The sequence below is a fragment of the Epinephelus moara genome, chromosome 20, assembly GCF_006386435.1.
Source record: "Epinephelus moara isolate mb chromosome 20, YSFRI_EMoa_1.0, whole genome shotgun sequence".
Classification (NCBI taxonomy): domain Eukaryota; kingdom Metazoa; phylum Chordata; class Actinopteri; order Perciformes; family Serranidae; genus Epinephelus; species Epinephelus moara.
Genome location: NC_065525.1, coordinates 8,923,781 through 9,155,276, shown reverse-complemented (window position 1 = coordinate 9,155,276; position 231,496 = coordinate 8,923,781). Strand labels below are relative to the sequence as shown.

Here is a 231,496-nt window from a genome sequence, read left to right as displayed (position 1 = left end):
TTTAAATGAGAATTAAAAGACAAATCTTGATCAAATATTACTCCGAGGTTTCTTACGGTAGTGCTAGAGGCCAGAGCAATGCCATCTAGAGAAACTATGTCATCAGATAAAGAGTCCTCTGAGTTGTTGGGGCCAAGAACAATAACTTCAGTTTTGTCTGAATTTAACATCAGGAAATTGGTGCTCATCCAAGTTTTTATGTCTTTTATGTATTTGTACAGACCTTTCTAGTAGGGATGCACCGAATATTCGGTAACCGAATATATTCGGCGGAATATTGCAAATAAACACACATTCGGTATTCGGTGGAATAAGTGAAAAGCAAGGCCGAATAATAGCGGCGTGTTTTGATAACGCAATCAAACAGCGCGGTGGCGGACGGAGTAAAATGTCGGCAGTGTGGCAATATTTTACTCCGTCCGTCACCGCACTCGCATTTGCGACTAAAAATAGTTTTGTGCAGGCAAAATAAATCATTCAGCATGCTGTGCGAGTACAGATTTCAACCAGCAGCAGAAACGAAACGGCGAATCCTGCCGGTTGTGGGTTGAACGGGGGTCAAAGACACACACAGGAATACGTATTCCTGTCAAATACGGCGGCGCATGATAACGGCTTACCGGCGAAGGAGAAGTCCGGCTCCAGGTGAATAACTTGTTGTCATGACTGCCCAAAAGTACCTGAACAGCCGAGCCATGGCGGCACACAGTATGTTGGGTATCAGAGGAGAAACGAGCCGTTCACATTACTCTTTGTAGCAGGTAACGGCCCACAAACCTCACCGCACTTTAGGGACTGTTCTTTACTTATGAAGGGACTTGTCAGGGGAGGATGGTGGCTGGTTGATTTTTATTTCATTTATTTATTTTATTTTGTTCCCCCCTATGTTAATCACTTATTGCAGTGCATCCCTACTTTCTAGTGCTCCATCCACTCAAACCACTTTTATACTACATGCCACATTCACCCATTTACACAGCCATTCATACACCGATGGCTGAGGCTACCATACATAAACCTGCTTATCAGCCATACATTCACAAGCAGTATCTTGCCCAAGGATACCTTAACATGTAGAGTAGAAGAGCCGGGTATCTGTATCGGTACCACCAATCTTTCAATTAGCGGACGACCCGCTACCTCCTGAGCCACAGTCGCCCCTCACATTCCAGTGATATCCACTGATCGCCAGTTGGCCAACAAATGTAGAAATGTGCCCATTAAAGCAGCCAAGAAGAAGACTGCTAGCAAACAAACATGAATGCATGGTATTACAGATCTCAAACTAGCCCATGAGTGCATGTGGTTCCTGACATATCCTGTGGGATAAATTGCTGGACAACAGGGTTAACAGCAGATTAAAAGCTGTTTGCATTCTTTCCATTAAATCTGGCTGGTTACGAGTGGACTTCAACAAGAATGCTCTTTGTGTCCTCTGCTGTTTGTGGCTTTTATGGAGAATATATCAAGGAGAAGAAGAGAGTGAACCCTTTGGAAACATAAGTGTGTCATTAATACAAGTAGACAAAGTGATTAAAAATTACAGTAAAATAAAGTGAACTATGGCCTTGACGCTTTGGTAATACTAGAGAAAAAACACATTGAATGGATCTGAATTTGAAAGAGAAGGAGTAATTAAAGTAATACTTGAGCACATAAATTAATTAAACTCTCACCTAATAGAATTTATTCTATTGCAAGATGAGCCTGAGGAAAATAAAAACCTGAAGCACAGCATTCAGTGCGATCGCAATGTATTCTGGCACTTCACCGAAACCTTGGTCTTTGTGACTGTTGCTTACCTCCATTACTCCACATATTAGTAACTATATTCTGGAGAGTTTGTTTGTGTAGGTTCCAGTTTAACCTTCAGTAAAGTGTGTTTACATGTATGTGTGCATGTTTTGTTTGAGCAACATTTCTGACACAAGGAACAGGGTGAGTGCATCCTCACAGTATGGAGACTGCGAGGCTTTACATGATGTTAATTTCTGTGTAGATTGCTTCTGTTTTTCAATGTTGCAAAGCAACTCAATGAGTGTTTATTTTAGTTTATTTTTTTACTTATTTATTCATTTATTTGTTCGTTTTTGGGGTTTTTTATTAACATTATCAGCAGCAGCAGCCTTGGAACTGCCTGATTATTCAAGATGGCAAAGCACTCTGGAACTTCAGCGAATGAAAACTGCTTTCATAAGTTAAAAGCAGTTTTATCTTGTAAGCCATGGTTTCCTGTCTCTTTTTGCATTGCTCCCTAACTCGTCTTTATTTCATGAAATGCAGGTATTTTATATTCTATATTTGAACTAATTGCCCACCAGTAATATTACATTTATTCATTTTTTTTTATGTCTGGGTGGTAAATGTAGATGAAATAATGGTGTCAATATCAGGGAGTAAGGAAAAAACTGCCTCCCTAACTCACGAGTGTTGAGATGTAAACATGTTTAACCACAGTTATACAACAGCTTAATTCAACAAGGAAAATCAGCCTAATCAGGCCAGCAGTATTGCTATAATGAAGACTTTGAAATGATAAGCTGGTCCTGCTGATTGCCTTCTTGAGCCCTCTTCAGTTTCCATACAAGGTACACATCAGATGCACATAGATGACGCAGTCCTATAAGCCTGCTGCCCAGAGCTTATTCTCACTGCAGCTGACAGGAATCATTGGCTACGTTAACATGCACGCTAATATTCCACTATTATTCTGAATATGACAGTATTTTGAATGTGATGCGGCTCATGTAAACAGCATATCCTGTTTAGATATTTCGAATTTGGCCTTTTTCCGAATTTAGCGTTTGCGATTAAGATACGTGGTATATGCTGATATTATTCAGGTTTTAATGACATTATTTGGGCACATATACAGTCCATTTGGAATATGCATCTCAATTGGGGTTTTAACCACAGTTTGCGACACACAGCCTCTTGTCTGTTTATGGCCAACTTTTTGTGTTGTCATAGAGACACTGTACACAAACCAATTCACCAGCAGTTCGCAAGGCTGGTGTACAGAATGCATGCCAAAAAGAAAAGCCCACATTTGCTCAGTAGAAAAAAAACGTTTTAACATTATTAAAGACTTAGATAGCAACTTATTTTTTTCATTCATTTTCTATAACTGCTTATCCTGTTAGGGGTCTCATTCATTTTCTATAACTGCTTATCCTGTTAGGGGTCGTGGGGGGGCTGGAGCCTATCCCAGCTGACACTGGGTGAGAGGTGGGGTACACCCTGGACAGGTCACCAGATCATCACAGGGCTGACACATAGACACAGACAACCATTCATGCTAACATTCACAGCTACGGCCAATTTGGAGTCACCAATTAACCTGCATGTCTTTGGACTGTGGGAGGAAGCTGGAGTACCTGGAGATAACCCACACTGATATGAGGAGAACATGCAAACTCTGCACAGAAGGGCTCGAACCCCCAACCCTGGGCTCAAACCAGGAACCCTCTTGCTGTGAGGCGACAAATGCTAATTACTGCACCACCGTGCCGCCCTACTTATTTTTTTACTTTATTTTTATTTTATTTATCAATTGATTTTTCATGTACGCAAATATTGCAGCGCCAACCTTTTCAAGAAGGTGGTTGAAGGAATGAAAGAGGGAGGCTGTGCTGACATGGTCCAACAAGTCCTCTACTGGTAGGAAACTTTGAAAAAAAAAAAATCCACGTATGCACGGCTGCATGTAAACAGGATTATTAGTGGAATATTTACTTTCATTAACCATGTAAACAGCTTAGTAGGAATATCGTCTTTTTCAGAATAAGAGCACAAACCAGACTTTTTCTGTGCATGTTAATGTACTCAATGTGAAAATTCACTAAACCCTGGCATTCCTCTGCGATCTATTGAGTATTTTAATGTCTTTCAGCTCATTGTTTTGGTATTGTTGCAACTGAAGTGTTTTGGTCAATGCTCTCATCAACTTAGTTTCCAACCACTATTTATTTCAATGAAATAGCGAGACAAACTCACCACACCTTACCTGCCTGGCAGCAAATGGCATACGTACAAGCAAAGTTAGCATCCACCTGGTGAACATAGTGGAGAATTTAGCTGCTACAGACTAAAATATTTCCCTCAGGACTCACTAAAGATCATAACTAAAAGGAGAGTGGGTATTGGACCTACGTACGGGGTGGCCAAAAACACTGCAATAATGTTGCTGTATGTGTGCAGGATGTGTTAGTAGGAATCAGCCACACTGGTTACCTCTGAGTTGTAGAATTATAAATGTCTGTTTCTTCAAGTCCCTGCAAGAATATGTGAAGCAGGTGAAGCTTCAGCAACGGCTAGAGAACAACTTCTGTGTGCTCATGTCTCTAAGGTCTCCCTCCTGGGCTGAGTGGTGGCTGCTGGTAGCTTTCAGAAGGACCCCTCCAAGGTGAAAGTAGACCTCGCCCGGCCATTTCTATCATCCCTGAAGGAGTTGCAGTGGTTCCTGGGTTTTGCCAGCTTTTACCAGAGGGTCATCCAGAGTTCTGGCTCAGTAGTCAAGCCTGCTCACAGCCCTCAACTCTCTGAACTCATCCTGCCTATGGTCCCTGGGTACGGATATGGGATTTGGTGAGCTCAAAAGACTGTTCACCTTTGCACCTATCCTAACCTTTCCTGAATTTTCAGTGGATGCCCCAGACTCTGAAGTTGGGGCCGTCCATTTGCGCCATGGACCAGAGACTCCACCCCAGCACCCTCTTCTCTTGCAAGCTCACTCCAATTAAATGCAACTACAACACTGGGAAGTGTTACCTGTTGGCGGTCAAGATGCCACTGGAGTAGTGGAGGAACCAGCATTCCTTCCTGCGAGTGGAGTCCAGGAAACTGCACCAAGGTTCATTGGACCATTCCCCATGTCGAGGTCATCAACCCTACAGCAGTCCACCTATAACTCCCTTGCACAATGCACATTTACCCTACCTTCCATTCTTAAACCCGTGGAGATGAGCCAGATATATACTGACCCACCTCCATTTGTAATTTGCCAGATTGTCTTCAGATATTATCTGAAGCTTTTCAGGATTTTTATCTACCTGATCCTGCCTACCTGACCAGTTATGAGGGGACTTATTTTGTATATGCAAATTTAGAGTTGCACACATTATAAACAGTACATTTTCAGAACATACAGGCTGTGGACAACATTATACAGAACACTGTATTCAGGGAGCCTGCCTGGCACACTGCTCCACTTTTACTCTAACACAATACGTTCACAATGCAACTTCAACAGCGTATGCTGCAGTAAAAAAAGCAGCAGATGGAGTGTGCCAGTGTAACACAAGGCTTCAGGTACACCAAGCCTCCTCCTTTTGTGTTTTAAAACGCTCCCTTTCATAGAACGGGGGAGCAGACCAGCCTCCTTTTGAATTTTTGACATTTGTTTGACGCATGGATAGAGAAAGCCATGCAGACATGAAAGATAGCAGTTTCAGGTCTGAGGTTTAGGGTCTCAGTTTCCATGATCAGCATTGATCATGCTGCTCAGAGACGGGGAGAGAATGAATGAACTAGTCAAAAGAGGTCACGAGCGCCTTCACTCTTCTGCTGCCTCTCAGAATAGGGAGTGCTGATCTAATCAGTTTTACCTTTTGTGGTCATTATGTGCATGATAAGTGATCTACAGACTACAGACTCCACTGCCCTGCCTGAAAGGACTACAACTACAGGACATATGTTCCAGAAATGAACTACAGATCATACACTAGATGTTATTCATGGCACATATTCTTTAGTTTTTCTAGATGGACTGTTAATATAATAATATAAGAGGTGTTGTTAGCTTACTGTCTTGAGTGTAGTGTAGTGTAGCAGTAGATTAAACATATTCAACGCAGTATTGAACCTTGTGTGATCTTTACTGACAAATGAACCAGTTCTAGGATCCTATCAATATGATCTCATTGACAAGATGTAATTCAGGAACAGACTCATGTCAGCCAATGTTTGAGTTGTTCCAGCGGACAAGAATTTAAATGAATAGTTCAACATTTTGGGAAATATACTTACTCACTTTTTTCCATTAGGTTATATAAAAGATTGAAGTGGATTTCAGTATACACAGCAGCCAGGGATCAAACGGTAACTGAGTGAACTCCCTGAGTGTTTACAAGCGCACTCGTATCCCAGTGATTATCGGTTGTTTGGTATCCCGTTCATACAGTATGTTTGCATATGTAAGATTGTATCATATCATAGTTTCTGGAACCATAGCCCATGTGCCATCATAGAAATACCTAATTACACTAGCTGGAGTGGATAGAAACCTGGGCACTGTGGTATGTAAACAGCCAATTAAGGTTTTCATTCATGCGAGCAACATTATTACAGGGATGCCAATGCTGGTCTCACTGTCAGTCCAGTACTTTGGTCCAGACTGAAATACTACTTGGTGGAGTGTCATGTAAATTCTTACAGATATTCATGGTCCCTAGAGGATGAATCATAATGACTTGGTTATCCCTTGACTTTTTTCCTAGTGATACCAAGCCCTCTGAGGCAAATTGTGATTTGTGATATTGGGCTTTATAAATAAAATTGATTGTTTGATTGATTGACCATGAAGTTAACATATGTTGGTTTGATTAAAAAATCTCAATTTATTGGATGAATTCATTTTCTTACAAACATTCACGTCCCCCTCAGGATAGACTGTACCTACTTTGGTGATCCCTTAACTTTCCATATAGTGCACTCATTAGATCTAAATTTTAATTTGTTCAATATGTTGTTTTATGACCAAATTTCTGCAAAACTAATGACATTCCTATCACTCTCAGCTGTACTTTGAGTTTGGTGCTAATTCACAAATGTTAGCATGCTAGCACACTAAACTAAAATGCTGGGCAAAGTAAACAATAACATTAAATACATGCTGAACATCAGCATGTCAGCATTGTCATTAAACATGTTAGCATCATAGACTGTAAAAATAATGGACATAGCTACCGTGATGTCACCCGTTAGTTTTTGTGGACTGCCGTAAAGAAGCCTCAAGTTTGGCATTTTAGCCATTGCCACCTTGATGATTTGGAGCCAGAAGTAACCATATTTGGGCAAGAGGCTGGCACTGTGGAGTAGCAGGGGTGGATCTGACAGAGAAGCTGAAGACACTATCGGCAGGCAGCCTGTCACTCAAAGCAGCCCACCCTTAATTATACAAAACTTTAAGCCTTAACAAAATGTAAACAGGTAAGTTACATACAGTTTCACCCCCTGTACAGTTGTCATGAAGGGGGAAATTAGCTCTAGAGACCACAACCACTTTTTGTACCAGGCTGTAAACTTGTTTGTTCCTGCTGTAAAGTTGGACATTTTAACATGGGGGTCTATGGGGATTGACTTGCTCTTGGTGCCAGCCTCAAGTGGCCGTTCAAAGAACTGCAGTTTTTGGCACTTTCATGTTGGCTGCATTTTTCAGGCCCAGAGGTTGCCGCTTGGTTATCATGCTGACATTAGCATTTAGTTCAAAGCATTGCTGTGTACAGCCGCTAGCATGGCTATAGATTCTTAGTTTGCTCATGCTCACAGGTGCATCGTCAACTCAAGTCATGTAGTAGTCGGTCAGACAAAAAATATGATTGGACAATGTGAAAAACAAAGATGAAGGTAACAGTCTAACACAATTTGGATACATTTCAGGCTACTCTCATTTTTCTCTACAGGTGATCAGATGAATAAGCAAAATTAAGAATAACGAGGTAATGTCAGACTAATTTACACACAGAGATGAATAACCAGGTTTCTTTAACTGTGTAAATGTCATATCCTGAATACTATCAAATCCAAGACTCAAAACCTGGGTACTAATATAGATTATTAACACTTGCATCAGATAATCGTCTATACATCGTCATGTAACTACAGTAAAAAGCTTTTGTATCTCCTGGCCTAATTACAGTGAGCTCTTACTGCCAGTTCCTCACACTGGTAGTAGATTATTACATCACATAATGGGAAATAGTGCACGAGTCTTATATGATAATACCTCCTCCCTATGTTTCTGTTGCTCCCGCCCTCTCTTCTCAGAAGGGCAAATTGATATTGTCACATTCATCATGAAGACTGGAGGCGAGCTTCTGAGAAACAAACGGGAAAAGGAGACATGTCAGAGCATAAACATATAACATCGATACGCTTATGGCCAGTGAAGCAATCCCGCTCTACTTTGTAACATTACCTAAGTGGAGTGCCAGCCATTATTGGGCTGCATGGCCGAACCTTTTATCTAATGCCACATAATATAATAATGTGATACTTTATTGATCTTCACAAGGGAAACAGTCTTTTGTCTTGCCCTGGTTCATAAAGAGGTCAGAGGTCGATGCCAGCAGCAGAGGAGCATCTGAGGACCTCCTGGAGCTTCTGTGTTGTGATCAAGTAGCGTTGCTGCCTCATGGGAGGATCAACCATCAGAATGGAGGACTTTCTTCTTTCTTTCTTTAACATTTAGTTAAACCTGTGATCCTAGCCAAATATAGGTAAAACTACTAAATGGGTTTATGTTTTACTTAATATCTAAGTGGAACACAAAGTGGCGATCTGTAAACACACTGCTGTTGAAAATTATAATCAAACAAGTAAGGAATAATTTAAAGTGAAACAGTCATTATTGCAAAACCTGGCTTTGAAATAGTATTAATGGATTGCCTTTGTCCACTTTGGGGCAGCGGAACAAGCTGTAAACACTGACATTTGATGATCATAAATTTCAACATTTGCAGTCAGTTACCCACCCAGCAAACACAGAGCAATTAAAAATTGTGTTTGTCCACCTGTTGAATGTTATTCCAATATTCACTCTCCTTTTAGCTCTGTTTTTGGTCTCCACCAATTCCTGAGAGAAATATCTGACTCCTTAGCTGCAAAATGCTTCACTGTGTTATTCAGCTAATTGCTAACTTTGACTGCTGTTTGGTGCTGTAGAATATATTTTTTTTCTTAAACAAACTGACTGCTACTGTTAGAAATATGGTTAGCTAAGAGAAATTATGGGTGATGACTGTGAATTTCTCACGAGTGACCTCTTTCACATTACACACAGACATTTGAACAATTGTTCATATAAAATAGTGCAGCTTAAAATGATTTTGAGGAATATCTTTTGGTGAGATTTAGATTGAATGAAATGACTAAAAAATAGCATTGAAATAGAATTTTATTTATATTTTTTCCCTCCTGTGGTCTTATTTTTTTATCTTTAGTGGGCCTTATTGTTTAGAATTGTTTTTGGTTTTTTTTGAAAAAAATATTTGGCTATCACCAATTTCAATGTTAATTCCCCAATGTGTTTTTTTTTTAATTCTACCCAGTAATATCTCTTAAATTACTGTATTTATTTTTGTATTTATTTTTTTTATCATATCCAAATAAATAAAAGGAATTTAATAGCTATGCATAAAACCGCCTGTAAAATGGCAAATGGTTGGTTTTCACACTTTGATTTTTGCACTGATTCAACAAGAGTGATACAATATTGTTTAATTAGTGAGTGTCAGAGGTGTTGTGGACAGATTTTATGTTACCTTAGGACAGAGCTAGGTTAGCTGTTTCCAGTTCATACATTGAGCCAAGTTAAACGGCCGTTGTCTCCAGCTATTTTTACTGTAGACAATGTGGTAACAATCTTCTTATCTAACTCTAGTAATAAAGTGCATGAATGCATTTACCAAAACTATTTGCTACAAAGTCTTAAGGATTACACATTTAAGAGGGCAGAGTGATTAAATAAAAAATAAATAACATGTAAAAATGTCACAAAGCAAAGCTTTTCACTACAAGTTGCACAAAAAAAATCATAAGGATTGATTACAGCCTTTGGTTGACACAATAACTTATTAGCAAACAAAATGACATAGCTTGTTAGCAAATAATGAATTTATTAAAAACTTTAATGAAACTTTTTAAACCAACTTTCCCATCTGTGAAGCAGCTCTTCATCTCCACATTACTGTGGTGCCTTCAATCAGAGGAATGCGGCTCTGTGCCCCCATGTGACCCATGCACGGAGCGACAATGTAACAATAATGCAATAACAATGATGTAACAAGGTAATAACTAGAGCAGCTGAATTGTTCCCTGGGCGAGGGAGCGCAGAGGAAATGATCATAACATGGTTTCAGATCCCTCAGGATCTGTTGCAGCTGACATGAGAGCATCTGAGAGGGCAATCATTGCCGGATGCTGTTACTTGTACCAAATGTTACACTGCGCTCCAGGCGTTTTGTCGACACACACATACTGTGTATGTGCCTATAGCTCTTTTCTGTCCTCGCGTACAAAATGTGGAGGTTTTAAGAGCTCCTTGAAGGTGAAACTTAATGTTTCATAAAGGAACACTGCAGCTCAGGCTTTACATCGCACACACAGGAGCACTCTTTCACAAACTCTCAATTGAAGATTAAATTTTGGCCTAAACAATGCTCTCACCTTGAAATATGTTACAGTCCAAAAGGATTACTCACTTTACAATTTAGGGACTCACACTTCGTATGTTAGGGACTACACACACACACACACACACACACACACACACACACACACACAGAGTTTTCTGAGTTCATAAAATACAAAAACAGACTGACAAAACTGGAAAGTAATTAAAAAGCAACTTGGAATCAAAAACATCGGAATCTGAGTCTTGGCAACGTGTGTCAGTATCAGCAGAGATCACCGCAATACCACAGTATAATTAATAATACATCAACACACAAGTGAACACCTACAGTATACACACCCATTCCCCCCCTTTTTTCTTTTCAAAAGCTATTGTGGAATGTGCGAGGAAAAAAACCTTTTCATCCATTCGGTAACTGTGCTATCTATTTCGGTCTACGTTGGGGTCAGCTCCAATTCAGAAAGCTTTTACACAGCTTTTCTGACAGTCTATCTCAATTTAGTGAAAAAGAAAATTGTTGTGCAGGTCCACTTGGCTTTCTGTGCGGGCTAAATTGGAACCAATCTGACCCCAATATTTGTTTTGTTGGAAAAGCATTTCTGCTTCCTCTGAGGGGCAAAAAAATGCAGCTGCATTCAGGGACTGAACAATTTATTGAATAAAATGCATTAAAACATACATACATGATAGAGAATGTGTCGGTAGCTTGAACCACAGACGGTTGCTGCATTTGTTGTTTGAAAAAGTGAAAATGCCTTGAAAGTAGAACACAACAAAATATATTAAGTCAGTTTTCATTTGCCTTGCAGAAAGGAGAGGAATCTAATGTGTATTAAAATATGATATATATGATGTATTTAACCACAAAAAGCAGAGTGATTATATAATGGTGATTTACCTAAATAAAATACTAGAAAGCGAGTGGTTGCTGAGTAAAGCCTTTACAGTGTGAATGCAGCAGAGCTTTGGTCAAATATTTCATATGTCGCTCCACACATGCAAAGGAAATGTGGGACGTTAAGACTATAACTGTGGAGCACATGCATCCCAATATTAAATACTGGGAGCTGACAGTGTTCACATGTTTAAATAAAGGCACTTATGAATGACATAAACAAGAGCAGAGAGGAGAAAATGAAAGCTGGAAAGGTGAGAAAGGACAAGTGTATCAAAATTTATAATAAATACAGTTAAACAGTTTCTTTTCTGAATTAAAAGATAAATGTGTTCATCTAAAATCTTCCCTTTATATCAATACAGGGTGATGGAAATCATTACAGAATTAATCATGGCTATCTTATTGTTTTTATACATGTCTGTAGTATTGTCTAGCAATGCCCAATTTACCATAAAAAGTCAAACATTTTGTGGCACACAAGCTGAATGTCAAAGAAAAAGAAAGAAAATAATACAGATTTGTGTGTGGTACATTATCCAACAGGGACAAAATGTGATGCATGCATGCAGATAAAAACAGACTTGTAAGACCAATAGAAGGAAAAGATATTTTTTAAGCTTTAACATGTGGTCCACGGTATAAAGTGTTCTCTCCTCCGCCACACATGGTGCTCAGTCTACATTCCTGTACCTGGTGAAGAGGTTGTAGAGCACGCGGAGTGTCGATTTAAGGTCACAGTTCACTATATCTGGATAAAAAAGGAAAGAAAGAAAAAGAGAGAAAGAATCAAAGAGTTGTATATAGACATACATCTAGCGAGAGTATATATCTTGTCTATACACCAGCTGCTGCAGGCTGTACTACAGGTGCCCATTCCTGCCCGTCTACAGCTTAGTGGCCTTTTTGCGCCAGACATATCTCTCCTCTAGCAAACAAAGTTCAGCAGACAGCTGCAAGATGCTTTGGCTGTACTATGGTACGATTAAAGGAAATTTGTTTCGGACTCAACACAATAACAATATTGTCGATCATTTTGGTTTATCTAACATGAACAATATTAGACGTACGTACATTTAGAGTTGTGTTAGACTCTGCTAGGAATATTTTTGCTGCAGTGTTTTTATAATAAGGTGTGTCAAATATAGAAGGCTACAGCTGTTAATTCTATGTCAGAAACATAATTAAAGGCGACACAGTGGTAGAGTGTTAAGCATTGTCGCCTCACAGCAAGGGGGTTTCTGGTTCAAACCCAGGATGAGGGGTTCGAACCTTGGGGTGGGGGAGCCCTTCTGTGTGGGGTTTGCATGTTCTCTCCATGTTAGTGTGGGTTTTCTCTGAATACTCTGGCTTCCTCCCACAGTCCAAAGACATGCAGGTTGGGGACTAGGTTAATTGGTGACTCTAAATTGGCCGTAGGTGTGAATGTGAGCGTGAATGGTTGTCTGTCTCTATGTGTCAGCCTGTGATAGTCTGGTGACCTGTACAGGGTGTACCCCGCCTCTCGCCCAATGTCAGCTGGGATAGGCTCCAGCCCCCCCGTGACCCCCAACAGGATGAGTGGATATGGAAAATGAGTGAATGAATGAACACATAATTAAATGTACGATATGTAATTTTCTGCTGCTAACAAAAGACGGAGCAATGCCGTTATTGCAGTCAATTTCTCCTGGTTAGGATTCGTTCAGTGTTCAATGAAGGTTTTTACTGGGAGCCGATTCATGTTACAAATCAGTGTTTCTCTGATGCTGTTCTGCTTGTCACAGACTGTTTTTCCAGATGTTCAGGAGGTTTTTATCGTGAGTGGAATTATCTGCAGAAGTCACCTCCCGCTGGTTTAAACCTGTAGAAACACTGAATAACGCAGTTTCATGTTGAAAATCGGGGATTCTCCGGCGCTGTTCAGCATGGCAGCAACTGGAGCTGAGCTGCCGCTGACGTCTGCTCAGCTTGTTTCTCTGATAACTTAAAATCCAGACGTCTGATGACTAAAATCCTTCATCCGGGTTAAAATCCATCACTAAAAATGACCAAGATCTAAAAAGTGTATTGTAAACCCATGGCAGACAGCCACAACCCTAACGCATGTGCAAAGGGGATATGACGCCACTCACAGGCTACAGTGATCAAATGACACAGACTGAGCCCTAGATTCAAATATCTGATTTCTGTGGGTTTAAACACTGATGGAAACATTTGGGATGATGTAAGTAACCAACTCAACAAAATATAAAACATTGGTTTTGTCATTTTTCGACATTTGAATTATATCTTTGATCAACAGGTAAATCTAAGTATCACATCAGTATCAGGGATACGCAAGACTTGGATCGGGACTGGGCATAAAAAACTTCACAGGGACATCCCTAGGTAAATGTGAGTCTTACCCTCTGGTCGGGGCTTTGGTCTCTCCAGACCTCCGTCCTGCATCAGTTCAAAGGAAAAGGACACATTGTGGACCTGCAGAGAATGTGATGAGACTGTTAGAACACAAGAAAGCGCTACAGGAAGCATGTTCACTACCGTGTGTACATGCAGACACCACACACAGACACACACAACCTTAACTTTTCACAAACACACATAAGTGGGCAAGTACAAATCATTCAACTCCACACAGCTTCTCGCTGATAAGGAAACATAGACACTAGTTGCTAAATCCCACAACACACTCTGGGTCGATTCAATCGTGCTACCGCAGCTTCCTGTGTTGGCAAACACAACACTGCTCTGTCCTGTAAGACCATAAGCCTTCAGCAGCTGCACAAACACTCTGCTCCCTCATTTATCAATGGATACATATCAGCAGTGTCACTCAGAAAGCTCCAGAAATTGATGCTGTCATTGAAAGTCAGGCTTTTCATGCCATTACAAGTGTATGAGTAACACTTGTACAATTTGACTGCATGTAGAAATAAAATGAACAGAATGCAGCGTAGAGCATTTTTAACTTTATTAGATTTTCTGCAGCTGGGATAGGAGGAAACACACATGCTGGAGACATTGCTTATACAGTTTTTCCTGGAAACTGCTCATTATGGTGGACATGAATGATAACAAAGAGCAGAGCTGATGGTTATCAGGTGGATCATTTACAGATGGAATTATGTAGATGTACAATACTACTGCATTTAGACGAGCAGAGACACAGTTCTCTGGAGGAAACCAGCAAAGTCGTCTAAGCCAATCTGACTTGTGAGCAATAAACAAAGCGCAAGAGAGGAGGAAACCCAATCAGAGGGAAGAGACAGAAAGAGTTGAAAGATGTTTTCTATTCTCTGCCCATTGTATCTGCGTGTGCTCGCCCTGCTGTGATGTACTAAAAGCTTTGCCCAACAAGGGCTTATTGTGTGAAAAGCGTGACCTTCGCCATCTGATACAGTCAAAGAGAAAGGAAGAGAATGAGCCTTAAGTAGAGATCTACTGAGCAGAAGCAGGAGTGCTTTCTTGATGCCTCGTGCTACTTTTCACAGCCCACCCCTGGTGTATCATCGATAGGCCCTCTAGGCCCTTACACATACACACATACGGACACACACACACAGAGTAATAGAGCTGAGCCCCTAAGCCACTCCAGTGTTTCCCTGTGCAAAAGGAGATTACAGATGCTGTGGGGCTGGTGCCTGTTCTTCCGGGCCAGGAGTATCTGTGTGTGTGTGTGTGTGTGTGTGTGTGTGTGTGTATGTGTGTGTGTGCGCGCACAGTTGTGTACATTGTAGCACTGATGCCCATTCTGCTTCGCAGCTTGGCAGGGGCCGCTGGCCAAGACCCAAACAAAAGGCTACTGTGGTGTCTCCGCAGATTGCCTGTTCAGAATACCGTAGTACTACAGAGGCCAATGGAGAGGAGAGATGGCTCGGCACTGAATGGGCTCTGGGGAAAACGGATGGCATTTATCAGGCTATTGAGAGGAGAGTCCTGGCTCCGAGTGCACAGGCTCCTCAGAAATGAAGTATTGATTTAGGAGTGTTTCTTAAACTATAGGTCAAGACCAAAGATGGGTCTAGGTCTTCTTTTCACAGATCTCGAGGAGAAAAGATTGGATGCGTCAATATGGTGCAGCTCACAACAACTAGTCTGTATGCCTGCTTGTCCAAAATACAGCAGAAAAAAATGTTGCATTATTTGTACATTCTGTGTAATCCTTGCTTTCCAGTTGTGAGTGAACCAGGACTCTCCACTGAAGTCATAGTTGCAACAACAGATGTAACACATCATCAGCACAGGAGAGAGATATATATGCGGTGCAGACCATCTGCATTCACATACTTGTTCTAGCTCTGTTCTCAAGAACAGTGAAACAGAAATGAAGCAATGACAATCAGTTTTAAGTGCTAACTTTTAGCTTTAATTTGAAGGCACAAATATCAACCAGTTGTAGCCTTTATATACAGTACATACTTTCCAAGGATAAAAAGGCACTGTTCACCCAATGGACATGAACACCTTCAAAGACTATTGATCTGAAAATCACCACTTTAATTAGATTGTCATAGTTTCATTGTAAATCTAGTGAGTTGAATTAGACACATATTTTCACCAAAATACCAGCAATACGATTTGATATCACATTAAAGCTGACCTTTGAACTTTTGGATATAAAATGTCATCACTTCATCATTTAATCCTATTAGACATTTGTATGAAAGTTGGCCATATCTTGTGTACAAATTCATGAGTTAAAACAAACAAACAAACAAAAAAAAAAAAACGTGTTTTGTGAGGTCACAGTGACGTTCGACTCCCAAATTCTAATCGATTCATACTTGAGTCCAGGTGTACGTTTGCCAAATTTAAGGAAATTCCCATAAGGCCTTTTTGAGATATTGTGTTCACAAAAATGAGACGGATGGAAGGTCACAGTGACCTTGACGTTTGAGCACCAAAATCTAAACAATTCATCCTTGACTCCAAGTGGACATTTGTGCCAAATCTGAAGAAATTCCCTCAATTCCCTTGAGATACCGCATTCATGAGAATGGGACAGAAACAAAATGCCTCTGGCCACAGCTGTTACCGATGACAAGGTATAAAAACACAGCTTCAGTTTGTCGCTAGCATGAGGAACTGTTTACGTGTGTCATTCCTGACCAAAGTAATCAAAAGTTGTTGCACACAAAAACAGTTAACAGCTAGCCAACAAACTGAAACTGTGCTTTCAGTCATATTCTGAAATACTGTGGTGTAAGAGTATTTAGAAAATACTGACCATGTGACTGGACAGTGCAGAGGCAGATTATGTCCAAGTAGTGAAGTGAGAAGTTTCTGTGGAGATTTTTTTAAGCCCCTTTTTTTACAGGGTCAAACAAAGTCCCATTTGAAATCCATTATAATGGATGTAAATTGAAGACTACAGCTGCTGTTCTCCATCATGGAGCAAACTACAAACTTGTCAGAAGTTTTAAGCCAACGGACAGTTTTTGTTTGATACCTAAATTATAGGTTTTTGGTGGAGTATTCCTGAAATAGTCTAGCTCACTGATGGATGTGGACAAATAATCACACTTTACCTTTTGGTCAAAATTCTCTGGGGTGAGGAAAAAGTTGTAGAGCGGCACAAAATATCCCTCCAACAGCCCCATCAGCAACACCAGATAAACACCATCTGCAAACTGAGACACAAACACAGTCATGTAAAAAGACAGACTTACTGATTAAACAAGGCGATTTAGAAAAAAGTGACATCTCAGTTTTTTTTCCCAGAAAACTAAAATCTTAATGACAGATCAAATATATGTTTAGATGAGCATGTTTTTCAAAAATATATTTCCACTTCAGCATCACTTAAGTATATACTGTGAATGACCTTTGAACATTTGAAAATGTTGACCTGTATGTGTATGTAGGTGTGTGATGTACCTGTGTGTCCAATTCAGACACCTCAAGGTTGAGCTTGTTGAGGTGTTTGTTCACAAACGTGATCAATGTCTGAGAAAACACAAAGGATAACATCTGTCACAAAAGCTGGAAACTTCTCAAATGAGACAGGGAATGTACACTCAAAGATCTGCTTACGCAAATCTACACCCTCACTGTAGACATTAAAAACAAAGCTGTAAACAAAACACAAAGTAGCTGTGTGGCACAAAGCATCTCAGGTTGTGGTGCCCATAGTAAAGATTCTCACCACTATGGCAAAAATGGTCTAAGACAATACGTGCATTGAAACTCCACACTCACAGTATCCAAACAAAAATGCAGACATGGTTTAATCTGATTTTAATGATTGTCACAACTGAGGACAAAAAAATGTAACCACTGAAATGTTAATTCTACTGAATTTGGCTTGTTAGCAACTGAACCACAGCATCTGGTATTTTACATCATTTGTGCAATATCTTGTGCAAATATAATAATGTTGTAGCTTGACCAACAAAAAATAAAAATCTTAACTCAAGGTCCACTTACTAGCTGTATTCCTGGGGCTTTCAATCGCATATCAGCTTCTTTATCAACAAATGATATCGCAAAGTTTGCTCATTTGTCCCAGCTAACTCCATGACAACTAAGCATAGTCCATCCACTGACTAAGGCCATTTGATGGGATTGAAGGTCCCCCAAAAGACGACAGTAATGTAGCATTTCCACTGCACAGTACGGCAAATCTCTACCCAACTAGATGCACTCTTTTTTAGTTTTCCTTTAGCAAAAGCTGTGGATGGTACCCGCTAGTTTTATTGGTAACCTTGATCCAGGTTCCAAGAGAGCCGAGCTGATACTCAAAGGTGGTGTTAAAACAATTTAGAACATGGCACTCTTAAATACTTGATTCTGATTGGTCAATCAACAAAATTCTGCGGTGTTTATTTCTTGAGGTATCACCACTGCTCTGCTGCTCCATTGCTAGGGACGCCATAGCAATGGCCTTAGACTGAGAAGCATCAAAATGAGTTAACGTTAGTCCACACAGGCCAAATAGGATCGGAGTGGCAAAATGCAGCATTTTCAGGACATCAATAAAATGTACTTTAATCATTATTTTGTGTCACATCACTGAATGTTTTAGTAGTAAGCCATGTTCTAAGCGGGATAATGTATAGTGAGCCGGTGACACCGGCTCACTATACATTATCTCTTACGTAGACCACTGACTGTCAGAGAGAACCATCACTAGAATCATTATTTGTATGTCACACGACATCCTGTAAATATCTGCCATTTTTAAACAGCCAAGCTACCGTAAAAATGGCAGCCAACAAAACTACGCTGTACATTACGAACACAACACCATACAAGTGAGAAAGAGCAATCGTTCCTCTGTTTGGTTGTCGATGAAATGATTCAGTGAGACATGCGTTGAAGATCATGTCTCAGCAGTTTCACATGGTGTTGCTGTGATAAGCTGAGAAGCCCACCTTCACTGAGCGGGTGCGAAACAAAGAAAAGGACCAGGTACCGAAAGTGAGTTAAGTCAAAACCACTTCAAGGTGAACAATAACTTTAACACTCAAGAATTTAATGTTAGCATCTAATAACTGCATATTGCTTTCCTAGATTAGAAGGAAGTCTATTTGGCTGCTAACAAGGCCAATAACCACTCTTCTTTTGCTTAAACGCAGAGAGTTGTTTTTCCTGATGATTATGTCAAGCCCTAGGCTGGTTTTGGAGTAGTGTTGCACGGTATACCGGTACTAAAATAGTACCGCGGTACTATAGTATTCCAAACGGTACTATACTGCATTTGGAAAATACCGGTACTTTGAAATTGATTCAGTTCATTAATTTTGTTACTTTATTTTACTCAATTATGCACACAAACGCCTTTCTTGTTCCTATTGGAGCACAGATTGCACAAGTGGTGTGTATGACAACACCTGTATCAACATTCGCAGCTGGCGCATGTGAAAAAAGACAAGAGAAAGTCTGCCTCACAAAGGGAGACAACACGAGACAACACAAACTTGGTGGGACATTTGAGTTACCAAACCGTGACGTCCGTACTGAGGTACTTACCGAACCATGATTTTTTTGGTACCGTTACACCCTTACTATTTATTGTTCTAAAGGTTTGTATCCAAAAGGACTTTTCGAAAAGTATCGAAATTCATATAGGTATTGGTACCGAAACAAAGATTTTGGTATCGTGACAACACTATTTTGGAGTAGAGATTAAAGAGCAAATATATCTGAACGCAACCAGATTATTTGCATTTAAACAATGGTGAACCGATCCTTATACTCGCACCACAACAATGTATATTCTGTATATTATAAGGTCTGTAGATTCTTGTCAAGGACGTGCCTCATTAATCGGGATCAATAAGGTTAGCTAGATAATCCCGCGGAATAAAACCTGGACCACAGACTGGAGTACAAAGCACTGTTTGATGATTTAAATACCCACAGACCAGATATTTTTATACATCTCTTATTTGCCGTTTCTTCCTCAGACCTCCAAGATGCTGCCGTACATGGCTGACACATTTGAGAGTGCAACAACAAAGCCTCAATACCTTTTTGACGACATTCAGTTTATCTGGAGCGTGGTCAAACAGGGTGTCGAAAGCGTCGCGCTCTGTGAAGAATAAACAAAATAAATTATTCATCAAAAGATGATATGAGAATATTCCTGAAAAAAAAATATTGTTCAATACACTCTTCTTTATGAGGACGTACCATGTCTGCCAGAGAAAGCCCTGAGAGACAGATGAGAGAAAAGAAAACGAGAGCAAAAAGAGAAGGCAAACATGTTAAACACATGAATAGGAGGCAGTATCTGCTTATTAACAATTTCACACTTGAATATTCACAGAAAATAAGGGGCAATGAAAGACAAGTGCTTCCAGTACAATCACAGAGGAATGTAGAGAATGGAGGGATTATGTCACAGAAATGACAATACAATAATGTAGCTGGGGTATCATAATTTGATTAACAATAAACACAGGTACACCTTGGGTATTTAAATAACCTGGGCATCATCACGGGACGTTCACAATGGCAAATACTATAACACAATGTAATAATCTCAGCAGCAGAACAATAGTGCTTGGTAGTGATACAATGGATGAAGACGTGCCTTTGTGTACATGCAGCTTTTCTATGGGAATGGAGGGCCTCTCCTGTCTATTATTACAATGTTAGCACTTTGGAGGATGTTGTTGTTGGAAAGGGTCAGGTGGTTTTGGAGGGAAGGGAACGCTGCAGTGTGAGTGTCCCCGAGGAAGAGATATCGCAATGGGCAGGCCAGCAAGAAATGGCAGGCACACACACACACACACACACACACACACACACACACACACACACACACAGGCAGGCGCTCTCACACATGTTCATGGTGTAATCTGTGATGGCAAAGGCAGGCAGGTCTGGGCAATGGTCCTGGTGGTGTGGTAATAACCGTATTTCCACTGTGACCATATGAGTGTGTGTGTGTGTGTGTGTGTGTGTGTGTTATTAACAGTGTATCCATCTACCATGACAAAATGTGTGTGCCTGTGTGTTGGCCTGCTGTTATCTCCCTCGTTGCTGCCGTCAGGCTGCAGGACAGCCTCACAGGGAGACAATAAGTGTGTGTGAGAGAGAGAGAGTGTGTGTGTGTGTGTTTTAAATTGTCTAATTCTTCAGCTAAAGGTGCCATCACATATCTTGTTGAAATACAATGGTTGTCTTGTCACCATTGCACAATATTTCTCCCAAAAGTCCATCTAAAGCACAGTGTGTTGCACAGTCCTGACTGCAGAAAGATATTCAAGGTCCTCCATAGCTGTGAATTCTGTTGACAGGCTCTGTATCAAATACATGCATGTATATATGAGCACTTTTGTTGTGCTGATTGTAACGTTTCCATTGCATCGAAAACATCAACATCAAAAACTGTCAAGATCCTTGTTCTCCTTAGTAGTCTTGTTAAAATATTCTTTGCTCAGATAGTTTCTTAATTTCAGCTTTAATTTTTTAATTTTGTTGTTTTTTTAGACTGTATTAAAAAATTACATTTTTCAAAGTAATGTATCCCAAAAAAAAGTACAATTTTGTTATTATGACAGTATTATGACTAGTATTACAAAAATGATACACCGCCTTTGATGTGTCACTAGTCATAACAGTTTGTCCCGATCCAAAGGCTTCTCTGAACGCAGCCAAGAAATACAGTTTTATTTTACAAAAGTAGTATCAGCAGCTTCATCAATGGGGACTTGGTTTGGAAACTGGAGGGCCGCCAGTTCAAGTCTGCATGCGGACAAAAAGAAATCCTATCTTTTGAAATGGTTTGCATCTCATCTCTACAGTCTCCTCCCAGGAAAACAGCCCAGCCAATCAACAGTGACTGATAGCAAGTCAAAGTCTGTACACATACAGTTTATTTTTGATCGATTATACTGATGCTAAATTGACAAGAATACCGTTGACATATGACGCTAACTATCTTGTGTTTCTGGAGTTTTGCGTTTCTGTGGACACATAAGGAATTGTTAATATGTTTTATTTTATTTCAAAGAGAGTCTGGTGTAATATTTTCACCAGGAGCAGGATAGGAAATAATCTCAAAAGGAATCTAGTTGTAGTCTTGCAAATAGTGACCCTGCAAGATCCCCAGTCTTCACAAAACCTCACAGTGTGTGACTAAAAACTCACATTGTTCTTTAGCTGTGAGAGGATGTCAGACTTTTTAAAAGTTTTTTTTTTTTTTTAAAGTTTTTTTTAAAGTCTCGTAGCGTATGGTAGGCATAAGTGGCATTTTTTCACCTTGTTGGTTCCAACTGAAAGAAAAATAAAATACACTCTTGAAGAAACTACTATTAAAAATGTGAACTTTGATCCCCAGGTGTTTGCATATTTATGATGAGTGTGTGAGTGCTTCAGTCACGATTGTCATTGCGTGTCCATACTTCATGAGCCATTTTGTCTGTTCAAGGCAGGAATGTCAAGCTGTTATTCCGCCTCGCTGTTCTTTACAAAAGCTACAGTCCCTGAATGGGGAGACAGAGTTGTCTTGCCTTTAAGCCAGTAGCGGAGGTAACAGTGCCGAATCGTCATAAGTGTAAAAGGGACAGCCAGCAGAACAGGACCATAGATAGGACAGGTGTGATGTTTTGACAAAGTGTGATATGTGTGACCCACAACCGCGAGATTTAAAAAGCAGCTGTTACCAGTTAGCAGCTAACTCAAAGATGAAGAACAGTAGCCGAAAATGTTCCCATATTGGGAAAACAATGCGGTCCGGGAGCTCCTAACCCTCCGAGCGGAAGAGGTAAGCCACCATAAAACAGGGACGGTAAATGACTGTTATTGCCATGTTATGCTGTTGTTATTGTTTATATGGCTCTGCTAAGGCATCTGTTAAATGTCACACTAGAAGGCTGATGCAGTGGTGTTGAGACTCAGACATACTTTCGGCATTGAACATCCACAGAGAAGTACAGTTGCTTCACCTGGGTGAAAGTCAAACAAAGATGATGCTGCTGGGTCCGGAGTGAATGTCTGCTGGATATCCAAATTAAAACTAACTTCACAGTGGTGAGGCAGCCACAGCTGGCTTTACAGCAGTGTTTTGGACTGGACTGGAGTGTGGAGCAAGAGATTGGCGCATGCGCAGTCGGCATGCTTGCTATGCCTACTGTCCACAAGATCACAAAAAAATGAGCTGCACGCGGACATCCACACAGTGGTCCATGTGGAACCTTGCCGACATGGGAGGATGACGGTATTTATGACGACAACTATGAATGGCCCTTCCATGTCACACCTCTTTTGTTTTTGGGATGCCGGCATGCTGTCTTAAATCACACACTAGAGTGGCATGATGCCTCCATTGTTTGGTTCTGTGTAAAAATGATAAGGCAGCAACAAGAAGGGACTTTGTAGCAGTCCTACTGCGCAAGCTCTGTGTAAAAGGGACTATTCATAGCTCGGCAAATGAAGCAGATCTCCACTATCACAGCTGGGGGGGAAGCACAGTATGTTCTTGGAAAAATACTCAAAAGATCTTTAAAAGTAGCAATCCAATGAGACCTTTTGAGACTATTTGTCAGTATGATAGAGAGCTATTAGCAGCAGTGCTCTAGTTTGCACCAGCACTAATGTCTGTCAACACAGCCCCTAAATGCTACACATGCATTTGTGAGGTGTAAAACTGAGTCAGGTAGCAGAGCGTACTTACTCTGTGTTGCCAGTGATTTCCTCTTGAACTTGTCTGGACTGGAGGATGCCTTCTCTTTTCTGAAAGACACAAATGGAGGACAGTTTGGAAATGTGAGATCTTTTTCATTCTACTGAATATGAAAAATATACTAGCTTGTGAAAAAAAGTGGGAAAAGCCAAACATGAATTCACAGCAGTGGAGAGTGGTGTTATAAATCCGACATTCCCCACAGAGGCGATGTCTTGTTATGCAAGAGAGCAGACATAAACTGTACATTCATACTTTTATCTGTGTTTTTGTTGTTTTGTTTTATTGCTGTTCAGTGTCCTTGAGTGTTCTGAAAGGCGCTTATAAATAAAATGTATTATTATTATTATTATTATTATTATTATTACTATTAATATTATTATTATTATTAGACAGCCTTCAAAAACAAGGTCACACCTACCTGGACAACCACTACTTGAATGGAGACATGGTCTGGCAATCTGATCGGTGCTCTGAAGTGTTGCGACAGTGCCACCAGCAAGTGCAGGATGGCAACTATACTCTTAGCATGAACCGCTAACGTGAGGAAAAGAAGAAGAGAATCACACAAACATATTAGCTATGGAACAAATAATATAAATGATACATGTTGTTGACATACTGTACATGTAAATCAGCAATAATACAATTAATATCAACCATTTCACTTATATATGCTGTTGTCAAGAGATTTAAAGCCAGTAGCCATCTATATACCAGGTTACTTATTTATTTACTACCTTTCTACATTTGCTCATTGCTGGTTGTTGCCTGTTTGCATATGAAGCATTGTATGGACATTTGCATTGATGCATTCACTATTACTGATTTACCCAAGAATTTATTCTTAAATATAATAAATGAGTGAATGAATCCCATCATGCCTGCAGTTCATAGGTACATGTTATCCACTTCATAATGTTTTAAAACATTTTTTAAATCTTTCTCTTTGATATATATTTTAATGAAGAGTCTGTGTGAATGCTTCACTGTAGGCAAGTGGCCAACAAATAACAAGCCACATATTTTCTATTATTTTTCATTCCCCCAGGAATTTAGAATTAAAAGTTTTATGTGACAAGGTCACATACCTTGAAGTGATATGAAAAAACACCAAACAAATACAAGCTTTTATACAGGAAAAAGGCAGAACAACTCAACTTGTAGTTAATGACTGCAGCCTAAGGTCAGTCATAAAGAGCCTGTTCAGTCAGACATACTGAGTGACATGTCTTTAGTCAACCGAACAAATAGGATTTACCTTTGGATACACAACCAGGATCAATTAAGTGTCTAAAGCAAGCCTTTGATTGTACCCCATGGCAATGTCAAATCACAGACAGCAAGCTAAAAGCCTTCATAAAACCTCTGACATCCTCACTACATAAGAGGATCCAAACAAAATATGTCAGAAATCAAGTGGGGCATCGAGAACCAGTTACAAATAAGAACCCGTTTCTAAAGTTCAGATTCCAAATGAATCACTAAAAAATATCATTTTGATTCTGCTTATTGGTCCGATAACAACTACACCCTTGGCACAACTTGGCACTCTTTCTGGACTCAATGTCCCTAGAAATGTTTTTTTTTCCCTCTTTTGATGGTATTTTTTCCTAGACACTATGGGAAGATCAACAAGATTTGCGAGCACATGAGTCTTTGTGGTGCCCGGCTCAGAGTACAGGTATTTTAAAATCCTATTGTTTTTTTTTGGACACCTCCATTTTATGTGATCCTTTTTTTCAAGAAAGCAGAACATAAAGACCATTGCCAGGCATTATGACATTCATAATCATGATCATATCCAGATAATAGGCACACTATGTTATGGGTTATAGGCAGGGGGCCCCACCACAGCACTCTACAATCCTCAAACAATCCACCTCGATCCAGCTTGCAATGTATAAATTATTTCTCAGTCTTGGTAAAAAGGTCAGTTTTTCCATCTCCTGAATCTCTTGGATAATTTCAAGTAATTTATCTACTGTAGGTGGATCAACTTGTAGCTATTTTCAAGTGATTGCCTTTTCCCCCCGCTACTGTAAATATTTTCAATAGGTATCTGTCATTTCGCAGATATTTCCCTATATACTTTTATACTTTTTTTTGTTTAGAGTCCGGTGTCCACCCTCTTAAGACTTTAATTTGTGCATTCTTGACTTAATTCTCTCAACTTCTTCAGTTGCTGTGTGCACACAGCCCTCAGTCTCTTGTCTCTATATGGGATTTGCGAGGCATAGTAACATTGCTCGTGAATCAATTATCTATATCTAGAAAATTAGATAAATGATTTATTTTTTAAAATCAACTTTTTCAGGCACTGGCCCAATCAGGCTGACTGTCTTTACTTTCAGTGTTATAGTAAGAGTACAGTGAATAAAAATAGAATGAGCAGATCATTACTGAATCATAATTTTAAACAACAGCAACTGAATTAGACTGTATGCAGTTAATTTACAGGTTTTATGAACTGTATGACGTGAACTCTGATAATGAATATGAATAAATATGAATTGTGTTGAAGAGTTTTTCCTTTGAAATAAGCAAGTGACCTGTTTTGACCCCGCCCGTCAAAGAATCAGAATCAAGAATCGTCAAGAATCAGAACCGATGAGCCGAATCCGAACCATTAAAACCCAAACGATGGCCGACTGATTCAGGAAAAAAGTGTTTTTCTAAAGCCTCTGAATAGGGAATGAAAGAAGGGACAAACAAAAGTGAATTGATTAAAAGAGAGCTCCTCAAATAAAAGGACTGCAAAATCAATTACACTGCATGTTATTCACTGTGCTCTTTAACAATTTTGAAGACATCTCACACAAATAGCTTTCAAGGACAAACTTCTACCAGAGGTGCATTTAAGAATGTCAGATTATTTGGTTTGAAGTAAATTAATTTCATATGGCCTTTCTCTAGTGCACTACTCTCACAAAATCAATTCTGTTCCTTATCCTAAAGCTTTTCTTCGTGTTTCGTGTCATTCATTTTTCTACCCCACTTATACAGTATTCCGCTCCTTAGCCACTTGCCTCACATCCATTTTCATCTCCCTCTCTCTTATATCTCATATACATATTACAGCTAATGACATAAGTAAAAGGTAGTGTGCTGGGAGCCTGATAGTAATTATTACTCCCTGTGTCAGATAAAAGACTGCCATCAAAGGAGAGGTGGAGAGCTCTATTGACATGCATGACTACATCCGCTGTTGTTCTAAATCCAAAGCTTACAGCTCAATAAGAGGGATATTAATCCAACAGCAAGACAAGTCCATTCAGACATAAATCCTTTAAGTGGAGGTCTTAGAACAACCTGGCATGTAGGGACTACTCTCCATGCATGAGGGGAACAATGACTGTCATACTAAGAGCTTGATTCTTTATTCTTCAATGAGATGTTACGGATAGATGTCATTAAAACCTTTCGTTATGGATGTTATTCTGTTTGAAAATTATTATTATCTCAACTAATAACAAAGCCAACTCTGCTGCGGGGAAATCCAGGTGGAGATTCAAAATAATAATAAGGCAGGGTTTCACTATATCGTCTGGCTCATGATCCCATTTAATATCCCAAAATTCTCATGACCACAGCTATTGAGGAATCTCCCAGCTGACATTTCAACTTATAAATGATATAGCAGGTAATACAATAAGCAATGCAGCAATTGTTAATATTATAATTTCCATCTTTGTTGGACAAGTCAAAATACAAGTGAAAAAGCTGAGGAAAGTACGTAAAACTGTGAGCATGGCACTCTTTTGTATTCTGTTTTCAGGAATATGCAGGGAGCTTCGAACGACCAGGACTCCCATGAAAGAGAGACATGATAAATAAAAACACAGTAAGCGATTTGAGGTGGGATGCCATCCCCCTGATAAGCAAAATGACCAAAATGTGTTCCCCTTGTTAACCTGCCATCTCTCTCCATCTCCCAGGCCCAGACCAAGACACCATCCGATACAGGCCCAGACCTATACCCATAAATTAATAAGAGTTATTACATTTTGATAGAGTGTTTATAATCTAACCAGCACAGCATTTGTAGCACTGGTTTAGAGAGCAGGAAATTTACAGACCAAATGCATGCATTAGATCATCTCAAATGATGCTACTTGACTAATCTAATCTGTGCATTCCAACTTGAGTGAGCTTGGGAAAGAGACGTGAGACAACAGTCAGTGAAACAAGTGAATCAGAGCAAAGTAATTTCACATGGTGTGTTCTAAAAAGAAAAATGTAGACAGTACATGTCATGATTTTTGTCAGGATTTTTGTGGGATTCCCGTGAGATGGAAGTCTTTAGCCCTTTTTAGATAGGAATTGTGCAAATTTGCAGGAAAGCACAATCAGTCTTTTTTCAGCATTGGCAGTATAAAAACAAAATCGGGGAGTGCGGCAAAATGCCGCCTACCTACTTTTGTTTATACAGAATGCGCCTTTTTTGGGGCAATGGGGGGCGTGAGCAAGTAACAAAACATGTAGCTCAGCGTGTGACATAAACAGTGACGTGGGAGGGAAGCCGCGGCTAGTCAGGCGGCGATTCTCTTGTAAATCTGCCCGTTCTTCACAGTCCCTGTCATCTGACGGTTAATGGCCTCTTCGTTTGCGAGGGCAAGGAGGGCGCGCAATTCCTTGTCTCCCCAGTTGCACATCTTTACAGTGTCTGTCAGGTTTGCGTTTCCCTCTTGCTAATTCCTGCTATCAGCTGTTTCCTGTTTATCCACCGCCAGTGGCTCGCACGTGCAGCGTCATCAACAGCCCCTCCCGTTGCGGAAGGCCGCCTCGGTCTGTTTAAACTAAAAGGGTTCCGCCAATATGACTACCCTACGAGGCAGAAAATTGGCCACCTTGGATCAACTCCCCATTCCGCCTCTGTGTGTCTAAACACTCGCAGCTGGCCAGCAAAACAGCCCAACATCTGCGGAAAATCTGGCAGTGTAAAAGGGGCTAATATAACTATTCATCACATGACTGGGACGAGACAGCAAAAAAAGTCAATGTGAATGGGCTGGACTGGAATCATAATACCTATATCAAACTGAGCAATGTGAGATCAGCAGCTATTTGTTTGTTTCCACAGAGAAGAGGAAATACATGCCTGTAGGTATCAGCATATATGTTGTTTTATGTTGAGTATGCAAAGTAAATGGATTGTTAAGATAAACAACTGCGATACTAATTTCCATTAGCAGGCAATTAGTAATTCCTATTATGTGTTAGCAGCTTTTCAGCTTACATAGCCATTCAGACCAAAACTGAGGGCACAGAAAATATTTCATATCAATCTATAAATGTATTTGTCACATGAAATCATATATCAGTTACAACTCCAGGGAAATGGCTCTGAGTCACTGAATCATAAGTCAAGTAAGACACTGAACAGGGGGTAGCTGGGCATCCCTAATCCTGTCAAACATTAACAGGTCACCTACTGTATGTACACGATATTTGACCACCCACTTAATAATTTCTTCATTACAATTATATTAGAACAAATATCAGCACATCGGTCCAAGGGTCTTATCTTAATTGCGCAAGCAGTACAACAAGCACAAAGCTGTAGGTTGTGGGTGCACGGACTGTGTGGGTGTCTCCTGGTGCAGCTGCCATTTTGGTTCATGTACAGTGCGAAAGGACTAGATGATGTGGAATATAGATGAGAGGGTATGGTGATCGATAAATCACCATCAGCCAGTCACATAACTGGTCTCATCGCTCTAAAACAGCTGAGTCAATCAAATGGACCCACATTTGTACACCACCTTTCTAGTCTTCACGACCACTCAAAGCTCTTTAACACTACATGTCACATTCACCCACTGGTGGTGGCCAAGGCTACCATACATGGCGTACTCATCTTATACATACTCAGACACCAAATGTAGTATAATGCCCAAAGGATAATTCAACATGCGGACCAGAGGAGCTGGGGATTGAATGACCTGCTCTAGCTCCTGAGCCACAGCTGCCACAGATCAACAAATGGAAAGACTCTTCTTCAGGTAATCATACTGTTGTCTTTTTTTTCCTTTTTTTTTTTAATGAAGCTGTTTATGTGACCACATCCATCCAATGCTTTTTCAATCATAATTCTACTGTATCTAACATCATAGATGGTCATGACACAGCAGCGCCCTAGAATAAAACATGTATCACCAACTTTCCAAAAAAAGAAAGCTGAAAAGGAGGCAATAACACACAGGGCTGATGAGCCCCTGTAATCCAACGTTTTCTTGCATAAACAACAGAATACAGAGTTATGAGTTAGTCTGCTGTGTGTAGAGGTGTGTGTGGTTATTCAGTCGCAGCCTGGTGTCATTTGCACATGATTTAATGAAGGTAAACAGAGTGGACAGCCGTATGTAATGGCACTGTGCTCAGCCTCTCGAATCAGAGGCTGCAGATTTATCAACATACTGTTTATGTCCCGCTGCCTTCAGATGGCTGCAGGAATTTAATGAACTGAAGCAGAAGCTTATGATTCAGCATGACACAGCAACAGACAACAGATTCTGCAAGAAATCACTCATTTGGTTATAGTTAAATGCAGTCTGATTTACCCACAATTTGATGCATCTACTAGTTGGAGAGTGTTTTATTAAAATGGTTCATTTGTATATAAGGTTAACGCTGTCATTACTCTGTCACTGCTGCACATTGGCTCCAAGGATTTAGTTTGTTCTACTTGATAATATCACCAGACTAGCAGCAAAGTGACTGTGCACCAGAAACAAACATCTACTCTAAGTGCAGTCTAAAACACAATTTCAACAAAAATGCCAAACTGTTAAAGCGCTGCACGAAGTGGTAGCACCATGAAAATGGGGCTGTAAGGCTTAATGTGCTTGCCAGGGTCCGCCTACTCCTCTGAGTTGATTGATTCATCCGGCATTGTGACTTAAAACAGTGGTTTTTCGGTTTAAATAAAAAACAGCCAGTGAGCGCTGCAGTGGGACTCAATTAGCCAGTCAGCACCACAGGCGGGACGACTTCGTCATCAAGCTGTTGTCAAGCGGTGTGCCACAACCTATAAGGAGTACTAACAACAATAGTGAGCACTATAGACAAGACAGACGCTGCTATCAAGGCTGTTCTAAATCATCATGTCTTCTCAATATCGCCCAACATCTTACTTTGTTTTTACTTCCCTCCGCTCCTCTCTTAAAAGGCCAGCAAAACAGGTATGTTGTCATGGCTACACGCCAGTGTGGACTTAAAACTGATGTTAGATTCAGGTGGCTACGTTGGTCTCTAGTGATTAGTTAGGGGACATGGGGATGCGTAACCATGGTAACCCATGCCAACCCAAGCTCTACTGGTGAGTTAAAACTCATTTTAAAACTATGTTACACTTAGCAGAGTGAAACCTTAAGCTTTTTACATATTTATGCTAAAATTGAAGCATTATTGACGTTAACAGAGCTGTCTTGGTCGCTATCCGTTACAACTGTTGACCTCTACCGCACTGAACTGTGAGATACTGTATATATCCTGGTGTAATGTCCAGTGTTTGCATTCTGTAATATTTCATCTGAAATAATATGCAATTCACATACTGTTTGTTTCATACTAAGGTTTTTAACCAACTAAATAACATGTTAGTATGAAATTTCAGACACAGCCATACACTGCAAACCACTTCAACAGGAAATACAAAGGGACCCATTTAAATGATTTAAGTTGTCAAGTTTGAAACTGTCCATACAAAGTAAAAAATGAAATATTTGAAACTGTCCTTACAGTCAACATTCCAGCGAATGTTCCTGGTGGAGAGTTTGAGCGAGTCATTGATGCGCTCTAGAACAGTCTGCAGCTTCTGTTTCTGGGCGATCTCCGACTGGGTCACCTCTGCCACGTTCAGTTTCTCACCCTCCAGCTTTTCTGAAGCACAAGACACAGGCAGAGACACAGACAAATGAATATTCAACTTAATATTTACAAACATGTACAATTTTCAATGATGAAACCTGTTGTTCAGCATGGATTTAATGTCTACCTCTTTGTAAAGCCAAGTTTAGTTTGGTGTTTTAGTGGCATTTACTCATAAACATGGTTCAGCTCCTTACCAAACAGTTTCTGCAGCACCTGTCCATCATACAAATCTTCAGCCAGATCCTTCACAATGATCCTCTCCCCCACCAGAACGTCATTTATCCAGTCGATCAACACCTACACGGACAGAATTTTTTTTAAAAATCACTCATAATTACAACTTGACTGAAAGTTACTTTTGAATGCACTGAAGTAACAAGCATGTATTATTAAAGGGCCGGTCCATCTATGTTCTTTTGCCCTCATGCCCCAAGCACACCGTTCATTAACAGTGTAAGCAGCATGGATAGTGAAGAAAGTGCTAGTTTGGAAGATGTGAACTTTGCAGTGGAACATTGTGCTATTAAACATTTAATTAATGTATATTGGCCTCCTAAAAAGAGGACCACCTAAAGAAATCACTTAGTATAGCATACACTTAGTTTAAGTGTACTGACTTACTTAAATGGTCTGCCCTTTCCACCTGGTGGATTTAGGGCTATCTTTTGCTGTCTCTTGCAAATGTACCAATAATCCAGCTGCATGTCTATGAACTGCTATTTTCAAGTCATTTCAAAGATTTTCAATGGAATTTGTGTCTGAGCTGTTGCTGGATCACTCAAGAACACGGTGACCTTTTTCAAGCCTGACCAGTGTTGATTAGGCGATATTCTGAGGATGAATGTCCTGCTGAGACGTAAATCGTTTCCCCAATCTGAGGCCTTTGGGAGCCTAACAAAAGTTCTCCTTAAGAATTTGCCTGTTTGACTCCAGTGATTGCTCCAGTCCTCACGATGCGCTTGTTCCTGGAGCTGATGCCTGCTCCAGGGCACCATGCTGCCACCTCAAGTTTTAAAGTAGGGTAGGTGTTGCATGTGTGATGAGATGTGCTATGAGATTTGCTTGATGACTCAAAAACCTCAGCAGAAACGCTGACCCAACCAGTACACTTTTCACACTATATATCAGCTCTTTATTTTAAATTATTTGTGTCCTTTGTTGCAAATTATAAAGTGATGCAGGACTACAGAAATTTACATTAAAGTGTGTCAAAGATACCTGCTGGTTAAGTCATTTGAGCTTTACCTTCATGAGCTCCTGCAGTTTGCGGTCATTCTTGGAGTTGGGGTCCACCATGGTGCGCACTTCATTCTCCTCTAATGGATGAGCACAAACAGGATAAATGTTAGAGGTAAGACGGAACATTTAATTCTGAAGTGAGGGAGAATAGCAACAGAACCCACACAAAAATAGCATTTATTAGCTTAATTTAATAAAATATGCGTTGCAGAAAAGCTTTTATTTTAAAGTTACCAAGTTACGGAGTTGGTACTGAGACTACGCCATACCAAAAAGAGTAAAAAAACTCCAAACATAATTTGTGCATTGTAGTCATTGCTCACTTGCGCTTCTGCACATAAACTTTGGCTTCACCAGCTGCCATTTTCAGTACTGCACACGTGCAACTCGCAATAGGGATGAGGTGGAAGCAAGATGGCTCACTCCTTAGCTACTTCTATTATCAGCTCCAGAAATAACGATGTGTTCAATTCTTTACGGACCACTTCACCGATTTTGCAAGTAAGCTGCTAGATTTACTAGCCCAATGTGGAATTTTACTTGCCCTGGGCATTCAGTCAACCCTTATTGTTGAGCACTGTACGGTCTTAGCATGTCTGCTGCTCCTGTCCACACACCATGTCCTCAGATCACTCAAGTGATGTGTCCACTGCTGAGTACAAAATGCTCCTGTCATTGCACTCCAACACTATAGCTGGCGCTATGGCCAAATCTGACATACTGAATATGGACGTGTATGTTTGCATGTAAAAAGATCCTTTAGCCAGCAATCAATGACCAGCGTCTTTTGCTGAATAAGCACTGACTTTTAAATATTTTTTTTAGTACAAGCCAAGAATGTTGCCTGGAAACCAGACAAATCTCAGAGCTCATGTTTTATTAGCTGTAGCAGATGCATCTGGTCCTCCTCCAATTTGGACAGATTTCCAGCACCTTGAGATCTGACAGGCCAGTCCCAACTGTCCAATATGATGTGTGTTTGAGACGATGACTGTAAAGACGACCGCCATTGAGGCATTTCTAAGATCAACAAGTCAATCAAAAAAATGGATTTGGGCTTTCCTGTTGTTTCAAATATATGTTAGCAGAATGAGTAAAATCACCTTTTATCTTCAAATCACGTTTTGTTGCTCTAATTGGTTGTGGGTCTATCAAGTTGCATTCAGAGGTATTTTGGTCAAAGGCCGTTGACAACACCACTTGGAAATCAAAAATGAAGCAAGAGGTCCCAAGCTAATTTGCATTGGGATTTGGTCTGACAAAGTCAGGCAATGCGTGGTAGTCACACACATCCAAATACCGTTTCAGGTAACATAAAGAAATGTCAAGCGATAAAAACTAAAATTGAAAATGTTTCAAATAAATAAATACATTCAAAAATCCAGCCAATGGCCTTAAAGCAAACACCTTTAAGCAAATGTATCTGAATGTGTATATGAAGGACTGTGAGTGCAGCTGTTTACCTAGCATGGTGTCCTCAGGGTCCAGCTCATAGTGAGAAGGGCTGAGAGGCAGGTTGATGGCGTTTATCCCCTCTTCCTGAAGCTCAGACACTACGAGAAAGAAACACAAACATTATCATCAGATTCATTTAGATCAGGTAAACAATGAAGACGTCAGGCACGTTATAGGACACTACTTGAATTTTTGTTGACCTTTCTGTGATTTTCAACTCCTCCTCTATTTTATATCAATATTATTATAGCCAAAAATTCCATGAAAAGATCAAAACTGCGGTTTAGTACACACTTGGTGCTCTCGTGAATATTTATTGAAGCAGGATGTGGGATCAACTCAAAATGAAACAAAAAAGTGCCTGTTAATGAGGGTTGGAAGTTTAATTTTTTCTATTATTACTGTGTCAATTATATTTTTTAATTAAAGAAGTAATCATAGTCTATAAAATCCCATCATGATTTCCAAGAGACCTAAATTATGCCTGTTCGAATCATTTGCTATATTCAGCTTATAGTCAAAATTCCAAGGATATTCATGTATGAACAATCATATAAAAACAGAAAAGCACCTAATCTTGATCCTATCCTATTTCAGAAGCTGAAACCAGTGATTGTTCGGCTGTTTTTCTTGATAAATGACCTAAATTATCTATCGATTATATATATAGCCTGAAATACACACAAAAACACAGTAAAGAAATCAAAGTTAACAAAGCTAACCACAAGCTAAATGCGTGGCCAAATGCAGCCAGAACAAGGCCATGTGACACGTCTTCCATTGAAGCCCCTTAAAATGCCAGTCAACTGAATAATTGCTGTGACAAGCAGATCAGCTGAGACAAAGACAGAACACCTCCTTGTATAATAATCACTTGCAGTGATCACTTCAGCAGTAGTTTGGACGGCTCCCTAAATGTTCCCTTGATTCCACAAACAACCATTAGCAGACCCTCCATCGAGAGCCTCTTGACGTCAGACAAACACAGAGCGGTGCTGCTTCCTGCTTCTCAGCGGGCTTTACAGAAGCCCAGCATGCCATTCTTCTCAGTGTGTCAGATACCTGAAGAGGCTTGATCACTGCTGATCTCTGTGTCAGACTGTGTGTGTGTGTGTGTGTGTGTGTGTGTGTGTGTGTGTGTGTGTGTGTGTGTGCTGAAAGCATGGAGTGAACATCCTGTGCATTTCTCTGTGTTCACTGGAACAACATCCTCTTAATCAACACCATCCACAAGTGCTTGCATGTGCTGTATGTCTGCACAAGCACACTCATATCACCTCACACAGAGGTGTACCAGAATATTCCTACATCTGTGAGTGACGCATACCTCACTCTTTTCATTCTGTGTTGAAAGGATCTTGCATGAAAAGTAAAAATATGAGCAATACTACTTAGAGGTTATGAATTCAAGACAGCTGTGTTTAAGTATGCATGAATGTTGCACTTATTTCAGTCTATCCCAGTAAGAATACCAGAGTCAGTAATTCTGTGGCAGATATACAAATTATGTTTCACGTTAGTTAAAGGGATAGTGCACCCAAAAATGAAAATTCAGCCATTGTCTACTCACCCATATGCCGAGGAAGGCTCTGGTGAAGTTTTAGAGTCCTCACAACACTTGCAGAGATCCGAGGGGGAAGTGGGTAGCAGCACAACTGCACACCTAATGGCTGACGGCGACCCAGATTAAAATGTCCAAGAACACATTGAAACCACAAAATATCTCCATACTGCTCGTCTGTAGTGATCCAAGTGTCCTGAAGCCCCGACATAAAAAGTTGTTTGGATCTCCGTAAGTGTTGTGAGGACTCTAAAACTTCACCAGAGCCTCCCTCGGCATATGGCATTTTTGGGTGCACTATCCCTTTAAAGGGGACCTATTATGCTTTCCCTATTTTCTGTCATGTGATGTTAAAATGTCCGATGTTTATATTAAACATGGCCAAAGTTTCAAATAATGAGGTAATTCCTGTGAGCAGAAACCTAAGGCTTCAGACCACTCTGAATACTCTGTTTCCAATGGTTTCTTCTGTGGTCATATGTTCCTGGCACACTACGACAAGTGTTTTTATTATGTTGCTTACACGTTGCTACATGCTAAAGTCAGGGAAACATGTAATCTTAGTTGCCAATGTTGATAATTTCCCCAATTTAAGATCATATTCCTGCTGGAACATGCCCAGTTGATTTTAAAGATTTTATTGGTGATTTTTACAGTGAAGGAAGTGCCGCGATTCTCCGTTATAGTCATTTCCCAGCTGCACTGACAGAGCAGAGATGCTGAGACGTAGAAGACCCGGAAACACTGACCATTCATAGCAGAGTGGGCTTTTTTGGGAGGTGAGGTTTTTTTTCCCCCTAGGATGGCAAAGGCATTAACTACTCTGCCTCAGGGGCCATACACATACTGTGATTTTTGTGACCTCAAATTCATGGTTTTCGATGTAGACGCATGGCAGGCATGCACAAACATCAGAGTGACGCCAGAGTGACGCCAGAGCGGTGCGCACGCATTCCCGAGCAGCTATTTTCCAGGGCGCGACAGCTGCGCCTTGAGATAAACAGAGTTCAACTTTTGGAACGCAGCAGCGTGCACCACAAGTCATGTGACAGCCAACAGATATCTTTTCCTTCTCTCGTAAATATCAGTCTGTGTAAATATGGAGAAGTTGATCATTTTGGCGCAGGGCTGCCAGAGCTTTTTATCTGTCTCACGGATGATAGGCCTAGGTGTCCCCAAACGTTGGCATGTTAGCTAGCGTTAACCGACTAGCTTACTCAGCTGGCGCCTGATACTCGGAAACAGAAACCCGGGAGCTGGACGCTCAGTATCGGACACTTACCCGGTACAACTCCACCAGCCGGGAGACGACTGAGCTCTAACTACAGCGGTTTATACAGGATATTGCTAAGGTTTTTTAGCTTAGCAACCTAGCTCCGACCGGCAGGAAGCCGCTGTCATCGAACCAGCTTACCGGACGCCGAACCACCGCAACAGGCACCAGCACCGGACAGATAACCTATTATGGCTCTACTTACCTCCCCTGTCCCAGCCTGGCTGTCTCAGCTGTGCTCGCCTGAGCAACAAAGTCTCCGATCTGGAGAAAAGAATATCCACGCTGTACCAAATCCAGGAGGCAGAAAAACTCATGGACACCATCATCTTCGGCGCTGCACAGCCAGATATCCAGTCGCCGGCGGTCATCACTCCCCGACTTTCCACCGATGAGACTGGAGCTGCGCCTCCTCGAATCCCCGATGACATCGCTCGCTGTCCCCCCGCTGCCGGCTGCCGCTCCCGATGACTCCTGGACACGTCTTGGAGCGAAACCGAAGGCTGCTGTTGCACAGCTCCACAGCTCCACACCATCTCATCCTGAGCACTGGATCAGGGTGGGTGCCAGCAAAGGGAAAAGCAAACCCTTCTCCCCTGCAGCTTCACACTTCAACATCCACCTTAACAATAAATACGAGATACTCAGTAGTAGTGTTGAGGAATTCCCTCCTCCGGGTGCTGGGTCTCGCGCATCTCCACCTTTCGTTTCCGAGCGCTCGCCCGGCAGTAAGACTCGCTGCTCTCTGCCAATGTTTACTCCTGCTCCACTGAAACCTAGGGCTCGTCGATCGGGCCGTCTCTCACCATCCACTCGACCATCACAGCAGGCTAAGCAGGAGCCGCGACCTCTCCCGATGCCCATGCGGAGGTCGGACATGCCCACACAGCACCCCCCCTCTCTGCTGGTGATCGGCACGTCGCTGGTCAGACATGTGGCAGTACGTGGGAGCAGGACATTCTGCCACCCAGGTGCTTCCATTAAGGATATCTCCTCGGCGGCAAGACTCCTGTCTGACCGGCACAGGTCTGCCTCCACCCTGGTCATCGAAGCACGTGCAAATGACATTAAGAAACAACGATCAGAGGAGCTCAAGGAGGACTTCACACGCCTCATCGACAGTCTACTGGACACCGGCAAAAAACTGATTATTTCCGGGCCACTGCCCTCACTGTACTCTGGCGACGTCAAATTCAGCCGGCTCCATCAATTTTACACCTGGTTGAAGCGCCTCTGTTTGGATAAGGGCATCCCTTTTGTGGACAATTTTGTAGCCTTCTTGCACAGACCGCAATTATTTAAAAGGAACGGTCTTCATCCCAACGCACAGGGCTCCCGCCTCTTAGCATCAAATATTGAACTGACCCTCCACTCCTGTACTGTCTGACGTGCTGCATCACTGGCCGGGCCCCACAGCACCCCCTACCTGTGTGGCGGTCTCCCTACACCGAAGAGCATCCCTGTAAGAATCACAAATAGACTACATGGACCATTTTCACCTTTTCCCACCAGATACAGAAACCCAAACAACGTAATCCTAATCAGACCTTCCTCTAGTTTTACACTCTCCCCTTCTACCATCACCCCCCTAGTCCCTAGCTCAGCTGAGCCACTAAACCTACAGCAACCTGGTGAAATCAGGTCACTAAAAGACCTTCGATCTGGAGGCGGACTGAAATTCTTGCACTTAAACATTAGGAGCTTACTGCTGAAATTAGATTTCATAACCGTGCTGATCAAGGAATCGGCCCCCGACATAATTGTCATTACAGAGTCCTGGCTGACTGATAAAGTACCAGACTCAGACGTGGCCATTAGTGGCTTCAACTTGTTTAGAGCAGACAGGAACTCTAAAGGGGGCGGGGTTATAATTTATGTCAAAGAACACCTGGCTGCACATATAATTTTATCCACTTCTGTGCCCAAACACTTTGAATGTATTGTTCTGGATGTCTGCGTTGGCAGCGACATCCATATCTTAATCAGTGTGATTTATCGCCCACCCACTGCCCCAAACTCAGCTCTTGATGAGTTATGCAAAATACTGTCAAACTATACCTCCTCTGAGTTAACTGTCCTAGGCGATCTAAACTTAGATTGGTTATCTCCATGCTCATCCAAGTTAAAAGAGTTATGTCTGGAATTAAACCTGTCCCAGTTGATCACCTTTCCCACGAGACCAAATAACAAAGATATCTCCAAATCTACTCTAATTGATATGATCCTGACGAACTGACCTCTGAAATACCCGCGCAGTGGCGTCCTTGCGCAAGATATTAGTGATCACTGCCCTATTGCTTGTGTCAGGATGGTCAAAGGTCAGGTAGCTAGTGGACATATTATTAGGAAACGAAATTTTAAAATTTTTAATGAGCAGCCATTCCTATTTGATCTCTCCCAGGCAGACCTGGAAAAGGTTGGTCTAATTCCAGATTCAGTATTTCTTAAATCTTTTTAACTCAAAAAAACACGCCCCCTATAAGAATCTTCGGATAAAAAATCGATCCAACCCTTGGTTCTCTGCCAATCTTTCTGAAGCTCTCCATTTTAGAGACCTGGCCTGGTCAAAGGCCAGACTTACTAATAATCCTTCTGATTGGTTGCATTTTAGGAAACTGCGTAATAATTGTATTAGTTTGATTCGAACAGCCAAATCTAATTATTACTTATCCTCTCTCACCACCAGCCACGACAATGCTGCCAGATTTTGGAAGACTATAAAATCCTTAAAATCCTCACCTTGCTCCTCTCTTCCTGCACAAATTAGTAATGGTAATACCTCTATTACAAACAAATTAGACATTTGTGACACTTTCAATCACCATTTCATAGCCTCTGGGAACCTATTTGAAAATAACACGGTTCCACCCGTAGTCCTGCAGCCATAACTGTACCTAACTCCCCCTCTCACTCTCCTACAGCTGTCCTTTCGCCCAGCAGTTTCTCCCTAAGACCTGTTACCCATACTGAGGTCCTGAATGCACTCAACCGTCTTGACCTCAAAAAATCTAAAGGTGAAGACGACCTGGACCCATATCTCCTACATTTGAGTGCCCACTTAATTGCCTCACCATTAGCTCACATTTTTAATCTGTCTTTTTCCTCTGGTAAAATCCCTACTGTATGGAAAGCAGCGCAGGTCGTTCCCCTTTTCAAAGGTGGTAACCCTAACATCTTAGATAACTATCGGCCAATTTCAAAACTCTGCTGTTTGGCTAAAGTGCTAGAATCCCTAGTAAACTCTCAGTTACGGGCTTTCTTAGAGTCAAATAATATCCTCCAACCGCAACAATCCGGGTTCAGACCTGGTCATAGCACAACGTCAGCCACAACGCTTGTTGTTAACAACATTATAAATGGCCTTGACACCCACCAGCACTGCGCAGCTCTTTTCATTGACTTGTCAAAAGCTTTCGATACTGTAGATCACAATATTTTACTCAGTAAACTCTCATCCACCAGCCTGGATAGCCTCTCTGTCAGTTGGTTCTCCAATTATCTATCTGGGAGATCTCAAGTCGTCACTGCAGATGGAGTTAGATCCAAATCGTTACTATTACATAAGGGTGTCCCACAAGGGTCCATTCTCGGCCCTCTTTTATTTTCTCTGTATATTAATAATATTACGCCCCCCTCTCCAGTTTGCGACGTCCATTACTACGCAGACGACATGATCTTGTACAGTATTGCACCCACTCTTAATTCAGCTGTCGAGAACCTACAATCTGCCTTTAATAATTTTCAATCATCTCTCATTACTCACAAACTGGTATTGAATTCAAGTAAAACTAAATGTATGCTATTCACAAGATCCCACAAAAGTGACTCCTCGACAGGTATCCTCTCACTGCATGGCGAAGTAATTGAAACTGTCGACTCCTACAAATACCTGGGCATCTGGCTGGATTCCAAGCTCTCCTTTCGCATCCATGTGGAGCACCTCATTAAGAAACTTAGAGCCAGAATTGGTTTTTTATACAGAAATAAGAATTGCTTTTCCTCACATTGTAAAAAAGTCATTGTACAATCCTCTGTAATGTCTGTCCTCGATTTTGGTGATGTCATATATATGAATACCACATCCTCAACTCTGAAACCTTTAGACGCTATTTATCATAGTGTCTTACGCTTCATCACAGGGGACTCATTTTATACTCACCACTGCACTTTATATAGTAAAGTTGGCTGGTTCTCTCTTGCTACCCGCAGAGAACAGCACTGTTTTTTATTTATCTCTAAGGCCCTACTTGGGAAGCTACCAACATATTTAACCTCACTTTAAAAACTCCGCGCCACTGGACTACATATTTAACCTCACTTTAAAAACTCCGCGCCACTGGACTCCATACACGCTCACAATCCCATATCAGTCTAAACATTCCCCATGTAAACACCAATCTTGGAAAGACAGCCTTCACCTTCTATGCTCCATACCGCTGGAATAATCTACAGGAGTCACTGAACCTTAACAAACTCATTTCAATAGAGGCTTTCAAAGCTCTACTTAATGAAACTCATTTCAATAGAGGCTTTCAAAGCTCTACTTAATGTCGCGATCCTGAGCACTCAGTCATGTTCTTGTTATTCCTAGTCTGGCTGTCTATTTTATTGGGCATTTTATATTACTGTACTCGTTTACTGCATTATGTGTTGTGATATGTATTCTGAACTTTTTAACTTCTTAATCGTAGACTAATTCTTAGTCTGGTTTACTATTATATTTGACACTTTACACTTATGTACTCTTGTATTGCATTGATGTGTTGTGACCTGTATTTTGAATTGTGCTCAATGCAGGGCGTCCTTGAAAAAGAGAGCTTGCTCTCAACGGACCTCCCTGTTAAAATAAAGGCTTAAAAAACAAACAGTGAATGGAAGAAGATCGGCTCTGCACTCAGGATTTTAGGTGAATAGGCTATACGATGCTTGTTCCGGTTGCTTAGCAACCTCAGATGCAACCTACCAATGTGCTCTTGAAAGCTGGCTCAAAGAAGGCACAAACGTAGTACCATGCACCTAACCTTGCGTTTTCCAGGCTGCTAAAGACGCGACATGTGTACAGCCCTTTATCCTGCCTGTGATTGGCTTACCCTGATATTCTTACCCTAACCCTAACAAATCTCACTCCTCATGCCTAAACCTGACCAATCCATCCAACAAAGGCACTGAATATTAGCCAATCAGGGGGAGCAAAGGTGGGTCATGCCTTTGCCATCCTAGAAAAAAAAATAGTTAAAAAAAATGAGTATGAGGAAAATAAAATGTTTTTTGATCATTAAAGCATGTAAACATGTAGGCTACTTGTAGAAACTTAAAGTACAAATATGAACCTGAAATTTGCAATACACATCTGCAGTGAACTTTATGCACACAGCCCTCACCTCGTAGCCTGAGTGTCAGACTGAAGCTCTCAGAACCTTCAGTCTGACATCGCCTCCATTGAAGGCGATTTACAAGGGGGAGGAAATTTGATTTTTCCCTAACCAATCAGTAGAGATCAATGACTCACCCAGAATCTGACGTCATTAGTATCCATGCCTCGGGGGTGCCGAAAACAAGCGAGCATTGCCCGTTTAAAATGTCTCCGTCGTCGTGCACGCCCAGCTGCATAGCCGTTAAATCCAGTTTAGCAGCTTCCTTAATTTGGTCCTCCATTAGCGCGAGTAGTGGCGAAATACCTCGATTGCATTGTTAATGTGGTCTGTAGGATCTGTAGCAGAGTCCTGCACTGGGTCGGGTACCCGCAAAAACAGCTGATTTACTGGTGGTTTTTAAAAAAACATTTTTTTCCGGGTTCGGATCTGGGTGGAAAAAATAACATGCGGGTCGGATCGCGGGTTTTAGATAAACACATCAGTCATTAGTTCGGTAAACTACAGATAACTATCTTGGTCATTATTTACTCTCTGAGGATCGCCTCCGCTATTTTGCAACGGTCACTGGTTCAGCTGTTTACACGCGTTTCACCATCTAGTAACACAATTTGTGATTGGACGACAGAATCAACATGGCTGCCACCGTCTAACAAGCGCCGCTTCCAAAACAGTAAATAATTATTTAGGTATTTGAGAAATAAGTGGATAAAACGCACAACTATCACTTTATAATGTTTCTTAAGTGTTTACCTGATGGATTACTTCTCTCCTTGATGGATTCTAAAAACATGTGACGGCTCGTAACTGCTGAACGTCACTCTGGACAGAAAGTAAGTCTATTATTACACATGTAAAGTTCCTTTACATAGATTAAAAGTTTAAAAGCATTAAACGTAACAAATGAGTGCCTTTACACTCGTATGGGAGAAGAACACAGAGGGTTGATGATGGAGCTGAAGTCAGGTTTTTATTGTGAGAGCTGCTTCATTCAGGTCGTTGTTTACTTACTGGCACCTTAACTGTGGCGATATGCTGTTCAATATTCAGCCAATATGACCCAAAATGATTACTTTAAATCCGGGTTACGGGTCGGGCTGCGGGTCGTGTTTCAACGGGTCGGACCGGGTTGCGGTACTAATTGGCCTGATGCGCGGGTTTGCGGTTCGGGTGCGGGTTTGTACATCGCCGGGTCGGGTCAGGGCGGATCTTGAAAACTGGACCCGTGCAGGACTGATTGTTGCTATCCTCACCAGTTACCCACCGGCGGACAGCTTGACATCAGCGTGGCGCTGATTGGCTAATCACTAGACCCGCCCCCACCCCCAGCGTTCATTGGTCCTTCCATCTTTTGGACGAGATAAATCGCAAATTCATTGCAGTATGCCAGACCAGAGATGCAAGCCTACTCAGTTGAGTGGGCGGGGACCATAGTCTGGAACCAGGCTACTCACCTCGGGCATCCTAAATAGGCTTGAGCAGTCTCACAGTGTTTCGGTAAACCAGGATACTCAGAAATCCTGACGGTATTATTTTCAATAAAGTCAAAAATACAGATGCTCCTCTTTCTGCACTGAGATGCTGCACTGGGGATGTACTGTATGTAGTCCACTACGCTGCGACCACAATCAGCTCCGCCAGCTGGAAAGCAGCGTGCATCAGTGTCCAAACATAAACTTCCGTTCCATCTGTGGTGCTATGATTGGCTAGTAGGCTATCTTATTGCTCGCTGTCTAATAATCGGTGTCATGCAGGTGAGCTCAGCGGAATATAAAAATTATTTATAGCTAAATGTATCAGTAAAAGTAGACAGAAGTGTGTAGCCCAATTTAACAAAGTAGATGTAGGGCCTACATATAGGCTGTTGATGTACTCCAGTAAGAGTAATGATTAGCCTATTCTGCAAAACAACTACTCTAAAAAGTACAATTTATTGAAAATTTTACTGAAGTACATGTAACAGAGTAAACGTAACTCATTACCACCCACCACTGTCAACAACAGCCAAGTATTACTCACAAATTTCTATGAATTACTGACAGCTGATATGGTCAGCCACCAGCGACGTTCAATTTTATCCGGTGAAAGCAACTTTCAGTACCGGCTTAAAGTTCAGTAAAGGAATGGACAGATTCTGATCGACTTTATTTTGGGCGATATGATCCATTACAGTATTGACCCAGATGTAAGTACTTGGGATTGGCTCGGGACACCTGTATTTGTAAAAGAAAGATTATTCCCAAAAGTTACACTGTCCCACTCTAAAACACTTCAGCCAAGTAAGCTAAAGGAGGATTGATATAACCTAGTTTGAGAGACTATTTCTATGCAGCCCAGCTGAGATTTGTTGCATGCTGGAGCCGCCCAAGTAAGCACACAAGATAGAGAGACATAGTAGTAAATACGGAATCATTTCACATTCAAACACCCTGAAATAAATTCAGCTGAGAAACAAAAGGTATAACAGCCTCATGCACTATAATCAAAGCTAAAGAATTTTACCTCCAGCAAAGTTTCAGTTTAATGAAGACGGAATTTGATCTTGAAAACAACTATTTATGTAGGGTTATTGATGTGCTGGGTGGAGCAAACAGAAAAATAAAAGAACCAGGGATTGGAATTCTATGTATGTACACAACACACGTCTACAAATTCCAGGATATGGATGGAATTTGGTTTAAAGAATTTAATTAGTTTTTTCCCCCAATACCTCACATTAAAGATAAATGGCATACTCAAACAGCAGTGTTGCACATCCTGTGGGTACATAATTACTCTTTACTCACCATGTGAAGTATTGTTATGTTATAAGACATGTGGGCAGCTAGATTTTGTTTTGTGAATTGATAACAAAAGAAAGAAAAAACAATGGAACAATGTTGGGCAGATAAGTGCATTAAGGGGGTTCAAAACCTTTTATAGTTACTGTCAGTGGCTGGCAATTTACAGACTCATGAGGTATAGCTGTGATACAATAACACCATACCAATTAGCATGATCTCATATTACTGTAATTATCACTTGTGCTATTTAAGGATGAGCAATTATATAGGAACCAAGGTCGGGCGTTAGGATGATGCCTGGTGGGTATATTTACATCCAATATGAAGGTGTAATGACCAGTCAACTTACTCACCAGCTGCATTTTCACACTGATATGTCAATCAAGTCTGCTATGATATTTTTCTATCAGTTTGAGTGTTAAAAAAATGTGCTCACCTCTATTTACACATTGTATGTGCTCGGAGCAGATTTGATTTGTTGTTAGTCTTATAAGCAGACAGAAAACGTATCGCAGGCATCCTCAGTGTCCTCACTGTATACATCACTCCTCCCCCTCTGGGCCAGTGTCATAAAATGAGAGTATGTATCTATGCGCTTGTTTGAATAAGGTTAACAATAAAAAGCAACATCAATCAGGAACACGTCTCCAGCGTGATGCCTAAATGTGAGGAAAGAATGCATGCTGATGTCCTACCTGGAGGGCAGAGCGCTCCACAGCCCATGTCTGTCTGCCTCCGTCCCCCTGTTTCAAGCATTCTCGCCTGGCTAGCAGGACCAGCTTCCTCCCCTGCAACTCATCCTCCACAGGCTGAGCTCACAAGTCTCAGATAAAACACCTGATCCCAATATACTGTATATATACTGTCTTTGCTCTATTTTCCACAGAGGAATAAAATGACCTATTACCTCCCTTCATTTATGTGCCTTACTTTCTGTGTGCACTACAACCACACTGCACACAGTCTGTGTCCGTCTGTAAGCATCGCACAGCCCTCACTAATGCTCTCAAACCCTCTGACCTTCTCCTCTCTTTTCATCCCATCTCGTCCCCATCCTACAGCTCATTTTCTCTTCCCTTACCCCCTTTTCCTTCTCCATCCTGCCTTTACTCCTGCCCTCTCTCTCGCCAGCACACACAGCGACTGCCATAAACGTCACAAGGACTTAAATCTAATCAATGATCTCCACAACAGCGGCCAGCCCACGTTTTCCATCAAATCATGGGGCACTCGGTGTATACGTGTATGTGCGGCAAATACGAGCCAGCGTGAATGTAATGTGATTGCATGCATGTCCTGTAGACAAAGGCAACAAAAAATGGGGCTCAGCTGTGCAACAGTATCCTGAATGACACAAAGTAATCATCCAATTGAAAGAGACCTTTCTCATTTGATGATAAAACCTGGCCTTTAACAATGAATGCCATGCTCTCTGAAGCCTGCTGTATTCCCCAATCGGCCCTGCCAGGGATATAAACTGAACTGAGACTTTTGGAGGATTCCTATTTACAGCACCACCTTGGTTGTGAAAGTCCAACACAGCAGGGTTTATAACTACTGTTAGGCAAAGTGAGGTGTGCTGAAGTGTGTGCTGAGTGTGCACAAGCAGGAATGAATCCCTTTGAGCACCAGAGCTGCTGTTCTGTATCTGACCGTGACCTTTGACCGTGCTCTGGGAATCAACCATGCAATGTTACTGCTTGTGTTCCCACAGTGTCTGTGAAAGCAGAGAGGGTGTTGGAGGAGCCTGCTGTCTCAGTCTGTGACGGGCCTGTGTTTACTCGTGCCTCATTCCTCACTTATTACAGTAGTAGCGGATTCAATACCTTACATGGCGACAGACGCAGCCCGCGGCCATGAAAACACACAGAAGTAGCCACACGTTGTAGTTTATGGTGTTCCTTTGTTATAAATAAATGTTCAAAGCTGAATTTTAAGTGTAAATGAATGCTAGACGTGTTTGCTCTTAGAAATTTAGGTGCGTAGTACGTTAATGTTAAACTTGTGGGGACTGTTGCTACACTGAAAGACTGCTGTGATGCAACAAAGTGTTATAACTCAACATTTTCATTGTTACTTCTGAAAACAATACCATACATAGAGCCGACATCGTTTCCGCCCGTTTCTGACTCGTTATTTCGCGAGCTGTTTACCTTCTTTTGCCTTTTTCCTTCTTGCCAAAGTTCCACCAAGTTTTCCCAGGAAAGAGTCATCTTTCTTTCTGGAGGACGGAGATTTGGGCGTCGGAGATTTCGGAGAGGACGGGGACTTCTGAGGCGAAGAAGCCATGGTGGTGACGGTGATTTAATCCGGGACAGTTCACACTAAACTGTCCGAGTGGTCGTGGAAATGAAAGTTGGTTGGAAAGTCAAGTGAAAAAAAAAAATCACCGTCCACTCCCTAAAGCGGAAACGGAATTCCAGACATTTTCTCCTGAAGTTGGCTGAAGGGTGGCCCCTCCTCTGTGAAGGAGGAAGAGGAGGAGGAGGAGGAAGAGGAGGAGGGCTGCTGGCCGTGGGAAGTGGAGGCTCCACTGTGACCGAGGGGTACCAGGAGGAGCGGAGGGTCCCAAAAAGTGGAAGTAAATATATAGTTACACCACAAGAGGCCGTGCTTTGCAAAGTGTTTGAATAGCTACATGTTACATGGGTGACATGGCAGTGTGAATAGCTTCTTACATTGTACCCAATATTATTTGTGTGAACAGAGTGATAATCCAGTGTAATCTGCAAATATTAACATCTTCCATAAATGCAAAAAGAAAAAAAAAGTGAACTCAAAAAACTATTTTGCCAAAACAAAATGTTTTTATGAATCTCAATTTTATGCTTCCAGATCTGCAATTTACGCACACAATCTATTTTTTTTTTTTTTCATCATTAATTTATTTTGTATATTAGCAAAACTGTTTTAAAGTTGCACAACATTTTGGTGTGTTTACACAAATCGTTTTTGTATTTGTGGAAGTTGTTTTATTTATTTACAGATGACACATTTACACACAGATTGTCTGTCTCCTCATACAAATAATACTGAGACAAATCAATCTCCTTACATACTGTACATACATGTGTGTCTGTACATATACAGAAACAAAGTGACACACACACACACACACACACACTTTTTTCTGTCTTCAGTGACTGAAAATACATTAACTGGGCTTATCTAACTCAATTTGCGTAAAAATGGGCAACTCTGAAGGTGATACATTCTTTAATGCACGGCGCTAAGGGGACAAATGCAATCAAATCTTTAGCTGTTTCACATTTAATTCATGATTCAAAATTACCTCTGTCACACAAGCACACACACACACACACTTTCCCCAACCTGTAATCTTAAAAGTAACCCAATCAGGCTAAAGTCAAAATAACAGATTTTACAGCTCAGAGGGCAGTCAGCCACTGTGTTTTGAACTAAATTTAACTGACTTGAGTTGCGTGTATACGACACGGTCATAATGGAGGTGACCTGGAAGTAATTGAGGGTTAGGGAAAACTTGAAACGCAGCTACTTCCTTGTACAAAGCTTAAAGGTTAAATTTTGCCTTAAGAACATACTATGGGGAACTTGGGCCCACTAAAAGAAGAAATGTAGGGGCTTTGGGGCAGCAAAAATGAGAGATTTGATGAATGAAAACCATCTCAGTCAACGTTTGCTGATTAAAAAATGAGTGTGTTTTGGGACAGTGTTTTTAAAGTGAATTTGGTGAAAAGTTGTTTTATTTAAATGGACAAGAAAGTACCCCATTAAGCTAATGGTGTGCTCACCTGTAGGTTGGCCCCATTTCAACTCAAACAAAAAATACCTTAATTGATAAATACATTAAATTAAAATACAGACTTTGATTTGATTTTGATTCAATAGGTTATTTTATGAACGACTTCAGAGCTTGTGTAGCAATGTATTTCAGCTCTGTAGCTTCTCTGGGTAATGCAGTTCAGCTTCCAGGTTTTTCAGCAGTGCAGTCAAAACATTTGAGCTTTTTTTTTTTTTTTTAATTTTCAGTCAGTTTGTTTTGTGTTTCTGTATTTTCAGCAATGCTTTGAGATTCAGTTTAGCTTTCAGCATTCACATGCATTTTCAGGAAACGCACTTTATTTATTTTTTCTGTTATTTAAGTGCTCTTTAGCTTTTGCTAGATTCTTTAGTTTTAGCTAAATGTTGTGAGCATTCATTCATCTTCTAACCGCTTCATCCTCTTGAGGGTCGCGGGGGGGGGCTGGAGCCTATCCCAGCTGACACTGGGCGAGAGGCAGGGTACACCCTGGACAGGTCACCAGACTATCGCAGGACTGACACATAGACACAGACAACCATTCACACCTATGGACAATTTAGAGTTATCATTTAACCTAGATCCCCAATCTGCATGTCTTTGGACTGTGGGAGGAAGCCGGAGTGCCCGGAGAGAACCCACGCTGACACGGGGAGAACATGCAAACTCTGCACAGAAGGGCTCCCACACCCGGGATCGAACCGGCAACCCTCTTGCTGTGAGGCGACAGTGCTAACCACCACACCACCGTGCCGCCCATGTTGTGAGCATGTATATCATAAATACCTCAATTAAATTTTATCTATATATTTACCACTAGTCCAACCTTTCAAATTAAAACAATCGTCCATCCTGACTTACCGATAGTTAGACATACAACTGACAAGAAACATGCTGATGGGGTGCTTATGTTACAGTATAAAAGACGAGTTACAACCCTAACAACTCTGAATAAAAAATATGTAGCAAATTTAAAATTACTCAAAACTTTAAAGTCATTTTTATTTAAGATTTTTCCATTTAAAAGTCTCAAAGCAGCATAAAACAAACAACAAAAATATACAGTTTTTATCATGAAAACATAACTTACTCTGAATTTAGTGTTAATTCACAATATAAACAAACTTTGAAGAAATGTGGATCCTTGTCCTGGGATTAAAACTCATGTAAACAAATAATTCATCTTCTCATGAGAGAGGTAAGCCTGCATTTGACTCACAGCCCATACACTAGGTTAAAACCAGTAAAATGAAACAATCACAGTTTAACTGACAATAGTAGTCATGGAATAAATCCACCAAGAATCACAAAGCGCTGTGCAGATGCTGCCCTGTGAATCAGTTTTTAATTTTGCGGCAACTTGTGTCAAAATAAGGGCTGCACTAAATGCAAAAAAATATATTGCGATTATTTTAACAGATACTGCAATTGCGATATGAAGTGCAATTGTCATTTTTGCATTTCATTTTCACTGAAAAAAAATGAAGATGATGATGTGATTTTTGCCAAAACAAGCATGTTCTCTTAAATGTAGAATATGATTTGTAAGCTGAGGCATCTCTACAGAACCACAATGCTTCATTTATAACAGTGTGTTGTGACACATTTCAGCTTTATCATTAAAAAAAAATGCAGCTCCTTCTATTTGGATATTGCACTTGGTCATTTTGAAATTTTAATATTTCGATTAATTATGCAGCTCCAGTCACAATGGGGCAAAAGGTGACATTGAGCCACCTGGCAGAGGCACATCTTACCAGCTGGCTACAAATATGTGGCAGTTAAATTTCCATTTCTCCTGTGTTCACCAGTGTCTGGGTGTAAAAATAATTTTATTTGACAGTGTTCCAGCACAAAGTGAAAAAAATAACAATATTAAACTACACACAAGAGAGCTTACACTCACAAACAGCTACAAAGTGACAAATAGTGAAGTAGATAAAGCACATCACATTATGACACAGATAAAAAACACACACAGTGCAAAACACTAAAACTTCAGGGAAAAGTGTTGAGTCGTTCTATGTGCTATCCAGTGAGGCTATACAGTGTTAAAATAACAACAAATCTGTCACAACAGTTCCACTCATAAGGCGAGCAACTACATAAAGCGTCAGTCTGGGTGAGTCCGTTTGGTTTATGAGGTGTGCCAAAATCTTAGCGGTCAGTCACATTATTAGAAGTGGTTAATCATAGTGTTCATCCAGTTTCAGGTCAGTGTCAGCCTGCGCCATCACGGATTACACTTCTGAGCACAGAGGTCGAATAACCTTAATGGCAGAGATGTTATTAGCCCTCATGGCTGTTAAGGAAGTCATTAGCTCAGGCTCCATTCCCATTCGTCCTCAATCTGTCAGCTCAGCATTCCAGCACACAGATGAAGCCTTGTCTTGAAGCTGACCTCTTTAGTGGGAATTAACACCTCGACCTTTGTGACAGTTCTTTCCTCCCCACATTATCTTGATGTGTAGCTTTTATGAGAATAAGCCAGACACATACTAGTAGGGTAAAGTTTCACCCTGTTTGTTTAAAACAGTGTCACATCATTCTGCATTTTAGCACTGAGGTGCTCAACATTCAACCTTCACTCCAGCTTCTCCTGCCCCCAGCTGTCATCCGCCTGGGCCCAGTGAAGCTCGTAGCCCTTGGACAGCACAAGGCTCTCCAGGTCCCTGTCCTCAGCCCTCTCCTTTAGCCTCTGCTCCTCCAGTATCGACACCAACATGTCTCGTTTCTCCACCGTCCTCATGATCTCTGCCAAGATCTCCTGCTCCTGCTGCAGCTCAGAGGCGCTCTTATTTGTATCTGAAGTGGAAAAGAGTGGAGGAAGGTAGAAGGACTGTTATGCACAATTATGTCTGACTATCAGATTGTGTGTTTATGTCTGTTCAACCCTTACCTTCTGTTGCCATCCTGTGTCGAAGGTCTTGCTGCAGTCGGCTCTGCGTGTCCTCCAGTTCAAGCTCCTGAGCACTAGGAGAAGAGAAAAATCGTGTGACCTCTACTGGTGAGAAATAGGGATTGCATTCAATATTCATTTATGTTTTCCATTACAAGTCATTAATCCATGTGTGATCTGATGCAGTCACTTACAAGATCATGAGCTCAGACTCGTAGCGCGCCAATCTGTTCTTCTCCAGAACGAGTTTAAACCAGGACTGATAGAGCTGGGCCTCGTCACTGTCATCTGTCTGAGATGATTCTGGGAGAGGAGGAGTGAGAAAGCAAAGAGGGAGGAAGAAGAGAGGGAGATCAATGGGAATGAATGTGGGAGGGTTGGGAGGGAAGGAAAGACATAAAAAACATATTTTGTAGTTTTACATCAATTACATAAAGCCATTAGGTGAAAAAAAATCATACTGGAATCAAACACACACACACACAAACACACACAGGGCATCTGCTTTGCGTCAGCCTGACAAGACCTCACTATTCACCAGAACACAAACAAAGCCCTGTACTGTAAAAAGATGAAGCAACAATGAAGTCTCACTGTCTATTGAGAGTAAAGCCATTAACTGTTAGCGGGATTACAAGGCAGTGTTTTTTTCTGAATGGTCTGAAAAGTATGTACAAATCAATTAAAAGAGTAGAAGAAGAATGAGGCTTTCACAGTGGAATTCCATTGAGCTTACTGTAGACGTAGATTGAACCATGGTGTTATGGTTCAGAGCTCTGTCATTAAAAGGAGCTTTGTAATGGACCTGTGAAAGACACTGGTCTGTGTGTGTGAATGTTGTTTGGTACCTGTTTCTCCTCTTATGATCTTTTCTATAGCCACTCCTCTCTCCTCTAGGTCTCTCTGTTTCTCTGCAACCTCCTCCAGTTGTCTCTGGATGGCCTGGGCAATGCAAAATGAGATATTATATGACACACATGATCAAAGGAAATGACTGTTACTCTGTCCAGGAGGTGTGGATGTCTCTGAATAATCCAGAGAACACACCGTTGACAGTTTTTGAAGCCACAGTTCCTTCGGTAAAAACTAGTTGCAATAATGGACTATTCAGAGTGACCAGGTCAACAGTTCTGGAAAGAGATGTTGCTGTTGGGTTTTTCTATCTAAGAGTGTTGTGAATACCACAAACAATATTTCATTAACCTTCATTACATTTGAATTATGGCAGAAATTTCAGAGACAGATATCTGAAAACCTGGACAAAATACAAAACTATCTGCATGGACATATTGTGTTAGAGTTTTTGCAGAGAGCTTTCTGAAAAGATTAATACCAATCTCATGTCTGTAATATTAGGCCAGAGCCACCAGGTGCCTTACCGTCAATACCAGAAACAGGGGTAAAGGCTAGCCTGGCTCTGTCTGAAGCTAAAAGAATATCTTGTCAGCACATTAAAAGCTAACTAATTAACACGCTTTATCTTGTTTGCTTATTCAATGCAAAACAAGAAGTTTAAAAATTACATTTTGTAGTTCTACCAAGCAGCAACACATGCAAATGCGCAAGTGTTAAAAACTGCAGTTCCTCGAATGTCCTCTTGAGGCTGGCTCCAGGAGCAAATAAATCCTCATAGACCCTGTGTTAAAATGCCACTTTACAACTTTACAGCAGAAATAAACATGTTACAGCCCAGTACAAAAACACGGTTTTGATCTCTATAGCTAATTTCCCCATTCATGACAACTGGTAACATAACCATGGCGTAACCCAGTAACAAGTAATGATTTGGTCGTCTAAAATGTTTTTTTTCAGTGTTTAGTTGTGCAAAAAGACCCTCTAGGGAATCAGAAATTCCATTATTCTTGGAAGTACATTTTGTTTTAATGGTTTACACCTGTTTTTTGCTAGCAAAAATTAGCATTAGCATTATCAAAGGTAAACACAGACTGTAATGCCATGTGCTAACCAAGCTAGCAGCTAGTGTTAGGGTTAGCTCCACTCAGTTGTCCAAATATATTCACTTCTGGCTACAAAAATCCAAGATGGCGACAGCCAAAATGCCAAACTCAGGGCCTCAAAACGGGAGTCCACAAACTAAAGGGTGACATCACAGTGGCTACATCCATTATTTTATCAGTCTATGAGCTCTACTGGATTATTGAGGCCTGCACTGATATCCATAATTGGGCGTTTAAACAATCCAATAAGGATTTTCTTTTAATTGACCAAATACTGAGCAAGTCTAACTCTACTCTCATAAAGTGAATTAAAGTATTTCCCAAAATACTGAACTATTCTTTCAATGTGGAGAGTTATGGATAAAATATAAAAAATAATTTTGCCATTTGCAGCCCAAAGGTCAACTTTAGACTGGTGTCTAGTGCAACTTTAATGTGCACACACAGACATCAAAAAGCATCAGAATCCAACAGGAAGGTGAAGAACAATGACACCACTCTGTTAAATCTAAAAAAACTGAAGCAGGCATAATAAGTACATTTTCAGTACAATCAGGCTGAGCACACACTGAGCTGCACTATACTTATCCAAACACAGTGCAGGAGTGAACCTTTGCTCTTTGCCCTTCTGCAGAGCATCTGGTAAATCTTGAAAATATAAAATGTCTCATGATCACTGGTAGCAGAAAGCCCTTCACCCAGTCAGACAGATAGTGGGAATTTCAGGGCAGGTTAAGAGACGCAGTGTGCTGAGACCATTGACAGCTCTCCGTTATGAACCATCCTGTTAAAAATAAGTGAATCTATGAGAAAGAACAGTACCTGAGCTCTGTGAAGCCTCTTCAGCAGTTCTCTTTTAGCCTGCTGGGCAACCATCTTCTCCTGCCTCCTCCTCTGTCTCTCTGGATACAGCTGGGACAGGAAGAACAGAACATTTCAGAAAAAAATGTACATGCAAATATAGTATCTGTAACAATACCCTGCACTGTGCTGTCTTTTAGCACATAGAAATGGTCTGTACAAACTTTCTGATTGGATGTCAGGTTTTCATTGTCATCGTCACTAGAGGAAGGCTCTTCAAGATTGTGTTGTCTGGAGGCTGGATTAAAACAAAAGAAACAAGTCAGAATAGCCAAGTAACTTTGAAAAAGTTTGCACAAAAGAAGTACAAAACAGCGGTTTCATTTATAACTTTGTAAAACTGATAATATTTCATGGTGTGAATCTACAAAAATAAGACACAATGCGCTAAATTCACGATTAGATCTTGAAGACTGAATGCCAAATGTTCATGCAGATAAAAAGTGAAGGCTAGAACACGCTCTGATTTGACTTTTTAATTTTTCCACACGTAGGTTTTGGGCAAGGAGTGTTTCTTCAGCCTGCACTCTGGCAATCTCATAAACAGTATACACAAGTGGGGTAGATCCCAGCTGACCACAACCAGCATAACAAGTACATCACAGCAGGTGGAGTGTCTCATGATATAAAATACTGAAACATGAAATACAGAAGAAAACAAAAAAAACCCAGCCCAAATTATATTCACTTCATAATAAACAAGCAAATAAAATCTCCTCACTCTTCCCATTGGAAATGAAAGTTATCAAGGACACGTACCCAACACTCCCTTTGGAAAACAAGTGAATCTATCCATGACACTTCGAAACATCAGCCTGTTACAAGGAGTTGCATACTTAGAATCTTTTGAAGTGGGGTTATATGGGATACTTATCCATAATCAGTGTATTGCACAATCTAGATGTCAGTTGGCACATGCTCAGTTTGGAGAAGCCGACTGGAGCTTTGATTTGGAACAGTGACTTTGGAACCACATGAGCTGTTGGTCTACTGCTGCCTCGATCAGTTAGTTCGTTTGTGTCATTGTGTGACTTTGGTGTTAAGTTCAGATTCACCAAAGTCACACAATAACCCGAACAAACTAAGTGATGGAGGCAGCAGAAGACCAGCAGCTCCTGTGTTCAGAGAGTCAAAATGACTGTTTTTGTCTATGGACTCTGGTGACTGGTGGCTGTCTGATTAAAAGGTAAAGCAGTGAAAATACTGTCAATATAACATACACTTATACTGTTATAGACATTTTTAGGTGGCTAAACAATGTTTTGTTGCTGCATCTGCCCACAGCAGTACATTGCTTAGCTTCAGTGTCAGGAATTTTGCTTCTCCTCTAAATCAGGGCTGTGCCGACAGACATTTCCTGTTTGTAATACACTGACTATGAATATATATTCCAGACAACTCTACTTTAAATAATCCAAACTATGCCTTTCACAAAGGATCAAATACGTATGTGTACTTTGAAAGGGGTCACTCATGCTCTGCTAACTTTGAGCTCTGTTTTGGTTTCTGGGCCACAACTTAACTGTTGTGGTTGACTTCCACCGCTCTCATCGGTGGCGTTTTCAGATGCATCAAAGGCAGGCAACAAGCACTGATACACCCACTGTATAATAATGTCCAGCATCATCAGCAAAAAGACAGAGTTAGCCAATAGCTGATGAACAGATTGGAGCATTTAGCAGCTAAAGAGGAGCTCAGGAGATAAATGTATGTTCATTAAGTCACCTGAAACATGACTCCGAACAAATACTGGCTCAATATGTGCTGGATGTGTTAATAAGCAAGTGCTGACTGCTAACACGTTCACCATGACAGCTTCATAAAGTATTAATATTTCCATGTTGTGTTTACAGTTTGTTGCACTGCCCCCAAGTGGCCAAAAGATCTATTCATGCAGATTAAAGAGTTGTTGTTCTGGTTAAGAATCACTAACCTTTGTTTCTGAGGTTGCTGAGTATCGTCCTGATTTCCTTTTGTGCCTCCTGGTCCCGCCCCCCACTCTCTGAGTCCTCCCTCTTCCTTAGCCTCAGGGATGAGAACAAGCTGACCCTCCTTCCAGTAAACGGGGCCATATCATCAGAGAACACGCCTCCAGAGTCTCTACGGCCCTTCAGCGACACCTGCTGCAACAGAGAGGGCAGGTCCTGCCCGCCCCCCCATGGATTGGCCTCTACAGACGCCAACCGATCCCTATGCTTGCCAGCTGTCTTCTCATCTTTTGATGGGTCTGGACCTGCAGTGTTGAACAGGGAGCTAAAGCTCAACGCTCCTTCTGATATGGGCCTCTGTTTGCGGGGGCCATCACGCTTGGTCCTCCTGGTAAAGTGGAGTACAAATCATAATGTGCATTCAGTTTGAATCGAATCAAGGAATGAATAACCAAAAAAGGCGGTTTGGGCTGATAAGATGTTTACAGAAAAAACTTAAATAAAGTATTTTATACAAACATTGTGACTGCAGTGTTGGACCTGCTGGAGGGATTGGTCACACTAAATGTTCTCCTGAAGGCGTCCGCTATAAGCTGGAAGGTTGAGGGGGACGAGGCGGAGGTTTGGCTCTGAGATGGCTCCCCATCCTGGCCCGAGTCTGTCTGAGGCTTATCGGCTTCTGTCTCTGCTTGTACCTGATAAAACATCAGAGGACAGGAAAAATGCGGTTAACATAATGTGGAATTAACTCCTCTTATCTCACTCTCATCACTCACTTTAGACCACTGCCTTACACTGGAAGGAGTAGTGAGAATAAAAGAGGAGGAAAAAATGAATGTGCAGGCTTATTCTTCTCTAGAACCACTGATATTGCTGCCTTGATAAATGACTAACTCTACCTGGTCTTTATGTTGATGTGTGTTTTTGGTTTTAGTGTTAATCAGAGTATCCTCCTCCGGTGCGACCGGCATGTCCCAGTTCAGAAGCTTCTCTTTCTCAGCAAGAGATAGCATCAAACGTTTCTTTGGGTTGGACGAGCTGCCGACTGTCGTTCCTGCAGATGGGTGCTCTTCACTCTTCTCACGTCCCTCTGAGGGTTCCTGGGTATCTGCTGATGTCTTGGAACTGCTGTCTGAGATCTGGGAGAACAGGAATCTTGTCAGTGCACAAAAGTCTATTTGCTTACACAGGGTTATTAAACATATCTATGCAACATCAATTAATTAGACAGAAGACTTTTTTTTTTTACTCTAGTTACATCATTTTCAATGGTAAGATTTTAGTAGATGTACTTATACACTATATGTGGTGCGTATTGAGTGAAGCTAGAATAGATCACGTTACATACAGTTTGTTTTTCCACTGAAGTGATCTCCTCAAAGTCAGAGTCCACTTCAGGGACAGTCTCTGGTCCGTCTTTGTCCATCGACCAGCTTCTCTGGAAGTGCTTGATGAAGATCAGAGGGAAGGCTGTATGATGGCAAAAAGTTAGTTAGTCATTTGTTTGAGAGCATCTTATCACACTTGTGTCATTCAGCCTCTCAAATGGAAACTGAAATATAATTATGGAAACTTTGCAAAATATCAGTTGTTTGTCAAAGTTGTTTCTTAACACTTATTATAACCAGCACAGAGCATGATTCAACACTACTAACTCTATCAAAGATAAACAAAACAGGTCTTTTTCACAGAAGACATTTTGAATTGTCACAGCAGGAAAGCACAGGGGATGAACAAAATGGCTGGGTTCCATTTAGCTGCGTCAGTTTCATGGTCCTGGTATTGTGCATGCTGGCTCACTGTCACACTGTCATGGCTCACTGAGACAGTGGGACACCTGTGTTTTTCCTGTGATGACTAATTGAAATGTCTGCTGTGAAAAAGGCTTCGTATTATATGGGGCTTATAAAGCAAGTGATGCAGTTAGCTGAGCTCAGGATGTGGTTTGCAAATGTGAAACAAAGAAAGTCATTCAAATTCAAAATTTGCATACAGACATAATGTGTTGTGCTGCATTGTTCCCCGACAAAACAACTGATCTGATACACCTAAAACATCTGAAAATAAATATTGTTGAGACTATAGAGCAACGTTGATGAAAACAAAAAAGAACCTCTGGCAATGACTGCTGTCAGATTAACAACAATACTGACCTCTAGTGTTGTACATGCTGCATTACAAGAGTGTTCATTGCTGCACAGACCTCAGACACACTATGCGTTACAATATCCATACTACCATACTATATAGTATGCCAGGAAAAGATTTAGTATGTCCCAATACAGTATGTCAAATCAGTGTGCCAAAAATACCAGGATGTTCTACTACATCCCTTCGGATTTTGAAAGCCAGCATACTTTTCTGGCTATTCCGACCCACAATCCTCTGCACACAGAAAGATATGTCAGATCCACTGTTTGAAGGTCTAATGATGGATGACATGCAGATAATCAGTCAGTTGGTAATAATAGGAATATTGTTTAATTAAGTAAAATAATCATAAATATAACTAACAACAAAAGGGCATAAGTATTAAATAACAATGACATGAAATGTATGGCCTCTGTAATTTTATGATTGTGAATATAATATGTTAGAATCTACAGTGGATGCAGTTGTAACTTATTGCAAAATAATAACATCAGAGCTCTCCAGGTTGACCTCCATCTCTAGCGAGCTCGTTGAATGGTATTTTGTTTTATCTCCATGGTAACAGATATATGAGTGAGACGGTCAAAGTTCAAGGTGTAACGTTGTGAGGAAGTAGAATGTCCCCATTGTGTGCATACTGCATGCAGCAGTAGGTACTTTTAAAGGGCAGCTGTAGTACCTACTAAAAGTAAATAGAAAAGTATGTAATTCGGAACACACCCAGAGTCACAGCGCAGTGCCTCTTCTTGTCTGTTATGAAACCTCCCCACTGACAGTTATTTGATTTATAGGGCTTGGAGCCAGGGGGCATTAGGTGCAATTTTGGGCGAATATGAGTAGTATATCAAATGAAAGCTTCCAGTGAGATCTTTTCAGTGCCAAAATGACATAAACTGAAATGATGACCCATGTAATTAAAAGAACACTAAAAGGTGTAACAGTAAAAGTAAATTCCTGTCTGTGCCAGGAGGGCACAAGTGGGCTTACATCCTTTTGGCACTGAACAAAGATTTGACAGAGCATGCCACAATGATTTGTTCGGTGCCAAAAGGGAGTAAGCTCACCACAGCAGAGGAGGTTTTAATATGTTCGATGGAATATGAACCTGATGACATAGTTGACTTCATATCGACTCAGAGCCAGAGGGAAAAATGAAGAGGAAAAAGAGATACTGAGAACTTGGAGACTGACATGCCCTGACATAAAGACGGAACAGTTTAGGCCAAAGTTATATTAACATATTAAATGTCTGTTTGCCCACAAAAAGGGTTAATGAGAAGATCCGTGTCTCTTGTCCGTACAAATGCAATGAGAATTTCCCCAAGTCAGAGAGGTTACAAATAGTTGAGTCACCAATGGGGGATTTAACCAGGCAACACACTTCATCATTAATGTGTAGTGAAAACAGAAAAGAAGAAGCAGAGAACTGAAGGACTGATTTAAGTATAATTGATATATTTTAATTGAAATTAAAGTGTTTTTCTGATGTACACCCATCTTCTGCATTAGTCTATTGGGAAAATGTTTGTGCCAAAATGTCGTGTCTCACTCTTTTGACATTTATCTAACATTAAATAAATACTTTTCAACGTAAACTCTAGTAATATTGTTTTCATAGTGATGCTATATCAAATACTGTAATCAGTGCATGGCAACAGCAGCTGAATCAGGTTTGATGAACATTTGTATTGGCTCTCCTGTAAAATGTGATCTAACACACCACTTTGGCTCCAAGCCCACGACTGCAATGCTTGTATATATGCAGTATGTGTATACGTCACAGAAACACACAAATCTATTTACAGTAATATTACAGCCCCTCTGCTTAGAACTGTGATATCTCTACCAACTGTGACTGTATGTTATACTATAGGACAAATGAATAAATACCTTTATGATTTATTCAAACATGACTTCAGACAAAGCACAGTGGCCAAAAGAGATTCCTAGGATTATACCTTACATAACTTAATTACAATTTGCCCGTCTATCGGTAGAAACAGACCAAGCACAGACGTCAGTTCTCAATCAAACCTAAATGATGATACAGCAAAAAAAAAAAAAAAAAAAAAATTGGAAAACTGGAGACAGAAGAAGCAATGCAGAGACAGACAAAATAATCTGAGGTACTCACTTGCTCTGATTTTCCGTTTCCATCGATTATTCTGTTTTGTGTTACTGTGATCTACAGAGATGGGAGACAGAGTCCAAAAGAAAATGAGACGAAAAGAAAATTGATAACAGTACAGAGACCAAACCCTCTACAGTGTGTTTTCAGGAAAGAGCATTCGGTCTGGTTCTCCACACTATGTCACATACCCAGTGATTATAGATGATTAGCACAATCTAAAAATAAGAATCATCATCTCGCAAAACATAAAGGGATAAAAAAGATTTTAAAGCTGTTGTAAAGGTTAACAAGAAGTCGTGAACATATATGAAGAAAAGTACAGCCATACAGCTAGCAGCTCTGAGCTGTTAAGCATGTTAGCAATATCTGCTAATTAGCAAGTAATGTAGGGATACGGCTGAGAGGATTATCATTCATTTTGCAGGTATTAGAACGTAAATCAAAGTATTGGAGAAATAAAAACTTTGCCGAAAGGTTTCTAGCATAAAGGACAACCTATGGGGCACTACATCACCTTTTTAAAATGTTAAGGCCACCCTAGACAACACTTCATCATGTTTTCTCCACTAGGAGGGCATCCTAGAGGGCACTTCATAACATTTTCTCCAGTGGACGGGCACAATTGAGGGCATTTCATCAGATTTTCTCCAATCAAAGGCAACCCTAGAGGGCACTTCATCATGTTTTCTCCACTAGGTGGGCACCCTAGAGGGCACTTCATCATGTTTTCTCCACTACAAGGGCAAAATTGTGGGCACTACATTACATTTCCTCCACTAGGTGGGCACCCTCGTGGGCACTTCATCATACTTTCTCCACTAGGGATGGCACCCTGGAGGGTTTTTAAACCATGTTTCTCCAATAGAAGGGCACTTATAGGGCACTTCATCACATTTTCTCCACTAGAAGGAACACCTGTGGGCACCACATCATGTTTTTTCCACAAGGAGGGCACCCTAGAGGGCACTTCATCATGTTTTTTTTACACAAAGAGGGTACAATTGTGGGCACTACATCACCTTTTTTAAATCTTAAGGCCACCCTAGACAACACTTCATCATGTTTTCTCCACTAGGAGGGCATCCTAGATGGCACCTCATAACATTTTCTCCAGTGGACGGGCACAATTGAGGGCATTTCATCAGATTTTCCCTAATTGCAGGCCACCCTAGTGGGCACTTCATCACATTTTCTCCACTAGAAGGAACACCTGTGGGCACCACATCATGTTTTTTCCACAAGGAGGGCACCCTAGAGGGCACTTCATCATGTTTTTTCCACAAGGAGGGCACCCTAGAGGGCACTTCATCATGTTTTCTCCACTAGGTGGGCACCCTAGAGTGCACTTCATCATGTTTTCTACGCCACAAGGGCAAAATTGTGGGCACTACATTACATTTCCTCCACAAGGTAGGCACCCTAGAGGGCACTACATCTTGTTTTCTCCACTAGGTGGGCACCCTAGAGGGCACTTCATCATGTTTTCTCCACTAGGTGTGCACCCTACTGGGCACTTCATCATGTTTTCTACACTACAAGGGCAAAATTGTGGGCATTACATTACATTTCCTCCACTAGGTGGGCACCCTAGTAGGCACTTCATCATGTTTTCTCCACTAGGATGGCACCCAAGAGGGTTTTTTAATCACATTTCTCCAATTGAAGGGCACCCTAGAGGGCACTTATCATATTTTGTCTACCATGGGGGCACTTTTGCTGCATTGGCTGCACCAAGATTTTCATTTGTCTTCTTTATAAGCTCTATTACCAGACAAGGGACTCTGCTACAACTAAGGACATCAGTGCATGGCCTAGCAGCAGCTTGTCTGTTGTGTTAGCATTGGTCGTGCATGTGTAGAAACGTGTGGATAGGCTGCTGAGCCCAGGAAAACTCTTCTAGTGATAAAATAACGGACACTGTGGGAGAAAACCTACAGGTCTCCAGTGGCTGAAACCCATTTAATCAGCTCAGTGTCTTTGTTAATAGCTTTGAGAGACATATAATAACTTCTTCACAGTGCTGCATATTTGGGGAACCTGAAAATGATACTCTAGGAGCCACACTGACCTTTGGTACTCTCCTGGATCTGGCCCTTGGCACCTGTGGTATCTTGTGCTGTGGCTTTGACTATACAGGAAGCATCCAGAGCTTCAACAGCCATCTCTGTGTCTTCAGGAACTCTTTCCTGACCTTTATCAAGCTGCTCTGAATAAAAGTTGGACAGCCCACCTGCAAATTAAAACAGTGTGTGGGCATTAAGTTTTAACTAGCTTTGAATTAGTGTTAACCTAAGTTACAATAAACATTTTCAAGCATGTAGCTCATTTCATGCACATGAACTGTCTAACTGGGAGTCTACTTCAGAAAAACAAGTTAGCAGTTACTATACATCTTGTGTAATGTATGATCTAAAACAATCAGCATAGCATATCAAAGAATGGTTACCAGGTACCAAACAAATATGCATGTAAGGCAGCAAACATATCCTTATATACTTTACATATTGTAAAAGCACTAAAAGCAGCAAAATAATGAATATAGTTTCTGATTCTGAAAGTGACACATGCCTTTAAAAGCACACAGAGTAATCCCTACTTGCAACAAAACACTGATAAAATACATGACATGCTGGTACCAGTACTCACAGAGTAATGAAGACAACATTGTACAGAATCTTTCCAAAGGTGATTCCACTCGGTCACAGCAAAGAAATGAAAATATCTTGATACAAACTTTGTATGCAGTGTTTCTATTAGCCATTAAACAACCAGACCTTTTATTAATGTGACTCTTTTTTTTAACTTGCACCCATTGGTGTTCTCACTTTGGTTTATATAGCCACAGGAGAATAACACTTTACCAAATGATACATAGACACCAAACCCAGAGGAAAGGATAGAGCAGACCCAGTAGCAGAACCCACGAGGAAGCTGACAGGAGGAAATGACATGTGATTCACTTCAATTCTGTTCAGGTTGACTAGAGTGGAGTTCAGTTTGTTTAAATTTACCTTGGCTTAACAGTATTTGATTATAGCTAACCTTTTGCATATAGTTTTTGTCTATTTTTTTACGTTACATTAAAATGACATTTTTTGCAGCAGAAGCTTTTAAAGCCTTCTGATTATGTTTCAAGCTGTGTGAGCTGTGCTCCCTCTGAATCCGCTGCAGACCTAAAGGTTGTTGAGCTTTTCATCAGATGTTACAAAGCAAGTTATTTGCTGAGTTAACAGAAGCTGTGATTGTGACCATGATTTGTGTGGGTGATGTTAGGTCGACGTAGCACAGACTTGAAGAAAGGATTTGCTTTTTGATGAGGTTGTTAATTTAGTGGTTAAAAGATGTGGAAATAATCTGAAGTTTGACTGTCGCATTATGAGATTACCTTGAATGCCAACTGTTCAGTCATGTCTAAGCTTTGGTTTCTTGGAATTATTCACGTAATGCAATTCAGCTAATTGGCAACAAACCACGAAGCAAATTATTTATGTAATCAAACTGATTTATTTTGGAATATATGTACAGCTTATAAATATCATAAATTAAGCAATTTTACAGTAATTATCAATGTGGAAAACACATAACAAGGCTTGCAGGCTGCTTCAACAGTTATTATAAAAATAACTATGAAACATACAGAATAAAGCCAACAAAGTGTTTCTGGCAGTGTGCAAAAAGCTGCTCTGCTGATCTCCTGAGCAAAGTCTAGGAGGTACAGGAGAGAGATCTGGAGAGGGGCTCTGAGGGGGAGAGGCCTCCTTCTGAAACAGAGGGAACCACAGACAGACCACAGACATGTGGACACGTGTTACTGTCACATGGCCTGAGAAGATGGGAGGCTGCTGCTGATGATACAGCAGGGCAAGACAATAAATGCAGGGGCATTCCGATGGATGTTTGGTGTTAGACAGGTTAGGGAGGAGCACGGCACTTCATGAGTGTTAGTGGGGTTAGATCGGATGATATGACACCAAACAGAACGAGTAAGTGACAAACCAACTAAAAGGTGTTATGTGTGCATCAGTTCACCATTACCATGAGCTTCCAACTACCTCCACACTATTTTTGCTGTGGGCAACCAGGTCTGACTTGTGGTGAACAGATTCCAAATATAGCGTACAGTATGACAGTAATAGCGAGGTAAATCTACCTGGAATCATATTCAATGTTTATTATAGCCTACTATAAGGAATTTGGAGCATTTTTGTTAAATACAAAAGCCCATTTGGACAGAAATTGACACCCATTGCCCCTGCGTGCCACTGAGAATGCTCAGAGCTCTAATCTTTCATGGAAAGCTAAAACTTCCATGTTTTGTCAAAGCATAAGCATAGCTATATAGCATTTCTTCCTAATTGTCAACAAATCCCATGAAAAGACCAAACAAAGAAGAATGACCGGTTATACTAAGAGGTATTGCTAGTTGCCAAAGTCCTCTTCCTCAGTGCCATAGAGCTCCACAGTTGTCTCCCAACACTTTATTTCATAGAAACTTTACATTACATCCAGGGCCAAGAAGTGGGCTGAAAAAAAAAACATAGAGAAAGACTTTATGGTCACGCTAGGGGCTTTATGAGGCTATACTGCTTCGCGTGCATGTAAAATTTGACCTTTGCAAGCAAAAATAAAGTTATACGATCACTAAAGTCAATTGGAATTAATGGGTGTTCAAAATTTTATGACAATCCATCCAACATTTCTTTCAAAACCTCAAATGTAAACCTTGTGGTGGCACTAGAGGAAAAGTAAGCGGATCACATTGGTGATAAGGATTCATCCTCTGGAAACCATGAATGTCTGTTAAACATTTCATGGCAATTAATCCAATTACTTGTTGATATATTTTGTTGTGGACCAAAGTGGTGGACAAAATGCCTGACACTGTCAACCCTGGAGCCACATGGCTAAAAATAAAACTTAATTTATATCTATAGTAGGACCGAACAGAAGAAAAAGACTGACAGTGTTGGTTTTGGTTAACAATAACAATATTATAGATTAACGTCAGCTACATCCTTTAAAGGGCATACGGTCTTATTTTTGAGAAACACTAGAGCTAAAAGTATGAGTGGCAATACTTTTACTTTACTAAATTACAACTGTAATTTAAGCAATGTAAAATATTTAATATATCACGATGACACACATAACACCTTTTCAGACTACTGCATATCATAGATTCGTGCTGGTCTGTGAGTGGTTAATCTTGGTTAGATGAAGGGGGCGGGGCTATAGAGGCAGCCAATGCAGAAGCGACATAACAAGATTTCATGACCAAAGCTGGCCAATCATCACCTTCCCCGCTGGCAGGAATCAGCCAATCAGAGGGTGCAGCATTGGAAACTTGAAACAGACTGAACAAAATGAAGTGAACAAAAAGAGAATAATGAATCTGGGAAAAAAGAAAAATGGAAAATGGAAGATGGAAAGAAACACCGAGTGCGGAGAATTACAAGAAAACATACTGTTGGCAATAATATAGTTAATGCAATAAGTCAATAGATCGGAATGTGAGAACTGCCCATAAACAGTGCGTCAACAGTGCATTTTAAGATTTAACCCCTAATTCTGCACAATTAAACCAAATGATCAGAGCTTAATTCACCATAGGCATCAATTACAACATAGAATATGTAACAAAAATAATCAAAAAATGAATAAAGAAAAAAAAAAATGCAAAACTTAAAATAACAAATAACAAATAATTTCTCTCAGTCGGGAATATACAGTCTTCTGTGATGTTTTGCGGACAGTTTTTAAACAAATATGTTCACTACTGTGGAAAAAAACAGCCTGGAAACAAGATAAGGCTCATTGTTTTTGGTTTGGTTTGATTTTTAAATTGATTTTACAACCAAATGTAACCAAAAATGGTTGACTGTCTGTTGCAAAAATATGCAGAAAATATGAATCCTTGTCAGGGCTTGTGACAAACAGAACAAAGTCCTCTGGTAACACAGCATGAAGAGAAAAAATTTGAAAAATTCAAATGTCACAGAGCTCCAATGTGGAAAAATAAGACTATGAATAGTAAAGCATTTACTTTTGTAATGCAATTTTCTATCATTTGATGGTCATCCTGATCTTCAAATGTCCACAATTCTAAAATATTCTAGATAATCTGACATTTTTTGTCTCTTATAAAATAAAAACCATAAACAAAGAGCCTTAAATTTATAAAGGGAAATCAGTCAGTTATCTTTAACAAAATACATAACAAAGGGAAATACTACAACCACAAAAAATGTATTTCAATGACAGAAGTATTTCCTGAAATGATACTGAAAAAATAATAATAATACTGTTTTGGCATTTCCATTGCACATCTCTGTGGTGCAAAGTTAAGGTGCAACAGGCAATATGCAGTCAATGGAACATCAGTAACTATGTGGTTTATTCTAGCATAATACTGAAACCAAGCCACACTGTCCAGATGGCTTTCAGGGTTAGTCAGAGGGCATGTTCCAGGTTACTACACTCCAATCAAATGTCCTATGTGGACCTTTAAAACACATTATTTCAGATACCTCAAAGCTTGTCTGAAGCGCAGAAGGGGAATGGCTTAACATTTGGTGACAATCCAATTGGTTACTCTGAGCATGACAAGATCACTAAATCATGACTGGAACAGATTTCATATGGTGAAAAAGGAACTTCACAGACTCTGAGATCTCAGCTCTGAACAGTGATGTAAATGTCATTAATAGCACCTTTAGGTGATGCCTATAGTCTGAGCAGCCTGGAACAAGCCCTTGTGTGTCAGAGATGCATTCAGCAGGGTACAACACCAGGACACCCTGACAGTCAACAAACACGTACCAAGGAATGTGAGCTTATTATTACCAACAGAGTCAGGTGTGCACGATGCATGCATCACCCCTGAGGTCTGCTCAGCATGTATGATTCAATACTCAAATGCACAATATAATCAGAGTACCTTTATGAGAGTTTGCTTAAAGGGATAGTTTTGAATTTCTGAATCGGGTTTATATGGAGCACTTATTTAAAACCAGTGTATTACATACAGTAAAGTCTGTTGGCACACCCCAGCTTAGAGATGCGGCACAACAACACATTGCTTAGCTTGTGTCAGACTCCAAACCAGGGGCATGCTGATAGGCTCTCCTGTAATACACAGACTATGGATAAGTACCTAATACAACCCGACTTAACTATCCCTTTAAGATGACACTTTGTTGTGCTGTCCCATGCAAGTGCAGGCAAAATTCACACCAGGCACTGCATTAATCAAGTGAAGCACTTTTGTAACAACTGTTTAAGCGGCTTAATAAACACTTTTGACTTCAAAAACACAAAACTAAAATGACCATAGACACTTGGAATGTGGGAAGTACAGATATTACATTAATGAACACCTGATTCATCTACTGTGGGCAGTACAAGAGCACAACTTTAAATCCATCTGGGTTCCTATCAGGTAAACTGGCCCAGACAGGCTCCCTGTTACCTCCCTGTCTATGTGAGCTGTAGGCCGATGAGCTGCTGATGGGCCAGCTGGGGCTCCTGGTAGATCTGTCCCAGCACATCATGCATCATGCAGATCAGAGGACAGCCCACGCTCAGCAGCTCATACAGGAACACATAGTCGTGGGAGTAGCTCCTGACGTGGGACCGCACAGCTGTAAAAGACTCACGCACACTTCCCAACAGCTGTCGAGGCAACACACACACAGCCCGGCTAGCACGCCTCGGCCAGCTCAGGCCTCGCCTAAGCAAGGAAACCAGGGTACCTGGTGGTTGGATCTGGACGCTGCCCGTCGCTGAGTAGCTCCCACCATCCAACGCTGAGGATGTGACGCGGTTTTGGTCTTCCTACACAAATCAAGATCCACAGAAACTACATCAGAGTGATGTCCAGTGATGTGATCAGACATTTGGTTTTCACACAAATTATTAAGATGACACTTCTGCTACTTCCACCATTTTATTTAACCTCTGATCTTCTCAATGTCATCCAAACTTCACCAGCCTTGGTAGGTACCATAATTTGAAGTCAAAAAACAACTTGTGTATTCACTTTTGGTATCAGGAATAAGCAATCCTACAAGTGGGACTACAGTAAAAAAAATAACTGTGATTACCCTGAGTCTATGATCATTAAAGACATACTTGGCACAGAGATCCCGCTGAGCATCTGTTCAACAGATTGAAACAAGTTCAAATCAAGGCTATCACTTTTGGTCAGGGACACAATGTCACCATCCGACCACTGTTTGCTGGGGTTACACTGCATTTTCTTTTTTTTAAAAAGCTTTGTTTCTTGTATGTAACCACTGCAGTGTTCCTTACCATTCTCCTTCTGAACCTCCCCATGTGAGTGCTGGATTGACGCTGGGTATAATGCATCTTGCAATAGAACTTTCCTGTAAAGGAAGCACACAAAAATCACAAATCCATAAAGCTTGTGTACAATAAAAAAAATCCTTAAAAAGACACAATGAGACAATGCATTTCCAAATTTGAAATGATTTAAAGACGTCCCCAGATGAGGTGAAAACATCCATAGTAACAGTGAATCAAACGTACTGTCCTGTGAGTCAAAGATGTGCCCTCCCAGACGGAGCGTGCTGTTACAGACGTCACAGCGGAAACACTCGCGGTGGAAGAAGTAGCCCTCAGCGCTCAGTCTCTCCATCACGTACACACGCTTGGTGCAGAAATGGCAGATGTCGCTGCCGCCGAGTCCAGGAGGGAAGTCCTTCCGTACCACACACTGAGAGGAAGAAGACCAGGACAAGGTTACAGAGATGTTACATGCTGCCTTCAAGCCAAGTTTTTTAGGGGTGTTGATTATTCCTGAGATTCCTGCAAGTACACAAAAGTTAATCACAGCGTGAGATGGTGAACTGTTCACAGCAGTGGCACCCATCATAGAAATTGTTGGAAATTAGTGCCATAAAAATGATTCACAGCTTTTTCTATGCAGCAGAGGATGTTTCAAATATGGATGCTGCTGCAAAGAAGCTACATATTCTAAAACACGAATGGTTAACACACATCTTTAACTCAGCAGCACAGAAGATCTAAACCCATTCTCAAGATGGGCACCCAAGATTAGTGTCACTAGTTCAGTATCTGACCAAATGTCTCCCCTTCTGTTCCTGAGATATGGTGTTGAATGATTAACAGAGAAGTGTATCTGCAGAACATTATGGTGTCACAGTGAAGTTGATCTTTCATCTTTTGGATATATAATGTTATCACTTCATCATTCAACCAGCGTACGAATTCTTGAGTTATGGCCGAAAACACGTTTTGTGAGGTCGCAATGACCTTTGACCACCAAATTCTATTCAGTTTATCACTGATTCCAAGTGAATGTTTGTGCCAAATCTGAAGAAACAACCTCTCAAGGTGGTCTTGAGATATCGCGTTTACGAGAGCGAGACGAACAAGCTATCAATATGCAGACACAGTCAGTCCTCTGAAGCTTTATCTCATTTCTCTGTGGTGTGAAACCATCTCACGCTGCTGCAAACACATTAGCTGCTTTGTTGTTTTCCCCTCATGAAGGCAGAGCAGAACCCATTTACCCCTTCAGCCTTCAGAGCCCAAAATGCATTTTAATCACACTCAGTAATTCAGTAATGACATCTCTTCTTAATGATGCTGTTACTAGTTTAACATGTCAGCTGTATTGTAATTCTTTTTTAAAAAAACAACAAAAGACCCTGAGCTGTGGGTTAGATCTGTCTCTGCAACACCCACATGCATCTTACCGGCGTGGCATTGGGCCTGTGGTCTGTCTCGTACAGGATGGCCAGCATCTGAGCTTTAGCGTCTATGGCTGATGACACTTTTCCAACTGTTCGCTAACATTAACACCAGGGAAACACAGGTGCAAAGAGATGGAGGTAAATGAAAGAAGGAATAAGAAACCACAGACAGGAGTTAGAAAGAAGACAGATGGAAAAGCAGGAAATGTATGATTTACTTTGAGTTTATGGAAGTGCAGGTAATGACTAATACCTCCTTAATATAACTAGGAGCTCCAGTAGGACAACTCTCAGAGCGAACAATTGACTTTTGAGTGATTCTTCTAGGCTTCTCAAGAGTGCAGCTCCCATTGCACTAAATGAACACCAGAATGAACATCAGTTGTGCAGTGATACACAGTTCATACGTGTCATATTAACACAGAGTGGCAACAACAATAAAGAATCCTTTTTTTTAATGTACCATCAACTCCTCCTGAAGCTGGGAATTAGAAATATGTGAACACAATAAAGATAAAACAGAAATATGTGAGATTACTCTATTGATAATAAATGCTGTGTGAAGTTATCACAGCCATACATTTTTCTTGCAACGCTACATACCAGACTTTTTAACTTGATTTTACATCCCAGTGATGTACTGTGGATGTTTGTAGCTTCCGGAGAAAACTGTTACACTGTGTTTTGGTACAGGAATAACACATACTTGTGAAATTAAGTTTAAAAAAGTAAAGTTCTTATGAAATGTCTTCACAAAACTCAAAAATATTCTGGGCCTTGTTTCACAAAGACTTAAGATAGACATCTAAATTCATCTGATGCACAAAACTAGTTCTTGGCTAAGGTAAGTAGGGTTCATTGAATAATTTCTCAGTAAACTAAGACTTGTTCAAACTAAAAAAACAAGGCTGACAATAACTGCATCAAACCACCCAGCTCCCTTCACTCTAGCAGAAAATGTTTTGCTTTTGGAATAATTCAGCCATTAGAAGACATTTCAGCCCAGTCAGCAGAAGAAAATGTTGCCACTGTACGTTGCTGCAAACCACAGATATGTTACATTTGTAAAAAAAAATGTACCTTCCATATCAACGTTTTGACAGTGTCATTTGATTACATATATAAGCCCTCAAGAGGTGGAGGGAATGGTGGATGGTGTGACACCAAGGCGCATCAGCTTTCAAGCTGCAGACCACTGTTGAACACCAACAAACAGCATGTTTTTAGTAGCAATAGTGCCACCAAAAGTGGTTGTTTTTAAGCAAACCATCACTGCTTTCCCAGCAACTATTGTGGCACCAAAAGCTGCTTTTAGCGCACCATGGCTGCGTTTCCATCGTCAACTATGCCACCAAAAGCAGGTGTTGTTTAGTGAGCCATCACTGTGTTTCCAGCTGCGACTGTGCTACCAAAAGTGGGTATTTTCTAGCCAGCCATCACTGCATTTCCAGCGGAAATTGTGCTACCAAAAGTGGGTGTTCTTTAGCGAGCCACTGTTGCATTTCCAGCGGCAATTGCACCAAACACAGTGCATTTTTTCAGCGAGCCATTGCTATATTTCCAGCTTGAATTGTGCCACCAAAAGCAGGTGTTTTTAGTGAGCCATCACTGTGTTTCTAGCAGCTTTTGTGCCACAAACATCAGTTATTTTAAACCAAAACATGATCTTTTCCTAAACATAACTAAGTAATTTTTGTGCCTCAACATAACCACATGTCACTACAGTGGTCTGGCGCAACGCCTGCATCTCTGCTGACGCCACATCAAACCACCTATCCATGTCAAGCTCCATTTTACCCTCACTCGTGAACAAGCACCAGAGATACATGAACTTCACTCAAAAACACAAGGCACAAAAACTCCATCTAATATTGATCTTCTCATTAGCTTTAATTCATTCTACTTTGTCTAATGCTCCCTGTGTGAGTGCACCTCTCACAATGATGTCACTTGGAAACTTGTCTATATGTAGAGGAATCAAACTGTTGAAAATATTTGACTTTGGCAACTCCTAGTGGTGGTATTAACAGGAACACCCACACTAATTTCACCAAGATTGTGCCATTTTATTAGAGCTTTCACCTTCAGAATAATCCAAAAGACGCAATTATGAGAAAAACAATTGTCTTGTAGGGCCTTTAAATGTCACATTACTCATTTGTTTGCACACTAACAGCCACGTCAGCCAATTGAATCTCTCTATAAAAAAAGTGATAAAAATCCTGGACAAAAAGCAATTAACATATCATCACTGTGCCATCCTTCCAAAGTACAAGCTACTAAACTTTGAAAATTTCCAAAAATTCAGAGTGGCCTGTGAACACATTAAACAAATGACAATCGATAACTCCTCAACTCGAACTACTAGAGACTGCGAGGTGCCACTGAGACGTACCACCTTTGGTCAAAATGCTCTGTCTTTCAGAGGAAGCACTTTATGGAACACCTTACCACCCTCAATCAGAGAAAGCTCCAGCTTTGCTATTTTCAAGGGTCACTTAAAAGTGTGGCTCAGAAATAATCAGATATGTAATCATAGGTAGTATATCCTTCACTCAAATACCAGCATGTAGCACTTCATGGACATAGTGCAATATCACCTGCACTTAGCACTTTGTGAAATGTGACTGTTGGTTGATATTGATAACTATGTATCAGCACTAGCACTTATAGTGGAAATACTTGAAAATTGTGGTTTATGGGCATTGTGCAAAAACTCCGATATTGAATTCTATGTGGACTCAATTAATTACTGTTTATTGTCTTTTTTTTAATATCAACATGGGCATTGTGCAATAATTTAAACGTAGAGTATTTTATATGGACTCAAATTGTACTTCATGACTGTTGGCGTTTATATATTCATGTCAGCATGAGCATCTGCACTTTAGATGAAATACGTAATTAACGTAATTAGTAATTATGGGCATCATGCAATAACCACAGCACATAGCACTTTATCTGGACTCAATTTCATACACTGGACTGGACAGACATTCAATTCAATGGCCCCAGTTCTTGATGTTTGTAAACCATGTTGTTATGTTTTCTCTTATAAGGTATGTATTTTTTTTCTCCTTTTGTCCTCGATGATCTAATGTATTCACTAACACATGTTTTTCTTCCTTTCCTATCTTCTAACGTTTTTACTACTCTGTAAAATCAACCTGCCACGGGACTACGAATGAAAATTAGCCTGGGACTATAATTCGTCATATTTACCTGCAAATGTTCATTAATGTGCACTGTCCCTTCTAACTTAAATAAATAAATAAATAACCACATGTTGACCAAAGCATTGTTGAAATGCAAAAGAAACATTATGTTTCAACATATCCGCTACATAATAATGTACAAATGTTACATGTCCGTGGTTTGCACAATGCCAACATTTATACTGGCACTTGGGCTGAACATTTTACTGGCCACAGTCAGTGAAAAGTGTGACAATACAAAACACTTCCTGCAACATAAATCTCAGTGCAGTGCAGAGCTGTTGTAGAGCTGTGGAGCTGTGGCACAGTATTTCTGCCTACTTAGCAGTCAGGCCAAGAATCATTTCCTGGGGGGAGAAAATGACCAACAATGCCATCACTGCTGTATATTTCCAACAGGTTAATGCCCTCTTTAAGAACCAAATCCCCCCTGAGTGCTAGCTCAACAACATTGTTTTATGTGTTATACAAGTTATGAGGTCCTAAAGAGGTCCTTTTTCATGTCATTTAGTGCCACTGGTCAGCAGGTCTCGCTGGAATTGTTATTTCAATGTTAGCTAACTTTGTCTAAAAGGCTAAAGAAAAAAGAGAATATGAATTTTTATCAATTTGTTTTGTTTTCTCTTTTAAATTACACCTATATATGTAAGAAAATTCTTAATTTTGCTGTAGACAAGGGGGTTTAAATTATAATAATATCTAATTTTGGAGCTTATGAAATATCATTTGAAAATGTTATGTGCTGCGCTCTGGATCGGGTTTCTACAACCATGTGGGCTGAGCATATCTGTATGCAAGACACAAGTAGAAAAACAATAGAATAAAATCTGGGAACCTCTGGAAGAAGGATACATTTACTGGAGATCTACAGATTATCAGTGCTTGACTTGAGGGCTATTATGAATAAAGAAACTGTTACCTTCATCTGATAATTTTTGGCTAACTTCTTATCATCAAATGCCTCCTGAGCGGTTTCATGGACCTTCTCTTGCTCACTTTCCAGATTATTTGAGGAGTTCTCATACATCCTCTCATAGTGTTCCTTGTGCAGTAAAGAAACTGGATGGGGAGGTGAGCTGCTGTGTCCATTTTCACAGATAAAATCAGAGAGGGGAGAGGAGATCTCCTGGCTCTCATCAAAGCAAGCTGAAGAAGGTGCAGCAAAGGTTTTATTGTTGCTTGAGGAGGAATCAACAAGAAGAGAAGAGATATGCTCTGGTTTTTCAGAGGCAGTGTAAGACGAGGGAGCAGAGGAGTCTTTCTGTATCTTGTCCTTGTGCCCAGCAGTGTACAGAGAAACAGGGGAGAAACCAGCCTGGGCAGTGGGGTCAGGGACAGGGTGGACTACAGAATAGACTGAGGAGCTCTTAGATACAGAAGCAGGAGGAGGTGGGGACGAGGACGGAGGAGAAGAGGTCGATAGTTCCGCCTACAGAAGAACAGACAGAAGACTGAGTAGAAAAGAAGGGTGCAACTGGAGAGAAAATAACTTGATCACATCAGAATAAAAGTTCAGTGAATTTCACATGGCCAAGTCAGTGAGAGTAAAATCAGTTTGGATGCTTTTCTACAAAGTAAAATGTACACAGTTTTTATGAGGCTGTAGAAGTTTGGGTTTTGAACATTCAGTTTCAAGTTGTGGAATTTCAAAAACTTTATTATCAAGTATTTTTTAGGATTCATCAGAAAAGTTTAAGAACTAACATGCATGCTGTTATTGTGAACATGCAGTTGTCTCAACTATGACATTGGTCAAGCATGAAAAAGTGGTTGGTGCAATACACAACCTGTGATTCAGACAGAGGAGAGAGAGGAGCAGGAAGAGATTTGATTCGTATGGACACAGGAAACATGGAGGAGAGGAGGGCGGCTCTCTCCTTTATGCTCCTCCCACTAAACTCTTTAGTGGACAGTTTCTGCGCTTTGCTCTGCACATACAGCGGGTGGTGGTGAAAATCAGAAGAGAGCAAAAATTAGCTGTAACCACATTGTTTGTAAAAGTTGTGATGAAGAACATTGTACAGAAGTGGCCTGAAAATCACCTGCTGCGTTGACTCCTCTGACCTCTCAGAGGAATAATCGATATCCGAAGCAGACAGAGAAGAAGCAGAGAAATATCTGGCTGTCAGGTCAGGAGAGGTGCGTTCTGGATAGTAATGCTCAGTAACATTAGGGCTTGGTGAATGGGGAGGGCTCTTAAAGTGTGTGGGCGAAGGAGAGCGACTGTAGCCGCTCTGAGGGTGAGGAGATTTGGGGGAATAGAGGAAAGTGTTTTGCTGAGCCACAGCGCTGGGATTCTCCAGTAAGCGGAGGTAGATGGAGGGCTGGAAACAGGAAGAAGAGACAGGGAGCAATAGGAAACAAGAGAGTGTGGGTTTACAGTTATACATACAGAGCCACAAATAGCTGTTAATAAATAATATAACCCATCCACTCTCATTTACAACAGAAAAAGGTGAGAAGATTTCAGAGGGACGTGTACCTGCCACTTAGGGCGAGAGGGAGGCAGAGGAGGAGGAGGGGGGACATTCTTAGGCTTTGCAAAACTGGGGTTGTCTATCTCCTCCAGGTCCTCATCCTCCTCTTCCTCATCCTCATCCTCATCCTCTGAGAGAGGAGGTGGGGTCGTGAAAGGAGACAGAGAAGGAGAAAAGGAGGGATTGGATGGGTCCTCGTCAGACTGACGCAAGCAGCAGAGAAAAGGAAAGGAAAAGGGACAGTAAAAAAAAGGAAAGGAAAAAGTATGAAAGACTGAGCATACATGACACATAATTTGGCAATAAAATACAGGTATTGAGCAACGTTTGCAACAGAATAACAGTCAATACAGTGGCAGTGATTTGGATGTAAATGGATGTTGGATGTAGGCATCAAGACAAAGGCCTTCCAGTCCATATTCTATGTTACGTTTTTGCAACCATATCTGTCTAAGACCAGTGTTTCTCAAATGAGAGTACATATAGCCCTTGGGGTATTTTGCAGTACTGCAGAGGGTATGTGAGATTTTTAAAAAATATTATTTTAGAAAATATCAGTCATGCATAGTTCCTGTGGGAGGTTTACAGAAAAATGATGGAAAAGTTTTGAAATTTCATTTAAAAACATGTGGAAACCCTGCATTATTATTACTTTTGTTGATTTCTGAATAGGGAATATTTATTAATCAGTAAGCTGTATTGACACACACCTGCAAGCAGTGTGCTTTGAGTAGGGCTCTGTGATTACATCTACTGAAACTTGAGTATGGAAGCAAACAGCAGCCATAATCATTTTAATCTTATAAGCAATTTAATATTTAATTATCACATTTAACCACTACTGTGTACTCAGTGTTGAAATGCAGATGCCACTGAATTCATAGCATTGAAATATTTTACTTTCTACATTTATGGTGCTCTGAAAATCCCCTATTTAGAAATATTTGATTCATTAATTTAAAAAAAAATCTCAGTGGCCCACATATTCAAACTAACTAAATAGAAAAAAATAAAAATAATAAACTTCAAACATTTAGGTAGATAAATAAGGTATTCAGTAGCTTATTCAAATTAAATTTATTTGCATCCATGCTAAAGTTACTCAACTGCAGTGAGAGTGGATTCCTCAACTCTCGATGAAACTTATAAATGGGACGAGGAACGGAGAGCAAAACCTTTTCTTTACGTAAAAAAAAAAAAAAAAATCACATACATGATAGAATACACCAGTATTATATGGGACAGTAATCAGGCTTGCCGCCTCTCACCTTCGGACGAATCTTTGCAGTCGAGGAGTTCTCCTCAAACTTGGCCAGCAGCTGAGTTGCCATGGAGCGGACTTTGTTCTCACGCAGCTCCCCATCCTCACCAGCAGGGGGCACACTGTGACAAGACAACTGATGCCATGTATTGCAGAGGTGAGAGAAAAAAAGAAGAAGCAGGGAGTGGGATCAATTTGAGGCACACACTTTATCATATATCTGTCACTTTTGACAATGATTATAACTAATGTTTAGAAATTTTAACTGGAATATTTTAGCTCTCCTGTTGGACCTACCTCTGTGAGGTAGTGGTTGCCCTTTCGCTGTCTCTTGCTAACAGAATCCTCGTCCGGTTTGCTGTCATCCTGCGAGAGTAGACATTACAATTAAGATAAGTTGAATCGTGAGGTTTCCATCCTCCATGTTCACATCAACAAAGAGCCACTAAGATTGTTATTAGTATAAAAGCTGAAACTGCACACTAAAACATCAAGAATCCCTCTAATCATCGTGCAGATGGACGGCTTGCGTTCATGATTAGATAACACGTTCATTACAAAAGCATGCTTTGATCTCTTGTGTTGGCTTTAGCTTATCTAATCAAGACCTCAGTGACTGAATGCTGTACTGCTGATGAATGAAAAGGGAATGTAACAGTATTTTGCTTTACCCTGGGCATCCTCTTCTTGGACTGAGGCAGGTTCAGCACTTTGTGGTTGGTTTTAGCCGGATAGCCTTCACTATTCTCATCAGGTTCTCTTGAACCTGGAATATAAACACAAGTCATTCATGTTCAGAACAATTTACTTCACACAATTTAATCTCACATAAAGATACTCAACACTGAAAAGTTATTCAGTAGGATACTTTTTAAGATAAACACCACACAGATAGGTTCCCCATTTACAAACAGTCAAGGACACACTCACAGCAGTGGGGTTAACAACACACACAACACAGCTTCTCCTGGGGGATCCCCCAGCATTCCCAGGCCAGATGAGATATATAATCCCTCCAGCATGTTCTGAGTCTGCCCTAGAGCTCCAGTTGAACATGCCCATAAAACCTCTACTAGGGGGCACCCAGGAGGCATCCTGATCATATGCCCGAAGCCACTTCAACCAGCTCCTTTCGACCCAATGAGTAGCAGCTCTACTCCAAGCTCCCTCTGGATGCCTGAGCTCCTCCTCTATCTCTTAGGCTGAGCCTAGTCACCATAGAGAGGAAACTCATTTCAGCCACTTTTATCCACAATGTTATTCTTTCAGTCACTACCCAGAGCTCATGACCAGGTGAGGGTTGGAGTGTAGATGGACCAGTAAATCGAGTGTGTTGCCTTCAAGCTTAGCTCCCTCTTCACTTCAGCGGTCTGGCGCAACGCCTGCATCTCTGCTGACGCCACATCAAACCACCTATCCATGTTAAGCTCCATTTTACTCTCACTCGTGAACAAGCACCAGAGATACATGAACTTCACTCAAAAACACAAGGCACAAAAACTCCATCTAATATTGATCTTCTCATTAGCTTTAATTCATTCTACTTTGTCTAATGCTCCCTGTGTGAGTGCACCTCTCACAATGATGTCACTTGGAAACTTGTCTATATGTAGAGGAATCAAACTGTTGAAAATATTTGACTTTGGCAACTCCTAGTGGTGGTATTAACAGGAACACCCACACTAATTTCACCAAGATTGTGCCATTTTATTAGAGCTTTCACCTTCAGAATAATCCAAAAGACGCAATTATGAGAAAAACAATTGTCTTATAGGGCCTTTAAATGTCACATTACTCATTTGTTTGCACACTAACAGCCACGTCAACACCAGACTAACACTTAAATTTAGCTGAACTGTTCGCTGCATGAGAACAGTGGACAAAGAGTTATACAATCAGTACAGCGTGAGGAGGGTACATTTTTAGACTAGAGATATCAAAAGACCATTAGAAATTAACTAAAACCCACTGATGTAACTTTGCATAACAACTTACATTACCCAAGGCCATCCTAGCACAATGGCACACAGTGTACACATCGTCACAGTCTAAATATAACCAAATCATACACTTAAGCTCCAAGAATGTCTGCTAGGAAGTTCCCACCAAATGGACTGTAAAATGGTCCACTGAAGGTAAATTATTTTCCCAGCCTCTCAAGAGGTGTGGGTTGCAGCGTGGTGACAGCAGTGTGGGTGACACAGAGGTCCACGGGACATTAACATTAAAGCACGAGAAGCAAAACGTGGCCGAAGCTGGAGCTTATAGCGGGTGTGTGACCGGAGCTGAAGGCCTCCAGAGTTACACAGAGTGACTGGATATGGCTTCCACAGACATAGCACACATACCAGTCATGTCTCTGGCAGGGACCAACCTGACCACGGTTGTGTGAGGTGCAACACTAGCTCACGGGTAAAATAGTCCCGGAGCCTTAGTTATTTCAAATACTACTGGGTCTATACTTTAAGAGAATGTACTGACTTTGAAGACCAAACTGACTGTGACCTCCATTAGCTTCTCTTAACTGTCTTACAGTTGTCTTCCCTCTCTGTTAGTTTATAAAGGACCGGAGATCCTGTTTTCACAGCTTTTTTTGGTTGGGTATAGTATTACACATTTTCTTGGTGGTTAGGGTGAAACTGTCCAACCGTGCACTGCATAGCCGGCCCACACCCTGCCCCATTCACATGTTATGTATGGCTGGATCCCTTTTTCATACACTGGAGTGAGTTTGCAAACTAACCATTTCCTTTTTGTCAAGCTTGGGTTGAGAAGTGAGAAAGGCCATTTTAGAAGCAATGGTTACAGTGGTGTTTGTAGTTTCCAGTTCCGTATATTACACAGCCTACAGTTCATACGTCTACTACTGAGGAATAATTATCTTAATATAATGTCAACTTGGAAGCAAAAGGTTCTATCTGACATTTTTGTCATATCATTTTATTCCGTGAAAACATATTAACATTATGTGGGGTATTTTTTAACTTGTATGCGTTTTTGGACTTTTTATTTAGGAAACAAAAAGGTTCTATCTCCAGACTCAAACTTGGCTCTACAAGGTTCTACTTGTGAGCCAATCAGCACTTTAAATGCACACTTATACTCCTTTTCCACCAACACAGAATTGCCCTGGACCAAAGGAAATAGACTTCAAACTAGAATTGCTGCTTCCCAGTTGTATCTCTGCAAACCAGTCATGTTGCAGCTACAGTTCTGTGAAAACATGGATGCTTCACACATCTTCCCCCTGCAGCACACAAGATCGAAACAATCGGCACAGTTTGAAGTTGGGCACCCAGGATTAGTGTCATCACTTCATCATTTTACCCTATTAGACTTTTGTGTGAAATGTTTGTGAACAGAAAATGTTGTGGCCGAACACATGTTCTGCGAGGTCATGGCGACCTTGACTTTTGAGCATCAAATTAGTTCATTCTTGAGTGCAAGTGGACGTTTGTGCCAAATTTGAAGAAATTCTCTCATGGTGTTCTTGAGATATCGTGTTCACAAGAATGAGACAGACAAGGTCACTGTGACCTTGACCTTTGACCCATGGCCACTGAAACTGAATCTGTTCATTGTTGAGTCGAGTCAATGTTGGTCTAAAATTTGAGGAAATTACCTCAAAGCATTCTTGAGATACTGCATTCACAAGAATGGGGCAGACAGACGGACAGATGGATGGACGTACAACCTAAAAACATAATGCCTCTTGCCACAGCTATTGCTGGCGTGGGGGCATTAAAAACCTCAACTATTCTCTAGTGCTTGCCTCACAATTTTAGCATTAGCTGCCAGACTAACATTAGGAAGCTAGCACTGGCTGGCTAGCGTTGTAGCCTGGCATTTGTACTGTTTGCCTTCATGAGACCATTAATAAAATCCTCAGCCTTGAGGTTCCTTATTTGTGTTGCATGACATTTTTTTCATCTCCTTACTTGTAGAATACAGTCCTGGTTAGATTCATTACAGTGGCTGCTTACTGTCTAATCCCAAGAAAACTTAAATTAATTGTTTCTGTAATCACATGTTTAAAAACCAACATATTCCTACCTGACATTGACCTCTGCACTATACTTGACCTATTTTTTTTTAATAAGAAAAAGATGATTCATCCTAAAACAATAAACAAATGTTGTAAAAATGTCATGAAGGGCATTAAATTGAACTTCTTCATTCTTCATATGTAGACACTGTAGACAATTTCATGTGAGACACCACATGGTCATTCACTCCACAATGCTTATTTCTTATCCCATTATCATTCACTGTCACTTCAACCAGAAAACATAACTTTCCATTGAGCTGTAGTCATTACATTAGAATTTATGAAAGAATAAATTATTATTTTTCCACATTCTTACTCTCAGTACAAGGTAAATGCTTATGAGCTTCACAGCAGCTGACGAAATAAGTTGATCAAGACTGTTTTTAATCTGTGACAGAAGCAGGAAGGAGCCTCACGGTTATTGTTTCCTGGGGAGTTCCTGAAGGCCTCGTAGAACTTGGAGAGGTAGAGAACCATCAGCAGCTTGTCTGGTTCAGCCTCCGCCGCCATCTCCTTACCGGTCGTCACTGGCTGGATGCCAAACTCTCGCTCAGCCAAGTCAAACGCCAACTGGTTGTTCCCTGCCACGTCCTCCTCGTTTAGGGAGTCATAGTCACTGAGGAAGAACAAAAGTGAAGTGAGGGGAGGTTAGTGTATGAGTTTCTATTGTTTCTTTAAACATCCTCCATATTTCCAGCACTGGCAGAAGAGAGAGATGATGAGGTGAGATAACAAGAGCAAAAGAAAAGATATTAAGGGGATTTTGCTTTATCTGATTTTATAATAAAAGTGATGCAGAAAAGTTCAAGTATTTGAGTTTCAGTTTCAGTTTCTCAGTCATACGTAGGTTCACACAGGGTCAACAGTACATTGAAACGTATTGGACAAGAGAACGGGTCAGCTCAGCAATAAAAGCACTAGACACAATAACGATCAAATAAGCCCAGAGACCATCTTATGATGACATCCGCTGCAATACAGCAATCTGCCACTTAAACAATTGTCAGCCAGGGGCGTAAAGTGTGGGGGCCAATGGCCACTTCCCTACTTCCTACCCCACCCCATCATTTTGATCACTTTGTGAGCATTTTATTGTTCATAATATCTACGTCAGCCATAGCTAGCAGCTTAATGTTAACAGGCTGACATTTAGCGTGTCAGCTGGTAATGTTAGCACGTTTAACATATTAACATAGCAACAGTTGGAGGACTGTTTAGCATGTTCGTTTGCATACATTTAGCATGGTAAAATGCTAATATTTAGCATGTTAGCATGTAAGTATGTATGTAGTTTCTGTGGTATCTGAGGGATCACAAATTGATTACTGTTCATCCTCTGAGGACCAAGAACGTGTTATGCGTCAGACTGGTGGATTGACCACCCATTTTTAGAGCTGCTCTGCTAGCAGAGCTCAAGACTGCTTTGTTTGACAGGTAAACACTGGAACCATGGAAAAAAACACCAACCATGCAAACATAATCTCTCAAGTACAAATCAGTCTTTGAATCACAGCAACCTGCTATGACAAGATTTACAGTAGATGACTTGTGTGTGATTCTACACAATGAGCCCTCCTCAAAGAAATGATGTCATTCCCCCTGATCACTCTGACACTTTTATTTGATTTCTCAGTTGTGTGTGAGCGGACTGGAAAAAGTGGGTCAGTGTTGACTTTATGATAGCCGGTTATTGAATGAGATTAATCAGTGGATAAGTTCATTACAATCACTTTGATGGAGTGTCAGCACCATCAAACAAGGAAATCAAATGAACTAGTGCCTTTCATTCCCCAGACATTAATTTTGTCTCATTCATTCATATTATTAAGCTGCTCAGTTTAAACAGAGCCAGTCTGGACTGGTGACTCTTCACAAGCCAACAGAAAACTGCCAAGACCTGTATAACAAACATTGCCACGTGTTTTCTGATTGGATTGTGTGAGCTTTTGTGTGTGTTCTTACATGAGCTCAGGCCTCTGGCAGTGTATGAGAGCGCAGAGGGCCAGGCCATTCCTCCAGGAAGATGTGAGGTTAGTTACGTCAACTCCCCTGTAGCCATGAGTCTGCTTCTGACACCAGGTCAGCAGCCTGCCAGGACGCACCTCGGACTCTGCATGAGACAATGAGATCAACAATAGCGTTAGCAAGGTCATGTCGGGTTGGAATTTGCCCTTCGAAATGCATTATTGACTCAATAAAACTCTGCATCTGAACACCAGTGTCTTGTTGGTTTAACTTGAGCCTTGTGACTTGAAAGACTTGAATCACCTCCCAAGCCTAAAGCAGAGAAACCTTGGCAGCGAATTCGGAGACAGAGCAGATATTCAGGTCAGGGTACAAACTAGCCTGCTTAAAAGATCTGCAGTATTCGCTGTGGTGTGTTTTAAAATGCATAACTGTAACTTCATGGCAGGATTTCAGGGTTAATCTGTGGAGTGAAGGAATGGAAATTTGCTTCATGGTTAATCTAACTTCATGGTAATTTTGGAGGCTCTAGCTGCTGCAGTGCTGTTTTGTGTCATGGTGTTTCTCATATTTAGCCTACAATCACTGATATGGATGGGATGGAGAAAATATTGAAAACACCTGTTAGTATATTACAATACACGTCAACAGCTTGACAGACTGCAGCCTCCAAAATAACACAGAGGTGAATCAACACCTCTCTAAAACCATTTTTAACAAAAACTGAGCATTATAACCTTCATGACTGTAGAAGTAAGTGCAGGGCTGGTGTAATGCTGCATTAGTTTTAGCTACATCGTACTCATCAACCTCATTTCAAGCAGCAGGAGACAGCAGACAGCAGGTGTTTCCATTATCAAACCCACTGTACACTACCTGCCCTGCACCAAAAAGAGATGGACGCAGTTAACGACTAGCAAGAGCACACATCGGAGAAGTTTGTCTTCAGGGCTTTCTACCACCAAGTTCTTTCTGGCAGAAATCTAGCCCTTTAACCCACACTATAATCTTTTTCCTAAGTCGTACCTAGGAATGGGCTTTCTGAAGGCAACCTTCTCCCAACAGCAGCTGGAGCAACAGCGGCAGCTGAAGAGCCAGATAATTTACTCAAGTAGGAGACCAAAATAGAGCCAAAAGGAGAGTGAATACTGGGCTTTCATTCAACAGGTAGCCAGATACATTACTCCAAATCAATACTTTGGTACCAAGTGGATGCCAAAATTCTGAAAAGGGGATGGTACTCGTTTTTCTCCAGTACCAGTTCTCCCAAGTCTTGCTGTTCTGAGGAGCAGCATAAACACTTTCAGGTGTTGTAGTCTGTCATTAAATGCTAAAGGAAGAAGAACGCCTACCAGCATGGAAGAAGAAGAACATGTGGAAGACAGTGACAAGTGCAGCTGCTGCAACAGCTCCACCTCGACTTGTCGAAAAGAAAAGTGTGTTTTTCTGAGGCAAGCATACCTCTTTAATTCCTTGCAATGGGAGCCCAGATAGTAACACTGTAGCAGCAGCATCACAAGGCCCTGAGCTTCTATTCTGTGCTGAGCACTGCACGTTTGGCATTTTTTCTGGTAGCCGAGAGTTGAAAAATGTTTAACAGTGGAGAAGGGGTGGAACAAATAGGCTGCCACAAAGACCTACTGTCACATCTGACATGTACAAGTGCTAAACAGCAGCAACAACAATGGAGAAGAAATATGTTAATATATTGTAGACTATATATAAATATATGTTTCCTCGCCAACAAAATCTCATGAAGCCACATACACTGGTACTTTGGGTTCAAGGCCAGTCATCAGGGAATAATTATAAAATTTAAATTTCATTTAAATGTTTTTAATAAAGGAGTATACCTGCACCTCTAAGTACATGGACTTCATCATTTTGGTTTCATTTTTTGCAGTGACATCATATTGGGTATCGAGAATTGTGGAATTTCACTGGTATTGGTATGCCTACTCCATATTAACACTAATATCGTTTTGGAAATATCAATAAGGCATTGTTTGTTTACAGCTTCACCATGACATCATAACATAAGAAAACTATAAAAGCACTCGGAGAAAATTTCATCAAAATCCGTTCAGAACTTTTTGAGTTATTTTGCAGACAAACAGACAAACAGACCAACGCCGGCGAAAACATAACCTCCTTGGCGCAGGTAATAATATGTCAAGGTTGTGTTTACAGCTTATTCTGCTGCCCCTAAGGGTCCTGAAACAATCTATTACTGCTGCTGTAACTTGTGACTAAACAATTATTTGTTCCTCTCAGAGAGAAACCTCCATCATAGAGAAGACAACATTCAGCTGCACACTGTTGTTGTTTAGCAAAGCAGAGCAGGCCAGCACATGTTTGTGAGAGGCATCATGTTTGACCCTCATGTGGGTGTAATGTTATCCAGCTGTATTGTCTGTGATGAGGTGTGTCAGCCTGTGACTGAGATAAGGCTAAAGTTTCCCCTCAGTGAAGGCTGGCGAGGCATTCACTATGATGTCAGCCTTTTTTCTCTAGTAAACTTAATTCAGGGGTACACTCCAGTTTGATGTAGACAGCATGTTCAAATGGCACAGCCTTTGTTACAGCAGCTAAGCTGTCATGCTACACTGTCTGGCTGAGTTAGAGTTGAGACAGTTTTATAAACAGTTGCTGAGTGTCTTAATTTCACTTAGAAAGGTATCAGCGAATGCTTCAATGCAGTGTTAATAGGGCTGTGGATGTATCTAATCTCAGCGGTGGCTCATAGGATGATCAGATTACTATTACAGCATGACAGAGAGCTTTGAAAGTAGAATACAGTCCCATCTGAGTAGTTGGCAGCATTCCTGACTGTTAATACTTTGTCTAAAGATATTCAGTGCGTCTATAGTCTGTTATTATAGCAGCATGAACACAAATCACACTATCCCTATAACCAGTTGATACATGCTCAGCACTGTCTCGCAATCATACTGAACCCAAAATGCTTTCTGAATCTTTATTTTGATATATTTTAGTGTCTTAAAATGAAGATCTACGCTGAAAAACCAGAAGAAGAAAATCAAACTTTACTAACAGTTTTACAGACTTTAAAGTTGCATTTTGGCAAGATTCCAGTTGCAGTCGGCACGTAAACCTTGTCACTGACTAACTGCCTGATGGCTCATTTTCCAACTAGTGCAGTGCCTGTTCAAACACATGCCTGTACAGAACGGCAGAGTATTTTGGACACTCATACAAACAACTTCACACTCGTCGATGCACTTTTTTAGGGTCCTGAGCAATAAACCTGGGCCAAAACCAGCTATAGATTTATTATGATGTTGAGATATGAAAAATATTAAATTATGTCTCTATTCTAACTTATTTTACCCTGACATAACTTACAAAATGCCCCAAAAGCACTTAAAATGACTCAGCAGTATGGTACTTAATTGTGTACTTCTGCTTTAAAGGAAAACATTGTAGAACATAACTTTAAGTATATTATGCTGATAATGCATCTTTTTTATGCAAAAATTTGAATCCTGGACTTTTACTGAGTGGTATTAACAGTTTACTCTTAAAAGTTGATCATTTTACTTCATAAAAAAGGATCTGAGTATTGCTTCTTCTACCACTGCCAATACCAACATCCCAGTTAGAGAAGGGTGAAAAGTAAAGCGAGACAGTCTGTGGCCCCCAAATCACTAAATCTGTCCCTGACAAATAGATAAAATAGACTAAGTAGAGGGTATTCATTTCTTAACGGGCAAATTAATTGCTCGCTTCAACATAACCACCTTGTTTATAAAGTCATGCAAGGTATTTTGCTGCTGGTAACATTATTAGTATTTTAAGTTAGTATGACAGTCAGAAACACCAGTAAAATACACAACTAACATGTTCGACTGAGTCCTCAGAGCCCCGAAGCCCTGCCACCACTAAAGTTTAATAATATTGAACATGTTATATGTCCAAATTGCACCAAATTTGAGACTGTACGTCCTTGGTTCTCCAGTAAATCACCTGCCAAGTGTGAAGTAGATCAGATGAACGGTTCTCAAGAAATGCAAAGGACACACATACATACACACATACAGAGATACTTTGCTGTATAGTTAGATATCATAGAGGTTCAGACAGCAGATTAGATAGAGACAAACATCAAACATACTAAGTGAGCAAAGTTAAATCTTGGACCAGTGGGGAAAGCCACATTACATCATCTAACACAAATCACACCTTTTTTTTCTCATAGATCATTATTTTCAAATCTCAATATTTTCATGGACAATGACACTGAATGTGTCAGACAGCCATCAGGACTAAATCACCACATTGTGTTTGGGGGAATAGTCATTCTCACCTCTTCTGGACAAGTTCACTGATCTACGTGTGGGTCCTCCTTTTTCCAGATGACAGTCCTGTTGGCCATCAATGAACAGGTGACGCACCTGACAGAACAAAGAGGCAGAGAGAGAAAGTCAAAGATATGTAGGGAAATATTAATTAATATGAAATTATTTTAAACTTGATCAAACATTGTTTAACAAAATCACAGGGACACTTAGTCATTGCAAAAGCAAACAGTAGGATTTAGAGGATTTGCAGTTGACACAAATCTCTTTGGAGCCCCATTAGCTGCATGTGGTTGTTAGCTGGCAGAGCTAATAAAGGAATATAGTCATCGTTAACAACTCTACAAATGTTAATTGGGACACCCATCAGGGGTGCCCTATGAGCTCGCTCCTTTTTGCATTTGCCATAGAGCCACTTGTAATCTCAACATATAGCAGGGATGTGGAGGGGAGTCTTGAACAAACATGCTGACAACTTACATCTATAAGTGCTTTCCTTAGTTTCCTTCCTTATTATATAAGTGTTGGACTGACCTGGTGTGGGCGTACACAGCTGGAGTTGAGGTTGGGGTAGCGGGAGGCAGGGTCAATGCTGTACTGTTCAAAGTTTTTACTGATGTTCTCTGTGGTGGTCTGAGGCAGCAGGCGGTAGATGCTCTCCCTGTAGGGACAACAGCACAGATATAACTGGTAGATTCAAGACAGTGCAGCTTCATAGATTTTTTTAGATTTGTGGTCAGTTGATGGTAAGCCAATTTGCCTTTCACGTTTTCATGATTCTTGTGTACAAGTACAAACTTTGGACTGACAGCGGAGCAGGAGGAAAGGTCATAAGGTCACTATAAACAATAGTTTTCATCCTTTGAGGAGCATGAACGTCCAATTAAAGGGCACGGAGGAGCTAGAAGACAGCACATGTATATGGTTCATCCTCTGTGAAGCATGAATCTCCTAAGTAAATGTCATGGTAATTTGCCTATTTGGTAACTGATTAGTAAAAGTAAAGTATAATTTTAAAGTAATAAATGGTCAGAGAGTCAACAACAACCTCTCTTGTCCTGCGGGGAACATTTATACGCAGTAATAAGTGTCTGGCCAGTAGCTGCCAAGTTGTCATGCTTTGTTATTACAAGATACTGAACCCCAAATTGCTCCCAATGGCACAGCTATCGACTTGTTTTCAGCTGTATGAAATGCAAAGAAAATCTACCTTGCTTATCTAAAGTTAGAGACAACAGACCACACACCTCTCAGCCAGTATTTCCAGAGGACTCTTGCCCTGCGCCCAGCCCCTCACCATCCAAGCACTGTCAAAGGCTGCCAGAAAACCCCGAGCACAACCTGTACCCATCGGCCAGAAGGGCTGCAAACAGAGAACATGATGTCAGCTTGAGCGCACACAAGCTAAGCCTCAGTCAGGGCAGAAGCCAGAGTATCAAACAACTCTGACAACACACAAACAACACCCACTGTCACTGCTACCTCATACCTCAAGCAGACTGTCTCCCACCAGTGCGACCAGGAGCTGATGTCCGTGTTTGTCCCTGATCAAGGCGGCGTTCTCTGAGGCGTACATGCTGGTGAAGTCAAACATGGCTACATCTGGCTGCCCGTAGTGGTTGATGGCGTAGTCGAGGGATGGCAGCTGGTAATTTGTGCCGAAGTCGGCTGCCTCACGGGCGTAGGAGAGCAATGATTCCTGGTTGACGTTGTCAGCGCTCAGCAGGCGCTCCGTTTCTATGTAGTCCTGTATTTAGAGGAGGGGAGGAAGGTATAAGGCAGACATCATTGAATTAAACTAAATGATTTAAAGCTGCACTGATCAATACTTTTATGTAAACTATGGCTCAAATGACCAAGTGTAACATTCAAGGGGCCACTTTTAGAGGAAACCCAGAAAATTATCACCTGACTGTGCTGTTCCTGTCAGCGCTATTGAACTTTTTAGCCTCTTTAAGCTAAATTCCTTTGGTTTTCTAGCCTAAAAACTCCAATCTTATCATCCTTTGCTTCCAGCAGCAGCAGCCAGTTGTTTGCAATTCAGACAAATGGCAGACAGGCAAAGTTAGCAGCTGGCTTGTGACTTTCCCCTGAATCATCGTCCCACGTTTTTATCAACATAAAACTTCCTGTGAACCACCACTGTTTCACATTTCTCCAGAAATGAAATCAAAAACAAATTTAGACTGGTGTGTTTCACTGCAAGGGGGAAATAATGATAAAAACCAAGTTAGTCAGTTTGTTAAATCAGTGAGCTATTATCACTGATGAGGCCTCTGAGGCTTTGGCCACATGTATGCATGCTGCCTCACAGCTGACGCATTGAGATATCACTCTGCACTAATGGGCAATGTAAGATGAGATGGAGACCACTGAGGGCACAGCGAGGCAGGGTTTCAACACCTGCGTGTGTGTGTGTGTGTGTGTCTGTGTGGGTTACTGAAAAAAAAAAAAAGACAGTCCGCATGTGTATGCTACTGAATCTCAAGCAGTTTGTTTAATGCTTTCCTGCATGTGTGTGGTGTATATTTTCAGATGATTGTCCTGGCAAGTTCTGGGTGGAAGGTTTAACAATACTTCACCCACAACGTCATAATAATAATACCCTAATTTATACTGTCTAACCTCTTCCAACCTTATCCTTAACACCGGAGCACCCCAGGGCTGCATTATAAGTCCCCTACTATACTCCCTGCTCACACAAGACTTTGTAGCCACTTCCAACTCCAACACCATCATCAAGTTTGCCAACAACGACACAGCTCTGATGGGCCTGAATGAAAAGGCCTACCTGAAAGACGTAGAGGATCTGACCTGCTGGTGTCAGGACAACAACCTACTTATGAATGCCAGCAAAACCAAGAAGATGATAGTGAACTTTGGGAAGAAGCAGCACACGAACTACGCTCCTCTTAATATCAATAGGTCCTCTGTGAAAAGGGTGGATTGCTTCAAATACCTTGGTGCCCACCTCACTGAGGGCCTGACCTGGGTGCTACATACTGACTCACTGGTGAGAAAGGCAATTCAGGAACACTGGAGGAAATTTCAGGTATCACCTCAACTAGTGAGGAGTTTTTACTCCTGCACCATCGAGAGCATCGGGATAGAAAACATCATAGCTACGGAAAAAGCACCACACAAGACATTTGATGGGCAGTGCTCTACCCTGCCTTGAGAATATCAATAGCAGGGACTGCAAGAATAACACCAAGAGAATCATTAAGAATCAGACCACCTGGTTAACGGCATTTTCTCTTTGTTGAGGTCAGGTACAAGGTATTGCATACACCAGGCCAACACTGACAGTACTAATATACTGGCTGTACTGCTGTATTTACATATGCGGGTGTACACTCACATTTATGATGACTCCTTTGTCCAGCAGACTGTGCTTCTTTGCCGTCATGACAAAGTAGTGGGTGTTGTCTTTGTAGTAAACTATGTTCTCCAAGTCAATTCCTGAAAACAGCAGCAGGGTTACTTAACTAATGGCACTTCAAATGCTGTAAGAAGGAGCAATTAGAGTGGGAGAAGCAAACAGACAGCCCTGCATAGTGAGTCTTTATAGCATGGGTTGCTAGCGCCACACTTTTTTTCTACTTCACCTGTCTCCTCCTTGAGTTCCAGAAAGAACTTCTGGTTAAAGATGAAGGCCACCCCACTGATTTCCTCCACTTTAGCCTCTGCTGTGGTGTTCCTGTTGACAAAGTTGGCTGTGATGGCGATGGCCAGCTTCCCTCGAAACTCTTTACGACCAAATCCTGCCGCAAGAGAAAGACAAATCTTAGCAATTAATCAAACCTTTGGTAACAATATTTCATTAATGGCTAATTTTTAAGTAATATGAGAATGGGTACAAAGTCAAAGTTGGATTCAAGAACAATATTTAAAGAGTAGCTGACCCTCCAGGCTCCAGTAGGCCTACACAAAAGGGAGTTTCCCAGCAGTAATGGAGACAGACTGCTTATGGAGTCGACCATTTATTCTGAGAGAATGTTTACTTTTTCTGTAATCAGTAACTTTATGTGTCAGCAAACATATGCACAATGCATATACCACACACACACAAACACACACACAAACATGGATGAGCATGCAACAAAGCTCTCAAACACTTCATAAACCAGCACACACACTCACACACACACCGCTGACCCCCATCCAGGCTATTAAGCTTCCACTTGAAACTATGTCAACAGGAAATGCTTGACCCAGTGACTAAAAGCAGCTTTGCGACACCCACCTCTTTTTCAGTAAAAATAACAAACAGTGCTTTGACTGCAGTGTAAAATTGTCCAATAAATGTAGGTCAAGAACAAACTTGTTCTCAGGACTCATTTTAAACCAGAACAACCACTATAATTTACACCCACAGGATTGCTCTGGTTTGTCAGTTCAAGTTTTCCTTCTTTCTCACCATCTAATGTGTTTTTGCGTCCATCGGCTCCAATCACCACATCAAAATCAAAGTCCGAGACAGGATGACTGGAGGGTCGGACTTCTGCTCGCCACCCAGGACCTGAGGAAGAACACAACAAACCAGCTCAGCCCACTCCTGTCATGTTGTTTTTCTGACCTCACAAGGTTTATGAGGCAGTGTTGTAGTACTTGAGACTGGTCTTTGCCTGAAGACAACTTTTTGAAGGTCTCAGTCTTGTCGCCTCATTTTTACTCGGTCTTGTATACATGCGCATTACCACACACATCACATCACATCAGTCACAATCAGCTCTGATCTAAGGGAACTCCCGGGTACATGGGGGGGTCAATAAATCCTTGATGTAATTTGGAGAAAGTCCATTTAATGCTTTAAAGGTGATCATTATCATTTTAAAATCAATTTCTTAGTGGCTGTTAAAATTCTTCCGTTAGCGTTCTGCATCATTTGTAGTTGGTGAAGGGAGCTCTGGCTCATACCAACTTGAAGTGCACTACAGTAATCCAGGCGAGAAAAAATAAAAGCATGTATGACCTTGTGTTAATCCGAAGGTGGTAAGAAAAATCTGGTTTTAGAGATCTTTTTGAGTTGAAGGAAACATGACTGGACAATATCTATTACTTGGGCATGAACGAAGATTTGCATCAAATAATATGCCAAGATCTTTAGCAGTCTGCTTCAGATTATTAGTGAGAGAACCGGGCTTGCCGTGAATCAAACTGGTGGATTTAATTGGACATCAGTTTTCTTGCTGTGAGATTTTAAAGTAGACAAATGGTTATGTCATGTTCTCTGGAGTGTTAAGTGTTATGAGAGTCCCCATGTGCCATATTTAGGACACTTGGCATATTTTGAGACACTTAGAAAGGCAAACTCAAAGTAGAACTAAAATGTAACTATCAGCAGACTCTATCAATAGACGTGTTATTTTCCGGACAGTTTGCTATAAATGCTGCCAGTGCAAACGCCTCCTCTCTGGGAAACTTTCTGATTACTTTAACACATGCATTTTGTCAGCAGGCAGTTTTCCATATATAGCTAAGATATGCTGGTGAGTCCCTGTGTGTCACTGCCACTCATGACCCTTTAACATACGGATAACAGACACATGCATACTTACTGTCGTCAGTCTGCTCTGCTGGTGGCTCCAAAAGCTTGACAAACTCCACATTGACATGAATTTCCACTCCCAGAATCAGAGACACTTTCAGCAGCATCAGCTGAAGCTGGCGGATACCTGGAGTGGATAGACACAAATGCAGATATTGTAGAGCAAAAAAGCACACAAAGCAAGCCTAGAGCTACCTCAATGGATATATGTATTTTATACTGGATGGGCAGCTGCATCCAGTCTACTAACAAGCTGCACCATACGCCACAGGTTGCTCCTATAATGTCATCACAACCCTATAAAGCTGATGTTGCTACAAAAACATTTGTGTTCATTGGCGTGTTAGTTCAGGTATATGACTAGGAATGTGAACTGTGAAATTGCTGTAACAAACTCATATAAAAACTTTAGAAATACAGGTTCCTCCATGTGATTCTAATTTTGTTAACACAAGGCAATACATATTTTAACTGTACATATTCTGTATCTGAGCAGTAGGGATGCACCAATCCAACTTCCTCTCTTCCAGTACCTGAGTGTATCTGCCTATACTGGGTACCAGTCTGATATCTGAAATTTAAAATTTGTGTACCTGACTGTGTAGAACTTATTGGGATCATTTTTAATGTTAAGTAACACAAGGCTGCTAAAACTGAGTTGAATGATAGTGGAAAGCATGAATTTTATAATGACACTGACAAAGTAAATGTATTTTATGTAGATCTGTCACATCATGATCATCAGTAGTTGTGCTTAAAAAGATCTGCATCACTGCCACTACCATCCCCACTAAACAGACTATGAAATGTCATAGATCAACAACATCCTGACAGTAACATAATGTTCCGTTAATAAAAAGTAAAACGTGTGAAGCACACATTGGATTTTATGGAGTTAAAGGGTGGGTTTAATATTTTTCAGCCTGGACCCTATTTTTTCCCCATGTTTTGTGTCTAAGTAAATAATAGGGACAAATAGTTTTGAAACTGGCCCAGTATTGAGAGAGAGGCTCCACCTGGCAGCGGCGAAACAGGCTGCAATGAAACCATATGGGGCAATTGTACATCGTCAATTTACATTCACTGAAAGCGCTTTTGCCGTTGACAGGCTCAGATTATTATTCTAGTCTGTGACCACTTATGGAAAGGATCCCTACTGAGACAGACCTCTTTATTAAAGAGAAAGATCCTTTTTGGTTAACCAGAAACAGCCTGGATATTGCCATCATCAAACCCACCAGACTCCATTTAAATAAACAGCAATTTTAACATCGTACAACACACTTCATTCAAAGTCGACAGAGACAAAATAAAACTCACAAAAATTAGCTTGGTTCATCTTTCTACTGTTCCAGCAATCACTTACTCTGATTTGATTGAAATAAACCTTTAAATCACCCAATTAGATTTGAAAATGTGCTGGTTCTACACACACTAAAATTAGTGTTTATTTAAATGGAGTTTGATGGAATTGGCAAGAGAGATTTCTGGAGTATTATAAGAAAAAAAAGGTATCTTACTCTTCAACAAATGCTACATATCCCAACAGGTTACAGTGCAGTCTGTTTCGCCACTATGGACTGCAGTGTTCTGGCTCAATTCTTGATCAATTTCAACAGCTGTTCCCATTAGTCATTTAGACAAAAAATATGGGACAAATGGGTCCATGTAGAAAAATACAGAACTTATCCTTTAATATAGTGTCTTCTGTAGCTCAGCAGCTGGTATTTACAGCTGCTTTCTCAGCAGCTGTTATGGGAGGATGTGGCTTCTCTTACAGATGAGAACAAGTAAGTGTTATGAGACGTACATCTCTGAAACGAGATATTAATACATGACACCGTTACTAAAGCTGGAGAGCAAGAAATGCCAGTGGAAACTTCCCACTAGGGACAGACTGAAGAAACAAACTGCAGCAAACTAGGCTACTGGAAAATCTCTTCTCACAGGTTGCAGAGTCACACAGCCAGCAAGTACCACCCATCATGCCACGGTGTTAAATATAGACAGCAGCATTTCAAGTGACTGTAAAAAGGGTCCTGACCCCAAGGTTAAGGAAGTGATTCTTCTGAGATTATTTGCCACAACCAAAGAACAATTTCTCTTCCTTCTCAGAGCACTATGAGGTAAAAGACAGAAGTTTAAAAGCTTCAGTCCACTCGCTCATTTCAAAATGAGAGCAACTGAGAAATAACTGACACAGATTTACACTCACTGATGTGGTCGATGGAGCCAGCGCAAAACTTTCCGTAGAACTTCTTGGCTCCGAGGCCCCTGAGGTCGTGGATAGTGAAGGGCCACAGGTGGAGCACATTATTCCTGGAAAAGGTGTCCCTCTTCTCGATCACCACCACCTTACAGCCCAACAGTGCCAGCTCGATGGCTGTCCGCAGACCACAAGGACCACCGCCAATGATCAGGCACTGAATAAAAAAGGAAGAAGAGGGTAAAATGTGAAAGAGGGGGTGACTTAGTTTTCTATTAGCACCTTGGGCCGTGGGAAACAACTTTTCATCTCTGTATACTCTGTATGTGGAAATGACACATAAACAAACTTGAACTTGGATTACAGAGCCAAATATTTCCCTCAAGAGTTAGTGGAAACTAAGGAGCTAAAAGGGAGTGAATACTAGACATACATTCATCAGGTGTCCAGACACATGATTCCAGATGAATGCTAATGGTGTTCTGTCTGTGTAAATAAGCATCTGTTTGCTAACACGCTTGCCACTTTATAAAGGTAATATTTCAAAGGCGGGTCGCAAGTGTATACTTCATAGCAGGGGTTCTCAACAGTTTCTAACTTCAGGCCCACTTCTGATTGTTAAAAATGTCTGAGGACCACCTTCACAAATAAATGATAAAAAAACAAAAACAAAGAAGAAATAAAAAGAAAGACGAAGAAATAAATTTAATAATCCCTTCTTATTACCAGCTTTTACATGTACTTTTACTTTCAATAGTTAATTACATTTAACCTAATAACATTACTTTTGATACACAAGTACAGTAAATATCAGATATTTTAAGACTTTTACTCAATTGTTATTCTAATGGGTGACTTTATTAAACTTTAGGTAGCTTACTAGATAAAACAGATGGTGACAAAGTTTTTCCTTTGGGAACCTAATTTAAAAAGGTAATAAATTGCAATATATTTTATCGCAATACTCAGGATATCACAACATTTAAAATCGCATTAATATTGTATCGTGACTTAAGTATCATGATAATATATTATAGATCCTCTGGTGATTCCTACCCCTGCTTTCAGGTACTTCATCTACCACTGACGTTAGCTAGCTACAGTAGCAAGACATGTTAGTCTCAAACTGATGATGTATCGTGATTGGCATGGTGATATCTAAACATAACTGGTCACTGAAATAATGCATTTTAATTTACTTTTTTATTCATGTAAATTCTTGAGCAAATTAAGATATAAAAAAAATAAAATAGCTTTGTAAATAACAGAAAAAAATACATTTTCATCTAATCTAACAAACTGGCTGTACCTCCACAGCCCACAAGATGGCATTTCGAGGGCCACTGTTTGAGAATCACGACTTAAAATATGGTGTTCAAAGCTTACAGTAGGTGTGACTGAAAATCCTGGCTATATTTACACAAACTCGCACTGATGTTTCCTTTTGGACTGAGAAGAAATGTGGAAATGGGAACAGGAGAGGAAAAAAACTTTATCTGAGAAGTCTCAAAGGTCCTGTGTGATTACCGCCGACGTCTAATTTCCAGGTCATCATGCGGTTTGCTAGTTTACAGTTACAGGGAAAATTAAGGGATAAAACAATTAGCACAGCCATCTGAGAAAGGTTAGTTTAGAGTATGATTCATGGCATCTTCCATATAACAGAACACAATGTACAGGAAACTAAGATACAGATATTTTTTTCTAGACACAGAGTTCCAGAAAACAGAGAACCTCCCCAGCTACAGCCAGTCGTCTATCTCTAAATAGCAGTTTCTCCCACAAAAATTAGTTGTTATTTTTGGCCGACTTTCAGCCCAACCCGTCTCTGCTTATCTCCCCCCTCTTCGAGTCTCTGGCCTCTTTCCTCTACGGATGTCTTATCTTTCCCTTCAGATATGAAGTCATTGAACACTATGCTAAACATGCTGCCTATAATACTCAGACATACATGGTCCAACAATAAGACAGATTAGCACATCACGTAAAATAACAAATATGAGATACCTATCACTTTAAAAATGTATCTGAACTCCCATCCTGGCTTTAGGCCTCATATTGCCATCTGACTAACAGGGCCCACTTTCATAAAGTTTCCCCTATAGACAGTTATGAGATCAAACTGAATTTGCACAAGCTACATGCACTGAATCCAGTTAATTCAGCTTTTCAACTTTAAGATTACTTTGGTCCAATTAATAATTTGCATATAATTACAGAAATAATCTACTTAAATAATTTATTTCCCCAACAATCCACACTGGCAAAGGTCCTAATTGGGTATTTGAACAAATAAACCATAATTCCTCAAGTGTTTTTTTTAGGTTTAGGATTTTTAAGGGTTGTAAAAATGGGCACATATGTTCTACTCAACAGAACACACAAAGCAGAGACTGAAAACAGACAGGAACATATCAAAAGTCAGAATACATAAATGGTGCTACACAGACTGTCCGATCTGTCATTGCATTTCAAGGACCGAGGCTGTTTCTCCACAGGCACAGTTTAGCCATGAGCAAGTCAGTTTTCTCTGAGGCCTCACAGCAGGGTGCTCATCTGCACCATCTTCTCCCTCGGGCCAAAGCTGTGTCTTGCACCTAACTGATAATTCAAAATATATAAATCAAACTATGCTGATGACAACAGAGCAACTTCTCTTTTTAGTAGTTCCTCTGTTCAGCCCTTAGCACCTGTGTAGTTTATAAATGAATCCCTGCAGTTTGGAGCTCGATTTCACTCTCACATTCCTGTTTGTACTTCCACATTTCAGCATTATTTCACTGTTTACTGTAAACTGTCCTACAACCAATTACAGCTGCGTTAAAGTACTGCCAATCCTGCTGGTTCACATTAATGGCTCCATTGGAAGGCTTTTATTTTGAAGCAGCTAAAGGAAAAACTGTAGTCACTGCAGAACTAGTAGAACTTCAACTAATGCTGCTTTACAATAAAATTTGGTCTACGCAACAAGATATGGTATATTTGGCACGTTATGGTAAGTGGATCACTTTTACAGCACAAGGCAGAGAAAACTGAGAATCTCGACAAGGCATTAAAGAGAAACTTTGTTATTTTTCAACCTGGATTCTATTTTCACATGATTTTGAGTTAAAGTGACTAATAGGAACAACAATTTTTGAAACTGGTCCATTATTGAGCGAGACCACTGCAGCTGGCAGCAGTGAAACCAGCTGCAATGTAATCACTTGGGGCAACTATGCACCATCAATGTACATCCACTAAAAGTGCTTGTTTTTGCCACGGACATGTTAAGATTGTTATTCTAAGTGTGTGACAACATTATAGAAAGTATTCCTATAGAGACAGACTTTTTTGTTTAACCAGAAACAGCCTAAAAATCAATGTCGCCAATTGAAATAAATCCTTAATTCACCCAGTTAAAAGTGGAAATAGGCTAGTACTATACATGCCAAAATTACTGTTTATTTAAATGAAGTCTGATGGGTTTAGTAATTCTGGTTAAACAAAAAGGTCAGCTTCTGTAGTAGTCCTTTCCATATGGTTGTCAGACACTTAGAATAATAATTTGAGCCCGTCAGTGGCAAAAAAAGAACTTTTAATGGTTGTAAATTGATAGTGCACAATTGCCACAAGTTGTTCAACTTCAAAAACTGTTGTTCCTATTTGTCACTCAGACACAAAAACATGGGTAAACTGGGTCCAGGTTGAAAAATACCAACATTACCCTTTAAGACTGACTGGCATATTAGCAGTTATAGCTTCCGAGCTACAGCGAAGGGTAACTACATTATGTCACCATGCTTCTTGAGCAACATATTTCTTAAAGATACATGGATGAATTTAACTGTGATGCTTTCCTGTGTGATGACACCTATAGTACTGTTTGCTTGGATCTCAAATACTATAAAAAGGTCACAACAATGCCTTTTACGTGAACAAGCACAGTTTACATATTTGTAGTGGCTCATGGCTCAGTTCATTTCCTTTGTCTATTAGTAGCCTCAAACTCCAGTACAGGTCGTCTCCAGTTGGTCTCTCTTACCCTAGTGCCCTGGCAGGCTTTATTCTGGTTGTAGACCTTCTGCTGTGCCCTTTTGTCCAGTTTGGTCCACAGGGCCTTGACCTTCCAGGAGCTGACTGCAGCCTTTAGTGAGCTGAAGAAGTTGCTGTAGTCCAGAGGATCCAGCTCCAGCTGCCTGCAGAGGATGCTGAAAGCCTGCAGAGTCCCTTTACATGTGGATGCTTGGACAAAGTTCTCAAAGAGCACGCTGGCCTGCGCTGTGCGCTCATCCTCCGTCTCACCCATCTGCTCTGATGGTAAAAAGCGTCCAGTCTCCTCAAACACTCTCTGCTTCTTTTTGTGCTTCCTTTACTGTTCACTCCTTCCACACTGTCAGCACTGGACTCCTACAACACGGTGTGTGCAGTCATGCTGAGCTAGTTCTGAAAGACACAAAGAGCAAAAAGATTTGTAGACAAAGACACGAGAGACTGGAAATTAAATAATCAGGTGATCAGTCCTATATCCTGAACATATACTATAATTCAAGTTGTTTAGATTTTGCTGATTACTGATAACTAAGACGTGCTTCCTGCACACTGTCCTCTTCATGACACAGCTGTTTCTTATTTTATTATGTAACCAAGCATTTTACAGGAGATGTGCGTGAACACAAGTAAACAATAATGTAGTCCAATGAAAATCTGTGCAATAAGTACTGCATTTATGAAGCTGCAGTTTCTAACAAAGGTCACTAAAACCTGTCGTCTGGACACAACTTGGAATTGATGGATGAGCAGACAGGATTTACATTTCTAATAGAAACAAAAAAATATTAAATATGTTTGAAATATATCAACAATTTCATAATGAACCATAGTTCATTTGGAGCAACTTCCAAGCACATGACCACATGACAACTGTACCTGTGCCAGAATTTTGGGGCCTAAATAATAGGTAAAGGTTCAGAGACTCCACTCTAGGATATCCCTCAACAGATCCATAACCATAGGAACAAATACTGTTACATTTCTGTAAAACTGGCTGAGATACCTTTGGATACTTGAATAAATAAACCAGACAGGACCAGTCTGTTTTTATGCTAATTCGGTGAATTAAATAAATACCAGGAAAATCAGGGCACTTCATTTAATTGATAAAAAATTAAATAAAACTCCAATATTGCCATAAAATAGTTCCGTTTATTGACTTGCAAGATTTCCCACATTGACGTTGATACTTCAAACTGCACTCATCACAATTTTAAGGAAAAAAGCTTTGATAAACTCACTGTACATTATCTGTCCAGCACCAAACAGACGACACAAAACAATTTATTACTACTGTAATAGTGATTTACACCTCATCATAGAGATGTACAGTTTTTGTTGAATTTGAATGTCGTATGACATTGAACGAATTAACACCCCATGAATGGTCATTAAAATGTCATGTTACATACTTAACATAAACTTATAGGTTTAGGAAAATTAAGTTATGCATGTTAGGTTTAGGAAAAGAAACATGGTTGGGTGTCATTACATCACATTACATATTAACCTTAAGTTGAGTACATAAAATTAAGTTACATACTAAAGGTAAAGTTACGTAGGTTAGGTTTTGGAAAGTAAAGTTATGTACGTTAGGTTTAGAAGAAGAAACCTGGTTGGGCATTCTCGCATCACGTTACTTACTTAACATAAAATTATGCTGGTAAGGTTATGCGAGTGAAGTTACGTAGGTTAAGTTTAGGAAAGAAACATGACGACATACCTTAAAATAACTCAAAGGGCGCTTGGTTTCACACAAGACACAAACGTCTGTCTCTTGGGGGAATGTCCTGTGTTGTTTGACCACCCAACCTGCCTCCTTACATAGACTTAAGCTCTTGATACTACTTCATTCTTTACTCTGGTGAGCACACTGGTCACGTGATCACAACCTTCCTGATTGCATGGGTCATGTGTAGTGTATGAGAACAGCCTGGTAATCATGATGTTCATTATCCTCTGCAATACATGAGGACACACACTATGTGGTGGAAAACTTTGAAATCATATAAAGGAGAGATCACATTCCAAATGTAAGGAATGTCTGCAGCTCCCTCTGAAAATAAACTGCAGGGGTCAATGTGTTGCCTCATATAGCCACAGTGTCATGTCCTGCATTCTGTATGAGGTGTCCAGGGACACACAGAGCTTTGACGATACATCCCTGAACAGGACTAATATTTCTAGCCAACAACAACAACCCTGCAGAGTTCAAACAGTCATTAATTAAGCTGCACATATTTTTCTCTACAACAAAGATATTTTCCCCCTCCAGCTCCACTGAATGCCTGATAGGATTATGACTGAGAGTGCGCTTGGAGGGGTTCAGCTGAGCAGTCATGGGAGAAGCTCAAACGCTGTGGCTGCAGGAATACAGAGAAAACAGTCACACAGTCACATCACACGCAAGCAGCCACTTGGTGAGGCACAAGATGCAGAAGAAACAACCCTAAAATACAGCAGATATACACAGCAGACTACAAACTTTGTCCCCCCTGCTGTACAAACTGTTCTAGGCTTGCAGCCCATAGCACATGAGGGAGTTTACCCGTTATCAGGAGATCATTACTTTAGTATTCATCCAGAGTCCTGGGGTAAAAGGAATGTCCTGATTCCTTGTTATATTTGGTGATCTAATCTTATTTGAGAGGCCAAGGGCATCTAATGATGGTTTCAAGTTGAGTTAATAGCAGAAATATCTCCACTTTCAGTGTCTTCCAATTAGGGCTGTCCCGAATACCATTTTTTAACATTAAGACCTTCGGCAGAATTTGATGGCACAACAGTCTCCTTCAGTACATTATTCTATGCTTTCTTTTGATTTTCACATTGGCTAGTCATCCTGTTTAATTTGTCTTCTGATTAAATCGGAACCGTTCAAACAAGTTGTAGGAAGCCTCTGCAAGTAATTGGTTGCTGGCAGACACTCTGTGCTGCAATAAAATGGTTAATCAGCAGTGCCGTGCACTGTAGAGCCAATGCACTGCTGGTTCTGCTGGCCTGAATAGAATATAATGTCTATAGCCTTACTGTTGTGTGTACAGCCTTATAGACTGAGCTGAGTAGTGATGCGCGGGTCGACCCATAACCCGCGGGACCCGCAAATGGACCTGCGGGTCAGGCAGTCTGTTAAATCGGTCTGTAAATGATATTTTGACATTATTGGCTATTACTGTCATGGCATCCGACGCTACTGATGCGTTGAGCTGGTGACAGTCCGCGGCCGTTTTCAAAAAGAAACTTGTTGAAACTTTAAACAATTAATTTATTGTACAAAACGGGGGAAACAAACGTTGACAAAAACGGTTCCATAATTCATATTAAATTCAAAAGATAACGAAAAACAGCTACAAGTTCGAGGGAATAGTGATATGATGGTAAAACTTGGCATTGATCCATAGCCTCAGACGGATGCGCTCAAGCGTGCCGTGCGCACAAGCTCCGTTGGTAGGCTATACTGTATTTTCACATTTTTAACAATGCAATTTAAAAGTTTTGATTTTTATTGACAACCTACATTTACCAACAACAAAAAGACTACATTTAGCACCAAAAAAAAAAGTACAAAAAAAAAAGTAAAAAAAAACAAATATCGAATACCAAATTTTCATAAAGAATACCTACCCATAGAAACGAATATTCGAATATCCGAATATCTGGGTACAGCCCTACTTCCAATGAGTTTTTAATGACCCAGGATCAGTACATCCCATGGTTATCTGCTTTTCAGGTTCATACTTGTATTTGGGATTTTACTGGACAGTGTGAGACCTAACACATTCAGTGCCCTGGGCAAACTTCCCCTGCATCCCCGTTTCCATTTCCTATTATTCTAATGCTCTCCACATACACTCCCCTCCATCATACCGATCAAGCATGTTCTAACTTAAGGCTGCAGCTGACCATTTGGGTACCCTAAGCTTAACTGCATGTTGTCCGTACACATCTGCATTTCCTGGCTGTGAGGTAATTAATGAGATCATCATATGACAGCTTACGAGTGAGTTCTGCATTGACACTGATGACAGCAAGACCACTCAGACATTCCTATCCAATTGTTGAATGAAGGGATGCTTTCATTAGCTTAGGTTTAAATAAAATCCCTCACCAGAGGCAACTGACTGTATTAATAACTAATAATGGCCTAAAAGCATGAGCACGCTGCTCTGGGAGCTCACGCTGCAGCTGTGCTGTGTGTACTAAACAGCGGCGAATGTTAGCTCAAACCCTGTTGTGTCTTAACTGTTTATGCAATACCTTTGGTTCTGAATGATGATGGTCATATTGGGCAATTTTGGTGTCCCCTCCAGCAGTGGTGGGGACACCACTAACGTGTGATGCACATATCTGTAGTGGCAACACTGTTCTGACTGTGATGACCATTCACTGATGAACACATTAAGGTGAACTGCATTGCCAGGACTAAAGATATTATAATACCCTTAGTACAGACCAACCATTAGCAAATCTTTGGATCATTTTTACCTTTTGTTTATATACAGTATATGGAAACGTAGATGAATCAGGCATTGCTTATCATTAAATTCAGCTCTAACATCTGTGCGTGCAATGATTTTTTTCTCATCTCTTAAACTACATAACCCCTTGGTCTCAGGCTTCACCCTCCACCATGAAACCACTGACATCCCTTTACAAACAAGCTATCCAAGTTCTGGACAAGAAATCACCAATCACCTGCATAATCTCAGTTTTGACAATTTCATTAATTACTCCAACTTCACACTTACATTCCAATGTGTCCAGCATCTAGCTCCACCCTTTATTTTCCAACTTTCATAACCAGACTTCACTACGCTGCCACCAACACACAAAGTACATCAGAAGTAAATTTTTATATGTCTTCTAGTTGGTGAAGAAGTTTTTCTCAAATTCAAACAGCTAAGATTTTCAGACAAATTTCATGGTAAGTGAGCACACAACTCATTTGGAAAATGTAGCCCTTTTCAGTCTGAATATAATGTTGTCACATTAACAAATGGCTTAAACTCTAACTCTACCCAGCAACACACTCTCAAGTTATCTCAAGCTGATGCCAAGTGTTTCCTGGATAACATCTTTGACAAAGTTGAGTATCAGATCCCGATTGCTGGAAGCTTCACAGTGTTATAGCCATGGAATCTGCTGTCCTGGAGGAGTTTGGAAAAGGGTAATGTTTCTTACACACACACTCAGACACACACAGACACACACTGCCCAACAGGCCTGAAACAAAATCACCTGAAAACCTGTGGATGTGCTCCGTATGCAACTGAGTGTGCGTCATGGCAAGGGAAAGTGCATGCTGCAAGGACCTGGCTGGCCCTTTAGTTTGTGCCAGTTGCCTATCCCACGTCACACACACACCCCACTACCCAAGAAACACACACTTTCCCTTTAAGTCTTTGAGTGGCCCAGAGGGGGTCTCAGATCTCTGCTACCTAACATTCTGGCAGCAGACAGTAGCCTCTCAGTTACAATTACCCCCTCTGGACACACACACACACACACACACACACAATTGTAACCCTTAGACCTTTCATGCTATTCCATGCCCTGCCCAGATAAAAAAGTTTCCAAAGCTTTGTTCCTTGTTTCTAATTAAAAACTGGACTTCACCTCAGCCATTAAGCTGATAATATCTGCTTCAGTGGGAATATCAGTGAATCAATGTGTTTGGCTGGTGGACTATAACCATTTACTTTAGACTGCCTCTGAAAAATACCCTTTGAATACCTGTCTCATCTATATCCCTAAAGCACAGGGAACAATGGGACACAATGAGCTTGAAACAAGGAAAATCAAGGAATTCGTTTAAGCAATAAGCCACATTAGGCTGTGGTTTACAGTAAAGTAAAGTTACTGTAAACCAATAGTTACTATATATACCTGGCAATGTTCAATAAAAAATAAACACACAGCAACAAATCATCCAATAATTTACGGATAACAAATATTCATCCTTCTGCCAAGAAAGGTAGTTCTTCAGCGACATTTAACAGAATGGTTGCCAAGCAACCCACAGATTTAGTGGGAAGTACCAGCTGCTTTACAAATCTGTGACGATGGAGCCAAGCAAGTTCACCCCCTTGGGCTCTCTAGTACCAATGTTAGGAGAAAGAAAAAAGTTCTCATCATGTTGCAGTTACATTATAACCACATATGTATCTACCATTGGCAACTATTACTCCCACTTAACCCTGACTGTTTTCACTTGCCAGCAATATAATTTTTGAAACTGGAAAATGAATTCCCAGCTGAAAACAAGTGAGAATGCTGAAAGCTGACATTACAAAGAATTGCTAAAAACACACAAATCTTAAAGTGCAGAAGCATTTCCCTGCACTGCTGAAAAACCTGGAAACTGAATGGATAAAACTGGCAAGTTGGAAGCTGAAAAGTTGCTAAGAGCTGAAATACATTGCTAAAAAAAGGAAGCTAATCTGTAATACTGTTAAAGGCAGGGGTTGAAATTAATTAACTTAAAAGACTGAAAGAAGAAATGCTTTGTACTTCAAAAAGCATAAAAGGTAGAAAAAAGTTGAATGCAAGCATGACTGTCCTTGAAGAGCATATCGTTTTGGCATTAATATGTTGTCTGTAGTTTAAAGTGTGCAGAATTAGCAGTCAATTGGAAAATGTACAGAAGTATAATTGCTTTGTGACCTGTTTAAAGCGTAAATAAATGCAGCTAAGCCAATCATAACAAAAGACCAAAACTATCCACACTATAGTTGGAAAAAACATCCTGATATCAGCTCAGAGACCGACTGCCCTACTTGTGTGTGACTCTAAGGACCAGAAATGATATACTGCAACTCCCTCTGACCTGTCAGGTCAAGAGAAAAACACAGCCAAGTGTGCATTGATATAAACACAGAGCTAGAAAGCTATGGGAAAGATCACAATCCTTGGAAGCTAGACTGTATATAACCACATCTGGTAGGGTGCATTCTGGGAGTCTTGGTACAGGAAGTGGTTAAGTTGATATCTCTTTCCAAGTGTGTGTGTTGTTAGGTCATAGGGTTTGCATTTCTAGCCATATTTTCAGTGGGAGATCAGCACAATACATGGAGATGTTTCTATTCCAATCTAATTATAGTGAATGTATTTTCTGTTCAAACGTAATATATGAAATGCTCACAAATCTAAATGGAGACTTTAAAGACCAACACAAAAAGTTGTTGTTGTTTTTTTATTTGTCACAGGTGGATTGACTGATGTGCTGACTGGTGGATTCATTGGCTAGGTTATCCTGGTATTACCATAAAACACAAACAGAGAATATCATATTTTTTCTAACCCTTTATTTATGTGTTCCCTTTCAATTGCTCTTAAAATTGTATGTACAGTATATCTTAACCTGACATTTCTTACTCTTAAAGTCCAACTTGCAGGTTGGAGACCATGGTGAATGTGTAGGAAAATGATGTAGAAACTTGATTAAAACAAAAAACAAAAACATATACACACTACAGTGACTTTTGGGGTCGTTTTTGTGAGAGAATTTTGCTTCTGCATCTAAAAACCCACTAACTGGAAGTGACGTAGCGTAAGGGAGTCCGGCCGAGTTCGATTGAGTGTAACATTAATAAACATGGATCCCAGTACTAGTTTTGAGACTGAAGAGGTTGAAAATGTACATGCATATGCATATGACAGCCCACAGGCTTATAATTATGAGCCTGCTAGGCGTCCAAGAGACCAGGAACAGATCAGGGTTAGGAGAAATAACAGCCACAGGAGAGAAATAGAGCTGTGGTGTGAGGAGAACTGGCAGGTGTCTTGGTGAGAGACCAGTGTTAGCTAAGGACAGCTAACGATGTCTAACGCTGTGTTCACATCACAACATTAAGTTTGCCATCATATATTTGTTTATAACAAACCTACCAATAGTTCTGCCAGTATTAGATATGCTAATTACCCATAACAGAAACTAATGTGCAAATATCAGCTTGTATCAGACGTGTCTTGCTATGCGTGTTATAACTCCGCATTACGATGTATTGATGTCCGCAGGGGAGAGAGGGAGAGAGAGAGAGAGAGAGAGAGAGATACGAAGATTTCCTGTTCATTTTTTGTATGATAGGTGCTTGTGTGGGAACTGCCAGCCCATGTCCTCAGCTGTGGACAGTATGTGCTGCAGGGAGGTGGATGCCTTCTGGGCTCTGGTGGAGAATCTGACCCCGAGAGCAGACATAATATGTCTCACACTGCCCATCAACCCTTACGCCGCCCGCTCCTGTCTCAAACACGGAGGCCTCCCTCTCCGCGGAGGCCGCCCACCCTCGCACATATCCCCGAGGCGCGGAGAGGGAGACCCAAGGCTCGCAGCCCCGCACATACCCTCGAGGCTCGGATCTCCCTCTCAGGAGACCCGAGCCTCGAGGGTATGCGTGGGACCTGAGGCTCAGGTCTCTCCAGGGGTATGTATGAGGGCGGGCGGGCTCCGCCAGGAACATAATCCTCCTGTCCACTATGAGCGCTGCACACAACCGCGTTTTTGGTCACAGATGAAGCCGTGAAATCACATCTCTTCACCTGCACAAAACACACCCAGGCACGAAAAATAACTCCACTCCTTTTTCTGTCCGGAAAATGGTGGACTCGATGTCCTCACAGACTTGAGTTTGTGCAACCTGCACAAACACAATAATTGGGCATAATCACAAATGGTGAAATGCACTGTTAACAACAGAAAAAATACTAACTCACAAGTTTACTACTGCTCAGACTCACTACCACCTACTACTGCGCATTGGACAGAGGCAGGGTCAAGGATGCAGAGTCCTTCTCATGACGTAGTATCAGGCAATGTTGAAAAAAAAGCGTTTTTAGAAGAGGAGCTAAAAAGAGCCACTTTTTCCTCTGAATTTGTGCCCTTATGTCGTGTAAACCATAATAAATTCTGAATTAACTTCTCATATGGTAATTTTCAGACAAGGTTATGTCTATATTTTTCAAAAAAATTTAACCTGCAAGTTGCAATTTAAAGTGACAATTCAAATGCTTTTGGTCCTCACTCACTAAATGACAATGTAACTGCTGCAACAGTACAACTAATTTGTGCTCTTCAAATAAAAGTTTTAATATTTTCATTTACATTTTATTGCCCTAACTATTTACAGTGCACAGCTATCTCAGACGTTTTAACATCAACTTAAATCTTAACTGCTTTCATTGTTTACGATTCACCTGACAATACAACTTCTTTTAGCGCTCACATGTCATTCAACTGACATTTCTACTGCTTCCCCGGCTCATACATAAGTTAACGTTTCAGCTGTTTTCATTTCTTACTCATCAGCTGGAGGAAATCTTTTATTTTTGCAATCTGCAATAGTTAACTGTAATATAGTTAACAAGAACTATCACTTTGTGGTTGTGTGCCTCCATGAACCCGCCATTGTACAATTATAGTTTGAATCTATGTCCATGAAAACATAGATGCTTTTTACACATCTTACACCTGGCATTACAAAAGATCTCTACAATTAGCACAGTTTCAAGGTGGACACCCAAGATTAGTGTCACCAATTCAGTATCTGACCAAAAGTCTTCCCTTCAGTTCTTTCGACATTGGGTAATGGCCATTAAAGTGTTTTTGCAGGACATTATGATGCCACAGTGAAGCTGACCTGTTACTTTTTTGATAAAATGTCATCATTTCATCATTATTATACCATAATTTCATCATTATATCCTGTTTGTGTGAAATTTTGTCATAATTAGCATATGAATTCTTGTGTATAGCCAAAACCATGTTTTGTAAGGTCACAGTGACCTTGACCTTTGAATATCGACCACCAAATTCTAATAAATTCTTTGTTGAGTCCAAGTGGACGTTTGTGTCAAATGTGAGGAAAATCCCTCCAAGAGTTCAAGAGAAGGAGACAGGTGCAAGGTCACAGTGACCCAAAATCTAATCAGTGCATCCTTGAGTCCAAGTAGACGTTTGTATCGAATTTGAAAAAATTCCCAGAAAGAGTTCTTGAGATCAAGAGATTGAGCTGGACAGACAGATGGACGGACAGACAACCCCCCAAGAATAATGCCTCTGGCCTTGGCTATCACCAGCAGAGAGGCACAAAATGGTGACCAACATTCCCATTAAAGGAAAATGTGTCACAGCATTTCCATAGTTTTGTTTAGTAACTGTACACTCTCAGCTGGTGTGTACAGTCAGATCATTAGAGCTTCCGTTACTGTAATGACCCAGCGTGATTACGCAACATCTCATTTTACAGCCTCTTCGTTATAACTCCACGGGTGCTCTATACATAGATGCCAATTTATGTCACTAATGCACACAAATTAACACGGAACATTCTTATAATGTATATCTATTTCTGAATACTAATTTGATGATGTGTTAATCAAGTCAGCTATTTCAATAGGTTCAAGTGTCCATAGTGGAGGTGTAACCTGCAAAACAAGAACCTTTGAAGAGTAACAGGATACTAACAGTATTTAAGGATATATATATATATAAATCGGTATGTATGCAAAGGATACCATCCAGTTAGATGTTAAGGTCAGGCGTCACTGTTAAGATCAGTGCACCAGCAGGTGAGACTTAAGTGGAGATAAAAAACAGGTGATTAGATCTGTAGGTACAGAGCTGTGGTATCTTTGGATAAGGTAAGGCATTTCTGCTTCATAAATTACTGAAACAATCCATGATCAGGATTGTTGCTGATTGGTTTCCTGTTGATGAAGGACTAATTGATGTACTGACTTATCATCTCAGCTCTTTGCTTAATGCTACATGAATTAAGCCTTCCTCAAATAGCAAAGCAATTTCTTGGGCTAACGTTCATGTGACTGTGAGACTGTGAGAAAAATCTCACATTATTATTTCAGATACAGATTTAACCCATGGCATTACCTGAATGCACAACAGTTCCATCACAGTAAATAATTTCTACATTTACATAGACCTCTAAATCAATCTCTGCACTGTATCTTACATTTACAGTGTTGGCATTGATCTATCAATCAAAGGATATACCATACTTCGGCTGATAATACAGCTGTCTTTACATGAAAACTGGGCCTTGTGGAACTCTGCCCAAAAAGAAAGCAAGACTTTGAACAAAGTTTTGCTATAATTACTATTCACAAGAGATAGAAGCTTGGATCTCCAACAGGAAACTCACTCATCTTTTCAAGAAAAAGCTGGTACAGCAAAATCAATCTCAACAGCCAGACAGGCTGTGGTCAAAGTGAGAAAGCCCAGTTGACATTCCAAAGCCAAAAGACGTCTACAGCCTAGAATTAGAGGGATCTGGATCCCGCATTTTACAGAGGAAACAAAGTACAATATCTGAAGCCAAGTGTCCAGAAACTGAAAGTAGATTTTATCATAAGCTAAAAGTCACCCATGACGTCAGAAGTGGCACAAGTCATGTCGGGGAAGTTGGGGGTAATGTTCGTAACACTACACAGTGCGGCATCAGGTTACCAGACTGCCTGAGGAACAAGGAACTGGAGCGTACAGGTGACAAGTAGAGCAGGAGAAATGTGTCACTGGGCTAGAGACAAAGCGATGCTTCATTCACAATGAAGCCACAAAATTACCTAATTTTATTACACATGCAGCCTGGCAATATGTTCTTTGCATAACACTGAAAACAGTGTTATCTGTAACACCGATCCTTTCCAGAGGCCAGTAGGGGAGGGAACAAAAATCAGTTCACTTAAGTATCATGATTTTTATTTCCCCACGATTTCTTAGTTGCTCTTTAATGCCTAAATCGATATAATTCAAATGTAGAGGTAGAAAGAAGTTGCCTCTTGTATTGTTGTAATCTATGAGAAACATGATGTCTTATCAATTTCAAGAAAAACAAAGCCAAAGTGAGAAAGCAGAAAATAGTTCACGGTCCATGGACATGGTCCTTCAACTGCTCAAATAGCAGCTCGAATTCAGCCAACCCAGCGCAAACTCCCCACCAGATCAGCAAACTGTTGCTGCTGCTGTTACATTAGCCCCTTCTACACTGCCAGATTTTCCGCAAATGTTGGGCCGTTTTAGACAGCGTTTAGACACACAAAGCCGGATTGGCGAGTTGATCTGAGGTGCCCAATTTTCCGCCTCATAGGGTAGTCATATTGGCGGAACCTTCTTAGTTTAAACAGGCCGAGGCGGCCTTCCGCAATGGGAGGGGCTGTTGAAGACTTGTGGGAGGAGCTGTTGATAACACGGCAGTTGCGAGCCACTGGCAGTGGATAAACAGGAAACAGCTGATAGCAGGAATTAGCGAGCAGCTAGTAGCAAGAGGGAAACGCAAACCTGACAGACACTGTAAAGATGAGCAACTGGGGAGACAAGGAATTGCGCGCCCTCCTTGCCCTCGCAAACAAAGAGGCCATTAACCGTCAGATGACAGGGACGGTGAAGGACGGGCCAACTTACGAGAGAATCGCCGAAGGACGGACTAGCTGCGGCTTCCCTTCCACGTCACTGTTTATGTCACACGCTGAGCTACACGTTTTGTTACTTGCTCACGCCCCCCATTGCCCCGAAAAGGGCGCATTCTGTATAAACAAAAGTAGGTAGGCAGCATTTTGCTGCACTCCCCGATTTTGTTTTTATACTGCCAATGCTGAAAGAAGACTGATTGGGCTTTCCTGCAAATTTGCATAATTCCTATCTAAAAAGGGCTATAGATTAGACTCAGTCCGCCGAAACCCCGGAGCTGGGGTTTACACCAGCTGAATTCAAGTTGCTACCACTGCTACTGGGTCCATCTCCAGAGCTCTCCATACTCCCAGCAACTAGGTGAAATGGGAACATCAAGTGTAAGATTCAACTTATTTCTGTAGTCTAGTTTTAAAAAGTAAAGTTATGTTAAATCACAATACTTGAAAATCACAATACATATCAAATAGGCACGTTAGTATTTTAAAAGTATCAAATCGGGAGGTAAGCATATCGGCCCAGCCCTAGAGGCCAGTCTCAGCCAGATAATAAAGGTCACATGCTACATTCACTTTTGAGTTAGATACTGTGATCTACAGTCATAATGATCTCAAATAACTCATAAACTCAGTTTCTGAATTTGTGGAAAGGAGTTATGCCATAACCTGTGACTGAACCATAATATGTTCCATCAACACAATATGAAACAGGAATTCAACACTGCTGGAATCTGGACTGTTTCCACACTCAAATCAAGAAATACTTAAGACTATAAAATTTTCTTTGGGTTTTCGTTTGTCTTTATGGGAATGCTTGCCAAACATAACCAACACAGGCAGTTCATCTCTACAAACAGGATTCTTCATCACATTCCTCAGCTTTGACTTATGTGTCTGTTTCAATACTGAGAAGTTGATTCCAAAATAAGTATGAACTGACACAGTCTGCTTGTGTTAGCACTTCCCCTGTTTAGGGATAAGCTGAAAAAACTTCACAATGATGTACATGTGGCTGGACATGGAAGTGTCCCCTTGCTGTAAGAAGAACTGATCACACAGTACAACCCTTTAACATTATCCAGAAATCATGTTGATAAAACTGGGGAGATGCTGTACTGATTAAACCAAGCTGAACACCTAGTAATAGAGAATCCCAACAAATGTTAGACTCAGGCAAAGAAGTAAATTGTATGTTTTAAAAAAGGTCTAAACGGGGGCGTCGGTGGCTTAGTGGATAGAGCAGGCGCCCCATGTACAAGGCTGTTGCTGCAGCGGTCCGGGTTCAACTCCAGCCTGTGGCCCTTTGCTGCATGTCACTCCCTCTCTCTCTCTCTCTCTCTCACACTTTCTATCAATTAAAGGCTAAAATGCCACCCCCCCAAAAAAAAAATCTAAAAAAATAAAAAATAAAAAAGGGTCTAAACGGTGGCTCAAGGGACAAAACAATTGGCCAGGATGCAGCAACTGTGTACAACTGAGTGCAACACCATGAATGCCTTCATGGACTGTGTGTGCCCTTATTCCTATTGGCAGTGTTGGGGGAGCTACTTTGAAAGCTTTGCAAGCTACTAATTACTTCACATACTTCATAAGAGGTTAACCTACATTAAAGCTACCCTTGGTAGAAAGTTAGGTTAGTTAACTAAAGCTATTTAGAAAAGGTAGTTTAAAATACTTTGTAAAAAAAAGATTAAAACTGTCTACTAAATTGAGTTTCTTGCAAAAAGTGCAGTTGTTCACTGGTCATAAACCAAATAAATAAAATACCCCACTATCATGGGAAAGTGCAACGAATGTCAGCTTTGGTTTTGTATACAATGTCCATCAGTCAGACACTTGCCTTCAGAAACTTCTCTTAACATTTTTTTTCTAAAAATAAATAATTAATACTTATGACTAGTTGTGGTCTAAGGGGGTTTACAATAGAAAAGCAATGTTATAATAAAAATACAGAATTATTCTTTCTTAACAACAAAAAATATGGCAAACAATTAATTTAACTACCATGCAAAAATAAATGCTATTGAACTACCAGCGAGCTACTGTAAAATGTAGTTAAACTACTGGTTCACGACTCCCTGACACTATTTGAACAAATTATATCACACAGTAACACTACCTTTTTTGTATTTTTAGGAGACAGACATCTTGTTTAAATAAAACATATAGCAATTATCAATGGACAAAACTGGTTCATGGGTTACTTCCCACGTCATATCCAGTAAGTGGAGCCACACATTGTGAGCAGTGCATCTTTGCAGTGCAAACAGGGTGCTTAAAATATGTACTGTATTTCAGTGACTGCCGTGCATAACAGTTCCTGGCATTTCCCAAACTGAGCCTAGCAATATTAGAGGTGACACGACAGGTTCCTGTGGAGCAGGACCCAAACAGAAACTAAAATTCCATTATGATTTGTTCTTTCCCCAACTGCATTTTTAAAAACTGACCTCAAAATGAAAGCAGGCACGTAATGTAGGAGCCCTGTTGGGTTGGGTTAGTAATATGAAACGGGACATGTACATCACTCTGAAACAGCAAGGAGAGATCATTGGCAAAAAAGCTGTTGGGTTCTCCATTACAACCTCAGAGAGTGATAAGGTGTTCAAAGTTAGTTTAATGAGACATAAAAAGTAACAACATTTATCTTTTTTTTTATATTCTGACATAAACAAAGCCCAGGAAAGAAAGATGGTCGATTTAGTTGTTTAAAGTCAATGGCCTGTGGATGAACGTGTGTGTGTGTGTGTGTGCCTGCATGCGTGTGAGAATGTCTGAGAGAGGGATCAAAGCTGAGTCAACAAGTTCCTACCCAGACAGACGAGATGCCAAGCGAGAGAGAGAGGGAAAACACAGAGTGGGAGAGACGTAAGGGAGACACAGAAATGTGAGGACTCTACAGACGGACGGAAAGGGAGTGTTAGGTCCAGAGAACATCATTGCAGATTCTTTCATTTTGAAATGTATGGAATTTAAATCCGACCGCAGAGAGTACATACTTGGCTGGGAGACGTGGTATTCCTGAATGTGATGCTGATTAGCTCCAGCAGCAGTGATTTCCTCTAAAAACAGGAAATGTGAACAGCTGGAATGTCAGAGAGACGAAGTGTGGACCTGCTGCCTTCTACTCAGAGACACACCACAGAAAAGTCTAATGCATCTGAGATGTCTGAAAATCACACTGCAGTGGCAGGATGTGGACAAAATTCCCATAAAATCCTGAGAGATTTGGTTTTGAAATTACTGAGCAACATCATCCGCTAATGAATAAATTATAATCACAATAGTTTTCACGAAGTACCACAAAATGTATCCAAATGATCAGACAATGAGTATGTTATTGGGTCGACAGTTGCTTGAGAAAAAAATCCTGATAGATACCAAATAAATACCAAAAATAATGCATGTGTGGATTTCAGAAGTCAGAGGTTCTTGAAACAATTAATAGATGTATGTAAATTAACGTTAATCTACTTTGGCGTGTATAATAAACTGGCATCTAAGTGTAGAAGAAGGTTTAGAAACTTGGAAAGTTCAACTTAAAGACAGACCTCTCCTCATCACATGACCCTGAAATCAACCCAGGATAATTTCACCAGAAAAGCAATTTTCCATCTTTCTCCTGCATGGGAACCAGAAGAATCTGTGAGCTCATGTTTTATTTGCTCTGGCTGATGCGATTGGTCTCCCTCCTGTTCAAACTTTCCCAGCTGACCAGACACTGGTCTGGCCAATCACAACCGTTTATCTGATATGGGACAGGTTTAATACGATGACTGACGACTTGGGGGGCCTTCACACTTTACGCAAAATACATGATGATATTATTTTTGGCTTACACACCCTTGCACAGGGGGCCACTACGGTACTGACCTAATTTAGTAAAGAGGAGTGCTGTTTCGAAAACCAAGATGGCTGCACCTGATGTGGAACTTTCTGTTGAAGTAAAACTTTCAAGCTCTGATGGCAAAAATGGCTAAACTGGGAACCAGATGAATCTGAGTGGCCATGTTTCATTTGCTCTGGTGGATGCGTCTGGTCCCCCATCTGTTCAAACAGATTTCCAGCCAACCAGATGCTGGGCAGCCAAATCACAACCATTTATCTAATCAGAGTTTTTTTCCCCTTTTTTTAAGATAAATTTGTGAGCTTTTGCCTTGTTTTTAGGACAGCTCAAAATTGACAGAAAATAGGGCAGTTCCCAACTGGTCCAGCCACAGGGTCCAGGTTGGTCCTTAATCATTTGTTCAAGGTCTAAACAGTTTAATCCTTGCATCCTCACTTGCTTTTGGCCATGTCATCGGGCTAGTTTGCTGTCTTTTTCATGTAGTGGTCCATTAGTCACTCACTCTACAGGGGGGAACGGCACTTCAAAATAAAAGCTCTGTGCCAGAAATTCACTGCACCTCAAAATTAAGTTTATTTTTCTCATGTCACTTGTGGTCCTTTCAGAATGGACCCAGGACCCACTTTTGGACCGGGACCCACCAGTCTGGAACCACTGATCTGACAGTATCAAATCTGAATCAAGATTCTGTTACTGCATTGCCTATTTCTCACCTCAAATGTTTTCAGAAACACATTTGAGTGTAGGCTACAGTTTAGCTGCAATATATGTATGTATGATATATTTTGTATATGTATTGATACAATATACACATTTCATTGCTCTGAGTGGTTGTAAGCCTTTCCAGTTGTGTCCAGAGGCATTTTGGTCAGCGGCATTGCCCGTTAAGAACGGCGATGCCAGGCTAAGAACTTGTTCAGAGACATAGTGATGCTACATGATCACAGCTCATCTCTACACACTGATGTCTGTTTACATTTGTCTGCTGCTCAGCACTACGTCACTTTCCGTTGCTCTAATTGGTTGCAGGTCTGTCCAAGTGCGTTCAGATGCATTTCATCGGACGGACGTTGATAACGCCCATTGGAAATTGAAAATAAACTGAGAGGTTCCAGAATAAACAAACTGGTCCGGTGATGCCAGGCTGACTTCCCATGACTCACTCAGCATCCTGTATTTGAACACCATCTTAGTTTGGACTATTGCTGTAACAACAACAAGTCTGGTTCATCTTAACAACAAGAATCATTTTTGTATCGGAGTCCCTAAACACAGACCTATGACCGATATTGGTTACTGACCAAGAGATAACTGAATGCTGGTACTGTTTCATAGTAATTTAACTTTAAATCTTACTACATACAGCAAATGTAAAAAAAAAAAATGTATTAAAACTTTTCTTGTTACAATAAAGAAGTTGTGCTAGATGATGCTGAAACTGTATCTTCTGCCATACTGCAAACAATTTACCAGGCATTTCCTTTTTCACTTTTTTTCTGAATAAAAGCTTTCAAAACAAATGAAAAAAATTAAAAACATATAAACAAAGTGACTAACTGCTCAAACTGCTACCAGCCTTTCCGGAGGGGAAACTTCTGCGTGAATATCTATAAGCTACATCAGACTGGTCCACAGCTGAGAGCAACACACCCACAGATAAGGCGCTCTAAGAGGGAGCAAACCACTCATCATCCACATATTTGTTATTCCCTGGGTGGGTGACCACAGTGAGTCATTATTGTCCAAGTACAGAAGGGAGACAAAGATGCACATCTGAATGCATGTACTCACAGGGAAGATTTTAAATGAAATGTAAGTTTTGAATGACATTAACTGCAACCAACATAGTCGCATATGCAAACGTTTTTTGTGAGTGTGCGTTAAATTTCACGTGGTCACAGTCATGCAAGTGCATGATGATTGTTATCATCGGTGCCCCCTCAGGCACACCCTACGCATGGGACGTGATGTGTGTCACGAACATCATGAAGCCAAATCTTACTGTATAATTTAAGTTTATCAGTAAAGTGTATGAACTACACTGCAGGTAGGTCTGGATCCTCTACTAACAGACACAAATAAAGTGACGGCTGACTCTTGTGAACAGGTCCAAACGCAGACTGAGTGGACATCTGCAGGTCTGCGTTATAAACATCTGTATGAAATGTCTGTATGTATGTAATGGTCACATATTTCACCACATGCAGGCACAGTCTACCTTTTCCCCGCCTCTTGTAGTTCTCATACTCCTAGAACTGGAGTTAGTCTACATCCAGTAACTACTATAACTAACGAAAGAATGCTACAAAAAGCAGAAACACTTCATGCAACTTCAGCATAGAGGATTGTGATGTTACAGTTTGGTAATATCTGCTGCCTTACATTTTACACACAACTCAGCTTATTCAGCGGAGCAGCTCCAGTCTGCCTTCAGTGTCGATAGGCTTGATAGGAATGAGTGAGGCTACAGAGTGGAGACTGTACACAGAGACAGACGTTGGCACCAGAGCCAAAGTCGCGCATTTTTCAATTAATTTATCTTATTGGCTCAAAAGAAAAGAAAAAAAAATGGTAATAAGCTCAACCCTGCGGCAGGCTTCACATCAATCATGTAAATCACTCCGTGAACTGCGGTCAAATGGTTAAACTAGGCTGCGCTGATCAAATATGAATCATGATTCTGTTACTGCATTGCCTATTTCTTACCTCAAATATTTTTATAAACTTATTTTAGCTTACTGTTAAAACTGCCGCCATATTGGAGACAGTCAACTGAAATGCCAAGCTTCACCCACTGGCTGGGGCAAACTTTCTCATTTTACAGCTAAACAGTACACTAAAATATGTTTCTGAAAACATCCCAGGGAGAAATAGGTAGTGCAGTCACAGATTCATATTTGATCAGCGCTGCCTAGTTTGACAGTTTGACCCCAGTTCATGAGCAGTGACTGATGTGATTGACAGCTGCGTTCAAGACTCCACATGCAGTGAGGCCATTAGAATCTCTGCCAGGCAATAAAACAGGCAGAGCAGTATTTTTTCCCACAGATTATCTGCCTCCTTCAGTGCTGTATGAATATAAAGACAAATACAACAAGTTATTTTATACAAAAGTAACCAACTACAGCTTTAAGACATTTATGTTAACATTTTGATATTGTTTTCTTTTACAAGAAGTACCACATAATGATACACTATCTACACTGTATACACAACACTATCCTATACACCGATCAGCCAAAACATTAAAACCACTGACAGGTGAAGTGAACAGCACTGATCATCTTGTTAAGATGCAATGTTCTGTTGGGAAATCTTGGGTTCTGACATTTGTGTGGATACCACCTGACATGCTCTACCCACTTAAACACCAGTGCAGACCAGGCAGCCCCCATTATGACAACATCACTCCCCAGTAACTGTGGCCCCCCAGCAGGACAATGCACCATGCCACACCACAAAAACTCCTCAGGAATGGCCCAAAGAACATGACAAAGAGCTCAAGGCATCAACCTGGCCTCCAAACCAGCACATCCCTCAAATGTTCGATCATGTTGGGATCTGGGGTATTTGGAGGGCACGTCAACGCCTTGAGCTCTTCGTCCTGTTCCTCGGGTCATTCCTAAGCAGTTTTTGTGATGTGGCATGGTGCACTGTCTTGCTGTGGGGGCCTTCGCCAGTGATAAGTGTCGTTGCCATGTGAGGGTTCATTTTGTCTGCAACAGTGTTCGGGTGGGAGGAGCATGTCAAGTAGCATCCACATGAATGCCAGGACCCAATGTTTCCCAGCAGAACATTGCACTGTAACAAGATGATCAATGTTATTCACTTCACCCACCAATGGTTTTAATGTTTTGGCTGATCGGTGTATGTACACAGTGTATTCTGAAGCTATAGACTAACAAGTAAAATGTCTGATCATGCCGGCAACCTTGGGGGGGACAAGGGTTTCATCAGTTTCAATGACCTTTCAAGTAAAAAATGTTTCAATGGTGGCTTATACATTTTGTGCACTCTTTTAGCTCAGAAATGCGAAAACCAATTAGGCCTATGTTACACAGGTGTGTATGGAGGTCGAGACAGACTGATTTAGACAATGTTACTCGTGACTACCAAAAAAAGTAGATTCTCAATTAAAACTGCATGAGTGCTCTTCATTGTTGAAGAACCAAAGCCCTGCAGATATCCACAATGACAACAATACTGAACTCGAAAGTAGAATAAAACTAAGCCATGAGGGGACAGCTGAGTTTTATGATGAAAGTTTCCTGAGGGCAAAGTACAGCCATATCCTGTTCCTGATGAACTCCATTTAGCAGCAGGGTTATGACTTGTTCTCTTCTTGCACTGGTGGGATTGACAAAGCACTGTAAAATCAACTGGGACTTCAACATAGCGTTAGCTCACTATAAAAACAAAAAAAAACCTGGCAAGCCACCTAAAAATGCTCACATTTTATTTGTACTAAAGGTCAACTGATTATCGGTTTGGCCAATTAATCGATGCAGACAGGACATCTTACTAACTATCGTTATCAGCGGAACTTGACTCTGATAGTGGCCAATGGGAAATGGGCCCTTAATGCACAGGCTTACTGGGGCTTTAGTCTCTACCCTCAGGCCTCTGGGGGCTTCCAAGACATGAGCTTACAAAAATTTCAGTATATTCTGAACTATAATATTATATATTTGCAATTGCCATGAGCAATACTGGGACAGGGAGTGCACTGTAGTTGTAACAATATGTATCTGTGCTTTGTACTTCCCTTAAGGCACAAATCAGGTAGGGCACGCCATCTTGAGCGGGCTGTGTGCGAGGAGGAAGGAGGACAAGGGTAGAAAGATTTGCATCTCTTGTCTGGTTCATCAGATGTAAATATGAGGGAGCAGTCTAACTGCAAAGTCCACACAACCAAAATTCAAATGCATGGAAATCATTCTGGATTCACACACAAATGAACAGCAATGTCAAGGCAGCCTAAAAATCTGGTACTGACAACATCTGCCCTCAAATTCAGTTCAGTACTGACACAACAATGCTGAAGTCATGCTAGTTAAACTACCATTACACAAAATTACAAAGACAAAAGGGTTAAGAAATAGTTTGACATGTTGGGAAATACACTTATTAACATTTTCTGCCCACAGTTAAATGAGAAGATTGATAGCACAAGCCTGTTGGTGCATAAGTGAACAAAGCACTAGCCACAAGACAACTAGCTAGCTTTCTTTAACCAGTGGCAAACCCAAGTAGGGACCGGGGGGCCATGTCCCCCTGATACAACTGCTGGCCCCCTCACGACTGTCTTTAAGATGCTCAGGTGCCCTCATTTTTTAAGCTAGCACAAAGATAGTGGTATCTTGTAAACTAGGCAACCTAAGCGAACCATTGGTCCAATCAACCATTGTTGCCATAGCTTGTCGGGAAGTGGATTAAGTAACTCTCCAAAGTTAGGCTAAATTTCGGCAAGGAACAACTGGCATGGCCATTTTCAAAGGGGTGCCTTGAACTTTCTCATCAAGAAAATCAGTTCTATGGGTTTCCATGAGTGTTTTGTTTCTTACAATCAATTTACTCCAAATCAAAGCTGTATATTTATCTTATTAAAGAAAAGAACGTGTAACACGTACAGATACATAACACATAAAAACAGGATTGTCATGGAACTGAAAATGTTAACTGTACCTGTATGAGTCTATGCACATCAGATAATTAGTAACATTACTGTAAATTCAGAAACAAAAATATATCGATTCTCAATTCTCTATATTATCATAGTTTTCAACTAGCCTATATACTTCAGCAGCATAATCGTATTCCTCAAATTCAGTCAGGGTTTTGGTTTTGGTGTGCCGCAAAGACTTTTAGCAGCCCCATCTGGCCACTTCTGAAAACTTTCTGGGTGCACCTTTAGTCCCTACATAAACAGAAAATGTAAAATTGAAAATAAATGATTTTGTAACCACTGTAAGTATATCTTGAACATAGTATTACAATGGGCTAATTAGTAAGCTGTAATGGTGTTGATAGGCAGATTTTTAAAACAGAACCAGACTAGCTGTTTCCCCCTGCTACAAGTCTCAATGCTTATCTAAGCCAACAGCCTTCTGGCTCTAGCTTCATATTTACTGTACAAACATGAGCAGGGTATCAATTTCATCAACTCTTGCATTTGCTCTAGCAAATAAGCGTATTTCCAAACATGTCAAACTATTCTTTGAAAGTACAAGAACATAATAGTTAGTACAATGCAACACATTCCAAGGCCTTCACAGGCTAAGCATATGATATTCAGGACATGTGAACATCCTGTCTTTTTTACCATTGCCTGAGGCATTGGTAAAATCTTACAAAGACAGACCTGTAGAACCACAACACAATAAACTAGGAGACAAGTCTTGACTTAGTGGACATTATCAATTTAGAAATTCTACAGTTTAATCAAAGATCAAACTGTCTCAGATCAACACCCAAACTGACTATGTTCGCTGCTGGGTCAAAATCCCATATTGTCTTTCTGCGGTTTCTGAAAGCGTTCAAGATTATGAGGCATGTAACAATTGACTATTTTATATTATTACAACCTTTATTAAGCCAATACCAACACATTAACATTTACAAACAATATGCCAAAGGAAACACTGACTTCTTCTACAGATTCTTGACCAAATATCTATCTCTCCTTTGGTCTTTATAGTTGAGATTAAAACACAAAACAGAAAAATAGTGTGACTGCTGCCCACAGGAATCAAGCCCAGCTGAATTAAAACACTCAGTGTAGATAGTAGTGTTTGTACATACCATGAGGTGAAGAATGATACTGTCTCCAGGAACTCTTGTTGTGGTTTTAACAGCGGTTTGTAATTCAACAGATATATATATAGGGAGCAAGATAACAATGTCTGTGTTCGCTCGTCAGGATCAAAGATTCCTTATAAGGATTTACCTTATCGCACCTGGTCTGTTTCTTTGAATGCATTTTCACTAATAAGGTCATAGTGTTGATTCTTAGCTTTAGTACAAAGGTTGTACCAGAGCATGTGGGAGTGTCCAAACAAGTGGTAAACACCAATAAAACCAATATGACTGTAAAAGGAAAGGTTTGGTGACAAGACCTAAATTGGCATTGCTGACATCAGTAGCGTAACTGCATGTTTTGTAATGATATCAGTTGTTTGTATAGATAGGAAACTACAGAAATGCTGATCAACATCACTGACAACTGAACATTGAGCTGCATTTGCTTACTGGCCTCAGACCAAATAAGCATGTATTGAAGATCTGAACAACTTTTATACATTAGTTCAACATTCGATAGGCCATTTGTGTCATATTCCGATACAATAACTGCTCTTCTGCACCCACATACCCCTACATGCAGATGAGCCCACAAGGGCTGCCAATACACCTATTGCCATACATTTGACCTTCATGTATCTTTTTGCTCTGATCCTCCAAAATTTCACTGCTAACACCACTGATAGTTCTCTACATCACACTGCAAAGATATAAATATACAGAAATATATAGCTGTTTCAACATAAAAATATATAACTGCTATATTGTATTTTTAGACTGCCACTGATGGGAACATATCAGTTGAAAAGCAATTAACTGTTTCACGTGCCATCTAACAAAAATCTTGATACATGTGAAACACAAGCTTCATTAACTTAAAAAAACCCTCTAAAATTTATGTGGAATCATAGTTTACTTGGACAAGGGAATTTTGTAAAATTGCAGCATCATATCACAGGGTTTCTCAGGGTTTGTGGCAGCCCGCCACAATTAAAATATTTGCTGCCACATTTTGATTTTCTTTTTTTTCTCTCCCATTATTAGGTGTTCTGTTGAAATGTATATACCATCCGGTAATTCTTTGCTCCATACTGTGAGGGCACAGCGTACTCTGGCACAGACTGTGCAGTGGAATGCCAGGCACAGTGAAAGTGAAACTTACTTGTTAATTGTGCTGTGTGTAAAACTTTGCTGTCATTCATAAACAGCTGCTGCTCTTATCATCTGTCTGATCAGCTCTGATGGGATTGAGATTGACTGATCAATTATCCACCCTGCCACTCAAAACACCACAAACTGCTGCTGAGCAAAGAAAGAAGACAATCGCCTGTGCTTCACAGACCCACAAAAAACTCAGAATTTAGAGAGGGGATACAGACTGATAGGCAAGAGAAAAAAAATACACACACACACACGCATAAATATATATGTGTGTGTGTGTGTGTGTGTGTGTGTGTGTGTGTGTGTGTGTGTGTGTGTGTGTATTTTCTATACACACACAGATGCAAATTTGCCTTGCATGCTGTCTGTTACTGCATACCCAGCCAGAGTAATATGTTTCCTGAAAGGCTGACAGTCAAGTTTAGCCATCAACTCTGGCTCGATCTCAGTTTGGTAACGTAACAATTCGGAGCGCAGCCAAGACTATTTAGTTTACCGAGGCTGTCCCCACCAAGAAAGCCAGACTGTGTGAGATGAGTAGAGCCTTAAGCCATTCTTTGTATAATAATATCATCATTTTTTTAGTGCTTATCATCGTGCATTAGTAACCAACTAGGTCCGAACCAACATTTTAATGGAATGACTGGTAGATAATTTGGTCTCATATGGATTATTATTTAACGTAAGTGCTTTCTACTTGTAGGGTTGGTATATTGTGTAGTCAACTATTTTAAGATATTTACACCATTTTACTCAGCTTACGGTGATGGTTTTAAGACAACTTTTGGCTGGATAGGAGACAAAAGTTCACTTATGGAGTTGGCTGCTTCGCTGTGGAGCGTGGCATTGTCAGGATCCTCTACACATTGTGTTTATGTTCATACAACGAGGCAAGGAAACCCCTGAATATCTTTGGTAGAGCTAACCTACATTTACAGTATGTTAGAAAAGCTATAGGCTACGCATGCGCCAGCCTCCAAAACAACAGCGACCAAGGACTGGACACTCTCTGTGGCGACCCAGCCTGACATCACAGTTAGCTTCATGGCTAGTCCTTCAGAACAGAAATTGTGCACATGCCTGAATCAAGATTGCGATATTTTGACGATTAATTATGCAGCCTTTGCCTACTTATGAGTGAGAATATGAGTCAGTCCTCACTCAGCACCTGTTACAACACAGACTACTGTAGCTTGAATAACACAGGACCATATGTTTGCTTGTACGAAAAGCTTTAATTGGTGCATGGGAGCCCTGAAATCAAACCCTTAATCCTCACAGTATTAGCACTGCACATTGTAGAGGTTTGGGGTTGGATTAGTCCTTCAATTTAATACCAGTTGTGACATTAGGCTATATCCCATACAGTATGTCCACATTGCACAGCAACTGCATGACACAATTACAGTAAGTGTAAGGGTGTCCTGAATTAACCAGTAAACCACTTCGCAATATCAGCATCTACAAATACAACAGCACTGAAGTAAATCCAAGTTATAATGTTCAGATTTTGTTGATACTGTAATAAACAATTGTGCAAAATCTGTACTGGATATACATTAGTTTTAATACTCCAGCCCTCAAGGATAGTTGTGCATACAGTTACAATAGCAGTAGACTGTCCAGATTTTATGTTTGTTTAGATTAAATCTAACACCCCATCTTATAGGGTGGGATTTGGACCCCTGTGTCCTCAAGACGTACAGGATTTTCTGGTCTAATAAGCATTTCACCCTTGGACTACTGGTGTACAACATGTTAGCCCAGTCAGTGGTCAGTGTTTCCAGACTGTGACTTAAACATGCAGACCCTAAACCCTCAAACTTCTTGTTCTTGTTCTTCTTGTAACAGCTCAACGTTCGGTGTTAGTCACTGCTGCTGCTGTGTTAGCTTGAGCTAAGCAGGCAGATAGTGAAATGACTGTTTGCTGAAAGAAAACAGAAATAAACAATTAATCTTATAAATATAATTCTGAGATCTTAAATTTGTTGGAGCTAGTTTGCTGTTTCGGTGCTTTTATTTCAAAGTGTTGCCAGGCATTCTCTCTTTGAGGGCCTATTACCCCCTTAATTGTTTTGGTCTCCACCATAGACTGTAAAAATAATGGATGTAGCTACCATGACATCACCCTTTGGTTTGTGGACTCCTGTTTTGAAGTTTGGCATTTTGGCCATCCTTCTTGTTTTTTTTTTTTGGAGCCAGAAGTGACCATATTTGGGCAAGAGGCTGGCGCAATGGGTAAAACTGACTGAGAAGCCAAGGACACTGTTGGGAGACAGCATGCCTCATAAAGCGGCATAGCCATAATTATACGTAACTTTAAGGCTTAATAAAATATATACAGGGGAGGTATATAAAAATTCACCCCCACACAGTTGTCATGAACGTGGAAAATAGCTATTTTGCCTTTAATCGACAGGACAGCGAAGCGTGAAAGGGGGAGAGAGAGAGGGAGAGACATGCAGCAAAGGGCCACAGGCGGGAGTCGAACCCGGGCCGCCGCGGCAACAGCCCTGCACATGGGGCGCCCGCTCCACCACAAAGCCACCGACACCCCAGAGACCAAAACCATTTTGTACCAGCCTGTAAACTTGTTAATTTGTTGTAAAGGTGGCATTTTCACATAGGGGTCTATGGAGGGAGGTTGACTCATTTTGGAGCCAGCCTCAAGTGGAAGTGCAAGAAATTGAATTTTTTGGCACCTCCGTGTTTGCTTTATTTTTCAGCCCCACAGGTAACTGCATGGTCTCCACCAACTCCTGAGACAAATATATGGCTCTTTAGCTTCTAGATGTCAGCAAGTCACTAACTATGACTGCTGTTTGGTTCCAAGAGAGGCTTGAAGGCTCGAGCTGCAGAGTTTGGTGATAATTCTCTATGGTTTTATCAATATGACTGATGTTACATTAAGTCATTTGATGCAATACTGATATCAAAAATATTGATTAATGCAGGTTTAAGCATATAATCTACAATCCATATTTTTTTTCATCTGATCTTATATATGGTATGCATCATAGATAACATAATAAAGGAGCCATCACACTCATCATATAACTCAAATTGTGGTTCTCAACCCAACCTTTGGAAAATTCTCTGACATACTGCAGCTCAACTTGGCCTTTCTCATCTGACAGCAACCCACTGGTCATCCAGTGACAGTGACACTGGGCTCCCTGGTGTATTTTTGTCTTGCTGCTTTCCCCCCTGGGCTGATATATGCAGTGACACCCCCTTATAAGTCAACCACTCATTCCAGGAAGTGACAGCTTGTGCAACGGCTTGTTTTTTTCCCTCCCAAAGGCATCATGGTACAGATAAGTAGGAAACGCCAACATAAAATGGTCAGATATTTACATCTTGGGGTTTAGTAGGAAGAGAAGATCAAAGCACAAAAGGGGAAAAAGGAAATACTATATGCAATTATTATAATATTCAGTTTAGCTATGATTTGTGAACACACAGTAATCTCTATCAAAACATAAAATCAGGATGATGAGAGACAAACTGTGGCACCACTCAAACAACAACTAGGGGACAAAGTGGATGAAGACAGACAGTCAATATTTTAATAAGAGCCAAACAAGCACTCTGATTATCTCACTGTCCGATGATTTGAACCACTGCAGGTTTGCCTTCAGATTTAGGTTTCCCAATGACACCTATGCCCTCGGCACTCTGAACATCACTCCCAACATTACTGTAGGATCACAGGTACAACACGCTTCTGGACACAAGTGAAAAAATAGCTTATTTTTCCTTCCTAAAGTTGCCGTTGGGCAAAGTTTTAAAGTGCACGTGGTTTAGTCAGCAGTGATGATGCAGAATCAGCAGCAACAAGGTAACAAAGCCTTTTTCTCTGCAGTTACCCCCATGTAAAACCAGCATTTAACAAGGATTTGTCCAAGTCCTGGACCTCTGACCCGTTAGCCCTTTATGCTGGACAAGCTGCTTCTAACCAACTCTCACATTCAGCAACTATAAGCTACTTGCAACAATTGCTCTTCCTAATGCTTATTTACCTCAAATCGATAATCCGTGTATATGAATAGAGCCATAACAACTCACTCAGTCAGTGTAGGTCCAGTTGATGCACAGTTCCCTTTTCTGAAGACAGAAAGCAGCACTGATGTTGCACTTCAGCACTGCTTGGCAGGGTTAGGTTAAAAAAAAGGGGGGAACCACTCATTAAGTTTGAACACATATCCTGTTCTAATGAAGACTAATCCATCATATTAGTCAAGTGCAAATTAAGTGAAAGTTTATCCTACTACTGAAACATCACTCCACAACAACTGCGGGTCTCTAAAATGACACGAGCCTTCACGCCTGACTGGATTTCAGGTCTTTGAGGACGTGAAGCCACCTGCTGCACACAGAAATCATCTGGAAGATGAGAGGAGGGCCACACTTGTGCCACTATATAAAACTACAAGTTCACATGCACCACTTTGAAACTCCCAAGAGAACGTTCACTGAGATGGGCTACAAGATTGCACTGCTAAGGTGGGTACATGTGTCTGCCCACTATGAAACTGTGGCCTTTCTGCAACTTCATCTCCTCTTTAATGTCCTTCTTTCTGCCTAAAGTTACAGCTTGTTTAAGGGAGGAGTAGCAACTCATTGGCAACTACTCTAATCTGTACCCGGGTATTGTGTGGGGGGTGTAAAGTTAAGGAAAATATAGCATTTTTTTTAGTTCTAGTCAAGGTCTATGGTGCATGTTTTATGTCTATGTCTATGTAGATTTCGAGGGGGTGCCAGGTACCCCCCTCATTATTTAGAACATGTGCATTTGTTCCCCCCAATAAAAACATGACAGTAGCAGCAGAGAACTTATAATCTGACAAAATTCAAGACATGTACAGCAAAAATTGATGCAAAAAAGTTTAAGTTGGTGCATAAAAAAAGAGGACCCCTGGTCCCCCACAATGCTGAAACGAAATCTACGCCCTTGCTTCACGAGAGTATATAGTGCATGTAAAATCAAGCAAACCTTCCTTGTATCTGTGGATTTGAATATGAATGTTTTCTGAGAGTCAAGAATTTATAGCTCCAGTCCATAGTTTGCCTACACGTACTGACTATTCATTACATTAATAGCAGTAAGTCTTATTTTCATCATAGTCTACAAATGATTTTGTAAACCAACTGACCACCAAACCTTTTGTCTAGGGCCTCCACACGTCACCTGTTGCACCATCTATTAAGTTACAGCCAGTGATAAATAATTCACCAGCAGCTGGATTCCTGTAACAGTTATCTTCAAACAAGCATGACACACAGACAATAAAAAAAAAACAATCATTTTCCTGGCAGTGTGAGCTGAATGTGTCTCATATGAACCATTTCAACATAACATTCCTGATAAGCGCTCAGTCGTACACTCACGCTCACAGAGGAGAAGTGCGGCTGTCAGCTACTTACCCCGAGTCCATGAAAAAGAAGCCGGAGTCCCGCTGGTGTTCCCCGGCTGTTATCCACAATATGTCCGCAGTGGAAGTCCCAAACTATCCTCACAGGACGGGTAATACACTAAAGTCGGCGCTGCGGTTCTCTCCAGCGACCTGCTCCTCACATGATAGTCGCCGTGTGTCTGCCGCCCCCCGTGTTGTAGACCAGCGTCGAACCCGACGGCAGCACAGAGAGTGAACTTCCGGTTTGTGTCTTTCGAGAATAAAACTCTCATTGACGAAGACGTAAAGTAGAGCCATTAGTGTACAGGTGCCCAGGGCACAGGTCCTACTTAAAGGGGAACTACAACCATTTTTAAAATTCATACCTGTTATTCCTATGGTGTAAGATAGTCCAAAAATATTAGTTAACATTAAAAACTCTCTCCCAACTCCAGATAATTAAAGTGCTGAAACTCAAATTTGTGATGTCATGGGGTATACAGTCTGGAGCTGCTCCATAGACAATTAATTGGAAAAGATGTTATAGATGAGAGCAGCCAGGTGAATGTTCTGGCTACATGGGTACATTTTCTGTTTCTCAACTGACAACACTACAATAGAGTAAAGCTCATTTTAGTATAAAAAAGAAAACAAACATTCTGTCAGTTCACAAAATCAGTGTCCCATTCATTGTATGTGAAGCAGCTCCAGACTTTATACCCTATGACATCACAAGTTCAAGACTTAATTGTACATTTTTTGGTTTTGAGAGAGAGTAGCTCATGCTAGAACATTAAAATAACATACTAAAATTCCTAATTAAGTGGTGTTCCCCTTTAATATCTAGAACATGTGCCCCCAAATAAACACATGATAGTGGCAGTGGACTTTTGACAAAATTAAAGCCATTTCCATCATAAATCGATGCAGAAAAATACACAAATTAGTGCATAAAACTCATTGATTCATTCAAGTTAACTGTATGATACTCAGAATTTGCTGGTGGAAGACCACCAAATGATAAAAAAAAAACCCACGCCCTTGTCTTACGGTGTAGGTTGTGTTAGGGTTAGCCAGCCAATCAGTGAGTATAACTGCCAAAGTCTTACACTCAGTATCAGTAATAATCAGTGTTAACAAAATAAATGGTTATCAGCTTTTTAGAAAGAGCATTGAAAGAAGATTTATAAACTGATTTACCAAACAATTATTGGGCTTCTACTATTTACTGTCATTATTTCTTTAATGTGTGATTTAGAAGATGTTGTGTAAATAAAGATCCTCCAGATGGCCCACTAAAACTATTATCTAATGAAATATTCTGTTTGATGGCAGCAGTCACGTGTACATGAGGCCCAATTAGGTCATTTTTAAATAGTCGCTTTGATTTTGAAAGTAAATTTGCCCCATGTCCGGTACTGATTTGTCTGTCTGTGTTCAGCTTGACGCTGCAGAATTTAAAAAAGCTGCGCTTCCCAGGCAACCTAAAAGGAGATCCAAAAGAAACCTGAGCGTTGAATTTGTCTTGGTGTGAATTTCATCTGTCAAGTGGATTTTTCTCTGTCAGCAGTTAAGTCACAGAGTCAGAGATACATGGAAGCAGACACGCAATATGACAATATCCTATTTCCACCAGTGACGCTGAATAGTGAGTAATAGGGGACTGTGGCTACAAATGTTTTTTCTTGAGCCTCCCTGAGTGACTGGGGAAAATGCATGACTCTCCCTCCACTATAAATAAATATATCACATTTTCTTGCTCTGATAAATGGTAGCCTAGATTGTGGAGATTTTTAAAGAAAATATACATTTCAAATCCACTTGCATGTTTTGGAGCTCTGAGAGTATTTTAAAAATATACAAAATATAGCCATTTAAAGTTGAATGTCGCTCCCCTAAGCCAAATCAAGCACAGAACTCCCTCCAAAGTGCTTAAAAATAATTTATAGCGCTATCCCCATTTTGCATCACCCTCTCCTCTCTCATAAATAATGAAGAGTCCCTGGCAGGTATCCCATTCCCATCTCTGTCAGAAAGTACACTGCACGTACACATATTAAACCCATGACAAAGTGAAAAGCTGGTGTGTCAGTATATGCAATCAGGACTTTGAAATAAATAAATAGCCTACATGCTTGGTCGATTTTGTCATCAGGAACTATTAACCATGTGGTGATAACAGTGGTAGACTTTTATATTTTTCAGTACTTCAATAATTCATGCAACATTCCCAAAAGCATCCTCTTAAGTTCAGCTATAGGTTGCAGATTGTATTCCCTTGAATCCCTCCAGATTGGTGGCAGCAGTGAACAGATGTTAGTGGAGTGAGTCCAAAGACCATCCTTCAGCTTTGCTACCAGCTGTAAGGAATGAGGATGCTCTTACTTGGCTGACCTCTGACCTTCTTGTGGCAGGGGACCAGAGAAAAGACAGCTTTCCAACACACACTAATACTGTGTGTCATTACTGTCACAATTACTGAAGTCATAAATCAATGTAATTTTCAGTTTGTTGACCCTCTTGTTTTGAAATGATGTTCTCCTTACTGGAAACAGTTCCAATAGGTCTTACAGTAAGTGTGAGTGGTGCTCAACAGAGTTTTTTAAGGAACACAGTCATGTTTTTGAACTATATCTTAGAATACTACAATTTTAATGATATTTTTAAAGAAATATAATGAACAAAATGTTCGGTATTCTAAGGCTGTGGAAAATTAAGATGTCTCTGCATTTTCACACAACCACATGTAATGACCAGACAGACGCAGCACATTGCACTGGAGAGCAAAAGGCAGGAAAGCATGGGTGTAAATGTAATACAAAACTGACAAAACCTTTCTCATGCATCCTTGCACTTTGAAATGCCCCCCTCCCTGCCACGCCCCCACACACACCCTCCTTGCCACACCAGCTGCAGGGTGCCTGAACCTTTCATTGCTCCCTGACAGCTGTTCTCTGAAATCAGGAGAAAACTGCACTTGTGTTGACCATGCTCTCTGTGGCTCACCTATACAGAAAGGAGAGAGAGAGACACACACGCACCATAAGATCCACTCCATACCTGACACTGTACAGTGTGTAAACAATGTATTGGTGGTTACTAATTTCTTTTGACTCATTAACAGAGTGAGTGATGCTTCAGAGCCACATCATCGTTTCACTGCAGCAGGGGAGGCTCCTCAATTGATAAGTATTTTATGAAACATGGCAGACATGTGGCCATTGTGCTTTTGGAAAGACACAGTGAATCTCTGCGTTAGCAGTGATAATAAAATCTGGTCAAATTAAGCACAAACTAACTGTATAGCTGGTAATCACTAGCCTGCATAAATTAGGAAAAATGGGTTTCCTAATTTGGGTGAACTAACCCTATAACATTTACAACTGCATCAGCTTCTATGGGCCTTTATATATGACTTACCAACATTACTAATCACAGTATATTTTATGTGTAATAAAAAAAAGTAGCTCTGTGTTTGCATGTGCAGAATGGAGTCCACTTAGATAACAAGAAACATCCAGGGACCACAGTGCTTTTGCTTATTTCATTCTCATTTTAAAATTTCCAGTTCTGATTGTCTCGCTGAGATGTTTTGTCCTGCTCTGCCCTCAGGTGGTGGAGGATGGCTATGACATCATGAGAGAGCTCAGAGTCTGCTATTCAGAGAGGGCAAGCTGTATTGGTCAAGTGACAGTGAGGTCTGGATTATCCCAAATTACAGCAGGAATTGTGACAAAATAATGTGTTATTAATTAAGTCATTAATTTATGTTATATGTACACTGGTCAAAAAATTAAGGAAACACTTATTTGTCACAGTATAACACCAAGTCAGTTAGACTTTAGGGATACCAATGTGTCCAGTCAGGTTGCACAGGTAGTCCAGCTCCTCCAGGATGGCACATCCATACATGTGGTCGCAAGAAGGTTTGCTGTGTCTCCCACCACAGTTTCAAGAGCATGGAGAGGATACCAGGAGACTGGCCGTTACATGAGGAGAGCTGGAAAGGGCCCCGGAAGGGCATCAACCCAGCAACAGGACCGGGATCTATGAAATGGCATAGGCTTGTGCTAGTAACGTTAGCATGTTATATTTGTTTTGAAAACGTGTCTATAATAAGACAGTTGTTTTGCCAGTGAACCTTGTGAGTTGTAATGGAACCAAATTTCATAACATTACGTTTGTTAAATGTTGCTGTCGTCCCTGCCTTCTTAAGAGTAGAGGAAAAGTCCGCTAGCTGCTAGGCTAATTTACGCAATGTAAAATGACATAGGCTTGTGCTGAAACATTAGCATGTTGTATTCGTGGGGAAAATGTGTCCTGCAAAAGACAAATGCTCTGTCTGTGATGCTGTTATGGTGAAGCTGATTTGTGTACTTGTGTTTGAAATGGTCGCTATTAAGCCATATTTAATGTGTATTTGGAATAAACTAAAGGTTACAGCATTTCACAGACACCACAGCTGACTAGTATTTTGGAGGTGTTACTGCAGAGTGACACAGACACACCACTGCACAAGTATAAATGCTCACAACATAAAGATGCACATCTATAAATCCAGTTTAACAGAGGATTTCCCCACAAACAAAACCCAATAAATAATAATACTATAATATTATCATATAAATAAGATTTTAACATAACTCTTTTAACATAACAATCTGTGTTCTCAGAATTGTGCTTACTGAGACAAAAAAGTAAAATAAAGTGAATTAGTGAAATTTATTGTATTTTTAATATGTTGCAACCGTCTCTGTGGTGTTGTACTTGTCTCCAGGGTTGGGGTCAGTTGCAACACCTGACTTTTTCCATTCAAATAAATATGGTGAACAACATATGTAATCATCTTTAAACAGTATGGGTAACTAGCAGACAAATGTAAGTTTAATAGCCTATATAAACATTTGGTTGGTCTCCACGGAGTAGTACGGTACAGTTCAGCTCAATTCGGTACTTTTTTTCTGTCTCCACTGTAAAAAGCTGTGGATGGTACCAAAGGAACCGTCCCCATTCTTGGTCTAGGTACCCAACAGATCATACAGAGGGGCCCTCTGTATTATCTGTTGGGTACCTAGCACACAGGCCCGGTACTAAAAGGTGGAGCTAAAAACATTGCAGTCTGTTGATTGGTCAACAGAGAATCGGGAGTAGAGGGCATAGAGAGGTATTGAAGGAGGGAAATGAAACACCAGAGAAACACAGGAGAACTAGAAGCCCTGAAGAGCTTGTAGTGCTGTTCAGGGTTAAGGGAGCTAAGCCGGGAAATGCAGGATTCAGGGCGATCAACCCCTTACAGATCAATTTGTCCTTACAGAATCAGATTGGCAAGGATTTTGAGGCTAAAGTACTGTTTAATGGAGTGTTGAAAGTTAGTTGTGTGGATAGGAAACAGTATGAGGACGCTAAAAAAGTGGGGAAAGTGGTGGCCAAAGTAGAGATGATAAACATAATTCCTAAAGACAGTCAGGAAATTAAGGGAGTGGTCTATGGAATGTTTGCCGGGCTGTCAGAAAAGGAAATATTGGACAATATTAGAGGGGGCCAGGTAGCAGCTGTACGGAGATTCAAGAGTAGGGAGGGAGCCAAGGGGGATCCGCCGGTTATGCTGACTTTTAAGAACACTGAGCTGCCAGGCAGAGTTTTTCTGGGGAGCATGGCATATCAAGTGAAGGAGTATATTAGACCTCCTCTGCGCTGCTATAATTGTCAAAGATATGGGCATATAGCAGATTCTTGTCGGGGTAAGAAAAGGTGTGCAAAGTGCAGGGGAGATCATGGAATAACAGATTGCAAGGCAGATGCCCCAAGATGCCCAAACTGTGGGGGGGATCATGTGGCAGCGTATCATGGATGTGAGCACACTATTAAGGCCACGCAGGTGCAGGTTGTGAGGGAGGGAGATAAAATATCATACGTTCAGGCAGTTCAGAAAGTGACGAGAGAATGCGGGGAAGAGAGGGGGGGCAGAGTAAAGCTGGGGAACAAAAAAGATGTGCCAAACATACCTCCTCCAGGTATGTTGATTATGAGCAAGGAGTCATTTCTTTCATTTATGGTTGATGTACTGGTAGCTGCTAAACGCATTTTTGCGTCCAAAACGGCAAATAGGTCAGACCTCATCAGAGAAGTGGTAGGGGCAGCAGAAAGATTCCTTGGGGCAAAATAGGTGCCAGAGAAGTTACACCAACACATGTCGGAGGTTCAACGTAGAACAGAGAGGCAGAGGAAGGACAGTGAGGAAGAGGAGGACACAAACATAGCAGATGATGTGGGGGATTATTAGCACCATAATGTTCTGTGTCCTTCAATGGAACGCCCGGAGTCTAATGAAGAATGGTCAGGAATTAAAAAAGTTTGTTGATAAACTTGAGAATGAGCCAGAGCTGATATGTATTCAGGAGACATGGTTGAGGCCCAGCTTGGATTTTGTAATCCCAGGGTATGAGTGTTTGAGATTGGATAGGGCAGAAATAATAGGTAGGGAGATAGAGGGGGTGGATAAATCTCATGGGGGCTGTGCAACTTTTGTGAAAAATGGACTGCAGTTCAGGAGAGTGGATATAAGTGCTAAACTTGAGTGTATAGCTGTGGAGGTTTGGTATAGCCATAAGTATAGTAATAATATTAATAGTGATAATAATTGGGATGATAATAGTGATAACTATAATGGAGGTAGGAATAATAGTAGTAAAAATAAAAAAAGAGTGTAACTGTGATAAACTTCTATAACCCATGTAATAGGTTGGTATTGGCAGACTTTGATGAGATAATGGAAAAGGTAGAAAGCCCTGTTATTTGGGCGGGAGACTTTAATGCACACAATCCATTATGGGGCAGTGAACAAAGAGACAGTAATGGGATAGTAGTAGAAGATTTCCTGGACAAATATGGGCTAATAATGATAAATGATGGAAGGCCAACTCGATATGATATTGCTAGAAACACATCTAGTCACTTAGACTTGTCAGTAGTTTCTCCCAATTTAGCAAGAATAGGGGAGTGGGATGAAATGAATACATACACGCTGGGCAGTGACCATTATCCAATCATGTGTAGGTTTGGGAGAGAATTGTGGAAGGAGGAGGAAGAGAGGGTACCTAGATATAACTTCTCTCAGGCCAAGTGGGATGAGTTTCAGGAAAGGGCAAAAAGCTTAGTAGGAGAGGTTGACAGTGAGGGCTCTGTGGACAGATGGAATTGCTCCATTAGTTCTATGATTCACAATGCAGCTCATGGCACCATCCCTGAGAAGCAAGAGCCTAAGGCCCGAAAGCGTGTACCCTGGTGGAACAAAAAATGTGATGAAGCAGTAAGAAAAAGGAACAAAGCATACAGGAAATTAAGAAAGTATCCAATGTCAGATAATGTAATTGAGTACAAGCGGTTAAGGGCCTTAGCAAGGAAAGTTGTAAAAGAAGAAAAGAGAAGTAGCTGGAGGAAATACTGTGATACAATAGGCCCAGAGACTCCAGTAGGGCAGCTATGGTCAGCTGTGCACAAAATGTCAGGGGCTTATAGGAAGAGAGCTATCCCAGTGTTACAGAAGGGTGAGGTGGAGGCAGTGTCTAATATATCCCAGTGTTACAGAAGGGTGAGGTGGAGGCAGTGTCTAATAAGGAAAAGGCAGACATGTTTGTAGACAGTTTTCAGGAGGTGCACAGATCAGAGAGCTTGGGGGATGAGAGGTGTAGGAGGAGGGCGGAGGTGATGTCAGCCAATCAGTGGAAGCTGGAAAGGAGTATAGAAAATGATGAGCCAATTAATTTATTCTTTTCTATGAAGGAATTGAGGGACGCTATTATGGCATGGGCAAACACCACCCCAGGGCGAGACAGACTATCTTATGAGCTGTTTAAACATCTGGATGACATAGTGTTGGAGGAAATCTTTGCTTTGTTAAACACAGTGTGGGAGGAGGGGTGCTTGCCGAAGGAATGGAAGCATGCAGTAGTGGTTCCGATCTTGAAGCCAGGCAAGAAGGCGTCTGACCCTGGCTCATATCGGCCTATAGCACTTACAGCAGTGCTCTGTAAAATAATGGAGAGGATGGTTACCAATAGGCTAGTGTATGTACTGGAAACAAGAGGGCTCTTTGTTAATGTCCAGAATGGGTTCAGAACCACAATGGAGTCAGTTACATTGCTGGATCAAGATATTAAAAAGGCGTTAAAATAATAAAGAGGTGGAGGTGGATGTATTCCTGGATATTGAGAAAGCTTATGACTGTCTGTGGAAGGAGGGATTACTGATTAAAATTTATGATCTAGGAATTAGGGGACGAATGTTTAACTGGATCCAAGATTTTTTAAGGAAAAGAACTATACAAGTCCGGGTAGGTGGGGTCAGCTCTAAGGTAGTATAAATAGAGAACGGTACACCACAGGGAAGTGTAATATCACCAGTGTTGTTTAACATAATGATAAATGGAATTTTTGATAATATAGGAAGAGGATTTGGGCTGTCCTTGTTTGCTGATGATGGGGCCATTTGGAAATGTGGAATTTATTTTGAAACAGGTTTAAAAGGCACTACAGACTGTAGAGGAATGGGGGAATACATGGGGTTTTAGGATTTCAGTGTCCAAAACTAAATATATGATTTTTGGTTTTAAAAGAAAGTTACCGAATTTAGGGCTGAACTTATATGGGCTACAACTGGAAAAGGTGAAGGTTTTTAAATTTTTGGGTGTTTGGTTTGAGGAGCACATGTCATGGGCTGTGCACATAGGTAAAACAGTGGAGAAATGTGAAAAAGTCATTAACATCTTAAGAAGTCTGGCTGGGTGTGAGTGGGGAGCAGTCAGGGAAACATTGCGACTAATTTACCAGGCCATGATTAGATCGGCTCTTGATTATGGGTGCTATGTGCATGGTGCTGCCTCAAAAACTGTGCTGGCTAGGTTGGACGTCATACAGGCAAAGGCCCTGGGACTCTGCTGTGGAGCCTTTAGAACCTCCCCAATCCCTGCACTAGTTATTGAAATGGGAGAAATGCCCCTATGGTTAAGGCGCATTAAGTTAGGACTACAGTACTGGATAAAAATTAGTAGGAGTACTCAAACCTTCCCAGCTAGGTGTCTGTTACAAGAGGTGGAAGGAGGCAACAGGCATGAACCATATATTGCCAGAATAAATCAGTGGGCAAGGAAACTGGGCATGGAACAGGGTGGCATAGTGGAACAAACAAGCTGGGTATCAATACCACCGTGGGTAATGCAGGACTTAAACATCAAGCTGTGCTTTCTTCAAGACAAGAAAGAGGTGAACATAATACAAGAATATCTCAATTCAGTCAGGGAGGAGAAGCTGATAATATACACAGATGGTTCTAAGGATCCAGAGAGTGGGAAAGCAGGATTTGGGGTGTACGTAGATCAGTTAAAACTCAAGTTTGATCATCGTATCTCAGATGGAAGTTCTATTTTTACTGCAGAATTACTGGCAATTCTCTGGGCTCTGAGGTGGACTGAGGAAGAAAGACCAAAATCAGTTCTGATTTGCTCGGACTCAGCAGCAGCTCTAATGGCTATAAGAGGAGGAAAATCAAAAGCTCGGCCGGATCTTGTTATAAAAATATTGTCTGTATTGTTTCAAGTAGAAAAGAATGGGTGTGAAGTCATGTTTTGTTGGGTTCCTGGACATGCCGGAGTTGAGGGAAATGAAATAGCCGATTCCATAGCAAAGGCAACCCTGCAGAAAGAAGTAGTAGACTTCAATATATCTCCAGGAAGAGTGGAACTGAGAGAGAAAATCAAAGAGGGTGTGGAAAAAGAAAGGCAGGAACTGTGGGAAAAGGAGAATAAAGGAAGGTATTACTTTTCTGTACAGCCTTTGGTTAGAAAAATTAGTTATAGCTCTGGAACTCGAAGTGAATCTGTTAAAATCTGCAGACTGAGGCTTGGGCATTGTGGATTAAATCATTATCTGCACATTATGGGGAAGCATCCTGATGGACTATGTGAATGTGGGCGATCAGAAACAATTAAACATGTTTTTAAGCAGCGGCAGTAGGTCAGTCCATAGGGACTTGGGTTGGGAACCAGAGGGTCGCCTGTTTGAGTCCCCGTCCAGACCAAAATATGGAGCGTGGACTGGTGGCTGGAGAGGGGCCCGTTCACCTCCTGGGCACTGCCGAGGTGCCCTTGAGCAAGGCACCGAACCCCCCAACCGCTCCCCCCCCTCACTCTGACACTCACTCTGACATCTCTCCACTTTGTGCATGTATAGGTCCTGTTTGTGCATGTGTGTCTTTCGGACCTGTGTGTAATTGACAAGCAAGAGTGAAAACATTGAATTTCTCCTCAGGGGGATTAATAAAGTGAATAAACTTAAACTTTTATGGAATGTCAGATGTATAGAATAGAGAGCAGGTCTTTCTATAAGAAGCTGGCAGATCTGGGTGTGGAGACATTTTCTATTAAAGCTATTTTTGGCCAGGGTGAGAACCACCAGATGATAACAAAAGCAGCCTTACAGTTCCTGGAACCACCAGATGATAACAAAAGCAGCCTTACAGTTCCTGCATGAAGCAGGGCTGTATATGAAGATTTAAATAGACTCTGTCCAATGGAGGGCAGTGATACGCCAAGTAGCGTCAAAACTGCCGGAAATCGATAAGAAGAAGAAGAGAAGCGGAAACCCGCCATTAGCCTTGGGGGAGGAGGAGGAAGTGTAACGCTTATAAAACATGGAATACCTTATCGAGTGCTAGAGAAAGGAGATGAGTTGGAGTATATAGCCGTGGAAATTTGGAATAAAGGAGAAGCACTAGTGGTAATCAGTTACTACAACCCATGTAAAAAGTTAAACTTGGATAAGTTGCTGGAAATACAAAGTCAGAACAAAGCTAGAAAGGTCTGGTGTGCAGATTTTAATGCCCATAGCACCACTTGGGGAGCGTTACAGACAGACTTAAATGGCAGAATAATTGAAGAACTGATGGATAATAACGATCTAGTTTGTATGAATGACGGAAAGGGCACTAGGATCAACACAGCAACAGGTGCAGTGTCAGCATTAGATATCACACTTGTATCTAACTCTTTAGCTGGAGTCAGCTCCTGGAAAGTTTTGAAAACAACACTGGGCAGTGATCATTATCCAGTGGCCTGTTATGTGGGAGAGAAAGTGGAAGGAAGACAAGCTAGTGGAGTTAAAAAATGGAGATTTGAAAAGGCTAACTGGGGTGAGTTTCAAAGACTGAGTGAGGAGAAAATACTGATAACTGGCAGGTCAGATGATGTGGATGAGCTTAATAATCAGATAACATCTATAATTATTGCTGCAGCAGAAAAAGCCATACCCAAAAGTAAAGGAAGGAGTGAGAGGAAGCTGGTACCATGGTGGACAGAGGAATGCCGTCAGGCTGTAAGGCAAAGGAACAGGGCATTAAGATTGCTCAAAAGAACCCATAACATGCAAGACCTAATTCAGTATAAAAAGGCGCAGGCAGTGGTGAGGAGAACGGTGAGGCAAGCCAAGAGAGAAAGCTGGAGGAACTTTTGCAGCTCAATTGGAAGAACAACACCAGTAGGAGAGGTGTGGGGAATGATAAGGAGAATGGGAGGGGACAGGAGAGAGTGGGAGTATCCAGTCATGATAGATGATGGAAAAACAGCAGTGACAGATAAAGAAAAAGCAGAAATAATGGTTAAGGCATTTGCAAAAGTACACAGCTCAGAAAACTTGTCAGAAGAAGGTAACAGAAGAAGAAGAAAGACATTAAGCCAACACCCAGAAATATTGGACAGGAGGGAAGAGGCCAATAGCAGTTTGGATGAACCATTTACACTGGAAGAGATGCTGAGGGCAATAAACAAATCTAAACCAACTTCTCCAGGGAAAGATCAAGTAAGCTATAGTATGCTGAAGCACTTAGGAAAGAAAACGCTCAAGGAACTGTTAAAACTCTATAACAAAGTGTGGGAAAAGGGCCGGCTACCAGCAGTGTGGAAGGAAGCAGTGGTAATCCCAATAAGGAAACCAGGGAAAGACCCAATAAAACCATCTAGCTACAGGCCAATAGCTCTGACTTCAAATATATGCAAAGTAATGGAGAGAATGATTACAGAAAGGTTAACTTACCAGCTGGAGAAGGCAGGTAAGATAGCCAACTATCAAAGTGGCTTTAGAAGAGGGAGGAATACTATGGATCCAGTGATAAGACTAGAAACAGAAATAAGAAAGGCCCAAGCAAACAAAGAATCAGTTATTGCAGTGTTTTTCGATATTGAAAAGGCATATGATATGATGTGGAAGGAAGGCCTGCTGATAAAACTATCTAAGATTGGAGTTGGAGGGAGAGCCTTTAACTGGATTAAAGATTTCCTGTTTGGAAGGAAAATTCAAGTGAGAATCGGGAGAGTCATGTCAACACAGTATGTGGTGGGGAATGGAACGCCTCAGGGGAGTGTGATCAGTCCATTACTGTTCAGTTTAAGCATTAATGATGTGTTCTCAAAACTTCCTGTAGACATAGGCAGGTCTCTGTTTGCCGATGATGGAGCTCTGTGGAAAAGAGGCAGAAATATTGAGCATGTCATTGGAAAACTTCAAGGAGCAATCAATCAAGTGACTGATTGGGGATATGACTGGGGATGCAAGTTTTCAACTGAAAAAACCCAAACTGTGTTCTTTACCAGGAAGAGAATCAGAGAGGATGTCAGGTTAAAAATGTATGGGGAAGAGTTGGAAAGGGTGCCACAATTTAAATTCCTTGGTGTAGTGTTTGATGAACGCCTGACATGGTCAGGCCATGTCACCAGGATAGAGGAAAAGTGTAAAAAAGTCATAAATGTGATGCGTTGTGTGGCTGGAAGAGAATGGGGAGCAAGTTGCAGAGCACTCCACTGGTTGTATGTTGCATTAATACGATCCGTGCTGGATTATGGTTGTGTGGCATATGGGTCAGCAACTAAGAGCCATTTTAAAAAGCTAGATGTCATACAGGCACAAGCTTTACGCATCTGTTGCGGAGCTTTTAAGACATCACCAATTCCTGCCATACAAGAAGAGATGGGTGAAGTGCCTCTGGAGTTAAGGAGAAAACAGCTGATGGCCAATTACTGGGTGAATTTGAAAGGGCATAGAGCTAATCACCCAACAAGAGAGGTATTACAGGACAGCTGGGAGAATGAGAAGAGCACCAAGGAGCATTTTGCAAAAGTAGGTAATAAAATAGCGAAAGAACTGTCTATTGAAGGACTACAGATAAGCCCACCAGTGGTCTATCCAGTAGAGGCTCCATGGAGACCAGTGTGTCCGAGAGTTGACATGTCTCTGCTGGAAATTTAAAGGACAGGGAAGAAAACAGTTGATTTACTGAGTGCATTTAGCCACTTGATAAATCAAGAATATCAAGACTTTGTGCAGGTGTACATGGACGGGGCGAAAAATCCAGACACAGGTGTAACAGGATTCGGGGTGGCGGTACCAGGAAAAGGAGTGGGTATTTATAGAAGAACAGGTGATGGACTAGGGGTGTACACAGCAGAGATGGTGGCGGTGTTGGCGGCATTAAAATGGGTGGAAATAACAGCACAAAAGAAGACGGTAATATGCTCAGATTCTGCATCAGTTCTCGAAAGTATCACATCATTTCACTCCAACAGCAGGCAGGACATTCTATATCAGGTTCTGCACACAGTCACAAGAATACACAGAAAGGGGAGGCAGGTCACATTTTTTTGGGTGCCAGCACCTTGGCTGCAAGGGAATGAGAAGGCAGGCAAGTTGGCAAAAAGGGCACTGAGAGCAAATAGGGTTGAAATGCAAGTAAGCATTAGTAAGGCAGAAATGAAAAGTGTAATTAAGGGAAAAATTAATCAGAAATGGCAGAGCATGTGGGACAGAGAGAGCAGAGGAAGACACCTGTATCAAATTCAACAAAATGTTAGACCTTCAAGGATTGCTGGCAAAGGCAGGAGAGAGAAGATTGTGATAACAAGACTAAGGATCGGACACAGTGCCTTAAACAAAACGTTTAAAATCATAGGGAAGCATAACTCTGGTTTGTGTGAGGAGTGTCAGGAGGAGGAATCAGTAGAGCATGTAATTCTGAGGTGCAGGAGGAATGAAACACAGAGGGAGATGATGAGGAGGGGGCTGGTGGATGCAGGAGTAAAGGAAATATCACTAAAAGGATTGTTGGACATGAGTGACAGGTCTCAGCAAAGGATGCTATTAGAATTTTTAAGGAGTACAGGGTTGTTTAATAGGATTTGAGGAGTCAGGAGGAGGAGGGAGAGTCAGTGAAGTAGGTTTGTTGTATAGGTGTGTATGCTTGTATATGGGTTGAGCAGAGCCAAAAATCCGTAATGATGGGGGGCGGTAATGCACCAAAGTGATGGATGCCAACCGCCGTAAAATCCGAAGAAGAAGAAGAAGAAGAAGAAACCCGCCATTTTTAAAAAGCACATCCATTGCTGCGGATTGTTTTCAACACTGGAGCCTGTCTGTTGTTATTTTGAAATATCGACCGGAGTGGCGCAAGCAGAAAGACCTGCCAGTGGTTCGATACAATGGACACCATTTGTAGACACAGGCCGACGGGCAGCGGAAGAGAGGCTCCGCTAGAGTCCCTGCTGGAGGCCGACAGTGAGTATTGTTGCCTTACCTATGTGTTAGCCCTGTACTCTGCTTTTAATCTCACTTCACTGTTACGCTAACATTATTGTTCAAACCTGCGTGAAATCTTTACTGTTTTGGCTTATGTGCTAACCAGTTCTGCCCGCTAGTGACACATTGTTAGCATCCAGCTAACTAACTAGCGACTCATTGCGTGTGGCTGTTTACGTTGTACTGCTGTTTCGTATCGTTGTAAAAGTGAATGTAGTTAACTCATGATTTGTTTTACGTTTCTGCTTAAGATGCGACGTTCTCAACCGAGAGCGACACAGGCTCCGGTAGTGAGGACTCCACCACCCCTTCTGCCAGTGAAGAAAGCTCGGATTCGCCACGATCTCCGACGCCACACAGCCCGGAACCAGCAGCGTACTCGTCCACCTCCACAGACACCGGTGTTTCGGATCTACTCGCGACCCTGTTAACTGGCGACCGTCTGTGGTTGTCGTAGTGACAACAGCTGTTTTCAACCAGGAAGAGAACACGTAGCTGTCCTCGCGAAGGCCTCTTCATTCAGTTTTTCATAACAATATCAAAACATAGCCGACCTGATCCGTCTTTGGACTCTTGTTGGAGGAACCCAGTCACGGACCGACACTCAGTCGCGGTTTGAATCACACTTGTTATGACGGAATGTTGAAAACAGGAAGAGGCCAAGTTGCTTTTCCTGTAAATCTAACTCTTATCTCGAATATATTTTCTAAATAGGCCTAAACAGTTTCGTCTCTGGTGCCTGCCTAAATAAACATGTGCCATATTAAAGAACCGGTCAGCCTTGTGAAACGTAAAAAAGAATATTTTTACGGGATTCGAACCTACTTCATTATGGGAAAATGAATTAAAAACGCACAATTAACGTGGTGCGCCACAATGACAACACAACCTTACTGACAGATCCTTTACAAATCCGACAACATACAGCCAGCTATGTCTTCAAATTGGGAAGTAGCCAGATCAACTTGTGACCACACTGTCCATGCACCGAGGAACATTTTACAATCTCACTGCTTTCCAATACAAAAACCAGCGGTTTAAACCCACTTAATTCATAAACCTAACGTCTATTGTTGTGCTACAGGTCGATAAAGCCAATATTCATATACTCACGTGGAAATACTTTATTTTAAATTAAGCAATAAAGCAGCAGCTGTATAATAGATTTATCTCTAAGATAAATTATCTATTTATGTTGTAGCATTAAGGCGATCAAAAGCGTACAAATATGACAAACACTAGGCTGTAGGCTATGTGGTATGAAAGTCCATTAACTCCTGCAAAGCGGTATATAGAGTGATGTACGATTAACGTTACCCACTCGCGTGTTGTAAGGATGTGATTTGCTGACAACAGGAAGAAAGCAAGTAGCATTTCCACTCCTTTGGAGTGTGATTGAATCTACATGCGTTACATTCAGCCTGTTTGTCAAGCTCAACATATTAAAACACGTCTTGGCGGAGATTCGAACTCACTCCGCGAAGGGAAAAAGATACAAGAGACCAACACGTTAACCACTACACTAAGACCACCTCTTTCCAAAGTTCAGCACTGACGTATTGTACTGTAATGGGGTACACAGTCAGCTGAGTCACATACAAAGGTGGTTGGATCAACTTGTGACCACAACGTCTGTGCACTTAACCCTCTGCGGTTTTGTGTTGCCTATACGTAACATAGTACTCATTTTTTGCCCCGTTTACACTCACACAATATATCCGCAATTAGGATTTTAAACTTGCATGTTTTGAAACATATTCAATAAGTATAAATAATTTAGCCAAGTAAGTGGTATTCCACCTCATTTTTCCACAACTGGTACTGTGTTGCTTCAATGTTTCAATGTAATGTAACCAAAAGTGCACCCCCTATAAATACATTGTTTGCAAATACCTCAAAAGTTGTTTAAGTATTGCACACCAAAACTGCATAACATTAAGGTCCCTCCACTGCTCACAAGTCAGTCAAGAACACAGTTCAGGTTAGTCAAGTTAATTTTATTCAGGATGATAACGCTGCAGTGCACCCTTGTCCCTGGCCGTAGCTGCCATGTACCAGACGGTGATGGATGGGGTGAGGATGGACTTGATGATGGCAGCTGGAGCAACTACATCATCTGCTGTGTAGTGTGATGAGGGATGTGATGTTCAGCTGGTGTTGACCTGGGCAGTGATGTTAGGTCAACCACATTTTGTTTTGTTTAGGTGGGCGGTGAACAGGCCGGACATAGAAAAATGCCTTTCATATTTGGCCTTGCCACACACACCCAATGAAACCAAAAGGAGCACCTTGTGCACTCAATCTGAAAGAAAGAAGATAAATTAGGTCTTTTTTCCTTTTAATGAACTCTTAATGTAAACAACTTTGAAGGCTTCCTACCCATTGATCCACTGGTGCGTCTGAGGTGTCCCTGTCCCCAGACTCCTTTTCTCCACAGATCCTGCACAGGTCTGTGAGGTTACCTATCAAAACAAAAGATATTCCAAATTCACAGTGGGTTTAAGTACATGAAAATGTTGCTGAGGATGATATACCATTGATTGTAGCCTACCAGAATCATCAATCAGTGTCCTGGCCATTTGCATCCGCATCATGCCAATGCTGACCTGGTCGACATTGAAATCAATGCTGCTGCCCTCAAGCAGCAACTCTGCAACCTTAAAATACAGGGCAGTGTTATTGTTGTTTTTGTAAGAATTTTTCAATGCTCGCTAGGGTACACAATCTTACTTTGCAGACCAGCACTCCACAGGATGTGGAATCCTGTTGACGGGGATGTACAACTGTCTCACAGGACCACCTGGACAGGTTTAGGCCCATGTCTTTCTTACGCATGAAAGCCCTAAAGAAAAGACAATAATTCATAATATCTAGTAAATGTTGTCACTGGCAAATCAGCAACCATTTATCTTATTCAAGATATGAAACACATGACAATAAATCCTGAAGTTACCTTGTTGCATCTCTACAATGTGTCAGTTGTGTTTGTGTGGCTCCAAAGGGGTCAACAAATAGGGCCCGTCTGTCCTTTGGGTACATGGCCTATTACAGACAGCATACTTTAATGTAAATGATCCTTAGAGTTGGAAAGATAGTTGAATGAATAGTATTGTTAAAAGTGCACTTACTACGAGAGTCCAATGTCTGTCCTTGCAGACGGCCCCTATTAACATGTCCCATTCGGTCACATCAAGCTGCAAGTAATCATTTTAGTTGTTACAGATGGTGGCCTATATAGTAACCAATAACTTTGAAAGTAACCATCATCCTAACCTTTCTCATTCCCCTTGATGTGCCATTCCAGATAGCTGTCATTTCAAATGAATCAATGACATATATCCTCTTATTTGGGACCTTCCTCGTTCCCCACAGAAGATAGCTATTCAGGATCTACACAAAGACATAAAAACAGAAATATAAGATCAAATTAGCTTGCATATCAAAGATCAAAAAGTGTGAAGCAGCGTACAATCCACAATTACCTCGCTCACCAACTCTCTCTCAGGTGCTAGGCTCTGCATATCCGCAGTAAAGAGTTTATAAGGCCCTATCTTGGACCATAGGACCTCCCCTTTACTTGAAAGCCATATGTCTTGGACAACTGGAAATTCAGAACATCTCAGTCATTTAACAGAATAGGCCTATATAGCATGATTAGACTTAAGCTGACATTACACAATATGATATACCATTACTGTGGATGGGATGAGTGGTGCCTTGACATGTGGCTGGCAAGGGTCCAGGGGAGCTGATGGCATGTGCAGGCATGGAGGGGTTGGATGGTGGTTGTGGCAGGGGGTGAGCCAGAGGAGAGCTGCTAGCTTTTCTTAGCTTTGCTGGGATCCTCTCCTCTGGCTCTTGGTAGTGGACAAGTTGGTCCACATTGGCCACTGTTTTTGTGTTTGCATTTGTTAAGGAGACCAGTTTTCCCTTTATGGCAGTAACTGTAAAGGGTCCTAACATGTCACTGTCCATCTTCCCTCCCTTGCGCTGTTCTTCCCTAATATTTTTTTTGAGGACAACATCCCCAACCTTGAAGTTGTCCTCCAATCCCCTTTCAAGCTTTCTCTTCCTAATCTTTTCTTGACTCTTTTTTACATTTTGTGTGACTTGTGCGTATGTTGTCATTTGGTGCAGAAGTCCCCCAAAAACCTCCTCATTGTCCATGAGGTGTTCCACTCTGTCTTCCGTCACCTAAGTGCAAAAATGCAAAGTGTTGTTATATTTTGAGCTATTTACCAAACATGACCCCAACCCCTCGACGCCAAGACAAAGAGCCACTTACCTCATACTCTGTGGGCACCTCAGACGGGTATCTCGCTTCCCTTCCAAACATTAGATAGTACGGGCTATACTTTGTAGTCTGACTGTAGACTGTGTTTTTTGGTTCGTAGACCAAACATTGCTGCCTGCAGATACTTGTCCCATTTTTTGGGGTCTTTCCTCCCCAGTTTGTTGAGAGACCTGAAAATAGTGTTAGGGTATGTCACTACTGAAGTCTATACCATTAATGTGTCAGTGTATGATACCTGCCAACTGATGTGACTTACCTCTGGATGGTGCCATTTAGTTTTTCCACCAACCCATTGGTTTGCGGGTGGTAAGGTGCACAAAAGCATCTCTGGATGCCAAGGGCCTGACAGAGTCTGGCATTCACCTTAAAATTATTTTGCAGAAAAGATTAAATTGATAAATTCAGCATTCACAATATGTCTTGCTAAGACATAATATTTCTGATGAGTGTTCTACCTGATTTTTGAACTCTGTGCCCTGGTCTGTAAGCAGTCTCTGAGGTGCACCAAATTTGTATACGAACTCAAGGATACAATTGGTGACCTCCTCTGCAGACTTGCTCTTCAGAGGGTAGGCCTCTGCCCACTTTGTGAAATAATCAACCATTACACAAATGTATTGATTACCACCCTCTGTTACAGTGAGTTTTAGAAGGTCCATACCCACCAACTCAAATGGCTGTGTTACCTGGAAGAGTTGAAGTACAATTAGACATCTTAGAAATGATTGGTAAGCACATTTTGCTCAGTATGGAACAATGAATTGCACAAAGAACCTCACCTCTATTGGGTTATATTGGCTTTTTTCCTTGAGACATGCCCGCTTTGCCTGGCAGTCAGGACACTGAGCAACCTGAAGCCACATTATATTTACCAAAATGTATATCATATGCCTTAGCCAAGCAGTGAGTGAATGATATGACATGCAAGTTTAGATTGAATTCAGTTAATTATAGAGTAGGCTGTCAAGTTAGCTTAAAAACTGAGGCAAATTTGGCTGACCATTTTGACTCACCCATTTCCGAATGTCAGCTTCCATACCAGGCCAGTAGTAGCGGCAAATGATGGCATGATGAGTTTTCTCTACCCCACAGTGAGAACCGATGTTGCTGCAATGAAATTCCTCAAAGATACTATTTGCCTCTGCAGTAGACAGCACTACCTTTGCAAGATGCTCCTTTTCCTTTCTCCTCCTGCAAACATAGTGCAGGACTCCATCTGGTGAAAGGAAAAACTCAATTTAATGTTGATATGAGAGAACAAATGTAGGCCACTTATTTTGGTTGATGGTATATACCATTACTTACCCTTGAGCACAAAGGTAGAAGCTCTTCTTTTGATGGTGTATCGCTGGTGCTTTGTTAATCCACCAGGAAAGTTGTTATGGACTTTGTAATCCATAATTTCCTTCACAAGTTTTGGGTCCATGTTTCTTCTTCTTCTTCTTTTTCTTTTTTTTCTGTCTCTCTTAATATCTACCTACTCCCTACACTGTTGTAAGTTTTGTACAACTTTATATAGGTTTCCCTAACCATGATGTCATAGGGCTAATTGGCCACAAGCTTGGCTTGCTGGGCTCAGCCATTTAGTAGCACCTGATTTGTCCTCAGTTGATCATACTTGCAACAGCTCCTTGCATATTTGTCATACATACACACATATGTATATATATATATCTATGTATATGTGTGTGTGTGTGTATGTATGTATGTATGAATATATATGTGTATATACATACATATATATATATATATATATATATATATATATATATATATATATATATGGGTGCACTGCAGCGTTATCATCCTGAATAAAATTAACTTGACTAACCTGAACTGTGTTCTTGACTGACTTGTGAGCAGTGGAGGGACCTTAATGTTATGCAGTTTTGGTGTGCAATACTTAAACAACTTTTGAGGTATTTGCAAACAATGTATTTATAGGGGGTGCACTTTTGGTTACATTACATTGAAACATTGAAGCAACACAGTACCAGTTGTGGAAAAATGAGGTGGAATACCACTTACTTGGCTAAATTATTTATACTTATTGAATATGTTTCAAAACATGCAAGTTTAAAATCCTAATTGCGGATATATTGTGTGAGTGTAAACGGGGCAAAAAATGAGTACTATGTTACGTATAGGCAACACAAAACCGCAGAGGGTTAAGTGCACAGACGTTGTGGTCACAAGTTGATCCAACCACCTTTGTATGTGACTCAGCTGACTGTGTACCCCATTACAGTACAATACGTCAGTGCTGAACTTTGGAAAGAGGTGGTCTTAGTGTAGTGGTTAACGTGTTGGTCTCTTGTATCTTTTTCCCTTCGCGGAGTGAGTTCGAATCTCCGCCAAGACGTGTTTTAATATGTTGAGCTTGACAAACAGGCTGAATGTAACGCATGTAGATTCAATCACACTCCAAAGGAGTGGAAATGCTACTTGCTTTCTTCCTGTTGTCAGCAAATCACATCCTTACAACACGCGAGTGGGTAACGTTAATCGTACATCACTCTATATACCGCTTTGCAGGAGTTAATGGACTTTCATACCACATAGCCTACAGCCTAGTGTTTGTCATATTTGTACGCTTTTGATCGCCTTAATGCTACAACATAAATAGATAATTTATCTTAGAGATAAATCTATTATACAGCTGCTGCTTTATTGCTTAATTTAAAATAAAGTATTTCCACGTGAGTATATGAATATTGGCTTTATCGACCTGTAGCACAACAATAGACGTTAGGTTTATGAATTAAGTGGGTTTAAACCACTGGTTTTTGTATTGGAAAGCAGTGAGATTGTAAAATGTTCCTCGGTGCATGGACAGTGTGGTCACAAGTTGAGCTGGCTGCCTCCCAATTTGAAGACATAGCTGGCTGTATGTTGTCGGATTTTTATTGTATCTGTCTATGAAGTGACGTTGTTATAGTGGCGCACCTCGTTTATTGTGCGCTTGTAATTTGTTTCTTCATAATGAAGTAGGTTCGAATCCCGTGAAAATATTCTTTTTTACGTTTCACAGGGCTGAACGGTTCTTTAATATGGCACATGTTTCTTTAAGCAGGCACCAGAGACGAAACTGTTTAGGCCTATTTAGAAAATTTATTCGAGATGGGAGTTAGATTCCTACAGGAAATGCAACTTGGCCTCTTCCTGTTTTCAACATTCCGTCATAACAAGTGTGATTCAAACTGCGACTGGGTGTCGGTCCGTGACTGGGTTCCTCAAACAAAACTCCACAGTCGACTCAGGTATGTTCTGTTTTGACACTGTAATGAAACATTGAAGACAGAGGCATTCGCGAGGACAGCTACGTGTTCTCTTCCTGGTTGAACACAGCTGTTGTCACTACGACAACCACAGACGCATTCGGCTGAAGGTCGCCAGTTAACAGGGTCGCGAGTAAATTCGAAACACCGGCTTCCCTGTAATGCTGCGACGTCCAGGTAAGAAAGCATTAGCCTTGGCAAAACGCTTGGTTTACAATCAGTCCCCCAGAACTGTGGAGAAAGATGTAATCAGATGCTATACCTAATAACCACACTAGGGGGGGGGCGAGGACTGTCCCCTGTGGAGCCCCAGTGCTGCAGACTACCACATCAGACACACAGTCACGCAGCCAGGTGGTGGTCGACTCCAGCTCCTTCCAGCTTCCCCCTGAGCAGAGATGGCTGTATTGTATTGAAAGCGCTGGACAAGTAAAAAAACAACAACATGACTCTCACAGTACTTCCAGTGTTCTCCAGGTGAGACAGTGTTCTGGATGATTGCATCATCCACCCCAGTGCCTGTCTGATATGCAAACTGCAGGGGGTCCAGGTCCCGTTCAACAACATATTTGCAACTGCTGAGATTTGTTTTGTGCATTTTACTCACTTCTGAACTGTTTAAAGTGACTTCTGGAGACTCATTCAGCCACCGCTCGATTGTTTACACCCGTGATCAGCTGTTGGCGCTGTGTCACAGTCGTGTACACCCCAGCGAGAGACCGGAGATTCCCAAGGACTTAAGGAGAAAGAGGCGGGGGTGCAGAGCTGGAGTACAGCGTCGGGAGTGGAAACGACGGTACAAACCATCTATACCGTTCGTTATTATGGGGAACGTGAGATCAGGCCCTCTTAAGGTGGACTGACCTTTAAGGTGGCCCAGCCAACCCCACTACATATACAACACATTTAACAAACATACTTTTCATTGGACATGAGGGATATAAACAATTTAATCTTCAAAATGACTCATACTCACATCCTTCTGCCAGACAAACATGTGGACAGAAATGCTTTGCTCAACTTGTCCCATTCCTGTTTGCTTTGTCATCTAGGCAAGAGGAGACAGGACCAGGAGGATTTGGTGACTGTCCTGAGGGAAATGCATGCGTCTCACAAGAGGCAGATGGAGAGACTCCTGGAGCTGCAACAGCATCAGGACCAGCACCTCCGCATGATGCTGGAGGACTCCAGGGATGCAAGGCGCCAGGAAGTAGAGCTGGCAAGGGAACAGCATCAGGAGACTTAAGCTTTTAACCAAGCGTTCCTTAGTACACTGGACCAGCTCGTACAAGCGATGAGCGGCCGGCGCGACTCAGGACCCTCAACTAGCTGATAACGTATGTGGACCGTATTGGACATTGCTGCTACAGCTGACAACAGCGTATTGGTTGTTGTTTAATGCACCTTTTGTATAGTTTCCAGCTTTGCACCGATTTGTATTTGCTTGCTCTCAATACTTCACTTTGTACTTGCACATTTTTTTGATATAAAGTTAGTTTTGTTAAACCACATACGCTTCTGTTCACCTTGCTTTTGACTCATATTATTTCTTAGATAGTTGTAATTACATTAAAATAAATGAATCAGCTTTGTAGATACAACACGGACAGTTTCATAAGGCAACCTCACCTTCCCTTCAGTCTGCCAAAGGCATTTTTTACCACCACTGTTGTTCTGGTGTCAGCCGACCAGTGTCAGGGAATGGTTTCAGAAGCCAGTTCTGCGAGGGACAGGCAGTCTCCCAGGATGTAATATCCAACATTCACTCCACCAATGTTCCTTGTGTCAGCAGGGAAAAGACTGCCACGTTCAACCAACTCCCACAATGTGGACAGTCTTAACACTCAAGCATCGTGCAAACTCCCAGCTGTTTCTGAATATACATTCCAGAATAGTCCCTTTCCATCTACATGAAGAATGATGGGATGCCAGCCTTTACAGTTGAAGTAGTCACAGTGGTACTCCTGCCGGGCCAAAATTGGTATGTGCGACCCATCAATGGCACCAATACCAACCGTGATATAATTGCTGGCTTAATCAAAAAAAAAATTGGAGAAATTCTTTGTGGTGTTTTTGAACTTCAGGAAGTATATTGCTGAGCGTATTGATGCCACAACATGGGGGAAAAAACCAAAACATATCAGTATCAGGTAAATAAGAAAAGCTTTTTGTCATAACACAACAATATCTTGTAAAAACGGAACAAAAATCTTGTTATAACAAGAAACTTTACATGTTATCACCTGATAATGATCTTTTTATTTTGTTTATTTGTTTATTTTTTCTGGCCTATCAATTCTACGCTTCCGTATAAACTTGCAAAGACTTGCTCCCAGTAAATGTTTTGGTCCTTACAATCAATGTGCTCCCACTGAACAGCCAAACCTCCCATCAACATGCTAATCAGGGCTGTCCCACCAGTGTTTCGTTTTTGGGTTGTTGTTTTTTTAATCCTAATTTTAGAGACTTGTGATTTCCATATGAGATCAAGAAAAAAAGTATCTGAGATATCTCTTTACCCCATGTTCAGCTGTTCTGAGGAAATGCCTGACAGAGTACGAGCTGGAAGAAATCAAGAACTACACACAGGTGTGGTGCTTTGGAACAGAGGCCAATGAGTTTCATTACCCAAAGTTCACAGACACCCAGGAGATCAAGTCCTTAATGCTATGACAAAAAGAATGGACTCTACAAAGCAGTGTGCAGGAGATTTTCAATCAATGTTTTAAGCATCTGAAACTGAACTGTGTCTTATTTTGTTACATTTGAGTGTTGTTGGTTCCTTACCTGATGGGGAAAATAATGGATCTGTTAGTTTGTAAGGTTCTTGTCTCAAATGTTTACAAAGCAGTCCCCACATCACCCGGTTGGATAGCAGTATTGTTAGTCTGTAATTTTACAGCTGCATTGATTGTTTTAACCACTTGAGGGCAGCAATTCAACAGAAAACACATCAAAGACCTCTCCAGCTTCCAGCAATAGCAAAACAGTAAGTTATTTACACTCCAATATTTGAAGCTCAGTCACCAGAGGGAAATGTTGGCCTTGTAGGTTTCTGCAAACCACAGGTAGATTTAAAATTTCATGTGTGTCATATCAACTTTTCTAAAGTGACATTTCACATCTTAGCTGACTTTGTCATGAGGAAGTGGAGGGGAGTCTCTGGAGCCTCNACCAGCTCGTACAAGCGATGAGCGGCCGGCGCGACTCAGGACCCTCAACTAGCTGATAACGTATGTGGACCGTATTGGACATTGCTGCTACAGCTGACAACAGCGTATTGGTTGTTGTTTAATGCACCTTTTGTATAGTTTCCAGCTTTGCACCGATTTGTATTTGCTTGCTCTCAATACTTCACTTTGTACTTGCACATTTTTTTGATATAAAGTTAGTTTTGTTAAACCACATACGCTTCTGTTCACCTTGCTTTTGACTCATATTATTTCTTAGATAGTTGTAATTACATTAAAATAAATGAATCAGCTTTGTAGATACAACACGGACAGTTTCATAAGGCAACCTCACCTTCCCTTCAGTCTGCCAAAGGCATTTTTTACCACCACTGTTGTTCTGGTGTCAGCCGACCAGTGTCAGGGAATGGTTTCAGAAGCCAGTTCTGCGAGGGACAGGCAGTCTCCCAGGATGTAATATCCAACATTCACTCCACCAATGTTCCTTGTGTCAGCAGGGAAAAGACTGCCACGTTCAACCAACTCCCACAATGTGGACAGTCTTAACACTCAAGCATCGTGCAAACTCCCAGCTGTTTCTGAATATACATTCCAGAATAGTCCCTTTCCATCTACATGAAGAATGATGGGATGCCAGCCTTTACAGTTGAAGTAGTCACAGTGGTACTCCTGCCGGGCCAAAATTGGTATGTGCGACCCATCAATGGCACCAATACCAACCGTGATATAATTGCTGGCTTAATCAAAAAAAAAATTGGAGAATTCTTTGTGGTGTTTTTGAACTTCAGGAAGTATATTGCTGAGCGTATTGATGCCACAACATGGGGGAAAAAACCAAAACATATCAGTATCAGGTAAATAAGAAAAGCTTTTTGTCATAACACAACAATATCTTGTAAAAACGGAACAAAAATCTTGTTATAACAAGAAACTTTACATGTTATCACCTGATAATGATCTTTTTATTTTGTTTATTTGTTTATTTTTTCTGGCCTATCAATTCTACGCTTCCGTATAAACTTGCAAAGACTTGCTCCCAGTAAATGTTTTGGTCCTTACAATCAATGTGCTCCCACTGAACAGCCAAACCTCCCATCAACATGCTAATCAGGGCTGTCCCACCAGTGTTTCGTTTTTGGGTTGTTGTTTTTTTAATCCTAATTTTAGAGACTTGTGATTTCCATATGAGATCAAGAAAAAAAGTATCTGAGATATCTCTTTACCCCATGTTCAGCTGTTCTGAGGAAATGCCTGACAGAGTACGAGCTGGAAGAAATCAAGAACTACACACAGGTGTGGTGCTTTGGAACAGAGGCCAATGAGTTTCATTACCCAAAGTTCACAGACACCCAGGAGATCAAGTCCTTAATGCTATGACAAAAAGAATGGACTCTACAAAGCAGTGTGCAGGAGATTTTCAATCAATGTTTTAAGCATCTGAAACTGAACTGTGTCTTATTTTGTTACATTTGAGTGTTGTTGGTTCCTTACCTGATGGGGAAAATAATGGATCTGTTAGTTTGTAAGGTTCTTGTCTCAAATGTTTACAAAGCAGTCCCCACATCACCCGGTTGGATAGCAGTATTGTTAGTCTGTAATTTTACAGCTGCATTGATTGTTTTAACCACTTGAGGGCAGCAATTCAACAGAAAACACATCAAAGGCCTCTCCAGCTTCCAGCAATAGCAAAACAGTAAGTTATTTACACTCCAATATTTGAAGCTCAGTCACCAGAGGGAAATGTTGGCCTTGTAGGTTTCTGCAAACCACAGGTAGATTTAAAATTTCATGTGTGTCATATCAACTTTTCTAAAGTGACATTTCACATCTTAGCTGACTTTGTCATGAGGAAGTGGAGGGGAGTCTCTGGAGCCTCTGCTCATGTCAGCGTGGGTTTTCTCCAGGTTCTCTAGCTTCCTCCCACAGTCTAAAATCATGCAAATTAGGTAAATTCTTAGATTGCCCATTGGTGAGCATGTCTGTCTCTATGGGTGCATCCCAAGTCTCTGAAATTGCATCCACGTTTCCCTCACTTGCATCTTTTCCACCATGCACCATGCAGGTAGAGAGGAGATAGGGTATATATATGTTTGAATCGTCTCATGAAGCGACACCTGGTCCTGATGACAGCAGCAGCTGTTACAGCTGGATCAGCTGTCAGTCAGCTTTGACAGCTGTTTGAGTCTGAATACATGAGCACTGTGCTACATGTAATACTGATTAAGTTTCACAGTTACCACTGCCAGAGTATTAGTGTTACTCTCTGTTTAACAAGACCTGCACATAAACAGTACCCGCTCAGGTACAGAATGTGTTTATATGATTCAGTCATATAAATAAGCCAGAGTATGACTGTGGTGTCTTTTGAACACTGGATATTATTTATTAGGCTAAATGTTTCAGACAAAGTTGAAATGATGTAATGATTATCAGCTTCTGATATGACTGAATGGAAATGATGATAAATGACGTATTAAGTGTTTTTTGCTAGCACACTCGCTTTAACTGTAGGCCTATTCAGAACGAAAGTTAACTGGGGAAATAACAGGTGGAGAAAAGAAAAATCTTTCTAATGAAGACAGTTGGTCCCTTTGTTGTTCTACCCTGTAATTTCCACTGCTGATTTTTAACTAGATGGTGAATGAGAAAACAAATATATTATAAAAGTTGGGAGTTTAATCTCTTATCTGTCTTCAGTCTAGTATAAAAACTCCAATATAATGTGATGTATCAGATCAGTCCAACCAGCTGCAGCATCCAGTCAGTACAATACGGGGGCATGTCGGCCAATAAAAGACTTCCATGAAGGCTGCTTTTATGTATACTCACTCATAGCTCCTCAGAGCATAAATAAAAGCTTTGGGACAGTTCAAGATGGCACACCAGAGCGATTTCCAGTTCAAGCAAGGAAATATCAAATAAAATACTTGGGATGGACCATATGTGTTTGCCCTGTGAGCATCTGGCGACCTGTGTACCCCGCCTCTTACCCAGTGTCAGCTGGGATAGGGCCCCCACCACCCTTAATAGGGTTACGGATAATGAATGAATTAATGACTGAATACTTCAGTGTGGGGGTTCTGGTATTGTCCATGCTGATTCCTTAGGTATATTTCCATCCACCTGTTGTTATTTTTGGTGAAAGAAAGAAAGAAAGAAAAAGAAAGAAAGAAAGAAAGAAAGAAAGAAAGAAGCATAGTGCAACAAATTGCAATAGAAACAGATTTATGATGTTTATATAACAGAGACAGAGTCTGTGTGGAGCAATGAGGAGACTATAACTTTCCTCAAATGAATACATAAAACTCATGAGGACTCCTGCTGGGAGTCTGAAAAATCATACTGTGACAGCAACGTTTAGTGTAACACTATAACAAATAGAGAAGAGTAATAAATCATAGAGACAACTGACTTGGTCATGTCAGTTACACACATAACACACACAACACAACAACACAACAACATTATCCACTAAGTGAAACTCACAGAAAATCCCCTGAAATGTACTGCATTAAGCAAGAGTCTGTTATTAATAGTACAGTAACACTTTACAATAAGGGCACATTAACATTAGTCAATTCAGTCGTAAACATTAACTAATGGTTAATGAACAGTTAACTAACATCTCTAGTAATAATTTATTAATGGTGTTCATGTTAATTAAGGTATTCATTTATACTTTGTTAAATAGTTTTGAAAGATGCTATTAACATTAGTTAATACAGTAATAAGCGTTTACTAACAGTTAATACAATAATAAGCATTAAGTAACTTAACAAATGTCTCTTGTTGACATTTATTAGCTAATGTTAGTAAATGGTTGTTAAATATATTAATTAACATGTATGTCATTAAGTTTAAAGCTAAGCCATGTTTTATACGTGTTTGTTTAATGGTTATATCGTCCACTTATTTTTCCATAGTCCAGCTTTTGACTTAGTTTTGGTAAAGGTTAAAATAAGTGAACATGCTCCGTGGTCTTCATGTAGAGGTTTGCTTGTTCCTTTATCTTAATGTAAACATTCCCTAACTTATTAGCTTGTAAGACCACCGTGATGACATGAACCCAACATTCTGTTTCGCTCTCTGTATCAGTCTGGACTCACTGCTGCCCCGAACTCTTTCCTGAAATTACAGTCCAACCGGGGCCAACCAGGGATCCACACCATAGTTGACAACTTGATGATTTTGCTGCAGACCAATGATCAGTAATGGCAGCTCCCGCTCCCTAGTTGAGTAAACACAGCAAAAAGTGGTGTAATTGCATAAATAGAGTCAATAACAATAATTAAACATGAACAAGAGTATGCACTTGCAGAGTTTTTAAAGGAAGACATTTTTCACTATTCTTGCAACTTGATTTGGCAAAGGCTTGAGTGTTTTGTTACGCTGATTGGCTGAAGGAGTTTGTTTGTTGAGGTGAATACTTCCACTCCCTGAAAGTGTTCGGGGTGGCACCGAGTCCACACTGATACAGAGAGCGAAATAGAAAGTTGAGCTCATGTCATTGCAATGGTCTTACCAAGCTACTAATGTATAGCCTAACTCATAAATTATTGTGCATGTTTTATACATATATATTACTTAAGCATAATTAGCCATTTATTGACACTCTTTGTGACCCGTACTGTAGAGCTAAAATTATTATTATTTTGTCATACAACTTTATTAGAGAGTTGTTTCTGAAAAACGATCGCTTTCTTGTCCAAAAAAATGAACAAGTTGAGTTTATTTTATTTCAAGATACAACAACACAGAGGTAGAAGGACACATCTTTCTCTTACATGAAACTAACATAAAGGTTCAGTGTGTATCATTTCACTACACTCAGTTCCTCCTCATGCTGCAAGGTGTCTTCACACATGACTGGTTCATGCAGTTGGAGGATTGTTATGACTAAGTCATGTTAAAAGTGCAGAGCTATGAGTCAGACATGCAGATGTACTAGAGCTCTCACAGAAAGGTCAACTGTTACAGTACAATACGTACATATATGATGAGAAATAGTACTGCTGCAGTATACGTCTACTTTTTGGAAGCTCACATTTTATACACTTATTTTTGTGCTACTTTAAAAAATATTGTTTTAGTGTACGTATTTACAATTTATTAACTCCAGACCCCTTATAATAACACCTCCGTGCTGGTGATAGCCAAGGCTGGAGACATTATGTTTTATGGTTGTCTGTCCGTCGGGATTGATGTCCATCTGTCCCATTCTTGTGAATTTGATACCTTAAAAGGACCTTGAAGGAATTTCTTCAAATTCGGCACAAACATCCATTTGGAATCAGTGATGAACTGATTAGGTTAAATTGGTCAAAGGTCAAGGTCACTGTGACCTCATTGCTTTCATTTTTGTGAACGTGATATCTCAAGAAAATCTAATCAAATTTGGCGCAAATGTTCGCTTGGACTCAATGATGATTAGCTATTTCATTTCATTTTTGTGAGTGTGATATCTCCAAACATTTTAATCAAATTTGACGCAAATGTTTGCTTGGACTAGACGATGATTAGCTTTTGGTGGTCAAAGGTCGAGATGTCATTTTTGTGAACATGTTATTCCAAGAACACCTTGAGGGTATTTTTTCAAATTTGACACAAAAGGCCACTTGGACTGAAGAATAAACTGTTTACAATTTGGTAGTCAAAGGTCAAGGTCACTGTGACCTCACATCTGTCTCATTCTCGTAAAAGTGATATCTCAAGAAGGTCTTGAGGGAATTTCTTCAAATTTGGCACAAACATCCACGTGGACTGAAGGATGAACCGATTAGAATTTGGAAGGAAGGAAAATCACTGTGACCTTACAAAACATGTTTTTGGCCATAACTCAAGAATTTATTTGCTAATATTACAAAATTTCAACAAATGTCAAATGTCTAAATAGGGTATAATGATGACATAATGACATTTTATATCCACAGGGTCAAAGGTCAACTTCACCCTGACATCATAATGTTCTGCAGAAACACTTTTCCTGCCATTAAAACATATCTCATGAACAGAAGTTGATTAATTTGGTCAGATACTAAATAAGTGACACTAATCTTGGGTGGCCACCTTGATGGATGTAAACCTTAAATACAACGGAAGTGGTTTGTGGAGGTTTACAACCACAAATTGGTGATTTTAGCTCCTAGATTACTTGATAAAGCATTTTATTCAAGCTGAAGAGGTGACCTGTGATCTACAAGAAGAAAAATGAAAATTTGAACAAAAGCACAAAAAACGATTTATAATTCTGTCCAATGGAAATGTTTATACATAACAAAAAGGCACATAATTTCTAAACAGACTCACATAATGTGACCAAACTTTAAAGAAAAACACACACACACACACACACACAGGGGCGGATTTAGTCATTTTGGGGCCCAAGGCAAAGACAGGCATGGGGCCCTCCAGATCCTTTTATTCATCCCTGCTTTCAATCCTTATTGTACAAAGACACTTAAAAAGGTATTTTTAAGTGTCTTTGTAAAAGCCATAATAAAATAAAGGCTTTTAATGAAGTAATCAAGCTACCCTTTTTCTTTCCCTGCTCCATGCAAGAGTGCCTGAAGTTTGTTTTTTCGTCCTTGGTAAGATTTTGAGCCCTCTTCTTCAAGAGCACCTGCATTTTTCTTTGAGTTTTTGGACAATATGGGTCCTTGAGCACACCACTACCTCTTTTCTCAAGTAAAAACTCTAACCATACGTGTATGAGGAGTTTTATGGGGCCCTCAGAAACTTGGGGCCCCAGGCAACCACCTAGTTTTGCCTAATGGTAAGTCCCCCCCTGCACACACACACACACACACACAAACACACACACAGATAGACAACATAGTACTACTAGTGACAAGTGTCTGTGAGGTTGTGTGTATTACTGTAGTAAGATGTCCTGACCCCAAGGTTTGGAACTACTGTCCAAACTCTTAAAAATGGAGTCTCCATCCTCGTGTTAATGCAGGTTAAGCACCGACTGCAGGTGGTTGCGAGGCCCTGTTGGAATTGAAGGAACTATTATTATATAATTGTTATTGTTGTGCAATGGCCTTTGTAAAACCCCTTGAGAATCCCCAAACGGTTTTTCCTGCTGTTCATTTTAACTTCCATTGTAATGACAGCTGCACTGCATACCATGTAACTAAGTAATTTCCAAATTACTGCCATGACTCAGAATCTTTCTCTGAGATTTTGTTGATATAATGCCAAACAGGAATTTTGTCAGGCAAAATATTATGTTTTACACTGGGGAAATTAAATTTTGGATTTTGCACAAAAAGCTATTTAATTTTTATAGGGAAAAAAGGCTGGTTGCTGCCTATATGTATATTCATTTTGATTGCTTTCATATATCTGCTCTCAAAGAACTTTTATGGCTGTGACGTGTGGGCAGCACACAGAAAGTACAGAAGTTTTGGTCACAATCATATAAGCAATGTGTAATTCACAGGGACGTTCCACGTTCGGGGCAAAGAAAATTACTTCCTTAATTCTTCACAGGTTAAAGGCAGGGTTCATCAGTGAATGTCAATTCGATTAGGGAAGTGAAATCAACTTAAATAAAGACAAACAGAAAGGCCTAAATGAAACTCACACCCTGGTAACCCCCCTGCAGATAAAGGTGAGAGATACTGACACGTCATAAACAATTCCAAATCTGAGCTTCGGGATCGCCCCCACTACTACACAACTACTTCTGTACTGTATAAAAGAATCAGATGAAGTACAACTTCACACAGCGGAGAGAACAGGTTAATCCAGCTCAACTGAGACTTTCACCGACTGCTACACTGTGAACACTCACATCAGGATGGCTGCTCCTCGTCTCGCTCTGTCTGTGTTTGTGCTGATGCTGGCTGTCATCACTCTCAGTGAAGGTAAGAAGGAGTTTGACCATTATAGTTCAGTGTGTGAAACAGGGGAAGAAATGTAATCTTATTTTAATGTCTTTATGATCACACTCATACATTTGATAGAATGAATATGATTTAGTGTGTAGCTTTTTGTGTCCTTATTTCCAACGGAGAAAAAGAAATATGGGAAATATGCAAAAGGACAATGTATTCTTAGATGGATTTCTTAAAGTTGTATATCCTAAATGTACAATAATTTCAGTATTAGCATTTTAAAGCTCCCTCCAAACTCTGTGCCATTCTCAAATTCATATGAAACAAGTCAATCAAGTGTAAATATTGGACTTTCTATTTTTAGCACAGGCAAATAATACACATAAACACATATTACAACATGATCGCATTACAACATAATCTCACAAAAAAAGAATTAGAGAAAAAACAAAGTGGACAAATGAAGAATAAAAAGGTGAATTTAAAAACAGGACCAAATATCAATCATTTCAGTAATTCAAATAATTAGCCTGACAGTACATTTAAAAACTGAAATATATGACAGGTAGAGCGTAAGTTCTATAAAGTCCCACTTTTCACAAAAGCAAATGTATACCCATTTCATGTTATGTTGATGGGCAGGCAAAGTTTGAATAACATAATAGAAAATATGTCCTGTGTTGTCGCCCCTGAGTGGCCAAACATAAAAACTATCAGTGCAGCTTTAAACATTAAGAAACCCTGATTCGATGGAACCAACACTAAGTTGTTCCAGTCTTCCTCTTAAAGAGAAAATCCACCCTGGAATATGATACATATGATAAGTATCGAACAGCTTACCCTCTTAAATTGAACCAGTCCTTAAACACACATCAAGAGTTTCGCCACATGACTGTAATGGAACAACTGAAGTACGTAAGTTAGGCTCATGCAGGGTCAGAGGAAATTAAAAAGGGAACAGAAAAGTAACAAGCACATGACGTCTGTGTGTTTGCCACGAGTTGTTCATTCCTGTGTGTGTGTTTGTTGGTAGGTATGCGTGGTACTGGCCCAAAGAAATGCTGCTTTCGTTTCAATGAGAACGAGGTGCCAAGAGACAGAGTGGCTGGCTACATCAAGACCAGCCAGCGGTGCTCCAACCCTGCCATCTTGTAAGTACACAGCCTTACAGAAATACATCTCTGACATCATTGTATCTACGCATGAATCCACTCAACCTGACCGTCTTGTTCATGTGTGTGCTCAGGTTGAAGACAAAGGCAGGTCGTCAGCTGTGTGTCAGACCTTCAGCCCCTTGGGTGAAGACGCTCATCACCTACCTGGACAGCAAAGCCATCCCAGGAGAGATGTCCAACCTGTAACCATGGCAACGCCACATCCACTATCAGGGCCTCTAATGAACAAAATCTGGCCATTTAATGTGTCGTAATGCTGCAACCTTTAAAACTACAATTGTCAAATATGTGTTTTTCTGTCATACATATATAGCTAGTGAAAATGTATGCGGAACAGTTTGAATTGACAACCTTTTACTATTCTTAAACATTTTCTTCATTTCAGACTGAAGAAGTTTAGTATGTGCAACAATATGTGTATTTGTGCTTAGTACAACACTTAAAGTCGGACCGTCAACACTGTGATATGCTGTTACATTGTAATTTGAACTAACTGAAAGAAACTACATTCACTGTAAAAGGAGATCAATGAGCAATGCCTCCCAACTCCACCTGTTGTCATCATTAGAGTATAAGCTACGGGTTACCCCACCTTTTCTACAGTGAAAGTTGTGAGCTCCGTGTCTTGATTTTCATATAAAGTAAAGAGATTATGGCTCTTTTTTGAAATTTACACTTATGTTTTGAACTCAATAACATGTGCAGCTAAGTAATGTAATTTGACAACAAATAATTTATATCTGTATGCTGAATTAAAGCAAGATAAAATGTCATGGTTTGTTTTGTGTTTCTCTCACCTTATCAAGGGTTTAGTTTCCTCATACAAAACTTTCCAATTGTTAATTCCCCTTTTGATATTACATAAACGCGTGTGTGAAACCATGAATGCTGAAGAGATAGAGACACACTAAGAAACACAAAGGGCTGCAAATTAACTTGAATCCCAACTTTTATCTCAACTTTTAAGTCAAATTCTCGTAATGCTTTTGATCTCTTCATCTTCCTTTTCAAGGTCAAGGTCAGACTATGTAACTTTTGGAAGAACCGATAGTGTCCTCAGCTTCTCAGTCAGATCCACCCCTCGCTTCTCCACAGCACCGGCTTCTCTCGCCCAAATATGGTCACATCTAGCTCCAAAAACCAAGATGGTGATGGCCAAAATGCCAGACTCGAGGTTTCAAAGGTTAAGTCCACAAACCAATGGGTGACATCACAGTAGAGTATGACCCATGGATGTATAAAGAGAGCGCTATATACAGTGTTGGAGGTGGACCTCTATTCATTCCTATCAAAGTTGCTCAGTGGCGCATGACAACAAATGGTTCAACTGCAATGTATTAAATTACCCTAATAATTGACATTGCTTTTACACTGTGTGGCCCATAGAACAGGTCCACTGACCGAACTAGGTGCTTCTGGTTTAATGCTCCGTTAACTTGAATGGGGACGAAATGATTCATTCGTGTGGCTCTTCTAGACTTTCCAAATGTGAAACAAGTAACGAATTTGTGACGCTCAAAAAAAGTAGGCACTGATTTACAGACATCTCTTTCGCAATGTAAGTGAATGAGATAAAGTCTTTTTGGGCCCACCAGGCATAACGTGACAGTGCAGGTACACTGTTTGGCCACTGAGATAATTGGCTTCAAAGCCTGACACACTTCCTGGGGGCATGGTATGACCGGTAACTCATGGAGGCTAATGTAGGCCGATGTTAGCTAACTTTAGAGACATCTGTTTAATGTTAGTTTGCTGACTTTTGTCTTGTCTGTTTAATTTAATTTCCATCCATCCATCTTCTAACCACTTCATCCCCTTGAGGGTCGCGGGGGGGGCTGGAGCCTATCCCAGCTGACATTGGGCGAGAGGCAGGGTACACCCTGGACAGGTCGCCAGACTATCGCAGGACTGACACATAGAGACAAACAACCATTCACACCTACGGACAATTTAGAGTTATCAGTTAACCTAGTCCCCAATCTGCATGTCTTTGGACTGTGGGAGGAAGCCGGAGTACCTGAAGAGAACCCACACTGACACGGGGAGAACATGCAAACTCCGCACAGAAAGGCTCTCACACCCGGGATTGAACCGGCAACCCTCTTGCTGTGAAGCAAAATTTAGTCTCAGTTTAATATTAACTTTTTTTTTTTTTTTTAACTGCCTCTATACAAAGTTATCTCTGGTTTGTGTGTTGATAAAATAAAGAGCATATATTAGGATTACTGTGGTCATCTCAGTACATATTTCGCCTCATAAAGTGCTACTTATATTTCAGTGTTTCAAATTAAAAATGAAACGCATTAAAATTAAGTTATACATATTTATTTATTATTACATATATTAAAAAATATGAAAAAAATCGATGTGTTTCATGTTTGAAGTACTTTTCATATACATGTTAATATATGAAAGGATATGATACTGTGATACTGGACAGTACAGCACAGACAAGTTCAATTGTGTAAATATTTACAAAGAATCTCTTCCAAAATATTTTGTTTCCCAACAAAAATGCTCTTTGCAAAGTCAGTTACAGTGTAATTTGGACCACAGTACAGGAGTCATGTGAATATCACTGAACTGAGTTAAGGACAAGTGTGTCTTTCTTAGGTACTTTGAACTTATCAAGAAATTTGCTGGAACATGTAATGGCAGTTACATTCTTTGCCACTAGATTGCGCCAACAGACCATTTAGCATCATGTCCAAGCCACCATAAAGATCCCAAGTGCATGCAAATCTTTTGAAATATTCATGTGTGCTAAACAACAAAATGAGTTCCCATCAGAAGCTTCACTGATGAGACACATGATCCCTTAGATGATGCTTCCAATGATGACTCGATATGATTTATGCTTTTCATTCCAGCCATCTAATCACATTGATGTACTGGATAGCAGAAGTACTCCAAGAATGAGATAGGAATGTATCTTATGACATTCACCACCAAACTATCAGTACTGCCAATATTATGACTATCCTGCAACAAATCATGCATGATACAGAAGACTGCCAGGCCTGCTGCTGGACCATTATTATGTAAATATGATAACTAGGACTACACAGCTGTTTGTAATGAAATGATCTCCTCACAGTCAGTGCTGGTCCTAAATGCTCCCCCAATTTTTGATACGTTTCAAAGAAGGTCAACATTTTATTCCTACTAGCCTATACTAGAATAAATAGCTGTAGGAGGGGCCCTTTGAGAATGCATATGCACAGGGTTCAAAATTTTGTGGTACACCCCTTCATCACACCTGTCTCAACTGATACATCATGGTATGGCCAAATCAATGCCAAGCTACATTTACTACTTCTTGGTTGTTCGTGATTGTTTAATGACGCTATTCACAGCCGTCTTCGAAGGCAGCAAAGTTTTGCCTCCAGCACTTGAAGGCCTCACACACGATCAGAGGCCGATCACGTTCATGTTTGACCAATAGGAAGATGGATCAAGGTGCATCAAGCTGGCCGGACACAGCCATTAGCAGACCGTGATGTAGGCGTATTCTCTTTCAAAGTAAGAGCCCATACGATTGTTTGTTCTCATACTTTGCCTGAGGTATTTTCTTTTTGTGGTGTTTCTGAAAAGCTTAAATATATCAGTGGAGTTTTGTCTACATTTGAAACTGAACCTACAATTCCATAATATTCAAATTTTCAGGACGACAGTATGTTTACCAGTTGAATGATATGAACAGAAAACCAAACTTTGGACTCTATTTAAAGAAATTGTCTGGCTAAGGCTAGTGGGAAAAGCTAGCATGAAAGAGGATTTAACCTCTGCCTTGAAAAGAAAAGAGTTCTTGTGTCCCAAATGTTTTTTATGTATTTATTTGTTTATTTAATTATTTCCCTGTCAGAGGGTTTTTTGGGAGAGCATTTCCTTTTCCACTGTGAGGATCCAAGGACAGAGGAATGTTATCTAATGTAAAGCCCTCTGAGGCAAATTGTGATTTGTGATATTGAACTTTGAACATAAAATTCAAATTTAACTGGAAGTATTATTGGTACAGCCCCTAAAGGCTTACTTTATGATTGGGCTTTAATAAAATTTGGTTGCCTTTGGGTATGAAATGTGCTAAATAAATAAATTTGCCTTGCCTTTTCACACTGTTTTTTGTACTCTTTTTGTCAGATGTTACAGCAAAAAACAAAAGTATAAAGCAAAGTATTGCAGTTGTTGTTTTATTCTGAAAATCTCAACCAGATGTACTTATCTAAATTCCGTTAATTTCCCTAGCGAGGAAAAACGGTCGTAGAAGCATTTTTCTTCACTGTGCTACATCTGGTAGTACTATCCGTCAGCGGCCATATGTAATTTAACCTCATTCATTCGCATACAGACGCACGTTGTTTATTTTTGTTGACACCAAACTACGGTCTTACGGTGGAAAGTTTCGTATTTCTCTCCGCTCCGACATTCTTTTGGACGTTAATCAGTTTATGCCTCGGTGACTGTCCGTTGCAGGCTGGGTTGTGACAACACAGTGATACAATGATCGAGCGACCAGAGACTGCGGTTCCCAGCATCGCTGTAAGTCTATTTATCTTCATCTTCTAACCTATTTAACCGTACCTGTGTGTTTTCATTGCTGTTGGTACCAACCTCTCATAAATGGAGAGAACTGAGCACCAAGCTCCCTTAACAATGTCTATATTTATGATATTCTGCACATAAACAAAGACATATATTTACAGAGAAACATCACTCAAACCTTCTTTCAAATTGATATTGTCTACTGACAAATTCGGCATAATGTGGTGGACCAAACATGTATTTCAGTACATGCCATCGTTTAAAAAACGAATCACACCTCCCACTTCTGCGTAGCTTCATTCTGGTGAAGCGAGGGTATGGGTGGTGAAAGTATAACATAATTTAGCTTTTTGTTGCTAAATATCATGCATGGTGAAGACAGTGTTTGCTTATTGTAACGTTAACTACCGTTTGGTCCTAACTGACAAAGAGAGAACATGTTAATGTTGTATTTTAAATGGGAGTTATTTAAACGGAGGCTGGCTCGAGGGTCCGCTGAACGTTTTTCACAACAGCACGTATCGTCCGTACGTGGTCTGGTCCCAATTAGAGTTGATTTCAGTGGGGAAATGTATGGGCAATAGCAAATTTTTGTATAGACTTCTTTTCACATCAACCTTGACAATATTACTGATGAAAGTATGCAGTTAAATAGAATGCAGGTAACTGCCTAGCTGCAATGTTGTTCTGATTTATGCTTTCACTGTCAAGAGTCCAGCTGATGAGACTTGCTGTCCTTTCCCAAATCCCCTTAAGAAATCTCGCAGTTTAGACTACAGGCAGTATCAATTAAATATGTGAATCTTATGAAGTAGATAATTGTTAGATTGACTGTATTGTGTGCATTACAACAGTAGCTGAACCACTTACTACCAGAGATATTAAATCATGTTCCCCAAATTACATATATCATCCATTACCAGATAGAAAGTCTTTATTAAAATTGCTGAAATGTTGAATGCAGTTTGGTATGACTGTCCACACAACAGCAATAAGCAAGAAGAACCCTGTTTGTTGACCACATCTGGTTTGCTTTCTTAAGGGCTTTGTACACTGGCACTTACATTCAGCAATCAGTGATTACTCACCACACAACACACCATACTTTGTGTTGTACTATACCTGTTTGTGATACAGTCTGAGAGGATTGGCAGTGACTTTCCTTGGCATAACACCGAGGGGGTGGGCATACACAATGTGCATCAAGAGACAGAGAGATACTGAAGGAGCAGTGGGCACAATGTGCTCAGTGCTAAAAATAACAAAAGAAAGAAACTACACAGGCACTGTTTTCAAATGATTCCTGTCCTCCTTATGCGATGGTAAGAGATGCAATATTCATTACATGATAAATATTCAATATATGATAAATCAAAGTTTAAAACAGCTGATGGAAGCAGAGAGAGGGCCTCAGCATCAGCTGCTGAGTACATGTGGGGGGTGGACTTGGCAATACAGATGATGTCAGTGAACCAGGCAGCTACTATCACCACTGGGTGGACTGGGGGAGGGGTTAGCAGTAATGGTATGGACTGGCTAGTGTTTCTCTCTCTCATCCCCCATTACTTCCCTCTTTAAGTCCTCTGCCTCGGTTAGTCACTTTCTTACAAAAAAGAACCACATTAATCATAACACATTTCATAAGTGGCTGCTGCCACTGTAGCACTGCTGGTGTTGCAAGCATGTTACATGTTTCTTGTACATAATGTATACAAAACCCATTATGTGCCACAGACACAAGGTCTCTGTAAACAAAAGGTTTTCTCAGTCATGCACACGTGAACGTGAACATACTGTATGTTGATGCATTCACACTTGCACACACACTCACAAAGGCTCTTCATAGCTAACCACTGATAGCCTGCACCACTAATAATTTCTTCTCAATAGCTAAATGACTGACCCAGTGTGTTGCATTACCTGTGCCCTCAGAGCAGCTAGAGGGAAATAGACACACCGCCAGAGGTGGCACCTTATGTAACATGTGCATAATCATACACACGGAACTGGCATGGGGGTGGATCAAACATGGAAATGGTGGAAAGAGCCTCAGGCTTGTTCTGAGTAGTTACGCCTGGTGTTGAGCTGCGTGCATCACAGAGTATTGATGAGGTGAATAGATAGTTTCCTTTTCTTTTCCCACATTCTGTGTGTCCATTACATCCACTAGTGTTGTTGGTGTGTAACCTGCAGTTCTCTGAATGTAACACTCAGCAGTGGGAAATGTGGGATACACAGAGAATGTGGAGATAAGCTAGTAATGGGCAGTCACTGAACATTAATACTGCTACAGAATACTGGAAACTTGACAGTTCACAATAGTTGTATGCATTAGTTATTGCCTTGTAAGAGTCAAGCCTTCAAAAACCCTATAGACCATTTATTTTTTTGTTGCTAGGAAGCGGCTTCTAGGCGGTTTTGCGTTTGTAATTGTGAAAGACACTGGTCAAACCCTTGTTATGAATGATGAGTCAGTGCTGATACAGACCTGCAAAAGACATACAGCATGACCAAAAAGTACGCAGACACCTAAACATTACAGCCAGACTGTTTAATATCTCGTGTCTTCCTTTCTTCTGAGAAGGCTTTCACAAGATTTCTGAACTCAGATACAAGGATTTGCTCCCACTTGGTCACAAAAGCATTAGTAAGGTCCAGTACTAATGATGGGCAATCAGTTTCCAGTCCATCCCAAAGATGTTGGATGCGGTTGAGGTCAGGGCTCTCAAGTTCTTCCACTTCAAACTGGGAAAAGCATTTCTTTGTGGACCTGGCTTTCTGTACAGGGACATTTTCATGTCCCAGGAAAGGGTCTTCCCTAAACACATGCCACAGAACTAGAAGAACACTATTGTCTGGCTTACATATTATTGTATGTTGTAGTATTAAATGGGAACAGCAACGAAATTGAAAATTCTAGCATATTATTTCCATGAGCTAGGAAAGGTCAACCAATATTTGTGAACATGAGCTACTCTCTCACAAAGCCTGAAACCAGAGAAGTAAGTCTCAAACTTGTGATGTCATAGGGTATCAAGCCTGGAGCTGCTCCATAGACAGTGAATGGGAGACTGATTGTGTGGGTGTTCAGAAAGTTTTTCCTTTTTTATACTAAAGTGAGCTTTATTCTATTGTAGTGTTTTCAGTTGTGACACAGAAAAGGTACCCATATCATTCCCCCGAGTAATCGCAATTGCTATGTTTACATGACATCAGAGAAAATACATTTGTTGTGTTAGTCTGAAAAACTGGGCTTTTAAAATACATGTAAACATGTTAGTCCGACTGAAATCGTACCAAATTGAATGTCTCAAAGTTGGATTAACACCCAGATTATGCTATTGGGAGTTGAATTATTCCTGCATGTATACAGTCAATCGGACCCAAACTGGCCTAGGCGACGTAACAGGAGAAGAGAAGAGAAAGAAAAAGAAAAGCATAAAGCATGTACAAAACGTACAGAGCTGTAATGTTGTCCACCATGATACCAGTTTGCCGCAAGCTAACCATGGCTAACTTGTTTGTCGATTTTTTTGGTCTGTGACGTAATAGGTCAACCAGAGAAAGATCCAATACTAACAAGCTGAAAGGGGCATATCGCCACCCATCGTAGCAGAGTCGGACATACTTTGGTCAGTAAATAGATTCCCCTCCCGTGCTTGTATACGGGGACAAGGACAGTAATCCAATGCATGTAAACATAATGAGTGTCATCTGTAGAATCTGTATATGCAGCAGCTCCAGACTTTATACTTAATGACATTAGAAATTTGAGATTTAAAACTCTAGTTTTTGGATTTGGGAGAGAGTTCTTCATGTTATTTTTTATTTTTGGACTGTCTTAGATCATTGGAATATAGCATGTATGAATTTTGAAAATGGGCGAAGTTCCAAACTATGTAAAACAGTCCTGGTATGGATTTGGACTGGAGCTGGGCCTAAGGCATGTTTCTGGGAATAAAAGTATGTTTATATGAGTCTGGTCTCCCAGGGATGAAACTGGTTTTCTTGAAGGTAGGTCCTTGGCTGAAAATGTTGAAGAGTCTGATGAAGCAGTTTAAAACCCCTGCTGCTGTAAAGCTTCATAATAAGCCTTCAGAATATAACTTCCTCTTATTAAATGACTTCACATTCTGGTGCTACTGACTTTTATTGCCAGTAGCTACATTACATATTCATTAGGATGTCCCAGTCAAGTTTTTTTGCCCCTGATCTAGTGTTGTCAAAAATATTGATATCGATACTGAATATTTGAAACAGTTTTTCTACAGTATTGATACACTGGTCCCACCTGCTTTCTCTTGTGCTCTCTTAGCTTATCTGCTCTTCTCTGCTAATAACCAAGAAAAGGAAAGCAATTGTCATGCTATAGCCTTGTAAGTGTCTCTTAATAAAAATTAAAATTGTATGCACTTAATATAATTTTTTCCTGTGAAAGTAGTATTGAATATCAATATTTTTCATGTTACTATAAAGAAGTTAGAAAGTCCAGTATTGTGACAACACTACCCTGATCTAAATTCAAGTCCATTAATATTGATTATCTGCCGATACTGAGTCTAAAATCAATGTTATACAACACAACATGTGTTGATTTAATATCTGATACATTGAAGCACATCTTATTTTTCTTGTGCTAATCAATCCAGATAATCCTGTTTCAAAACTATTAAATGGATCATTGATATGATATGAATGAAAGATTGTTTTAGCAGACCTATCAGTGCAAAGCTGAGGTTTTCCATCGACAACTCACACCAAAACAATCTAGATTGATAAATAGTTCTACAGGTAAGAGGAGAAATATATATATTCGATTTGGGGGTGAACTGTCCCTTAAGTGTAACATAAACTGGTAACGTTGTTGTGTGTTGCATCACATGACACCCATAGTGCACAAAAGATGCCTCATACTGACAAAAGTAGTAGTAATGATCGAGTCAGTGTATAGGTGCACTTATCTCCACTGGCATGGACATGGCCTTATAATGCCTTGTTTAATGTCTTCACATCCAAGGATAGGTTCGTTCTATGTCTTCATTTGGGAGTTTGAATTGGTCAAACGTTGAGCTGCAGGTGCTTTTAAACCCCTTCTTTCAGCAAACCTATCAGTGCAGAGCTGCAGTTTTCCATTGGCGCCATGCATGACAGAGCCTGAGAGGCCACTCAGTGGCAGGAAGGCAAGCAATCAATTGTGTTTGCCTCACGTAGCGTGCAGGACAGTGCACAGTGATTGGGGGGTTGGTGCGGTGGTATCTGACAGCAGACTGGGAGTTGGAGCGAGGTAGAGAGAGTGATGGGGAAGGGAGCAAAGGATGAAGAGATAACCTCAGTGGTGAAGAGAGAGAGCAGCTGGAGAGCCTGGCTTGGCTGTGATCTGGTCTGAGATCTACCGCCTTCACCACAACCTTTCCTACATTAGGAACAGGATGGACATGATTCAGCACGTAGGGAGATTGCATTTGTTTGTTTGTGTTGCCTTGTCTTTATCCACGTGGCTTCACGTGTCTGCATTTATGCTTTGAGGAACTCATTGGCTATCATTTATTTATTTATTTTCTGTTTTAATTTACTTGTTAGACTTTGGAAGGGTTGACTCCACTTCCTCTTTCCATCCTCCTCAGAGAAAGCCTGTTATTTCTCTCTGTGTGTCAGCCTCCCCTCACCCCTCTTCCCCTTAAAACAGCCTTTTTCCCCACTTGTGTTTATCCCAGCTGCACTTCACTTCAAAGGGGCGCCGTCGCTGCAGGACACAAATACTAATTGCAGGTTCACAAAAAACATGATTTTTGTCACTTTGTGTGCACATAATGACTGTGCGCAGCTCCGAATCCGTTGTGTATTTATTTACTACAAAACACCATAGTAACAGAGATAGTGTGTGGTGCATGCATGCATCTGTGTCTTGATGAGGCCTCATCTTTTGCCAGAAGCCTGTTTATGCTTTTACAGGCTTAAATTCTAGAGTATGTTAAAAATTTCAGACAAGTTTGAGAGTCTGTCTGTGTGTTTTTAGTATTTATTTATGCTGCTTGATCCCTGAATTAACAGAAAGTGTGTGTCCGTGTGTTTTCCTTTAGCAGCGGAACCTGGAGGGCTATGTGGGCTTCGCTAATCTCCCCAACCAGGTGTATCGGAAGTCGGTCAAAAGAGGGTTCGAGTTTACATTAATGGTCGTAGGTAAGTTGGAAACATCTATATCTGACTCATGACTGAGGATGTGAATGTGTGTATTTGCTTCAGTTCATGTGAGAGTGTTTGTGCACCCAAGTCAAACCCACAGTAATGCACACCTGTCTGCATCTGAGTGTGTTTTCATTTTTGTGTGGATGTGGGTCGTCAGCGCAGGTTGAAAGAAGGTGAAGCATGTGTGGCATCCAGCGCACTCAGCTGTTCAGAATGACTAGTTGACAATTTAAAGAGGAGTTACTGCAGAGCGGTGTGTGGGCCTGGCTTTTAGAACATCCACAGTGTTGTTGAGTGATGAAGAATGAAGCATGTGAAAATATTTCTTGTGGAAGCTGGATTGCCACAGTTTCCCAGGGGAGTTGTCTCTGTAGCCCCAGGACGCACAGCAACACATCTGTGTGCTCTGAATGATTTGATTTGGATCGTGAGCTGCAGGATGTTGGCTCAAGTATGAATGAACCTGGTTGCAAAATGTGGCTAACGGCATTACAGAGGGAAGGAAGTGGACAGAGGAGTGGAGGAACTATGGGTTTGGCTGTCTATATGGATACACACACGCTAACACATGTATAATTAGCGTTGTATAGGGAAGAAGCATCAGATTCAGGCCTGTCTCTGTTCCACGAGCTTCTTTAAATCAATGCAGTTTATCATTCAGCATTTGTTTCATCAGTCTCTCTGAAAAAGTGAACACATTGCTGGGGTTTACTTTGCATATTCAAATAAGCATCTACTGCAGCAGTTTTTAAAAAGAATTAAAACCTTCTTGATTTCTTTTGGTTTTGTCCATATCCACAAAACTCACCAAACCTCTCCTCTAGAGCCGTTTTTTCAACTTTCCAGTTGTAATTTACGCTGTCGATAAACTTCTACAGCATTTGGTCCTCTCTGTCCTGCTGTGATTGCAGACATGTCTGAGCTAGCCGCAACCCCTCAGCTCACCAATGGACTCTCCTTTTTGTCGAGCTGTAACATTTAGCCAGCGAAGGTCGAGGGCTTATGGAAAATGCTGCTCATTAAAGACAACTTCTCAGTAATGTTGAACAAACAACATATAAGATAATTTTTCAAAAACTGCCACCATTATCTAAATATATGGGGCAAGCTACATGACATACTGTTGAAAAATAATCTGTTCCAAGGCTGTGTTTTTAGTTTTTTAGGAGAGTTACAAAGGTCAATAGGATTTTTAATGAGGTTTTCTTACTTCTGGAACAGAAACCGGAAGTTCTAGTTTCACTTTGGCTCTCTATTGATATATTGAACCATGCTCTGTGTGGATGAGGCCTGTAATGAGTGACGAACAGATATGGATTGTGTAGGGAAAGTGTGCACTGTGCAGCTGTATTGTTAACAAAAAGTTAAATATTGAATGGGGACTTAGCTGGCAGATACCGATTATAAATGAAAAAAAAAAATATATATATATTCTTTTCCTTGTAATACTGCAAGTATTGCCAAATTTTCTAGTTCGGGACAAGGTTGCTGTTCTGTTTTCTTATAATTGTCAACAAGTCCCATGAAAAGACCTAAACCTCTCTTTATTTCCAACTTCCTTACTCCTTACAAGCCCTGGACGCCCTTTTGAAGAGCACAATCTTTAAAAACATAAACAGTACTTTAAGTGGGATAAATTCATTGTTGTTTTTGTATTTTCTTGGATTTTTATTGATGATTAAAAAAGGCATATGTAGAATATCACCAGACATGTGAAAAGATAACGCTGTAGGGCCACTATGAGGTCCCTTCTGTATGCCACCTTTGCATTTTCACACAGAACCAAACAACAGCGTGCCACTCCAGTGTGTGATTTCAGACAGCATATCGGCATCTTGGAAGCAAAAAAGGCATGACAGGCATAAAAGGACTAAAACTAATAGTGTTTGTCTGTCAGTCTCACTCTAAAACATCCTTAGCCTGTCTGTGGCACTCAGTCTCAAGCCCACTGGTTCCCCTCTGAAGATGTTAATCTTAAAAAACACACACAACACAATGTTTTAGAAGGCTCAGTTCATGTTGGTTTTGGTCTTTTCATTGGTTTGTTATTGATGATTTTTAGGAGGACTTACTTGCATTGTCTTTTGACAAACACTGTTTGTCCATTAGTGTAGTGCTTCTGTTCCTTTCCAGATACCGTTAGTGAGTACAGGGTTTGATTTGGTCTCTGCACAAGCTTAACCTATCAACCTCACTATGAAAACAAGGCTCGAAGAAGCTGCACAAAGAAACTGCCATACCAGCACATAACACCCCTAAAACCACACCCATGGATGTTTTACATTTCTGTCTATATATGGGTCAAATACACAAGATACAGTGTGTCAGTGGGTGAACTTTAGAGGTGTTAGTAGGTATATTTTTTAACTTTGAATCAAGCCAGGCAAGTTGTTTTCCCCTGCCTCCAGTTTTTATGCTAACCTAGGCTAACTGTGTCTTGATTCCAATTCTGTACTGAAAGCACAGTCTTTTCATTTCACTCACATAAAGAAAGGAAATAAGAATATTCCTCAAAATGTTGAACACTAAATTAAAAACTAACCTGAGCATTTGAAAACTCAGAGAGAAAGAAATAATTCGCATTCTGTCTATTGTGACTTTATTGTACTCAGTTAGACCCTTAAAAATAGTCTCTTTCTGCCTTTCATCATTTCTGCTCCTTCAGAAATATTCTGGATTTGGCTATTTTTGGCCAGGTTTTATTTTAAGGTTTTTACATTGGTCTTAAACTCTGTTCCAGCTAGCATTAAAATGTTTTAAAAGGTCATAAATCTGACTCAGTGTATCTTGTGGTGACCCCAACCAGTTCCGTGGACGGAGAAAGACATGAACACAAACAGGCGTCCAGTCTTTATTATTTCAGCCTGGGGTTTTAGCTTCCTGTTTAGTAAACAGCCACTGTGGAAGAGTAGCAGGAGGGACACAAAGACAGCAGAGTGATGGTTTGGGTGGGAACCAGAGAGATCTCCACCATCAACTAGATCCTGTTTCAGGCCCTCTCGCATATGGGCCCCTCTGTCTCTCTTCCCAGCTTTCTTGGCTTCCAGCCCTGCATACCCCAGCTGATCCAAATTTCACACAGAACTAATGTGAGGAGCATAGCAGTGTGTTCACAGCAGACATTTAAAGAGGATCAGAGGGAGGTTTCTCAGCTGGGGTCTGTTTGTGCCACCAATAAATGCTCTCTGAAAGCCACTATGTTACGATGAATGAATACTGTGACGAAATATATTTGTCAAGGACCATCAACAAGATGAAATTAAAAGAGGAGCTTAATCTCCACTGACAAAAAATGGTTGACTGAAGATTTTGAACATAAAACCTTTCACAGTAATTGCCATAGATTTGTTTGTTGATGAAGAAAGAGGAGACAAAGTTGCTTAGTTTTGTGTGCTAATTCATTGATGGCTAAAAACAAGTGTTAAATGTTAAAAGAATACTTAACCAGCAAATTGACCATTTCTATAACAGTTATTTACCATGTGTAAACTTGAATTTGTGGAGAGAAATCTTGTTTTCCTTGCATGTCTCCATGGTGAACGGAGAGTCCAAAAACGGCCAACAGTATTCATGAATTGAAGTCATTGGGGTCCCTGTTTATCAATAGCAAAACTATATCAAACATCCAGTGTTTTCGAAGTACTGACCACAGGACTAGATAAATGAGACGTGGACCCTTTTTACTTCAATTCATGATGAATGTTTGTCTTTTTTGGATTCTCCATTCACCATGGAGAACATGCAAGTTTTCTTCCCAAATTCAGCGTAACAATGCGATGAGTAATTGCTGTACAAATGGTCATTTTGCAGGGGAAGTATTTCTTGAAGTGTTTTGGCAACTAAACCTAGACTAAGATAATAATGGCTTACTTTGACTAAGACATAGTTGAAGCCTAGAAAGAAAAAAATTTGAAGGACTTAAGCCCTTGTCACACCAGAAAATGACAGGAAAGTAATTTGTGCGTATTCATAAAATATTAAGTTCTAGATGCTAGGAAACAAAGGGACCACTCAAAGGTTAGTTGAAGTACTGTAACAGGCAAGCTAGCCAGCAGGGATATGCTAGCACTATTTCGTCACAATAGTTTTTCAAATGTTTCTGTTTTCTCTACACTGCACCCTTTACTCCTCCCTGGCATGTTGTTTTGAAAGGTTCAAGGTTCAAGGTATCTTTATTATCCCCGAGGGGCAATTTGTGTCACAGCCAGCAGTTAAAACAAAGACAACAATTATTCCTTGCTCTTCGTCAAAGATTAGCACTGTCAAGACTTAGTATTGGTCACATAGGTAGGTCACAGTTGAAGTGGTGCAGATGTATTCCACCACTGCGTTTGAATTTGCTTTTGTAATGTGCTGGTGTGAGCAGGCCTTACAGCCAAATCTACAAACAGTTGAAGAAATGAACACTATAAAGTGTGTGATTTTGGAAAGTTGACTTAGACAAATAGACGTTTGAGGTAGAGAATGATGAGCTGATTTCCAAAAGATTATGTTTGAAGAAAAAGCTGTAGCCATGATGAAATGAAGTTCTGGTACCTATTTGCACAGACAGGAAATGACCAATTGAATTTTGAGCCTAATCCAACGTGTCTCTGAAGCAGCAGTGAGTGTGTGTCAGGCTAAAAAAAAGAGATTAAAAGGTTGATAAGTCTGATAAAATATGGAGAGCTACTTAAGTGTGAGGTTGGCTTGTGCAGAGGTAGCAGTGTTTCTTTATCACTGCATCTGAAATTTCATGATAGGCATTTAACATAAACTCTTTTACTTTGTAGCTCTAGCAAATTAATACAATACAATAAACTCCCAAGTCCTGCATCATTAATGAAGAATCTAGTGGAGAAGTGATGGATAAAGAAATGGGAATACCAGTGTCAGACAGAGAAAGAGGAGCTGATTATGTTTTGATTTGAGAAGCAGCCAGCTGGACCTACTAGCGTAAGGCTGACTGAGAAAGTAAAGACTGAAGGCTGGCCTCGGTACTGCTGTACTTGGCATTGTGGTGAAGTGTGAAAGCTTGGCTCAGCTCAGAGGCCCGGTATTGTTCCATTGTAGTTTTGGAACAGGCAGATGGTGGAGTATGAGATGACTGGGCTGATGCCTGCAGGTAACTCGTTGAAATTCCAACGGAGCATGAAGCATTTCTATAGCTGGTACATTCAAATGTGAAGGTAAGAGTGGGGTTGCTCTTGATGTCTTGCTAAATAAATATCAAATGCTGTCTGTAAAAAAAAAAAAAAATCGTAGGGCAAGTTTGGGTGATTTTTGCTCTTGACATTTGGAGGCATTTACATACACAACCACACAATTTTTGTGGTCTCTCGATCGTGTCTTATGGGGCTGCTACCTTGAATTTGGGGCAGTTTTGTCTCCAATTATTTCTGACACTGATTGTCTTGTCTTCCTCTCAGCTACCACTTTCACTATCATTATGTCTCCCTCTTTGTCAAGGGCAGTATTTGAGTGACCCCACTGGCTAATTGACGTCAATCAAGTAGTGCTGTTTTCCTGTCTTGTATCTAATGTAGAGGAGCTGTTGTAACAAATTCTTGTAAAGGACAACTGCAGCAGGGTATTGCATCCCTTTCCTACGCACTGCTGAACAAAGCTCTCTAATAAGTGCAGTCGACTAGGTGAAAGTAGAAACTGGGGACTTGCCTGATTAAGTGTGTGTCTGTGTGTGTGTGTGTGTGTGTGTGTGTGTGTGTGTGTGTGTGTGTGTGGAAGAGAGAGAGATAACAAAGGTCAGACTGGCTAAAATATGAGCTCTAATATGTCTCTTGGCGAGACGTTTCAGATTAACAGATTGTAATGGCATCCAGCTGTACTTGTGTTTTTGACTGCAGCAGACTGTGTGTGAGTAACTGTTAACCAAGCTATTAACGCTGAATACTGTTGCACAAGATTTAAATCATATCTATTTCACAGTTCGTTCTCTATGCCCTATCAGCTAAATACAGGCATATATGTGGAATAATAAAAGATGTCTGGTCGTATGAAATTAAAGCAACACTGACATTTTGGGAAATACTTGTTGCCATCTTGAACAGTGCCCAAAGTGAATCAGTTCAAAGGAAAAGCACAAAAATGCTTTTCAGGGAAAGAGCATGGAATATCCTTAAGCTATTCCCCAAAAAATCACATAAAGGTACTAAACTGGAATTGTTAGCTACTGTTTGTTTACAGTATCGCCAGTGAAAGTGAAAGCCAACTGCTGGACATTTTTGTCTCTCTATATTTGTGTTTTTTCGCTAGTGTCAGTCCCCTAGTAAATGTTCCAGGCTATAAAGCCAATTTTTGTAGAGGCCAAACTGTAAAATTATAACTTCCAGGTCCATCACATGATGCCATTGGGTCTGAAATTTTTTTTATATAGACTTACATTGTGAAAGAGACATCCGTAAATCAGTGGAAAAATATTTTTGAGCGTCACAACCCCTGCAGAATGACTTGTTCCACTATTGGGATTTGATCCATTCAGCCTGTTAACATTTGGGAAGTCTAGAAAAGCAGCACGATTAAATCATTTTATCTCCATTCAAATTAGTAGAGGGCAAAACTGAAGGTTAGCTGCTCGACTGATGGAAGTTAGTTGCTGGGCTTGCAAAAGTCTGTGGTACGCTTACCTCACCTGCATGCTGTATCCAAGAACATCCTGAACACAGCAAAATAAGAGGAAATAAGAAAATACAGGCAGAGTCTCACCACCTCACACGTGTAGTGGGTGATGATTGAGAGGAATTACTTTTACTTTTCTTTTTCATGAAAGTTCACACATCATACCTTAAGCATACATCATTTTAAATGCTTATGAGCCTGACCAAAATTTTAGACTAAAATTTGCCCCCTGTATTTGTCATAATAGCTAACAGCATAACCAAACTTGCTGACAGTATCACAACAAAAACAGTTGAGCTCTACATTTTCTGATTAGCCTCTGCCAGTGGCAGTAGCACAGGCTAAAACTGGGCACCATGCTCAAGAAATGCAAGGGGCTGCACTGGTGGAGGCATGTTGCAACAGCTCCTAGTGAGGTGATGAAATACAATTTAGGAAGGCCGGCAAAAATCATTGTATCCTGAGATAAATAGTTGAATTCCCCTGTTCTTGTCAGAAAGTACACTACCAGGAATATGTGGTTTCATGTATTTGACTGGCCAACACCACACGTTGCTGAATGCATCATGTTTCAGCAAAAGTTGAGCTAGCTTCAACAGAAGACCTGCCATGCCAAGACAAATGACACTACACCACTGACTGTGGTGGACTGTTTTGCTTTGTGATATTGCTTGTTCTGATGTGGTGTTGTTTTAGGTTTTATATATTAAACCAATTCTTGGTATGGAAGTCAGAATGATGGTATTGTGACCACACTGTGTGTTTGTGTAGGTGCTTGTCATGCCCATGTGGAGCTGCGGGCTCACCAGGATGCAGCTCTAGTTGTTTTGCTCTCAGTCGGTCACTCCCTGAGAAGGAACGCCACCAGAAACTGCTCATCTGGTGGTTTTTCGTCTTTAGCCTCTCTTTTCTTCCTCCCAGATCCAACTCTCTGTCTTTTCCCTCTCAATCCGCCTCTCTCTGAGGGGGAAAAAGCAGCTTCCTGCCCCTTTGTCCAGCTGGCAGATTGAATAGAAACTCCTGGAAAGATTAGCAAGATCCAGCGCCAGTGTAGAGAGCCGAACAGAGCAGAGAGTCAGATCCGAACTGAAGGGTGCTGGGAGGAGAGGGGAAGTGATGCCTGCTTCATGCTGCTTCTGATGTGTAACAAGGCCAGGGCTTAACAGCCCCGCTGCCCCTGCTTTCCTAAAGCAACTCAGGAGGAGAGCACATCAGAAGCTTTTTATGAGTCTGACCTTGCAAGCAGAGCTGTGAGTTGCATGCGGGACATTGCATTAGAGTTCAGCTAATACAAGGTCTTCTTAAGTTTTGCTGGCTTTGATAATCATGCTGAGTTATTCAGCATTTTCCCAAGTTTCCCCAAGCATTAACTTCTTATCAGGGTGAATAATTCTCTCACACTACATTTGGATCAGCATGGGCCTACAGCTAATGAGTGCTGGGTATCATACATCAATCTTTTTGGTACCTACCAAAATGTCTCTATAGAAGAGTGTTGAACTGCAAAGTACTAGAAGCTGGCACTGAATGCCTGGTCAGAATCTTGTTGATCTGTTTTTTTATCAGATAGTTCCTGATTTGGATCAATGCTTTTCAAAAAATCCCCACCACTACCACTATACACCTACATATCATTTCAGTCTAATCAGTTCATTGTTTTATGTTGAAAATGATGAATTACAGGTTCATATAGTTCATGTAAATGATGTCTTAGGGCAGTAACATGCAACATGAACAACGTGCAACATGCTAATGCAGACTCTTTAAGCTACGCACGATTAATTTCACACATTGTTGCATTCTGGAGTGTGTCACTTGAAAAACTGTAATGCAGCGTAAGCATGAGCTGCAGTCAGGGTGTTGCTCCTTGAGCCGAGATAAAAACAGTCAGAGAAAGTTGTCCCCTTCTATTTCAGCTCACTTCCACTTGTCAATTACACACAGGTCCGAACACACACATGCACAAACAGGACCTATACATGCACTAAGTGGAGAGATGTCAGAGTGGGCTGCCCATGACAGGCGCTCAGAGCGGTTGGGGGGTTTGGTGCCTTGCTCAGGAGCACCTCGGCAGTGCCCAGGAGGTGAACTGGCACCTCTCCAGCTACCAGTCCACGCTCCGTATTTTGGTCCGGACGGGGACTTGAACAGGCGACCCTCCGGTTCCCAACCCAAGTCCCTATGGACTGAGCTACTGCTGCCCCAGGGTTTTACAGGGTTTTTTGCCTTCATTATAGAACAGCTGGAGAGTGACAGAAAAAGACATGCAGCAAAGGGCTGCAGGTTGGACTCAAACCTGGGCCACTGCTAAGGCCCCAGGCTATGTGGGGTGCAAGCTCCTCCCAGTGAGCTATTGGGCGCCCTGCATGTTTGTTTACTACTGTGGTCATGGAAACGCTCTGATCAACTCTACGTCGCCCCCCTGTAGACCGATGTTTGTTACCTCCACCACTGCGGAAGAGAGCATGTTGTGCAATTTACTGGGATTGTGTGTTTGTGCCAGCTGGGCCAGGCGTTGTCATTGGCCATGCCATGTTTCTGCTGTTAGAACTATTGATACAAATGCTCCAGAAACTAATATGAGAGAAAGACAGCACCACCCACATTTGAGAATTTGCAACAATGAAATGTGTGGTATTTTTAGCCACATCAGCTAGTGGCAATGTCAGTCTCTCTGCCCACCACTTTTGTTCAGACTGAAATATCTCAACAACTATTGGATAGACTGCCATAACATTTTATACAAACCAGAGGATGAATTCTACTGACTTTGGTTATCCCCTGACTTTTAATTCACTATGAGGTTGACATTTTTGTTTTTTTAGCAAAATGTTTTTAGTAAACAACTCTTTGATGGATTGCCACATTCTGATTGAATTGTAATAACTTTGCATTTTGTGCCACTGTCAGATCAAAATTTTCATTTCTTTTTTCAATTTTTGACCAAATAGCTGCAAAACGAATGACCCTCAGCCTCAGCTGTACTTTGTGTTTATTGTCAGTGATCAAATGTTAACATTCTTCCATGCTAAACTAAGATAGTGAATGTGATAAACATTATACGTAAGCCTAGCATTTAGCTCAAAAGCAGCTCCGTACAGCCTCGCAGAGCTGTTGGCGTGGCTGTAGACTCTGATTGCTTGTTAGCATTATCGTGGAAAAACATCTTCCATCTCTATCACACTGATAATATATAATATCAGCATGTAGATGCAGCTGCTGGGTTTGTTACAAAAACACCATTTGTGTCTCTGAAATGTAGAGATCTACTGCTAGCAACATTAGCATTATAGCTAATGTCTCCTATTAAAGTTTGAGAGTGGTAAATACAGCTCAGACCAACGCGTGGAAGAGCCTTGTTTTTCTACTATAATGTCAGTACACCTTTAGTCTTGTTACAACAATAAATTGCTTACACTGAGTATCTGATTATGTAAGTGTCATTTATTAAGATGTTAATATCCTTTTAGTCTATTGTCTTCTCTAAAAAAGTCTTATGCAACACCTCCTGTTACATCACTGACTTGAGGTGTCACTAGTAGTTCAACACGCTTAAAATTTCAAACTGTACAGAGCAGTGATGCAAACTTGTCTGTTTTCTGTTGTGTTTTAATATTTCCATTAGAACTTTTGTTGGTGTTTATGGGGCCAGTAAGCACAACAGGGGCTTCATACGCTAGCCAAGGCCTGTGAATGAAGGAGCCAGCTAAGTGCTGGATCGTGAGCTAGAATCTCTTTAACAGTCGAGTTAGTAGTCTGCCTACTAAGTCAGTATCTGTTTATCTGCCTCACTGATCCGTGTGTGATTATAAGACTGTTTGTCTGTCCTATCCTGTTGTTGTTGTACTTCTCTAAGCCTCTGAGCTCTGTGTGGTTGTGTGTAATAACATTGTGCAATGTGTGTGTGTGTGTCCATATAAGATGGTCTGACAGGCTTAGGATTGACCGCCTTGCCTACTGACCTTGCAGAAGGGAGTGAGTGAAGGAAGGCTTTGGACTATTTAATCTGCTGGCTTAACCAGATGCGTTAATACACACCAAGCACACACATTCACTCACGTTCACTCACTTCCTCAATGTCTGTGAAAAGTATTTAACTCCTTTTTCCTTCCATCTTCTTAATCACTCTTATTTCCAACCCTCACTTCATCATAAAGCTCAGGATGAAGGATTCCAACTTTACCAAGCTACAGTCACTGTTTTACAATTCAGAGTGACCTGTAACAGAACAAAAGAACAAACTGTGGTTGCTAACGTGACAGAGAGGCTGGTGAAGCTCTCAAACCAGCTACAGTCAGATCTTACTGGCATGTGCTAATTCCTCATTTAAAATTTCAGTTCTTTCAACACTATTTTCTGTTGCTGAACAGTGCCCTTCTGTGGTTAAAGTTCAAGGAGTGTGGTTTGCAAGTACCTGCAGAAATATGTGATTAGGGGAAAGCAAGTTTTGTTTCATTTAATACCAACTGTTTCTTGCAAGGATTTCAAGATCTTGATCTCAAGACCTGCTCATGTAACAGCAAGTCTTTAAAATGATGCAGCAGATTATGTAAGTCATCTCATTTTTTCACACATTTTATCTCAGGAAACAGTCCAGCTGCACTCTGCATAATCTTAAAGTGGTGCAATCAGTAGCTTTAGATAATTAGCTCTCTTAAAACATTCTTGAGAGCTTGTCTCAAATCAGAGTGCAGGGTGTTGTGTTTTTTAGTGTAATGACAGCTAAAAGGTTATCACAGTCCTCCACTTGTATCCATGTCTTTTAAACATTTTGTATTGGCTGAGGTTATTGGTAGGGATGCACCGATTGTGAAATTCTGGACCAACACAGATACAGATGTTTAGAATAACGATTTGGCCAATAGCTCCATACTGATGGTTTTTTTGTGGTTGTTTATTTTGTTTTTGTTTCAGCAGCTGGCTATACTAGCTACTATTGTCTGATTTCTCCTGCAACACAACATTTATCCAGCACAAAATTGATGTGACACAACAGATAAACATCAGCCACTGCCAACTGTCTTAATGCATAAGAGGGTTCCTAACTGAGCGAAATGACGCAGAAGTATCTAAGTGCCATAATAACAGCTGATCAGATTCTCTTAATGCTAAGGAAAGGCGCTTCAGTGCTTTCTTTATAATCTCCTTTATCATAGGATACACTGGACCACCCTTTACAAAAGGAAAGGAGATAATGCTGTCCCACAGTTACGTGTGGCAGCAACATAAAAGCGACGTACTGGTCGGCCTTTTTTATTTGGGAACTTATTCATTTTGTCACATTACAGATCCACAATCTCTATCAGCTGCAAAAACTTAAAAACACAAACACAGCTAAGTGCTGGTCCTTAAGCTATTATAGGCTTTTAAACAGATCTATGCCCTGAATGTTTCCAAAGACATATTCCATATTTGTATTGCTTCTTATATTCTCATTCTGGTATTATATTTTCTTATGTTTTCTAAGTATTAAATATTTACTGTTCTCTTAAATTAAACCTCTCAGCGAAAACAGCCTTGTTGATTGAAGTCAACAAGATGATTTTTGACTGATAACAATGTTCGGCCAATAAATTGATAAACCTGTTATTGGGAGTGTTGATGTAGCAAAATCAAAATGCATAAAATAAAACATCAGTGAAAGATAACCACAATGAGTGGTTCTACCCCAAAGAGTGCACAAAAGCACAGTTAGTGCGCAGTTAACAGTATATTAAGTTGTCTAATGGCCATCATGAAAAGTGACACGTGATGCCTAATGTTGTCATGATACTGAAATTTCTAACTTTGATACAATACCTTGAAAAATATTGGTACTTGATACCATTTTCACTACCACAGAAGAAATTGACATTGAGGGCAAATGATAAAGAGAACAGCAGAATGTCTGTAATAAACATTAACAATAAGAGAGGCCCAAGAAAGTACCACTGATACCACAGCTGGTAGCAGTTCATCAGTACTGCAGAAAATGGGTATTGAAACCACTTCAGATGTTTAGTATCAGTTTATATTGATAAGTTGATATTTTGGACAACACTGATGACACCACTGCTTGAAATCCTCTCCTTGCACGGCAATAGGTATTTCTCATAGCAGTTATTGTGTCTCCCAAAGGACTCGCAACACTGTCATCCGCCCCCTTACAGAGTTTCTTCTTTATGACATTTGGAAAAACGCAATGTTTCAAGTCCAGCTTGGCTCTTTGTCAGGCACAGAGAAGCATTTTGACGTGTCATCACAGGAAAGACACAGCTGCAATTGATAACATTAATACTGGCTGTATTCCATTTAGGTAAGTCATTTCCCGTACCGTGGTATTGTGTGTGCTGGCAAACTAGTGTTGCTTAATGGGGGAGTTCAATGGAACAGAGCCATTGTTTTTATTCGGCCTACCTGGAAGTAATCTGGCAAGTCCAGTATGGAGGTGAACCTAGGGCAAACCCAGAACACAGTAGAGGGATTATATGTCCCATCTGCCCTGTGAATGTCCCAGGATCTCCCTGGAGGAGTTGGAGGAAGTGGCTACAGAGAGACATATGGGCGGCTTTGCTTAGCGACCGTGCCCCGGACCTGGATAAGCAGATGGATGGATGGATGGATGAATAGGTTGTTATACTGTGTTACATTGTACAGGTGTTGTTTTTATTGTGTCAACGCCTTATGTTATGCATTATGGGCTGCACACAGCTGTGTTTTATGGACTTAAAGTACGTCATTGCTGGTTACTCTTGCAGGCTGTGCATGGCAGTTTCTCAATTGCCACACTCTAAATCCCAGAATGACAAGTTGGTACTTGTGTCCTTTTACACAAAGATGTTCCCATGTCACCTTCACGGCATTAGAATTCTCAAACATGAACACTTTCAGCTTTATGCCATTATTTCAGACTCACAGCTGCTCATTTTCCCTCTCTTGAACTTCTTGGACATGATGTGACATTCATGCACTTATTTTGGGTCTTCTCTTGGTTATTCCTCAGCTGCTTGATGTCATAGAGGACACAGAAACATGTACTGAGAAAAGTCTCAGGGCTCCAAAAATACATTATGCTGTCCAGAAACCCCACTTTCTAGATTGTGAGCAGGCCAGCTGAAAGTTACAGAATGACGTCAAAGTCTCTAGTTCAGTATTTTCCAGTCTGATCTCCGCCCTAGATCTGTGGTCAGTTTAGTATGTATTAAGTCATGTTACAGCAGCACAGGCCTTGTCATTATTGCTTCTGGACAGCAGCCTGTTTACAAACCTACTTCACAAAGACTCCTCTTCGCCTCTGGGCACAACACTCAACACAGGCTACTCTGTCACAGTGTATGAGTGTGTGTGGATGGGGTCGTGCACATGTGCATGTTCATGCATGCTCAGTCAAACCACTGCAGGCAAGTCTTTCCCTATCCTTTCCAATTTTTCTCTCTGCTCTGGTTCTCTCCGTCTCTATTTTGAGATGCACATGTCTGCTGTGACCCAGCACGTGCCGATTCTGTCAGATTTAGTCTCAGGTTCGGTGGATCGTAGCAAAACACTCACGCCCTAATTTTAAAAACCGGAGGAAAGTGGGTTGTGTCCTTCCAAGGCTCCTGTAATCAGCTAATGTGGACCACTGCTGTCAGGTGGAGAGCTGACACAGTTTAGGTTGGATTCTGACTCTTCTATAGACAGTGCAGACTTGCAGATCTTTATCTTAGCCAAAACACTGACCTTTGCCCTCTGGTTCAGTCAGTCCCTTTTAGCCTCAACAATGGAGAATTATCTTTTCAAACAACTTTTCTCACATCCACCATCTGTCTGTGACTCTGCTGTTCTTTTTTTATGCCTGTATGTTCCCCAGATGTCTCATTTCACACTTTCTGGTTTAGGCCTCACACATGCCTGTTAGGTGTGCATCTGTGTGTGTGTGTGAATCTATTTAAGTGTATTTGTGTGTGTGAGTGTGTTTGTATGTGTGGTTGTGTTGGGTGCTAGTTAGTAGGCCTGTCAGGATGTGAGGGGGCCAGCTGCTGCCTCAGGGCTGAGAGAGAGAGAGAGGGAGAGACAGAATGGGAGAAAGAGAGGGAGGAATGCCAGGAATCCCATGGGAAATCCACTCTGACCATTTATATTTGTTTGTTTTTCTGTCTCTCACAGTCCATCTTGCAATAGCTCTCTAAACATATTTAATATGGATGGCTTTCAATATATTAGGATGCAGTAATTGTGAGGTTCTGGGCTGATACCGATAAAGATGTTTAAAATAACAATCTGGTTGATGGCCTATAGCCGATACCAGGATTTTTATGGTTTTGTTGTTTACTTTTGCACCATAAAATGCCTGAACTGTTTTTAGTAATTAACCCCTTCAGAACACTACTTTTGAATGAGCACAAATTTAAGCATACAAATTTACCTATGAAACAGCCATTAATATACCCTTTCGCATAAAAATCATGTAAAAAAACAAAAACAAACACCTGCTTTAAAACTTCCTCTTTACTATATACATTATATCATAATTTTATTTTATTTATTTATTTATTTATTTATTTTTTACTCAATAGAGCTTGAATACATTGTAATGTAACTCAATGCAACATCTGTTAGCTGTTAGTTGCGGCCACCAGCTGCAAACAGCTAACATTAACTAGTGCTCCTCCTTCTGATTTCAACCCGGATTCGTTTTTAACAATATAGCATTATCAAGTGAACAATAAGGTGTGTTCCCTGGCACGTCCATAGGGAGTCCACTGCGTCCTTTTGTCCTGAGGACATCCCGAGGAAGACCTCTGTTCATCCCAAACACGGTTTTCAGGATAAGTGGATGCCGGCTGCTACAAGCCATTTCGTCTCACAGCAGTGAGATCACAGAGCCCATTTGCCAAACAGTCATTGTGTTCTTCTTGTACCTGCTTATTAATTTAAATTTGTGGCCATTAGTTTTTAGTTCATATGACACATTTTGCATCATACAGCGGATTTTCACTGTCTCTAGGGCTGTTGCAAACTACAGATTGTACTTCCATACTATGGAGACAAAATATAGAAGCAGATCAAGAGAGAAAACCGCACCTCTCTCTCTCTCAAACTACGACTAAACTCAAAACAAATGGTAAAGCTAAGCAGTAATGATCAAATATGTCAGAAGATTCTGTTTCTGCGTTGCCTATTTCTCACCTAAAATGTTTTCAGAAACACATTTTAGCTCACCACTTTCCTGTAATTCAAGATTGTTTGTTACCAGAAGACCAGCATATTGCTTTCTGTGTCAAAACTATGGTCAAAACGGACACGCTCACATTACATCACCCGCCAGCAGAAGCATTTATTGGTCTGGCGTGGTGCAGTGCATTGTGGTAGTTGCAGGTTTCCTACCTCTTGAGAGAAAGCAAATGCCACAGCCTTCTTTTTCTGTTTTCTCTGGTCATGTAGCACCAATTTTAAAACTATTTGCATCTTTCTACTGTATAGACTGCCCAGTTTTATGAGGAGACCATCGTTATAGCAGTGAAAATATGTCTTTGGGCTAGTTATTTATTGGGTAGTCCCATTCAGATTAAGATCTCTTTTGCAAGAGAAACCAAATAACAAATTACGTAACACAAAGACATACTAATTACAGTAATCGCTTTTATTGTGGTTTCCTTGTTTGTTTGTTTTTTGTATGATTTATATTATATTGATTCAGTTTTTCTATGTTGACAAATACAAAGAATAAAGACAAAAAAGAACTGTGGTCCTTCATATAATTAAAACAATATTTAAATCTGTGTAAACATTACACTCTAGCAACACAGTTGTTCAACTTGATTTGTGTCAAACAAATAATCCAGGCTTTTCAACTATTTTAAATGGCATCATAACTTTTAATACAAAATATGTGAATGCTTGATGAAGATCTGTGCTTTTTTTTTTAGGTTTTTGAGTTGTATGCAGCCTGTTTTTGTGGAGTTTCTTAAATTGTTGGTTGCCCAACAGCCTCTGTGGGTGTTACACAATATTTATGATTATCCCAATAATGGAAATTCCCCACAATCAACTGATTGTGAGTGTTTTGTATTGCAATATTTTCCCCTTCCTAATTGAACCCGATAAAACACAGACGATTATTTCTCAGTTTATTTTCAAAATACATTCAAGTGTTCATCACATGTAATACTTGAGTGAAAAAATGAAAAAAAAATGTAAAAATAAAAATAGGAATACATATATGAAGATGCATGCAATGACTACAGAGGTAGTCATTGCATGCATCTTCATATATGTATGAAGACGCATGCAATGACTATCCTCTGTTCATGTGAGGCATAATAATCCCCATACTAACAGTGAAAGAATTGAAGACTGACAGCAGGGATGGAGAAATGGGGCAAAATAGAACGTGGTTGGAGGCTGAGTGACACAGGGCTGTGGGGAGATGTAGCGATGTCCTGATGAGGGAGAGAGGAAGAGGAAGAGAAACAGCAGGGATGAGCTGGAAGGCTCAGCCATCCATCACTGACGCTCAGGTCATTAGTCTATTTACAGAGAGCTGGCACTGCGCTTCCACTTGTCATGTGGAACCAATATTTAATTAAAGCTGAACTAGGGAGGCTAATTGGGACGGACCTGCCCTCAGGGGGGGGTTTAGACTGAGTGAAGCACCCGTCACACTGTGGGCCTCTCTGTCAGAGAAAGTAACCTGTAATTTTTAGCTACCAGAATGTCATTTAGAATAGGTTTACTTGTTATTCTTACAAGTGGAGAATGCTGCTTAGTTTCTAGATTACAGTGTTTGTAAGACCTGTTTAGTTAAGGACAGCCAACATGATGTTTGCTGAGGATCCAATAAGATGTTTAGTCAGTGGGGTGTAGGCGAGTTTTGTCTAGTGTTTGTTCAGGACCTGTGACTGAGGGTGTTAAGTTTGTTTTGAGGCCTCTGTCTGGTCTTTTGGGATGGCAGATCTCAGTATCACAGCTGTCCCAGAGACAAGACTGGGAAGGTCTGGTTCAGTAAGACCACAGACCAAACCTGTCAGGAACAGAAACTGTAACATTTTGACTCACGACTTTCTGTCCTGATACCGCACCTGGAATCTGCGTTCACACAGGTTAAGTCATCCAGAGAGATTCCCTCACAAGATCCTTTAAGCACTGTTTTGACTTTTGTAGTGTTTTCATAGACACTCCATTGTCACTCTAAAGAAAATAGCTCGTGGTGCATCTGTGTCCCATCTGTGACTCCTGGCAGCCATGACTGGCACAGTCATGGAGGCCTGTTTGAATGTTGGCTACACAAGCAGTAAGTAATTTAGTTTGAAGAAAAGACAAATTTCTTACTGTGGGTACATGTGAAATCAATTATTTAAAAAGAAAATGAATATAAGGACAGAAATGACGTCCTTCCTCTAATATAAGTCTGTACTAGGACTAAAGGTCCAGACATACCAAAGTGACGCTAGCACATTGCCGAAAGAATTAAGGATATTTACTGTGCGCTAGTGAACAATAACAAAAAACTATGGACTGTTTCTGCTTAAGAGCTCAGTGACTAAAGCAATCTTACTTTAAATAACAGTTCTGTTTCAGTGTCATGCCCTCTTGACTTTAGCCATTTGTTTCTTTTCCTCACTTCCATTTTTCTTCTAATGCACGGAGGTGAACTGCCAATGAGAGTCTTTCACCGTCGTCTCCCACAACGATTCAACATGTTAAATCATACAAAGGAAAAGCTGACAGTGGCCGATTAGTGCCAACGGTGCAGGACACGCTGCAAAACTAGGGTGGCTGACACTCACCAACAGCCTGACATTGAATAAGCTGCACCTATTATTATTTTAACACTGACTATCGATCAAATTGTGTGTACAATGTGAGAGGTGTGACAAACTCACAGGGAATTGTCACATGACTCGTGAGGTCGGTTGTAAAAACCATATAAACCATCTACCTCTCAGCACCACAGCAGACAGACAAGGCTCAAGACTAGTCAGTGAACATAGTGGAGCATTTTTCAACTTAAGAGCCAAATAGTTTTCTTTGGGTTGATGCAGATTTATACAGAGCTAAATGGAGGGTGAATATTTGTCAGAAACATGCCTCCAAGTCAATGCTGATGTTGCTCTGTGTCTGCAAAATTTGTAAAAGGGCAGCTGTTCAGGAACATGTTTGCTGTATCAGTTTTATAAGGTTGATAAGGGAAACGTGGGGTGGTTCTCCAGTTGTCCAAGTTAATCCATCACATTAATTGTTTTTGATTAGTTTAAGTAGATAATCCAGTTGCACCCTCCATGTGAGTGGGGTCATTGTTAGGTTAGACTTTTCACTTCATTACCTGCTATTTGTTTTGTCGAGTTTGCATCGGTAGTGACACTAACCTAACAACAGAGCAAAGCTAACAGGGAGATATATAGTTCAATACTGAAGGGCACACATACCCAAACACACTCCCCTCCCCTCCACGTTTAGATAACCTTCCCCCTTTTGCAGGACTGGGAGCAATTTACCCAGCACTGAGGAGGAGGAGGTTTTCATACATCTGTGCTATCTCGTCATGAAATGGCCTTTGTGTATACATATGTGTGCATGCTTGACCTCTAACTCCAAACAGTCCATCAGACGGGTGCGTCGGCCGTCGTCTGGCTGCAGAGGCTGTAGGAGACACAGAGACAATCTGTGTTCATAACTCACACTGGGACGGAATATCATCCATAACTGAGCAAACACACACAGGGGGCAGACCGAGGGGTTAAGAAGGGGTAAGACTGGAATCCTCTGGGGCTTCACACCAACAAGATATGGACTGATGGAAAACCCAGATGTCCTGTGGAAAGTATGAATGAAACCGTTCTCCCTGCAGATGTTTTCCTCTGGCAGGTTGCTGATTTAAAGGGGATAAAAAGAGAATCAGTATTTGTGGCCATAGAATGAATAAAATAATGAACCGGTTGCACTGATGATTGATTCTGTTCTGACACCCAGGTTTGCAAAATTTGCTCAGTTTCCGTGGTGACGAATCTGTTACTTGTTCGCTCTCATTCTCATAAGCACAGATCACCATACAAAACATTAATGAAGCAGCTTCTCAATTTTAGCCATTACTGACCATCGCCTTGAACGGTTAAAATGACAAACATGGACCGCCCCAATAATACAGAACATCCCAAGCTTTAAAGGTATTTTGCAGCTAAAAAAACCACACTGACCCTTCATCAGCACCAGAAGCTGGCTTGCATTAAAAAAGTGTTATGACATTTTTCCTGTGTTTCTGACATTTGCTAATAATCATGTAGCCTTTCAAAGCCTTGCAGTGTGTATCTTTGAATTAGCATTTTACTTCATGCTAACGTCACAGTAAAGCATCTCAATCTGGAGCACTTTAAGAAGCTCCAGATATGGCACAGCACACTTAGTGAGCTGTGCCATATCTGGAAAATTGCTCATCAATCTAGAATTACTGGAACAACATCTGATCATCATTTTGAAATGGAAAACCTCCAGCTTTCTGCTTTCAGGCTGCACACAGGTGCTATATGGTAAGAGCAATACAGCTTGCCAGCACTATACAGATTTTTCTTTGCTGTGGAGAGCAGCTTGATTTGATTAAGTGACTTACTGTAGCAATGTCGCTGCCGGTTTGAAACGCAAATATTAAAAGTCCAAAAATGTATTTTATTTTGGTTAATTTTTTGGAAAAAGGAAAATTGTTAAGGAACAATTGCTGCATAAAAGACATAATACATATTGCAGCAACACTCTTACTAAAAAGCCTAACTTAAACAGGGTAAAGAATAGGAAAAAAATGTGGGTTCTGTGCCTAAGTTATGTTTAAAGTTGGTGCCAAAGCAATGTGTTGATCATCAGAAAAATGAATAGGCAACTATTTGGTTATTGTTTTAGTTATCAAGCAAAAATGCCAGGCATTGTCAAATGTCAGAATGTCCTCCAATGTGAATCTCTTTGGATTTTGCTCTGTGGGTTGTGAGTTCTTGTACAGCTGAGGTGGAGGATTTGTAGCTAAAAAGGCCCACAGTGTGATGGAAACTTAAGTCTAGCCTTTTATTAAATGAACTCCGGACAACGTCAGGAAAATCAGATCCGTAAATTGAGGCACACAACAGGAGATTTTCCATGTCAGACTCATTCTTACCTACTGGAAATACTCCATTTAGTTTAGGCGAGGGGTGTTGCCTGGGTAGAGCATGCGGGAGGAAACAGCCAGTTTGTAATTTGGTCATGAAGAACAAAGTCTCTTGCTGTTTCTAAAATTTGTCAGATGATCTAGCCATTGACCTTTACAGACGGAAGTTATTAAATCTCATCATTTCTTCAGTTAGACATTTTCGTTTGTGGGTTCGTGTAAATGCACCCACTCTGTCAGTCTTGTATGACTGCTGCATGTTTCTATCATTATAAGTCATATGATAAAAATGTCACCGACATGCCCACTTGTTCGCTGTGAAATCTCTGGATTAATTACCAGCAGTATTCATATATGGGTTCAGTCAGACATTACACAGACTTTGGACCAGTGAGCTGGCAGGGTTAAGTCTCATTAATGTCCGATACTACTGATTAAGACATTTGCTTTCACATTTACAGCTCATCTGGATAATGTCTTGATAAGTTCGGGGCTGCAGTGCATGTTTGAAAGGGACTTGTGTCACTGCTGTAGTCTAAACCCCCCTGAGGACAGATCTGTCCCAATTAGCCTCCCCCGTTCAGCTCTGATTATTTGGATTGGATTTTGAAGACATGTTGGGTTGTGGGAACTTTTGATAGATTAACTTATTTTTTTTTTTTACCTTTTTTTAGACTAGAGAATCAATCGAGATTAATTAATAGAGGCGTAATCGTTCACAGAATCCAGGGTTTGATGGGTATGTAGGTTTTGTGATCATAGTTTGGTACATTTTCAATGCTGCAAGAGAAACAAAATAAGAAAAAGACATTTATATGTTTATTTTGAAAAATGAAAAAATGAAATGGGAGCTCACTGGCCAGAGATATTTCTATTGAATTTAAACCACTGAAACATCGGCATATTGCAACTACTTAATTAACACTGAACTTGGTCAAGGCTCGCTCTGTTTTCAAGTTGTACACAGTTACTTTACATTGCTCTCTGTTGCCCTGGAGGCCCATCCATTGGTTAGAATGACAGCTTCCTGAAACATTATAGCAGTGCTCAAGCCCTGTAATCAATGATTTAGGTGATAGCTTTTAATTTCCAAAGACTCAGCATCCACTCTGCTCCATTGGAAAACCATAACACTTAAAAACAGTAGTTTGAATACTAATCTAGTAAATGACACTGGGCTCTTACAACTCTGCTGTCTTTAATCTGGTAGATCTCATTGATTAGAATAACCTCCTTAATATTTGTCTTGCAAATGTTTGGTAAGCTACTGTTTACCCATCGTGGTTGGTGTTTGGTCACAGGGTAGTGGCAGTGGCAGATTTTCAAAGGCTGAAGAGCAGCGTGATGGTGCACTGGGAGTCAGTCAGAGGTCTTGCTAGGACAAGCAGCCGTCCTTCCCTCCAACCAAACACTCCTCCAACGCCTTTCAAGAGACACGAGCCAAATGCTCGGCCATTAATCACAGCATTGTGCGTGTGTGAGAGGGTATGCAGTGTGTATGTTTGGAATGGCCGCGCTCTTTGTTAAGTAAATGTTAACTGTGTGTTTGTGTGAATGCTGTGTTCCTAACATCAGTGTGGGAGCAGAGGATGGAAAGTTGGCACAGTAAGGAGAGAAAACAGGAAGATTTATATGTAAGGGAAGCGTTTCGTGAAAGGGACGGAGGAAGAGTGGATGAATGGGCATAGTGAGAGAGGGAGTAAGCAGGAGGTGGAGAGGAAATGTTTTATTCCCCTATCTGAAAGCTTTTCTTGCTGGCAGACGAGCTCCTGACCTTTTCCTTCACAGACGATGAATCTACTTTATTTTCTCTGCTCCTGCTCCTTCCCTCCAGGCCCCCATATGTGTGTGAGAGTGTGTGTGCAGTGTATGCACATGCTTTTGTGTAAGGTCCTCAATGCATGTGTGTCTGCCTGTAGTTGAACGTATGTATGCATGCACAGAACATGTGGCCAGCAGGCTGTCTTTTCATTCGCTGTACTCATGCCAAATAAAATATGAGATGCTAGTTCTTCATTGCTATGCCATAAAATGGAGCTAGAATTAAATTCATGATCTTATTCATTTAACTTTGTTGAATTTGTGCGTTTGCCCTCAGGTGAATCTGGGCTTGGGAAGTCGACACTCATCAACTCTCTGTTCCTGACTGACCTGTACTCCAAGGACTACCCCGGGCCCTCCCAGCGCATAAAGAAGACTGTGCAGGTGAGGTTATTCAGCATCACGACCTACAGACTCATTTGGCTTCACACATGATGTTCAAGTTTGGTTCATGTATCAAGGTTAGGTTGTAAGTAGGTCAAATATTATACCACAGACGGACTTCCTCCAAATGAACTCTTAAGAAGCAGTTGTTACCATGGTAAGTCAGAAGATCACAGCTCAGTAGTTGATGATGTGCTGATGACATCACAGCAATTTAAACAGGTATAGCGTGATTATAACTTTGATTATTTTTTAATGCAGACCTTAAAGACTGTGTAAAGTCATAAAGAATAATGTATGGGGTGCTGCCACCTCTCATTACTGAGGAGGAATGTTATACAATTTCGATTTAACATATATTGCATATGATGCTGAACATTCGGTAGGAGAAGGGGCGTGTTAGAAATCCTGTCACAAATGTCTGTGTCCCCACTGGAGAGACTGTAGTTTATTTTAGCTTGTAATATATGTTTAAATGTTTTAAAAATAATAATTTACAGTGGAAATTCAGGTTTGTGATCAGGCTCTGGCCCAAAACTGCTCGGGTCGAGCTTAGACAGAAACTATGCAGGTTCATGTAGGGTTGGGCCTGATTTTTGGGTCGGTAGTAGCTCTAGGCAGGTTTAATGATGGGATGTCGTGTATCTTTGCCACGGCAAGAAAAATAGCTACATCCAATGAAAAACAGAGCCACAAATGAGACGCAGCTGCACAGGTTTTTGTAATCTGTTAAAGTTGTTTTAACTTACAGTTAAAAAACAGATTTTTGGTTTGGTTGTTTTCAAATGTCTTCTGCTTCTTGTGCGTCAACTGAAAATGTAGATGGCTGGATGAACTTGGCTCATGACTGACTGCTTAAGAAAACATGACTGCTGCTGTTGGTTAAAATTGCATTTAAACTTCACAGTTTTGTTCATGCTGATGACAAAGAGAGATGCTGTTAACATTTGTCCAAAGCTTCCCATCACAACACATCACCACCAGCACTTTAATCTCTAAGAGTATTATATAAAATAATTCAGAACACTAAACAAACATTGTAGATAACCCGTAAAGGAAAGCCTTGATGCAAGTTTTACAGTATTTTCTTAATGCAAAACTATTCCGCTGCCAGATTTGTAGTTTCTTACTTGGATTGGATTTACTTAACTTAAATGCAGATTTATTATACGCTTGTCCTTCGTGCAGTTGTATTACGTTGGAAAATGTCAATATTGGTTTGAGGAAAACTATTTGAATGAAACATACCAAAGAATATATATATTTGATTTCATTTTTTGGAACTCAAGGCTTGTTCATCATTGTTGTGAAGCGTACATGTAGAAGTACTGCACACTGAGGGTGAGACTTTTACATATGAAACAGTGATCAGATGCAACCAAAGTCTTAAGAATGCATCAGCACGTCCAAGTCAGACATTTGAGCCGCCAAGTTGCACAGATGTTTATCATTACAGCATGAGATCTGAATGGAGATGAGTGATTGACAGTTCTGCACAAAAGCAGAAAAAAACTCCCTGAAACAAAGTAACAGTTGAAACAGGTTTTTTGGTTTTCTTTGGTAGGAGCAGTTTGTGGTGTTGACTAAGAGATGCATTCCTCGTATCCAACTGCTTGTCAGTGGTTTGCAACTCTTAATGATGCCCACAAACAGTTTTTATTTCCGTTATAAAGTATGTCTGATTTTTTTAGTTTTCTTTCAGTCATGTAGGTAAATTATACCTCTATTTTCACATGTGACTTGTTGGCAGTATTGCTAACCCCTCCACAACCTGCTCTCTAATTTCAACAGTCTATCCCAACCCAAACCACAACCATGAAAATTATCCGTTATTATCAGATATCTGCAAACATTTGAGTATCATGCATTCCTAGATATAAAAGGTCTGTTCTTTGAGTGAGCAACACAAAGGTTTCTTCAGATTCTACCTTGGTCTGAACTTTGACTTTTACACCCCTCAAACTTGACTTGTGACATTTTATTATCTGTACTCGCCACAGGCAAAGACTCTGCCCACATAACATGTCAAACATTCCAGCTGCTTTTAGAAACTCCACATATCTAGATGTTTGAAATTACTTTATGTCAAGGGTGTGTCCTGCCTGTTGGTCAGTGCATTGATGAGATGCTGAGAACTTGGACTCCAAAATTCCAATCATGCTGGACAATTCATAAGCTGTGTGTGATTAAGTGTTAGAACCAGAGTTGGCAATGTGTTACTTAGATCTGACCCCACTACTTTAAAGTTAGTTGGCCAATGGACTGGTCACCCCATGGGCAGATTATGAGACAATGGGCCCCTGGGCACAGACATGTAAAGGCCCCACCACCTCTCCTACATAGGACTGGAAACACACTCACAACATTTGTGGTATTTTTCCCTCATTTTTTGTTGTAGTCATTTGTCTTTTTGTTGGGTTTTTTTTTTGGTCATTTTGTGCCTCTCTGTAGTCAATTTATGTCTGTTTTGGGGTTGTTTTACCCTTTTTTGCTATTTATTTTGTGTCTATCAGATGTAGTTTTTTAATTTGTAGTCATTTTGTGTCCCTTTTTATTTATTTTTGCATCTCTTTGTAGTCATTTTGTGTCTCATAAAAATATTTTATTTATTTTTGTAATTTTTGTGTCTTTTTTGGTCACTTTTTTCCCCTTTGTAGTCATTTTGTGTTTCTTTTTTGTTGTTTTGCCCTTTTTTTAAGCATTTTTAAGTAATCTATCCATGGATCACCTAAAATATTTTAATACTCTGGGAAGGAGCCTTTTAATATAAAATGGTTTAATTGGTAGTCCTATGAAATCTCTTGGATTAGACTGACATCTTGGAAACATTTAATTTCAGAAGAAAGTATAGCTGCTTACATCCTTAGCACAAAATATTATTAAGTTTCAAAGCCACATTGGTTGTACCAGTCGTAGTTGTCATACTGCCACTGAGAGTAAAAGGTTAAAGTACGTAAAGAAAAAAGGAGAGCGGGAGCAAGAGATGGAGTCTTCTGGAGAGGAGGAAGAAAAAGGGATGGAGTGTTGTAGAAAAGAAGGGCGAGAGAGAAGGATGGAGTAACTAAGAGGGAAAGAGCAAGGCCACAGGGCCTGGTTTTGTCCTTTTATGGTCATGACAGAGGAGGAGGAGGAGAAGGGAGGCTGCATCTGGAGTAGCAGTGGGGAGCAGAGGACAGAGAGAGGGGAGGAGAGGCATTTTGGAAAAAGGGAGGAGGGTTATGAAGGAGGAGGGAAAAGAAGATGGTAAATGCAACTACTATAAGGTGGAAGAGAAGGGTTGTGGACAGGAGCAGTGCAGCCAGGAGGAAAAAGGAGGGATGCAGGGTGCAGGAGGAAATGGGCAGAGACACAGTGAGAGGAGTGTATCTGTGGACTCAGACACTGATGGGTCGGTAAGAGGTGACTGTGGAGAGACAAAGAAAAACAGGGAATTGGGTGAGAGTCCTTGTATTTCCCCTGAGGCCTGATAGGGTCAGTAGTAGGGCAAGAATGTTCCCATGTAACGTAACACCCACCCACCCTCAGACACACACACACACACACACACACACACACACACATTTAACGTATATAGCACAAAGATGCAAAACCAGAATATTGCACAATTTTACAATTTGACATAATGCACTGTTTCACATTTCCCGCACAGTTTAACACAGGTGATAATCTGACTGAGCACTGCCTCTTCTCCTCATCATGACTGTTATAATGCTCAATTCCTCATTTATATGCTCTGTCAATTAAGGTAGCTGTGTTCGCTGTGCTGAGCAAGACTATTTTTACTGCGATGTCCTGCTGCTTTCATGTTTGGTAATCCTCTCGGAATGATGCTTGCGATCCTAAAAGCTTGTTGTTAACCAGATACCATTCCCTCCTAATAACACACACGGGAAGCAAAAAAGCCTCTACTCCGACAAGCTAGCAGTTAGCCTTTTCTTTTTCAATGGAGAACCACTCCAAATTAAATCAGATTGTTTTTATCACAGGTTTGGGTTACAGCAACATCTCATGGCTGCTGGGCACCATGGTGTTTAATCTCAGAAATTCTAACAAACAGCAAATCAAATTGCAGCAGTGTTACTGCGACTCAGAATTATGCCAAGTGAATCAGATTTGACTGTTCAATACGAGTATTTGACTTTTTTTTTTTTTTTTCTTCTTCTTTTTTTTAATTTAAAGTTTGAACGGGATTCAGCAGGATGTTTAGTGTGACAGCGTCATCCACGTAATATAGTAAATAAGCTAACAATTTATTGACGATTGAGAAATGTGCAACAACATTTTTTGCCGGCACAAGATATCAAACAAAAGCCAGAGATTTTATTGTGTTTAGTTGTAAGCAAGTGGAGAGTAGAGTAGAGTCTCTCCTCCTTCGGGCTGCTACATCATGTTCGCAGCACCCTGTATCAAAGAGCAGCATAAAAGTGAAGAGCGCTCACTCTGCAGCAAAATGTAGGGTTGAAACACAATTCCAGACGTACACTGCACAGCACACGGGCAAGCAAAAAAAAAAAAGACTGCTCGACTTGAAGCAGTCTCAGTCGACTGAGGGGTCTCAGACTGATGATTCAAATCTCTGACTTTCAAGGGGCAGCCCCACAGGTAATCACTTCCTTCTGTTGCCAGCAGGTGGGGCTTTGCTATGTATTTTTACACATACTCATATAAAGACAGACACACACACACACACACTGCTAAAAGGCTGAATAAATCATCCTCTCTTTAGTTGATAATAAATTTTAATGAAGTTGAATAATTCCTAAAAACTGCCCCCATGCACAAAATCAAAACACATTTGTCAGATCACTTTGCAGCAGGATTTGGCTCCAGCTTAGACTATACACTGTCATGTTTGCACATGAAGACAACAAGCATCACCCACACATCCACAATACACACAACTGCTTTCCCCTAGGAGCCAGCTATTCAGTTTGTCTTTTGGCTGGCCCAGAAGGGCTCTTGTGTCGGTAGTGTAGGTAGGGGAGTGAGAAAATTGAGCTGAAAATCCATAGCTAAATCGTGAGATGTTTAGAAATGAATGGATTTAAAGTTAAAAGGGTTGTTTCATCTAGAATATAGACCCTGTTTGTATTTTTTGGTTTTGGTACCTTTGAGAGCACAAAGAAAGTCAATACAAATATTCGACTATTCGTTCCTTTTTTCATATAGAGGATCAAGCAACACTTTAAGTGCCAGATTTTCGAACAGGGTTTGGTGGGACATGCAGTGTCACAGCGGTAATCACGTAATATAGTAAACAAGCCAAGCTAGCCCTTTGAGCTAATGCATGCTAACTTTGCTATCAACGGATTAGAAATGTGCAACAGCATTTATTGTCAACACAAGATATTAAGAAAAGGTAGTTTATATTGTATTAAGTAGCTGTAAGCTGTGGATTTCCAACTTCTAAGGGAAAAAAAAACCTTATCTCAGGCAAAGCCTCTCTTACTTGGGCAACTGACTTGGTCTCCCTCAGACTCACCATGGGTCTGGGTCGGCAGCTGCCAGTACCCGTTGCAGACATCTTCACCAAGTGAACAGGATGACTTGACCAAGTGTAATGATTTTAACCCTAAGAGCAGCATAAAAGTGAGGACCACTACTCTGCAGCTACTTCTGGGGACCAAAATGTCCATAGAAGCACACTGCACGCTAACTGACAAAAAAAAGAGAAAAGCCTCAGGAAAAGCAACTGTCGTGTTGAAATTTTTAAATGTAATTTATCATTGCTGTGAGCACCACTGACTAAATTCCATTCATCCTCAATGTAGTGGAGGCAGAAATCTTAAACCTTGACATATAAACCAAAACTATCAACATGGTTAAATACTGGTAGATGTTTTTTGTGTTACCAAATGCCTGGACACACAAACATTTAAAATGGTGACATTCAGTAATGAGATTTGTTCATTTCATTGGAATCACTGCAATAAATGGATTTGCTGGAATTCAACTTGAAGAACTTTGACATACAAATTTGACCAATAAGAAGCTGTCTCAACAGTGCTGACCATGGGAGGAACAGAGAGTCCAGACTTGTAATTAAATTAATTAATTTCCTCATTCAGTGTGAATTTTTCCCACTGCACCAACTTATAAATGCTGATATTCTGCTGTGGGCAGTGAAATCTCTGTTTTTCCACTTTGTTAATTTAGTCTCTGTGTCCCTGTCCTCATGCAGTGTGTCCTAAATTATGGATTGGAGAAAAAAAATCAGGTGATGTCGCTTTATCTTTTGCATCTCCACATGACAGCAACTCTGTTATGTTTCAGTCTCAGCATAGTGCTAAATTTACTCTGTTTTGGCTAGACTGAAAACATTAAGAACATTTTGCTCCCAACTCCCTTTTAGTCCATCACTCACACACCGAACCTCATATGAACCCCATGAGCGCAACGTGGGCATACATGCTCTCCTGCAAGTAGCAATTAGTGTGTGTAAGTGTGTTTGCCATGGGTGCTGTGGTCTGAGGAGGAGGGGGAGAGACCGGGTCAGAGTATTTATATTCCAGAACAATCTCTCATGCTTTGTCGCTCACTCACTTTCCCCCGGATCAGATTTCTTTTTAAATGATGGTGTTGAGACTGACGGCATATTTGAGGTTTTCTCCCAATCTGTTTTTCTTCGCGGAAACGGTGGAAATAGCAGATTTGGTTTTGAGATGTCTCACATGTCATGCACAAACACTTACAGTGCAAACACACGTTGAAACACACACGCTAGATGCACAATTAAGCTCAGATATGTCAAATGACCGTGGTTCGTGATATATATGCTCAGCTGTAAAGTCAGACAGATTATCTAAAGGTTTGTGGAAGCTGAAGAATGTTTGTGTTAGAGCGAGAGGGCTGTAGTTTGAGTTAAAGGGGTGATCCTAAAATAACTAGATGGCCTTGTGAAAGTATGCGGCAAAGCGAGGGAACAGCAGAAGAACTGCAGGAAATGATGGATCTGTGGGGCTGAATGTGAATATATGTAGCTGAAGTGTGAGATGGAATGGTTGTGTTGGTCTGCTTTTTCTGTTTTGAACTAAGGCTGCACGCACAAAATCAATCAGATGGTTATTTTCTTAACAACAATATGTTGGATCTGGAATTAATATAGCACCTGGAACCTCATTAAGCATACTGAGGCACTGAGACACAAAGTAGTCAGCAGGACCAGTTTTACCTTTTTATATTATGTCAAATACACTGAATAGTTTTTATTAACATTTGCCTTTTTGGTTAGCAGTAGTTGATTGTGGTCTTCCATGACTATACAGAGATGGTTGCACATTTTAGGCATTTTGCCACAACAAAGGCTTCACATTTATATCTTTACATTATTGGTGACGAGGGGTGTCAGCGGTTAACCGATAATTCAAACCGATAAAATCAGTTTACTGCACTGCGGACCACCTGGATCTGGAGGGAGACAGACAGCCAGCTTGTCACGTTAACATGCAGAAACATAGTGCCCACTGCCTGTGAGCCTTGGCCACTCTTCACTGCGTGCCAGCTGGGCTGGGTGGGAGCTAGCTCGCCGCACCACTCATTTGGCAATTACTACTAGCAACACTGTCCCAAACCAACAGTGTTGCAGGGAAAACATTGTGCCCACCCTCCGGTTTCCCGACAGGTCACTGGTGACCTCTTTAGCATTGTTAACTTGTTAGCTCTGTTAACACAGTTGGCAATGTCAACACAGCTAGTGGTGCTAACATAGCTAACAAGGCTAAAAACCTTATATGGTTCAAAATGAAGCCGCTTACTCACCGTGGCTACCTGAAAGAGTAGGACCAGACAACTTAACCAACAGGAACCCCAAATGAGCGGCTCTGCTACCTAACTCCCACCCGACCAGGCTGGGGCGCCGTACAGAGCGGCCAAGGCTGACGGTAGATCAGAGGGTGGGCAGTGGGCCCTATGTCTGTCTGTCTCTCAGACAGCCTACTGAGTAAATGGAGTGCTAGATCAAAAGGAAGGGTCTCTTGTAATTCATGTCATTGTGCTTTTTTTCCTTAAAAATTAACAGGTTGGGGCGTCGGTGGCTTAGTGGTAGAGCAGGCGCCCCATATACAAGGCTGTTGCCGCAGCGGCCCGGGTTCGACTCCAGCCTGTGGCCCTTTGCTGCATGTCACTCCCTTTCTCTCTCTCCCCCTTTCACGCTTAACTGTCCTATCGATTAAAGGCAAAATGGCCCAAAAAATATCTTTAAAAAAATAAATAAATAACAGGTTAGTTACTGGTTAATGAGCAGTGGTGTAGTGGATCTGCAGGTATACAGGGGAATACCAACGTTTTTTCTGACTGTCTACAGTATACCCACCTATCAGTCAAAAAGCCACTGGAATATATAGGAGAGTATACCCACTTTTTCCTCGGTAACTTACCCATATTCCTAGTATAACACCAGCCTTATCACCTACCGCTACACCACTGTTGGCGCCCAGATCTCCCTGCTCATTTGCCAGGTCATCTGGCATATTTTAGCTGGCTCTAGACTTGTTGTTGGAACTACAGTCACATTTCAGCATTTTTGTATGTCAGCCTCCCAGACACAAATAGTATGGAATTGGATCAAAATAGAGAGAGACGCCCCTCTCTCTCAAACTCAGATTAAACCCAGATTAAACTGTAAAACTAGGCAGTGCTGATCAGATGACAAGATTCTGTTACTGCATTGCAATCACAATCAGTGAATCCCTACTTATTTCCATGAGTTAGGAAAGTTCAATCAATATTTGTGAACATGAGACCCTCTCTCTCAAAGCCAGAAACCAGAGAAGTAAGTCTCAGACTTATGATGTCATCAAGTATAACGTTTAGAGCTGATTCATAGACAATGAATGGGAGCTTAATATTTTGGACCCACAGAATGTTTGTTTTCATTTTTATACCCAAATGAGCTTTATTCTGTAGTAGTGATGTCAGTTCTGAAACAGAAAATGTACCCATATACTTAGAACATTCCCCTGGGTGCTTTCAGTATCATCTTCAACATTGTTCCCAATTAGTTGTCTATGGAGCAGTTCCAGACCTTATACTCTAGTTTTTGGATTGGAGAGAGAGTTATTCATGTTTATTAATATTTATGGACTATTATGGACCATAGGAATGACATGTATAAATTAAGAAAACGGGCGTAGTTAGTTCCCCTTTAATGTGTGTTCCCCCCAATGTTTAAATGAAACCTACGCCCTTGCTATTTAGGACACTAACTCTCAGCTGGGTGTGATCAGAAATACAACACATTTAAAGCTTTCAGCCCATAGAGGTCAGTGCAGCTGTGCTTCCCCTCTACACAAGATTTACCGTAGCTGCTCTTTAAGAAGTTCAACTTGGCTGCCTCATATCAGTTTCAGGATTAATTTCATTCAGGAGTTCAGTGCCCTGCGTAGTGAGGAAGTGGTAATCATCCATCTTTAACCCAAACACCATCACTGCTCCAAATATTTGCTGCATAGAGGAAGGAAAGTGATTGCAGCAGATACTGGTATCTCTGAGTCTCCCAGCAGGCTGTGTGGGTGCGTTTACAGTGTGATGATGTATCATCGGTGCCCCGAGTGGGAGAGGGTTGTGTCACATAATTAAACATGGAGGCCGCTGTGTGTGGGCACATTTGTGGTAGCAAATTTTATTCTGAATTGTATTTACAATGTGTTGAATCTGCACAAATACAAAAATATAATGAGAACACTGCAAAAACTCAGATTTAGATTTTAGGAATAGGTTTTGATTCTGACCAGTAATGGACCTAATCGTGTGAATGTTGGTGTGTTTCAGGTGGAGCAGTCCAAAGTGCTGATTAAGGAAGGAGGAGTCCAGCTGACACTCACTATTGTCGATACTCCTGGGTTTGGCGATGCAGTTGATAACAGCAACTGGTGAGGAGTCCTGGCACAGTCAGAGTGTTTCCCAGATGAACATATGCAGAGTTCTTACAAAGTGATCATATGTTTTTTATTATCCAATTTCCTCCTCTTTTCTCTGCCTGATATCTTTTCTTCATCTTCCAGCTGGCAGCCAGTGATAAATTACATTGACAGTAAGTGCGAGGACTTCCTGAATGCAGAGTCGAGGGTGAACCGCAGATCCATGCCAGACAACAGAGTCCACTGCTGCCTATATTTCATCGCACCCTCTGGACACGGGTAGGTCTGCATGAGATGAAGTTGTAATAAGATGAGATTGAGTAAAGTGAGATAAAATGGACTAAACATGACACTGAGGCTGCAATATTATGTGACATAATTGATGGACCTTTTTGACACCGACTAGTGCAGCATGAAGTCACTACTGATGACGCTCAGTTTAATTGGAGAATCAAGTGTCCATTTAATGGGATCTTTAATCCTGCATTAACTGATTCTTTTGCCATTTGGAGGCAGCACAACAAGAAAATGGGTAATTATTATTATCTTCTGGGAGGCGGCTCTGGCCCAGGAGGTTAAGCTGGTTGTCCTCCAGGTCTAATCGGTGAATGACAGGCAAATCGTAAAGCCGTACTGTAAATGCAGGCCATTTACCATTTGCAAACGTATTGGCAAACAGTTGCATATTTTGTCAGATTGCATCCCTTCTGATTTTTCCTCTGTGTTCTGTAATACAATGTTATTTATGTTGTCATCTGTTAACTGCTTGTTGTTATGGTTTGGTATTAATTGTCAGTAATTTATGTAGTACATTGCATGGTGCTGGTTTTACCCCTCTAAGCTTGTTGTTGGGGCTGAGATGGATTTTTTCTTACGGCAGTACAAAAGGAATGTATCCCCACCCCAAAAATTATGGTCTTAGTCCTTTATTGGACAGTCTTCATCATTAATATTACTAAATAATTCTGTACTTTATTAGTTAAGTGTATGAACTACGTTGCAGGTAGTTCTGGATTCTCTGGTTGTTCTGCTTTGCTGCGGTCTAGCCAAAAACAAAAAAAAGGACAGCTCTTCTCTTCCTCCTTTCCAGTTTTGGCAGCACCTTTCCCGGTGTACTGTGCTGATTATGATAGCGCCACCACATCAGCACAATACCGTAATTGCAGTTACATACAGAAATCCAACAAGTGCAGCACTTATGACACCCATCAGAATTTTGTCGAGAGCTGGGGGCAGGACAAAATTTGATGGAGGTGCTGCCTCTAAGTGTCTTTCAAGCTGATAACTTCATATGGTACCATAGTTCTAACCTGGTGAAGTAAGATATTTTTAAGCCAGTGTTTTAGAAGCAGCAGATGGCAAGTGGGAGGATGGTCTTGTTCTGGTCAAGGTGCTCCCGTTCCCAGTCTATTTGTATTCAAGGATGTTATAAACCAACACTAACCAACATTCTTCTGTACTGGTCCAAATGACGGTGCTGTGCCAGTCAGTGGAATCAATTGATGCAGTGTTAAAGTGAGATGAGAACCTGCAGACCATATGACCTCCCTTTGGCTTGGAGACCCCTACGCAGAAGGAAAGTCTACCTTTCCTTCCAGCTTCCTATCCTCTGCCAGCTATGCAAGCTAAGGCTGAAGCAAAAAGGTTGTGTGTGTGTCTGTGCCATAGACGAGGAGGCAGCCAGCCAGTGTTTGTGACCCACAAAGGTTATATAACCCAGTTCTGCTCATGCTCAGTCGAGTCCTGCTCTCCATCCCTGAATCACCCAATCAGAGCAGAGGCACGGAGCAGCTCACAGAAGCAGGCCTCTCATCTCAGACAAACACACTCTGTCTTCTCTCATCTTCCAGTGTCTCAGATGGTGTGTGTTTGTGTGCGTGTGTTGGCATCACAAGAGCATTGCCTGTTTGTCAGTATAGCTGCAGCACCAGCCTGAGTTAAAATGTGAAGCTCTGTTTCCACATAACCCAAAATCCATCCATTCACTCAGGCTTAATGATGGCTGAGTTTGCTCTACATAGATTTCAATCAGGCCTGGTTTGTTAATAAATCTGCAGAGATGAGTCATATGCAACTTGTCAAAAATTGCTTTCATTTGACAGCACCAGCTAAAAACTGTGTGAACATGTTGCTTTCTTTGGCCTCTGTTATTGTTGTTCTATTAACAGTTTCCCTTTGTAATACTTCTTTTTGATTCTGACTCCAAAATGTGGAAACTGAAGCAATTTCTGCTTGCTTTAATTATCATCATGCTGCTTTTAATCCACATTTAACCAGAGACGAGAATAGGAACAATACATGAGACATAGAAAATGTGTCTAGAAATCTAACGTGTATTATCTATAAATCAATTTTTAGAATATTGAAAGTGTTTGAGGAGGGAATTTTAGCCTCGCTAACAGCTTGGCTCTAGGGATGCTAATGCTAGTTGCTCAGTCTGTTGGCTTAACTGTCCACCACTTTGGTTCAGGCTGAAATAACTCAACAACTATTAGATGTATAGACATGGAATAGGTGCAGATAGTAACGCCCCCCTCAAGATGAATTGTGTTAACTTTAACTCCCTCAGTATTTGACTTAGCACCTTCATCAGGTCTTCAGTAATCCCATCAGCTTCATCTGCACTTTGTGTTTAGTGCCAATTAGCAATGCAGGATGCTAACACACTAAGTTAAAATGGTGAAGATGGTAAACATTATACCTGCTAAATATCATGTTGGCATTGTGATTGTGAGCATGTCAGCATGCAGTTGTTAGCATTTAGCTCGCTCTGCACTGCCTCACAGAGATGTACTAGCATGTCTATAGACTTGTTTTAATCTCTTTTGCACTGCATCGCAAAGGGAAAAATTATTTTTATAGATTTATATGACATGAGAATAGAGTTCAGTTCAGACTTGTGCTGTGCTGGAAGTGTTATGGAAATGACACACCAAACACCAAACTGACATCAAAGAAGTATTTATAAAGAAGGCCGACTGCTGTCGAAGCTGTTGCACCGCATCATGTCGCCTCTGTCTTGGCCAAAGTGTGAACACGCAACAAAGATTACAGCCAACCAGCACATACGTTCTGCACCTCTGTGAGAGGAAATAACTCTGCATTAATCTGTATTCATCATTCAAAAAGAGAAACAGGATAAATTTAAGATGAGTTAACCAGTTAGCGCATTAACAACACAACCTGATGTTCATAGAACTAATTATATTTCCCATGCTCTAGCCAACAGTAACGCCAGCAATTATTAACTGTGTCTGCTAAAGAGCTCAATAGCTTAATTGTTTTCCTTAAATAACAAGTTTGTTTTAGTCGAACTCCCTCGTGACTTGAGCTGTTTGTTTGCTTTCCTCACTTCTGTTTTTCTTCTCATGCACTGAGCTGAACTGCCAGTCTGAGTGATTTCACTCACCGATGGGCTCCGCTGTCTCGTCGCTGATTCAGTACACTGAATCAGCCGACAAGGGCTGACTACTACCAATGGTGCGGGACACACCACAAAATCTAGGGCAACAGACGCTCACTGATGGCTCGACACTGACCAACAGGGCCTTTAATTGCCATCACATTTAAATAAGGATGTGCATGTCTGAAAGGAACCTAAAGCTGAACTATGCTGCAAACAAACATATACCATTAATAAAACTGTAAAGTTTCTGCGCAGCTTGTACAGTGCAGTAAGTCTATTAAGTGCATAATAGAGTTTGAAGTCAGTTAACCTTGCTGCTCTGTGTTTGACAGCTGTATAAATGGCTGTGGCATGCCCAAATCTTGTACTCTGTGTAAGGATTTGTGATATAAATTCAAGCTAACTATTGTGGCACTGACAAGTCAGTAAATGTTGAGGCCATTGTTCACTTCTCTGGGTAAATATATCAGGTAATTGTGCTTTTCCTGTCACTCGACAGGAATTTGCCAGCATATTTAGTTTCTCCACAGACTGTTTATGCCTTCAAATCCTCTGCAACAGCTGCAAAATTGCAGTTTGCATGCTGCTTCTACCAAAACTCACTGACATGTGGCTGTAACATTTGAAATCCCATAAATCCTGCGTTAGAAGTAAACTGCATGCTCATGTTTCCAAGCTTAGCCTGTCTGTGATGTTTTATACCCCAAGATACCACAGGGAGTAGGAAGGAAAAGTTCCAACCAGTTCCACCAAGCTACATCACTGTCCGTGTGTAGAGACGATTTATGGTTTAACTCTAAAAAGGAATAACATTCTGAGATCACAGAAGTGCCTTGACAGCCAGTAAGTCTTAAGTCTCCCTCTGCTTAGACCAGACACTCTGACTCCTGTTTTATCTGGGACTGCACTTACTCCAGGACTCCTCTGATGCTGCTCTGTACACCAACCTGACCCCATTCTTACCAACTACTTCATACACACACATTCTGTCTCTTTGTCCCTCTGTGAACTAGTGAACCACCGAACAGCTGTTTTGTTGCCCTCTTTGTATTTCTGCATTCCTGGGATGAGTACCTTGACTTCCCCTTTACACACACAGTTATTACGCACACACACGTGTACAGAACTATGTCAGACAAAGCATACATCATTTGAATGTACATAAATGAAAAAATTGAATTCATACAGGCACAACTGAATCTAAGTGTTCAACCATGTGTGGTTATATTTTTACATAATTCTCTCACATTATACAGTACACATTCATTTTCCACACACACTGCCCACCACCCTCACACGCCTACCACAGCAGAGTGTAGCAACTGTTTCAACTAAATATGAGTCCCCCTTGTCATTCAGACAGAGTTGAAGAACCTATGGGAGCATTACAAAGACAATCCCTCATCAGCCCAGCAAGACAAAACCATCAGTTGTCGCCACAGAAGAACACAGGAGACAAAAAGTCAGTCAACCTCAGCTGGCTTCATTGTGTCTTTACTGTGAGCTACAGTACATGTCATGTACGGTTTACGTTGGCCCTCTGCTGGTGACCCACTGAACTGCATTTACTTTGAAAAATCATACACTGAGGACACCCACCGTGGCATTTCCTTTAGATCAGTTCGTATCAATTAATTCTACATCACAGGATGTGTCAGCCTTCCTTACATGGCTGCTGATCCATGAAATTGTTTCACTGTAATCAAACATAAGCCCTTTATAGGTTTTCATTCATCAGTTTTCTATAAGGGTGTATCCAGTTCAGAGAAGGAGGGCGTGGATTAAGTCAGCCCTCATTGGCAGAGAGAAAGGGTACACCCAGGACAGGATAGGGCACCAGTTGCCTGTTGCTCACTCACACAGACACATACATTTATGAACAAAGATTGGATTATCAGTGGAAGGGATTGTAGAGTATATACTAGTCTGAGTGGGCGGAAGTTCGCTGCATAGATCAGCCTCTCATTGGGCGGAACGAGCCACCCGCTGAAGTCCCGCCCTACCACCTCCTGTTGTGTAGCAGTTTTCAACCATTTTCAACACGTCCTTTACTAACTTTTGCGGTGTTTGATCTTGCAGGGATGTAGCCATTTTTCTGCCATGGTTCGCGTCCTGTAGGTGATATTTTTGTGGGCGTGTTACACCAAAACCTGTTTCCCCCCGGCAATATTTTTGCAAGCGCACCGTTGCTGTGGCACCGCCCAGAACGATTGTGATTGGTTGAAAGAAGTACAAGCAGCCGGGGCGTTTTTTCTCCAATCTCAAAGTTAGAGTCGGCCAAGCCAGACCTTTCTTTTCTTGAGAAAGGTCTGGTGAGCGAGACTAAGTATATACCAAACTGGCCCGGCTCATCTGTGTTACATTTGCATGGACCTCTGCTGACCTCAGTGGCTTGTAGTTCTTACAGTTTTCTTTCTGTCTGTCTTTCAGTCTGAAGCCGCTGGACATCGAGTTCATGAAGAGACTCCATGACAAGGTCAACGTCATCCCTCTGATTGCCAAAGCCGACACTCTGACACCAGAGGAGTGCCAGCTTTTTAAAAAACAGGTATTTGTGGAAGTGTGTCATGTTGTGAGGATAGGCAGTGTTGTTGCTACAGTCCAACTGAGGGAGATAAATAAATCAATTTGAAACATATTTGTATTATTTACTTATTTAATTACTGCAAGAAGCATATCTGTACAGAAATAGTAGAACCCTTTGGGAAGTACGTTTTTTAATTTTGGAGTTGGATGAGAAGATTGATACCACTCTTATTCCTGTGTGTCAAGAATTGGGCTTGAGCTGGAAGGCAAATGGCCTAGCTTAGCAAAACGACTGGAAACAACAAAATAGGTAATCTGACTCTCTCCAAAAGCTGAGTGCAGTAACATCCTGGCGTATTGCTGTTGTCACCTCGGGTTGCCAGGCAACCAGCAGAGACTGGCCAACTTAACAGCGGAAGTAAATATGCATGCAACCTGGTACAAAAAATGGTTTTCGTCTGATTTGCTAATTACCTTGTTTGTGACAACTGCACGGGGGGTTGATTTTGATATAACGCACCTGTTTGGATTTTATTAAGACTTAAAGTTACACTACCTTGATAGGGTCCCCAGGGTTTCAGTTAGATCCCCCCTTTGCTCCTTCACAGCTCCACCCTCATGTCCAAATATGTTCACTTTTTGCCCCAAAAAACCAAGATAGTGACAGCCAAATTGGCAGACTTTTCAGTTTCAAATTGAGAGTCCTCAAATTAATTGGTGACATCATGGTGGCTGCGTCCATTGTTTATATACAGTCTGTGCTCTAGCTCCATACGTCATGCAGAGACATTTAAGTGGTATCAGTCAAAAAAAAAAAAAAAACGAGCTATCAAGAGGAATTAAAATCCTGTTGATCTGCATATGCAGGCCTGGCAGTGTGTATTTGTTACCTTTATTCTGATCACTTTCTCTCCTCGTCAGATAATGAAAGAGATACAGGAGCACAAAATCAAGATTTATGAGTTCCCAGACACGGAGGACGATGAGGACAACAAGCTCATCCGGAAGATTAAGGTAATGGACCGCACCGTCCTGTTAGTAATTTAAAAGTTGATTTAAGGATTTCTGATTGACCTCAGTGGAACCACTAAATAGCAAGTCGTGCAGACAGCTAAAGGTCAGTCTGTCCTTTGGTCAGTATCCAACCCCTGCAGCTGGCTCACTCCCATTTCCCCATGCCTGGCAGACTCCTTGCACAACTGATCGTCAGCTTTATAGACAAGCTCATTGAAGAACTTTCACTAGTGATTTTGTCTATGTAACTCTGCCCCAGTAACCACTGCCTCTGGCAACATCAAATGTGGTGCATGCATGTTGATGTTGATGTCGGCCATCATTGACATTTACATGATTCAAAGGCCCGCTCACGGCAGCATTTAAAACAATGAGATGATGCAGTGTTGTCAGTGATCAGTTCATTTTAATTGAACTTTGGAAATAAATGGATTTGCTCATGGGCGTAAATTGAATTTTGGTCAATTTTGACACATGACTGGTGCCATTGACCCCAAGCATGCTGTCTTGACAGCTGACCATAGATGGAACAGAGAGTCCAAAATGAAGGACGCTACATCATGCCATCCAATTTTTTTAAAAGCTGCTCTATGGGAGTATAAGCTGATCCACAAAAAGCAACACATCTTTGGTTTGGTTCTTGATTCTTTATTTGTGCATATGATAAAATAATGCACAGGTGGCATGAAAAAAAACCTGATGGATTGTAAACAGACCCCACCAATTAAAGACAGCTACATATATTTACCATTTACAAACTGACATATGTAAATGTTTTAAAAATATCTTAAGAAAAAAAGAAAAGAATACAATTTTCAAACAAGAAGTACTAAAGACAAATATGTCTTTTCAATAAACTGCATGAGCTTATTTTCTCGGTAGCATCCAAGCTAACTATCTTGCTAGTTTAAGTGCTGGCATGTGTCTGGCTTCTGGCTTGTTAGCAGTTAGCTTGCTAGCCACAGTAATTAATTAACGAGCAATGCAAGTAGTCCCTACATTACCCAGCCACAAGCATCACCTATTTTGCAAGGACACACACATAAGGACCTGGCCTTAAAAATATGTAAATCCAAGACTAAGCCAATTCTCTCTTTGTCAGTTCACTGCTTTTGAACTAGACGGGAGTTTTAATGTACTAATACTAATAAACACGTCAGCAGACATGTGTATCCCAATCCTAAAGATTCACACACTTAACCTTAATGAAACTGTGATGTCAGGTATGGTCAGTGGCCACAGGAAATGACTTTAAACAGCCTTCCAAACAGCTGTTAGCACTGCGCCATCCAGAAAGAGGTGGATTCAGCAGTTCAGTTGCAGTAAAAGAAAGTTGTTTCTCTTTCCACTCCAGGAGAAGATGCCACTGGCAGTGGTCGGCAGCAACGTGGTAATCGAGGTGAACGGAAAGAAGGTCAGAGGTCGCCAGTACCCATGGGGCGTCGCAGAAGGTAGGTTCACTCAGGTCCACTACCAGAAAAGAAGGACGCAGCTTCCATTTTGTGGCCAAACTGTAGGGGCCTAGAAAATGAACTAGAAAAGGAGTGTGCACTCTTAAAAGTTCAGAAGGAACAATGATTTTACTTTTTTTTTATTATTATTGTTTTTACATCGGTTTTCAAGAAAAACAGTATGTCGTTGCATCTCGGTCAGACAATGACAGATGTGAAAGAGAGGCTGATGCATGTTGTCGTTTGAAGGTTGATGTGTTTGGGAATGTCCGGCAGTCACAGTATTATGTCTATCATGATGAATGAAGCATGATAATCCTGAGAGTGTGGGACACAGTGCATGTTTTCCACAGTGACCCCCTGTATCCACTGAATGTATTAACTACCAGGTAATACAACCACTTGTCAAAATGTATTCTTGACTGGAAATCAGTTAATAAATTCAATCCTTTAAAGTAGAAAACAAATTTTTTACTGCCACGTGATCGCAATACACCTGCTGGAGCTTTATAGGATTAGTCTCGAAATAGATATTTATTTTAGTATCATTTTATCCCTTCATTATTGTTGGATTTGGAAGTCAAACTAAAGATGGTAGCCACATTTAAAGCATCATGTTGTGTCCATGAAAAGGTTGGAGGAGAGGTTATGGCCCCCCAATACAATTACTGACTCTCCCTGGTGAAAATAATTGAGGGCTGACATTACTTTCTTTAAAGGCCCTGACAAATCAAGCCGATGGTTGGCTGTCGGTCAAAGTTGGGCCATTGGTGAGCTTCTGCCGCCCTCGTCCTCGTCGGTGAGGTATGTCCCACACCGTTGCCCCCCGTCATCCCCCATCGGCTTTTTTTTTTTTTTTTTTTTTTTTCCCCCGATTCAACATGTTGAATTGCCGTCAGCAAAGCGGAGCCTTTGGGTGAATGAAATCACTCTGATTGGCAGTTCAGCTCAGCGCACAAGAAGAGAAACAGAATTGAGCAAAGTGAACAGAGAGCTAAAGTCAAGAGGGAGTGAGACCAAAACAAATTTGTTAGATAAGGTAAGATTGTTTTTTTATGATCTTTTGTTGGTGTAGAGAGTTATATCCACTCACCCAGGCGCAGAACGTACATGCTGGTTGACTGTCGGCTGTAGCTTTTGTAGTGTGTTCATGTGCAACTTTTATGGCCATGACAGCGACACAGCAGGGGGGCTTTGTTCGGCAGGGGGGCTTCGTTCGGCCTTAAGAGGATGTGGCACGCTAATTTTTTAAGCTAGACACTAGACAACCTAAGGCATCCATTGGTACCAACCCTGTCGATATAGCTTGTCAGGAAGCCAGGGAAGATTGGCTAAATTTTAGTGACGAAACAACTGATGTGGCGGTTTTCAAAGAGGTCCTCTAATCTCATACCTCAAGATAAATGAATGAAAATAGGTTCTATGGGTACCCATGAGTCCCACCTAAACTTGAGAAGACTTGTTTCCAGTAGTTTTGTTCTATACAGTCAGTGTACTCCCTCAGATTAAAGCTGTATTTTTGTCTTTTTAAGAAAAGGACAACCAGCCTATTTTAAGAACAACAAATTGCCTAACATGTATGGATACATAACACATTAAAATAGTTGTGGAACTCAAAATGTTAACTGTCTATACACATCAGACAATTACTAACATTAAATGTAAGAAAAGAAACAAATATATCAGTATGTGATTCCTTAACTCTCCATACTGACACTTTTTTAACCAGCCTATGTCCTGAAAGTCAGTTATGGCTTTTGGTTTTGGAATGCCACCCCAAGATTTTTAAAGTTATGTTTCAGACAGTTTGGAAGCTGTTGACTGCAACTTTGAGCTTGTTTAAAGTTCCTATATGTAGCTGAGTTGAGTGCTTCTGATTCCAAAGGGAATCAAAATCCGCCTGTCAGCTGATGTTTGCCTAGAGTTAAACTTTTTTTTTTTTTTTGAGTCTCAGTGGGCAGCACCAGAATGGTTTTGAACATCAATTCTCAATGACTGGCGGCTTGTTGCTTCTTCAGTTTATGAGTCTGTATGTGTGAATGGGGGTTAACAGTGACAACGACTGTTGGACGTGGAGAACTTTAAAACCTCCACATTTAATGAGAGTGTTTTTTACTTTTTTTGTCTTGAGATTGGGAAGTAAATGGGCTGCAACATGTTCCTAAAAATAGAAATAACAATTACATTTTGACAAGTATGAAGTTATCTGGCAGTTAATACATCGTTACCTTATACACCCACCTGTCTTCCCCTCCACACGAACAAACTCACATGCACACAGTTCTTTCAGTAGTGCTGGTCTTGACCCTGATAGGGATTCTGGAAAAAAAAACAGAGGACAGACATAGTGTATCTTGGGATATGTTGTTTCAGTATGGCAGCAAACACTGACTGATCCAACCACCACTAGCCACGATAAACTGTTGTTGCTCTTACTGGTGTGTTAGTTTCCATTTGTTTCAAAGTCCTTTGAAAGATGATATACTGTATATATCTTTATATAAAGTATTATACCGTTGTTGCTCTGTGGTTGACCGTTTATCAGTCTTTCACTTTTTCATTCTTTCTTTTCTCTCTTTTTTCTTTTTTCTTTGTCTATTCTTTTCCATGACTGACAGAGGGCATTTTTGGTAAACCAAACCATCTTTCACTTAATTTCAGCCTCATTTTCTCCAATCCTCCTCTTACTCCTCCTCAGAGTGTTCCCCAAACTCTCCGTCCCACTTTCCCTCCACTTTTCTGTTGCTGTGCTGTCTCATCATTAGGCTGATGGTCAAACCAATGCTCTAATCAGACTTGGGCTGAATACTTTTCTAAGTTCTGAAACACACCATATTTTGGAAACATCTGAAAACAAATAACATTTTATAATGTGAACTTACTATATCTTGAAGTACAAAAGAACAACGACACCAAAATCATTCATGTGTTCTCAGTAGAATAATGGCCCCCTTGCTGAAATCTATCATACACCATGCAGAACGAGCCTCTACAACCAGAACTGTGTCCAAAGTAAAAAGACTTCACCTTTGTAAAAAGATTCTAGTGGTGATTATTAATATATCATTTAGATATTTAAAAAAAATTAAATTTCATTAACTCAGTGTAGCTGATGTTGTGGAATTTAGTCTTGAACAGGATAGTACTTGGACTATTCACACTACATGTGATTCTGCATCGGTGTGTCCGGGTTTATTTTAACAAATACTTAAAGAAAGCAACCATAAGTCCATTCACTAAACAGCAGTGTACATCTTCTCTGCTCCATGTTGGTCATTATCTGTATCTTGGTTGTTCGAAGCACTACTCTTTCATATTGGAAAGAGTATACTCTTTCTTATCGTATTTTATAATTTGGCATACATTTTACAGCCTTACCAATATTTGAGCATTTTTTATTGCTAGTTGCACCTTAACAGCAAGACATTGTGGAGAACCAAAAATCCACCCCCTCCCCCAAAGGGAAAGACGAACCAGGCTACACCAGAGCAAAACTACTTGAACCTATTTTCATCACTGTCTCACTCCATAAGCACTATTTAATATATTCCTCATGCCTTAGGGGTATTTAAACAATCTCCATTCTTTGGACTATCAGTCACTATAGTGTATGCTAGGTGTCACCATAGAGAAAAAGGCCTGTGATTTTGCCGGGGGACACATGAATGATTATCTTTCTTGTATTTGTATCACTTAATTTGATAGTCAACCTGTAAGACAACCTCACTGTATGTTTTTAAAGGATAATTCCAGTTTATTGCAGCTTGGGTCTGATTTTGATTGACTTTTACTACTGTTTTATATCAGTTACTCACCACAGTAATGGCTGAGATGTGGGAACAGGGTGACCTCAATACCACAAAGTCTGAATGGGCAAGAAACAGACAGGTTGTAAACAAGCCAGCATTTTAGCCAGACAATCTAAACCACTTAGGCCTTATCTACACAGATGTGGGAATTTTTGAAAATGAAGTGGACGGAAAAAAAAATCCCTCAAAAAAATCTCTGTCCACACATTGGATGTGTTGTCAAGTGGATAGAAAACCAAGAGGCGACGATATAAACATGGCACTAAAGTCATGCAAAGAAGATGATGTTGGCCAGTCAGAAGCCTGAAAAACAGTTATTACCGGAAGGCTACCTGGAGCAGTGACCTCTGTGGTGCATTCTGACGCCTCTGTTCTCCACTGTAGTTTAAGAGTAACTGTACATTTATGTGTAAACATGTAAAAATTCCTGTTAGCAAGGTTAGAGCCAGTACTATTTTGGCCACCTCAGCCATTGCACAAAATGTCGCCTTACTTGTGGCGCCTCACAAACAACGTAACGGTGCATGCTCTGACTTTACAGGCCAAAAACTCAGTTTTCCCTCAAAACATGTGAAGACTGAAAACCTTCTCCCTGGATGGAATTTAACAAAAGGTTCATTTCCAGGGACCTAAAACGCAGTTTGCATGTGGATGAAAGGCCAAAACGCATAGAAAAAGCAAGATTTTCAAACATGTCCACGTATGTACAGAAAAGCCCTTAATTTGGACGTAAAACTGAAAGTAAGCGTGCCTAAAATGTTGTTAAAAATAAAACCAAAGTATAGGAACACTACAGCTGGTAGTAAAAGCAAGTAGGTCGAACAGTTTGGGCAAATATTTTACCATTTGTTGTTTGTTCTCTTCCAAAAATGTTAGGCTAACCTTGGAGCTTGTTGAAAACCTGTATGATTGTCTGGCTGCTTGGGTTTCTTTTTAATGATGTCACTGTGTTTCTTGATCTCAGCATTTAACTTGGAGAGTATATTGATATTACTACTGGAAAGAATATTGGCCAGAATTACAAAAACAGGACCGAACATGGTTTCCCACACATTAATTTATTTGTGGCAGCCTGCATGATTAAAACATCTGCTGCCACAAATAGATTTTTAGAGTCTTGGAGCTGGACTGTTCATTTGGAGCGCTATTGGAATATATAAATATTCAGTTATTTATAGCTCCACACTGTCAGAGTGCATAGCACACTCAGGGCAGAGATGAGAGATGGAGAAGCAGAACATCAGGTGCATTGAAAGTAAAACCTAACTGTTCATTCTGCTGGATCTAAAAGTCTGTATTCACTCGCAGCAGCTGTTCCTCTCATCCTTGATCTGATCTGATCAGCTCTGAACAGATCGAAAGATGAATTATCCACCCCATGAATGACAAACTGCGGCTGAGAAAAAAAGAACTCATGGGGGGCTCCGCCTGCGCTGCATTCATGGATGTACAAAAACCTCAGAATTTAGAGACGGGACACAGAATGATACAAAGGGACACACAGGCATTAAACAAGAAAGAAAGTTTGCTTGTTCTCCCCACCCCATCACCAGCTACCACCACCCTGACTCTTATTCTGTGGGAAGCACTGCCAAGGTTGTAATAAACAGGAATTATCCTCTATTTGATGAGGCTTACTTGACATATCTCAAAATCCGTGTGGTGTTGTCAGCAGATTTAAAGCCTTCACATCCTCACTTGTTGTCCCAGGTCTGATGCTGTGAATAGTCATGGAGAAAACTAGAGGCTGTTTGGTGCTGAAGCTACAGCTGCAATAGAAACATCACTCTAACGCTGTGGTTCCCTTCTCTGCTCCTGTGGTATCCCATACTGTTTTACCGTTTCATTTCAGTCCTGCTTCACCACATGATTCAACTCACTGTATTATGCTGGAGTTGAATTGGTTGTGTTGGTGCAGGGTGAGAACGGTGCACAGGCCTTGCTGTATCACTGGACCAAGGACTGGGATCCACCTTCCTAACGCATTGCTTATAAATTCATTATAGGTTCATGAGCAATTAATGGTGAGTTAGTGTTTTCCAAAAAGGCATGTAGCAGCTCATTGAAGTCATCAAGGTAACATGTGGTTTGGTATCATGAATTCTCACTCATTAGCATATTTGGAATTTTAATGTAAGGCTTTTAACGCAGACACATGTTGTTGAAACAGTTGTGTGCTCTTGATTCATTAAAGCCGTTCATCATCATGGCCTAAATATACACTGCTAGTAGATAAAGCGCTCAGGCTCAAAACACCTGATGGACTAAGGCAATTTTCAATTTTAAGTCCATGATTGACAAATAAAAACACTAAAATGACTGGAATTTTTTAAAAGGACCCGGAGTATGCATCAGGTATTTTCTGCCATTCATCAACAAATAAGATCTTTATATTATTAGTTACAACCTTTTTTTTTCCTATGACCCTTGACCCCACTGAGCTCCTTCACTTATTCCCTCATTGAGACTTGCACCCCCAACTGGTCATGCATAGATCCTCATATAACACCCCCTCCAACCACCACACTCCCTCTACAAGCCCTGCGCTCTTTAGTCAGTCAGCTTGGACACATGCAGGTTATGGTGTTGATCCGGGCCAAATCTGGGCTGAATCTGGGCCAAACATAGGCCGATTCTGGGCTCGAACCGGGCCAGGTCTGAGCCATAATTAACCCAGCTGCTCCAGACCCAGATTTAGCCCCCGCTGGGCGCAGACAGTAACTGAAAAACCGTACCCCTCCCCTCCGTCAGAGCTCCCTCCTCTAGAAGAGACAGAAGGTCATTGGCTGGCTTGGGAGGCCAAGGGGCGGGACTGCTTAAGTTTCATCAATGGTAAGGTGTCCTCCTTATTCGCTCCCCTGATGATTGACTGCCAGTGGGGTGGAGGCTAACCAGTCAGGAGCAGCGTATTTGATGAAGAGGAGGCTGGAGATCCACCACATACATCGTCAGCAGCAGTTTATCTGCAGTCCTTTTCCAGAATCCCATCTGACCGTGTAACCATGTCTTTGTTGTTATGATGAAAACTCACAATCATCTAACTGCACTCTGTTGAAATGAGACCAGTTCTGTTTCCTGTTGTCTGACCAAGAACTCTTGTTCGTTCTAACTATGTGGCGTCCAACAGTGAAAGGCTGTGATCAGATAGGAGGCTTTGTTTTGTGCCGAAACTTCGACTGTGTGTAATGTGATAGGGCTTACTTGTAGCGATGAGTCTACAGAATATTCACCAAACTTTGCAGTTTCCTTCAGCTCTATGAAGGATTTCAGCGTTTTCCAACTGGCTGCTCTTTGGCGGCAGATTTACTGTGCAGTCCTAATGGTCTAATTAATGTTGTTTCCAGCAAAATCAGGCAGCTGTTAACATTAAAACAGCTCTGATAAACATTTTGTCCTCCATCTACTCCGCACCAAGCAGCAGACAGATACATTTAGAGACTAGGTGGTAAAAATTGTAATAGCATTTAGTAGCTAAATAGCCAAATCATTTTCTTGGTGTTGGTGGAGACCAAAACAGAGCTAAACAGTGACTGAATGCTGAATTGGCATTTATCTGGTAGCCAGAAACACAACCCAAATACATGCTAATGTTGCTCTCTGCCTGCTGCAACTATTTGTCACAGCATTACAAGCTGATAATATATGACTGTAGTGTTGACAGCTTATTGCTCTTACCCCAGGTTGCCAAAAAATCTTTTAATGCTGCTTTGAGGTTGAGCTGTCTTTTGGCCGGGATGTATGCCACATCTTTTACCGCCTGGAAAAAACTGAGGTTGGACGCTGGATATCTACTCATGTGCCAACTCTGTGCAAACTTTCAAGGGCATGGAGGCAGGTTGCACCTGACATTTCCAAGCGACCATAACCAGCACTGTATCATAGTCTACTTAACAGAAACCCCAAGTTCAGGGCTGATCTTCCTCCACGCACTGTTTTTTTATGCTTCTGTGCTAGCGACAGCCGTGGCCTAAGGCATTATGTTTTCAGGTTGTTTGTCCATCTGTCCCACTCATGTGAACGTGGTGTCTCAAGAACGCCTTGAGGGAATTTCTTCAAATTTGGCACTAATGTCCACTCGGACTCAAGGATGAATTGGTTAAATTTTGATGGTCAAAGGCCAAAGTCACTGTGACCTTGCAGCCACGCTATTCCTATGTACACAATATCTCAAGAGCACCTTGTGGGAATTTCTTCAAATTCAGCCCAAATGTCCACTTGGACTCAACAATAAACTCTTTGGATTTTGGTAGTCAAAGGGCAAGGTCACTGTGACCTTGAGTCGGTCTTATTTTCATGAACATAGTTAGATAATCACACAAAAGAAAAGAATGTTTGCAACTGCACTGTTTGCTGTTGAGACGGACGTCTCAGTTGTCTAAACTGTAACACAACTGAGACATTTGTGCCTGAAGCTTCGATACAGTTTGTTGTAGACACAACCTGTTGTAAGCCAACCCAGTAAAAAACAATATGAAAGTCATATACTCATAGTAAAACCGTCCTATGTGATCATGGCCTGATGTCCCTCTGCCCTTTGTGCCCTGTTAATGTGCTACTACAACTCATCTTGTATAATACCTCCGTTTATTGGCTACACCTGAAGATACCCTTCTTTCAATATACCCCCTCCCTTTATAACCTACGAATGAATGAACTTGACATACTGTGATATGTGTGTGTTTGTAACAGTAGGTCTCCATAGAGATTAATAACTTGAATTTTAACTTGGAGAGGTTTTGCTTATGTTTTTTTAACTGTTGTCTATATTGCCACTACACTGTTTATGTTTTATCATGTAAATAATGCACACTACTTCTGTGTTGATCTCACTTACCAAAGACACAATAACATTTGTTTTTGCTGGGACTGCCCCTCAATGTGAACACATAGCCAGAGATAGACCCCAGCAGTTGACATTTACCCAGAGCGCCTGTAAGACAGGTGTGAGACTGTATCAGTTTCCCTTGGAGCCAAATAATGATTATTGGGATTATTACTGGGAGTAGTGTTCATGTGTACTAACTCTGATATCTCTGTGTCCCTCTCCCTCCCACTCTGTCTTCCTCTCTCTCTCCCTGTGTGTTTCAGTGGAGAACGGTGAACACTGTGACTTCACCGTGCTACGCAATATGCTTATAAGGTGAGATGGCTCTCTCTCTTATATTGCATTCCTCTTCTTTCCTCATCATACACCTTTGTACTTACTTTTTTTTCTCTTTCTTCCTGTTCCACAGAACGCATATGCAAGATTTAAAGGACGTCACCAACAACGTCCATTATGAAAATTATCGTAGTAAGAAACTCGCTGCCGTCACCTGTAATGGAGTGGACACTTCCAAGACCAAGGGACAGCTCACTAAGTATGCCTCGGTTACTAAACCACTGCTTTCATATTTATAATGAGAAAAAAACCCACCACTTTAGATTTAGAAAAACTGCTCACCTTTTGTTTTTTTTTGTTTTTTTTAATGGACTGCATTTATATAGCGCCTTCTATGTTACCAGACAAAGCACTTAATAATTTGCTTCCAGGGTGTCTGCAGGTCTTAAAAAAGTTTAAAATGTCTTAAATTCAATTTTTTAAATATCAGGCCTTAAAAGCCATAAAGAAGCCATAAATCTTAATATGTGAGTTCTTAATTGCCACAAATATTTGATCTACTTTCATTTATTCATCTTTTACTTTCTTTATGTCAATACGAGTCAAGCTTTTCTGCATGAAAGTCCCCATTTCTGATGTTAAAAATCTTAAAACCTACCTAACTCTGCAAAGAACCCCATACTAACTACTTGACCCGAATACCAATTTGCACTTCTTGAATAAGAAAAAGATGATTTTTCCAAAAATCAGTCTTAAATTTGGTTTAAAATTATTTTGAAAAAGGTCTTGAAAAGCCTTTAAGAGTCAAGGGGAGAGCAACTTGGGGTCTTGTTCAGGGACACATTGACATGCAGACAGGAAGAACTGGGTAGTGAATCACCAACCTTGTGATTAAAGGATGACCTGCTTTACCTCCTGAGCTGCAGCCACCCCAAAAAGGTGAACAGAAGAAATTACAACTAACTGTTAACCTCTGCCTTCACTCTGGTCAACAGGAGTCCCTTGGCACAGATGGAGGAGGAGCGCAGGGAGCATGTCATGAAAATGAAGAAGATGGAGGCTGAAATGGAACAGGTCTTTGAAATGAAGGTGAAGGAGAAGAAGCAGAAACTGAAGGATTCAGAGGCTGAGGTGGGTTTGAGGTTGTAGAGTACACATATTGGACCTTTGTATTTTTTTCATGGTCAACATTTAAGGCATCCAACATGATGCAATTATTTGTTTTCTAAAAGTCCAACGACTTACCTGCAACATCACAGTGGCTTTTATGTGTTCCATTTAAATGCTTTATATTCCGGCAGTATGCTGATAAACAGGTCATGCACCTAATTACTGAAGCTGCCAACAGTCCAGTGGAAATCCAGTTTGAAACTATTCATTGTAAAGTCTTAAATCTTTCTGTCTAAATCAGATTGCCTCTGAAACAGTTTCTATGTAAGATTTCTATTTTGGCCACTTAACTTTTATTCTGATTGTCTGGCAAATAATTTCTAGTAACCCCGCAGTATAACCAGACTTCTATGATGCACGTGTTTGTTTGCCATTCTGAATGAATGAACCAGTAGTAAAGGTAACAACAAAAAACAGTGGGGGTTAGTTTAAACACTTGGAACTACAGTTACTTACATAACTAATATGTCATTCTTTACCATAAAATAGTCGTTTGTCTCAGAAAAAAAAGTAACTCAAGATCAACTTACTGTCTTTTTTTGGAGGTTTAAACAGCATCTCAGTCTTCATTAGTTGAAGGAGTTTGCAAAGTTGTCATGGAGATGAAGATAAAGACAGCCAGATGTGGATAAAAGCTCTGGAAATGGCTAGAACTGTAAATGGACCTTGAGTTAAAAAAAAAAATTGGTCAGATTTTTAAAAAAAAAAAACACATTAGCATGATTTCATGCTTTTGTTTTCATGAATCTTGACATTTAAATCAATGGGTCAGCGGTTAGAATCTTTAGTATTAAAGGGTAACTGATATTTTCAAACCTATCCTAATGTTTTCTATCTAGGAAACTAATGGGAACAACATTTTTTGAAATTGGTCCAGAATTGATCGAGAGCACGGCAAACGGCAGCATCACACAGGGTGCAGTGCAACCACTCGGGGCAATATGCACCATCAGTGTATGTCGACTATAATTGCTTGTTTTTGCCACTGACAGACTCAGATTGTTATTCTAACGCCTGGCTCACACTACATCATATCAGCTCGATTATATCCCGACACAGCGTTGTAAGGTAACGGCATGGATCGTGAACGACAACGACTGTCGTACGGGATAATCCGTCATTTAAACTTGTGTAGTGTGTCATAGTATACGACAACCAATGCCACGTCTGGGGCGCCCCATGACGTTCCAACAGAAAGTCTAGCATGTTTGATTTTCTTTTGGTCATTCACAACTGCTCCCGTCACAGCCGTCAGTTTGACCAATAGGAACACAGAGCAATCTGCTGCTGTAGACAACTGTACGGCAACAAAACCCCAGCTTTTTAGATATTTCCTCTAGGGATGTTACCACAAAGAGTAAAAAAGGAAAAATGATGGTGTGAAACAGCAGAGGCACTTTGTCAACCCGCTGAGTACTGCCATTAGCATCAAGCTAGCAAAGAATGTTATTTCTTCATAATGGAGACGGACACAAATTAATAACATTAGCAAATAGTGGCAGGGCTTTTACTCACCACAACTGCAGAGGCTCCCAGCTTCATTTGAAACAGACTACATTATAAAAGGGCCGTTATTTATTATTGCCTCTGTGTTTTTATATTTTTACTTTTTATCCGCTCCTGTTTGCCTTGATAAAGTTAATGCATCGCGCCATCATTTCAAACTCAACACTTCCTGTATCTGTGTAAAATGAAAGGCCCCCTATAACTTCTATTGGGAGAATCCCTTCATTTTCTTAAAAAGCTTTTATCGCCAAACCCACCTGACTCTATTTAAAGAAACCGTGATTTTAGCATGTGTAGAGCCAGCATATTTTCACATTTTAGAGGATGAATTAAGGGTTTATTTTAACCAAACCAGAGCTGGTGATTGTTGAAACATGAGAAAGAAAAATCAAGATAGCTTTAATGAGTGTCAATTTGTTTCCATCAACTTTGAATGAAGTGTGTGTTTTACAGTGATAAAATTACTGTTGAATGCAGTCTTGTAGTCTTGCAGGGATCCTTTTCATAACGTTATTAGACACTTACAATAACAATCTGATCCTTTCATTTGCAAAAACAAACACTTCTAGTGGTTGTAAGTTGACAATGCTCAATTGCCCATAGGGATTACATCACATCTGGTTTTGCTGCTGCTGGCTGCAGCAGTCTCGCATAATACTGGACCAATTTCAAACACTTCTGTTCCGATTAGTCACCTTGACACCGAAGCACTAGCAAATAGCGTCCAGGTTGGAAAATACCAAAGTTAGCCTTTAACGCTGGCTGCAGTGAAGCTGCAGCCCACAGAGCTGATAAACAGCTGCAGAGGAAATTGGAGTGGAAAAGTGACCAGTACAGCAGGAGTTTCATGTAAGACTGTGAAGCAAAAGGGAGACATTGCTGAAGAGTTAATGCGTCATATAAAAAATATTTATATGAGTGAATGACCAACTGTTTTTATTGAAGGAAGCATACAACCTGAGAGTGAGTCTATGTAATGCTTTGACCCGCAGCTGGAGCGACGCCACGAACAGATGAAAAGGAACTTGGAGGCACAGTACAAAGAGCTGGAGGAAAAGAGACGAGTGTTTGAGGATGAGAAGGCCAACTGGGAGGCTCAGCAGAGAATCCTCGAGCAACAGAAACTGGACGCCTCCAAGTCAGTAACACTCACACTTTTCAACAACTGACTAAAGTTGCTGTTTAACCAGCAGCATTGTTCACTTAGGTCTGCAGTACAGTGACTGATTGATTCATACGCCACATTTTCCTACCTGTGCTGCCTTCACTGACCTCTAAAGGTTACCAGCACTAAAAGGAACAACATCTTTACAGTTTTATCTCATGTGGCATGAAGTCTAGTTGGAATGATGAATGTGTTTATTTATTTTAGTTTATTTATTTATTTTATCTGGTGCACCAAGAAGCTTCTTCAGTTCTGAACTGAAGAAGCTTCTTGGATGAGAGGCGAAACGTCTTCAAGAAACGTAATCAAGTCCAGTTGCCTACGATATAGCACTTATGATTACCATGACCTGGATGACTGAGAATCTTCACAGAAAAATTAAGTGAAGGTGTATTTTGTTGTGTATGTAGAGTTGTGAAATGTTACACTCTCTTTTATCTAATTTTTCACTGATGTGAGTTACACAGAGGAAATTGAGGAATAGCAGTAACAATTAGACCAATAAGGTTTTTTCTCTGTTATTGTTCAACATAGTAAAGTAATATTCTCACTTTTCTTGTTTCTCCCACAGGACGATGGAAAAGAACAAGAAGAAAGGAAAAATCTTTTGAAGGGATGCGACCGGTTCCTTCAGTTTGACACAAACTCATTTTTTCATCATCCCCTCTGAAGTTCACTCGTACCGTGGCCCTCCGGACATACACACACATAAACAGATAAAACACTCAGCACATTCTACAACTTTCTTCTGTGTTGCATTTAACATGAACCACATGTGACATAGAGGCTTTTTACACACACACACACACATACATATACACACATGCAGATGCCCTCAGCAGCCCACATGCTCGTCTCTCTGCAGGGTTTCACTGTATCTGTTAAAACCTCTTGTTTTCATGGGGAATGCATGTTTTTGTGAAATTCTATTTTCCTATATTTCCTGACGAAGAGGAGAACCTCGAGTTCCTCTGAGCTACAGCACGGAGTTAACACATGGCAGGGACCATGCATAGCCATTTGTACACATGTAGTAGTTGTATGTTCTCTAGGTATTCCATAGATCTACAGATAGACGTACTATCCCTCTTCTCGACTCTCTTTCTTTTATTGTTCTCAGAAACAAATATTCACATTTAAACACCAGTCATAAAGACCTCAGTGAGAGTGTGTGAAGAGAAGGGAGAGTGTATGTGAGTGAAGGAACTGAATCAGGTGGCAGCTGAGGAGAAAGAAGTGGTGGTGTTAATGCCCGGTCACACCAGAAAGTGGCTTTGCAAAATTTGGGTTCTACAAGCTTGGTACTGATACAAGCTGATTGCTAACATGCTGGCCAGCCACTAACACTTGCCTTTTACTCCCTCGGTTTACTCATCGTTAGTTTCGTCACAAGTTTCTCCCTGTAGCAAATATGTCTTCTGAATAATGGACAAATATTCAGCGAACAGAACTTTTGTCCATTTAGCAAACTTACTGTTCTATTAAAAATATATATTTATACCTTTGATTCCCGTCTCATAACTGTCTGCAAAGCATTCCTTTGCGAAGCAGTGTAAACCCCAAAGCCAAAATGGCTTTCTCTATTTAGGACTCTCTGCCCTCTCAAAGGTCAGCACCGTCAAGATAGCTTGCTAATGGTCAACAGCACAAATTCCCCCAACTTCACAAAACTCTGCCCTCGCAAGCCAATTCACTGATGTAAATGTTGGTGTGACCGGGCCTTTAGACAGGATTTACAGTCGTGTGTGTATGAGCAGGTGTGTTTTATTAAACTGTGTTTGAGGTCATAGATACTGTCGGATCTGAATCAGACAGGCAGAAGAAGGGAGATCAGAAGAGCAGCCAGATTTTTGTCATTGCAGTGTGTTTCATATTTAAACAGAAGACATTATGCAAAAGCCTCATTGTTGTCTCTACAGGTTACAGTGATAACAAAGATGTTTTATATTGTGGTGTAAGTGATGGATGTTGTCATAGATCTGAACCCTGATGTCCAGCTTTTTGTGATATTTTCCCTTTGTGTCAAACCAGCAAAGGGATAATGGATCAAATATTCCTTAAACCTTAATTTCTCCCTGGACTCCTCAGAAAGATAACCGCTTGTTTGGAGAAGTTTGTTCAGCCATAGCTTTATCTCCAGCTTCACTAACCAGTATCATACATAACTGCTTCCTCACACAACCCCTCTGCTATTCTGTAAATTTCAGGTCTGAGTCAGAGTTAGAAAGCAGTGTGCTCCGACGAACCTTTAATAAACCTTTCCAAGAGTTTCCATGTTTTATTTTCATATGATGACGATATTATTAATACTATATGTAAGGCTGAAGAGCGACTCCTGGAATCCTTTGTAGTTTTGTTAAATGACTCACAGATTAATCTGTTATTTTTAGTATAGTTTTCAGACTGCCTGCAGTCTTAAACGTGCATTTAAAGCAACATGCTAAAGGGACGAACCTTACACCTTCAGCACATAAAAATCTTACCTGTATGGATTTGTTGATGATGGAAATGCTTATATTGTGTACATACTGGAGGCTGCTCAGTGGCCTTTTTTCTCTCTTTGTTATTTTTCAGAATATTATGCCAGGAAGTTGTACTCAGACCAGAACCTACCATTTAAATCTTGTCTTAACAATCCTCAAATACATTTCCATACATTTCTACCTGCACACACATACTGTATACATCTATGCCAATGAGTACACTTTCTCAGGACTGCTCTGTTACGCTATATATTTTCTCTTAAAGTCCAGAGAAAAGCAATGCTGTGGTCCTACAAGTTTAGAAAAAGTGTTTTGTTGTTTTTTAATGCTTGAGAGCCACTCGCCCTTCCAACAACACCAAGTTAAGACAGACATAAGTTTAGGTGGACTTTTCTTTTTTTTTTGTAATATTTTCTTTTCTTTTTTTTAATATGTACACTGTTTTCTGCTTCTCTTCTTTGTTTTATGTGTTCTGCCTCTAACTGTACATGGTTAATATTAAAGTTGACAAGGTTATGCTTTAACTCCCAATGTGTGCAAGTATTCTTTTAAACACGCTCATAAAATGAAAAAATAATGTGGAGTCAAACATTTAAAATCTCTGGATGGAGCTGTATTAAAACATACACGAATGTAAATACAGTGGTGTGAAAAAGTGTTTGCCCCCTTCCTGATTTCTTACTTTTTTGCATGTTTTCCACACTTAAATGTTTCAGATCATCAAACAAATTTAAACATTAGTCAAAGATAACACAAGTAAACACAAAATGCAGTTTTTAAATGAAGGGTTTTATTAATGAGGAAGAAAAAAATCCAAAGCTACATGGCCCTGTGTGAAAAAGTGTTTGCCCCC

The 231,496-nt window shown here is 40.7% G+C and overlaps 5 protein-coding genes and 1 long non-coding RNA gene across 9 annotated transcripts; 3 read left to right on the top strand and 3 right to left on the bottom strand.

Moving 5' to 3' along the window:
• Window positions 1–11,048: 11,048 nt before the first annotated feature.
• parvaa (parvin, alpha a) lies at window positions 11,049–47,517 on the bottom strand. The gene is made up of 13 exons (XM_050073450.1): window positions 47,136–47,517; window positions 34,002–34,091; window positions 32,545–32,615; window positions 31,494–31,596; window positions 31,168–31,308; window positions 23,846–23,961; window positions 23,416–23,474; window positions 19,926–19,945; window positions 19,763–19,824; window positions 17,169–17,237; window positions 16,820–16,921; window positions 13,697–13,769; window positions 11,049–12,060 (listed from the first exon to the last, which is right to left on the bottom strand). The coding sequence occupies exons 1-13, from the start codon at window positions 47,269–47,271 to the stop codon at window positions 11,984–11,986; spliced, it is 1,119 nt and encodes a 372-aa protein (XP_049929407.1). The 5' UTR covers window positions 47,272–47,517; the 3' UTR covers window positions 11,049–11,983.
• A 2,234-nt stretch (window positions 47,518–49,751) lies between these two features.
• mical2b (microtubule associated monooxygenase, calponin and LIM domain containing 2b) lies at window positions 49,752–133,651 on the bottom strand. 3 transcript variants are annotated; one of them, XM_050073104.1, is made up of 38 exons: window positions 132,976–133,651; window positions 129,156–132,130; window positions 99,495–99,895; window positions 95,480–95,687; window positions 93,275–93,391; window positions 92,134–92,235; window positions 91,322–91,477; window positions 91,075–91,175; window positions 89,203–89,460; window positions 88,961–89,076; window positions 88,248–88,374; window positions 87,722–87,809; window positions 83,392–83,539; window positions 81,846–82,045; window positions 78,053–78,147; window positions 77,679–77,747; window positions 77,389–77,517; window positions 76,126–76,323; window positions 75,686–75,967; window positions 75,431–75,571; window positions 74,563–75,072; window positions 70,682–70,783; window positions 70,432–70,524; window positions 69,239–69,425; window positions 69,002–69,075; window positions 68,443–68,524; window positions 62,760–62,921; window positions 60,695–60,745; window positions 57,758–57,879; window positions 57,309–57,548; window positions 56,929–57,104; window positions 56,415–56,797; window positions 54,646–54,719; window positions 54,443–54,532; window positions 52,511–52,604; window positions 51,857–51,965; window positions 51,663–51,736; window positions 49,752–51,568 (listed from the first exon to the last, which is right to left on the bottom strand). In XM_050073104.1, the coding sequence occupies exons 3-38, from the start codon at window positions 99,756–99,758 to the stop codon at window positions 51,348–51,350; spliced, it is 5,643 nt and encodes a 1,880-aa protein (XP_049929061.1). In that variant the 5' UTR covers window positions 99,759–99,895; window positions 129,156–132,130; window positions 132,976–133,651; the 3' UTR covers window positions 49,752–51,347. The 3 variants fall into 3 exon arrangements, with proteins under 3 accessions (XP_049929061.1, XP_049929062.1, XP_049929063.1); XM_050073105.1 differs by lacking the exons at window positions 75,431–75,571; window positions 75,686–75,967; window positions 76,126–76,323 and having other exon boundaries at window positions 132,976–133,649; XM_050073106.1 differs by lacking the exons at window positions 70,432–70,524; window positions 70,682–70,783; window positions 74,563–75,072; ... (1 more) ...; window positions 75,686–75,967; window positions 76,126–76,323 and having other exon boundaries at window positions 132,976–133,645.
• Window positions 133,652–145,908: 12,257 nt separating this feature from the next.
• LOC126408578 (uncharacterized) lies at window positions 145,909–149,770 on the bottom strand. Its single transcript, XM_050074213.1, has 13 exons — window positions 149,047–149,770; window positions 148,813–148,884; window positions 148,290–148,719; window positions 148,025–148,203; window positions 147,429–147,933; window positions 147,222–147,340; window positions 147,013–147,129; window positions 146,868–146,933; window positions 146,693–146,781; window positions 146,470–146,581; window positions 146,291–146,396; window positions 146,119–146,201; window positions 145,909–146,041 (listed from the first exon to the last, which is right to left on the bottom strand). The coding sequence occupies exons 3-13, from the start codon at window positions 148,303–148,305 to the stop codon at window positions 145,940–145,942; spliced, it is 1,494 nt and encodes a 497-aa protein (XP_049930170.1). The 5' UTR covers window positions 148,306–148,719; window positions 148,813–148,884; window positions 149,047–149,770; the 3' UTR covers window positions 145,909–145,939.
• A 68-nt stretch (window positions 149,771–149,838) lies between these two features.
• On the top strand, window positions 149,839–152,821 carry LOC126407880 (uncharacterized). 2 transcript variants are annotated; one of them, XR_007571823.1, is made up of 2 exons: window positions 149,839–152,107; window positions 152,364–152,821. It is a non-coding gene; the product is annotated as an uncharacterized LOC126407880 (long non-coding RNA). The 2 variants fall into 2 exon arrangements; XR_007571824.1 differs by having other exon boundaries at window positions 149,839–152,182.
• Window positions 152,822–162,167: 9,346 nt separating this feature from the next.
• Window positions 162,168–164,291, top strand: LOC126407931 (C-C motif chemokine 4-like). The gene is made up of 3 exons (XM_050073214.1): window positions 162,168–162,373; window positions 163,377–163,494; window positions 163,590–164,291. The coding sequence occupies exons 1-3, from the start codon at window positions 162,307–162,309 to the stop codon at window positions 163,702–163,704; spliced, it is 300 nt and encodes a 99-aa protein (XP_049929171.1). The 5' UTR covers window positions 162,168–162,306; the 3' UTR covers window positions 163,705–164,291.
• A 3,472-nt stretch (window positions 164,292–167,763) lies between these two features.
• On the top strand, window positions 167,764–231,162 carry LOC126407811 (septin-7-like). The gene is made up of 13 exons (XM_050073035.1): window positions 167,764–168,057; window positions 174,141–174,240; window positions 197,049–197,155; window positions 206,924–207,024; window positions 207,157–207,291; window positions 212,849–212,966; window positions 213,866–213,958; window positions 215,313–215,409; window positions 224,307–224,358; window positions 224,453–224,578; window positions 225,315–225,450; window positions 227,988–228,133; window positions 228,732–231,162. The coding sequence occupies exons 1-13, from the start codon at window positions 168,019–168,021 to the stop codon at window positions 228,769–228,771; spliced, it is 1,290 nt and encodes a 429-aa protein (XP_049928992.1). The 5' UTR covers window positions 167,764–168,018; the 3' UTR covers window positions 228,772–231,162.
• Window positions 231,163–231,496: the final 334 nt, after the last annotated feature.

Coding starts and splice junctions, on each gene's coding strand:
- parvaa (XM_050073450.1), bottom strand. CDS start 47,271: ATGGCTTCTTCGCCTCAGAAGTCCCCGTCCTCTCCGAAATCTCCGACG. Junction 19,946..23,415: donor GAAATCACTGGCAACACAGA/GTAAGTACGCTC, acceptor TCTGTCTCTCAG/GGCTTTCTCTGGCAGACATG. Junction 13,770..16,819: donor CAGAGAATTTTGACCAAAAG/GTAAAGTGTGAT, acceptor CATTCTCTGCAG/GTCCACAATGTGTCCTTTTC.
- mical2b (XM_050073104.1), bottom strand. CDS start 99,758: ATGGGTGAGACGGAGGATGAGCGCACAGCGCAGGCCAGCGTGCTCTTT. Junction 92,236..93,274: donor AGCAGAGCAGACTGACGACA/GTAAGTATGCAT, acceptor GTTCTTCCTCAG/GTCCTGGGTGGCGAGCAGAA. Junction 89,461..91,074: donor ACAAAGGAGTCATCATAAAT/GTGAGTGTACAC, acceptor CTCTAAATACAG/GACTACATAGAAACGGAGCG.
- LOC126408578 (XM_050074213.1), bottom strand. Junction 146,782..146,867: donor ACAGACATTGGACTCTCGTA/GTAAGTGCACTT, acceptor TGTCTGTAATAG/GCCATGTACCCAAAGGACAG. Junction 146,042..146,118: donor ACGCACCAGTGGATCAATGG/GTAGGAAGCCTT, acceptor TCTTTCTTTCAG/ATTGAGTGCACAAGGTGCTC.
- LOC126407931 (XM_050073214.1), top strand. CDS start 162,307: ATGGCTGCTCCTCGTCTCGCTCTGTCTGTGTTTGTGCTGATGCTGGCT. Junction 162,374..163,376: donor TGTCATCACTCTCAGTGAAG/GTAAGAAGGAGT, acceptor GTTTGTTGGTAG/GTATGCGTGGTACTGGCCCA. Junction 163,495..163,589: donor TGCTCCAACCCTGCCATCTT/GTAAGTACACAG, acceptor GTGTGTGCTCAG/GTTGAAGACAAAGGCAGGTC.
- LOC126407811 (XM_050073035.1), top strand. CDS start 168,019: ATGATCGAGCGACCAGAGACTGCGGTTCCCAGCATCGCT. Junction 197,156..206,923: donor GCATAAAGAAGACTGTGCAG/GTGAGGTTATTC, acceptor GGTGTGTTTCAG/GTGGAGCAGTCCAAAGTGCT. Junction 213,959..215,312: donor AGCTCATCCGGAAGATTAAG/GTAATGGACCGC, acceptor TTTCCACTCCAG/GAGAAGATGCCACTGGCAGT.